Genomic DNA, 288358 nt, shown 5'->3' with positions numbered 1-288358 from the left:
TTACCAATGTAATCACTTTTGTGGTCAATATATTTTTCTCACACGTTGTCAGTTTTAATAACCGGCTACAGTACCTAATTTATGCATGCAGAATTGTGGATAAAAAAAGTATTACACGTAAAATCAACTTTTTATTAAATTTTAAAACTCCTGATTTTTTCTAACACAGAACACACTCTGATTCGTGTTTCATAAATGCGATAACTTTGGGGGTAATTTCGCGAGCTCTACTGCGTAAAATTTTCCCATGCTGCTAAAAAAACCTACAAAATTCCAGTGGTGTTAGTTAAGTTTTCATTCCTTTCATTTACAAGTCAATTGTTATTAAAAGTGAGGTTATATAGGTACGAAAACACTGTAAAGTTATCTTCTGTTGTCTCGAGAAGATAGATTTGAAGTCTTGGGTGAATTTGGTATGCGTATAAAGCAAAATCATGAATAAAGTTGCACTGCATGAACATGTAAACAACTCTCTGACAAATCTCCCCTATTTTTCGGCGAATGGACTCGACCACACAAATTGGTTTTGCGCGCAGACACGTGACCGTCCCTTTACTACAGAAGCTTGCAGTATCTCTTCCGAATATCAAAACAGTCCATCACAGAGAGAGTCCCTGAAGTTTGTAAAGCACTTATCGAAGTATTAAAAAAAATCATTATGGTAATAAAGAAAACTATTTCTTGCAGAGGCTGCCGAAAACATCAAACGTTAATTGACGTCCTCCAGAAAACGGAAGACCTCATAACCGAACCATCGGCTGGTGAACACTTCTGATGTTCCTAAAAAAAATAAAATAATTATATGTAGGTATTAACATTAATAAAAAAATAATTGAATTATCAAAAAAATTAAAATTTTATCATGTGTCCCTTTTTTAAATAAAGAAAATGGCAAGACAGATTTTAAATAAAATTTTCCACTTGACGCGGGCCTGGTTTCTATAGATCAGTATTTTTATAATATACAGAGTGTTATGGTAATAAATTTAATCACCAATAGGTTTCTTTAATATACCTACATACATAAATATTTTTTTTTCACTACTAGTCTCAGAAGGCGTCATTATTGACTCTCGAACCGACCCCAGAAGTAGAATTTCTCTCCCAAGGTTAATAATAATTTTCATTATTAACCAAGGTCAATAATGAACAGCCGTCACCTAGCAACGAAAGATTTTCTTTGATTTTATTGGTTAACGTAGACAGACGATTTTCAATTTTCATAGCAACCGTTGAAAAATGAGAACTCGGATCGTCGCAACGGACAAACAAATTTAATTAATAATTATTATTAGAAAGGGTTTTAACGGATCTAGTAGTGAAAAAAATAGTATATAAACCACGCTAGAGAAGACAATTTTAAGCCTCGCTTCTTTATTCCCCTCGAAGCTTCGCTTCTCGAGGAATAAACTACCTCGGCTTAAAAAAATGTCTTCTCTACCTTGGCGTATAATATACTATTACATATTGGTTAATTGATTATTGTCATAGTTTGCACGTAACTGGAGTTTATTTATTTTATGCACCAAGGGCGTTACAACGATGATTACGCCCGGTGAACGATGAATCCAGCTCGAGGGCTTTAGCCCGAGAGATAATCTCAAGGAGTTTTGAGTATTTTTTAATCACCAATCAAGTAAAATCGGTTATAAAAATATTTCACCAAATACTAAAGGGGTCACCCTATTCCGTTTCATATTTTACATTTTTACGAATGGGGTTGCAGCGGGATTCCTATTGATAATAATTTAATGACAACTTTGTCTTCAAAATAATTAGGACTTTTTAAAAAGGTTCAGAAAGCCCAGCATAGTCTGTAACGCAATTTCCAATTGAACATAACCTTAAAATTGATATCACGTAAAGGTACTTTTGAGGAACACGAATTCCCCAAAAGTACCTTTGCGGGAATTGAAGAATTATTCGGAATCCTGCTTGTTCATTCGTTTGTGATTGGGATAATTTCAAGGAATTTTGAGTATTTTTTAATCACCAATGAAGCAAAATCGGTTATAAAAATATTTCGCCAAATACTAGAGGGGTCACCCTATTCCGTTTCATATTTTACATTTTTACGAATGGGGTTGCAGCGGGATTCCTATTGATAATAATTTAATGACAACTTTGTCTTCAAAATAATTAGGACTTTTTAAAAAGGTTCAGAAAGCCCAACATAGTCTGTAACACAATTTCCAATTGAACATAACCTTAAAATTGATATCACGTAAAGGTACTTTTGAGGAACACGAATTCCCAAAAGTACCTTTGCGGGAATTGAAGATTGATTCGGGATCCGGCTTTTTTATTCGTTTGTGATTTGGATAATTTCAAGGAATTTTGAGTATTTTTTAATCACCAATCAAGTAAAATCGGTTATAAAAATGTTTCGCCAAATACTAGAGGGGTCACCCTATTCCGTTTCATATTTTACATTTTTACGAATGAGGTTGCAGCGGGATTCCTGTGGACAGCAATTTAATGTCAGCTTTGTCTTCAAAATAATTAGGAATTTTTAAAAAGTTCAGAAAGGCCAGCATAGTCTGTAACATCATTTCCCCTTAAACTGATTAAGAACAGCGATTGGACTAATAATTATCCCATCAAGATTTTGATTTATCCCATCACGATCAATAATTCTATGAAACAAAATCACCACGACTCTTCACAAAGAATATAACCTTAAAATAGAATATAACCTTAAAATTGATATCACGTAGGGGTACTTTTGAGGAACACGAATTCCCCAAAAGTATCTTTTTTTAAAGTGAATTCACAAAGAGGAATATTTTTTTTATAAAGTTGGCCGAAATGTAATGCGGTATAGGCAGAGAATTGCCTGACTTATTTTTAATTAATTCAGAGGCTAATTAATACTGCTGATTTTTTTCTTGAAGTTAAGACTGCATAAGCTAGGCAACTATTTTCGCTTTAACTTAAGTTCTTCGAAAGTCCCAATAGAGAATAAAAAGTTCTGAAATTTTAGGCAACCAATTTTGCTGCGAAAGTTCTCGAAAGTCCTGAAGGTTCCCCAAAATTCCTTCAAACGTCTAGCTTTGCAACAAACCAAAAAAAAACACCCCACAACTTTTTTTGCAAAAATTGTCTTTTCTTTATAAAAATGGCTTCAGGTAAAAATTAGATTAATTTTAGTGAAATCCTCACCTTCGTACGACAACGAATAAAAAAGCTCCCCGAAAGTCCTCTTCCACATACAAATATATATGTATATATTTTACCAATTATCATCCATCCATCTGTGAAAAGCCATTTTAGGGTATCTAAAAATGAGGAACCTTGACCTCTTGTTCTCAATGATTTTAATAACTTTTTGGGACTAATTTCCTTAATTTTCATTGGATTTTTAAAGTGCCCAAATGCTCTGGCCCAGAAATAAAAAATCCATTGGGGCGTTGAAAACTGAGAGATTTGGATAAAAGATGTTTGGCTCTTTTTCGGTCGTTTTTAAATGATTTTTGCATGCGCCAATTGGCTTGGTCCAGAAATTAAAAGCATATTGCGGTGTTTAAAAACAAGAAATTTTGTGAAATTTTTTTGTTGTTTTTAAGGTAACTTTGCTTGATTTTGGATAATTTTTAATGGTTTTTTCGTGTGGCCAATTTCTGGTGGTCTATACAGGGTGTTCTCGAAGTTGACGCGTTCCTTGTAACACGAGGTACTACACATTATTCTTAAGAATTTTAGCCTAAATCTTTTTAGTAAAATGTTTGTATTAACGGAGATAATTGATTGTATATTTTTATTGTTTTCTAAAATTTTAAGTCCGGTCCTGTCCATTTCTCCGCTGTACTAGATTAATAACTAACCTGGCCCAGAATGGTCTCTTTCCGGAAATCGCTTTGCAATACTATCTGGACGCTGCACATGCATTCTGATAACGTGATAACATTGCCCATGCATTTGCAACATATCTGTGAGCTCATTATTTTCCTAATAATAAAGCCATTTCGACTAATTAGATGACAACTCTGACAGTAGTTTTGATTAACGTCCATGCTCATTTGATTTTGTTTTGTCAATTCCAATTTCTAACAAATCAGCGCAAATTTGAACAGGACCGGTTTCAAAAATTTCAAAAAAATTAACTTATTATATCTTCATTGCCGTACACATTTTACTAAGGTGATTTTGGCTAAAATTCTTTAGAACAACGCATACTATCACATGTTAAAAGGAACACCTCAACTTCGAAAACACCCTGTAGATATTTGGGTACCTAATTTTGGGGTGCATAAAAATTAGTGCTTATTCAAGGATTTTAAGTCTTTTTCGGTTGTTTACTTTTGGGAAAACAGCAATACTTTTAGGATTCTGCCTTGTTTTTTTAAGACGCCGAATATCCTGGTCCAGAAGTACCTAACATTTTACATCCTACTTTCATGTTTTGTTTCAAATAAAATCACAAATCGTTTGTATGTATTTTTGAAATATTTGCCGCACGCCACTGGCACTGAATAGTAGGTAACATTGTACAGGGTTACGTTTCGAATCTGTCTGTTTATGCATTTGATTCATTTACAATTGTTATCTACGAGAGTAGACCGTGAAATGTCTTCAAATTTTTAGTGAGGTAGGTACAGTCCATTGCAAAAAAATTGAATATATCATGAAAATCAAGAGCACTGAATTTTCCTATTTTTAACACATCATATAAATCAGGCTTTCTGACGTTTGAAGGTATGCTTTTTCAAATATGTTATGTTTGACACAAGGAATGTCATTATGTCTGACGAAAGAAAAGAAAAGTTTTAACATTTTGCTTGCCTCGTTAACATCAAATTCGCCATTGAGAATTCTTTCCTCAAACTAGCCAAATAGGTACAGTCGCGGAATTAAAATTTCGGGCACTATTTTTCTGTCACTTCAACAAAATCTCTGTAAAGCACCTTCTACTGTCATCATGACTGACATTCAAAAATTAAACTTTTCTGTGTCAGTCACCCAATCAATTTTGAATTTTGAGATTTCAGTTAGTTGCACTGAGTGTAATTAAATCATCGCTTTGATATGTTGCCTACCCGTTATTATGCCACAAATGACAATTTTTGAATGCCAAAAAGACAAAAACATGACAAGACTAAAAAATAAGGTTATTAACGTAAAGGTTGTTTTAGAGTTTATATCATGACATTGAAAATAGTGCCCGAAATTTTAATTCCGCAACTGTACTTAATAGAAAAGGGATGCGATGTGAACAAACTCGGACAGACCCCGCTCTGGTTGGCTCTGAATATGATTGACAGAAAAGAGAAAACCGAGTTGGTGGGTCACAGCATTGCTGAGTTACGGAGCAGACCTGAAATTATCTGTGAAGAACTGGTTTCCATAAAAACTGCACACTTTTATAATTTTGGCTTCGATAAGATGGCTCCTGTCAAACGAATTAGCTGAAATGGCGGTTCGGAAAGTCGAAGGTCACCACTCCACTTTACACAACATCGATGTTGAAGATTGTTTAATTCCGCACATAAATTTCAGTTGTTTGGTACACTTCCGCCGGAAATTTCGCAAATTCTTTCTCGTGAGTCAGAGAAATCCAGAGAACAATATCTAGTTCAAGTCAACTGCACAGATCCACTACAAAATGATACATTCGTTCAGGGAATTGAGAATGTGGTGGGAAAGGCTCATGATGGTGCTGTATCTACACTGAACTCCAAAATTAGCGCATCACTTCGAATTTTTTAATTAAAAAAGAAATTTTTTAAATATTATAAAAAATATATTAATAACAGCTGTAAAAAAAAAAATTTACAGCTGAACACATTTTCTTACAAAAAAAGCACATAAATGTAATGCAAAAACACAAAAATTCAAAAAGTCATCACGAGTAAAAATGAGATTCCGAAAAAACGATCTAAATTTAAAGATTATGTTCCTAAAATCTTGTATTGCCTCCTCGAGCGTTAATTACAGCTTGACAACGTTCTGGCATGCTGAGAATGAGGTTTCTAATATCAGTTTGGTCCATATTTCTCCAAATATCCAGAAGTGCTTCTCTTAGCTGATTTAAAATTTAAATGATTGGGACGATATTCCATTGTCCGTAGCTGTTTTCCCATATTATCCCATAAGTGCTCAATTGGGTTGAGGTCCGGGCTACGGGCTGACCATTCCATAATTGGAATTTCAACATCCCTAAGGTAGTCGGAAACTACTCTTGCAACATGTGGCCGTGCATTGTCCTACATATAAATGAAATCTTGCCCTACGAATGGGGCAAATGGCACAACTACAGGTTCCAAGATGTCCGTGATGTATGGATGTGCATTTAATAGTATATTATATATTGAGGGAGAGAAATTCATGATTTTTCCTAAGGTGCAGTTTGTAGCCAGAGGGCGAAGCCCGAGGCATTTTCTCCCTAGGGAGCATTTTCTCCCTAGGGAGCCATTATGCTCCCTAGGGAGTTTTCATTTTTTTGACAGTTGTGACAAAAATCTAATGGGAGTTTTCATTTTTTTTGACTGTTGTGACAAAAATCTAATTGTGTTGTCAAGGCAACTACTAATTCCATTAAATTCATCGAAAGATGACAACTCATTTGTCATCATTTTTTTATTCTTAAAATTTGCGATTTTTGTGCTGTTTCTACTCCCTACCGTGAAAAAAATAGTATATATACTTCTGGAGAGAATGCTCATTTTTCCCTCGGTGCTTTGTAGCCCTCGGGCTTCGCCCTCTGGCTACAAACTGCACCTTAGGAAAAATCATGCATTTCTCTCCCTCAATATATAATATACTATTATTTAGGATATTCCTCCCCACACCATTATTGACCCTCCCCCAAAACTCTCTTTATTAACATATCGCTGACCAGATCGTCTATACACCATTACCCGCCCGTCAGACTTGTATAGACAAAATCTGGATTCATCGGAGAATAAAACTCTACGCCAATCTTGTTCGACCCAATTCACATGTTCTAATGCAAAGTTCTGCGATGGACTGGAGTTAACCTGGGTCCAGTGGCTGGTCTTCTCGGACGTATATGATCCTCCTTTAGTCTCCTTCTAATCGTATTTTCACTCAGGCGGAGTCCATATGTGTCTAACATATAACATACGATTTTGAAGTAGGGGAGCAGTAACAAACCTTTCTCTAAGACTTGTTAATCTTACGTATCGGTCCTGGTGAGGCGTTGGAATTCATTTTCGGCCTTGTCCCGGCCTCCTTGTGTGCCGTCCAGTCTCCCGATGTCTTCTTAGAATTCTGGACACGGTAGATTGATTCATATTAAGGTGATATGCTATAGTTCTCTGACTAGCTCCATTCTGAGCTAACAAAAGCACTTGCACAGACTTTTCAAAGGCTAGGTTGTTCCTAGCATCACCCATGTTATAATTAAATTAAGATTTATGTCAATGCTGATCTAATTTTTCAACGGCTACTTAAAAATTATTTTTGAGTAAATTTGAAAATTAAACAAAAACAGTATTTTTACTCTTTTTTGTAAAGAGTGGCTGGCAATTATAATTGCACTTGTAGCATGATCTATGTTTTTTCTCTATTTTCAGTGTATGTATATAATAATTTTTTGTTTTAAAGTAAAGCTCTTGAAAAAAATCGCAAAAATTTGTGACGATCACTTGCGGCAGTGACGTCACGGGATTTGACGCCGTTCGGGTCGGTCGCGGTATGCCTCGAGCGCCAGTCCCTTTTTGCGGCTGTGGTGGGACGCCACACGGCCGGGGTAGCTTTGCGGAGCGTACGGTGTCCGGGGGTCGGCTGTCAGGGCGCGGAAAAAGGGGTAGCAAAACAAACAGGTGTCGCAACAAGGGGGCCTTTATTTACACTATGTACAAAAAAGGGGGTGTTGGTACCTGGTGGCGCCGGAACCTTTCGGGGACGGTGTCCGTGACCTGGAGGAGTGTTCCGGGCGGGTGTCGGAGGAGGGCGCGGCTCGTACTTACTGTTTTTCCGGTCGGACCTGGACGCTGCTGGCTCTTTCTGTTCCGGTCGGAGAAAGGAGGGTGAAAGGAAGCGGGATGGCCGGGGTTCCCTCACAGCGGGAAGGAACGGGCCGGAAAAAAGGGAGAAAGCGGGAAGGCCGGGGTTCCCTCGCAATGGGAGGGAACGGGCCAGGAAGAAAAGGGAGAAAGCAGGAAAGCCGGGGTTCCCTCGCAAGGGAGGGAACGGGCCAGGAAGAGAGGAGAAAGCGGGAAAGCCGGGGTACCCTGGCAATGGGAGGGAACGGGCCAGGAAGAGAGGAGAAAGCGGGAGAGCCGGGGTTCCCTCGCAATGGGAGGGAACGGGCCAGGAAGAAAGGAGAAAGCGGGTTGTCGGTTAGGTCGGAAGCGGAGTCGGAGTCGGTGCTGGAGCTAGGCTAGAAGCGGAAAGAGTATCGGGTCGGGATCGGAATGAGCTCTGCAGGCTCGGTGCGGCCCTTTTATTGCCACGGTGGGGCTGCGCGCGGCCGGCGACTCGCGGCTGGGGCGGTGGGGGAGCTCGGCTCAGCGTGGAGTCCGGGTGCTGTCGGCCGGAAGAAACACGGGTTCCGGGGCGGATTTGGTCGACGCGGTTACGGCAGTTGGCTCCGCGCTAATTTTCTGCACCGGCTCGGAGAAAGAACGGAATTTTTCCGCCACCGGGAGCGTTTCTTAGTAACTTCGTTACAAATTTAAGTGATGCGTTAATTTTGGAGGTCAGTGTACTTTTACTCACCTTTCTGATACTCCTGGAGATTTGTTTGCTATGGCAGATAATTAGAGTGTACACCGCTGTCGCCAAGAGCGACTGTGAAGTGCTGCGGTTGAATCGAAGAGATCTTCTGGATGTAATGGAACCGTATCCGAAGCTGTGCATGCCTACGAATCACCGAAAGTGGAGACTCAATTTACCAGTTAAACTCCATCCATTTTCAATACACATTACTGTTAGGGAATTGTCTTTTTTTGTATTGCAATGAAAGTGTTTTATTTTTTTCTAATATTGAACATTCAAAGCGGGCGTTTTGAATTTGTCAAACAATTTGACACTGTCAGATTATAATTATTGAAAAAATACGATTAAGTAGCGATATCATGGAGGTCACAGGCAATGTTATAAAGAGAAAATGCCTCACTTTAGAGATAAAACAAAGTGTTGATCGGTGTTTTAAAAACATTTGGGAACTAAATGGTCCAAATTTGAGGAAGATGCCAGTTTACCGAATGGTTGGGGACATTTTTGCCGTAAGATGATACAAGGCCGTCGGCCTTCAGGCTTGACTTGAGAGGGTTTGCTCCTGAGCACTATTCATTTTGAATGTATCATGCTTCCACTCTGTGTCCTGCTCTGAAATCTTTTCGTTATAAAAATATAGAGTTGTGGACAAAATAAAGGGGGACAATATTTTTTCGCAAATGTGAGTCTGTCTGAAATTTTTCTCTTTCTATGGTTACCATTAAAATATTTATATCGTGTGTTCCACAAAAAACTCACTCGCAGCAAGCCATGACAAAAGTGAAGTATGTCTTAGTACCAGATGTGAAATGAACTACTAAAGTAAATTTATAGGATATGTGTCACTCACAATATGATGAAAATTTGTAAGTAACAAATGAACTACTTCCAGTGATTCTAAAATCGACATGACCAGTCTATCTATCTCTGTAGTCATGGCTTACTGCGAGTGAGTTTTTATTGGAACACACGATAGTTTATTATGTATTTTGTGTTGCATATTATTATCATATTAATTCCGTTTTTCCTTGTTAGTGTTGGCCCGTAACCCTCACTTTTCTCCAGGAGATCATTTATATTCACATGCTTGTGAAATTAAGAGTAGGTACATACAACATGTAATAGAAATAAGTACATTAATTTTAACTGGTAATAAAACTCATCAAGAACAACAACTTTTCTAAATAACATTTTTTTGTAAACGTTCTTGTTAATGAGTTAAAATTGTTTAAAATTTTTCACGAATTTCGCTACCCGCCACTGGAGACCACGCTACCTGGTCGCTGTGCTTAGAGGGTTTACGTAAACGGCTGAACGGCTCGTTAATTTATGGGGGGTAAAATGTTAAAAAAAATTGCCGATTTCGAAAAAGTGGTACATAGAAAAATTGTTCATCATGACGAGTTCTGTTACCGGTTAAAATTAATGTACTTGTTTCTGTTACACGTTGTATATTGAATAAATCTAAAATTTAATTGGTTTTTAAATAAAAAATTAAATTCGAAAATTCGAATTTTTAAGTATCTACGATAAGTTGGGATTTTATTATTCTCACCTGCTCTTAAACACTTCATACAATGAAAATAATTTAAACTAAACTAATTAATGGATTTTTATTTATTGTAACTTGTTGTCTCCACTTTTTTTAAATATTGAAGTCCGAATTTTTAGTGATATTGTACCTGAGAGCAATCCGCCTTATGGACCAACCGTCCTCAGCTTTAGAAATTATTCCCAATTTGACTAAATTGTTAATGCGGACCATGATTTTTTTGGATTTTTTTTTTGACAAATGTCAAATTTAAAACTTCAGATTTAGAGCCGGTTGCAATCAACTAAAATTTAGCGAAAATCTGCATCAAGAGTTGTCCTACTTTATTTTGTCCACAACTGTATATACAGGGTGATGAAAAAAAAGTGCCCGTGCTAACCTGCACGTTATAAAGTATTTTTAACTAAACACGAATTCGAAATCCAAAATTAAATTTGTCTACTCTTCGCCAAGATATTAGATTTCCTTTTTAGACAATAGATTAACCGTTTACTAATAATGTTATTGTTGAAGTCTAGATTTTGGTCGAGTTGATTATGTTCTTAAGTAAAAAATGCAAAAAGTCAATCGGAACCATCGTTATTAAAGATATTAGAGTACCATTTCTTGGGTCCAAAGAAAATTCGTCAATGTTACAACATTGCAAAGCTCCTGGGATACGGAAACATGTAATTTTTGAAAACGATAGCAACAATAATTCAATTTTTAATGTAAATGGTTTTGTCAAATTTAGGTTAATTTTCCAAAAAGTCTGAAAAAATGGCATACAATTTTAACGAATATGTAGACATGTTACTCTGCTTGGGTGCATCAAATGATAACGCATCTGAAGCAGCAAGAGACTATGCAAGACTGTACCCTCAACGACGTCATCCAGATGCCAAGGTAATAAGAAGATTGATGCAGCGATTAAGAGAAAACGGCCAAATAATGCCTGTTTATGTAAATCGTGGAAGACTTCGTGAAGTTCGAACACCAGCTTTGGAGGAAGCTATTTTGGAAGCAATTGAAAATGCACCAGGACGAAATATACGAGGATTGGGAGTTTCACGTAGACTATCGCACGGTACAAGGTATCCTGGCTGACGAACTTATCACTACGTTAAAGTGCAAGCTCTTCGCCCAGGTGATTATCCCCTCAGAGTAGAATTTTGTGAATGCCTACTTGGACGTCACGGAATCGATCCTAGGTTTATTCAAAACATTTTATGGACAGATGAATCATATTTTTCTCAAGACAACATTTTTAATCAACACAATAATCATATCTGGGCAACTGAAAATCCGTTCGCTGTGCATCCTTGTGCACATCAGCACCGCTTCGGAATTAATTTGTGGGCTGGGGTCATTGATAATAACCTCGTAGGACCTTTTACGCTACCTCCCAAAGTGAATGCAGAAAATTTTCTACAATTTTTACAAAATGACTTTGAAGTTTTGCTTGAAGATTTGCCCCTTGCAATTTTGAGGCAAATGTGGCTACAAATGGATGGCGCCTCTCCACATTTTCGTAGGATAGTACGGGATTGGTGTGACGAGACTTAGCCAAATAGATGGATTGGTAGAGGTGGCGCGATTGCTTGGCCCCCCCAGTCACCTGACCTTAATCCTTGTGATTTCTTCCTCTGGGGTCACCTCCAAAATTTTGTATATGCTACGCCGATAGCTAACTTAGAGGAATTAACAGAAAGAATCAACGCAGCAGTTAATGCCATAAATGTCCCTATGCTTCAAAGGGTTCAAGAGAACATTGTTCGAAGAGAAGCAATTTAGCATTGAAGTTGGTGGGAGAAATTTCGAACAGGTATTATAAGATTTAATTGAAACATGTACCTTTTTGTTCCATTTTTTGTAAATTAAAATTTTGATTCATATCCACATGACAGCTTTATTTTTCTGCAGGTGACAGAATCTGTCATCAGCATTGGTTTCTTAGATACGGCGAAGTACGTGAATATAATATTTTTTAGAAAAAAAAGTGCAATATTGCCAATTTGTACTGTTAGGAAAGCTGTTTAATTTTTAAAAGAATGTTTTTAGACCATTTTTGTGTTGATTTTCACAATCCTTCGACAGAAAATGACATTTAAGTTTCAGTCGTGGACACTTTTTCCATCACCCTGTATACAGTGAGTTTTTTTTAGGACTGGCCATAGGGTTTTACATGCTAATTTTTCAACCCCCTGTTAACTTTTGTTCCGATGAAAATATTCAAACCATTTTTGGAATGAAGTTGGAAGATCTTTTAAACTATCGGATAGATTACAATTCAATATCCCAAACTGTCGAAAAAGTTGTGAAAAAAATATTTTCAGGGTGCCGAAATAATAGAACGTCGAGCGGCCGCCAGAGTAGCGCCATTGTCGGCTCAACCCATGACCAACTTCATTAAACTATGTTACGGCCATCCCAAATGTCGAAAAAAAGTAAACCAAATGACAAGTCGATGATGGAGATGAAGTGGCGATATCTAGTGAAATTTAGAATAACCACACATTTAAAAAGTTAAATATCAGGTTATGGTATATGCCATTTCATTGTCAAAAACTGTCAGTTTATACGTTTTCGTCGTGGAACTTGATCATTTCGGAGTAAAACGATGCAAGAATTACAGAATTCGAGGTTCTAAGACGCTAACTAATTTTTCATGTTCCTGCCATAGTGTCATAAAAGTATAAACTGACAGTTTTTTACAATGAAATGGCATATAACCATGACCAACTTCATTAAACTATGTTATGGCCATCCCAAATGTCGAAAAAAAGTAAACCAAATGACAAGTCGATGATGGAGATGAAGTGGCGATATCTAGTGAAATTTAGAATAACCACACATTTAAAAAGTTAAATATCAGGTTATGGTATATGCCATTTCATTGTCAAAAACTGTCAGTTTATACGTTTTCGTCGTGGAACTTGATCATTTCGGAGTAAAACGATGCAAGAATTACAGAATTCGAGGTTCTAAGACGCTAACTAATTTTTCATGTTCCTGCCATAGTGTCATAAAAGTATAAACTGACAGTTTTTTACAATGAAATGGCATATAACCATGACCAACTTCATTAAACTATGTTATGGCCATCCCAAATGTCGAAAAAAAGTAAACCAAATGACAAGTCGATGATGGAGATGAAGTGGCGATATCTAGTGAAATTTAGAATAACCACACATTTAAAAAGTTAAATATCAGGTTATGTTATATGCTATTTCATTGTCAAAAACTGTCAGTTTATACGTTTTCGTCGTGGAACTTGATCATTTCGGAGTAAAACGATGCAAGCATTACAGAATTCGAGGTTCTAAGACGCTAACTTTCCTCTAAATGCGTTTTTACGCACGCAAGTGTGAAGGATCACAGCCATAGACTAATCACAGCAAACTAACGCCGAATCGGAATTTCGTCGTGGAACTTGAACATTCCGGAGTAAAACGATGCAAGAATTACAAAAATCGAGGTTTTAAGACGCTAACTTTCCTCTAAATAGGTTTTTACACAAGCAAGTATGAAAGATCACAGCAAAACCACTCCGAATGGGAATTTCGTCGTGGAACTTGATCATTTCGGAGTAAAACGATGCAAGAATTACAGAATTCGAGGTTCTAAGACGCTAACTAATTTTTCATGTTCCTGCCATAGTGTCATAAAAGTAGGTATAAACTGACAGTTCTTGACAATGAAATGGCATATAACATAACCTGATATTTAACTTTTTAAATGTGTGGTTATTCTAAATTTCACTAGATATCGCCAATTCATCTCCATCACATGACCAACTTCATTAAACTATGTTAACGAATTTCTTTTCTAGTACCACAAATTTCCCGAAGAACCTCAAACGATTTAGCTCTAACTCCACTGTCGCTGGGAAATTGAAATAAAGGTTTTCAGAATTGCCACAAATAATGCATTTAATGAGCATTTTCAGAGTTTTTTGATTGACAAAATTTCAAATTTGACGGCAATTTTACCTTGATGTCTAACAAACAGATGGCACCACTTCATCACTATCCATGACATACTTCATACGAAGCCCATTTTAATGGAATTGGAATGGCCATAACATAGTTTAATGAAGTTGGTCATGATATAACATAACCTGATATTTAACTTTTTAAATGTGTGGTTATTCTAAATTTCACTAGATATCGCCACTTCATCTCCATCACCATAGACAACACAGTAAACCTATAGAACGCAAACTCCCATAGTTTTTTAAGGTACTATATTAGTTTTTTGTGTCCCGACGCCATCTACTGGCTTGTGGTAGGTGCAAAATAAGACACAGCCAGCTGGATATCCTGGCTTATTTATTTATTTTAATTTTCAAAATAATTTAATTATGAAATTAAAAGACCATTTATTTTGAAGTTTTTATTTTCAATTTTTTTCGATACATTTCCATTTCATTTTTATAAATTTTGATTTGGTGTTTCTTTTCCTCAATTGCGAAAAACAGAGATTTATGGCTTCCTCACCTTCAAAATTTTGCTCTTTATTTTGACATCGAATTTTGCATGTAACGTTTTCGGTACATTGCAGCCCGAATTTTGGATTAACATTCTGGCTTTTATAATTTTGATTATGCTCAGCTTTTCTTATTTTCTTTTTGAAACTTTCATAAGAATTTATACTCGTATCTTCATTACTACATAAAACAGGATTTACTTATAGCGTCTTCAGTAGAAATATCGTAGATCAGTAGATCGGATGAAAATTCTATAAAAAATAGTTTTCAGTTAAAATATAATTATCAATATTTTTTTACTATTACTGGAAGTAAGTCTGGACTGGAAAAGGAAGGAAGTTGTATTGAATCGAGGGTACGGCCACATTCAGCAATCTATTGTTCATGCCGAAGTATTTGCTGGTAAAATGAAGTCCACACACAGTGTAGCTGTTATACCTACACTTTAATAGGCTACAAAGTTGATAACTGCTTGTTACCCGTGTTTTTAATCCATTCCATAAAATGCCCAGGATATTTACTTGGATTTGAAAATCTATGGCGAGTTCCACATGGTTTAAATACCTTTGCACTCTGCAAATTCTCGTAACAGTAGATTTATTATTTATGACTTAATATGTCAAAATATATATTTTTTTTAAATTTTGGCATAAGTTTCCGCGATTTTTATTTTTATAAAACGGCAGCGTCCCCTGACGGCTTGTGGTGGGTGCGTTTCCAAAAAAACCGATAAAATGCATAGGAGTTTGCGTTCTATAGGTTTACTATGTTGTCTATGTCCATCACATGACCAACTTCATTAAACTATGTTAACGAATTTCTTTTCTAGTACCACAAATTTCCCGAAGAACCTCAAACCATTTAGCTCTAACTCCACTGTCGCTGGGAAATTGAAATAAAGGTTTTTCAGAATTGTCACAAATAATGCATTTAATGAGCATTTTCAGAGTTTTTTGATTGACAAAATTTCAAATTTGACGGCAATTTTACCTTGATGTCTAACAAACAGATGGCACCACTTCATCACTATCCATGACATACTTCATACGAAGCTCATTTTAATGGAATTTCAATGGCCATAACATAGTTTATCCAACATTCAATAGTAATATCGTGTTTTACTAGTTAGTTTTAATTGAGTAAACTGGGCTATAACTAGTCTGTTGTTTTAACCCACGTTGCCATTTGCACCGTGGGTTATAACATACATAACCCACGTTGCCATTAGCACCGTGGGTTATTAACGTTCATAACCCATCGGGAGCAGAATTTCATCAATAATGTCATTATCTAAAAATTTTGGAATATTGGATAAAACGTTGTATGGCATACGTGGGTTATTAAGTACTACCCACTCGAGGTAATAACCTACTCGGGCAAGCCCTCGTAGGTTACAAATACCTCTCGTGGGTAATATCTTAAATAACCCACTTATACCATAAATAACTATTAATGAAGTTGGTTATGCTCAACCAGCACCTGACGATCTCCACTTTTGGACGCTTTCGGCGCGCTAAAAAATATTTTTTTCACAACTTTTTCGACAGTTTGGGATATTGAATTGTAATCTATCCGATAGTTTAAAAAATCTTCCAACTTTGTTCCAAAAATGGTTTGAATATTTTCATCAGAACAAAAGTTAACAGGGGGTTGAAAAATTAGCATGTAAAACCCTATGGCCAGTCTTAAAAAAAACTCACTGTATACGTATGAAGAAAAATACAATTAAAATTCAAAATTCACAAAATAATAATGGTAAATTATATGTTCTAATTTGTTGCAGCCAATTTAGGGCGTCTTCGGTAAGTAGATGGAGTTTGGAGAAACCTTGCTGGAATTTAGTAATGGGACATTCTTCCACAATGTGTTGGATGGTTTCTTTTTCTGCACCGCATTCACAAGAAGGGTTTTCACGAATATTCCAGTGAAACTGCATATTATTGCATTTGGCATGGCCGGTTCTAAAACGATTTAATTTACACCAGATTTTCCTGGGTAGGTCAAATCCCAAAATTTGTTTTGTAGGATCCTCAATTAGATTTTTATTAAAAATATCTACGTCTTGCCAGGCTGCTTTCCAATAGTCAGATTTGGAAAATGGTTGCATGAGGAATTCTTCTTTCCAAAGTGGTTTACGCGATTTTAATCTAAACGGTGGTAAATTTGCCATGTCTTGTGTAATGGAGTACATGTTCGGTGAATTTTGAAATTTATCCCAAATTCGTTTTGTTACATATTTTCTTCTAATATCGTACGGAATAATGTGTGCTAAGACATGTAGCCATGGTGTTGGAGTAGATTTTAAAGTACCCGTTATTATTCGAAGTGTCGTATTCAATTGAGCATCTATTTTGTTCACGTGTGCACTGTTCTTCCAGACAGGGCAACAATATTCTGCCGTAGAATACACTAAAGCTAGTCCTGTGACACGTAAAGTGTGTCCATTCGCTCCCCAACTTGTGCCTGCGTGTTTATGTATGTAAAAAGTTCGTCGTACTTCTTTTTAATTTGTACTTCGGTACATTTGAATTTGGCGCGCGCGACATGTGATGACAAAGATGGCCGCGTGTCGTTGTTAGCCTGTAGAGCTCGTGCCAACTCTCATGATCGATGACGCAGAAACCAAAATGCGTACCGAAGCGTCTGTACTATTCGAACTAAAAACATAGGTACCATTTTGTCACGCTTTACAGATTTGTGAGCTAATTTATGTTGATATTTATTTGGCGAGAAGCCGACAAGTCCTTAGATAATGTCGGACATTCTAATCCAAATCCTTGAACAGTGTAAAATGCAAATTTGCCACCACCCTGAAAATTTGAACTAAACGACCGACGTTTTTACGTTTCACTTATCAAAATTGGGCTCCGCCTTCGCGCAGCTTTTGTCAAGGTCATCGATCATGACAGTTGGCACAAGCACAAGCTCTAACAAGAGAGGGGACCAACCTTCGAGATCGTTCGAAACGAAAGAAAGCGAATAATAGCTTTCATGCCGTTTCTCTTGTTACAGGTAAGATTGTTTTATATTGTAAATAAATTTGGTGATGGGTAGATTAAGAAAAATTGTTAGGTATCAATAAAAATGCTCTTGTTACAGGAGAAACACAATATCGTTATTATTCGCACTTCACGAAGACCAAGAAAACATTATATAATGTTGTTTCTCGTTTTTAGTTTCTGTCGTAACTTTTCGATGTGTAGTTTGAAGGTTAGAGTTGAATCCAGAGTTACTCCTAGATAAAGTCCATTCATTTTGTATTGAACTTTTCAAGGTCAAATAATTTAAATTTTGGCACTGTAATTATGTTTTGTAAATAGTGACATGCATATAACCAACATAATGTGATTTAGCAATGCTCAATTCAACGTTTACGGTGTTTACCTGCATGTCACTATTTACAAAACATAATTACAAAGCCAAAAAATAAAATTATTTGTTCAATACAAAATGAATGGACTTTATGTCGAGGAATAATTATGCTTAATTGTAGTTTCGTTGAAGACTACTTTCAGTTTTCTATTTTTCTTGTTGTTTACGACGTGGAAACAGCAAACTTCTGTCTTTTGAGGATTTGGGCCAAGTCGCCATTTTGTGAAATATTTATTCAAAGGTATTAAATCGTCTGACAGTCCGTTTTCTACATTTTCAAAATTCTGATGTTGGTAAACCATTGCCAGGTCGTCAGCATAAATAGATGAATTTTCGTTAAAATCTGTTTTTGTTTATTAAGGTACACCTACTTGCTGGTTTCAATGCCGGTATTTAATATTAACCTGTAGATACCATATTTTAAGTAAAATATTCAAAACTATGTAATGATTTGAATACATTACTTTTCCGCCAAATATTTGAATCTGCGCAAAACTGTAACAAATGTGGTCGTGATCGTCATCGAATCGGAGAAGCCCTACGTTGTGATTTTCTTTTGGCGGAAAAAGGTTCGGAATGCAAACGGTGAGGGTTCCAATTGGAAGAGTGCCGCAAATAAAACACACATGTGAGGGACGCAAAATACCTTTTATTAAAAACGCCTGTAATAACTTTGATGAAAAAAAAATGAAACGAATCCTAAAAGACAGAAACTAAGTTTAACGAAGTACAAGAAATTAACTAGTTGAGTACATCACAAAGATAAACGACAAGATGAATGCAACAATATTTAAAATAACAGAAAACGGGTACATAACAGACAAAATGACAGGCTAAAGCTTGCAAAGAAAGTAAACAAATTATAAGGCAGTTATTACAGACAGGGACGGATGACAAACCCTCTTCAAAAACCGTATCCCAGGTATTACTCATATTTTACAATTTGATTAATGGCCAAACCAATGTTTAATTTGGAACTACGCGGTCAAGGTACGCCAACGGGAACTTAGAGCTGGAGGTAACAAACTTTCGGCCGCGAAGGGACTCAGAAAAATAATCTGAATCGTCTTGAAAGCAGCGACATTTATAGGTACTCGGGGTATCGCGTGTCGGACTACTGTGTCCCGACCAATTCCGAGTGATATAAGCGTTCGGGGTTGTACGATGAGCTTCTCAGAGTCGCGTAGAGTAGAACTTGTTCCACCTTCCCCAACCAACCGTTTACCGACAAACTCCCGAGATCCCTATAACTGCAACGGGGGCTTCACGTCAGCTTCTCAGAGTCGCATACAGCAGAACTTGTTCCACCTCCGTTATACGGTCCTACATAACCGTCGCCCCCACGGAAATTTGACTAAACAACCCCTCCGACCTCCTGAATGTCACCTAGCCCCCATGTGATCGTACTTACAACATTTTAACTTTAACTTTTCCGAAATCTAGCAACAACCCAAAGAAAAACAAAAACCGAGTTTAATTCAATCAAACAAAGAGAAACATTCAACGATGAGAAAATCAAGCAAAACAGAGCGCAACATTAAAAAATGATAAAATAAGCAAAACAAAACGCAACATTAAACAATGATAACATAAGTAAGCAAAACAAAACGCACATTATACAATGAGGAAACAAAAGAGAACAAAACGCGAGGTTAAATAACGATAAAATAAAACGCTTAAAATAGGAATACCATACTCGCTGGCAATATTAAACAAAAAGAAAATGGCGGGTCGAGTGCCGTTAGAAAATGTTAGTGGAAAAAACCAAAATGGACGCACGCGGTTCGGACGACGGCTCCGAATTTTCGAAATTACCAGATTGCTAAAAAAATGAACCTCCCGGGAGAAAGATAACGCTTAAAATTAACGAATGGGCGCTTCTTAAAGAAACAGCATGCAACAAAATGAAATCTACAACATACTCTTACCACGTGGTCCTGGTCCCAAAAACAAAAACAAAAAGCCAACGAACGTGGAATAAATTACCCAGGTGAATGAAAAACGTCGAATTCCTCACGGGCACACAAATATCTACTCGGGACGGTAGTGAAATTGATTCAGATTTAACTTACAAATTTGAGAAACTGGATCGCTCTTCGCAAGGTGTGTTCGTTTCGAAAAACCAAACAAAAGTGACCTACCCCCTTCAACTACGCGCGCGAGATACCGCTTTACCCCCGCTATATTTCCGTTCGCAGAGTTCACCACTCCCCAGGATTACCAACCCCATCCCTTAGTACCGAGTCTAGCCGCTAGTACTATGGCGCGCTCTCGTGGCGGTACCGGTAATAAAAATTTAAATTTTAAACTGGGTCACTACAACTAGTTTAGTTTTTTTCAAAAATGACAATAATCGTACTACTCCGGACACGGAATCTTGGCCAACATTTTTTAGACATTTCTCACTAAATTATGTAAACCAATCTTTAGTGTCATTAATAAATGACAGTTATTAAAAATCACTTTCAAGTTTTTCTTATGACATCAAAAAAGCAGGGAAATGGCATTATCGAGTCAAAAGTTGGGTTATATTCAATAAAGGCTAGTTCACACATATTTGTCAGTTAAATGTCAGTTGTGGCCCAGATTCCGTGTCCGGAATAGTACATTATAACCTCTTCAAAATACACATAACCTGTGACATTGCATTTACATTAGAAAAAAGTGTTGTCCTATTACACCACAAAAATTACTAAAATCACTAGATTTAGTAGTGTATATTGAAAATGGATGGAGTTTATTTCATAACATCTAGATAATCTTGTCGGTTGTTACGGAAGATTCCAAGTGGTGTAATAAGAATTTCGTAGGTACCTACTATTGCGATCAAAAAATTTTGGACACTAATGTCATCGTGCTGTCATACATTCTAAAACGACCCTTATGTATTAATAACCTCAATTTTGATTGTGTCAATTTTGAAAATGTGAATGTCAGATTTACCGAGAAAATATTCAAAAAGTTGTAAAAATCAGACAAATGGAATAGAACGAGATTTTAATTAATAAAAAATATAAAACAAATACCCAAATGTACTATCGCGGCCAAAATACTTTGGTCGTCACTTTTTGACACTTCGAATGTAAATAAAGTATTAATGTCAATATACATGACAATTTCAAATCATTCTTGTCAAAAATATCGCATCTTCAGTTTTTGATAAATATAGAATCGTCTTACTTGCTTCTGAAGGTTGTCTAAACCGCGCCCATGTTGATCTTTTGCTTTTGAACTCTGCCTTCGCAGCTGGGATTTACCCCACCCGTATGACACTGATGGATTAAAATAATTTTGACAACAGTAAAAAATAAGGTTAAACATCCTAAAGCTTGCTTTACAATTGAATATCATTTATGACACATTGACGACCAAAGTATTTTGGCCGCGATAGTACTATCGCGGCCAAAATACTTTGGTCGTCACTTTTTGACACTTCAAATGTAAATCAAGTATTAATGTCAATATACATGACAATTTCAAATTATTCTTGTCAAAAATATGGCACCTTCAGTTTTTGATAAATATAGAATCGTCTTACTTGCTTCTGAAGGTTGTCTAAACCGCGGCCATGTTGATCTTTTGCTTTTGAACCCTGCCTCCACAGCTGGGATTTACCCCACCTGTATGACACTGATAGATTAAAATAATTTTGACAACAATAAAAAATAAGGTTAAACATCCTAAAGCTTGCTTTACAATTGAATATCATTTATGTCACATTGACGACCAAAGTATTTTGGCCGCGATAGTACTCGCATATTAAAAAAAATATATTTTAAACCGGTGTCAAATTGACAACAATTTCATCTTCATCCATATAGTATTAACGGCGTTGTATTGAATAGGTGTCACAATAAAAAAGACTTGGGTGTTGTTTTTGACAGAGAATTAAATTTTATTAAACATTATGAACATCTATCTTCTAAATGTTATAAAATGTTAGGATTTATAATTAGGAACACTAAGAGTTTTAAAAGTATTGATTGCCTTAAACTATTATTCTATGCTTTCATTCGCTCTCACCTTGAATATGCTTGTGTGGTATGGAACCCTAGATATCAAACTCATGTTTCTTCCATTGAGTCCATACAAAGGAAATTTTTAAAGTATTTGTACCTTGTTAAATTTGGTGCTTATCCAGTTAGGGGTTATGCCTACACATGTTTAATCAATGAATTTCAGCTGGAACCCTTGTATGTCAGGCGTCAGATTGCATCTGTTTTGTACTTACACAGAATCGTGCATTGCAAGATTGATTGTTCGGAATTAGTTGAAATGTTAAAGTTTAGAATCCCAAAATTGGGAATTCGTTATAGTGCTACATTCTGCAATCAACTTTCAAGCACTAATTACCATCAAAATTCACCAATTATTGCTATGTGTACGTTGTATAACCAGTTGCAGCTATTTGCTGATATATTTGAATATCATGCTGGTACATTCCGTCGTCGAATATCTGAAGCATTGTCTTTGTTGAATTAGATGTGGTTGATGTATTTGCTGGTTATGTTGGGGATTTATTTATTTATTTATTTATTTAATTTTTCTCTATTATATTATTTTCTAGGTTGTTTTTTTTTTACCTTTTCTTTTCTCTTTTATTGTTATTTATGTATATGCCTATGAATATACATATACATTATTTATTATTTGTTACCCTTTGTGGACAGTTTTGTTCTTGGGTTAATAAAAGCTATTATTTTTCACTATCCCACCTCCACCCGGCGGCACGGCAATTTTGCCGGAGTACATACACTATTACGGATATTACTATCAAGTAATAGTGCAGTGCTTATCAACATAATTACCGGCGTCTCGCCTCCGCATTTTGACTTTGTTGTGTATTATGTTCTGTGTCAATGTTAAGGAACTTCCTCACGATGTGACATGAGTATAATAATATACCTTTTTGAATTTCAACTACCAATGTGTTATCTAAATCCAGAATTTTTAAATTTTTAAAAAGAGATTGCGGTACTATTCCCGTTGCTGAAATTACAAGTGGTAAAATCGAAATTTTTTCTAAACACCAAAGATTTCTCATAGCAACGGACAGCTCTAAATATTTATTAATTTTTGTGTTATATGTCTGTGTTATATTATGTGAATTTGGAACAGCTATATCTAAAAGATATGCTTGCTTTTGTTGTTTATTTAAAATTATAATGTCTGGTCTGTTATGCTTAATATGAATGTCAGTTAAAATTGTTCTATCAAAATATAACTTGTAACTGTCATTTTCCAAACAACTTTCTGGTGTATAACTATAATGTGGTTGTGTATTCTTTAATAAATTGAATTTAACAGCTAAATTCATGTGTATAATTTTAGCGAATATATCGTGACGTTTTTTATATTCGCTTTGAGCCAAAACGGTGCAAGAAGAAATGATGTGTTCAATTGTTTCCCCTTCAGTTCCGCAAATCCTACATTTATCAATTATCGATTGTAAACCGCATATGTGTTTTTTATAATTTCTTGTATTTATAACACGATCTTGTATTGCAAATATAAAACCCTCCGTCTCAGGGTGAATATTTGATTTCTTAAGCCATGCATGAGAGGCCTGAATATTAATTTCAGGTTGTTCCAGTTCTTTAAAGTATCTCCCATGTAAAGACTTCTGTTTTATATTTGCTATTGTGTCAGGTATATTTGGCTTAACAATGTCTGAAATTATATTATCACTTAAATTTAAAGGTGTGTAGCCTTTATCGGCTGAAACCAAAGCATTGAAAAAGGTGTTATCATGAGCTCTATTGAGGAAATAATTTTTTAGTGAAGCAATTTGATTTTTTAGCAGTATTTCTAGATTTGAAAAACCCCTACCACCGTTTTCGCGTGGTAAATTAAATCTTTCAATAGCAGATTTAGGATGGTGTTTACTAAATTTGGTAAAAAGAACTCTAGTTTTAATGTTTATGTTCTGTAAATTAGTTTTGGACCATTTAATAACACCGAAAGAATAGGTCAGTAATGGAACAGCATATGTATTAACTGCTTTCATTAAATTATTACCGTTTAATTTTGATTTTAAAATAGATTTAATTCTTAAATAAAATTGCTTTTCTAAATTTTCTTTTATAATTGAGTGTTGAATATGATTTGATTGATTAATACCTAAATATTTATAAAATTCTCCTTTATTTAAATTTTTAATGATTTCTCCTTCTTGAGTTATATATTCTAAATGTTCGTAATGACCGCGACATATTGATTGCATTTTACACTTATCAATACCAAAACTCATCCCAATATCATTTGAGAAATTTTCAGTTATTGTTAGTAAAGATAAAATGTGATTCTTTTTTGATGCATAAAGTTTTATGTCATCCATATAAAGAAGGTGATTTAATTTGGATAGTGTGGTATTATTAAGTCTAATATTGAAACCATATCCAGTGCTGTTTAATAGATTTGTCAAAGGATTAATGGCTAGACAAAACCATAAAGGACTTAAAGAATCTCCTTGATAAATTCCCCGTTTAATTTGAATAGGCTCGGATTTTAATTTAGTATTGTTTATTGATAAATTTAAAGTAGTTCTCCAAAATGTCATAACATGAGATAAAAAGTTAATCAAATCCAAATTAATTTTATAAATTTTAAGAATTTTAATTAACCATGAATGTGGTACTGAATCATAGGCTTTTTTGTAGTCTATGAATGCGGTATAAATATTTCTATTATTTTTTCTAGCTTGTTCCATTATTACCGTATCTATTATGAGTTGTTCTTTACAACCAAAACACTCTTTAACACAACCTTTTTGTTCTTCATTAAGTATATTTAATTTTTGACAATGGTCGTAAATTATTACTTTAATGCAAGATGTCATAATTTTATAAATTGTAGGTAGACATGTGATTGGCCTATATTTTGATGGATTCTTAGTATCGGAATCTTTCGGTTTCAGATATGTTACACCATGGGCCAAAAACTCTGGAAATGTGTTAGGTTCCCTAATAAATCCGTTAAAGTGATAAAGCAAGCATTTATGAATACAAGTAAATTTTTTTAACCAAATGTTATGAATTTGGTCACCTCCAGGGGATTTCCAATTATGTGAACTATTAATATTTTTAACTAAAATTTCAAGGCTAATTTGAATATGATGTCGATCATTACTATCTGGTATATCATTTTCTAAATGAGGAATCCATTCTGCCTGATTATTAAATTGAACTTCATTTGACCATACGTTTGACCAGAATTCTTTAATTTCGTTTATATTTGGTGTACCATTATTAGTTTTAGTTTTATTATCTGTTAAATTTTTGTAAAACAACTTATTATTATTATTATTATCTTTCATGTGACAGTTTCAATAAAGCATGATTTAGAGTAATTTTTTTAATGTGACAGAAGTTTGATGTCCAAAATTTTATGATCGTAATAGTACTATTCCGGACATGGAATCTTGGCCAACATTTTTTAGACATACCTAAAAAAAATGATGTAAACCAATCATCAGTGTCATTAATAAATGAGAATTATTAAAAATCAATTTGAAGTGTTTCTTGTGACATCAAAAAAGCAGGGAAATGGCATTATCGAGTAAAAAGTTGGGTTACATTCAATAAAGGCCAGTTCACACATATTTGTCAGTTAAATGTCAGTTGTGGCCAAGATTCCGTGTCCGGAATAGTACGTGTAACATTGTTTGTCATAGAAATGTATCAAAAAAGTCAATAGTGTTTCTTTTTAAAACTACAAAGAGAGCTTGTGTCAAAGATATTTGCTAAAATGGCAGCTTGGAAAATCGAAGACCATTTCTGCACTTTGCCCTGCATCGATGCCAACGACTGTTTAATCCTTCACATAAGTTCCGGTTATTTTGTGGAGTTTCGGCGGAAGTTTCGCAAATTCTTTCTGGTGAGTCAGAGCAATCCAGAGAGCAAAGCTTACCTCAAGTCCACGGTGCAAATTCACGAGGAAGAAGACAGACAACTCAGATACCACTACGCTATGATCCATCCGTTCAGCGAATTCAGAATCTGGTGGGAAACGTACATGATTGTGATATATCTCTTCCTTCTCATCTTTGTGATACCCCTGGAGCTCTGTTTTCTTATCCACACCCCAGTTTTCATCATCTACTGGAAAGTGATACTCGACGTCATGTGCTACGGAGACATGATCGTCAACTTCTTCACGGGCTACGTAGACTCCGAGCGCCAGAAGATCGAATTGCGTGGATTTAAGGTGGCCCTGCACTATCTCTTGGGGTTCTTCGTCATCGACTTGGTGTCATCGTTTCCGATCAGTCTGTACATTTACTTGACGGGCACGCACTCCATGCACCCTTGGAAAGGCTTTCTCTTCTTAAAACTGTTCCGTCTCCGCACTCTCCACAGTTACATCACCAAATATTTGCGAAGGCGCAAAGTTTGGAGTTCCAGTCTCAAATCCCTCGCGCTATCGATGTATTTCATCGTCGGTGTCTTCTGGTTCCTCGGAACCACCATCTATATGCAGACAGTAACCATGAATAAAGAGATATTGACTCAAGACACCAACGTACAAGAGAAACTAGAAACACTCATCAATAAGTGTACCGAAATTATAGAATGCGTGATGCTTGTGGGTCCCGACGCTGTCACATTTTATACCGATTGGCCGGTCAAGATCATGAACATTTTCTACATAGTGGCTGGAAGCGCCATCAACATGATCATCTTGGCCCAAGTGCTGCGCATTTACAAGAGCCGCAACACTGCACGCAACAAGCACCAAAAGCTGCTTCAGGAAATCTCTCAGTACATGACTTACAGACAGATTCCGCCGGATTTGAAGGAGAAAATCATACGTTACGTGGAGTTCAAGTACCAGAAGAGAATCTTGAAAGAAGCCGAGATTATGAGTACACTTTCAGAGAGCCTGCGCGAGGTAATTAACTGTTTTAATCCACTCCAAACTAATTCTTCACTTTCAGGAGATTATGCTTCACAACTGTCGAGTCATGGTGGCAAGAGTCGAATTCTTCCGAGACATGCCTCAGGTGATACTGATGAAGGTGTTGAGTCGGTTGCGTCCGGAGGTCTATCTGAAGAACGAAATCATCTACCAATGTGGATCTATCGCCACTGCGATGTACTTTATCTACATCGGAGGGGTCACGATGTATTCGAATAAAGGGAAAGAAGTGAGGAGAAGTGTCCGGTTGAAATTATTTCGCTGATTTCTTGTTACAGTTGATGACGTTGGTTGAAGGAAAACACTTTGGCGAAATCTCTTTGTTAAATAACTTGCCGCGGATGTACACCGCTGTCGCTAGGAGCGATTGCGAGTTGTTGCGTTTGAATCGAAAGGATCTTCTAGAGGTGATGAAGCCGTATCCGAAGATTCGCGCTCATCTGTCAGGTGCGGCTCATGAGAAGCTTCAGGCAATGAAGAGTCGAGGAGAAGACTGACTTTAAGCTAGCATTTAGGCGATTTTGTTTGTTGGTGCACTTTTCGCTGCACCAACTTGAGTACAATGATTCCTTCGTAATTTTGTACAAGTTTTATAATAAAAACAATTAAAAACCTATCTCAATTCTTGCGTAAAAACAACGGAGACGCCCCCGGAAACGTCACAGAATTGTTCATAGTTTTAACAAAAAAAGTCTACGAACTATTTTTGCCAAAATATTCTCAAAACTTTATTTATTTAAATAATAAACGATCAAAATTGTGTAATATGTCGTTAGGGTTTAGTGGGAGTGGTCATGAAGGTCTATTATATCCTGTTCACGTTGGATTGAGCATCAGTGGTGCAAATCGCACACTTTTGGAATTAATTTTCATATGAGTTGTCATAGTAACAGGTCAGGTCATTTGCACCACTGATGTTCATTCCAACGTGAACAGATATTAGAGTTGGTAATACTAAATTTTATTTTTAAATGGTGCAACTGGAGTAACTTCCTGTTGTCTGTTGTTGACGGCTTGACACAGACAGCCATACTCTGTGGCCGCACTATTGACAAGTAGGTAGCATTTGACATTTCAAATTAAATTAAACATGCTGGCGAGTCCATTCGAGAGTCTAAAAAAGAAGAGTTAGAAGTTATGTTTAGAGCATTTCCTTTAGTTCATTTTTATGTTGGTTCCCCGCATTTCACTATTTACAAGACATAATCACATTGCCAAGAAATAAAATTATTTTTATTTAATTGTTCTGTATTTCAAGTTCAATTTCTTTTTACCGTTAATGTTCACTCTCATAATTTACCATTTTGTCGCTGTTAATGTTATGTCAAATATCTGTCAATTATACTAATGAAAAATTGTTCTTGTCACCTTCTTGATCATGATCACTTGTATTGGGTAAAAGGAATCTGGCACGCCACTGGTTATTACGACACAAGACCGCCTCTATGGTCCAATTTTTACCCTTTTGCGATGACGTCATTATCTAGTAACTCACGTATGTTTGAGCTAGGATCAGAAACAAATTTGAATTAATCATAAATAACTAAAGTCTATTTTTTCCTGGTAGGCGCGTGCGTGCGCATCTCCGAAAGGTAGAATCACATAGCTAAGATTTTTAGCAGGATGCAGGAATTGTTAGTATTTTTGGTTGCATATTATCTAGGGGGATCAGTATTTGTGGTTGCAGATTAAAACTCATGTTTATGATTTAATTTTTGTATAATTTGTAAAATGTAAACAAAAAAAGTTTATGAATCAACTCGTGGAAAAATTGATAACAAATATTACAGGGTGTCCCAAAAATGGCGTACTAACTACTTACTACCGTATCCAGGATGTTTCAATGTACACAAAAAAAATATGGAAAATTTTTTCAGACAAAAAAATAAATTATTATTATTTTTATTATTAACGGTAATACAATGTAAACAAAGATGTACTCGTACATCATTACCTTGCAATGTTACTGTAGTGGATTTAATTTTTTTTTTCGATTTCCAAAGCTTCTAAATTCACTATTGTGCAGGATTAGATATTGGTAGTGAGTAATCTTGTACTTTGTGATAATATGTACGATTAGAGGTAGCTCATGACATGACAATTTAATACGTATATTTCAAAATAATTTTCCTGTTAAGTGCCACTTTCAAGGACCGCCAAATCAGCAATTAAGTCCAATAGAATTTTTTAAACATTTTTCTGACGTTTATGGTAGTCTCTTCTACACCGTAGTGCACCGTTAGTACGCCATTTTTGGGACACCCTGTATATGTACAACATTTTTTATTTTATACACACAGGAGTTAAATTGGATACAAAACAACTCGATACTTTTGGATTCAATCGTTAATTTAAAAAAAAAATAAAATAATCAACACCGCACTTTTCACGTAAAAAAAATTACAGTGACATCGACAATAATTGTCAGTTCACATGAAAGCGGCAAAAATTTCATAACATGGACAAGGCCTGCTTCGACTACAATCATTTCTAATAACCATGTATCTTGCAAGAGAAAAGGTCTCCCTTCTTGGCGTATTTTTTTAATTTCCCGTAAATATCTTCTTCGCCAAGATATGTCTTCTCTTTCTATTAACAGGCTTTTTCTGTTTCGTTATTTGTGCTATTTGAAATAAACATAGATTTCAATGTTTACAGTTAATGGAAAACAATGTATGTACGGTCGGTGGACAAATAAAACTGGGACACTTAAAATTTAATCTGTGTAAATCAGACCATTCAATTGTCAATATATTTGTCAGTGTCTATATAATATGTCATACCAAAGTTAACCTATTTGTGATAAAGCCATAATTAAACGATGCAAATTTATAAATTTTGACTTATGTGATTGTCATTTTTGTCCCAGTTTTATTTGTCCACCGACTGTACCTACCTATTGTATGTTCCTAATCCTAATATACCGATTAACAACTGGCACTATTTTTAGTGCAAATGATAACAAAATGGATGTATTATTACCTATTGCTATCCTCTAAAAAGTTTAATAACAATATTTGAAAAATAACGGTTTCTTGGCTGACAGCGAATAACATAACCTCTACAGTCTACGAATGACTTGGTTACTTTATCAGCCCTTATTGGTGACATACACAGCTAAAGCATTTTTGAACTAAAAATCACACCGCCACAATATTGAATTATTTGACCTTGACTAGGAAAATCCAACGTGAATGGACTTTATATAATCTATTCATTTTGATTGTAACTACTCCGTAGTAACTTTTCAGTTGCTAGGTTATTGATAGGGAATTTTAGATAATACTAAATCCAGTCGCAGTTGGCAACTCTCGGAGGCGCCATTTTGACAGAAACGTCACGCTCACAGACGTGGAGGGAGAAAAGACTGGAGATGGCATTTCCTATGCTTCCCATGTTAAAAATCCGAACCCTCTAAAAGCACGTGCAACAACCTTTTATGACCCAGTCCACAATGCGCTAGATAAAGAAGCACAATGCGCCTGGAAGGAAGGCGAAGGAAGCGATTGGCCTAGCGTCTATATTCAGAAACCTTTTATGACTCTGTAGTTTTCGCGGGCCGGTACACTTATTTGAATTAGTGCCATCTCCAGTCTTTTCTCCCTCCACGCTCACAGAAGACAGAACGGAGAACGACTTGCGCAAACGTTTTTCAACGTACACTGTACTGTGCGCATATCTATAAAATTGAGTTTTGGTACAAAATTTTACAATTCAAAAAGAAAATACCACGTCGTCTTCTCAAAGTTGGGACCAAACGGTTAAGGGTGACCGATACTGGCGAAGTGTTTCAGTTTTGCCACCTTTATAACGCAGCCACTAATACACAGTAGAGTATATAGATAAGTATGGAAACCAAACTGAATTTTTACCTGAAATAATAAGCCCTGAGGCCCTGACCGTTTCCATGCCCTTACCGAAAGGTTCTCGGAGTTTTATGGTTTAATCTGGTTTATCAGACAAACAATAAATACATTTCTTATTTTGTCTAAAAATCTAAGACATAATTTTCTTCTGGAAAATTGTCGAATAATAAAATTATTAATATTATAATAGATTAAAATGGTCCAATAATATGAAGTCCCAAAATTCACGCCCATAAATAAATGTCTTTTTCGCATTAGACACATTAGACGTCGTATGCGAAAAAGACATGTTTTTGCAACGAATTACATACAAGATTTTTTCTAATTCCGTAAAGTATTAGGCAAAAAACAAGAAAAAAGAAATACAGGTTTTAATTTTTTTAATTCACTAATTTATTACTCCTATCATTCTATCACTCTCTATCTACTCCAATTCATTTATTACAAAAGTGATATTTATTGTTACAATTTTGTAGCGATTTTCTTGCCAAATGAGTGATTTTGATCTGCGGTATAGCTGCTATATGTATATCCAGTTTATTACCTGCGAAATCGCAGCCAGTTATCAACGATTTGAGCAATGGCTTGCGTTTTTTAAAAGTTTCTTTTACATGATGAACTGATGAGATCAATTCAATACTTTGATTGCTTTAGTAAAAGAAAAGAAAAAAGCTTTTCTTGTAATTTTATACTTCTCACTCTTTTTGGCACTAATGCGAAAAAGTGACAGTTAAACGCATTAGTGCGAAAAAGAACGTCATTGTGACATTCAAATGACCACCAAAAATCCACCTATTTTGCAATGGAACTACTGGTCTCGCGAAGGAGTAGATAATTACCAATTCGCGATTTCTTTTTGTGATTTATACATATACCTACCTGCATACTCCACAACGCACAAAACTTTTCATACGATCATACTTTAATTTATAAATCAATATTTCTGTACTTAATTTGTTATACCGGGTGTATTATGAAAATCAAGTAACCATAACTTTACTATAGCAAATGTTCGAAATTACCTCCATTCTCTCTAAGGTACATTCGACAGCTTCCACTGACGCCTATTGCGGCGTTTAATAAAAATTCTGGTGGTATTTGTTCACATACTGCTACGATTCTTGTTACTAAATCACTTCTGTTATCGACGGAGTCAAGTAGACATTGTCTAGAATGCACTTTTATTACTGTTTAATGTGACTGCTTGATTAAAAAAAAAACGTTATTTTTTAATTTCTTCTTTTTGTTTCTATGCATGAACATGTTGTTTACATTTTCATATTCTAAATAAAAATCTCTATAAAACTGAGCAAAAAAAGTTGATAGTGCAATTTGAAAAAAAAAGTTGACTATCATTTGTCAAAAACAGAACTCAAGAACAAATATTGGATCAATTCAAATTGTAGCCCATTTAAAACGATTGGGCTTGACACATCAATTATTAAAATCGTCTGAAAAATAAGGAAGTTACAGCACCAAAGATTTTTCATAATACACCCGGTATATATATTATATAATGTTAATGACGTTGACGTAATAATGTGCGGACTAAATTAGACAACAGTTTATTCATTATTTTTATACGTACATATTTTTAAAAAAACCTAATATTTAATTCCAAAAATTAGTTTTCATAAAAAAAAGCAAAAATTAATTCGCTCTGTACGGTCATAGTTTATATTAGAATTTCTGAAGAAATTCGAATAATACCGGGACAGGGTATTATCTGTAGTCATAAAATTTCCTGGTTGAAAACTGATCGGCGGCCCAAACTAACCCCCGGATTTGTCCCGTTCCTAAACAGGTAGGTAGTTTTGAAATCGGAGAAAAGATGTGCCTCTACTGCCTCTGGTGGCAAAAGCGATGAACTAAAACCGTTTTTATTCGCAAATTTATAAATGAATAACTTCCACAACTTCTGTTTTTTTTAATTATTATTTAATGTAGTAGGTAAAGGTAAATATATTGTATAGAATTACAAAATATTCTAACGAAATGTTCGCCTGGAAGACGAAAAATTTAACTTTTACATTAAGCTCAATATAAAAAAAAACAAATGTTTCATCCACAATTTCACAACGCAGCGGACTCAGTAAACTTATTTAGATTCATTCTACAAAATCTGGAAGCATAATATTGAAATTTAGGTAATAAAAAATCGAATTAAAGCCGCGCACTTTAGGTTTTTATCATATCATCACACAATCTTTTTCTCTTATAAAAAAAGTATAACGCTGCGGTCTGGAGAATTAAAAAACCTTTAATTTGATGTATGATACTTGACGGATGATTGCGTATTAACTGAGTTCTTTGCAATTAATGAAATACACTCTAGTCAACGCTGGTATCGGTCACCCTTAATATTGACTTGTTTCGAGACATTTATTGAAGCCAACGGGAAAACAACTCACAAAAACGAACATCAGCAATAAAGTTAACTCTATTTGTGCTTTTTTGTTGTACATTTTGGCTAGTAAGTGTTGTAGTTTGATATCTTCTGCCTTTTCATCCCCTGTAAATCATTTTTTTGAACTTTCTATCTGATTAGTTTTTATCAGAAAATATTTGTATTAATCAATGCTAATTGGTTTATACCAGGCATTTTTCGCGTTTGTCTTACTGCCAAATTACCATTTCCTTCGTTCTTCATTAATATCGAGAATTGCATGAGGTGATTTCGAAGTTTTTACGTTAAATAATCTGTACCTGGATATGCCCCACTTTTCAACAGACGTGATCACAGAATCAGACAGACGTTTTTAGTTTCTCCTACTACCATGGTCAAGTTTTGACAATTCTGACATTTTCCATCATGTTCACACCACACAAATATTTAGTGTAAAACGTATGCAGCTCACAGCTAAACAGCGCCTACTATGTTTTTCGTTGTGGTCACAATCCAAGTGAATAATATCTATAAAACTTGACCATGGTAGTAAAGCAATGATTTTAATGTATTTATCAATATTAATAACGGAAATCAATATTTGAAGTAGGCGAAAGTAAAAACGTCTGTCTGATTCTGTGATCACGTCTGTTGAAAAGTGGGGTTATATCCAATCTACAGATTATTTAACGTAAAAACTTCGAAATCACCTCATGCAATTCTCGATATTAATGAAGAACGAAGGAAATGTTCATTTGGCAGTAAGACAAACGCGAAAAATGCCTGGGGATTATAGTGGCGGCCGGGGAAAATGGGAATGACTTAAATTACTTTGGGCTGTATTTAAATAAATCTGTAATGGTTATCATTATAAAGATTTACGACAGGGACCGATTTCTTTGAATACCTGTGTTCTTAGAAGGAACGATTTAAGAAGGGTTTTGTTTGCAGGTGGTGACAGGCAAAAATTTGGCCCTATCGTAAATCTTTATAATGATAACCATTACAGTTTTATTTCAATACATCCCAGAGTGATTTAAGTCATTCTCATTTTCCCCGGCCGCCACTATACTAAAGAACTTTCAATTAGCATTGATTAATATCGTGTGTTCCAATAAAAACTCACTCGCAGTAAGCCATGACTATAGAGATAGATAGACTGGTCATGTCGATTTTAGGATCATTGGAAGTAGTTCATTTGTTACTTACAAATTTTCATCACATTGTGAGTTGTGACAGATAACCTATAAATTTACTTTAGTAGTTCATTTCACATCTGGTAACTGGTATGTACTAAGACATACTTCACTTTTGTCATGGCTTGCTGCGAGTGAGTTTTTTGTGGAACACACGATATAAATATTTTCAGATAAAAACTAATCAGACACAAAGTTCAAAAAAATGATTTACATGAATGCACAACAAAAAAGCACAAATAGAAGTAACTTTATTGGTGATGTTCGTCTTTGTGAGTTGTTTTCTCGTTGGCTTTAATAAATGTCTCGAAACAAGTCAATATTAACCGTTTAGTCCCAACTTTGAGAAGACGACGTGGCATTTTCTTTTTGAATTCTAAAATTTTGAACCAAAACTCAATTTTATAGATATGCGCACAGTGTACGTCGAAAAACGTTTGCGCAAGTCGTTCTCCGTTCTGTCTTCTGTGAGCGTGACGTTTCTGTCAAAATGGCGCCTCCGAGAGTTGCCAACTGCGACTGGATTTAGTGTTATCTAAAATTCCCTATCAATAACCTAGCAACTGAAAAGTTACTAGGGAGTGGTCACAATCAAAATGAATAGATTATAGATAATATGTTTCAAATTTTTGACAATTGCTTCGAAAAGTTATGTTTATAATCAATGTAATAAGTGAAAGAAATTGAAAATTGTCAAATTGACAGGAGCATAAAATAACCTCAAAGTAACCAACAATAAATAAACGTGCCTTTTTTTTTGTTTTTTTCTGTTTCTGTTGTTTTAATAAAGAGAAAGCGAGGAAGGAAATCGTGACGTCACCTCAAAAGGGTAAAAATTGGACTACGGCGGCTCTGTCATACGTAACGGATTAACCTCCAAATAATAGTATATTATACACCAAGGTGGAGAAGTTCATGATTATAGCCAGAGCGCCAAGATTAGATGTAAGGCGCGAAGGCTATAAGGGACTTCTCCACCGTGGTTTATACAGGCTGTTTGATGAAAAACGCCTTAACCCATAACTTTTTTATTTATTATCCAATTTCAATGAACAAAAAAACCAAAGATATGGTTTTTCATGCGCTACGAAGCAGCCATAAAATAATTTTATCCAACATTCAATAGTAATATCGTGTTTTACTAGTTAGTTTTAATTGAGTAAACTGGGCTATAACTAGTCTGTTGTTTTAACCCACGTTGCCATTTGCACCGTGGGTTATAACATACATAACCCACGTTGCCATTAGCACCGTGGGTTATTAACGTTCATAACCCATCGGGAGCAGAATTTCATCAATAATGTCATTATCTAAAAATTTTGGAATATTGGATAAAACGTTGTATGGCATACGTGGGTTATTAAGTACTACCCACTCGAGGTAATAACCTACTCGGGCAAGCCCTCGTAGGTTACAAATACCTCTCGTGGGTAATATCTTAAATAACCCACTTATACCATAAATAACTATTTTTTTGGCGTTATTTTCAGTAGCTAACGATAGTCAACTTTTTTTTTAAATGGACACATGCAGTTTTTTAGGCTCAGTCTGGTAACGTTTTTTTTTCTGAATCTAATGATCTATTAAAAGTTATCGTTTGGTCCATAGCTGACTGAAAAAAAAATAAAACAATTTTTAATTGTGGTTCAGCTTATAAAATTTTCAAGTGTGCCGTGAAAAACAATTGGAATACAAATAGCAACAAATGTCAAGTGTGAGTTTGAAAATTTTCAGGTGCAATCTTGAAGTTTTATTATTACTTTCTTAGAAAACATGAATGATAATTATTATTATTATTGTTTTTTATATTAACTTTTTGTTTTTGACGAATTACGATTTTTATTACACTCGAACATAAAATAATAGTCAAATGACTGCTATCCTGCATGACTGACAATGTTATTTTATACTTAAATTAAAAAAAGTTTAAAAAAGCAGATGAAAATTTCTAAGCTGACGTTTAGATGACATTTACCGTACTTTGTATTCCGATTGTTTTCCACAGCACTCTTAAAAATTTTATAATAAGCTGAACCACAAAAAAAATGTTTTTTTTTTCAGTTAGCTATGAACCTAATGATAACTTTCAATACATCATTAGATTCGGAAAAAAAAAAACTTACCAGACCAAGCCTAAAAAACTACATGTGTCCATTTAAAAAAAAAGTTGACTATCGTTAGCTATTGAAGATAACGCCAAAAAAAAAAAATACATTTTAAGGCTGTCTAGTAGCGCTTGAAAAACCATATCTTTGATTTTTTTGCTCATTGAAATCGGGTAATAAATAAAAAAGTTATGGGTTGAGGCGTTTTTCATCAAACAGCCTGTATATAATTTTTTTCACTACTAAGATAAGTTAAAACCCTTTCTAATAATAATGATTAATAAACTTATTTTGTCCGATGCGACGATCTGAGTTCTCATTTTTCAACGGTTGCTATGAAAATCATCTACGTTAACCAATGAAATCAACGAAAATCTTTCGTTGCTAGATGACGGTTCATTATTTCATTATTAACCACTGCTTAATAATGAAAATTTATTAAGCAGGAAGAAAGAAATTCTACTTCTCGGTTCAACAAATGTAATTAATAATTATTATTAGAAAGGGTTTTAACGTATCTAGTAGTGAAAAAATAGTAATTAACGTTATAAGTCCGGGAACTCATAGTTTACAGTACGAGACGTTGAAGGACGAGGCGACGAAGGAGCCGAGTCTTGAAACTCGAAACGAGTACTGTAGAAAGAGTTCACGGACAAATGTCGTTATGTATTTTATTTCATCCTGCCTCAAATTTCGTTTGAAAGAAACATTGAAATTAATTTCAAAATAATTCAACAATTGCTCTCCATCTAGTCATATTTTTGGAACATGATTAGCAACGGCTGTTTGGCAATTGTTTATTTTGTTGAAATAATTTGGTGCGTCAAAATGACTTGTAAAGCAAATCCTCCAGAAATTGTAAGAAAATCTGCAGAAGCCTGTGCTGAATTAATACCTAGCAAGTCTGGTGAAAGGTATCAAAAACAATTCAGCCATTTTTGTAAATGGAAATCAGAAAATAATGAGAAGAAAATTACGGAAGAGGTTAAGTTTAAATGGTTGTATTATTTTATTTGCGAACTAACGTTTTTAGTCTGAGAAAGTAAGTGCATTTTCTTTGTGGCCGAAATAGTTGAATTCTTAATTTGTATTTATTAGATGTAGTTTTGAATAAAACATTTCTTAAACCTGAATAATTGTTATTGCGATTGTTACTTTTGTGTTTCCAATAGCAACACTTAACCGGCGTCTGGCCGTTTTTTGCGTTTTCCCGGATTCAAACTGATGACATAATAGTAATTTACGTTATAAGTCCGGTAGGTTACTTGTAACAGTACGAGTTAGACATTATGGACGAGACGACGTTAGGAATCGAGTCTAGAATGTCTAAACGAGTACCTGTTACAAGTACTACCGGATGTATATCGTAATGTATTTTATTTCATACTGGAAGTCTCTTGTGCATCATCATTTTATTTCAAAAATTAAAAAATCACATTATATTGTGAAAATAGCATCACCTTTTTTCCTGTGGCAATGGCCGTTGATATTGTTTTTCTAGATCGAATATTTTTTGACTTTTTCACTTTTCAATGTCAGATTTGATGTATAAAAGGACAACAGTCCGGTAGGTGTTGCTAAGTGACACTTTCCGACTGTGATACTGTTATAACTCACCTACCGGACTCAAATTGATGATGCAATCGAGCATCTACAGGACAGTATGAAATAAAGTATTGAAATTTGGCACAGGATGAAATAAAATATTGAAATTTGACACAGGATGAAATAAATAATATATACACCACGCTAGAGAAGACAATTTTAAGCCTCGCTTCTTTATTCCCTCTACCTCGGCTTAAAAAAATGTCTTCTCTACCTTGGTGTATAATTACTATTAAGTTGAGCAAACCTGATTTTGTAAACAACACAATTCAAATTTCTGGAAAGACAGAAGGGTAATGAACATTACAAGCAATGCAGTTACTTCGGACCGTTCCAGCGAGAGCAGGCATTAGACGAGAACTTTAGCATCCCTTTTTTTCCAAGTTAATTTATATTGTGCGGCAGATACACTATAGAAAGAGTGAGTGGCTTTGCATGGTCCGGTGGTCTGTGGCACCCTATTCTTATCACTTTAACATTTCCCGCCTACACGTCCCTTGGTGCTAAAAAAAATCCTAGCTGCCTTACGTTAAGTCAACAAATTGAGCTACTCTAAGTTCATCGGTTGAGGTGAATATGACTATTACAAAGCAAAAACAAACGGCGCTAGTCAGGTCCCACAAACTCTTGGAAATAGACATACTTAATCACAATTCCGTGCCAAGGAACTCGGGGAGAACTTACACCCTGAGTAACGTTGTAGGCCAGTATTCAGCAAGCCCTGCCAAGCGTTAAGTTTTCCGGTCTCTCTGGGGCGCAAAATTATAAACGAGGGGCCGCGAGGTCATGTTCAACGATTGGATGTTAGAGCACAGTAGATTTACTCATTCAGTAGGGACAGCTAGGGTCGGCACCTTTGAAGTTTCGTCAGCCAGATTTTTTAATAACATGGCGGTATTGGCGGTCCTTGCTAGAAAATGCCATAGATGGCAACACCATCGTTCGCGGCAATTTCATTCATTGCACTCAGCCAGACTTGAGTTCTGAGAGAAAACGCCATATGCATTGAGTTGGTGAACGACAAAGACGGACAATTGGAAAGATGCAAAAGTGCACTACGGAGATTTTTCTATTTCTATGCGTCCGTTTTCACCATCGGTTCTACATGGTTGGTTTGCGGCAAATAGAAAGGAACTTAAGAAACGGAAAGAAATTTTCTTTCTATCAAGATACATGGTTCCAGTACTGATCTCTAAAGGTGTTTTTTTTTTTTTAATTTGGCGTCGAAGTTGAGTCCGCACCACTCATGTAAAGGCGTAAGATTTAAACAGCTGATCCGTGATCCGTATAGCGCATTCACAATCGACTCTTCAACGCCAACTTCGACGCCAAATTTTAAAAAACACCCGTTGTAATGTAGAAATCAGGGCGTGAAGGCGCCAAAAACAGCAGCGCCACGCTACGAGCATCTTGTAAAGGACCGCCGCTGCGAAGACATGCGTATTCGAATTTGGCGATAACCGAAACAGCTCCGTGTCCCTACTGAATGAGTAAATCTACTGTGGTTAGAGGAAGCTACAGGTCGACCAGAACAGCTTGGCTAGTGACGCAGTGGACTGAAGTCCCGCCTACTAGCAGAGCGCACTTGTTTGTTCCTTCGATCATATATACTACGTGGATGCGTAATGCAACGAGTTGGTGAGACACATTTGATGTTCCAAAAAATTGAAAAGAGATAAATAGACACAAACGCATAAGTCTAAGAGAAATAGCTACACAACTTGCACAAATTCGCTCTGCGCATGATCAATGGCCAACGCTTTGACAATTGACATCTGTAAATCTGTGAATTGTGATTTTGATTGACATTATCAGTTCTTGTTTTTCTCTTGTTTTTCTTTTGTTTTTCTCTAGTTTTTGTGAAAACTGAAAAATGAAGTTTTGTTACGTGTGTAAAAATAAAGATAATCACTGAATACATGCGCCTGCGTAGAATGCAACAAACATTCCGGTACACATTGTGTGGCTTTTTTTGGAACACGAGGTAGACAAGGGGGCAGGGGACGATTGCGCCGATATAACCTGCTATAATCCGGGGTCTCTCAAACTACCTGTAATCCACAGGTGCGATTGCGGTACTAAATTTAATCCCTTAACGGGAAGGGTAATTAGGACGGTACCTGTACCTGTTTGCAAATAAAGTAGGGGTAGTTGGGAATATTCGGACAGCGTTTTACTAAAATCATTAGTTTCGTCCAAGAATATTCAAGTGATCGCTGGAATAAACGCTAGAATGGAGAACATGCTTAGTGAACGTGCCAAGATTCTTGTAATTTTCGAAAATTTTAAATTCTGTTATTGTGGAAGCACGGAAAAAGGTGTTGTATATATTTTTTTTGTAAATAAATGGTTTGTTGAGAATCTTTTATATTATTTGGTTTTCATAATTGCTTTTAAGGCTGTTGCACAGTAATAAAACTTTTGGGCGAGGTGTAGTTCAAGTTGCAGAAGTATTCAGAATTCTTGGATCGGTCAAACACTGCAGCAGGTACCCTCTCGAGACCCGTCAGTCATAAAATTAGCATTTTACAAGAGCATTAAATCTTCGTATTGTGAACAAATTTGTTGGCAAATTTTAGATTTTTTTATTTCTTGTAGTTTGGATTTATTTATCTGTGCACTTTAGTGGTTGAATCTCTTACTTGGAGAAAATTCTTTTGAAGAAAATAACGGACAACGATTAATACAAATGTAAAGGCTATGACTTTGAGTACTTTGACAGTGTCAGATTTTTCGTATCTCTGCTATCTTTATATAGCTAATAAACGTCAAACAACTGACACTATTAGTCAAATTTTAACGCAAAAATAGTTATTAGAGTCCAATTTTTACCCATTTGCGATGACGTCATTATACAGTATGTCCCCAGATTGAGTTTACAGAATCATTTAGACATTTATTGGAAAAAATAATAGTTTCTGTATAAATTAGTAGGGGTTTTAATATTCTATATTCAATCGTTACTGAGAACAACTAATTACCTACAGCTTGGCCGTTTACTCGACGTTACTAGACGCAGGTAGTTTGGCCCAAACGACCGATACCGGGGTCGATATTGGAATGGATGGGAACAGAAAAGTTTGAGTGTCACATTCTGAGATTATTTAGTTTTTAGGTTAATAATAATTAGATGATATACCTATTTTAACTTAGGTTTCTTAATTTAATTTTTTTCAATCCATTTTCATAAAGTAAATCGCCCCAAATTAAATAAACCAAATATCTTTACATCAAAACATTTTCATTAAATTCTAATCACGGATTTTATTTCTCTATGTATTATGGTTTCATAACGTGTACCAAATTTGAACTGCATCGAACAAAATTTAATTTTTAAAGTGATAGTTTTTTGTACTGCTGTACCTAGGTAATTAATTTTAACAAAAAAGTAATACCCAATTTTTGTGACGGTGAACAGTATTTATGCATCTATAATACTTTCATATAAATATAATTTAGTGTTAAAGTCATTTTCGTGCTTGTCATAAGTGTTGGGACACCCGGTACATAGTTTAAATTTTTATTTCATACTATCCGGTAGATGTTCAATTGCATCATCAATTTGAGTCCGGTAAGTGAGTTATAATAACAATATCAGAGCCGGAAAGTGTCACTAAGCAACACCTAACGGACTGTTTTATTTTTATACATCGAATCAGATATTGAAAAGTGAAAAAGACAAAAAATATTTGACAGTTTAACCTTGAAGTCGTTGGGGCTTTACGTGAATTTAGTAGGCCATTTTGTAGCCTACTCACAACAAATTAATTTGGTGTATAGATAATTAAAATCGTCTGATAAATAAGGGAGCTATGGACTCGTCTTTTTTTTTGGGACACCTGTATAATTGGTGTTCGATCAAAAAAAGTGTTATATGTAGGTATTAGGTATTTTAATTACTCTCTATTATTAGAATTAGTGATTGGTTTATTTTGTTAAAAAGATAAAAAGGTTATGATACCGCACCGCGGCAATCCGGCCATCTTCTTTCAGGTATATTTTAAAAATGGGATTCATAAGTTGACCATCGCGGCACGCCGAGCCTGCCCCGAAGGTGTTCCCGTGAGCCCAGTGCAAGTATCTTCCCAACAAAAGTTGCATTGCGGGCGATTATGTCAACCCGAGTTTACGACCTCCAGGGGCTGCAGGTTGTTGAGAAGTATAGTGGACTGCCTAATAACCGAATTTTACGCGTTTTGTTGAGGCTTTTGTTTATTTTTTTGCTTCCAATCTAATTTGTTTTTCCAAAAACTGAGACAGTAGCCCCATGAGATACGTTCTTCTGAATCCAATGCACTTTTTAAATAGTCTCTAAATGAAAAATTGAGCAAAAATAAGGAAAATTACTGAAAAACGTTATTAATTTTTTTAAAAAGAATGAAGCGATTTTTCAAAAAACTGAGCCAGTAGCCCCGTGTGATACGTTAATGTTTAACAAAAAATATAGTCACCATAGCTTCAAACATAAAACTGTGGAAAAATAATTAGAATCCGTTTAGCGCGCTTTACCATTGCTTGGCCAACCACTGGGCAACATCGTTGGGGCCCACCATTACCTACTACCTGTATTTTATTGAGGGGCTTACAGATTTAGGGGTGCGGCGCAATCGTGCCCAGGTATTAACATCCACTTGGGTCGCCTCGGCGCAATCGTACCATCGGCTTAAAACAACTCAGGTAATACCGGCGCAATCATCCTATACCGAGACAAGGTATTAGGCATCCACGTAGTATATATGATCGAAGGTTTGTTGTGTCTGGAAGTGTTCAGATCGTGTACAATCGGGCTAAAATCAGCGCTTCAAGCTTCAAGTGAACAGTATGTCCGGGCTGTTTTGAGCAGATTTGCTTCGTTGAGTGTACCGCACCTACAACCGTAGCCACATCCTTGTCTTACAGACACTCGCTCGTTTCCTGGTCGGCGCATCTCAGGCGCCAAGCTGTAAAAACCCACACACACACAGAGAGAGACCCTCGCGGTAAGGAAGAATTTACATTTACAGCAAAATTGAAAAAATGCAAACAAAGCCGCGACAAAGATTTGTTGACGGAGCTACCAAAGAAAACTTTCAAATTGGGATGGGACAAGTAGGAACAACCAATAACAAACACATAAAAATTAAAAACACCGTCCGGTGGACCCCAGCTCTTTGTTGAGCCGGTTCATCGACGCAAGATGGCGCCCTGAATAATATACAGGGTGATTCATCTTTTACCGCCGGTGGCAAAATGACCCTTAAGAATTAAGAAAAAATTATGAAATTTACAGTTTTGATTTGTCGAAAAATTTACTTTCAGCCGGTATGATTGATTTCAAATTTTTTTTTTTCTATAATTGATTCAAAAAATTGAAATTCACGCATAGTTATCTGTGCCTGAAGTGGGTCATTTTCTGACGTGTATTTTTTTTTGCATTGTTAGTAAGATCGAAACCATAGAAACCATACAAAACAGTGTGTGAAATGCAATTTCACGCATACGACTATTTCTGTTTTTCATTTCACGCACCGTTTTTTATTAGTTACCTAGCTACATGGTCACTGCATTGAAACTTCAGAGTTCCTTCAAAAATTTCAATTTTTTTAATCAATTACATATACAGGGTGGTCCCGATATAACCTGCCAAAAGGCATCCAGTAATAGGTGACGATGAGTAGAACTCATACACAAAAAAAGTTTCTAATAAAAGTCTTTTCGTTTTCGAGATAAAAATAATTGAAAATTTGGTCAAAATTTGCTGTACGCTAATGAGTTAATTGGTTTTAAAAAGGTAATTCTGGTTACTTGGCTGCAATTTCTTTAGCAACGGTACCTGCAACACCTATGACATTTGTCAAGTTTAATTTTAAATTTTCGAATCCTTTAAAAGGTTATGAAATTCACAAAACAAGAATACGCCAATTTGCATTTACTCTATGGCGAAACACGTGGTAATTCAAGATCGGCAAGGCGACCATACGGCGGGCGTTTTCCTGAAGGAGTCCTTCCGTCCCGTTGTACTTTTGTGGAGCTACATCCGCATTTATGTGAGGTTGGTTCTGACTGATTCCAATTCCAATACGATGGCGTCCCCGATCCTCCATTTAACCCCTCTGGATTTTAATTTTTGGGACCACACGAAAGATTTGGTATACGAAGTTGAAATAAATACAGGAGGCCAACTCCAGAAACGCGTAACAGACGCCGCGAACCAGATTTGTAAAAACCCAGAAATGCTGAATTCTGTTTATTAAAATTGGTACCAGCGTACTCAAATGTGCTTAAATGCCAACGGAAGGCACACAGAACATTTATTATAAAATAATTGTTCTAGTCTAGTTTACCTTTCATTAGTTAGTAGATATTCTCAGTTAGAGTTGAAAGTACGAATATGTAAAGTGTAAATAAATTTATTCAATACATTATTTTGGCTATTTAACCACAATTAAGACGATACTCTTGTTACACAGTTCTTCCACAATTTTGCACACACTACCTCTACATTTATTTACACATTGAGGAACACCACTTTATTTATTACTCATTCATCTCAGTCTACAAAATCAGCTTTTGTACCTAAATAAGCTGGTGAATTAACGCACACAGTGTAGGTTTTCAATAAATGTCATTAATTTGATTTAGTTTGTCAGATTTGAGATTTGTCATAAACGATTCAGGTACCTATGTTGCTTAGATACTGTCATACTTACAAACACCAACAATTAATTCCTGAGTAGGTACGTATTTTTGTGGTCAGCAGCGTCGAATGGGTGTGGATAGGGGTTAATTTATCCCCATTATTTTGGACCTAACAAAATGGGGTTTTTTGGATTTGTTAGATCCTTCTAATGACCCAGATTTTTTTTGGCAGGTTATATCGGGACCACCCTGTATAAAAAATATTGTTTATATTTCGTGTGCGAAGATGTTTTTGTGCATTCAAAGGCTTATACTGCCTCGACCTTCGTCTCGGCGTAAAAGACCCTTTCATGCACAAAAAACACTCTCTTCGCGCACTTAATATAAAAATAACCATTTTCTATGAGCAGATATTTACAAAAAACAGTTTTTTAAAAAATTTTCATGTTTAAATTTTTGCATCAGAATGTGGCTAATGATGTATAAAATCAATATCTGCAACTCGTTTCGAAAAATCTTTGATAGTTTTTGAATTATATCGATTTTAATGGAAAATTGCTTTTATTGGTACCTAGTTGTTGGCTTTTAGGGTTGTAAATGACTACCCTGTAAAACTGTCCTGCTTAGGTGAATTTACGATAGGATTTGTAAAGGACCCACTGCTGTGGCAATAAAGACCTTGTTGTTAAGATATTGGGACATTATGTCGTAAATCATGAAGCAAATACAAATTTGAATATCAAAATGCGTTTATTTCAATAATACCATAAGCTAAAATTGATTTAACATGGTAAAATTGTGTGAAAACACCTGAGTGTGCATATGCCACAAGATTGAATAAATGAAACAACTAATAATTGAGAAAATGCCAAAATTTGACCTAATTAACTTATAAATTCAATTTTTTGATATTATGTGCCTTATGGATAATAAATTAGGTCTGCAAAATATGAAAGTGAAATCATAATTTTTAAGGTCAATTTTGCCACCAGCGGTAAAAGATGAATCAGCCTGTATATGTTGGGGGCGCGTACCTAAATGGCAGAAGTACCTAAATACAGCATATCCCTAGATAAGGAAAACCCACGCAGATACCTGAAAGGTAAAATATAATTGGTTGCTCCCGGGTAGGAGAGTGGAGACTTTTACACTTTGATCAAAAACGTTGAGTAATAACTACTTAGTACACAAAAGCGCCACTCGGAAAAATTAAAGGGGATTAAAGTGAAGGAGTGCGCTTATAAATCGGGAAAAACCCCAGACCAACTCTAAAACTTGATGCCCTTTTTCTTTTAGGAAAGTTAGTGGATTGTTAAACCTGATTTGATAAAAATAAAACGTGATCCGTACGATTTTATAAAAGCGAAACTAGAACCAGACCCCTTCGCAAGCTTACAAATGTTAAAAGCGTGATACATGGGGATGGTCGAGATAATTACGGATTTTATAAAACATGGTGGGAACATCATCAACCCACGTGCGACCCATTTGTGTCTTATTATTGTTAAAATACATTTCGTGCGAAACAGGAATAATTTTAGTACCGCAAACACATACCTAGTTCAAACCAGAAGGGCTGGACAACAACGTCTGATGACTCTAATGTAGTTCGGAAAGCACCGAAAATCACAGTTAGAGCACAGAAAAAAAATCACACTGGGTACCTCTGCACTCATCTACAGACCAGGGAGAACTGTCCTCAAAAAAAAAACATGGCCGTTCCTCCCGTGGGTAAAGTCCCTACCCGTCTGCTTTCACCCCCGACCCTAGTGGTCGCTAGTGGTACCGACATCGGTACTATCATGGCTTTTGTTGGCGGTTGGTACAAAGAAAATAAAATCAACTCCGAAACAACGCTGTTGACATATTTCCAAATTAAATCGGAAGTAGCCAAAGTTTCCACATTGTGGACAAGTTATTCGATTCTCAAAACCACTCTCGGCATCAAACATAATGTAAATATTTACAAATTTCATAAACTTGTAGCTTTCTTTCAAAATGTATTTGGCAGCCGTCAACTGAAAAACTGGATTCAAAAGACGTTCAGGCATCTTCGACTTCAACTGCTTCAGTGACTCGAAATCTTCAACAGAATTCAGCGTTGCTTTGGAAGACCTCACGTTTACCAACTACCATAATTTTAAGATTAAACTCGTTAATAATAATAAATAATTTGGACAAAAACCTCGAATTATAAATGTCAAGTTTACTTCGACCCAAAAAAAAAGCTCGAGTGTAATTTGGTAAGACAATTTAATGAATACGTAAATCACTAAATTAACAAATAAGGTGTAAATTAGTTTTTCTAATTTTGACATATAAAGTGACACTTTTCAAAATTAATTGACGTTTGGAAACGTCACACTTTTCGTAACTGGTTACGAAAAGTAAAATCTTTCCTAACTGGTTAGGAAAAATTTATTTTCTAATAAATTTTTCCTAACCAGTTAGTCATATTTTTTGTTTTTAAGCAAAATAACCGTGCCTACTTACCTACTTGATATTTTAACACAATAATAATTTATTATTCATTACTTCGTTTAACGTTTGAAGAAACATTTTTTTTGTCAAAATTAGAAAAAATCTTGTATGTAACACGTCAGGAAATGCAATTTTGTGTAACTCGTGTGATTTTGCGGGATCTCGCTGCGCTCGTCCCGCAAATATTCCACTCGTTACACAAAATAACGCATTTCCTAACTGGTTACATAAATAGTTATTATTTAATTTAACGGAAAAGTACAATTGTTAAAAACATAATTCTTATAAACAACTTGATTTTCAGAACTTTCGTGTTTTTGTTAATAGTTTGCTTGCATGCTGGTATTTTGAGTGGTGGTATAACTGTTTCTTGGATGGTAGTACGAATGGAACCAATGATTTCTCTATGATGTTCTTGATCTAACTGAAGGTACGACTTTAATGGCGATGGATTACTGTCCCGTAATTTTCACAAGTTTTTGTTCACCTACACCACTTCTGGACAATTCAGTTACAGCGGCACCTCGATTAGAATGGTTCGTAATTTTCACGCGCTTGACATCAAGTCCAATATTTTAAAGTATTTAAATCCTTTAGGGTCACAGTTTACTCTGTGTTCAGCATTCTATTTGCATAGCCATTACAGAACAGTGTTCACGTCGGTACAAATTACGACACCGGTGCCGCTTCATTTGATGTATGTTTTAATCTTGTTTAAAAGTAGCATTTATCACCCTTGAACTTTTGGAAGTCTTCTTTGAACACATGTTGTTTGGGGTGTCCCATCGCAGTTGGCGTTGAAAACCCACACAAATTTTGGATGTGCCGCCACCCTCGCAACGTTAGACAAATTAGTAGACAGATTTCCACTACCGCCAGTAGTGCCACCTATCGGCGATACTAGTCTCACTCATATTTTATGAGGTTTGCGGCACATTCAACTACGTCACCAACGCCTACTGCGATAGGACAATAATTTATAATGACCCTGTACTTGCTTTTATATTAGTACGGACATTTGTCACAAATAATAAACCAGTCCACAGCTATAGAGGTGGTACATTGAAATGATAATAATAAAAACAGAAATTTATTTAACACGCATTAATCTATACCAAACGAAAGAGAAAGAAACAGAAATTAATTAATTTATTAGTTAAACTTCAAGATTGGTGTACAATTCTTACTAACGCAGAAGTCAGTTTTCCTACACTAGCTTAACCTAACACTAAGATCATTCTTTTCATTTCTTATACTTAACTTTAAATTGTTTCTATACTTTGTTTTAAAATTACATTCGTCACACTGAAGCCACCTAACACCAATCTATATTATTTGGAAATGCTATGAACAGTTTTCATTTGAGTCTTTGGTTCAACGTTGTTGTTAGGTAGTACTTTTGGTTTTAGATAAATCAAACTTTTCTTATGTTTGTTTTCGCTTTAAATTCGCACTTGTACACAATTAAGTATCTGCCGACAGATGAATTTTCATATGTTGTTTTAAGTGGTCGCTTCTTTTCGTTTTATGTTCGCACTTATCACAGCTAAACCATTGAACAGCATCTGCTGAGAGATGAATTCTCTTATGTCGTGTAATGTTTCGGTTATATTTAGTTTTGTATTCACATTTATCACAATTATACCAATGCACCGCGTCTGCTGAGAGATGAATTTTCTTATGACGCGCTAGGTAGCGGTTACTTATCGTCTTAAATTCGCACTTATCACAATTATACCATTGGATGGCATCTGTTGAGTGATGAATTGTGTTATGTTTTTTAATATTGTCCTTATATTTCGTTTTGTATTTGCATTTATCACAGCTATAACATTGGACCGCGTCTGCTAAGCGGTGACTTTTCATATGTCGCGTTAGGTAGCGGTTTAGTTTCGTCTTATATTCGCATTTATCACAAATATACCACTGGATGGCATCTGCTGAGAGGTGAATTGTCATATGTTGTTTAATGTTTCTGTTATATATTGTTTTATATTCGCATTTATCACAGCAATACCATTGGACCGCGTCTGCTGAGAGATGAATTTTCTTATGGTATTGTAGAAAGCGGTTTCGTTTCGTCTTAAATTCGCATTTATCACAATTATACCACTGGATGGAATTTGCTGACAGATGAATAATGTTATGTTTATTAATGTTCTCCTTATATTTCGTTTTGTATTTGCATTTATCACAGCTGTACCATCGGACCGCGTCTGCTGAGAGATGCAATTTCTTATGTCGCGTTAGGTAGCAGTTTCGTTTCGTCTTGAATTCACATTTATCACAATTATACCACTGGATGGCATCAGCTGGGAGATGAATTATCTTATGTTGTTTTAGTTCGTAGTTTCGTTTCGTTTTAAATTCGCATTTATCACAACAATACCACTGGAAGTGGTGAAGTGATTGCTTTGCGGTCTGGTGTTTTTCCAAAACAGTTACTTCCTTTGTCTTAAAGGAACCACCTTCGCCTCGGTACCACTCTTCTTCACTAAAGTTCTCACATTCTTCTTTTATGTTAAAACATGAACCATCCAAATGTTTAATCCACATTAAAACGGAGTATGTTTCAAAAGTGCACTTCTGACAAATGTAGTTTTTTACAACAGTGTCATTTTTTGGTTGATCTTGCACGCAATCAGTGTCTTTTCTGTGATATTCCCTGAAATGTTGCTTTGAAATTACCAGAAAATCGGTTTCAAAATTGCAGCCCTTGCAGTAGTACTTTTCCAAATCGTGTCCTTCGCAACTTGATGATTCAAGTGACAACCGGTGACATTTCGCCTGATTCACCATGTTGAAAAGTGATTTGGTCAGGTAAGGACAGCTCTTGCATTGTGAATCTTTCCGTAGCCACATTTGGGGATACTCTCGCTGTATTCCAAATTTTGCATTTTGATTTTATAATCTGAAAATTTAATTTCATGTCAATACAAAAAACTAATTAAAATGCATAATTGCAAAATATACAAATCTTGATTTATCTACTCATAAATTTTGATTTTCTCAATTTACTGTCACTACTGTGGCGATCATTTAATTTTTAGAGTAATTTGTGTGCAATATGTGTGCAAAAAATCGAGTATGTACTCGTATATCAAATTTTCTACACACACTGGCTACAAAAATTGGAGTCACTTTTCTTCATATTGCCACGAGATGTCGCTGTTTTTACAAAAAATTCAAGGCCATCTGTATCAAAAAGCTACGCTTAGCGTAGCTTTTTGATTCAGATGGCCTTGAAAAAATTTAAGGATCAAAAAATACAGTCGCGAACAGAAAAATGGAGAACAAATTTTTTTTTCGTTAATGTAAATATGTTTACTCTTTCTATAGTTACTATTAAAATATTTATTTATTTATTATAGTAAGCCCGGTTTACTCAACTCAATTTTAGCTAATGTTCTTAATAAGACTTGTCCTACTTTTTCTGTCCTGTATATTTCATTAAATGGTAACATCAAGTTCAATATTTCGTGCAATTCTCACAATTTTTAACAATTGTCAATGTCACTGTGAATTTAAAAATATGAATTTCAATATTGAGCAGCGAATAAACATCATAAAATGGTATTATTCTGCTAAAGAAGGTCGCTCTGGTAGAACAGCAGCTGCACAGTTGGATTGAAAAAAAAAACGGGACAAAAAAAACTCGTTTGTTCTTGTACTGTTAATGAGTACAGTTAATTTCAAAATTATAGAGTACATCTCAAAAATCAAGAAGTCGATTATTACAATTTTTTCCACAGGTAAAGATGCCTTTTTGAAATTTGAACGTCATATTTTTTATATACACTGACCGGCTCAAAAAACGACTCGCTTTGAATTTTATTAATATAATTAAGTAATTCATTGTCTTAGAAAAAATGTTTGATATCATGTTGTATTGATAAGTGTTATTTAGGTTATTCTTTGCCAAAGAATATCGACAAACAAAACATTAAACACATCAAATAAAATTTTAATGAAAAAAAAAGAATTTTTTTTAGAAAAAAAAAAATGTATATATTATGAAAAATTGCCAAAATTCGAACAGCATTTTGAATTAGTATCTCGTATTGTCAAATTAAATCTTTTAACATGTTAATCAACCGACAAAAACACAACATGGAAGTAGCGCAAACGTTCTAATAATTTATTTAAACAAAACAATTCGGTTGCCATGGTGACCATAGCACTCCCGATCATTGAAAATATCCCAATTTAACTATAATAAAGAAAAATAAGCACAAATATAATTTCAAGATCATTTATTAAAGAAATAATAATGAGTCGTTTTTTGTGCCGGTCAGTGTAGGTTAGGTAATTTTTGACAACATAAAATGTCGCTGATATTTTAGAACACCATAATATTGTCTGTTTTATTCTCTGCACGGTGCTCTTCGCAATGTTATAATGCTGGGCTACCATCCGGATCGACCATCCTTTTTCTAATTTGGAAAGAATGAGCACTTTCGCGTTTTCAGTTAGATTATCCATTTTGTTTGTCAAAAGTTGACAAAAATGTAAGTGCATTTCACACTGTAGAAAATTAGCTGTACTCTATAATTTTGAAATTAACTGTACAGTTGCGGCCGTTGAAAACTCAGACACTTTGACAACGCCAAACTTTTGGCTTTGTAAATGGTATTGAAAGTGACGTTTCTCGAAATGTCACTCAAACATTATCCACATTAATTTCTCTCGCAATGGCTGTTATACTCACACCGCCCCTCAGTCAAATACATTTTTGCAAATCAGATAATTGCGGCATTTCAAAAGTTACGCGCGATTCTGACCTAATATGTCAAATACTGACACTGACTTTATAATCCTTGATGAAAATCCTGTTTACGCTAATCCAATTTCGGAATTTATACAGAGTGTTTAAATCTTTCCTGTCTGAGATTTCAACGGCTGCAACTGTACCTATAAAAAATATAATTTCTTCAAGTCTAACCTTTTTATTTATAAATTGACATACCCTCAAATAATGTTAACCTATTTCTAATAAGACCTTTTACACACTATTAAAAAACCAAAAAAATTGTGTCAATTTTTTTGACCTGTGCCGTTTTTTTTTAATCCAACTGTAAGAGTGCAGGATCATTGGCGTGCAACATATCCTAATCGGCTACAACCAACATTTACCTACATTTTTTGAAAGCCTAGTTACGTAAAAAAAAAACAATGAGCCGTATCACGACATCCTTATTAAATTTAATCATGACTGTCTTTCTGACAGGTTATAACGGAGGTTACGGTTATAATTGCATAAATCTATATCGTTTTGTTTACTTTAATCACGATTTTAGTTAACGACAACTTTGATAACGGTGTCGTCATACGGCCCACTGTAGCCAGCAATTCCATTTAAGTTTTTCTTGTCGTTCCATCTTTTAGGCAAATGTGGAAAAGTGAATTCAATTTTCGTAGCCATTCTCAATCCATCCTTGTTGTCAATTTTAATGTTACCGAGACAAGCAAAATGTCAAAACTTTTCATTTCTTACGTCAAATATAATAATTATAACATGCTTTGTGTCAGGCGTAACCTATTTGAAAAAGCATGCCATTAGAAGTCAGAAAAGCCTGATTTACATGTATTAAAAATAGGAAAATTCAGTGCCCTTGATTTTTATGATGTACAGTTGCGGCCCCTACAAACTCAGACACCGACTTTTGACACATTCTGCCAAATTCAAAAAAAATGTAATGTGTAAATTTGACTTTTATCCGGTATGGCAATGTTAGTGTCAGTTTTTTGTAAGTCAGAAGCGTGTACAATTTTTAAAATGCCTCAATTAAATTCAAATATCTCTGGACGGTGTACAACGCACAGTTCTGTCAACGCCGAGGAGACTCCAAAAGGTCATAGATGCTAACGGTGATACAATAAAATATTAACTGTATTGTATTTGAATTTTTCCATTTTTCAAACTTCTTATTTTATACGCCACTGACTTTCTTTCAGTTGGGTGACATTTTATAAACTTCAATTTTAGGACCATCTTACACCGCCAACATGTTTTATTTGTCACACTGTCTGAGTTTGTAGGGGCCGCAACTGTACAACAATGGCGGACAAAAAATTTCGTCCACAACTGTAATTCCACTCACGTAGGTATGCTGTAAAGTAGCCTTTAGGAACGAATAACCTCACTTCACATATTGACATGTGCCAATCAAATCAATCATAATGATAATACAAACACAAAAACAAGTGGCGCCCACTGCGCACACAACGCAAGACACCTTAAATCCAATAGAATTCTTCGATGAGCGGATTATTAGTCGAAACACACTGATACCCTATCCTCTCAGAGCCTGTGACCTCACGCCATGTGAATTCTTTTTGTGGCCGTATTTAAAGAACTCCATTTTCCAGCGGCCTGTAGACAACCTGGATGAATTGCAGCACATAATTGTGGAAAAAATTAATGAAATTAATAACTTTAACCATGTGTTAAGAAATATCACAATTGGAATTGGGCGAAGAGTTTGAACGACATTTGTCACAAATAATCCAGCCCACATCTATAGAGGTGGTATTTTGAAATAATAATAATAAAAACAGAAATTAATCTCTGCAAAACAAAAAAGAAAGAAACTGATAATAATTCAATTTATTAAACTTCAGGGTTGGGGTACAAGTGCTTTGCTAATACAGAAGTCCGTTTTTCTACACTAACCCTGCTTACAAAAAATAAATAGAACGCGTATTGTTTTCAATCACTTTTTCTCAGACATATACTCGTACATATTCCCGATTGGTGAATTTTTGAACAGCCTGGTTCTGATTACATTGCGACAATACACAAAAAAAAATGAACAACTGGAGATTCTTAACAGCAAACACTACATTTTCAATTAAAACAATGAAAGTGCCCGGTTAACAAAACACCACCCTTCGTTTCGAGAGCTGAGACCAGAGTGAGTGTGTTTCCGGTACCAACAGTACGCCATAAAAGAACCAAATAGTTCCTTCGATGTTCATTTCGGCGGCGGCAATTTGAATTCGAATTAGGATACCTATTACAAACATCTACGTTTTTTTTTTAATCAAATGATAATAGAATATAAAACTACTCTACAGCGTGATCAACAATGACTGAGTCTGTTGGTAATGAAACAATTGAAAAGTATTGGTGTTTTTTGTCTCGTAATTGGATTATAAAAATGAACCTTTGATGGTGAATTTTAAAATTGCCAAATTTCATTGTTACCAACAGATTCAGTCATTCTTGATCACGCCGTATTAAATCTGTGCCGTTTTCTGTACATAATTCAACTCTATATCGAAGTTTAAGCTTCTGAACACCCATGCGTGATATTAGGGTGTCCAGAAAGTTCTTAGCGTTTTTTAGAAAAATAGATGAAAATAAATAAATATCTATTACTTAAAAAATTAAACAACAATTAAACTAAATATTCGCCGTTATTCTCAATGACTTCCAACCATGTTTGTCCCAAAAGCTCAATTCCACAACGATAGAAGATGAGTTCTTTCGTCTCGAACGATTCTTCTTATCTTTAGACCTTCTTGCCCATTCAGCAATTTCACAAACCATCGCCGACAAGTAGACTCTTTTACCGTCCCCGCACCTTCAATTCTGCATATATTTCTTGTGGCTGTTGCCGCTGAATGTCCACATTTAAACTCATATAACATTAAATGACAATTTCGTTCTTTTTCCATGTAAACAATGTAAACATGTAAACAATGAATTACCAGAATGTAACCAATTGAAAATTATGTAACTGAGAAACGTCAAATTGTTTATGGACAAGTGTACTTCATATTTCAAAAAACTAACAAAAATTTTACATTTATTTTATATCGTGAAACCGAATACCACAAAAACGCTCAGAATTTTCTAGACACCCTAAAACGTAGGTATTGGGAAATTTTTCATGAAATTTTGTAATTATGTGACCAAAACCGATCCAACATTAGATTAAATAATTTTTTTGTTCTAAAGACAACATTTTGAAAAAGTAATAAATTGTTTGTCAAAAAACAAGGCCAATTGTAATAAAATTTGTAACATCAAAATTAATTCCAAAATAAGTCCAAATTTTAACAGAAAATGATAATTTAAGAACGCAGTATATCAATATTGAGATTTTAATAACGGAAATGGTGGTTTCAGATGAAGCAAAAAATGTTATTCCTCTGAAGTTTTTGCATAAAATCAAAAATTAAAAAAAAATCTCTCTTGTAAACTCAATCCGGGGACATACTGTATATTGTTTGGAAATGCTATGAACAGTTCTCATTTGAGTCTTTGTTCAACGTTGTTTTTAAATTATACTTTTGGTTTTAGACAAACCAGACGTTTCTTATGTTGTTTCAAGTAGTCATTTGTTTTCACTTTAAACTTGCAGTATCTGTTGACGGATGCTTTTTCTTATGTTTATTTAAGTGGTCGCTTCTTTTCGTTTTATATTCGCACTTATCACAGCTATACCACTGGACAGCATCTGCTGAAAGATGAATTCTCTTATGTCGTTTAATGTGTTCGTTATATTTGGTCTTAAATTCGCATTTATCACAATTATACCACTGGATGGCATCAGCTGAGAGATGAATAGTGTTATGTTTTTTAATGTTGCTCTTATATTTCGTTTTGTATTTGCATTTATCACAGCTATACCATTGGACCGCGTCTCTTGAGAGATGGATTTGCTTATGTTGTTTTAGGTAGCTGTTTCGTTTCGTCTTAAAATCGCAGTTATCACATTTATACCACTGAACGGCATCTGCTGAGAGATGAATTGTCTTATGTTGTTTAATGTCTGTGTTATATTTCGTTTTGTATTCGCATTTCTCACAATTATACCACTGAATGGTATCTGCGGAGAGGTGAATTATGTTATGTTTTTTAATGTTGTCCTTATATTTCGTTTTGTATTTGCATTTATCACAGCTATACCATTGGACCGCGTCTGCTGATAGATGAATTTTCTTATGGTGTTGTAGATAGCGGTTTCGTTTCGTCTTAAATTCGCATTTATCACAATTATACCACTGGATGGCATCTGCTGAGAGGTGAATTGTCTTATGTTGTTTAATGTTTCTGTTATATTTCGTTTTGTATTCGCATTTATCACAGCTATACCACTGGACAGCATCAGCTGAGAGATGAATTTTCTTATGTCGTTTTAGGGAGTCGTTCCGTTTCGTTTTAAATTCGCATTTATCACAACTGTACCACTGGAAGTGGTGAAGTAACTGCTTTGCGGCCTGGTGTTTTTTCAAAACTGTTGCCTCCTTTGTCTTAAAGGAACAACATTCGCATCGGTACCACTCTTCTTCACTAACGTTCTCACATTCTTCTTTTGGGTTAAAACATGAACCATCCAAGTGTTTAATCCACATTAAAACGGAATATGTTTCAAAAGTGCACTTCTGACAAATATGGCTTCTTACAACACTGTCATTTTTTGGTTGATTTTGCACGCAATCAGTGTCTTTTTTGTGATACTCCCTAAAATGTTGCTTTAAAATTACCACAAGATCGCTTTCAAAATTGCAACTTTTGCAGCAGTATTTTTTCAAATCGCCTCTTTCGCAACTGGATGGTTCAGGTGGCAACCGGCAATTTTGCATTTTGATTTTATAATCTGAAAATTTAATTTGATGTCAGTACAAAAAACTAATCTAAATAATTGCAAAATATACAAGTCTTCGCTTATCTACACTTGTAAATTTTGATTTGCTTCATTCGCTGTACTATCGAGCGATCAAATTAATTTGTAATCGAGTTATCCATGGATTTGAATCCGTATGTCTATTGCGATTGATATGCTTAATTGTAGTTTCTAAAGTAACGTCATTTCAAAGACTTTTAAAATCGATTTGGTTTTCAAAAATGTTGATAATGTGATTTCTAAATAGAACAGATAAAACTGTAGAGCCTCCACATCTAATTTTATTGTTAATTTCAGTTTTTCGTCAGATCCTAATGCTGGGTATACAATTAAATTTGTTGCAACTTTAACCACCGTTGCATTGTTTACATTGTCGACACCTAACCTGTGTTTCACGCTGTGTTTATTCTCGCTCTCGTATTCTTGTGTTGTTTCTGGCTGTTTGTGGCATTTTCTTTGGAACATAAAGCTTTCATCGTTGGGTCGTATTTTCGAAATGGACGAAAGATAGACGGCGTGTGGGAGTACTCCATTCAAGAAGCATGGAATGAGTATCGCGAGCAATTTCCCGATAATATCGTCGATTATGCCCATTTCTGCAATACCCTAACACGTTGTGTTACCCAGTTTCGGGAAACGTCTACTTTACGAAGAAAACCGGGAAGCGGTAGACAGAATGATAAACGAACGCCAGAAAACACCGAAATTGTTCAACACGCAATGGAGGAAGCCCCTACAACATCCATTCGGAATTTGGCACAGCAAGTGGAATTATTATATGGCAAATGAGAAGCAATACTGAAAAAAGATTTGGCATTCTATCCATATCGATTAACATGTGTGCAAGAACTGCATCCAGATGACTTTCCACTAAGAACTGAATATTGTCATTGGTTTCTGAACACGTTTGATGATGGTTTATTGGAGAAAACATTGTTTTCAGACGAAGCATGGTTTCATCTAAGTGGATATGTTAATTCACAAAACATGAGGATTTGGAGTACTGAAAATCCCCATGTTTATGTGGAGGCCCCTCTGCATCCACAAAAAATTGGCTTTTGGTTTCTCAACGACGGATAATAGGACCATTGTTTTTTGAAGGTAAATTATGTGCACTTAGTTATTAATCATTTTAATCATTCTTCTGGTAACCTAACTGCAGTTAGATATCAACAAGTGATTTTGGAACCTTTCATAAATCAACTTCATGATGATGAATCGGCCCTTAGATATTTTCAACAGGATGGGGCCACTGTCCATTCAGCTAGGACCACAATAACCATGGTCTTGTGATCTTAGGCCTGCGGACTTTTTTTTGGCCTTATTTAAAAAATTCAATTTATCAAACACCTGTTCATAATTTACAAGACTTAAGACTTAAGAATAACTGAAAAAGTTAACGAAATTAATAATAATCCAGGTATGTTGCAAAATGTCATTCGTGGAGTTAGGCGAAGGGCTCATTTGTGCTTGGAACAACATGGAGAACATTTTCAATATTTATTGTAACAATTATTAAATAAAATAAATGTATTTTTCTTGAAGATTAACGTATTTTTTGACAATAAAATCTTATTTGAAACTTGCCACCATTTTGGCTTTCAACTGACTGTTTTATTTTACGTTTGTAAAGTAGGTCAAGAAACGACATACGGATTCAAATGCATGGATAACTCGATTACAAATTAATTTGATCGCTCGATATTTGTCTTGTCTTGTCAAGATCTTGTCAACTTTTTGAAAGTCCCAACTAGGTTGCCACCCTAGCTTCTGACACATTCGTTTCTATCGGCGAAATTTTTATTTTTTTATTTTGTTAAAATTCGATATTGGGGCCATAATTTTGATGTTTTGATTAAAACTTTGACATATTTTTTTTTATTGACCTTTTATTGACATTGTCCCTAATTAAACAGGCCAAATTTTTAATTTGTTACAGCGACCTTGACCAAGATTTAATGCTCGCGACTGTACATTAATAACGCATTTTGATCCGTTTTCCAAAGTAATTTATATACCGCTCTTTGGATCGAATCAGTTGAGAACCGCACTTGCAGCGTTGGCAATTCCTTGGCTATTTTCTTGGGCGCACTCGAATTCCCGTCTGACTTATTTCTTGCCATAAGATAATACACGAATTTTCGTTAGGTAATTAATAATTATCAACTGATATAATCCATAACTCGTGTTCCCGTCAAGGGAAAAAGGGCGCTTAATCCCTTACTACCTATGCCTCTAGCCGTCGCCAGGGGCCAGGTACCATTGTTGTTTACCATTATGATGTTTACCATTATGATGACCAAAAGAAATGTTGAAAATTTTAGAAAGTTACAAATACCCTGTGATCAGCAATTACTTAGATAAGGGGTGGCTATGACTTTGACAAAGTCAGATTTTTCTCTTCTTTTGCAAACGGCAATCATAATCACAATAAAGGTTAAACTATAGTTGATTTCATATAAATGTTTATCAAGTGAGCTGTGGATGTGTAAAAGCACCTTTAATTTAGTTACATTACGAAAGTCACATATGACAGATCCATTATAGGTTATGACCAATAAATCTTTATTTGGCAAAAATACAAAGAAAAAAACAAGTAAGACTTACTTTAATTTAATTATTAAAAAAACGTAACACTGCTTTTGAAATCAGCAATGCTAAAACAGTCCAAAAACTAAAAAATCAAAGTTACTTTAAGACCAACAGAAAATCAGATTTCCATGGCTTGCTTAGATGCACATTTATACAGGGTTATTCTAAATGATACAATCGAAGCAGGCCATGCCCATGTTATTATGACATTTTTGCCGCTTTAATGTGAACTGACAATTTTTGTCGCTGTCTGTAGGATATTTTACTCCTTTGCTAACTGCTAATATAGGCCGTGGGTGGACTGTCATTTTTTAGGTGAAAAGTGCGGTGATGAAGATTTTATTTATTATTTTTAAATTAACGATTGAATCCAAAGATATTGAGTTGTTTTGCACCCAATTTAACTCCTGTGTGTGAACGGTGTGTACTCACTTATTCACATCATTTTGATGTTTTTTATACGGAGCGGCAACCATAAATTTTACATTTAGTTTTTACGCCTACTTGGACTACAATCATTTAAAATAACCCTGTATGAAATTTAGTATAGACGCAATTTTTGTGAAATGACAGGAAAAGGGTAGACGAAATTTTTTGGCCGGAATAGGTACTATTCAGAAAATGTAATCTTAAACTAAAAACCACCTAACCTAACACAAAAAGTGTCAATTTCCTTTAAGGAATTTAGTTACCACCGAGATACTGTCAACAAAATCACTAGATGGGCATAGCCAATTCAGTCCCAAAAAGATCGTGAACGGCTAATATGTCCACTCCACTGAAAACATCATTACGAAAGTAAGATGAATCTTTTATGTTCCAAAGTAAAAACCATTTTTCGCCCTCCGTCTAGAAAATACTGATTTTCCATTCGTCTAAAGCAGGGATGAGCAACATGCGGCCCTTTAAAGTTTTTACATTTTGACTTTTAAAAATTTCTACAGAGATAATTTGAGTTCATCATTCAGTGTTTGTATTATTATAAGTTTCTTACATTACACATTTTTAAATTTGTAACTGGCCCGTTGTAAGAAAAGATTGCTCATCCCTGGTCTAAAGCGTCTTGAAAATGAGATTTGCGTGCCTTGGCAAGAAAAACGAAACAGGAATTTTTTTATGTGAGACTTTGGGTTGGCGGCACTGAGTGTCAATTTCATGTGCAATTTTTGTACAATTTTTTTAAGTGTAAAATATTGATTTTGGGTAAATTTGTAGCCTTTAGCGCAAGCTGTACATTGTGTACAGCAGGAGTCAAATCAGCAGATGCCAAGGAGGTTATCAGACTAACGGCGGGCGGCCACCAGGTTGACAACCCTCAAGGACAAGGGTTAGGAATAACAGAAAGGACGACGACGGTTTTGAATATTTGAGGAATTCATTGACTTTTGTGATGTTACAATCGCTTCTTTGATCCTTTGTGTTGCCAATGGCCGAAAAATAAATTCCCCTCGGCTGACGCCTCTGCGCCCACAAACCGTGCACGCACTTTCCTACTAAAGTGCGTCTATCGATATTTTTAAACGACTTTTTAAATACTAGTTAACATTTTGGGTCGTTTATGATGGTCTCATTACTAGGGGATTATTTACCTACACTGTAACAAAAACTCTCGATGGTACAGTTGGCTTCAAAAAAAAACCGGAAATGAAATTTGACCTAATGTGAATTGGAAATTTAATTTGTCAATTTATGTCAATTTGTGTCTGTTTGACAGTAGGATTTCTGACACATAAGTGCAGTTTTTTAACCTAAATTCTAAAAAGCCGTTTCAAACTATAAAAATTTAATAAAATCTGACAGAACTTTTTCTGACAGTTCCCGTTTTTTTTTTGAAGCCAACCGTACCTGCGGATTATTGAGGATCGGTTACTCACCACTTTTACGACAATCTTTGTTAGCGGGCAATAAACCACTGAAGGAAGCAAAAGGTCGTTTTAAAATATCAATAGACGCACTTTATCTAGAAAGTTTCATCTACTGTCCTAGCAACACAGTCACACTTGTAAACGAAAGTGACACCTATCTTGCCACTTGTTGCTAGCTGCGAAAGTAAAATACTTACACGACTAGGAGATTCCTTACGGGACGAGGAGAATTTATTTTATTTTGTGACAATTTCGATTGAGGTACCCAAATCATCAAATCATAAATCACATTTATTGTGATTTATGAACTGTTGGAAAGTTAGGTTATATCGCTCACCCGACTTGACAAGCAACACTGAGTCTAACTCAATTCCAGCGGGTCTTTCAATTCCGTCACATTCCATATTTTGCTGCAAGGCTTGTTGCATAAATACCAATAACCACAAACGATCAAACTAATGTTACGGATTACACGCACCACGCACAGTTCGCGCCGTTTGAAGACGAAAAATAAAATGTTGTTGTTGCTTCCAAGATCCAAGGCACGCTCGTGACACGGCACGGTTTTTTTCTATTCTTTTAATATTATAAAATGTTGGTGCTTCGTAGTAGGAAAAATTTAATACAATACACGATACGTAAGTTTCTTCTTTAACCTCGGAGGTTTCACGGACCTCAGCTGCCGCCTCAGCCCTTGAACTACCTCCTCGCCAAAAAGTTCACTTACGCATCTGGTAATGTAAATAACTATTTCTCACCTTGTGATATAATTAAACTCCATCCATTTCAATATACATTACTGTTAGGGAATTTTCTTTTTTTGTACTTATTGCAATGAAAGTGTTTTATTTTTTCTAATATTGAACATTCAAAGCGGGCGTTTTGAATTTGTCAAAAAATTTAACACTGTCAGATTATAATTACTGAAAAAAATACGATTAAGTAGCGATATCATGGAGGCCACAGGCAGTGTTATAAAGAGAAAATGCCTCACTTTAGAGATAAAACAAAGTGTTCACCGGTGTTTTTAAAACCTTTGAAAAGTAAATGGTCCAAATTTGAGGAGAATGCCAGTTTACCGAATGGTTGGAGAAATTTTTGCCGTAAGTTGATAAATCCACTTTTAATTTAAATTGATCTATTTAAAATGTTAGCTTCAATCTCCTACAGATATCTGAAGGAAAAGTACGAAGTAATTTCTGGATCGGGGGCACAGGCACAGAATGGAAACGACGCACGATGGAACAGTGAAGAAATATTTGCGCCGTTGTGCGCTTTTTTTAATTACAAGACCGCCGGCCTTCAGGCTTGACTTGAGAGGGTTTGCTTCTGAGCACTATTCATTTTGAATGTATCATGCTTCCACTTTGTGTCCTGCTCTGAAATCTTTTCGTTAAAATCTGTTTAGGTTTACATATTAAGGTACACCTACTTGCTGGTTTCAATGCCGGTATTTAATATTAACCTGTAGATACCACATTTTAAGTAAAATATTCAAAACTAGTTTACTTTGCTTGATTGCGGGACTCGATTAGAGATTTGTCAAAAATCACAATAATCGTACATTATAACCTCTTCAAAATACACATAACCTGAATTATTAGCTGTCACATTGCATTTACAGTAGAAAAAAGTTGTATTTTATTACACCACAAACGTTACTAAAATCACTAGATTAAGGGCCGGTTGCACCAACGTAAGTTAAATTTAAATACAAATTAAAATTCACTAAAACATTGTTATAACAATAGGTAACTAAAGTAACGAAGCATTTTAACCTACAGTTAGCTTTAACTTGCGTTGGTGCAATCGGACCTTAGTAGTGCATATGTTGTTTACATTGAGTGGACAATTTCAAGGTCAAATAGTTTAATTTTTTCGCTCTGTAATTATGTTTTGTAAATAGTAACATGCAGGTCAACACCGTTCATGTATATTTGACCTTGAAATTGTCAACTCAACGTGAACAACGTTTATATTGAAAATGGATGGAGTTTAACGATAATCTATTCCATCTTTAAAAAAACGATAGGTTGCCATGCTTTAATTTTGTTAAATTGGCAGTACTGACGAAAGTAGTAGTTATATTTCATTTCATTTTGGTTGTAAATCTTTTGTAACTAAATTTGAAGTGCTATGTTGCAAGATGATTCTAAAACAAAAAGTAAATAAAGTTATCAATAAATGTCATTTTGACGTTTTTCCAATTTATTTTAAATTAGACAACACAAAGTAATAATTTAAAGGGTTTACTACAAGTGCATAATGCCAAAAGTTGTGTTTGTCGAGTGTTGAAGGGCTAGAGGCACATTTTAAACGAGGTAGGGCCGATCTAAGTAATGATGCTATTATTAATAGATTTATGGATATCTTCAATGTGAGAACAATGAATTTGTATTCGATGAAATCCTGAACTGTATAATTAATTTATAGGTGGGAAGATCTGTCATATATTGCATAATTACAAAAAAAAAAGGTCTGGAGGATACTAGAACAACAAAAAAAGGAAAATCAGAAAAGTGGAACCATTTTTTAAAAGAGATCTGAACGAAATAATTCGTGAGCTAAACATTAGAAGATGATTCGGAATCTAATGATGAAGATCATTCTGAAGATGAAATAATGGAGGAGGTTAAAGTGTAGATCTCTTTTAAAAAAAGTTATTCCATTTTGGAGAACTTATCCGTTTTCTGCTTGTTAAACTAAAGCAAACGTTCTTGAAACTCATTCAACGACTAAAGCCTCCACCAGATGTTTACATTTTGATTTGTCTTTTTTTTTCAATTGCTATTTTTAATAAAAAATGCTGGGTTCTCTATTAATTTCTTGTAATACAGTTTCAATCGATTCGCAAAAAAGCGGAACATAAGTATGGCAACACTGTACCTTCAAAATTTTCAGAATTCCTAACCAAACTTTTATTCAGATATACAGGATGAAATCTGTCAGATTGTCATGGCCAAGCATCGTTTTTTTAAAGTTGGAATACATTTATACAACAAAATTAATAAATCGGGTTTCATGACGATTTAGACCAATGGAAAATATAATTTGTTTCAAAATCAAAAATCCACCAACAGTGCATTCTACATCGAAAATACAACCGACAACGTCGCCAACTTTTGTTTTTAGTGTGTTTGCAAGTGTCGGAAAAAGTGGTGTTATGAAAGAAAACTGTTGACAGTCGTTTTGGTCGTAATTCATAGTGTTTTATTTATCCTCATTTAATTTTTCTTTCTAAACGTGTGATACGGTAGCTACCACCTTTTTGTACATAATAATTATTTTATGTTACGTAAATAAAATCAACAGTTCGATGTCAAATTTTGGCGGAACGTTGGGCCAACCCAAAAAAATGAAGCTTATTCTAGGGATTTGTTTGTTTCTGCCAACATAATTCAACAGGTGGTGGATTTTTTATTTTGAAACAGATTATAAGTATTTTGTTCGACACTGTCAGAATTAAAGAATTTTCTCCCGTGTGAACGGATTTTGATAAATGTCACAACTTGTTAAAACGAAACGTCAAACTAATTTTATAGATTTTAACCGATTTGGAGCCTTTAAGGGGCTCGTCGAACGAAAAACGTTGTATTCAACTCGTTCGTATGTAAATTGGGATTTTGGCACTCGTGGGCCTTTAAAACCCAAATGGGCGGATTTCCGACTTGACGCGTTGTTAGCTGACACGATGTTAACTAACCGGGCCTACGAGTCTTTTAAATACTCTGATAAAAGTGCTACTAAACCTGGTGTCAAGTGGTGTTGCACAGTGAAGAGCTACAATACAATGCAAAAATGTAGACGAAAATTGAAAAGTTTTATCACCTTTTCAGGTACATTTTAAACGGGAGATTTAAGTTGACCATCGCAACAATCCGGCCCTGCCCTTAATTTTCTCGGGTACCCGGTGGGGTATTCTCAAAATTATTTGATGTGATGCGTTATTTATTCAGATCGGATAAAAAATAAACAAGATACAGCGTCGTCTGTCACCCGGTACCTATAACCTTACTTAAAAGTGTTGTTGTTTCATTTCATTTGACAATTATCGGTGCTGTTGAATCATCGACATTTACAAGGCTGACTCGATTATACATTTTCTTTATCACACTCACACGATACTACAGCGGCAAAGTCACGACTTTCGGCAATGATTAACGTGCTTGATTTATATGTATTTTATTTTTTGAAAACATGTGATATTTTATGTATATAGGTCAGGTATTAAGTACTTACCGTTAATTCTATCAGAACAGAAAATGGGCATTTAAATAAATCTTTCACAGTCTCAGTGGATCCAGTAGCATTCGTAATTCTGTTTGGTTATCGACCACGTGTGCGCGACGCGCGACTGACGTGACGTAAGAAAGAATCGCCTCCGATCGCCTCATCCGTCATACGGAAGGGGAACAGTGTTGCCAGACCAGACCCATAGAGTGACATTTCGGTAGATTTCCTTTAAAAATCAGTAGCTTTTTATTTCTCGTAACTATAGTTTGTTTTTTAATCAAAGAACCACAACACCGCAATTTACACGCAAAATAGAGCTGACGATGTTATACACTTTTGACATAGAGTGAGAAATCTCATCCACGACCTGCTGTATTAGAACCGGCCTGTTCAAAAGTATAATTTGACTGATCCCCGCAGAGCGCTAGTGTCCGGGCGCTTTTTGGGGATATTATTCATCTTAAGTTTTTGTCCCCGAGAGTTTTTCTCGTTCAAATGACATTCGAATTTAAAATCAAAAATATAAAAATACAGTTGTATTCAGTATTGTTTTAGAAAGAAAATATGAACTTACTGTACTCAATCTTAACTCTAAAATCAAGTCTAAACATATTTTTCCACATTTTTATTCTTTAGTAGCGCCCGTACTGTGGCGCCCTCATCGGCGAAAATTGGCTCTTTGTCGGAAACATTTTCACAATGCTTTTTTAATGAAATGAACAGGCCGGTTATTATACAGCAGGTCGTGATCTCATCATATAAAAATTGAGGTTATTAGAGATATTAGTAGCGCAGCATGTTAATAAAGTTAATAACAACTGATAACAACTAATTTGGAAGTTTAATAAATGTCTTACTTTGCGAGGCATTTTTAAAAACACGTTCAAATTTTAGATGCGAGTTTGCGTATTTTCAAGGACAAGCGCCGTGGACAAGCGTTGGCTGGTATAGCCAATAGATATCATAAAATTTACTAAATTTAATGAAATTTTGTATTTTCAAACCTAAATCAACAGGTCGTGGTTCTTTGATTAAAAAACAGACTATACCTAGAGGTATTTCTGGTAATAAAATGATTTAATTTTACATACTAATTTTTTCCACTACTAACTAGTCTTAGAAGGCGTCATTATTCGCATTGCTCGCACTGAACCCAGAAGTAGAATTTCTCTCCTCCTGGTTAATAACAGTCGTCACCTAGCAACGAAAGATTTTCGTCGATTTCATTGGTTAACGTAGACGATTTTCATAGCCACAGTTGAAAAATGAGAACTCGGATCGTCGCATCGTACAATTGTTATTTTTGATTCTAGATTGCGAAATACTACTGAGTTTTTTTTGCGAGCATCGCGAGCCAGAAAACATTCGAGAATGCAAAAGAATTTCGCAATCGAGTATTAAACAACGTTTTTTCGAAAACTGCACAGCGGAAACTCAAATAAAATTTTGTCTACAATTATCTTGATGCTTTATTAAATCTGGTATGCTCTGACCAACTATTGTGGCAGCAGTTGTCAAACAAACGTTATAATTCTAATTTTGTAAGGCTTGGTTGCAATTTTGTGATAATTAATGGTGTTTAATAAAAGAAAGAAGAAAAAACAAAAATGAGTTCCGAAAGTGATCTGTCTATGGATGTATTAGAAGCGGCACGAAGTGAAGTTTTTTAGTCATTTAGACAATATGATTCTGCTTAAAGCGGTATCAATTTCCAGAATTGTACTAAAGTTGACTCAAGTTGCAAAAAACCACTTTGCATTTGCAACAGCACCAAGCACGAATTTGAAATTCCGAAACGAGCCGCGTAGCGGCGAGTTGAGGAACAAATGAGTGCTTGAAGGACCTTCTGCAAGGGGTATTTTATACTATTTTTTCTATTTTGCCGCTTTATACCATTTTGGTATGGTTGGTGGTGGTTGGTGACATTTTTTATGTGGCATAATTTTAGCCGGCTGTGAAAAAAATTAATCGAAAACGTCAGATTTTTTTATTTTCGCATTTGACGTTTGAAAATGAATGCTGAAGAAAGTTTATCACTAACGCCGCCGCAAATTAGGCAAATTGCACGAAAGACGTTAGAAAATTTACTACGGGAGAAGTTCAAATTCCAGAATGAAAATTAAACGTTTTGTTCATTGTTATTTATTAATTTGCTTTGTTCTCTGCGAGATTTATTTTTTGACGTCTGTCTGTTGACAGTTCAGGCTACCAACATCAATACAGTAAATTTTACTAGTCTATTCTAACACTCCAACGACCTATTAAAGCACTCAAATGACGTCATTTGGGTGCTAGAATAGACTTATTTTAAACTCAAAATAGAAAAATTACTTTAAAACTGGGGGCCTACCACCGACTCGTGTGAGATTTCTCACCGGTGAGTTTTGTCACCAAAATGACGTCATTTTAATGAAAAGTGCTAAAACCCTACTATTGACGCTGTGACTTTTCTCACCGGTGACAAAAGTCGAATGAAAACGCGTGAGATTTTTCGATCGCTTTATTATGAGTGGAATTATGGTGAGATTTGACATTTGAAGTGTGTTCAATTCAAATGAAAAATACTAGTTGGTTATAATGAATAATATATGAAATGTTTAATTAAACAAAGTGAATATTTAATATTTTTGGTTTATTATTATTAAATATCAGATAAAATTTGAAGAAAAACGCAGGTAGGTAACCAACCAAACGCTCTTTTTCTACATCTTGATGAGACTATTATTACTTGCACTGTTAATTCTACGTTTCTTTCTTTAACACACCCCATAGTGTGCCCAATAGTTTTTGTACTTGTAAATTGTAAAATATGCATTACAATACGTGCTTTGCGTGTTTTTTTAGGTTGAAGTGGACTCTGTGGATTATATTTGTTTGGAATTATTCATCTAAAAGTGAACCATCCCTCCATCTATGCCTCTATGGGCAGTAGATCTAGTTCTGGCGCGAAGTCGGTGGTAGGCAGCCCCCCTGCGCCCTGCGTGTGTTCTGCGGCCCTGCCCTCGCCCCTCGTTCCTAGATCCTCGTTCGCGGTGTGAGTACGCCGGACGCCGGTTGTCTCGCTTTTCGTTCGTTTTCAATTCTAATCCATTTCAATCCGTTTGTATTGTAATCAATGCTATCAAATAATTTACCGTTCAAAGTGTTACCTTTTGTAAATTCAGTTTGTCAACTTTGTGTGTTGTTAATCTAATTCTAAATGTTGACGTTATCCGTTCGTTTTTCTCTTCTTCACCCACGCGTTTCAGTTGTAGGTACAATTCGCAACAATATTCTTTGTGTTATTTTGCCAGTGGTCTGCAATCAAACTTGTGCATAAAATGGATGATTTAATGATGCTCAATTTAATTGAGAATTTGGAGAAGAAGTAGATGTGTTATTGAGGCGAGCTGCTGGAGTTATTTAATTTTATTGTGATCTTATATGCGTCTGAAAAGAAGACCCAGTGATTTATCTATCCATACTCAAGTAATTAAGCTAATAAGGTTTTTTTTTGTCTGCATTATTTTTTTATTTGTTGGCAGCACACCTTCTATGCTACGAGCAGCTATCAGGCTTATGTTGGATGATGTTGGATACAGTTGCTTCATAAGCATTTCTCAACAAACTGTGAGTGACGCACTTCATGAAGTAGGTAACAGACGCCTTGAGCCAGACCAAAGTAGGTACTAAATACTTATATTAAGTATCCTAACAATTTGGAAGCCCTTAGAAGTGTCAGACACAAATAAATTCATCAGTTTCAGTGAGCACATGTAACTTTTATGCATTTTTTATTTATCGTTTTATTTACAGGTGGAGTTTCTAATGGTCGGGTTTTTTGGACGTGGAGATCGACGAGGAAAAGGATTTGGTGCTGAACAACTATTAGGACTGGCAGGCTCTGAAGTCACTGAACGAATTGATTGGGTTGGAGGATGGTCAGAACCAGGAGCATTCAAAACAGCAACTGGTGTCAACACTGCAGCAATAAATTCTTCAGTTCACTGTTCACTCCACCTCCTGTTTTATTGGCTTTTCTCTTATTCACAGCATCTTCTTATTGTCTTGCCAGATCTGTAGAAATTAAAATAAAATGTTGAAATTAAGCCTTGGATATTTTAATAGTATACAAATGAGCTGTCACCACCAGTTTTCAGGTGCGTGGCTGACTGTTTGAAGCACTTAGCTTGCTGAGTACTGCAAAATAGGCTGAGCACCTGAAAAGTTACCTATTGACAAAAAATCGGTTCTAATTTTTTGATGTTATGTTTGGTAGATGTCAAATTTGTATATTTAATTATATTCCACTTTGCACCCTTTGAACGATGTAGATATATATAAATTCTAAAGTAACGAATATGAAAAATTACCTTTCTTCACGCTTTCCACTCTTTTTGCGGAGAATTTTCCAGAAATTAATTCTGGGTGAGTCCGCATAAACTCGACCAAAATTTCTTTTTGCTCTTTCGTCACTTTTATGATTGATTATAAAGTTTCAAAAATCGTGAAAAATGATTTGTTAAATGTCAAAACCACGATCGAAACCTATATGTTGCTAAGCAACGAACGCGAATTGCAACGTTGCAATATCTAACAGATGAGAAAACTCATCGGTGAAATTTCTCATCTCACGCAATGTCAATAGTAGCGTTTTTAAAAAATGAGTGACAAAATGCACGTGAGTTTTTTCACTGGTGAGAAAACTCACCGAAGTCGGTGGTAGGCCCCCTGTTCTTATATGGAAAATATTCAATCCAAACTATAATTTTCTGGTCCCTTTGTGCCTTTATTTGGTTCAAAAATATGAAAAAATCCTATTGCAAATGACAAGTGGTTTTTTGCTTGACTTGAGTCAACTACCGGGTGATCAAGAAGGACTGTTCGAGTTGGCAATACAATTAAGAACATTTTTTTATTCGGCTATTTACAGCACTGCAACCGGATATGTTTTGTAGGTTTATTTTTACAGATATCTGACGTAGCATTAATAACGAGAAAATGGTAGTTTATGAGAGTAAAAATTAACGGCAAAAAGAAATCAAAGTTGGAATTCGCAATAATAAACTAAAAATTAACTAGAGGAAATTCTCGAAGTGCTCCCGATTTTGCTCTAAACATAAATTAACTCTTCTCTCGAACGATTGACCAGCATGTTAAATTTAATTTGAAATGTCAAATGTGACTTGTCACTGATGCGGCTGTCAGTGTGAAGCCGTCAACAACCGGAAGTTATTCCAGTTGTACCATTAAAAATTAAAATTCAGCATTACCACATTAAGTCCTTCTTGATCACCCGGTATAAGTATTACAAGTTTACAATAAAAAATTGCTCAAAATAAATAATATTGCATAATAAAGATTTTCTAAAATTATGGCGGCTCTGACGTCAGCATGAGAGTAAACAAAGCAAAGTAGAGCTAGTGCCAACTGTCATGATCTTGACAAAAGCTGCGCGAAGGCGGAGCCCAATTTTCAAAAGTGAAACGTAAAAACATCGGTCGTTTGGTTAGAATTTTCAGGGTGGCGCCAAATTTGCATTTTAGACTGTTCAACGGCTTGGGTTAGAATGCCGGACATTATCTAGAGACCTGTCGCTAAATAAATATCAACATAAATTAGCCCACAAATCTGTAAAGTATGATAAAATGGTACCGATGTTTTTAGTTCGCATAGTAAGGCCGCTTCGGTACGCATTTTGGTTTCTGCGTCATCGATCATGAGAGTTGGCACGAGCTCTAATAGACTATTCTTAAACTGTGCGTATAGTAATTCACGTTTATGATTATGAGATGTGCGGTTTTTTGCTGTAATAGTGACAATCAGAGTAAAAAAATTGACAAATCCATAAAGTTTTTTCATTTCCTAAAGAAGGAGTTACAAGGAAATTGTGGATAAACGGCTGTTGCCGTGCGGACATGAACTTTAAAATTATCATTAGTACCTAATACAACGAGAGGGTACGAAATTGCCGGAAATTTTCGATTTCATTATACGAGTATTTGTTTCGACGAAATTGTCTAAGAAACAAATACGAGTAAAATGAGGAGAAAAATTTCCCGCAATTTCGTACCATCGAGTTGTATTAGGCATGACAATTCCACGAAGGAAATATCATTTTCAAATTTTACACTTTTTTTTTTCTTCAAACGTCCGTAAAATATGACATTGCACTGCTGCATTGATAATTCTAAAGTGTCACTTCATTGTCATGGCATCTAACGAGCTGACCAGCGTCCGTGAAGTTATTATCTCCGCTGAGGAGCGTCCGTGAAGTTATTACCTCCGCTGAGGGCGTCCGTGAAATTATTATCTCCGCTGATGAGCGGCTGTAAAGTAAACTAGCTAAATCATTTGAAATTCCTACCTGGTTTCTTAACATGTCTTAAATAACACACTTATGATATGATACAGCTGATGATACCAGCTGATGCTATCAGCTGGTCTCCAGCAGTTCGAGTTTTTATTTTATCGTCAATTTCTGATTCCTTTAGTGTTAATAAAAAAACGACAGTTATCTGCTATATTTTCACTTCTTTTACAATGGCCAGCAAGTCAAGATGTTGTTTAAATGATCCTAATAGATTTTGCTACATTTGTGGCGAATATACCTACTGTAAAAGAATATAGAAAATTAAATTTAAGTGAGGAACAAGGCGAGCGCTTCCACCAAGACATAAAAACGATGGAAGTTAGGTACCAAGCGCAATCATATGATGGTTGATTAATGCTGGGGACTAAAGCGAGACTGTCCAAATCAATTTCATTCACGAAAATCACTATGCGACCATTTTTTAATGTAGAATAATAAAATAAATGAATGTTCTTGATCTAATTGTTAACCCTCCACCACCCGGCGGCACGGCAATTTTGCCGGAGTACATACACTATTAGGGATAATACAGGGTTATTATAAATGATTGTAGTCGAAGCAGGCCATGCCCATGTTATTTATTACATTTTTGCCGCTTTGATGTGAACTGTCAATTTTTGTCGCTGTCTGTCATTTTTTAGGTGAAAAGTGCGGTGCGGTTTTTTAATTAACGATTGAATCCAAAAATTTTAAGGTGTTTTGCAACCAATCCTAAAAATATTGAGTTGTTTTGCACCCAATTTAATTCCTGTGTGTGAACACACCGTTAAATGTGTACACACCGTCCTCACTTATTCACATCATTTTGATGTTTTCTGTGTGGAGCGGCAACCATAAATTTTATATTCAGTTTTCTTACTTCGACCACAAACATTTATAATAACCTGTACTATCAAGTAATAGTGCAGTGCTTATCAACATAATTACCGGCGTCTCGCCTCCACATTTTGACTTTTTTGTGTTTTATGTTCTGTGTCAATGTTAACGAATTTCCTCACGATATGACATGAGTATAATAATATACCTTTTTAAATTTCAACCACCAATGTGTTCTCTAAGTCCAAAATTTTTAAATTTTTAAAAAGAGATTGCGGTACTATTGTTTATTTTTAATATCTCGTAAACTAGAGCTGATACAAAAAAAAGAATTGCATTTTTGTGATCACCACAACAGACATATTCAAAATTCGGTATTAAACCTCCGGCACCAAAATGGCTGTCGGCCAGTGTAATTTGTTATGAAGGTTTGAAGAAAAAATAGTATAGGTATGTTATTAGTAGCAAAAATGGTTTTATGTGCTTTGACCGCAGCACATAAAACTTCATTTTTGCTCCTCATAACATAATATAGGTACTATTAATTTATACTTATTCTTATGACTCTCAAAGCGTTAGTTAACTTAGTTGAAAACAACAAAAATTTTACTGTGGATCAAAAATGAGTTTATCAAAATTCGAGGAAGGAGAAGAAAATTACAGCGAAAATCGTACGACACTCATTAATGACCAATAGAAAAATTAGTTCACGAGCCATAACCATGGCAACAAAAAAAATTCTTGGAAATTTTTTGTAGGTAGACCAACCTAACTGTGATTAATAAGTGGAAATTTTTTCAGCCAATCAAAATCATTTATTTTGTTGTTGTCTTGGTTATGGCTCGTGAACTAATTTTTCTATTGGTCTTTAATGAGTGTCGTACGATTTAAAAATTTATAATTGAAGAAGCATAATGTCCGTGTCGTTGCGATTTTCTTACCGAATATGCCCTCGTGCATTGATTAATATCCGGAATTTTATTCTCATGCATTTCCAAAACGTAATTAGCCCTCGTGTTCCACTCGGGCTAATTAATAAAAATTTCCGGAAATAATCAATGCACTAGGGATATTATAAGTGAGAATCGCCCTCAAATGTCACATGACAAATCACAACTCCGAATTGTTTAAATAGCAACCAATCACAATTTAATTAAGCGGAAATTTTCCCTAGGGAAAATTTCCGATATAATTGACCTAGGGAAAATTTCCGATATAATTGACCTAGGGAAAAATTTTTTCGGGCGATTCTCTTCCGAATATACCTCGGGACAGATATATATCGCCAGAAATTTTTTCTTGCAGTCCAACACTCGTGTTTGTCGCTCAAAATTACCCTCGGGCTGGCGCCCTCGTGTAATTTTCTTGCTACAAACACTCATGTGTCAGGACTGCTCGAAAAAATTTCCGGCAATATATTTGTCCCTTGGTATATTATATATGATAATTTTTCGATAATTTTAGGGCCATGCTAAATTATCGGTTATTGTAATTCCACGGGAGCTCTGAAATGATCGATTTTTAACACGAAAGCTCTCCTATAGTGAAATTTTTTTAATAAACAATTGTCAGTGTCAAAATGAAGTAAAAAACCATACTGTACCACCCTAAAATTTGGACATATGGACCAGCTGTATAACAATTTGACACCAAACCATGGTTAAGGTTATTTTCACTTCACTTCCCGTACCTTTCTTCCGTGAATTCATTTTCAAAGCAAATTTAATGAGAAATCAGGAGAAATCTTTTCGAATTTGAAATAAACTCTCGCTCGTTAGGGCGCAGGCTCAGTTACATAAAAAAATGTTGACACTCAATGTGACCAATCGTATTATCATGAAAATCACAGTTTGGCTCATACCAACAAGACAACGTTTTGATAATTGTTTATTAAAAAAATTCAACTATAGGTAACAACGAGTGTCACTTTGACAGTATAAATTATGTCAAAGTGACACGAGCGGTTACCTTTTGAGAGCTTGAGTGTTAAAACAGATCATTTCAAGAGCTAGAGTGTAATTCAGTTGACTATTCCATTCACCTGTCATTTGTTAAAAAAAGACCAATAAAAACACAATTTTACACATTTGTTACCATGGTTTCAAAAAATTGGACCGAATATTCCCACTCGTGGAAATTGTATCGGTAATACCTACCACTAGTGATCCCAGCGATAATTTTTAACAAATGAATGCAGCCTTGAGAATTTCTTCCCAATAGACTCACGTGTCTTTTTTGTGTTGTTGTAAACATTTTCTTCGATTTCTGCGTTAATTTCTTCTTCCGATTTGCTGCCAAATTGCCAAAGTTTGTTCATGGAATAGTCCTCCAAATACAACTCGTAGTCCAAATTATGTAGACTATTTTTCAAACTGGTTTCACTCATTCAATTGTGCTTGGAAATTTCACTCGTGCTGACGCACTCGTGGATTCATTCCCAAGCACGATTGATAATTCGTGACCAGTTTGAAAAATAATCGACATAATTTGGACTACTCGTGGTATTATAAATGATTATTTCATGAATTAAATAGTACCATTTGACAACAGTATTTATTTTATTATTTTAGGAATTGGATTGAAAACATCTGAGAAACCTACTTGACGAATTATCGAATTATCATTCATTCATCACGAGTAGTCCAAATTATGTCGACTATTTTTAATTATTTATTTTATTTTAAATAAACAACAAAAGCAAGCATATCTTTTAGATATAGCTGTTCCAAATTCACACAATATAGCACAGACATATAATACAAAAATTAATAAATATTTAGAACTCTCCGTTGCTATGAGAAATCTTTGGTGTTTAAAAAAAAATCGATTTTACCATTTATAATTTCAGCAACAGGAATAGTACCGCAATCTCTTTTTAAAAATTTAAAAATTCTGGATTTAGGTAACACATTGGTAGTTGAAATTCAAAAAAGTATATTATTATACTCATGTCATATCGTGAGGAAATTCCTTAACATTGACACAGAACATAAAACACAAAAAAGTCAAAATGTGGAGGCAAGACGCCGGTAATTATGTTGATAAGCACTGCACTATTACTTGATAGTATTATCCGTAATAGTGTATGTACTCCGGCAAAATTGCCGTGCCGCCGGATGGAGGTGGGATACGAAAATAATAATTGATTGAGAAAATAAATATTTTACATCTTCTATATACAGGGTGGTCCCGATATAACCTGCCAAAAGAAATCCAGTAATAGGTGACGATGAGTAGAACTCATACACAAAAAAAGTTTCTAATAAAAGTCTTTTCGTTTTCGAGATAAAAATAATTGAAAATTTGGTCAAAATTTGCTGTACGCTAATGAGTTAATCGGTTTTAAAAAGGTAATTCTGGTTACTTGGCTGCAATTTCTTTAGCAACGGTACCTGCAACACCTATGACATTTGTCAAGTTTAATTTTAAATTTTCGAATCCTTCAAAAGGTTATGAAATTCACAAAACAAGAATACGCCGATTTGCATTTACTCTATGGCGAAACACGTGGTAATTCGAGACCGGCAAGGCGACCATACGGCGAGCGTTTTCCTGAAGGAGTCCTTCCGTCCCGTTGTACTTTTGTGGAGCTACATCCGCATTTATGTGAGGTTGGTTCTGACTGATTCCAATACGATGGCGTCCCCGATCCTCCATTTAACCCTCTGGATTTTAATTTTTGGGACCACAAGAAAGATTTGGTATACGAAGTTGAAATAAATACAGGAGGCCAACTCCAGAAACGCGTAACAGACGCCGCGAACCAGATTCGTAAAAACCCAGAAATGCTGAATGCTGTTTATTAAAATTGGTACCAGCGTACTCAAATGTGCTTAAATGCCAACGGGAGGCACACAGAACATTTATTATAAAATAATTGTTCTAGTCTAGTTTACCTTTCATTAGTTAGTAGATATTCTCAGTTAGAGTTGAAAGTACGAATATGTAAAGTATAATAAATTTATTCAATACATTATTTTGGCTATTTAACCACAATGAAGACGATACTCTTGTTACACAGTTCTTCCACACTTTTGCACACACTACCTCTACATTTATTTACACATTGAGGAACACCACTTTATTTATTACTCATTCATCTCAGTCTACAAAATCAGCTTTTGTACCTAAATAAGCTGGTGAATTAACGCACACAGTGTAGGTACAGCGTTTTCAATAAATGTCATTAATTTGATTTAGTTTGTCAGATTTGAGATTTGTCAAACGATTCAGGTACCTATGTTGCTTAGATACTGTCATACTTACAAACACCAACAATTAATTCCTGAGTAGGTACGTATTTTTGTGGCCAGCAGCGTCGAATGGGTGTGGATAGGGGTTAATTTATCCCCATTATTTTGGACCTAACAAAATGGGGTTTTTTGGACTTGTTAGATCCTTCTAATGACCCAGAATTTTTTTGGCAGGTTATATCGGGACCACCCTGTATACAGGGTGACTGACGAAAAACCTTTGACGCTGTATCTTACTTCATTCACTTCATTATTATCCTATTCGATATTTTTTTCGACATCTATTTTTTGACAGACGATAGCCAACTTCTTTTTTTCAAATTACACTCTATATATTTTTTTATTCGTTCTTATAAAGAATCTTCTTCTGAATATTCTTACATTAAAAGAAAAAACAAAAAATGTATTTTAAATGAAAAAAATTGAAAATCAAAAATCAAGTAATCAAATTTGTAAACAATACAAAATCTATTCTAGTTGCTCAAAATTTCCTCAGTGCTGTTGCAGACACTATCGATACCTTCTAGAAATACCCACCTTTGGATTCAGTAAAAAATGTCGGGGTTTTTCCTGACATAACTCGCACTATCTTTTTTCTTAACTCTTTTTGGGTACCTGGTGGGGTCAAATAAACATTATCTCGAAAGTTTCGAATGAATATAAAGAAATCCAATAGATTCAAATCTCCGAAAATACCACACCACAGGTTAACACTAAATCGACTTTGGAAAGTTTCTTCCAGAGCAACATTATAATATTATTATTATCAAACTCTTTCGACAAATGAATACTCAGAGCTTACTTAGTCATTTGGAGCATTTAGAACAAACTTCTCTCTTGTTTATTTTGGCCACTTGATTTTTAAATTTAGTACATTTACTCTTTAATTTCTTGACTTTTGTTTCATGAATGGGTATAGTTTTTTGCATTTTTATATGCAGAAGACAAATCTCTACAATACTCAATAAAAAAAAATGTACAGTGCTATTTGAAAAAAAGAAGCTGATGTTCATCTGTCAAAAACTGGATGCAATATATCTTTTTTATTTAGTTGGTATTGAAGTGTTTTCAAAATTATTTCATTTGATGTGTCATTTATTCAAATTGGATAAAAAATAAACAAGATACAGCATCAAAGGTTTTTCGTCAGTCATCTATCTATCTATATACAGTGAGCGGCAAAAGTATGGAATAAATTCATTAAAAATTAAACAAAATTTTTTTCAAAAAAATCTTCGGACAGGTCAATTTTAGTTGATAAAAATACATATTTTAATAGAAAATAAAATTCCAAACAGTCATTTGTTTTCTAGTTATGACGTCATCGACAGTTTTTTTAAATGGAAACCCCCTGTTTTTTTTCTTGATTCTGATAGCCCTTTTAATTGTCTAAATGACGGTATAAAAATTTTGTTATCTTACATAAGGAAATTTTTGAAAAAAAAAAAAAAGTTGGAAAAAATAAATTTTATAATGAACAAAAACAAGTCAAAAACTGTATTACTAAGTACTTAAAATTATGGAATTAAATGTTCGAATTGCCATCCCCCAGCTTGTTGACAATAAGCAAGTTTATGAAGAAATTCCCCCCGTTTTAGTTTTATCTAGTTTTATCCCCGCACCCAATCAAAATTAAAATTTCTATACGTTGTGTTTCTGTTAAATGAGAGTTAAATGAAAACATTTTGTAAAACAAATAACACATACGAATGAAATTGACAGTAACATTTGACTGTTTGATTTACCTACTTGATTTTTTGACTTGTTTTTGTTCATTATAAAATTTATTTTTTCCAACTTTATTTTTTTTTTTTTCACAAAAATTTCCTTATGTAAGATAACAAAATTTTTATACTGTCATTTAGACAATTAAAGGGGCTATCAGAATCAAGAAAAAAATAGGGGGTTTCTATTTAAAAAAAACTATCGATGACGTCATAACTGGAAAACAATTGACTGCTTGGATTTTTATTTTCTATTAAAATATATATTTTTATAGACTAAAATCGACCTGTCCAAAGATTTTTTTGCAAAATATTTTGTTTAATTTTTAATGAATTTATTCCATACTTTTGCCGCTCACTGTATATAAAAATGAATCGCCGTTCGTTAGTCTCGCTAAAACTCAAAAACGGCTCGACCGATTTGAATAATTATTTTTTTATTTTGTTCGCTTTACTTCAGGGGTGGTTTAAAAAGAAAAAAAAATCGGAAAAGTTGCCCGGAAAATTGGAAAATTCGGGAAAAACTGAAAGTGCTTTTTTCTGTGGGAACGGCTGGAACGATTTGGCAAATTTTTTTTTAATGTTCGTAATAATGCGTATGAGGTTTTTATGTAAAGAAAAATTGGAAAAGTTACCCGGAGAATCGCCCTCAAAAGTCACATGATATATATTGACAAATCACAACTCCGAATTGTTTGAATAGCAACCAATCACAATTAAATTAGGGAAAAGGTGTTTCGGGCGATTCTCTTCCGAATATACCTCGGGACAGATATATATCGCCAGAAATTTTTCCTTGCAGTCCAACACTCGTGTTTGTTGCTCAAAATTACCCTCGGGCTAGCGCCCTCGTGTAATTTTCTTGCTACAAACACTCGTATGTCAGGACTGCTCGAAAAAATTTCCGGCAATATATCTGTCCCTTGGTATATTATATATGAAAATTGGAAAATTCGGGAAAAACTGAAAGTGCTTTTTTGTGGTGGATATGCATAATTCTTTTTTTTTTTGTTTTGTTCGTTATAGTCGTGAAAAAGATTTCAGGAAAAAAAAAATCGGAACAATTACAAAGGAAAATCGAAAAATTGGGGCAAACTGCAAAAATTATGATTTTTGTATGCATTCTCGATCATAACTGACGATAGGAACGACATATTTAATTCATTCTTTTTTTTTTTTTGTTCGATATGCCCCGGGATTGAAATAACTCAATTAAATGTTGTCAATAGAAAAAAAATCTGCAAAAACTAAATTAAAATAATTCGGCGAAACCTGAAAGTGCTTTTTTGTATGAACTATTGAACTCAAGACCATAACTCAGGATTCGAACGATGGCAATGCGTAATTCTTTTTTGGTTTTGTTTGTTAGGGTTTTGGATAAGTTTTCGGAAAAAAAATTCAGGACAATTACAAAGGAAAGTCGGAAAATTCGGACAAATTTCAAAAATTATAATTTTTGTATGCCCTCTCGATCATAACTGACAATAGGAGCTACATATTTGCTTGATGTTTTTTCTTTTGTTTTCAATCGAAAAAAAAATCTGGAATATTTGAAGAAAAACCTGGAAAAACGCAATCCAGTAAATTAAAATAAAATTACATTTGCTTTTACTTTTGTGTTGTTTCGCGATCTGTCGAACAAATGTAGTACATAGTTGTTTTATTTCTATTCCAATTTATTGTGTACTTGAACATCGATCTTGCAATCGAAATGTAAATATTGGGTGATTCAAAATAATTGTGGATAAATCTGGCAACTATGTATGAAAATTAATGTGGCAACTGTATGGGTAAAATAGAGATGACATTTCTTTGAGAGTTCATAGACAAAACCGCATGGTTCCAACTCCCAATTCCAGGCACATCACACATTTCCAGGATTTCAGCAGTGTAGAATACTGCCGATAGAATTCATCTCACATGTAAAATTCCTCATTTTTACTTTGTTTGCACATTTTCAATAGCTTTTCACAACTTCACAAAAAAATTTAGGTATTGAAATTTGGACAAGACAACGTCTGTCAGGTCAGCTAATTTATTTATATTTTTCGTTTTAAATCTTTCACCCTCTTTTCTAATATTTTTAATGTTCTCCATTATTTGTTATGTTTTTACCCTCTTTTATTATATTTTTATTTTAACTAAATACAATCCCGTGTGTAATTATGGACGGATACTCTCATGATGACGTCATTGCGCGAACTAAACGAATTTTCTCGACCTGAGTATCATACCTGTAAAATTATTGTACCATGAGGTATTTAAAAAATAAACTAGTAAAAATGTACAAAAAATATAGGTACATACTTAGGTAAAATTTCAAATGTTAACGATGTGGTCTCGTTTTGTCGGGAAAAGAATTAAATTAATATTGATAGTTTATTTACATAAAGTTAAACATAATGCATCTTACTTTACAAATAAATACATCTCTTCTGTTAGATCTTTCTATAAAATATTTGGTATGTGTGTATAAATATCGATATGGTATTGGACACTTATATTCATAGAATTTAATACTGCTGCAAACTGTTCAACAATATAAAAAAATTAGATTTTATTGTTATTGCGATGATACGTATACTAAAATGAAAAGCAAAAGCGCCACATTTGGCGTTTCACATGAAACATTTATACATAAATGGCAATTCTAACTCTACAATATCACATTTTAAAGAGTTTACCTAACAAATATGTATATAATAATTCTTCTACTTATTAAATATACAGGTGACTGACGAAAAACCTTTGATGCTGTATCTTGCTTATTTTTCATCCGATTTGAACAAATGTTACATCAAATGAAATAATTTTGAAAACACTTCAATATCAACTAAATAAAAAAAATTCTTGCCTCCAGTTTTTGACAGATGAACATCAGCTTCTTTTTTTCAAATAGCACTGTGCATTTTTTTTTATTCAGTATGTCAGATTTGTCTTCTGAATATAAAAATTGCAAAGAACTATACCCATTCATTAAACAAAAGTCAAGAAATCAAAGAGTAAATGTACAAAATTTAAAAATCAAGTGAGCAAAATAAACGAGAGAAAAGTTCTAAATGCTCGAAATGGCTAAGTAAGCCAAAAACAGTTTGATAATAATAATATTGCTGTGGGAGAAAATTTCCAGTAGATTTAGTGTTAACGTGTGGCGTGGCATTTTTGGAGATAGAATGGAATCCATTGGATTTCTTTATATTCATTCGAAACTTTTGAGACTATTTGACCCCACCAGGTACGGTCGGTAGACAAAAAAACTGGGACAAAAATTACAACTGTTCAAATTCAAATTTGGCAAATTTGCACCGTTTAATTCAGGGTTGCTAACAAATAGGTTAACTATGGTGTGATGACATAAGACATAAGATGTTATAAACTGCAGAGCGATCTACATTCTTATTTGACACCAAATCAACTTGGAGTTGCTACAAAACTTGGTTGTGAAAGCTGTATTCATTCTGTCAGGACATACCTATGTTCATAACCCAGAGAATTTTGGAAAAATACTTTTAAAAATTGACTTCTCAAATGCCTTTAACTCTATCGAAAGAGATAGTATGTTGCAACAAGTAAAGGATAAAACTCCGTCATTATTTCATTTTTTGAATCAGTGCTATAGAGAACCTTCACACCTTTTCTTTGGAAACTATATAATACCTTCAGTAGTTGGATGCCAACAAGGAGATCCTTGCGGACCAATGGCCTTCAGCTGAACAGTCCATCCTATAGTTGAGTCAATTACAACTGAATTAAACGTATGGTATCTAGATGACGCAACAATAGCTGACGTTCCTGATATTGTTTTTGAAAATTTCAAAAGAATTATCAACACGGCCAAGGAAGTAGGTCTACATATTAACCCAAATAAATGTGAACTTTTTTTCTGTTCTGATACTGTTGATGAAGATGCCTTAAGAAAATTCAAATCGCTAACATCAGAAATTCTAGTAGTAAACAAAAATAATTTAGAATTACTTGGAAGCCCAATTTTTGAAGATGGTTTTGATTTCATTGCCAAAAAGAAAATTGAAAAAGTTTTTCTTCGTTTGAAAAATATTGAACAAGAAAATTTAAACTCGCACACGGCTTATTTTTTGGTAAAAAATTGTCTCTTTGTTCCAAGATTAAATTTTTTACTTAGAACATCTCCCTTCTGGAAATTTCCCAATTGTATTAAATCAATAGACAATGCTATTCGTAATAGTTTACAAAAAATTTTAAATATTAAGTTTAATGAAAATCAATGGACTCTTGCTTCACTTCCTATTTCGAATGGTGGTCTTGGTATTAGGAAAATTGAAGATATCTCTCTCCCAGCCTTCCTTGGTTCAATACATGGTGTTCACGACCTAGTCTTTCAAATATTACCAAAAACGGACAAAAAGGTTAGTGTTGCTGAAGAAGCTATTGGATTATGGATTGAATTAAATGGTAAAACATTTCCAACGGAAACATTTTTACAAAAAGGCTGGGATATAATCAATACAACAAGACTAATCGCCAATGAAATTAATCTTTGTGATAAAATTGATCCAGCTCGTTTTCTTGCCGCACAAAGAAAGGAATCCAATGCTTGGCTTCATGCCTTTCCTTCAAGAAACATCGGTACTTTTATGGATAACAAGATTTTACAAATATGTGTAGCAAATCGCTTTGGTTGTGAAATTTTTGAGAAACATACTTGCCATTGCGGCTTTAGAGTTGCAAATGATGGCCGTCACGGACTTAGTTGTCCTAAAAATAAGGGCAGATTTTTAAGACATTCGGATCTAAATCAAATTATCCAGCGAGTCTTAAGTTCTATCCACATTTCCTCCTCTCTTGAGAGACGATGGTAAAAGACCTGATGGTGCTACACTGATTCCATGGAGTAACGGTCCACGCCTAATATGGGATGTAACATGTGTTGACACTTTGGCTGATTCTTACATAAGAAAAACTTCCATAATTGCAGGATCACCTGCCGAAGAAGCAAGTAAACGAAAACATGAGAAATATCAAAATTTAAAGTCTGCAAATTATATTTTTAAAGCATTAGCTTTCGAAACGTTAGGTCCATGGAGTTAGGAATGTAAAACATTGATTGATTTCATTGGTGCAAAACTTATGATTGAATCCGGAGATTCCAGAGCAAAATTTTTCTTCTACCAAAGAATCTCATTGGCAATTCAACGTGGAAATGCTGCAAGAATTTTAGGGACTCTACCTTATGTAACTCCACTTGAAGAAGTGCATTGTTTATGATTTATAAGACAAAATTGCTACGTGTGATACTTACAAATATTTCTTTGACGAACAAAACAGTATTTTTGCTAACGTTTAGCTCGTTAGCAATTGCTCGTATGATAATGCCCTCCCCAAAGTGTTGTCTAATTAGGTGTTTTTGGAATTCAGTTAGATTCGGCATTACAGCTGACAAGATAACTGTCAATAGTGATTGTAAAAGTCAGTTTTATTTTGACTTTATTTTGACAATTAAGAGCTTGATACAAATGTAAGATATTTTGCGTGTCCCAGTTTTTTTTGTTCACCAACCGTACCCAAAAAGTATTAAGAAAAAGGAGTCTGTCAGGAAATACCCCGAAATTTTTTACTGAATGCAAAGGTAGGCATTTCTAGAAGGTATCGACAGTGTCTGCAACAACATTGAGGAAATTTTGAGCAACTAGAATAGATTTTGTATTGTTTACAAATTTGATTAGGTACTTGATTTTTGATTTTCAATTTTTTTCAATTAAAATACATGTTTTGTTTTTTCTTTTAATGTACTATTACGATCATAAAATTTTGGACATCAAACTTTCGTCACATTAAAAAAATTACTCTAAATCATGCTTTATTGAAACTGTCACATGAAAGATGAAATTGTTGTCAATATGACACCCGTTTAAAATATATTTTTTTTAATATACGAGTACATTTGGGTATTTATTTTATATTTTTTATTAATTAAAACCTCGTTCTGTTCCATTTGTCTGATTTTTAAAACTTCTTGAATATTTTTTCGGTAAATCTGACATTCACATTTTCAAAATTGACACAATCAAAATTGAGGTTATTAATACATAAGGGTCGTTTTAGAATGTATGACAGCAGGATGACATTAGTGTCCAAAATTTTTTGATCGCAATAGTACAAATATTCAGAAAAAGATTCTTTATAAGAACGAATAAAAATATATACATACATACCTATATAGAGTGTAATTTGAAAAAAAGTTGGTTATCTGTCAAAAAATAAATGTGGAAAAATATATCGAATAGGATAATAATAAAGTGTTTTTTTGACTACTAGTCTCAGAAAGGCGTCATTATTGACTCTCGAACCGACCCCAGAAGTAGAATTTCTCTCCCTAGGTTTAATAATAATAATTTTCATTATTAACCAAGGTTACAAATTATATTTTGATCGAACAGTTTTAACTGACATTCATATTAAGCATAACAGACCAGACATTATTATTTTAAATAAACAACAAAAGCAAGCATATCTTTTAGATATAGCTGTTCTAAATTCACATAATATAACACAGACATATAACACAAAAATTTTATTTTAGAGCTCTCCGTTGCTATGAGAAATCTTTGGTGTTTAGAAAAAATTTCGATTTTACCACTTATAATTTCACCAACGGGAATAGTACCGCAAACTCTTTTTAAAAATTTAAAAATTCCAGATTTAGGTAACACATTGGTAGTTGAAATTCAAAAAGGTATATTATTATACTCATGTCACATCTTAAGGAAGTTCCTTAACATTGACACAGAACATAATAAAACACAACAAAGTCAAAATGTGGAGACGAGACGCCGGTAATTATGTTGAACAGCACTGCACTATTACTTGATAGTAATATCCGTAATAGTGTATGTGCTCCGGCAAAATTGCCGTGCCGCCGGGTGGTGAAGGGTTCAAACCAAGGTCAATAATGAACATCCGTCACTTAGCAACGAAAGATTTTCGTTGATTTCATTGGTTAACGTAAACGATTTTCATAGCAACCGTTGAAAAATGAGAACTTGGATCGTCGCATCAGACAAAATAATTTGATTAATAATTATTATCAGAAAAGATTTTAATGTATCTAGTAGTGAAAAAAATAGTATATAAACCACGGTGAAGAAGTCCCTTATAGCCTTCGCGCCTTAGAACCCTCGGCACGCCTCGGGCTCTAATCTTGGCGCTCTGGCTATAATCATGAACTTCTTCACCTTGGTGAATAATATACTATTTCGAACTACATATTTCATTTGATGTGTCATTTATTCAAGTCGGATAAAGAATAAGTAAGATACAGCGTCAAAGGTTTTTTGTCAGTCACCCTGTATACTTAATGTAAATTTCAGTTGATTTGATACTTAATAAACTGGTAAGCCTTAAGCACAGCAAAATCCACACTTCATGTATGCTTAAACCAATTATTTAGGTCAACCTAATAATTTTCCACAGGCTTAAACAATTCTATTAAAAGCATCCTTTCATCTTGAATTAACAGACATTTTAACAATTAATTACATCAATACATTTCCATCGGTACTGTAGTGTATAAATCAATTTATTATCTTTGATGGCTATTTATAATGCCCAACGATAAAATTTTATTAGTTTGCACGACAAAGAGTAATAATTATGGGTCACTTTCATTGATCTTTTTCCAAGTAACAAATCAACTAGTTTCGCACTAATTTGCTATTAAAGTCTATGGATAGTTTTAATTTACATTATTTGTATCAAGAAATAAATAACGAATCAATATTGCTATCAACTTTCAGTCACGGCTTGTGCTTGTCAACATTTTAACAAGATAGGTAGGTATTGTTTACTTTTACTCTGCTTTTAAAGAATAACTCCAAACTCGAACTAACAGAAAATTTTGTTTCGTTATTTACTTCTCAAGTTATAGCTAACAGAAACTGTGGCACAACTTCTGTAGAGAGGTACATAAAACAGCTAATTTCCATAGTTTATAGATATGATCACGTAAGTTCGTACTGTTTCCGATGCAGAGCGTTAACGTCGTTCTGTTGATTCTGCACCACTATGGGTATGGTAACGGTACTTTGGTAGTTTCTTTGCATTCTGTAGCCAGCTTGCGGTTGGTTCTGTACCAGAACTTGATCCCTTGCTTCTTTGTACTGTTGATACTGCATTTGGTTGTAGAATTGCTGTTGCAGCAACTCCCCGTTGCTGTAGACTGGCTTGACTACTTGCACCGGAGGGCCGTACAGCTTATGAGTGGGGCTATATGCGGGTTGATCGTAAGGAATGTGTTTTGGTGAGTTGTTCATGTAGGTTTTGATAGGACTGCCATGTTGATTGTAGCTAGGATACTGTCGGGGTGGGGGCGGTTGATAGGTGGGCTGACTGGTGTACATCGGGCTGATGGCTTGATACTGCATTGCCGATGGATAAGACATTTGGTGGGGACTATTCTGAGATATATAGTTGGGATTGGTGTAATTTACTTGTCTATAGGATACTTGCGTTACACCGTACGATTGATGAATCACACTTTGTGGTATCTGAAACAAACGTGGAATTAATGAGGGTGGATTGACGATAAAAGTGAAATTAATAATTTTTTGCATTTCATCAATAATTCTGCGACAACAGACATTTTACACCACGTTAAAGATCAGTTTTAACAAATCTACAACCGTGAAAATATTTTGGCTACTCGCTAAATTTTTATGTCGTCGTTCTGATGTTGACAGCTTTGCTGTTGAAACGCGCGTTCAGTAAAAGTATACATATTTGATGTAAGGCAAACAATAAAATGTTATACATACTTAGTTGTAAATCGGTAAATTCTTCACAAAAAATATTTCTTCCATTATAAATGGACCGCATAAAAATTTTAATACGACAACTGATCCCTGAGGTAAATTTCTAAAAATGTTTTCGAAAATAAACTGACTCGCTAATTTCAGTGATTGCTTTTATAGTGATATCGTGTGTTCCAATAAAAACTCACTCGCAGTAAGCCATGACTATAGATATATAGTCCATTTTTTTTTATTATACTCCGATGAGCTTAGTCCGAATCAAGAAATCGACATGACCTGCGTCTGCTTTCGACATTTGACAGCAGTGCTTGATGCTACCAATATTTGATACCTATTTATCAACTAATAGGTAAAATATATTAAAAATTGTTGAAACCGACAGTAAAACAACTTAAACAACTAGGTTTGGACTGTCTTTCTTTCTTTCTTTATATTCTTGAGAAATCACCACTTGCATCAGTTCACTTTTTTTTATCGATTTAATATAAAATATCTCCAATCGCTTAATAAAATGAAGCAGCAAAGAGTTAAATAATTAATCAATTATAGTATTGAATTAATACTGTTAAAATAAATACTTAAAAAGACATTTTTTATGTCTTTTGCTTACAATATAAATTATCTTAAAATCTTAATGACTAAATTATTCTTCCACAGTGTGGTTTTATTGTTAGGTAGTGCACTAAGAACACAATAAAAAATGTTCAGATACAGATTTTACATATTATTAGAACAAATACGTATGTACACACCGCACAACAATTATCGCATCACTTTGTTTCTTAAGTACCTATATAGCAAATGGTCTGCAAACATTTGGTATAAACAGACTAAATTTAATCTTCAAGAAGATTTCAACTCTATATTGGAATGATAATTGATTTTTGCATTGCTTGTGTTAATTGTTGACTGTATGCAAGACATTCCAGAACCATCTCGTTACTCAACTCCATATGTTGGTATGTGCAATATGGATTTTATACAATTCCATTGTCGGAAGGATAACACAGAAAAAAGATTAAGTTAAAGTTCAAATTTTACATGTTATGCGATAATTGTTGTGGGGAGTGTATATTTTAAATAAACAAAAAAAAAGTCTGAAGACATTTTTTTTAGAATAATATTAGAGTAAGTGACATTCAGATATCTTTTTTTAATTCAAACATTTTTTATAATAACTGGGCCAAAGTGATCACATCGTACAAAAATGTAATCGATAACTTCTTTGGTTTACGTATTTCTGTAAACTTTAGCAAACGTAAATGGAACAAATACATATTAATTCACTTCGTTACGAAAACGTCTTGTATTCAAAATAATAATTAATTATGCATAATGTAATTAAATTGCATGTCAGTGTCAAGTGCACAAGGGAAGTGTAGTAAAATATGAAAGCTGGAAGGTAAAGACTCATATAAATGATATTAACGAAAATGTTTGTTGGTTGTAAGTTATTAAGTAATTACTATGTATTAGTTTATGCTACAAACAAACATATCAAATTGGTGTATCTTCTCATGTATAATGTGGACTATATCACATTTGATAAATTCATTGTTACAAAAACTATACCTACAACTGATCTATTTTAAAATTAAAACCTTATAAATATACAGGGTGAAACTGAAATGCATCATAATATGTAAGCTATAGTATCTTCAATGAGTGAATCAAACGAAAATGTGGTTAAACATTTTAAATTCATTTCAAGTCCAATTTAACTAAATTCGATCCCAAACGAGAGGTTTCTGGAAGCTCTAGTAAATCGAAACCGCAAAACAGAGTCACAAAACCGTACTATAAACAAAAAATAGCCCAAAAACACTTTAAACAAACAGAGCTGCAAAAATGTGTAAGAATACTATGAATGAAAACCAGACAATTTTTGCACCTTTTTGCGTTGTACTCGATAACTTTTTGATCTTGTTATTCTTTCTAACGTAATGTCAGTGGCGTACTCAACTTTTGTGGTTAAACCGTACCTACATGGCGTTTCTGCCCTCATGCGGATGAAAGCGCAAAACTGAATTCACGTGATTTTCACAAATGGTCTGAAGACCCTGGGGTATTAATATTCTGAATATATCGATTTCACCCTGTATAAATTAAATATACCTACCTACGGGGAGCCCAAAATTCGCTAATCCCGAATTCAGAGCGTGGTAGAGAAGGACCCAGTGGAGCTCGAAAAATACTTAGAAAATATAAGCACTAATTTTGTTCAATACATAGCCTTCATATCCGCAGTGACAAAATACTATTCTAGCTAGGTTGCCGTTCCATTTTTAAGAAAAATTAAAAAAATTTAAGTTATTATTTTCCACAATCATCTACAGTCTACACCATAAATAATACTAAACACTGAACTTTTCAGCCCGTATTTGAAGAAAACGCAGTTCAAAGAGTGCACCTTCAGACCAATGTATCTTTGTGAAGGGAGTCCTGATTTTTTTTTTTAATTTCTATATTTGGACTACTGAAGTGATCCCCGACAACGCTCTGAATTCGGAATTCGCGAATTTTGAGACACCCTGTATAAATCTGCAGTGAATTAGTACTTTTACTTTTTACTGCATTGTTGTTGCAATTATAGTTATTTCTAGCGGAACAGCCTTTCTAGACATTCGAGATGACCCAAAGATTACATATACAGGGTGACTGACGAAAAACCTTTGACGCTGTATCTTACTTATTTTTTATGCGATTTGAATAAATGACACATCAAATGAAATAATTTGATATCCTATTCGATATTTTTTTCGACATCTATTTTTTGACAGACGATAGCCAACTTTTTTTTTTTTCAAATTACACTCTATATATTTTTTTATTCGTTCTTATAAAGAATTTTCTTCTGAATATTCGTACATTAAAAGAAAAAACAAAAAATGTATTTTAATTGAAAAAAATTGAAAATCAAAAATCAAGTAATCAAATTTGTAAACAATACAAAATCTATTCTGGTTGCTCAAAATTTCCTCAATGCTGTTGCAGACACTGTCGATACCTTCTAGAAATGCCCACTTTTGCATTCAGCAAAAAATGTCGGGGTTTTCCCTGACATACTCGCACTACTCTTTTTTTTAACTCTTTTTGGGTACCTGGTGGGGTCAAATAAACATTGTCTCGAAAGTTTCCAATGAATATAAAGAAATCCAATGTATCCAAATCTGGGGATCTAACGGGCCATCGAATAGCTCCATGAGCACCCATTCAACGTTCACCAACATAATTTAAATGATTTAAAAATACAAAATTCATGTGTGCATTATGTGGTATGGCGCCGTCCTGATGAAACACGACTCTGTTCAACACTGCTAATGGTATCTCATCCAGAAAGTTGCTTATTTCGTTTGATAATAAATAATATGATATTTTGTTTGATTGAGACTGCTATCAATAAAAAAGGGACCCACTAGTCCATGCTATCTCCAAAAATGCCACACCACACGTTAACACTAAATCGTCTTTGGAAATTTTCTTCCAAAGCAATATTATTATTATTATTATCATGAAACTGTTTTGACAAATGAATATTCAGAGCTTACTTAGTCATTTCGAGCATTTAGAACAAACTTCTCTCTTGTTTATTTTGGTCACTTGATTTTTAAATTTTGTACATTTACTCTTTAATTTCTTGACTTTTGTTTAATGAATGGGTATAGTTCTTTGCATTTTTATATTCAGAAGACAAATCTCTACAATACTGAATAAAAAAAAATGTACAGTGCTATTTGAAAAAAAGAAGCTGATGTTCATCTGTCAAAAACTGGACGCAATATATTTTTTTTTATTTAGTTGGTAATGAAGTGTTTTCTAAATTATTTCATTTGATGTGTCACTTATTCAAATCGGATAAAAAATAAGCAAGATACAGCATCAAAGGTTTTTCGTCAGTCACCTTGTATTAAGGCCCGGTTTATTCACCTTCAAGTAAGTTTATTTCAATGGGAATTACCATGGATCTACCAATAACAGATTCTAAATCAGTTCAACTACTGGCCAGATATTTACATTTTAAACTTTAAAATGAGAAAAAAACTATGTGAGTCCCTTGTGCTCTCACATTTAATTGCTGCTTAATTATTTACTATCCTTGCTTAGATCCGAAAACCAAATCCAGATTACAGAAAATTCAAAGCTGCTGTTGTAGATTTATCTTCAAGCTTTGTAAATACGATCACATTTCTACAAAATAAATAAACTCAAATGGCTGCGTGTGGAGAACATTTTTCAGTATCATCTGTCCGTTTTTTTCATGTTTTACGCACAAAACAAAGAGTATGTACGTGTTGAATCGATGATTGTAGCTCAGACAAACAGAAATCATTTCTAAACAAAACAAAAATATCATTTCCGAACTTCTTTTGGTAAAAGGGGATTTCGCGCTCTTTCTAACCTGTAAAGAGTTTTGCCATAGAAATAATTTCTTTTGTGTGAAATAAAATCAGTTACTTTCTATGTTAATTGTGCAAGAGGAAGAGGAACCAGGTAAAAGAAGCCGGCTCCAATTGCCCGTTTGTTTTTGCCCGTTATAGGTTGTAACTTAGTATTCATTATTTTGTATTGTGTATGTAAAAAAAAAAGTGGTCAAGTATAAAGGATAGACAGAAGAACCAATGTCTCGTGCAATAAATGCAATAAATGAAAGGGAAAATTCAATACCAATTTCCAACTTTAAGAAAACATGTAATAAAACAATCTTCTAAAAAAGACCTTGGGAGGTTTAGACCTATATTCTCTGACTACATGGAGCAGCAATTTGTGAAACACATACAGGAAATGGATGCTCGTTTTTATGGTTTAACGTTTAACTAAACAAGATTTATGCACTTTAGGTTATGAATTTGCAACTCAAATCTCAATCTTGTTCATAATTTTTAAAACGAAAGAGCTGGTGAACAGTGGTATTCTAACTTTATGCGAAGGCACCCTGAATTAAGCCTTAGGGCTCCAGAACCTACAACTATTGCGCGTGCATGCGGTTTTAACAAACCACAAATCCAGAAAAGTATTGAATGTTATGTGAAACATCATACTCCTCCAACTTCGCCCATTCCATCATGTTTCATAAGTCCTACCCAAAAAACTACACATTATGTAGATCGCAGTCGTTCAATCTCACCTATTCCTACGTGCTCATATCACATCAATGATGAAAATGTTGACACAGCTAACAAAGATATAGCAAAGTGTTACACCAATTTATGCAATAAAACTTTTACCAAAAGCAGTACAGCTGTTAAAGAAGCATTGAGAAATCAAAAAGCAAAACCAAACCAAAAAGTGCGAAAAACTAAATTACCTGATAAAATGACCGAATGACGTGTAAAAGAAATATGTAGTTAGATCCTAATGAACAAAATGTACTCTGCCTGGTTTGTGGTGACACATACGGAAACTCTAAATATGGCGAACCGTGGATTGAGTGTAATATGTGTCAGTTATGTGCAGATAATAACACTGGCATCTACATCTGCGATAATTGCAAATCTTCGGTGTAAAGCATACTAAAATAAGAGTAGCTATTGATTGCAAATTTCGCATGAAATACTACGCGGTTCCTTGAGCCCACAGGAATTTTATATTAAGGTTATTTTTGCCCGAGGCAGTGGTTCCTAATGCCCATGGGTTTGGACAAAAAGAACCAAATGTAACATTTTGTTCATATTTTTTTTAAACAATAATTTAATTTTTGGTAATGTTGGGTAAATCTTAGGAGTATTTTGAAATACAGGGTGTCTTAAAATTATCGTATTCCGAGTTCGGAGCTTAGTAGGGGACATCCTGTTGACAAGTAAAAATGTAAAAAAAATTGCTGTCACTTTGAAAAAAATATCAAAGTTACCAATATTTGCTCAAAAGTAGTACCCGATTAATATTCTAGCTATGTAGTACTTCCCTTTTGAACAAAAATTGGAAAAATAAAACTTTTATTTTTTCGAGATAAAGTTGTTTTTTCAAGAAATGGCTTTTCATTTATATTTTAATATTTTACATAATCATCCTCACCATTATTCAAAATGAATGTCAACCATTCATATTTTTTATTTGAAGAAAACATGATGAAAAGTTTGAACCTTCAAACCCATATATCTTTGTAAAGACTCCCTCTATGTTTTTTATTTTATTTTTTAGTGAGTCCTAAGATTTTTCCCTACAAGACCCCCGACTTGGAATACGTTAATTTTGCGACATCCTCTTTACTTCTAAACTTTATTTCCCCGGTTTTCAAGAAATAAACAATGTCACCGGAGTTTTTCACAAGCATTTAAAATAAAGTGGTTCTTCTTACCCGAGTCTCCCCTACCTAATCATACAGTTGTATGACGGTGGTGCAAGAATTATTGCCAACTATTTCCAGCACCTCATATAATAAATTGATTAATTTGTTACTTTTTTATCATACTTCGTGTCATGCTGTTATTTTGTAGTATGTAGTGAGGTTATGTTGTATTTTATACGCTGCGACATCCGTTTTTCAAAACAAAAGATTTTCATAGGTGATGCTACCAGAACATTAAATGAACACCCGATAGTTTAACACTTCGTTGATTTGAAGAAAATAACTACCTATACTAAGGACAACGTAACATTTTATCTGCCCCGCCCATTTCATTTTCTTAGTTACCAATCAAATAGGTTGTTAAGACGATCTGATTTACACAGTAAAAATTTCTGACATTCGAATTGTCTTAATGACATTTTATTTTTTAGAACCTAAAACAATAATTGTGGACTTGACAGCAAAATTCTAACCTTAACTTTTTTACGTGGCAAATGTGATGAAAAGTTGTACAGATTGAATCTGGCTTTGATTCTGATTGGTCAATTTTAGTGGGCGGAGCAGATAAAAAGTTATAACGGCAACACTATAATTTATGTATTTATTTACTTATTTATAGCGAAATTTAACATTGTAAAACATTTTTAGCATTATGTAAACAAAACAAAAGCCAAAACTGTCTTTTTGGTTACACGAATATTTCAATAAAACGTTTGCTTTGGGGCCGGTTGCACCAACGTGAATTAAATTTAACTACAAATTAAAATATACGAAATAGTATTATATTATGTTATGAGGAGCAAAAATGAAGTTTTATGTGCTGCGGCTGGTAGATTGGCTGCCGAACGCAGTGAGGCAGACAAACCAGCCAAAGCACATAAAACCATTTTTGCTCCGAATAACATATATGTACTATTTTTTCTTCAAACCTTCATAACAAATTATTTAAGACATGTTAAGAAACCAGGTATAAATTTCAAATGATTTAGTTTACTTTACTGCCGCTCATCAGCGGAGATAATAACTTCACGGACGCCCTCAGCGGAGTTTAACTTTATCTGCCGCTCTCAGCGGAGATAATAACTTTATCTGCCGCTCGTCAGCTCGTTAGATGCCATGACAATGAAGTGACACTTCAGCATTATCAATGCAGCAGGATAATGTCATAATTTACGGACGTTTGAAGAAAAACATTGTTATTTTAACCTACTCTTAACTTTAACTGGTGTTGATGAAACCGGGTCTAAGAATTTTAAATGTACCTAACCTATGGGTTTCGTGCTTTTTATGATATTGGTCTTTTACTTGGTTGGAGAAAAAATAGTATGTGTTAGTCGGATTAAAAGTGGTAGGTACTTTTTTCACGCAGTAAAAAGTAGGTAGGTACCACTTTTAATGCTAATAACACAATATATAGTCCTACAGAAACTCTAGTGGAATTCGACTTTGGTTGTAAATTTATGTTTGTCACTTGAAAAATAGAATTTTATGCTGCAGCAATAATCCTACTGATAAATGCTAATGAGGTTCGTCAGTTTGAGGTTCGCGACGTTACCTTCAGGCAGGGATGTTCCAGGTAGTGGTAGTGGTATCTATGACAAAGGTTATTACTTGATGATAAAAATCTTATTCTTCAGTTGTTATTGTTAAATTTACAACCAAAGTCGAATTCCACTAGCACTAGAGTATCTGTAGGACTAGGTATACCTACTATTTATTGAGAAGTAAAATTACAATCTACGAAATACCGTGCAACTGTGCCTTCAAATAAATTCGGAATTAGAGAAGGCTGTGATTTATATATTTTCTCTAGTAACGGTTGGTAGACTGTTTAGCACTGACAGTTGTCAATAGTTTTATGTGACGATCAAAATAAACACGTGTACCTACCGTGCTGTCTAAAGTCGATGCTGTGTTGTCTTTAAAATTGTATATCGCCAACTTCATAATAAAATCACAGCCTACTCTATTCCGAATTTATTTGAAGGCACGATATTCACTCCCTCAATACTAGTGAAGAATCTTTTATATCTGGCAATAAAAAATGTGTAATACTTTACGCTACTTACTGGTTTTATTTTATTTTCCTTTTTCTCTTTGTAAATATTACTTTAAATTTTAACTCTCACATAATTGTCTGGTCCAGTTTGCTATGAAAACATATCAGATTTTGAAAGTGCCGCTTTATACCGGGTGTAGAATTGGTTTACGAGACATAGGATTTTACATGTAAAAATAAAGAGTTTCAATTATTAGCTCCCCTAACAATTTTATGGCAAAATAGTTAAAATGAAAGTTAGAGAGAACTAAAATTACTGTCTAATTTCGATCTTAGTTTTATTCTAACATCTTGTAGTACTGAAAGAAAGGCAAGAAAAGAGTTAACACAAAAATACTAAAAAGTACTACTAGGCATGAAATTTTATTTCTTTCTTTAAATGGTATTATGGAGGATCTTCTTTAAGAAACTTCCAAGCAACATTTGCTTCAGGTTTCCCAGACCGACCAATTTCAGCCACAGAAACAATTCGAAGAATTGGAGAGAAGTTTGCACATTTAATAGATATACCTTTTCATTCGTCCTGTAGTCCTGTATGAGTTCATTTGAAGGGCAGATCAAAAGAAAATTAAATAATAGTGAAACCACCCGACAAATAATTATTAGAAGTCAAATTTCATTCCTAGTACTGCTTTTTAGTATTTTTGTCTTAACTCCTTTCTTGCTTTTCTTTCAGTACCACAAGATGTTAGAAAAAAACAAAGAGTGGAATTAGACAGTACTTTTAATACTCTCTAACTTTCATTTTAACCATTTTGCCATAAAATTATTAGGGGAGCCAATAATTGGATCTCCTTATTTTTACATGTAAAATCCTATGTCTCGTAAACCAATTCTACACCCGGTATGTAGAATAAATTTGACACTGAATGTAACATTTTCAAATTAGGTTATTGGCCTTTAACTAGAGACAAGTTCCAACTGTGTCTTGCTTTCGCTAACATTAATATACCTATGTACTTATTTAATATCAACACCGTCAACAGGGGAAAACTCATATCGCCATACAGTGTATACCTATAAATGAATTAAAATTCGGCGGCACAATATTGGGTCATATGCATAAACCATTAGCAAATGCTTTTACTTGTATTAGTGAGAGATAGAAATACATGAACTCTATTAGATAGAAAAAGACAAATATATAGTATAAGCAAATGCTTATTCTTATGCATACTACCCAATATTTTTTTTCCAATGGATTTGATCTGACAATTATTTGTAGATACCCAATAACAGATAAGACCAATTCAAATTTATATTTGTTGCTCTTATTACATTAATAAATTATATATTTTGTTAAGATTTCTTTTTATTACCTGAACAGGACTGACTTTAAAGAAGGTAAGAACTTACCTGTGAGACATAACTTCTTTCCGGTGGTCTGGGTCCGTCCCTACTGATTTCAGCTGATCGTACCCCATCTGCGCGTAATTTTTCAGTCAGAGGAGGTTTGGGTCTGCGTTTGGGAGTGGTCGGCAGAGACCTAGAGCCCGCACTTGCCGTTTCCCAGTCCTTGAGAAGCGCACTTAAACGAGCTGCTTCAGCTGCTTTTTCAGTTTCACTCTCTGAATTGTAGTCCGGACCCTGGAGACCAACGACTAAAGTCAGAAATCTCAGAAATGGCAGCTTAAGCCGACAAGTTTGATAGTGTGAAACTATTACACGAAACTCCTTCCTCAGATACATTTTCTGAGACGTAGAAAACAATTTATTATGTTTATCCAACACCTGTTTATTATGAAGTCATAATAATGCCGATTTTCAATATATTATGAGGTCTATAAAACACTAGTGGACTTACGAACCCATAATTAAACTGTTTTTATAATTAATGAGTTTAGAGAGAATTGAACAGTGTATTGAACATCAAAAAGAATAAGAACTGTTACAGAAGGAAGTGTTGGATAAAACTATGTATTACACTCGTGCCTTGACAGCAAATAAGTCACTCAAGAAACATTAGCCAACTTGAGCAAGCTCTCGTGGCTAAACATTTCTTTCTTGACTTATTTGCCTTATAAGACACTTGTATAATAAATAGCTGTTATATGCCAAATATTGCCTGTTTACATATTAATGATCCACCACCTGTTGACTTATTTTAATTGAACAATAATGATTATCCTTATAATACTACATAATAATAATCCTTAAGTCTCCTGGACACTTTGACTGTAATAATAAATATTATTTGAGTTACAACACAAGCGTGGTGGATGACCAGTACTCAATCTGACTGAGGTTTGGGGATTGTGATTGTCACTACTTCACATAATTATCTATGTGCTTGTTATTACTTGATAGCAAATACCCATAATGAGGAAGTTCCGCCTGAATCCCGGTTAACTGCCAGGTCAGTGGTGAAAGTGGATAATAACAACATATTTGTTTCCAAATTCCAGTACATCAAACCTCTGAAGAATGTATTTTAATACGTTAATTTCATAATCAAATTACACAAAATAATAACGAAATTAAATGTGAAATTAATGATCACCAAATTGAAATTATTAACGAATTTCATTGTCAAAACATCGATGTAAACAATGAAAATGCGAGTAACTTACACGTGATCAATAATAAAAAGTAAATTTAAAAAAAAATTGTATTTACTTAAAATACATGAAATTAGTCAGGCAAAAAATTATTTTCAAGCGATTGAAAGTCGCCTTTGCTTTTTCTCTGTAGAAATGGTTGAAGTGGCTTTTTTTTTGTAACCGGATTTGAAACACTTCAAATCTTAGGAGTTGAAATGTCCCCAGGCGGCTGGACCGAGTCAAATCTGAAGCGAATACTTAATAATTAAATTATTAACAATAATTACATAAGTGATGGTAATTTTTTGATAATAATTTTAACTAGATGCACGAATCTTTGTTGCTATAGAAATCTCACGAGTGGACGAAATCTTAATAGCAACAAAGATGAGTGCTAATCTAGTTAAAATTATCGAAAAATTTAACATCACGAATGTAATTCGGCGTGATTATTTTTTAAACTATGTCAAATCTCAAAAGCGAAATCTGAATGGTACTCCATAATGCTGAATTTTTAATGTTTATATTGAGACAAATGGCTGCACTACCTTAACAACGAAAACATTGTCGCGGTAATTACTTAACTACTAGCAAATAGTCAGTGTAATTTTGATGCTATTGGTCGATTTGAAATTTTTCCTCATTACGATTGGGTGACAGGACTGTTTAAAAAATAATCCCTATTAAAAAAAAAGCCTCTAGGGCCGGTTGCACCAACATGAGTTAAATTTAACTACAGATTAAAATATACGAAAACATTGTTGTAACAATAGGTAACTAAAGTAACGAAGCATTTTAACCTACAGTAACTTTAACTGGCGTTGGTGCAACCGTCCCTAAAAAGGCGAAATAACGAAATTATTAGCCTATATTTAACCGGTGCCACTGTGGTGTAACATGAGTCGCCCGTGCACTATGACAAATGTCAAAATCATAAAATAGCAAGATGGCCGTTCAACGTTAAAAAGTAAACTTTAGATTTTTGGAGGCTTTACTAATATTATTGAACCTTCATGTAGGTACTAATAATATTGCAACAAGAGAACTAGGAATTACAACAATTTACAACAAGCTGAACGTTTATTTATTTACAATTGCAATCTGCAAAGAAATATATGTAGGGAAGACCGGGGTTGGTTGTTAGGTACGAGTACATTGTGTTTAACAAGCTCGCTTTTGGGAGGAGAATGGAATCCTGCTTTCTGGATGTTTATGTTAATTATTGGCTGACCCATGTTCTCATGTATTTGCATGGCAATAGAGGCAGTCGTTGGCAGGTGAGTTCAACTTTTGTGTTTTCATGTCCTCTGAGTAAATACTAAAAGGTCAACTCTTTGTTTCATCCCAAGTACGGTTCAACTCTGACATAACTGGTAATTTTCTTGAACAAACATTGACGAATGGAGAATATTTTCCATGTGATTATTATGAAGGTTATGTAGAAATGGCTGTTTGAACTTGAAAAGTACATATGGGGCTGGTTGTAGCAGTCTTAGTGAGTGAACAGTTTACTCACTTTTGATCCTGTTGACAATTTAACATGATGAGGAATTACAAAAATAAGACGGCTAGAAGTAGAGTCTCGGAGGAAATTTACCATCTCTCGTGGCCGTTGAGGTTCTACAGAACAAAAGATCGCTTCGCAAAGTGGCTAAAGTGTTCGAAGTAAACTTTATGATGCTGCCAAGGTTTTGTAAAAAAAATGAAAAATAGAGGTAAGCTGCGGTGACAATAATTGAAATTAATGTTTGTCAATAATTCTGAGTTATACAGTGCCAAATCCTAAGGTCGGCTATGTCAGAAATCGGCAGGTTTTTCCTCATGCCATGGAAGAAGAGCTGCCAAACTACCTGATCGAAGCTTCCAAGATGTACTTTGGTCTTTTAACAAAAAAAGTGATGAGACTAAGCAACAAATTTGCCGTTAAAAACAACATAACGGTGCGTGAAGAGACTGGCTTGAGAATAACATGGCATCGGCTAACTGGTTAGGTATCTGTGTTTATCAAGCGCCATCCAAATTTACCTTTACGAACTTCGGAACAATTAGCCTTAGTCGGACCACCAGTTTCAACGAAGAAAACGTCAACAAGTTTTTTGATTTGCTACACGAAGTAATGACCCGCTACCATTTTGAATGTCAAGACATCTACAACGTTGATGAGACTGGAGTAACAATCGTACAAGGACCAGATAAATCATCACCAGGAAAGGAGTCAAATAAGATGGATTCATTACCTCTGCTGAAAGAAGTACTTTGGTGACATTAGCTCTAGGAGTCAACGTCAGTGGAAATGCAGTTCCACCTATGTTCGTGTTACCACGTAAAAATTGCATGGAACATTTTGTTTCGAATGGTCCCCCAGGCTGCATTGAAACGGCAAATAAATCTGGTATTTTGTGAATTTTTTGAAAGACTTCCTCAAACATCCGAGGTGCATTAAAGAGCGATCAGTATTGTTGATTTTCGATAATCATGATGTACACCTTCCCTTGACCGTTTCGCGCTCTGTAGGGAAGCTGGAGTTATAATTCTATCACTGCCACCACATTGCTGACAGCTCAACCTCTCGATCGATCGGTTTATGGTCCCTTCAAGAAATACATAAACAGCATGTCCGATGCTTGGATGCGCAGCAATCCAGGAACACAATGAGTATCTATCATATTCCAGGAGTCGTAAGAGATGCTCTGCCCTTAGCCATTACCCCCAAGAAGGGAGTTTCTGGAATTGGGCGGTGGAATCGACACATCTTCACTAATGGCAAGTTTCCGACGAGTGCCGTGACTGACAGTCCATAATCTAAATGCTGATAACGAAGAAAAGAACTATGATCAAGAAAGGAACAGTGACGAAGAAGAAAGGAATGGTGACGAAAAAAGACACAGTAACCAAGAATGAAACGGTGACAAAGAAAGAAACAGTGACAGAAAAAGAGATTATGATGATTCGATTGTCGATGTACATCAAACGCCGCCCCATTCGTTCATGTCATTTGTAGATGTGTAAGGCTTGGCAGACAATTTGAAGAGTCATTTCAGCCGCGAAACGTATGAAAACCAGAAAGGGCCGCAAGAAACGGAAATCGGTAATACTGACTGACACTCCGAATAAAAATGAGCTCGAAGAACAGCAAACGATGAATGCAAAAAAAATGAAACAGTTGCTGAAATCTAAAGGAACAAAACGAAAACGAAAAAAAAGCAAACAGGAAAGTCGAACAAGACAAATACGAAGCACGAAGACAGGGATGAATCAAGTGGTGGTGACATGACTGACATTGCTTAATTTGTCGTAAGCCGTACACCAATTCGAGGCCTGGTGAAAAGTGGGTAAAGTGCAGCAAGTGCGGGTAATGGGCCCACGAAGAATGCACAGATGGTACGATTGCGATATTTCGATGCCAGAATTGTAATTGTAATTCGGACTAGGCTTTTATTTCAGATTTTTTTTAGACCTAAAAAAATTCGTATATTTTTTCGTGATGATTTTGAAACGTAACTGCCATGTTTGACATGTAGGGTACGGTTCAGTCACTATGCAAGTGGATGGTGTTTCTCTCTATCAACATAAAATAGTAGTTTATTTAACTAGTTTCACTCGCGTTTTGAACTGGCCCACTCATGCCAAAAAAGGCCCAATTTACACACGAACGAGTTGAATACAAGGTTTTTTTGTTCGACGAACCCCTTAAAGGCTCCAAATCGCTTAAAATCTTTAAAATTAGCTTGACGTTTCGTCTTGCCAAGTTGTGACATTTAGCAAAATACGTTAACATAGGAGAAAATTCTCAAATTCTGACAGTGTCGAAAAAAAATTTTTTAAAATAAAAACTGAAAATTGTAACAACCAACACCGGTCTCTCCAATATGTTAACACCTGAAAAAAATACCGAGCGATCATTTAAAAAATAAATCGAGTTTGCTTTGGAGCCTATGCTATAGCATGGGTTGCCATAGGTAACACGCCGACTCGATTTATTTTTTAATTGATCGCACCGTATATCTATTACAAACGCACAAATAAAATATTGAAATAATCTCTCTTAACGGGTACGGGAACTCAAAACTTGACCAATACTAGTTTTGTGCATTTTGCATAAATACATCCATACTAGTTTAGTTGACTTAAATGCGCAGAATTAATGGTGGACTACTTTACCAAAATAATAATTTCTACTGTTGACAATTTTCAAACACCAACAAAACTAGTAGTGCTTTTTTATATGTATACTGGGTGCCCCAAAATTCGCGGAACAGCTTCGCAGTACGTTGTTAAGTAGTTATTTAAATATCAGGTAAATTCTATGTATCCCAAATCCATGATCCCAATAGTCTGCAAACATTTTATTTTTATTGTATCCATGGAAATAAGAGAGCAAAATAAAAGCCATGTTGCCGTACATTATTTGAGGTAGAACGGATATAAAATTACTACTTGGAAAAGTTAGAAATAATGAAGAACATAATTGCAAACCTGATACAATCGGTTAGAATTATTATCCCACTGGCTAGTAAAAGACAAATAGTCAAAATGTTTTTTTATATTTAAAATAAATGAGATCAAAGTTGCACCTTGTGCGCCCTCATATCTTCAAATATAAGAGGTATAGAATTTTTAAATTATTTTTCTAGTTATTTTCTAACATGAGTTGACATTACCCCATTGAGTTGTTCCGCGAATTTTGGGGCACCCTGCATACACAAAACCAGCATTGGTCAAGTTCTGGTTCTTTTCTTTGGTTTGTTTTAATTCCAATTTTTCTAATTCGACAAAGATAGTAAGCTTCCAGTAGAATCGAAAGAGCGTTTGAACATTTTCATACCACGCTCATTGATTACCCCACCGCCCAGATTTCTGTTTCCTCTGTTGTGTATTTGCTGTACAGAAATGAAAGCTTCTAGTGAAACCCTGGCACATTATGGTTTAATTTCCAGTTTTATGTCAATTTTATTTATTGGTTGTTTAAAAATGGTCAGGAACAAGAAATAATCTAAGGTGATCCAAGTCAACAGATGTAGTCTGTGTGGTGGGAGCTAATCAAACGATCATCATAAAATTGTCTTAGGTTATTTAACGTCATCTGAACTCTATGAGTTGTTGCCCCATCTTGCTGGAAATAATTATTATGTACGTCATCGTGGCGAAATTGAAAATGATGAATTCTTCCGAAATGTTCGGATACCTAACAACTGTGACAGACTTTTCAAAGAAAACGGGTCCATTTAATGTTTATATTCCATTTTTTTAATAGATATATAGATTTTAAAAAAATGGGCTTTTTTGCACTTCCACACGCTTTTTATGTGAATTCACCTCCATGGAATTCACATATTCCGAGAGATGAAACCAAGCTTAATCGCTGAAAATGTATAAATTCTGAAGATCATTGTTTACTGTCTGATCGCGGTGATCGAACCAGTGACAATAAAGTCATTCTCTTTTTATAATCCCCTGAAGTCGTGACTCAAGTTCTTGGAACATGGGCATTTTATAGGAATATAACATCAGGTCTGTCTTAACAATTTTCAAAACATGTGCAATATCACAAGGCCATTTGTTGTGAATATCTTCGTAAAGACGTCTGGGGGTCATCATTCATTATTTGTTTCCCATTTTCAACAGTGTCGGGGGTTCGTTTCGTTGATGTACTTTATATTTCCTGATTTTTTTCTTGATGCTGTCGATTTTACGGAATCATTTTAACACATAAAGAAGTGTGTTTACAAAAAATATACCTACTTCAATTACAGCAACATCACGAAATTATCGAAGCCTCAAACACTCAATCACAAACGAAAGTGTAATCTTAAAAAAAGGTTTTTGGTAATCGAAAAACCAACTAGCGAAATTAATTTAGGTATAACATTAAAGGTACCGTACCTTCAAATAAATTCGAGTAAATTCAAATAAATTAGAGTAGTAGGCTGTGATTTTATTATGAAGTTGGCAACATACAATTTTTAAATACAGCACAGCATTGGCATTTGAAAGCACACGACACGTATTTATTCTGATCGTGACATAAGACTATTGACAACTGTCAGTGCTAAAAAGTCTACCAACCGTTAATAAACAAAATACACAGCCTAGTCTAATTCCGAATTTATTTGAAGGTACCGTAGTTGAAATAAGTTTAAGTTATGGCAAAACTGTCACAGAATTTAGGTAACTCAGAATACAACACATTAAGCCAATTCTATTTAAAAAATCACTAGTATAAATCTTTGAATAGTCGAATAATTCAAATATTCGAATACTTAACTTAATTTATTCTAATTTATAATTTTTAAATAAGAAAATTTAAATTAAAAAAACACGTTGTACGAGTATATTAGAAGTTTATGGGTAGGTAACATAAAAAATACAGTATGAAATAGCTATTTGTGCAATAAGTTAGGAAAAAACACTTTTCCTACGAATTGCACACATGATTTTTTCTACTGGAGTTTGGAAAATACATAAAATTTGGATATATTTAATATACTATTAATTATTTCTAAATTAAAAAGCGAAATCAAAATTGTTCTGCTTTCGTTACCATAGACTAGAGAAACAATTTATTAATGAAAAATTGTGAAGGCGTTTAAGCTTTTGTCTCAATTAAATACCAGTTTTTACGTTACGTATCCCAGGAAACGACCAAAATTGCACTTTTAGTGTTGAAATATTATTTATTTTTCACTTTAATATAATTGCATGATAACTCCTAGGATACGAAATACGTAAACATGTCCATAACAACCGGGGAATAAAACAGGGCGTAATAAGAATAAGTGGGCGTAATAAGAATAAGCGGGCGTAATGAATTCATCAAGATGCCTATTTTTTTTTTTTTTAAGAACACGTATAGTGAAAAATAAAATCTTGTATGCACCACGGCGTCACCGAGTGATTACGCCCATCGAACGATATCCATCTCTCGGGCTAAAACCCTCGAGCTGGATTCATCGTTCTCCGGGCGTAATCATCGTTGTAACGCCCTTGGTGCATAAATAGCTATTCCGCCCTTAGTAGGAAATTTCTCACTTTTCCTAACTCAAATTAGTATTACAATGTTGAAGTTTTCCAAACTCTAGTAGAAAAATTATTTTATAAAGACAAAATGTCATTTTATGTTAAAAGACGCTCAACTTTTTGGTCCAAGCAATGAAAAGAAAACAAATACAAAGTGAAAAAAAAAACGTAGTTATATCAAAGTCCTGTGGAATTCGAGTATTCTGGGTGCCCCAAAATTCGCGGAACAACGTAGTAGTACGTTGTTAAGTAGTCATTAAGGGATCAGGTAAAAATGTTTAAAAAAATCAATCTTCTTTTTTGTAGAAGATATGGACCTATTCGTTACACTAAATGTGGCAACATTTAAAAACATTCTATGCATCCCAATAGTCTGCAAATATTTCATTTTTGTTGTATCCTTGGAAATGAGAGGGAAAAATCAAAGCCGTGTTGCCGTACGCTATTTGAGGTAAAACGAACATAAAATTACTACTTGGAAATGCTGGAAATAATCCAGAAAATAATTGCAAACCTGATCACAATCGTTCAAAATTATTAGGCCACTCACTAGTAAAAGACAAATAGTCAAAATCTTTTTTATTATTTAAAATAAATGAGATCAAAGTTGCACCTTTTGGGCCCCCATATCTTCAAATCTAAGAGGTATAGAATTTTTTAATTATTTTTCTCGTTATTTTCTAATATGAATTGACATTAACTCATTGAGTTGTTCCGCGAATTTTGGGGCACCCAGTATTTGATTTTTGCCGCTCTGTAGCATATTGTGGCAGGTACCAAATAGAAAATCAGAGGTTATGTAAGTCTATTGATGACAGGTTTTTAACAAAGAATTCACAACTGACGCCAAGGTTTAATAATTTGACATTTGACTGTTGACATCTGATTTGATGGCTTCAACGGCTCGACATTGTTCGTCACAATAAAATTATAGATCCTCATAATTCCACAGCCACAGGACTCTTGATATACTTTCTATAGACACTTTGTATAGTATTTTTACTCCCAATAGAAATATGATTAAAATCTTAAACAGTTACAGGTAAGAAACCGGTCATTTTTACCCGTTGGGTGTCACCAAATACACTTCGTGACAAAATTATCGAATCAAAACTAAAAATGCTTAACAATTTCAAAATAATTTGTGTACCTAAAGCGTTGTATTTTTCTTTAGTGGAGGATTTACCTTTTTTGTAACTTATGCGTTCATAATTATGTAAATCTTAGACTTAATTTCTTCGTAATTTATTAAAATATGCAAACGCGACCTACTAACCCAAAACTTTTTTTTTTTATTTTATTGAAAATTTGCTTTCGATATTGTACTGGTGTTACAAACCTGTCAGATTTCTGTCAGAGAGAATAAAAATGCCCTTAAATAAATCTCAGGTAGCTCAAATAGTGGTACTGGCACAAGAGGGATATACTCAGCGACAACTTGCTGAAAGGTCTCAAACTTCGCAGTCAGCTGTGTATAGAGTTCTTTAAAGATATGAGGAGACGGGAACGTACACTAGACGAGCTGGACAAGGTCGTAAAAGGAAAACGTCGAGACGAGAAGATTATTTTTTGTCTTTACAAGCTAGAAGAAAGCGTTTCGTCACTGCGCAACACCTCCGAAACGATCTTCAGGTGACTACATGGACTGTTATTTCCAGCAGAACTGTTTTAAGACGCTTGAGAGAGATGAGAGAGTAATTTAACGCATAGAAACCCAGCAACTGGTCCACAAGTAAATCCAGGACATCGTATGGCTCGTCTAAATTTTGCTAGAGAACACAGAAATTGGGACCGCGAATGGCACAATGTTCTCTTTACCGACGACTTGCGATTTTGTTTAACTAACAATGATCGACGTAATCGTGTGTTTAGGAGACCGGGCGAACGCTATAGTCATCAAATTGACAATTTTGGTGGAGGTTCAGTTACGGTATGGGGTGGTATAAATTGGACGGGTCGTACTGAACTTGTTGCTGTTGTTGGAGCTAGCATGACCGGCCAGAGATATAGAGATGACATTGTTATTCCCTATATTGCAGAATATGCTCACAATTTTGGTGCAGGTTTTGTGCTAATGCACGACCTCATATTGCCAGGATTGTAATAGACGAATTAAATTACGCCAATATACAGAGGTTGGATTGGCCAGCTCGAAGTCCGGTTCTTAATCCCATCGAGCATCTATGGGATAACCTTGGACGACGAGTAAGAAGATCACCAGTGCCCCCGCTGACTCTACAAGAACTGTCTAACTTGCTAATTGCAGAATGCCAGCTAACGCCACAAGAATACATACAAAATTTAATTTCAAGTTTACCAAGGCGGATGGAAGCTTGTATTACCGCCAGAGGTCGTAACATAAGATATTAGACTGTTTTTTAAAATTGTTTTGAATTCATGTTTTATCGTTTTTGGTGTTACAAGTTATCTTTTTGTCCCGTTTGGATTTTAAAAATAAAATCTATGCTGAGTAAAGTTTTATTTTTATCAGATAGGCTCTCAAGCATATTATGTGCAAAATCCAAGTTCATAAGCCCAATAATTTTAAAGTTAGAGAGAAATAAATTCTTGATTCGATAATTTTGTCACGAAGTGTATTTGGCTAAGGTTATTTAACACTCCACCATACATTACCGGATGGGGTGCTTTAAGATCTATTTCTTTGTTGGTGTGATTTATGATTTTAGTCAATATTTCTATTCGGGGTAAAAATACTATAAGTAGGTACAAAAGACTCAGATTTCATGTGCATTTGTACTCATTTAGAATTCGAATAATTGGAATATTCAAATAACTCAAATATTCGAATATGATTCTAATTATTATTCGAATACTGGCATCTCAGGTCTAATTTTTATGTTTGTGTAACACTGGTATTTATTGGAGAAGATCACTTCCTTCCTGTTATAACAGAAAAAATAGAAGACATTTTACAAAAAAAAAAACAATTTCACCAGTTCTGACTTAATGATTAATAATAATGCTTTGTTTATCGAGTGAACTAGCAGCGATCAAAATTTGTGGAAGGGATGAAAGAGCCTAATTTATACATATCCCCCTCACCTACGATATGCGATTATAGGAAAATTTATTGTTTAACAAACATACACAATAGTAGCAGAACTTTGATATTATGTGAACAGGCTATAACTATAAAACTTTTAAAGACAAACAGTGAGGTTATATTTAAAAAGCTGATCCGTGCTCTGTAATCCGTGGTGCGCTCGCAATCGACTCTCCAACGCCTACTTTAAGGATAAATTTAAATGAACACCCGATATGTCTTAATGAACTATAGGCCGTGCCAAACCCAAATAACCACCACCTGTTGAATTATGTTGGTGAAAACAAAATTACACTAAGTGTATAATGGCAATTTTGATATTACTAGGATGCTAGACGAATCAAATCTAAGTGTACAACGTTGCCGGTTGATTTTTTGGGTAGAATGCAGTGTTGGTGGTTATTTGGCTTTGGCAAAGACTATATGTATAATTGATAAGTTGGAAATGTAGGATTTGAAATAAGTACCACGATCAGCATTATGTAGGTATGTACCTATGCATTGTATGTTTATGGGTGTTTTTATTTTAATTTTCTGTATTGTGTTTAATGGCAACATAAACAATCACATAATTGACAACACAAATTGCTATTGATTGTCTGAAGCGACTAAATTCCCAGAAGGATACAAGGGAGTGGAAGCAAACAAAATATGATGAAATGTCCGGAAGTCCAACGATGTATGCAAACTGAGCCACGATAAGACCTTTAAAGCTTCATTTTGAATCTGCATTATTACATTTGAACCGGATTTAGTCTAAATTGAATCAGACCGTCCCGTATTTACTATGGATTGAAGATTCCTGTCGATATTATCATTGCTGTAGAAGAGAAAAGACGGAATTGAGAATTGCCAGTATTTTACAAAGAAAAGTAAACAAAAAGCCGAAAATAGTTAATTGTGAATTGAATTTCGCAGCCGTTGCCTTGACGACGGCCGTAAAAGTAAAAGTCATTTTTATATGTATTTATTATTACAATTACAACATATCTATCTGCATATTTCCGGTGTAATCTTACAAAATCTGGATTGGTTTTGTGTCAGGAACGGCGACTATTAGTACAACGTAGCATAACAGAACTTCACATACCTTCCACAATAAATAAATTCCAATAAATAGGTAAGCCAGTACCGGGTGTCCCATCACTTGTGTCCCGTAGGAAAATGACTTTAAAACTAAATTATATTTATATGAAGGTATTATACAGGGTGACTGACGAAAAACCTTTGACGCTGTATCTTACTTATTCTTTATCTGATTTGAATAAATGACACATCAAATGAAATAGTTCCAAAAACACTTCATTATTATCCTATTCGATATTTTTTTAGACATCTATTTTTTGACAGACGATAGCCAACTTTGTTTTTTCAAATTACACTCTATATATTTTTTTATTCGTTCTTATAAATAATCTTCTTCTGAATATTCTTACATTAAAAGAAAAAAGAAAAAATGTATTTTAAATGAAAAAAATTGAAAATCAAAAATCAAGTAATCAAATTTGCAAACAATACAAGAGCTATTCTAGTTGCTCAAAATTTCCTCAATGCTGTTGCAGACACTATCGACACCTTCTAGAAATGCCCACCTTTGCTCTATGAACACCCATTCGTCGTTCACCAAAATGATTTCAATGATTTAAAAATACAAAATTCATGCGTGCATTATGTGGTATGGCGCCGTCCTGATGAAATATGAAACACGGCTCTATTCAACACTGCTAATGGTATCTCATCCAGAAAATTGCTTATTTCGTTTGATAATAAATAATATAATATTTTGTTTGATTGAGACTGTTATCAATAAAAAAGGGACCCACTAGTCCATTCTATCTGTAAAAATGCCACACAAGTTAACACTAAATCGTCTTTGGAAATTTTCTTCCACAGCAACATTATAACTGTTTTGACAAATGAATACTCTTACTTTGTCATTTCGAGCATTTAGAACAAACTTTTCTCTTGTTTATTTTGGTCACTTAATTTTTAAATTTGGTACATTTACTCTTTAATTTCTTGACTTTTGTTTAATGAATGGGTATACCTAGTTCTTTGCATTTTTATATTCAGAAGACAAATCTCTACAATACTGAATTAAAAAAAATGTACAGTGCTATTTGAAAAAAAGAAGCTGATGTTCATCTGTCAAAAACTCGACGCAATATATTATTTTTATTTAGTTGGTATTGAAATGTTTTCAAAATTATTTCATTTGATGTGTCATTTATTCAAATCGGATAAAAAATGAGCAAGATACAGCATCAAAGGTTTTTCATCAGTCACCCTGTAGATGCATAAATACTGTTCACCGCCACAAAAATTGGGTATTACTTTTTGGTTAAAATTAATTACCTAGGTACAGTAGGCAAAAAACTATCACTTTAAAAATTAAATTTTGTTCGATGCAGTTCAAATTTAGTATACGTTATGAAAAAAATGATAGAAAAATAAAATCCGTCATTAGAATTTAATTAAAATGTTTTGATGTAAAGATATTTGGTTAATTTAATTCGGGCCCTTCTACTTTAAATGAAAATTTATGACAGAAAAGTTAAGTTTTTGGTTATTACTCTTAAGCTTGTTTGACACGATGCTAAATTTTGTAGAAAATTTGTTAGAAAATGAGAGAGACCCTCGATCAGGACCAATGAACGATCAGGATCATAGTCTGTCTTTGTCAGATCCTGATCGTTCATTGGTCCTCTCTCATTTTCTAACAAATTTTTTACAAAATTTAGCATCGTGTCATACAGCCTTTATCCCTAATTACTGGTACGAAGAAACTGAACCTCTCATAAATCTTCGTCTGCCATAAATTTTCATTTAAAGTAGAAGGGCCCAAATTAAATTAACCAAATATCTTTACATCAAAATATTTTAATTAAATTCTAATGACGGATTTTATTTCTCTATCATTTTTTCATAACGTATACTAAATTTGAACTGCATCGAACAAAATTTAATTTTTAAATTGATAGTTTTTTGCCTGCTGTACCTAGGTAATTAATTTTAACCAAAAAGTAATACCCAATTTTTGTGGCGGTGAACAGTATTTATGCATCTATAATGCCTTCATATAAATATAATTTAGTTTTAAAGTGATTTTCTTACGGGACACAAGTGATGGGACACCCGGTACAACATTATCCGACACGGTTTTCACATTCTTCTTGTTACATCAGTCTCAAAGTCACTGTAACATTTTTCATATTGCCGTTTCGATTTTTCAGGTTTCAAATGCGACACTGCACAATTTATAATATTTTTTTTAACTCTGGATGGATGAGCACACGGAACTGAAACATCGTAATTTTCTTCGGACATTTTTGCAATTTTTCTCAAAGTGATTTGTTTTATTTATGTCGTTTCCATAGCTACATGGCGACATGTAGGCCGACTTTATTTTTATTGACAGTGAAGGAAATTTTACTTCTTCATTTCGTATCCCACCTCCACCCGGCGGCACGGCAATTTTGCCGGAGTACATACACTATTACGGATAATACTATCAAGTAATAGTGCAGTGCTTATCAACATAATTACCGGCGTCTCGCCTCCGCATTTTGACTTTTTTGTGTTTTATGTTCTGTGTCAATCACGATGTGACATGAGTATAATAATATACCTTTTTGAATTTCAACCACCAATGTGTTCTCTAAGTCCAAAATTTTTAAATTTTTAAAAAGAGATTGGGGTACTATTCCTGTTGCTGAAATTATAAATGGTAAAATCGAAATTTTTTCTAAACACCAAAGATTTCTCATAGCAACGGAGAGTTCTAAATATTTATTAATTTTTGTATTATATGTCTGTGTTATATTGTGTGAATTTGGAACAGCTATATCTAAAAGATATGCTTGCTTTTGTTGTTTATTTAAAAAAAATATAATTACAAATTTTCGGGTTGTACACAAAATGTTGTGTACACCTTGGCTACGATTTCGCATCCTTGATATACTTACAAATACTTAACTATTGTATCACAAGGCTAGAAAATGTCATTTTGCAAGTGCAAGCACGGTTTGTGCGAGCACTTGCAAAACATTTTCTAGCCGTGTAATACACAAAATTTTTTCGGTCGACAATTTATTTAAAGCAAAATATGATCATTTTTGTTAAAAAATTAGCAGATAGGGAATTTATTTTTCTTCCATTGGCAACATAAAGGATTCAAGAAGCGACTGTCACGACAAAAATCAACCAATTCCGGAAATATTCAAAAGCGTCGTCGTCGTTTCTGTTATACCTAACCCATCGCTTGATACTCCCCTCGGCCCCTACTGCTATACACAATGTACAGCTTGCGATAAAGGATACAAATTTGCCCGACATTAATATTCTACACTTAAAAAATTGTACAAAAATGCCGCATGACACTGACATTTTATGCTGCCAACCTAAAATCTTTCATTAAAAATTCCTGTGTCGATTTTCTTGCCTAGGCAGGGAAATGCTAGTTTCCAGACGATTTAGACGAATGAAAAATCAGTGTTTCTTGACGGAGGCCGAAAAAAACCTTTATGTTCGATTGTATTATAATTCATGATTTATGATATCGTTTGTCGTCCATAATCTACCTCTTTATTGACTCGTCCGTAATGATAAAGTAAAGCGGACGCTTGTCAATTTTGGGTTTTACTTCAAAATAAACGTCAAAACAACTAAATATCACAATTTTATTTAAATTAGGAAAGAATAGAATTAATAGAAAACTTTGCAGTAAAGATTCTTTGGCTTTTGCCGCAATTTCACTTACTTTGCTCATTATTACAACTAGAAAGAAAGTGGATTTCAGCTCGCATTTCAAACACAACACCGTTCGTTTTCAAATAAATAGTAACTTCGTAACCCCAGCAACAAAAACAGAACACTTCGAAATTATTGTAATTTTTAGAATCAATTAATTTTGTATCTAAAAGAAACTTAACTTCACAATCGAACATAAAGCCTTGTACGTAATTCGTACATAATTATAAGGCATTCACGATCTTTTTGGGACCGAGTTGGCTATGACCATCTAGTGATTTTGTTGGCAGTACCTCGGTGATAACTACATTCTCTAAAGGAAATTGGCACTTTTTGTGTTAGGTTAGGTTGTTTTCAGTTTAGGGTTATATTTTCTGAATAGGTACATTGTTGCCGGATCTCTTAAATCTGGTCTGTCCTTTTTAAATTAAATCGTTTAATAGAAAATTTTTATCGTAATAAAATTATTTTGGCAATTTTGACTGTTCTTTTGACGGAAATTTAAATTATTTTTACACACTTAATAAATCATTTAGTTTCTTACGAATATTAAAATAATAAATATGGCAATGCGGTGGCAAGAAAATGTCGAACAGACACTGACAGGAAAAAAAATTGCATCCGTTGCATCACTGAGTCAGTTAGTCCAACATGAAAAGAAAAAGTAATAGCCAACTCGGTCCCAAAAAGATCGTGAATGCCTAATAGGCTTTGTGAACTTGCCCTATTTATTAGCCTCGCTCGCAAGCTCGCTTTGCCATAAACTATAGGGCTCGTCCACAAAGACCTATATTATGTACAGCGTGATCAACAATTACTGAGTCTGTTGGCAATGAAACAATTGAAAAATATTGGTGTTTTTCTGTTTCGTAATTGGCACTGGCCGGATGTTTTAACTTGACAAGACATTAAAAAAAAATTAGGTTATGTCGGGTATGTTCATGCTATTACAAAAATGACCCTTTGATGGTAAACGTCAAATTCGCCTGTCAACTCTGTCAAAGCTGACAACCGGAAATGCGTTCAGATTACAGTGGTACCAAAATCATTCAAATTTTCATTGTTACCAACAGATTCAGTAATTCTTGATCACGTTGTCCTCATTACATAAATAGCTATTATACGAAGTAATGTAAATACAGGGTGTCCCAAAAATGGCGTACTAACTATTTACTACCGTATCTAGGATGTTTAAATGTACACGAAAAAAATATGGAAAACATTTTTTAGACAAAAAAATAAATTTTTAACTATCCCACCTCCACCCGGCGGCACGGCAATTTTGCCGGAGTACATACACTATTACGGATATTACTATCAAGTAATAGTGCAGTGCTTATCAACATAATTACCGGCGTCTTGCCTCCGCATTTTGACTTTGTTATGTATTATGTTCTGTGTCAATGTTAATGAACTTCCTCACGGTGTGACATGAGTATAATAATATACCTTTTTGAATTTCAACTAGCAATGTGTTATCTAAATCCAGAATTTTTAAATTTTTAAAAAGAGATTGCGGTACTATTCCCGTTGCTGAAATTACAAGTGGTAAAATCGAAATTTTTTCTAAACACCAAAGATTTCTCATAGCAACGGACAGCTCTAAATATTTATTAATTTTTGTGTTATATGTCTGTGTTATATTATGTGAATTTGGAACAGCTATATCTAAAAGATATGCTTGCTTTTGTTGTTTATTTAAAATTATAATGTCTGGTCTGTTATGCTTAATATGAACGTCAGTTAAAATTGTTTTATCAAAATATAACTTGTAACTGTCATTTTCCAAACAACTTTCTGGTGTATAACTATAATGTGGTTGTGTATTCTTTAATAAATTGAATTTAACAGCTAAATTCATGTGTATAATTTTAGCGAATATATCGTGTCGTTTTTTATATTCGCTTTGAGCCAAAACGGTGCAAGAAGAAATAATGTGTTCAATTGTTTCCCCTTCAGTTCCGCAAATCCTACATTTATCAATTATCGATTGTAAACCGCATATGTGTTTTTTATAATTTCTTGTATTTATAACACGATCTTGTATTGCAAATATAAAACCCTCCGTCTCAGGGTGAATATTTGATTTCTTAAGCCATGCATGAGATGCCTGAATATTAACTTCTGGTTGTTCCAGTTCTTTAAAGTATCTCCCATGTAAAGACTTCTGTTTTATATTTGCTATTGTGTCAGGTATATTTGGCTTAACAATGTCTGAAATTATATTATCACTTAAATTTAAAGGTGTGTAGCCTTTATCGGCTGAAACCAAAGCATTGAAAAAGGTGTTATCACGAGCTCTATTGAGGAAATAATTTTTTAGTGAAGCAATTTGATTTTTTAGCAGTATTTCTAGATTTGAAAAACCCCTACCACCGTTTTCGCGTGGTAAATTAAATCTTTCAATAGCAGATTTAGGATGGTGTTTACTAAATTTGGTAAAAAGAACTCTAGTTTTAATGTTTATGTTCTGTAAATTAGTTTTGGACCATTTTATAACACCGAAAGAATAGGTCAGTAATGGAACAGCATATGTGTTAACTGCTTTAATTAAATTATTACCGTTTAATTTTGATTTTAAAATAGATTTAATTCTTAAATAAAATTGCTTTTCTAAATTTTCTTTTATAATTGAGTGTTGAATATGATTTGATTGATTAATACCTAAATATTTATAAAATTCTCCTTTATTTAAATTTTTAATGATTTCTCCTTCTTGAGTTATATATTCTAAATGTTCGTAATGACCGCGACATATTGATTGCATTTTACACTTATCAATACCAAAACTCATCCCAATATCATTTGAGAAATTTTCAGTTATTGTTAGTAAAGATAAAATGTGATTCTTTTTTGATGCATAAAGTTTTATGTCATCCATATAGAGAAGGTGATTTAATTTGGATAGTGTGGTATTATTAAGTCTAATATTGAAACCATATCCAGTGCTATTTAATAGATTTGTCAAAGGATTAATGGCTAGACAAAACCATAAAGGACTTAAAGAATCTCCTTGATAAATCCCCCGTTTAATTTGAATAGGCTCGGATTTTAATTTAGTATTGTTTATTGATAAATTTAAAGTAGTTCTCCAAAATGTCATAACATGAGATAAAAAGTTAATCAAATCCAAATTAATTTTATAAATTTTAAGAATTTTAATTAACCATGAATGTGGTACTGAATCATAGGCTTTTTTGTAGTCTATGAATGCGGTATAAATATTTCTATTATTTTTTCTAGCTTGTTCCATTATTACCGTATCTATTATGAGTTGTTCTTTACAACCAAAACACTCTTTAACACAACCTTTTTGTTCTTCATTAAGTATATTTAATTTTTGACAATGGTCTTAAATTATTACTTTAATGCAAGATGTCATAATTTTATAAATTGTAGGCAGACATGTGATTGGCCTATATTTTGATGGATTTTTAGTATCGGAATCTTTTGGTTTCAGATATGTTATACCATGGGCCAAAAACTCTGGAAATGTGTTAGGTTCCCTAATAAATCCGTTAAAGTGATCAAGTAAGCATTTATGAATACAAGTAAATTTTTTTAACCAAAAGTTATGAATTTGGTCACCTCCAGGGGATTTCCAATTATGTGAACTATTAATATTTTTAATATGATGTCGATTATTACTATCTGGTATATCATTTTCTAAATGAGGAATCCATTCTGCCTGATTATTAAATTGAACTTCATTTGACCATATGTTTAACCAGAATTCTTTAATTTCGTTTATATTTGGTGTACCATTATTAGTTTGAGTTTTATTATCTGTTAAATTTTTGTAAAACAACTTCTCATTATTTCTAAATAGTTTGTTTTCAAATTTCTGTTGTTTATTATTTTTATATCTTTTGAGTCGTTTAGAATAAATATGTAACTTCTGTAATAAAGTGTCTTTGATTTCTATTAATGTTTTATTATATTCATTATATTTTAAACAATGTATTCGGTTGTTATTTAAAATGGATTGAATACAATTATTTAGATGATTAGAATTTATACCCTTTAAATATTGAGTTATTCTACCTAAATCTCGTCTGATATTATTAATACGTTTATTTAGTCTTTGTTCCCATTTTGGTAATTCTTTCGTTTTTATATTATTTGTCTGGCCAATTTCTTTTGATCCATTTAATCTGATAATTGTTAAAGCTCCACTATATATAATACTGTGTAATTTTTTAAAACTTGTGGTGTTATTTACAAATTTAGGTAAAATGAATTGATTTAAAATTTCAATCATTGCAAAGAATTTTTTGGAGCTTTGTTGTTTAGGTAATAGTGGTCTATTAAATGGTTCTATATGTTCAAATTCGTTCAGAGTTCTATTAAATTCATCTTCAATTTGTTCTTTAAAATTTTGATGGTAGTAAAAATTTTTATTAATAACATGTATATCATTATAACTCAAGTCTAAATTATGTATGTCTGTTTGTATGGTGTTTGGTGAATCGATAATTGGACAGAAAGAGTCATTATGATTAGATAAACTTTGTAAATTTTGCGGTTCAACAGAATTTTGGAGTAAATTATTAGAAACTTCATTATTGTCAGAATAATTAATTGACAATTCTAACTTTACATCATTTTTGATCTTTTATTATTTTTATTATTTATTTTTTTATTATTAACGGTAATACAATGTAAACAAAGATGTAATCGTACATCATTACCTTGCAATGTTACCGTAGTGGATTTAAAATATTTTTTTCGATTTCCATAGCTTCTAAATTCACTATTGTGCAGGATTAGATATTGGTAGTGAGTAATCTTGTACTTTGTGATAATATGTACGACTAGAGGTAGCTGTCATGACAATTTAATACATATATTTCAAAATAATTTTCCTGTTAAGTGCCATTTTCAAGGACCGCCAAATCAGCAATTAAGTCCAATAGAATTTTTTAAACATTTTTCTGACGTTTACGGTAGTCTCTTCTACACCGTAGTGCACCGTTAGTACGCCATTTTTGGGACACCCTGTAGATAGATAATAGAAAAATAAAAATGTACTGATTATGTTAAATGAACATTGTAATTATGTTTTTGTAATATCTAGTTGTTAAAGGAAGGTGGCTTTCCGGACTGTTTGTCACCATGTAAACAACCTCATAACGGCCGGAGTCCGTTAAGGGTGTCCGTTATTATGAATGACTAAATAACTATAGCAACGTAGATCTAAACTTTATTTTTCAACTTTTTTACAATTGGTGCAATAATTAATGTTTAACGTTATGGGACACACCTTGAATTAATCGAAGTCCGTATGCCACAAGCGCGATTTTGCAGGGAATAACGACCACGTCACTTGCTCTGCGGCCATCCGGACATCGGGAATATCTTGATCGCGATTTTTTATTGATTTCAGTCGTTTATTTTCAACGGAAAGTTACCTGATGGACAAATCTGACAAACAGCAGCAAATGTAGACAAGATCGAAGATGATGCTTCACAATTTTAACACTAATACAAGCGCGATTTTACAGGCAATAACGATGACCTCACTTCCGGACATCGGGAATATCTTGATTGGGATTTTTTATTCGTCTCATTCATTTATTTTCAACGGAAAGTTAAGCGTTGAACAAATCTGACAAACAACATTGAAACAATTTTTTTTCACAAACAACGGTTGACATGACGACGTCCTCCGCACACTTATTATATTAATCATTCGGTTTTTTCGATGGCGTTGATAAAAATGTATTTCAAAAAGATAATTGTGAAGGAATCGTAGAGATATTACAAAAACTATTGTACAGTACACGTCCGTTAGGGCCTTTACAGCCTCGCCAGTATTATTCGACTCGCTCTGCGAGCTCGTCTCACAAAATCTCTGGCTCGGCAGTAAAGGCTATCCTAACGGACTTCTACTGTAAAATACTATAATGACCTATTTCTTAAATGTAAAATATTACTGGACGATTGTTTGAAATAAAAATATTAGGTATTCTAAATAATTCAAGTAGTTTGAAGAAATGAAAAATTCTCGATTTTATTCATTTAAAGAAGAAAAGTGAACAACAAAAGAGTTAATGAAAAAATGCCAAAACTTTATGACAGGGAATTTGAACAAAAGCATATTCATTTAAATAACTGTTACGTAAGTAAATTTTCATTAACAATTGTTGATGCTCAAATATTAATTATATTTTTAGCAAAAACATAACTCGTGATATACGAAGTAATTTAATTAATATTAATGCATACATCAGCAAAGGAACTTTTATTTCATTGTGTTATGTGGGTGATCAAAAGGAAAACAAACCAAGAGTGCTACCTCATGATTTGCTTTATCGAAACCTTTGTATAGGTTTGAATCGTATGCATAATAATTATGCAGTCGTTTTATTGGTTGCACACCCCTCGAAAAATCTATAATTAATTAATTATTTTTTTCTAATTTTGACATATACATAAACACTTCAAAATTAATTAACATTTGGAAACGTCACACTTTTCGTAACTGGATCCGAAAAGTAAAATCTATTGTGTCACCAGTTACGAAAAACACAAAATGAAGAAGACTTTCAGCGTTTAAATGTAATGGGTGTTCATTTAATATTCTGGTAGCATCACCTATGGAAATCTTTCATTTTGAAAAACGGATGTCACAGCGTTAAAATATGACATAACCTCACTATAAAATAACAGCATGACACGAATTATGATAAACAAGTAACACAATTACAATTCACGCACACAGTACCTAATCAATTTATTAAAACTGACGTACTTATTGAAGTGTGGGGAGCATTTTGCATTATTTCTCTTGCAGTTTCAATAACTGCAGCAGTGCGTTTTAGCGGCTGTCCTATGGTTTTTCCTCGGTAAACGCCTCCAGTTTCACGAAACAACTTTACACACCTGCTCAGGTTGTCTTTGAAGGTTTTCCGGTCAACAATAACATTGAGAAATTCGGCAATAAACTCTTCTAAGCAGTTTTGTACGGAGTAGATCCATGATCTCTCTGAGAACGCAAATGGGCAAATGTCAAAATATGACAGTTCTACTCTAATTTTACTAACCGGAAGTTCAAACGACGACATGCCTTAACAAAAACAAAATAGTTTCATAGGTAATGCTACCAGAATATTAAATGAACATCCGATAGATTGATTAATGATTAATGTAAATTAATGTATTTGTTGATTATCTCCGGAAAATTTACTCCGTCAATGTTTCCCATTATAATTAGGAACTCACGTACAGCTGCGGAATTAAAATTTCGGGCACTATTGTCAATGTCATGATATACCTAAACTCTAAAACAACCTTTACGTTAATAACCTTATTTTTTACTCTTGTCATGTTTTTGTCTTTTTGGCATTCAAAACTTGTCATTTGTGGCATAATAACGGGTAGGCAACATATCAAAGCGATGATTTAATGTCAGTCATGATGAGAGTAGAAGGTGCTTTACAGAGATCTTGTTGAAGTGACAGAAAAATAGTGCCCGAAATTTTAATTCCGCAACTGTACCTATAGCTTTTGTTTTTTTTTATTCCGAATGTTGACTTCCACAGTGTGGAAGCTTTTAGAGTCTTCTTTCCCTCGAAATAAACCATTGATACGTGTCATTTTTTCCTCCAGACCACTTTTCAAATTTCTCGTAAGCCAAATCATTTTTGGCACTTGGTATATCATCTGAATCTGAAGACATTTCGAATCTTTCCAGTAAAACTCACTACATTTATATACAGATTCTAATAGTATATGCTTTATTTGCCCTACGGGCTTTCGAATTCCGGATTACAATATAAACATAAAAATAACAATTCCAAGAAATACAATTAAACTAACATTTTTTCTTTCTATTCCCCACCCCTTTCCTTCTCTATCCTTTCCCTCCTCTTCCATACCTTTTTCATCCATCATATCTCTCTTCCGTCTTCGCTCAGTATTTCTCGTCGCTCCTTTCCCTCCCTCTTTCTCATTTCGTCCCATCCGCTCCACATGTCCACCGTCTCACTCTCCTCGCGGCACATCCTGCACCTTCTCTCCTCTCCTTCCGACCAATACCTGTTCTCTCTCTCCTCGTTCCAGCATCTGAATCTCGCCATCATTTTCCTCTCTTTCGCGCTGTCTCTCCCCAGGTACACCGGAACATCCTCTGTCATGCATCTCTCATACTTCCTGTTGTACTTCGATTCTCAAATTCTCTCCCTTCTCTCTTGCTTATCCGTATCTCTGTCCCTCTCGCTCAGCTCGGCACACATCCATCTTCCTTCCGCTCTCAATCTTTCCATTTCCTCACTGACATACCCGTTCCTCCTGCAGTATTTCTCTCTCTCCTTCTCATCTGCGTTCTTTTTCTTTTCTTTATAGCACTCAGTCAGTATCCTGCATTCTTCCATTCGGCCCATTCTGTCCTCGAACTTTGCCGCTCTCTTTCCCGCTTTCACTCTCAGCTTGTTCCTATTGCACTTTCTCCACCTCCTCCTGTTCCTTCCATCCCCAGAGCTCTGCTCCGTACATCAGCACGCTCTCTACCATGCTCTCGAACATTATGATTCTCCTCCCGAACTCAGCTCCCCACTTTCTCTCTCCTATTCCCCACACGCATCTAACTATTTACCTTGTTCCCCTTCCTCACTACCTCTCTCACTTGCGCCTTGTCCGTGGCTCTTTCGTTGAAGGTGTAGCCCAGGTACTTGAACTCACTCACTCTTTCTATCTTGCTTTTTTCCCACTTCCACTCGCTCCCTCACTCTTCCTTTTTCTATTGTTGAACACCATCATTTTCGTTTTCTCAACATTCACTTCCAGCTTTTTCTTCCTCACATACTTTCCCAGGTTCTTCATCATTTCTTTCATCTCTCTCTCACTCTTTGCCACAATCACCATGTCGTCCGCAAACGCCAAGCTCCAAACTTTCTCCCTGCCCACCACGACCCCACCTGCTTGCGCTTTCCTGAACATTTCGTCTACTCCGCGACAACTGATTAGCCTCACTCCAAAATTACGCTTGCATGTTATGAAGTGAGTTCGATTTATTTTGTTATACATTATCACATTATATGAAATTTTAATTATTAAAAATCAACTCAATTTTTGTTTACTCAATAGTTATTTTTCTACAACCGTCAAAAAAACGTGACATTTATGCATCGTTATCAAGTCGCAAAGTATGTAATTTTTGATAGTGAAATAGTATATATGTAACGGTATTAGGCCGATATGGGTTATACAGGGTTATTCACGAGAGGGGTATTTCTGAATTTCTTTTTACAGCAACCCATTGTACACATTGCAACAATATCTTGATTTAAAATTTTGAAAATAATTATAACTGAATCCACGATGGCTCTTAGTTCTGTCTCTTTGACGTTAAAGCAAAAAATCTTTGCCAATTTAAAAAATGTGTTTTTACAATAACGACGAAAAGACTGACATGCTCCTCATTTATGGAGAGTGTGGAAAGAATTCTGTCGCCGCTGCGGATGTTTAGAAGCCGATTGTAGACACTTCGAACACCTTTTACACTAAATTAATTTGTTAATTTATTTGTTGAATTTTGATTAAATACAGGTTATCTGTCAATCTGACATTTCTCACAAATCTATCCAACTTACTTTGATTTCTAATTTAAAAGAAATAACACATTTGATTTGGTAGTTACTGCCATTGGTATTGTTGGTTGCGGCAAAATAAAAATTCAGAAGTACCCCTCTCGTGAATAACCCTGTTATATCCATATCGGCCGTATGTTGTTTTATAGTTTTCTTTATACCAATACTTAACATTTAACGATGATTTATTTGTAAGACGGACATTTCTCTTTACTTCAGAAATTAAATTTACCTAGTTGTCATTTGTGCCGTAACCGTAGCAACAGCAGCAAAAATAACGGCCTCGGTCTGATAATTTTGAATAACGGCCTAGACTGTTATAGGTGTCATATCAATCAAGCATTGAGTACTGATAAATCCTAATAACAGTATGGTATAAAGAAAAAATATTTGTCAAAAAGTTTCCTTGGATGCTAAAATAGTTATATTTTAGCATCCAAGGAAACTTTTTCACAAATATTTTAGCATCCAAGGAAAATTTTACAAAAATTAAAAAAATCAAAAATTGTCGTCAAGGACGCTTCGCGGCCGAGACAAGACAATCTCGAGGTCGTCAAAGGATTTCGTAGCCAAGGTGTACACAACATTTTGTGTGCAACCCGAAAATTTGTACTTAATTATAAAATGAACAAGTAAAATTTCCTTCACTGTCAATAAAAATAAAGTCGGCCTACATGTCGCCATGTCTCTATGGAAACGACATAAATAAAACAATTCATTTTGAGAAAAATTGGAAAAATGTCGCAAGAAAATTATAACGTTTTTGTTCCGTCTACTTCCCCGGAGTCAATTGGTTATCAGGCGAAAAAGTCTAAGGTAGGTATTGACACGAGAGCAGATCAATTTATTTTTACAAAAAGCTAGTGATGAAAATTATTTATTGTGGAAGGTAAATATTAAGTTCTGTTATGATAAGCTGTATAATCTGCCCTTTTTTAGGTCATTTTAATCATGGGAATATCAGGAGCCATGCGAAGAGACGAACTAACCAAAATGTCTATCGATGACATCAAGGATGAACATTCTGTATTAATAGTGGCCGTTCGTGACACAAAAACTGGCATAAAACGAACTTTTACTGTCACCAATCCAGAATTTGTAAGATTATACCGCAAATATGCAGCTCTTGTTCCGTGTATTCATCCAGAGTTAAAAAAATATTATAAATTGTGCAGTGTCGCATTTGAAACCTGAAAAATCGAAACAGAAATATAAAAAATTAGTGTTATGAGGTCCGGTAATTGACTTAGTCAATGACCCATTTGACCGGTCAATAATTGTCAATGACTTGACGAATTTGACCAGTCATTTTTAAAATTTAAATTTCCCGCTTATAATGTTGAAGATTATAGGATATGATGACTGTTTGACTGATGAGATGAGGTGATGTTGGGTTGTCTGATTTCATTTACGTAGCTGCTGACAATGAAGAAATCGATTATGACAATAAATAAGTAAATTATGACAATGAAACATCTAAAACTTTAATAAAGATCATTGTGGAAAACGATTATTAAGCTTTTTATCTATTAGGAAGAAGTGGTTTTTGTTTTTCAATCGTTTTTGTGTCTTCTTAACATGGCATACAATATATTTCTATTTTCAGAAAATACTTACCTACTTTTTTAAATTCTAAACGAATGTTTAAGTATTTTAAAAGAAACTAAAAAACTGAAAATACACACAGTTGTGTTGAAAGTTTTAAATTAACAAAAAGTTCAAATTCAAGCAAATATGTTAAAGAAAAAACAAAGTATAACTTCAAACAATTCAAACTTAACCTCACTTACACAATTTTAGAACAATAATTTATCGATCAATAAATCTTATAAAAAATGGAATTAAGAACCATTATTTGGTATTAAAATAATCCTTGACATTGAAAGAATCATTTTGTGATATTTAACTAGTTCCTACTTTTTGACCAATAATGACTGGTAATTGACCGATCAAGGACCGGTCAACTTTGACCAAAAATAAATGACCGGTCATTTATCCATCACTATAAAAAATGTTACAGTGACTTTGAGACTGATGTGACAAGAAGAATGTGAAAACCGAGTCGGATAATGTTGCATTGGCTTACCTATTTACTGGAATTTATTTATTATGGCAGGTAAATGTTAAGTTCTGTTATGATAAGTTGTATCATCTGCTCCCTTTTAGGTTATTTTAATCGTAGAAATATCAGATGCCGTGCGAAGAGACAAATAAACCAAAATGTCTGTTGATGCCATTCAGGATATGTAACTAGTTACTAGATATTTCCCTTTTTGATCGGTGAAAAATTAACCTAGTTCACACGTGTCTGTTCTAGATCGATAATGGGGATCTTTTTTACCGACGCGTCATTCATGAGGCGACCACTCCATTTGAAATTGGCGGGAACTTCAAACCGGATGAAAATACTGTACTAATAGCAGCCGTTCCTGACACAAAAACTGGCATAAATCAAACTTTAACTGTACCCAATTCTGATTTTGTAAGATCAACCGCAAATATAGAGATAGATATGTTGCAATTGTGATAATAAATAAATATTGAAATGACTTTTACTTTTACGGCCGTCGCCAAGGCAACGGCTGCGAAATTCAATTTCGCGGCCTGCTCTAGGCACGCGAAGTGCTCATTTCGCGTGCGGTTGCACACAAACGTTATTTAAATGATAACTTCGTCGCGACATCTGATTAGCCACACTACAACAACTTAAGTACAAAAACAAAATATTCGTTAAGTTAAATCAATTTAATAGTAAAACAGGAACAAAAAACAATAACAAATAAAATGATAAACAAAAACTACTAAAAAATTAACATTAATAGTGTGTGTGAGATCCTCCTTTGCGGATGACGTCAAAGATTCTATTTGGAATAGAATTAAATAAAGAATCCAGGTATCCCTGGGTTATGGTATTCCAGGCAGCCTGTATGGCATTGGTAAGTTGTGGTATTGTTGACCACTGTGTGAAAAACCAACACCAAACATTTTCTAAAATGTTTAGATCGGGTGGCATACTAGGTCACTCGAGCACATTAACATTTTCTTCCTCTAACCAACTACTGACCACGCGTGCAGTATGGACTGCAGCATGGTCATGTTGGAAAACCCATGATAACCCATCCATGGTTCTTTCTATTATAGGTTTGATCCGTATCAAAAGATCCCTACATTTATGAGCATTTTGAATTCCATTTAAAATTTCTAAATGCACCACTCCTTTAGACGAAATTGCGCCCCACACCATTACCCCGGCATCCCGTCTGTGGTGACGAGCGGCAAATTCTTCTTCTTTTCTTAAGTCATGAAAATAGTATAAATATCCATCTGGACCGTCAAGACAAAATCTTTTTTCATCCGTGAAAATTACACTATTCCATTGCTCTTGACACGCCATATGGTTTCTTGCAAAATGGAGGCGATTTTCTCTATGCCTTTGAGTTAAAACAGTTTTTTTTTTTTAAGCAACGTCGACTTAAGTGTGCACACTTTTTAATCAGCCTCTGTACGGTTCTTAAACTAGCTGCATATTCTACTGCGTCTTTAATTTTTCCTGGGTCATAGTGGAATTGGAGGCTTCGCGTAAAATAGTTCTTCTTTCCCTCTCTGTTGTAGCAGTTTGAATGCCACCTCTATAACTTTTTCCATAATTCTCAATATTTTGAACAAAATTATTCACGACCTTGACACTACGATGGATTCTTCTGGCAATTTCTCGATTGGAGTACCCTTCTTCTCTTAAACATTTAATACTGCCAATCTCTTCGGCAGTTAGTCTTTTTATGCGACCCATTTTATTTTAAGAACTTCAAGGTCAAAAGCATAAAATAAAGGCTAAGAACAAAAGAATTAAAAAACTAATGATTATGCTACCTATTTATTATTTTTTTGAAAATTTTACTTACTTTAAACTTAATTATAATTAGTGAGGCTAATCAGTTGTCGCCATTAAAATATTTCTTTTGGAGAAAAAATTCTGCAGTGAATTCTAAGTTGTCAGAAGTGACAAATTGTCTTCCAAACCAATCGTTGCCTACTTTGGTGCATTGAATGAGTCTAGCAATAATACCAATTAGCATCAAAATTTTGAAAAAATCTGTATTTTGTGGATGAGGCTAATCTGTTTTCGCGGAGTGTATATCGTGAACAGCAGAGGGCTGAGCGGGCAGCCCTGTCTCAGTCCCTTTGTCGTCTATCCAAGCCAGGTGTTTGATACAACTGTTAACTCGCAGTTTCATCATTCTGTATTGAATTTTGAAGCGCTGCTTTGACAAAGCAAATCAAGATGTCAGTGGTGTTGCCAATCTAATTTTAAAATCATAGCCAACTTTAATTATAAATTTAAATGATCTCACGGTACAACAAGAGGTGAAAGGTGTGAACAACACGCCGTGTGATAAAAAGACGCTTTTATCTCGTGTTTTATACAAGATTTTATCGAATTTTGAAGAAAAATAAATTAAAACAGCTTTCCTTACAAATTATCGAATATGATCTAGAAATCTAGAGTCGTTGCTATAACAACTTCTAACAATAACAACAACTTGTTTATGAAAATTTTCAAAGTTTTCGAATTGAAAGCGCATTTTGTTGGCAAGAAATTAGTTCTTCTGAACATTCAGATACTGAAAACGATGCAATTGCAGCTCATGCAACTTTGTTACCAAAAAAATGAAGCCAAGTGTATGAATGTGCTTATCAACGTTTCAAAACAAGATGTGATGAGAAAAATGTCAAAAAAACTGTCACGGAATAGGATACTTGGCTCAAAATCACCAAGGTGGCAAATTTGCTTCGCCAGCAAATAAATTAAAAAAATTACCATTTTATTGCACAAGTGAACATTAATAAATACTAAAATTCATTTGTTTTAACTGTACATCATACAATATACTTCAAAAATAAATAATATTTAATATTAGGGTTATTGTTTTCCGGGTTGTGCCGCGGTCGTCTGGATTGCTGGGTAGCTGACGTTTCAATAGCCATGCTGCTATCTTCTTCGGAGCTTGTAAATAAACTGGTTTGGTCTATTCCGTGTTGGGCTATTTATATGGTTAGTGGTGGGAGTGGTCCCCGTGGGATTGGTGGTGGGGGTGGTAGGCGTGGCTCGGTGACTGAAGTTAGTGGGGGGGTGCGTACATGGTCGAATGACGGAATTCCACGTGCTAGAAAGCTCAACCCCTTGGTCTCTGTTGAAATTATTTGGATTTTTTCTAATCTCGATTGCTTCCCTTATTAATCTTTGATGGTATTTGGATGTTTTAGCCAGAACTACTGTTTTTTCAATGTCGAACGTGTGGTCTCCATCTTCGAATTTGTGTTCCGCCAATGCTGATTTCTCCTTATCATACTGCTTGATGGCCCTACTATGTTCCTTTAACCGACATTGTATTGAACGTCCTGTTTGTCCGATGTAGCATTTCCCGCACAGGCATTCTACTTTGTAAATCCCTTCAGACTGGAACAGGGGGAGTTTATCCTTAGGTGTTGGAAGGATCTGAGAGATTTTCTTTTCCGTGGTAAACCTGGTTCCAATGTTTCTCTTCTCCAAAATTTTCCTAATACGGTCCGTTACTCCTTGTACATATGGGAGGCAAGCAAATTTCTGGTAAGTTTGTTGTTCGGTGTGTTGTCTAACTTTTCTTGCAAATCTGGTCTGTCCTTTTTAAATTAAATTAAATCGTTTAATAGAAATTTTTTATCGTAATAAAATTATTTTGGCAATTTTGACTGTTCTTTTGACGGAAATTTAAATTATTTTTACACACTTAATAAATCATTTAGTTTCTTACGAATATTAAAATAATAAATATGGCAATGCGGTGGCAAGAAAATGTCGAACAGACACTGACAGGAAAAAAAATTGCATCCGTTGCATCACTGAGTCAGTTAGTCCAACATGAAAAGAAAAAGTAATAGCCAACTCGGTCCCAAAAAGATCGTGAATGCCTAATAGGCTTTGTGAACTTGCCCTATTTATTATTGCAAATCGAATGCCCGAGAAACCATTGCATTTCAGCGCCCACTTAGTATGTTTCAATTCCCGTTCTTTACTGTCTTCATCACAGATGGTTTCAGCGCGATAGCAGCATGGCTATTGAAACGTCAGCTACCCAGCAATCCAGACGACCGCGGCACAACCCGGAAAACAATAACCCTATTGACAACGGCCGTGAAAACCTGCACTCGAATATTTAATATTATTTCAAGATATATGTATGGAAAGTCATTTCGAGAACGCGTCCCAAGGATCGATCCTTAGAAATATACACCAGGAATTCCCATAAAATAAATGATATTTAACAGTTTCCACTACTTATCAGCGGGCAATTTTATTTAACATCTAATTTTTTTAACTATTATTCAAAAAATGTAATTAATTTAAATAGAAATATGCTTAAATATTTTGTCCGACAAAGTATGCATCATTTCAGTGAACGCAGTTGTAACTAGATGAAAAGAATATATAATGAACACAGCCTTTAGGTGCTAGCCGCAGTTTGTGGTAGATGATATTATAACCGGCCGTCATAAGTGTTTTTCGCAAAATTAATTATAATTAAGTGATAAGTACCTTTCAATTCACTATTTACAGAGCGTACATCAATAGGTCATCATTCCGGGAATGCGTTTATAAGTTTGGAATATTGAAAACATTCCTTTTAGATTACATTAAAACAATAACCTGAAATATTTTACATTAACCATGTCAGACCGCGTCGAAAATGGCTGCCGTCAAAAAAAAAACAGCGTTTAGTTGAAAACGTCATTTCGTGAACGGTCATTTGGGGAACGTTCCCGGACATGATGGCATGTTCTCAAAATGATAATGATGTTCCCAGGATGACTGTTTCATTCCTGGAGTGATATCTGCTATTGCAAATTCTCAATAAATTTATTGTTTATGTTGTGTTTACACAATTTTCAACAAGATATTATACTTGTTGTTTTTATCATAGCAATATGGCACCACGAGGCTGAAAATACCAAAACAAGGCCGAAAAAGTTACTAAAAAAAGATAGTTCGTCTTATTTGCGCTAATTTGCGCCGAAGAAAAAAAGCTAATGCTAGAAAAAGAAAGTTCTCGAAATGACGATTTTTTGCGATGGCTTTTTTGAAAAACAAATTAGAAAAAAATTAATGTGTTTTGTGCTTGCCCAATTTAAATATTATTTATACACAAGTTTAGTGACGATTTAAGCTAATTTTCATAATCATAGCTTCCAAGTTTTTTCATCATAAAACCAAACTTGTAATTTGCCACCTTGGTGATTTTTACCCACCTATTCTGTAACAAGGTTAGAATGAAAATTCGATCTACGAGTGGAAGAGCTCCGGAATGATGTAGCGATGTACAGAAAGGCGATTTTTAAAATGGGGAGTAACAAAACAGCGACTATTAAAATTGCGATGTAAAATAACGGCGTATATCAAAATAGCGATATGACAAAATATCATTTGTAACATAAGAGTGATGTGAAAAAATGTAGATGTAACGCCTTAACATTTTAGCGACTCACCATAATGAAGCGTAATGTGTGACAAAACTATTTATTTACTGTCAGAGTTGTTTGAAGATGCAGTTCATAACGTCTCAAAAAGGTGGTAGAATCCTCCTTTTCGAAGGTTATAAATACAGAAAAGACAAAATGTACATTAATTCTGAAAGTTGGCGCTGTGCAAAAACTGGATGCAAAGACAGACTCGTGATAAAGCCAAAAAATATCGGTACTCCAACCGTGACTTCTGAACATGCACACGGACCCGATATAGTAAGCAATGAAGCTGATGTAGTGAAAGATCAAATTAGAAAAAAGGCACGAATCACTCAAGATCGTCCGAGGTCGATTTGACAAGAATGCGCTCAAAATGTTAGCAGACGTTAGATTGAAGTGCAAAAGTTTGCTCGCACTGAGTTTCGTACGACCAACGGATGTACAGTTTTCTTCAAGAAGGATTTCCTCCAGAAATCAAACACATAACGGATTACTGGGAAAACACATATTGGGTGATTCAAAATGATTGTGGCCAAATATGTCAACTATGTACGAAAATTTATGTGGCAACTGTGTGGGTAGGGTAGAGTTGATATTTCATTGACAGTTCATAGTCGCGCAATTTTGAAAACTGTCAAATGAATGTGTAATATCAAAAAAATCAAATGCACGCTTATGAAATGTCATACAAATGAGAACTCTACCTCATCCACACAGTTGCCACATAAATTTTCGTACATAGTTGCCATACTTGGCCACAATCATTTTGAATCACCCAATATATAGGAAGAAGATTGGAAGGAGTTGTCCCACATTATGCCATCAGCATGTGGAACTCATTTGACCGACTCAATTCGGACATTCCGAGAACAAATAATTCGCTGGAAGCGTAGCATAATGCCTTCCAAAAGACCGTGGATTGCCATCGTCCTTCTTTGGTAAAACTTCTGAACATATTTCAGTTGGAGCAAAATCAAAGCGAAAACTTTATGTTGAGATACCGGGCTGTGTTTGGAAGTAATGAATTCTCTGAAAGTAAATATTTTCAATTAAAGAAACGCCTTCAGACCATCGCACGGGGCTACACGGTGAGGTGTATTAAAGATTATTTAGCGAATATAGCTTTAAATTTGTCAATTTAAAATTTAAATGTAATAATAACCACATTCCATAAAATTACATTTACTAATTACATCACCGTTTTTTTACATCGCTTTGCTATAACATCGCTGTTGTTTTACAAACGCTATTTTCTTACGATCACTATTTTCAGATGTCGCTGATTCGTACATCGCTATATCAGTCCGGAACCCACAGTATGGATCCAGAACGGTGGACAACACTTTGAACACTTTTTATAAAATTAAAAAAGTAGTTTTGGTTTGTTTGTTATTTTTGTTGTTCACTTTGTAAAGGTGGTATGTTGAAGTAATAATAATCATAAAAAGTGACATTTATTTAACAAGCATTAATCTATGCAAAATAAAAAATGGAAAAACAGAAAATAATCAATTTATTAGTTGTTAAACTTCAGGGTTGGTGTAGAAGTGCTCTGCTAACGCAGAAGTCCGTTTTTCTACACTAACCCTGCTAACAAAAATGAATAAGAATTCTCATAGACACAAACATATTAACAACTGAAATATTAAAATCATTCTTTTCATTTCTTATGACTTGAAATTGTTCGTGTAATTTGTTTTAACAATACATTCGTCACGCTGAAATCACCTGACACCGATCTATGTTGCTTGGAAATGCTATGAACAGTTCTCATTTGAGTCTTTGTTCAACGTTGTTTTCAGGTAGTACTTTTGGTTTTAGACAAACCAGACGTTTCTTATGTCGTTTCAAGTATTCCTTTGTTTTCGCTTTAAATTCGCACTTATCACAGCTAAACCATTGAACAGCATCTGCTGAGAGATGAATTCTCTTCTCATGCCGTTTAATGTTTTCGTTATATTTCGTTTTGAATTCGCATTTATCACAATTATACCACTGGATGGCATCTTCTGAAAGATGAATTGTGTTATGTTTTTTAATGGCGCCCTGATATTTCGTTTTGTATTTGCATTTATCACAGCTATACCATTGGACCGCGTCTGCTGAGAGATGAATTTGCTTATGCCGCTTTAGGTAGTTGTTTTGTTTCGTCTTAAATTCGCATTTATCACAATTATACCACTGGATGGTATCTGCTGAGAGATGAATTGTGTTATGTTTTTTAATGTTGCCCTGATATTTCGTTTTGTATTTACATTTATCGCAGCTATACCACTGGACAGCATCTGCTGAGAGATGAATTTTCTTATGTCGTTTTAGGTAGCTGTTTCGTTTCGTCTTAAAATCGCATTTATCACATTTATACCACTTAACGGCATCTGCTGAGAGATGAATTGTCTTATGTTGTTTAATGTCTGTGTTATATTTCGTTTTGTATTCGCATTTCTCACAATTATACCACTGAATGGTATCTGCGGAGAGATGAATTATGTTATGTTTTTTAATGTTGTCCTTATATTTCGTTTTGTATTTGCATTTATCACAGTTATACCATTGGACCGCGTCTGCTGAGAGATGAATTTTCTTATGGTGTTGTAGGTAGCAGTTTCGTTTCGTCTTAAATTCGCATTTATCACAATTATACCACTGGATGGCATCTGCTGAGAGATGAATTATCTTATGTTGTTTTAGTTCGTAATTCCGTTTGGTTTTAAATTCGCATTTATCACAACAATACCACTGGAAGTGGTGAGGTGATGGCATTGCGGTCTGGTGTTTTTCCAAAACAGTTCCCTCCTTTATCTTAAAGGAACCACATTCGCCTCGGTACCACTCTTCTTCACTAACGTTCTCACATTCTTTTGTGTTAAAACATGAACCATCCAAGTGTTTAATCCACATTAAAACAGAATATGTTTCAAAAGTGCACTTCTGACATATGTAGCTTTTTACAACAGTGTCATTTTTTGGTTGATCTTGCACGCAATCAGTGCCCTTTCTGTGATATTCTCTGAAATGTTGCTTTAAAATTACCAGAAGATCGGTTTCAAAATTGCAGCCCTTGCAGTACTACTTTTCCAAATCGTTTCTTTCGCACCTGAATGATTCGAGTGGCAACCGGTGATGTTTCGCGTGATTCACCATGTTGAAATGTGATTTGGTCATGGTCATCTTCCCGTAGCCACATTTGGGGACACTCTTGCTATATTCCAAATTTCGCATTTTGATTTTATGATCTGAAATTTTAATTTCATATCAACACAAAAAAGTCTTGACTTATCTACTTGTAAATTGTGATTTGCTCAATTTACTGTACTTTTTCCAACAATAGATTCATAACATGAAAACAAAAAAGTTCCCAAGACAACATCATAATAAGTACTAGGGACTTTGAGGTAAAACACTTTAACATCGGCAACGTTTCGCTCGCCGAGTCCACATTGCACCGACCTGTCCACATGTTTATTAACCTCTATAACTCCTTTCGACAACAATCTGCCATTGGATATATCGGGTGATCAAGAACATTGTAATCAAATCTGCCTTGGATATGAAACATGTCTTTACCGATTGATGTTTCACTGTGGCATCTAGAGCTACATTATTTTAAGACCTATACAACAGGGGCGGCTCGTAAGGGAGGGCACTGGGGCGACGCCCCCCAGAAATTGATAAAGAAATAAGAATTTTTTTAATGTGTTCAATTTTTTATTGAAGATACCTATTGAATTAGTTGATTTATTTATTTTATGTCAATATAAATTTATCGTATGCAAAGATTGCAGTAATCGAACTTATCAGCGGGAAGTTTCATATTATTCTCCTTTCTTAGGCGAGGGCGGCCAGCACGGAGCCCCCGATCGCGTACTCCGCACCAACGCAGCGTCGAGTTGCGTTGCCACTATACTTGGGCCAACCAACAGATATAGTAATAAAACCGCCCCCTAGTGCCCGCGTATTTTAAATAGCAGCTTCCTATTGGCTTATTCAAAACGTGCGCAGATTTTCGAAAGCTTGATGTACAGTCGTTGACCAAAATAAAATAGGACAAAGTGTTACCTTAGACAGTTTCACAATTGAAAAATTTGTGTAGTGTAACTGAGGCGTATGTGTCTCAGACAACTTGATTTGACTTGACGATTGATTTACAAAAAGTTAGGTTGTGTTTTTTCACTTGTCATCTCGTCACTGTCACTTTGTTCAATTGAATGATTCTGAGTTTTTGAAATATTGTCGAATGATGACACTTATCAGAATTGTTTTTTTTATTTTTGACACTTTTGTTTCCTAAGAGATGGATTTCGCAAAAATATCGAATTACACAATCGAAATTTACTTTGTCCTATTTTATTTTGGTCAACGACTGTACATCCAGAAAAATTACTTGACGACATCCGACATCTCATTCGTTTTAACCTCGCTTCGGGAGTTTGACGACGTGTTTATGTTTGTTTGTTTTCCTCAGCAATTTTCGATTTGTATTACAAAATAGTTTTTTTCCAAGACTTACAAGAATGACAAATGGCAAAGAACCTGCTTCATTGTGAAACAGGCTTCGGCGTATATGGTTCTACGCAACTAGGCCACATCCCCTTTTTTTATTACTATATTTGTTGGTTGGCCCAAGTATAGAGCACTAGAAGATTCTTGGGCGGAGAAGTCAGAGCCCCAGTGTTCACAGGCTGCGTTGTAAACGAGATTTTGACGCGCCTCGGCAGTTTTTACGCTTTTAATGTTGAACTAAATTAAAGCCAGTGCTTTAAAAAACTTAATTTTTGTGTTTTTACTATAGAAGCGAAAATTGAATTAGAAACTACACAGCGTCCGGCAACCAGTATTACCTCAAATTTTGTGTGTCCTTCATCCTTTGTCGTATTGTTGATACAAAAAATTGTCTTTTCAAAACTAAAATGATGAAAATTCCAACACAAGTTGAAGGCGAGTGGTGGAATCGTCTGAGTGAATAATAGCCACCATTATACGCGAGTTGAAGACTATACTTTTTTCTTACTTTCTCTTGGAATTAGGAAAAGAACTAGTAGCTTCAGAAACAAATACAATGGAACCATCTACTTCACAAAGTCAACTACAAGAATCCCGAAACTTAAAACGTGGGAGGTGTTGGCAGTGTCCTTGAATATTGGACAGAAAATATTCAAATTGTCATTTAAAAAAAATATCGATAACATCATCACTTGAGAATAAATGACTGCTTGGATTTGTTTGAAAAAAAATTTGTTTAATTTTTAATGAATTTATTCCATACTTTTGCCGCTCACTGTATGTACACTGCTCTAATTTTGTTCATTCATGTCGGAATTTTGGAATATCTGAGCTTTAAACAGTTTTTAATTGATTGGCAGAATAACAATATGCATGTCAAAATGACAAGAATTGAAAGTGTTGTTACGGTTCCTAAAGATTTATTTACACTTTATGTGAATGTTAAATTGTGAAAATAGTGCAGTGACGGCTAAAATTTTTTGGCCGCCATAGTACAAAGAATCACGTTTTTCTACAACCGTCAAAAAAATGCATCGTTATCAAGTCGCAAAGTATGTATGTTATTTTTTGATAAATCAAAAATAGTTGGCAAAAAGTTTCCTTGGATGCTTTAATATTTTTTTTAACGTCCGTCAGAAAAAGTTTTTTCATTCGTTTGCGTTCATAAAATGTAATTTTTGAATCGGTCAAGAAGCGTTAAAAAAAGAGCCATAGCGGTTCATTTTTGCACGCATTTTGCGTTAAAAAAAGTGCCGTAATTGAGATTTTTTTGGCGTGAGTGGCCCAACTTAAAACGCGAGTAAAACGAGCGTTTTAAAGGTCCACGGGTTCACACAAGAGAAAATTTTCAAATTTTGATAATGTCGAAACAGTATATTAAAAGACAAGTTTCATAAGACCAGTCTTGAAGCACGAATTCAAGATTAAAAAACGAGTGGCGTGGCCACGAGTTATTTTAAAGAATGAGTGCTTCAAGGTCTTATGAAACGAGTTTTTTGTACTATTTTTTGTAATTTGCCCTTTTTAAGCCGTTTTTAAACAGAAATGTTTACTTTCCTCGATTTAGGAATTTTTGTGGCGGTTGGTAATGCCTTAATTTTAAAAGTAAAAATTTGATCAAGTCTTCAAAGTCGCCTTTTGTTTTATCCAAATTCTGCCAGAAAACACGAATATCGAAGATAATCTTTCATGTACACCCGCTGAAATACGTGAAATTGCCAAAAATACGGTCGCGAATTTGTTGCCTGATAAATCCTGATAAATAATTCTTTGCACATTTTGTAATTTAAACTGACAGGCATGACGAATCAAGCTTTGCCAACCTAAAAATGTTCGTAAAATGTTCCGTGAAATAATGGCTATAAGGACATCCCAGATGATGACGTCGCGTTCGTTAGTATGTCTATTAGAGAATCAAAATGGAGGCAAATTACAAAAAAATTGTTATCTAAACTTACGGGCGCCAAAAAATTTTTGTATGCCACTTGTTAGTAAAGTATCTTTTTTTTTACTCGCCGGATTTGCGCACTCGCTTCGCTCGAGCGGCAAATTTTCCTTCTCGTAAAAAAAGTATTACTTTACTCACTTGTTGCATAAATAACTATTTTTCATCGTAAAAACAGTGAAAATGGTATGATACAAATTTATAAGGAAGCACGCACGACGAGTTTAAGAGCACGACGCGTAGCGGAGTGCTTTTAACGTCGCAAGTGTTTTAAAGGCCCTTATACGCCAACGAATGGAACAAAACTAAAAAAAAATCCCTCAGGAAGTTATAACTTCAGACTGATGTACCACTCTCCACTTGTCAGAAAATTGTTAGAAAAACCTAAACTTCTATCCCTACAAAATCACACGTCAAGAATTTCGACAAGGTGATTCTGAAAGGCGCTTAGAATGCTGCAATTGGTTTTTAAACAATTTGAATGATGACAGGTTCGTAATGATGAATTGAATTAAAAAAAATGTGTTTATAAATTTGTAAATAGTTGTTAGATTGTTAAGAGTTACCTTTTTCTATAAATTTATGAATAAAAGTTTGAGATGTGTTTGTAGTAATTGGTAATACATACTTGCTTAATAAAAAAGGCAAAACATTTACACACATTAAAACCTCTGAAAAATACGTCGATAAAATCCAGCTATCAGCACGGGTTTTGTTACAGGTTTCTAAGTAGGAACAACAAAAATAAAACATAGGTTTACAATATAACAATCTAGCCAAATTTCTGCTCACTACTTGTACCTACGCTTTTTTTTTAACAGAACTGTACCAGTCTTCTTTCTATCATGAGAATAAGCAAGATACAGCATCAAAGGTTTTTCGTCAGTCACCCGGTATAACCTGACTTAACAGTTTTGTTGTTTTATTTCATTTGACAATAATTAATTATTATCGGTGCAGGCAGTTGAATCACGGACATTTCCAAGGATGACACGATTATACATTTTCTTAATCACACGATGCTACAGCGGCAGAGACACGACTTTCGCTAATGATAACGTGCTCGATTTATATTTTATTTTTTGAAATCATTTGATATTTAATATACAAATTAAGTACTTACCATTAATTCTATCAGAACAGGAAAGGGGTATTTAAATCTTTCGCAGTCTCAGTGTATTCAGTAGTGATTGTGATTGTAGTTCTGTTTTCTGTTTGGTTATCCACCACGTGGGCGGGCGCGCGACCGCGATTAACGTAAAACCACAGAATAGTAAAGAATCAGAATGTAATCTCTATTTGGCGGGATAAGTTCGTGCATCCACTCGACGCAGCTGCCTCGGCAATGTTGTGAGCGGAGATCAGCGGCGTGATCCGTAGCGTTGCGTAACCAGTAGCGTAACTTTTGATTCGACCGTGACGTGTTATCGTTTTTTCAGTTTTTTTTTTTGTATTTAAAAATTCATTTGTGAATTGTGGTTTTTGTTTCTTTGACTTTAGTTTGTGAATTGTGGTTTTTGTTTCTTTGACTTTAGTTTGTGAATTGTGGTTTTTGTTTCTTTGACTTTAGTTTGTGAATTGTGGTTTTTGTTTCTTTGACTTTAGTTTGTGAATTGTGTTTACGATGAGCAAACGCAAAACAGGAATGGTTTGTTCAGCAAGAAATTGCGAAAACAAAGCCTATAATAGCTGACTTCCATATCCCCACCACAGTTCTCAGCTATTAGGATAAACAAACCGGTTTTGTAGTGAGTTCTAATAGGGAAGTGCCAAAGTTTTAAAGTTTCTACCGGGCTTCGCTGAATAAAAAGTATATTCGAAAAAATTGTAATGTCAAAAAATGTAATTAGTGTGTGTACACCAGAGATATGGAGTTGTGCACTTGCCAAATAAAAATTTGTTCTCATGTGTAGTGCCTTCGTTTTGTGAAGTTGTTGGCTGTGCTGTGTTGCTGTGTTCTGATCATTTTATAACTGTAAGTGCAGAAATCTCGTTTGTTATCGGCCGGTATTTTTCAGAACATAAAGTTCATTCATTTTGTATTGAACTTTTCAAGGTCAAATAATTTAAATTTTGGCACTGTAATTATGTTTTGAATAGTGGCATGCATATAACCAACATAATGTGATTTAGCAATGCTCAATTCAACGTTTACGGTGTTTACCTGCATATCACTATTTACAAAACATAATTACAGGGCCAAAAAATTAAATTATTTGACCTTGCAAAGTTCAATACAAAATGAATGGACTTTAGGTTTACAACATAACCTTGCCGGTTTGTTTATCCTAATAGCTGATAGGGGTGGGGATATGGAACTGATCTATTGTACAATGGCCGGCAAAAAAAATTAGCCATCACTTTTCTGTCACATAAAAATCCAAATGTGTAATTAATGCTTTAATGTCAACCCACGACATGACATTTTGTCTTTTATTATTGTCAGGTTAACGCATGTCACTCAAAAAAATTTCTAATCTAAAATTAATTCAAAATGCCCCAGGTTTCAAAATTCGATAAAACCAGGGTTGTAACTCTATTCCAAACTGGATTGACTTGTAACCAAATTTCTACTCGTTTAGGAATTCCTAAATCCACAATCTCTTTCATAATTCGGCGTTGGCGACGGACTGGCACTGTAGCAAGAGCCCAAGAGTCGGGAAGACCTAAAGTATCCACGGGTCGGCAAGATGAAAGTTTTTTGGATACTCTGAGGAACCACCTCTTTTGAGGCTGTAAATAGGACACAGTTCCCAGTCTCAATAACAACAGCCCTTCGAAGAGTGAGGGGTAGCGAAATAAGCAGTCGAGCGGCTGCCAGAAAAACGTACTCACTCCTCAGCATTAAGAAGCAAGGGTGGGATTTGCCCTCGAATACTTGTACAAAAACGAAGTTTTTGGAGCAAAGTGGCATTCAGCGTCGAGAAGGTATTCCAGTCCTGCTCCAACGGACGTATAAGGGTGTACCGACCAAGGAACTGCAGATATGACGAGAAGTATGTCGAGCATGGGGGAGACAGAAGTGGAAGATTCTCAGTGAATATGTGGGCCTGGATTTCGACAACTAGTCCAGGAGTAATGATACACATAGAAGAAAGATTGAATAGTGAAATTTATATCAGAATTCTCGAAAATATAATGGTTCCCTCAGTACATCAAGTTTTTCCCAATTTTGATATTATTTTTCAACAAGACACCTGCAGGATACACACGGCACGACGAGTAACCACGTGGTTGAGGAACCATAATATCAACGTCATTGAAAATATGTGGGGTTTTTTGGTCCAAAATTTAAAAAGGCAACCAATTACATTTCAAAATAAAGACCAATTATTGACTGCCATTACAGACTCTTTACCCCAAGAGTACCACCATATGCCTCTCGATGCCAAGACGTTTAAGACATGTTATAGATTCGAATGGGGCCCCTATAAAATACTAATTTAATGTTTTATTGCCTGGTTCCTTTTTTCTTCTTTCTTTTTTTGTTCGTTAACTGATATTGTTCTTTTATTATTTAATAATAATTTGTGGGAATGTTTTTAAACTTACGCCATTTAACTTTTTTATAAAATCAAAGCACAAATTGATTAGGAGGGGATTTAATGAGTAATTAAAGCAAATAGTGGGTCTGATAGTAATTTCAGGTTGGACGAGTTTACTCAAATCGTATTCCACCTATAACATTTGCGTTGTTTCCAACAATATGAAACTCCTCAAAGAAAATAAATACCTACCTTTTGATGCATCTTGTGGTTACATTAATTTGAAATGTCATTGAGCGATGAGCGTTTTGACAAAAATAAAAGTGAGGTTACTCCTTCCTCACTCTACGTTAAGGATATTTTACATGTAACGTCAATATAGAGATACTGACGTTTAAATGATGGCTAATTTTTTTTGCCGGCCATTCTACCTAATAGGTCTTTTTTTCATTTTCCAACAAATAAAGATAAACCAAGGTAAGGAAATGTGAATTACTTAGTAATTTATATTGGTATTTGGTACATTTTGTAAAGAGTTTATGATTTAAATGTACTATGGTGGACAATAAATTTAGGCCGACCTGTCATTGGCTTGACATCAAATTGTGAAGCTGGCATTATGTTCAACTAACCCCATTTTCGATTTTTGTCATTCTTGTCATCGTGACAGCGATAATCAAAATTACAATTGGGAAAAGAAGCGTGCACCAGAGTGAAATGCGTACTACAAATTAGTTACGGTAGTGCGTCATGATCTGTAAGTTACGAAAAGGGCGAAACGCCAAACAGCTTGAAAACATTCAGTTTGACAAACTAACACATCAGTCATAATGACAATAAATGGTCGCTTGCATTGACTTTTTTTAAATGTCAGAAATTTGCCGGCCTAAATTTATTGTCCGCCATAGTACTATCGCGGCCAAAATACTTTGGTCGTCAATGTGACATAAATGACATTCAATTGTAAAGCAAACTTTAGGATGTTTGACCTTATTTTTTACTACTGTCAAAATTATTTTAATCTATCAGTATCATACGGGTGGGGTAAATCCCAGCTGCGGAGGCAGGGTTCAGAAGCAAAAGATCAACATGGTCGCGGTTTAGACAACCTTCAGAAGCAAGTAAGACGATTCTATATTTATCAAAAACTGAAGGTGCCATATTTTTGACAAGAATAATTTGAAATTGTCATGTATATTGACATTAATACTTGATTTACATTTGAAGTGTCAAAAAGTGACGACCAAAGTATTTTGGCCGCGATAGTACACTTCTGTGCAATAAAATTAAGCACAGCAAATACTTTATAGGTATTTTAAACGGGACATGACGAAATTCCTAGTAACAAAAGTATTTGTTTTTTTTTAGGAATGTCAAAATGCCTCGTCATTTGGACAACAATTCAATAGTTATTTACATTAGAGTACGGGAGGTGAATTTTCCGGCACGACAACTAGTTTCGAGCACGATGGCGCAGCCGAGTGCCTGATTAGTTGGAGGGCCGGAAAAATATTTGAACCTTGATTGCCCTATGGACACTAGATTGAAGTTCCTAAAATGATTTATGATGACTGATGGCCTTCCTTCAACATAAAAAAAAGTACTATGTTTCAGCCACAGCTCAAACATTGGTGAGTTGTGTCACAAACTTCGGTACAGTGCTTTAATCTACTTGAATTTTTAGTAGTTGCTTCCAATATAACCACCAACATTAACAATTCCATCACCAGTACCGTAACAGAAGCACCAGTACAACATATTGACATCTAGCCCAGAAGTAATAAAGCTGACAGTAACCAAATAACTTCTGCATTGTTCTCTAAAGTGGAGAATTGTAACATTAATGTTTACAATTACAATAACTGAAATTTTACAAAATAAGTTATGTTAATAATGTTGTAAATTATTAAAATGTCTTGTACTTAACCACTACTTCCTGGTACAAACGAATCATCTTTCTGAAGGTGAATACAAGATGTTAAGGTTAGAATGTTTAGTATATTTTTCAGTTGCACTTTGGCACCAACAGTTACTACAGTTGGTTGCAAAAAAAAACGGGAAACGAAAATTTTCCTAACGTAAATTTGATTTTGTCCTATTGTCAAAATGCCAATTGACTGATTAAATAAAAATGTTAAATAAACCAGTGGAACGGCCCGTGCTTACGCACTAAAATCAATAAAATATTAAAATTCTACGCTCACTTTCGATATCTTTCTTCTTGGCTTCTGTGTTCCCTCCTACGTCTTTGTCGTTCTCTATTTTCTGCTCTTTGTCGCTCAAGTTCGTCTAAATTATCCATTATTGTAATATTTTTCTTATAAAATTAATGACAGCTTTTACTGACACGAAACGGACACCTATTTGCAGTTAATACATATGCTGTTCCATTGTTGACCTATTCTTTTGGTGTTATAAAATGGTCCAAAACTAATTTACAGAATATAAATATTCAAACTAGAGTTCTCTTTACAAAATTTTGTAAACATCACCCCAAATCTGCTATTGAAAGATTTAATTTACCACGCGAAAACGGTGGTAGGGGTTTTTCACATCTAGAAATTCTACAACACAATCAAATTGCTTCACTAAAATAGTATATTTCAAACCAAGGTAAGAAAGTGGTTTCTTGCAGACCGCAGGCAAAGATTATAAACCGAGTCGCAGACGAGGTTTGTAAGTGCCTAAGGTCTGCAAGGACACTTTCTTAACAAGGTTTGAATACAATTTTTTTCCCTACCGGCACAACTTTGTTGAAAAAAGTCAAAAAAGATGGTTATATTCGTGATTAAAACGAAAATTTTGAGAATTGAATAGTAAGTAATATCTATTCACTTTGATTGTGACCACAACGAAAAACATAGTAGGCGCTGTTTAGCTGTGTGCTGCATACGTTTTACACTAAATATTTGTGTGGTGTGAACATGATGTGAAAATGTCAGAATTGTCAAAACTTCACCATGGTAGTAAAACAATGATTTTAATGTATTTATCAATATTAATAACGGAAATCAATATTTGAAGTAGGAGAAACTAAAAACGTCTGTCTGATTCTGTGATCACGTCTGTTGAAAAGTGGGGTTATATCCAGGTACAGATTGTTTAACGTAAAAACTTCGAAATCACCTCATGCAGTTCTGGATATTAATGTAGAACGAAGGAAATGGGTCAGTTGGCAGTAAGACAAACGCGAAAAATGCGCGGTAATCAGAACTTTCAATTAGCATTGATTCGGTAATACAAATATTTTCAGATAAAAACTAATCAGACAGAAAGTTCAAAAAAATGATTTAGAGAGGATGAAAAGGCAGAAGGTATCAAACTACAACACTTACTAGCCAAAATGTACAACAAAAAAGCACAAATAGAGTTACCTAACTTTAATAACCTTATTGGTGATGTTCGTCTTTGTGAGTTGTTTTCCCGTTGGCTTCAATAAATGTCTCGAAACAAGTCAATATTAACCGTTTGGTCCCAACTTTGAGAAGACGACGTGGCATTTTCTTTTTGAATTCTAAAGTTTTGTACCAAAACTCAATTTTATAGATATGCGCACAGTGTACGTCGAAAAACGTTTGCGCAAGTCGTTCTCCGTTCTATCTTCTGCAAGCGTGACGTTTTTGTCAAAATGACGCCTCCAAGAGTTGCCAACTGCGACTGGATTTAGTGTTATCTAAAATTCCCTATCAATAACCTAGCAACTGAAAAGTTACTAGGGAGTGGTCACAATCAAAATGAATAGATTATAGGCTGTGTTATTAGTTTAATTAACTTGTCATCGCATTTGAAGATTTGAGGTTTGTTCGAAAATTTGATATAAACAGGGTAAAGTAATCTACCTACCTAGCTTATCTGTTTATTTTCCAGATTATATGATTGACCTACCAACTTACTTCATTGAATTGGCTTTCATTTATCAATAACTTATTTCACTTTTGACACTTTTGACATTTGTATTTTGGTACAGTTTTACCATAAACATTTCATGATTAACTTTCTTACCTTAGCGAGAAAGTTGAATTTTCTCACCTCAAATGAGGTATCCACACCCTACATTTCTAACCGGTAGGGAGAAAAATTATTTTCTCAATAGAGCTCGTGATAACACTTTTTTTAATGCTTTGGTTTCAGCGGATAAAGGTTACACACCTTTAAATTTAAGTGATACTCGTAATATAATTTCAGATATTGTTGAGCCAAATATACCTGACACTATAACAAATATAAATCAAAAGTCTTTACATGGGAGATATTTTAAAGAGCTAGAACAGCCAGAAATTAATATTCAAGCTTCTCATGCATGGCTTAAAAAATCGAATATTCATCCTGAGACTGAGGGTTTTATATTTGCAATACAAGATCGTGTTATAAATACAAGAAATTATAAAAAACACATATGCGGTTTACAATCGATCATCGATAAATGTAGGATTTGCGGAACTGAAGGGGAAACCATTGAACACATCATTTCTTCTTGCACCGTTTTGGCTCAAAGCGAATATAAAAAACGTCATCATATATTCGCAAAAATTATACACATGAATTTAGCAGTTAAATTAAATTTATTAAAGGATACACAACCACATTACATTTATAAACCAGAAAGTTGTTTAGAAAATGACAATTACAAATTATATTTTGATCGCACAGTTTTAACTTACATTCACATTCAGCATAACAGACCAGACATTATTGTTTTAAATAAACAACAAAAGCAAGCATATCTTTTAGATATAGCTGTTCCAAATTCACACAATATAACACAGACATATAATACAAAAATTAATAAATATTTAGAACTCTCCGTTGCTATGAGAAATCTTTGGTGTTTAGAAAAAAATTCGATTTTACCATTTATAATTTCAGCAACAGGAATAGTACCGCAATCTCTTTTTAAAAATTTAAAAATTTTGGACTTAGAGGTTTTTTTGGACATTGGTGGTTGAAATTCAAAAAGGTATATTATTATACTCATGTCACATCGTGAGGAAATTCCTTAGCATTAACACAGAACATAAAACACAAAAAAGTCAAAATGTGGAGGCGAGACGCCGGTAATTATGTTGATAAGCACTGCACTATTACTTGATACTATTATCCGTAATAGTGTATGTACTCCGGCAAAATTGCCGTGCCGCCGGGTGGAGGTGGGATACGAAAGATTAAAGATGTGAAGTTATGTTTAACTTTGTGGCGTTTATGGTTCTCATATTCAATCGTTTTAATTTAAAGGAAATGAAAGCAATAAAGAATAATGTAGTTTTATTGAGAATTACAGAAAGTGTTCAAAGTGTTCTCCCTCAGCTTCAATGCAACTGTTAACCCTCCGTTGCATATTTTCAAATGCATTACAGAAAGTGTTCAAAGTGTTCTCCCCCAGCTTCAATGCAACTGTTACCTTCCGTTGCATATTTGTAAATGCATTTTCCAACATCTGAATGGTTATAATAACGTTGCATGCATTAGAAATTACCTAGAAATAATCTAAATTATAGTGCTCTACAGAATATTTCTTCGCCATTCTCTTGTTGTTCAGTGTTTTTAAATTAACTTTCAATAAGAAAAATGTTATGTTCTAAATCAAACATTTTGAAACGTCACTTTGACAATTCAAATTTTAAATCAAACTGTCAATGTTAGTATGTAGTGCCAACCTAATTTAAAATACACAGCCCGCTCTAATTTATAATTTAAATGATCGCACGGTACTATAGTCTGTCTGAATTCTAAGTTTCCACCACTTGTTGAATTATGTTGCCAAAATAAAAATATTTCTAATTGGGGATTGTTACAGCCAAAGTTGGCAATACCTACAATTATTTTATAAACATGAAACGAAAACAACGTAATTTACTTGACGTTCAGATACCCGCTTTTGAATTCAAACTAACCGCCAATAAAAACTATAGAAGTACGGGTGTAGGTACCGTCGGCGACCGCTTGGGAGCGTGGGTGAAAAGTCAACAGGGGATGAACGGCCATGTTTTTTTTTTACACTTTTGTCTTGACTGCAGAGTAGTGCAGAAGTACGGTGTATTCTTCTGTGTTCAAATTGTGCGATTTTAGTTGTTTTTTTATTATTGAACTGTGCTAAATGTTGCTGTCCAGCTTCTGTTTTTGTACTAGGTATGTGTTTGGCGTAGAGGGTGTTTGGGGTACTAAAATTAATTCTGCTTCGCGCGAAATGTAGTTTAACAATAATAAGACACAAATGGGTCGCACGTGGGTTTCCACCATGCTTTACAAAATCCACAATTATCTCGACCATCCCCATGTATTACGCTTTTAACATTTATAAGCTTGCGAAGGAGCGCACAGTGGTCCGAATCCGCAATAAAGTGGCCAAAATTCAAAATTTTAAAGTATGACGTACGGTTCTGCTTTTCCGTAGGTACATGAAGCGATAGTGCGGGTAATATTTCCTAGAATATCAGCCCTTTTCTTCCAAGAACCAACTGGCAATCGTCTTTCAAACTCAGGTAATTGCAAGATGCAAGTTGAACCTTAGTTTGCGCGCAAAGTTCCAGAAGTAAGTGTGCCTTTATTACTTGTGATTTCGACTTGCATTTTTACCAAAAGATCTTTAAGGTAAGTACTTTATGTTATTGCAATACAAAACATATAGTCCTATTCTGAAGCCGCTGCTTATATTTTTGTGTTTAAGCTGTTTTTTTTATATCATTTTTCAACTTTCATGTGAGATTAGAAAAGTTCGCCAGAGAACCCCACTGACCTTTTTGCGCCAAATTGTAGCTAAACTATTCTTTTATCACCTGGAATAAGCATTGCGTGCGCAAACGTGCGCCTTTTGAAAATACGTCTTATTTTTGTAGGCTCTACAAGTTCTGCTCAAATAGAACTTGTAATACAATAGTATATAATTCCAGTGTCTGAGCAATAATCACTTTTATGTTATAATGTACCAATGTTTGGTATTAAGCGCACTTATTGTGTGAGTACCCTCGTCACCCTAAACTACCCTTATTGAATTTGATTTCAAAATTTTGTATTTTAGTAATTTGTTTAAGGTTTTTTTAGAATGCCTACAAGAAGACAGTTGTTTGATATTTTATCAGAAGAACCCAGTCAAGATCGTACGGAAAAGGTGCAACATTTGACCTATTAAACAGATTTTTAATTTCATCCGATCCGCTATTAGTTCTTTACGGAAACCACCCCAAAAGAACAGTTTCAAGTTGCTACGAGACGTTTTTACTCTATTGAAAGAGCCTCCAATTCGAGCTTCAGAAGAGGCTGCACGGTATGGTGGATCCGAAGATGAGAGTGACACAATGTCAAGCGAGGAAGAGGAGGACCCATAGTATACTGTACCTACTTACTACGAGTACAATCAGAGCCATTTTTTAAATATTCTTAAATGTATTTTGCAGAATAAGCACATTTTTTTGTAATAATCACGGGTCTATATTAAAACTTATAATTTTGCTAGTGTTTAAGGTGTTGAAAGGAAACAACGATATAATTATCTATCTTGTCGAATAATAACCCTCCCTCTTAACAACCCAAAAATATTATCTTTTTTCTGTTTTTGTTTTATTATTCCGCTGGTCATTTTCATTAAGATTTCTACAAAAATCACAAATTTAAACTTTTGCCTAATAATCATCCCCTAAAAACTACCCTTAACTTTAACTTCCGTCTTTATTTTGTTTATTAGTTTCTGAGGTGATCCATAAGCAAAAAATATAAAAATTTACAAGTGTTGTAAAAAAACACCCCCTAAAAACTACCCCGAGCATCTGAGATTTATTTAATTATTTTTTCCGGATTTCATGATGAATTTGTAGGTCATTGAAACAAAAATCAGATTTTTGGCCACTTTTTTTTATTTTCGGACCACTGTGGAGCGTAAGGCAGTTTGGTTCTAGCTTTGCAAATTTTATAAAATCGTACGGCTCACGTTTTTTTTGTAAACTCAGATGTAACAATTCACTAACGTTCCTAAAAGAAAAGGGGCACCAAGTTTTAACGTGGGTCTGTGGCTTCACTTTTTAAGCGCACTCCCTCATTTTTGATCCCCTTTTAATTATTCCGAGTGACGCTTTTGGTGTGATAAGTACCTACCTAGTTATTGTTCAACACTTTAATCAAAATTTCAAAGTTTCTACTTCCCATCCCGGTAGCAACCAAATGTGTTTATATTTCAGGAGTCTCCGTGGGTTTTTCCTTAGCTAGGGATCTACTATATTTAGTCCCGGGGCGCCCTCCATATTATTCAGGGCGCCGCCCTTGTCGATGAACCGGCTCTAATATGCTAGGGTCGACTGGACTATGTTTTTTTTTTTTTTATGTATGTGTTAATGGTTGTTACCACTTTTCCATCCCAATTTGAAAGTGTTCTTAGATAGTGTTATATACACAAACACGCTTTGTGGATATAAATAAGTTTATTTGATAATAGATGACTGATTTAGTGTAAGTACAAGTCTATGACGACGCGCTCGCCGTGGGTGCTGCGCGCATGTGTGGATTGTCCAGGGGCGTACGATGGCTCGTATCCGTATAACATCCCTTCGCTTTTACGACAACGTCACTGTATTTGTCGGGGATTCTTCTTTGGCGTGTGGATCTTCTTAACGGTTGCTCGGGATCTGTTGCCTTCGTTCTTGTTTGTTCTTCTTGTTTCACCTCGTCCTGAGTATTTCGCATTTCGGGACTACTCGCTGCTTTATCCGGAGTCTTTATGTGCACTAAGCTTCTTCTGTATGTGGTACCTTCGTTTTCTACTTCGAAAGTTCGAGAGTTTATTTGTTTTTTGATCTTTCCTGGTGTCCACGTAGTACTGCTTTGCGGATTCTTTTGGAAATGGACGTTGCTGTCCTTCCTTGGACTCAGTAAATTCTGCGAACTCCTGTCGTAGTAACGTTTTGAATTATTTCTTTGTTCCTGTATCGCTTGTGGAACGTCTGCTATTACCTCTGGTTTCAGTTTGCTGGGTATCATTAGAATGTCGCTTCTCAATCTTCTGGAAAACATTCGTTGTGCTGGACTCGAATTCATCTTGTTGGGGGTGTTTCTCCAATGTAACAGCATTTTATATACGTCACTTCTGGTTTCTATGCTCTGTTTTCTGATCTCCTTTGATTTTTATTCTGGATAAGAAATCTGCTACATGCATCTGTGTACCTTTCCTGTATACCAAGCGTATGTTGTACCGTTGTCATCTTAATATTATGCTTTGTATTCTCTTCGGGGCTGCGTGTATTTGTTTGCTGAATATATTTATGAGAGGTTTATGATCTGTCTCGATGACCACTTCATCTTTGCCACATATGTATTGGTCAAATCTCTGGCATGCAAAGAGAATTGCTGTTGCTTCTTTTTCTAGTTGACAGTATTTTTTCTGTGTTTCGTTCAGTGCTTTCGCTGCATATGCTATTGGCAATCCTTCCTGTAGTAATGTACATCCCATAGATTCGGATGACGCGTCTGTCTGAATTATTATCGGTTTCCTTGCATCGTAAAATCGTAATATGGGAGGTGTGATTATAGCTTTTTTCAAACTTTCGAATGCTTCCTGCTCGGTCTCTGTCCATTTGAATTGTTGGTCTAATCGTGTCAGTTTTCTCAATTGTTCTGCTTTTTGGGATAGATTTGGTATGTACTTGCTGATATATGTAAGCATACCTAAAAATCTCAAGAGTTCTGCTTTGTTCTTTGGTTCGTCCATGTCTCTAATTGCTGTTGTTTTGCTCGGATCAGCTGTTGAACCTTCTTTAGTCAATATGTGACCATAAAACTTCACCTTCTTTTGACATAGCTTTGTTTTTTCCTTGTTTAACTTTAGATTCGCTGTCTTCAATCGCTTCATTAATTTTTCTAAATTTCTGTTGTGGTTTCGTATAGCCTCTTCGTCTGTTTTACCCTTTCCATATACTAATATGTCGTCAGCTATTGCGATTGTGCCTCTTAGTCCTTGTACGATTTCGTGCTGTTTCTTCTGGTATATCTGCATTGCCGGTTTTACGCCGAATGGTAGCCTCAGATATTTGTACTTCCCAAATGGCGTCCAGAAACTTGTGAGTTTGCTGCTCTCATCGTTTAGCTTCAACTGCCAGAAGCCTTTTTTTGCGTCTAGCGTCGTAAACACACGTGCATCGGCCAGTTCTGGTAGAATTTCTTCAATCGTAGGCATTTGGTAGTCACAACCTCTTAAGGCTTGGTTCAGATGGAGAGGATCTAGGCAAATTCGGGTTTTGCCATTACGTCTTACTAATAGTATGTTGCTCACCCATTTAGTGTATCCGTCTTCTTTCTTGATTATCCCCATCTGTTCCATTTCTTCTATGTTTTTTCTCAATTCTTCCATCATTGCTACTGGAACGCGTCTTGGCTGTTGTACTTTTGGCATTACATCTGGGTCTACTTCAAGGTTAACTTCACCTTCGATGCATCCCATACCTTCAAATACTTCTGCATATCTGTTGATTATTTCTTGGGCTTCTTCATTTTCCAGCTTTTCTACTTTGTTGCATACTTTTATCAACCTTAGTTGTTCGCATGCTTCTGCAGATAATAGCGGTCTGTGCTTCCAGCTCACTATTTCGAATTTAATCTTGTAAACTTTGTGGTGCTTTAGACATTTGAGTGTTGCCTGCCCCACAGGTTTTACCATTTTGCCACTGAAACATTTTAGCGTTGTGGATGATTTCTCAACTTTTGGGCTGCTGCTGCCTACTATCTTGGAAAATTCTTCATATCCTACTACATTACATGTTGCACCAGTGTCTAGCTGACATGATACTTTGATTATTTCGTCATTTATTATGAAATCGAGCTCTGTATTTATTTGCTTTGGGTTTCTTGTTGTAATATTCAGGATATCCTCTTCATTTTCTTCTCTTTCACTTCCGATTTCCTTTACTGTGTTCTTTCCCTTGGAGTAGCACACTCGGGCATAATGATCCTTTTTGCTGCATTTTTTGCATGTTACTCGTTTCGCTGGGCATTTTCCAGGTTCATGCGTGTATCCACAGTATTTGCATTCTTTATCTTGTCTTTTGCTGTTGGGTTCCCTGAAGTTTTTGCTATTGTTCTTGTCTTGTGTCCTCTTCTGGAATTTCTTTACTTCATCATGGCTTTCTTCTATGTTTCGTAGTTGCTGCTGTGATAATTCTTTGGCTTTGCATTTGTCTATTGCTTGATCTAGAGTAATGTTTCTATCCATCCATAGTCTTTCTCTCAGCGACGTGTCTTTGATGGAACAAATTATCTTATCAAGTAACAAATCATCTTCTAGCGTACCGTACTGACAATTTTTTAAAAGTGTTCGCAACCTATTAAAATAGTCGACGTACTTCTCATTTTCTTCTTGTTTTGCTAGATTAAACACTGCTCGTTCATACCTTTTGTTCACTTGTGGAGTGAGGTTTCTTCCTATTGCTTTTAGTACTTTTTCTGCGGTCTGCTGGTCTTCATCTTCGATGTTGAAATTTGGAAATCGCTTAAATACCTCGTCTCCTACGGCTGTCATCAACACTGCTATTTGCTCATCATTTGCTCTCTTCGATAAACCACTAGCTTTCAGGTAGTTTTCCCAGCTTCTTTGGAAAAACTTGAAATTTTCGGCAATGTCGCCTTCTGTGACATTTATCGGTTTTGGTAGCGGTATACATGTATTCAACGAACCTGCATTGCTTCTTTCTTGCTGTAGAGTGTGCACTGTTGCTTTTAACGCTTCTATTTGCTGCCTCAGTGCTTCCATCGTCTCGCTTTTTTTTTGCTTGCTTGCGTTTGCTTTTGCTGTATGTTTGTTATGCACTTTCTCCACTTGTTATCACTAACCTGACACCATGTTATATACACAAACACGCTTTGTGGATATAAATAAGTTTATTTGATAATAGATGACTGATTTAGTGTAAGTACAAGTCTATGACGACGCGCTCGCCGTGTCTGCCATCTTGTGTGTCGGGCGTTGGCTGGCTGCGTCGTCCGTGGGTGCTGCGCGCATGTGTGGATGTCCAGGGGCGTACGATGGCTCGTATCCGTATAACAGATAGCTCTGTCAACAAATATTTGTCGCGTTTCTTTTTTGTTTGCTTTTTCCAGTTTGCTGTAAATGTAAATTCTTGACCTTACCGCGAGGGTCTCTCTTTATTTGAGGGGTTTTGTTTCCTCTAACCTCCAAGCGTTGAACACGACCTCGCGGCCCTCATAAAAATTGCACCCCAAGGGAGACCCAAAACCTAACGCTTGGCAGGACTTGTTGAATGCTGGGGTTATACCCGAGCTCCATGGCACACTTCCGGAAATGTGATCAGGTCTATTTTACGTGAGTCTGTGTAGCCTGACAAGCGCGTGTTGTTTTTCTTTTGCTTGGAAAAGTCATGTTCTCTTCAACCGATGAACTTAGAGTACCTCAATTTGTTGGCTTAACATAAAGCAGTTAGGACTTTTCCCTTAGCACTAAATCACGGGTAGGCGGGACATGTTAAAGTCGTAAGGATAGGTGCCACAGACCACCTGACCACACAAAGCCACTCGCTCCTTCTATAGCGTATCTGCCGCCCATTGTAAATTAACTTGAAAAAAGAAAAACATGCTAAAGTTCTCGTCTAGTGCCCGCTCCCGCTCGAACGGTCCGAAGTAACTGTTTTGTTTGTAATGTACATGACCCTTCTGTTTTTTTTTCTGAATTTTAAATTGTGTTGTTTATGAAATCAGGTTTGCTCAACTTACAATAACTGTCCCGTTCACTTCGTATTTTCAGGAGAGGTTTTTAGCGGAGCCTCATTCGGGGTTCTAGGGGGATGGCCAGAGCTCACCATTTTCCTAGAGTTCTAAATGAGTAGTCTTCTCACATTTGGGGAGACTTGGGTGCCCTCTCCCGAGACGTTTTATTATTCATTAATCCCGGTTCCCGGCGTTATTAAAAATCATAACATTGAATAAATAGCTGGTTATAATTATTGTGTTGTTTTATTTGCACTCTTCTGTGTGGTTCACAAACCCTGTTGGAACGAACCTGGTAATGTTTAAATTGTATTAAAAAAAAAACACAACGTAGGGAAATTAACGAGGTACGATCACGCGCTCTTGGCCATTTTTGAATTTCGCGGGTTTTATTTTCATTGCGTATGTTGGTAAAAAAAAAAATGAGATGGCCGCTTGGTGGGAATTTTGAATTACCCACTTGGTTCATCACAACGTTAAAATGAAAAATGCATGTAGTAAAAGGTTTCGAAGAGATGAAAAGGTTGACACGCTTTTTTTCCTTTATTCTAAAATCTTGAGATGTAAAAACAGTAAAAACGACGCAGAGAATGATAACCTTACAAGCACAATCTGACGCATTTTTCACCAAACAGTGTTGCCGGTTGTATTTCTAACGAATGCAAAGTTGGTGGAAATTTAGAATTGAGACAGACTTTAGGTAAATAAGGTACAGTGGCGAGCAAAAAAAGTGAAACATCAAATTCAAAGTGAGGTTAGGACCATGTATTGGTTAGTTCACGCCAAACGTCATGATAATGACTTTGATGTTTCACTTTTTTTGCTCGCAAAAGTACATAAAACAACGTTTAAGACCACAAACTCCTGTGATTTTGTTTTATTTCCAATTTTGCAGATCTTTACGAAGTAACAATTTTCAAACTTTTTGACATATACAGCTGCCAACCCGATAGGTTATATTTTCCCTGTTACGATTATGATTATTTATTGGTCGATATAAATTAAACAAACACATTTATTGGAAAATTTATACAGGGAAATGTGTTTTTTTACACTATTTTATAGTAACGATTGAACACTTTAATGTAAAAGAAACTGTGCAAAGAATAAATGAACGGTTGTGTATTCAGAAGATAAACATCTATCAGAATAAAGATAAAAGAATATACAGTGCAACTTAAAAAAACAAAGTTAGATGCGGTCTGTCAAAAAATATAATGTTAAAAAAAAATCATAGCATGTGGGACTATAGTATTTCTAAAACGACTTTGTTTGACGTATCATTTGTTAAAATCGGATAAAAAATAAGGAAGTTACTCTCGTGTCAAAAATGGATTACTCCCTAGAATTCGAACTTTTAGGGAAATAACGTTTTTCATGTTGTGTGTAACTAGAATTTTCAAAAGTTATTTTGAATGCCTAAGGTTGGTTACTTTGAATTGAGAGATTAAATATGCCGCCAGTAACCAAAATTGATTGTGAAACTATCACTTAGCGAGAAATTAGTCATTTGCAACTGTTACAATTAATTTGCTGTCTTACATTTTTGGGATATCTTTTGTTTGTCACCAGAAACCACATAGCCTCCAACCTAACCAAATTTATGACAACCTAGTAACGAATATCCCTAAATCCTAGGGAGTAATCCATTTTTGACACGAGAATATTCGCGATTTCGACTACTACTCTTTTATCTGTTAATTGTGTGCAGTGTGTTTTTCAGTAAGGTAAGTGTATTCCTTAAAGTAACATTTTTTAATGTAGGCATCAAAGATTATGATGTAATTTCGTAAAACAGGCGTAAAATAAATAGAGGCGTAAAGATAGGTTATGGTGCATTAAATATTTTGTTTTCAAAACATTGAAAGTCTTTTAAAAAGTGGAAAACATACTATATGCTGATATTTCAGTTACAGAAAGGCTTTTCTTCGGTTAGCTACAATTTTTAAATACTTGGGAGGCTTCTGCTGACAGTCGATGTGTGGTACAGTGTGATGGGATACAGTAAGTACCTGCAGGTAATTTTAGACTTTTTTCGTTAAATTTCAATTAAATTTTACTTACAGCAACAAGTTTTCAATAAAAATACATCAATAAACTAAATGTCTTTTTATTTAATACAATTACCTTCTCACTTATTATGTTAAGTGCACTACAGTCTACTTTGCCTATAATTTTTGATGCAAACTTTCTCCGTGTCGTGTGTCCTTTTGGATAACTTTTGAGAAGGAATAGCAAATTCCTTCAATCGCAATTTTTGGGAAATGCTGCGTGGAGTTGAAAAAAGTAGAATAAACTACAAACTTTTAACCTCAAATTCGTGGAACTTACGATTTATAAAATCTTCACGTAAAAAATGTTTTCCACATACTCGCAAATGCCGTCTTGCAGGTTTTCTCAATAACAAAACCTTTTCCCAAGCTTTTCTTCTGTCTATACTTTCCTTGTCGGCAAAAATGTTTATGATTTGCACTTTACAACTATTTTAGCGTGGAAAGTAATGAAAGCTGGTCGCTCTGCGTGTGTGACAACCATGGACACAACACTTGGTTTTATCTATTTTCTTTTTGCCCATTGTAACATCACTTTTTGTCACTAACCCCCGTACCTGTGGCCCGTACACCGTTCATCATGTTATTTTTGCCATTAGCTATCTACGTATTAAGCGATAATTTTCGGTGATTCGACTTTCCACCGCCAGAGGTCATGTTGCTTATCCGAAATGCCGAATAGCACCAAACGTTTTTCATAATACACCCGGTATATATTTAATTTGTAATCGATTTATCCATGAATCCGAAATCGTATGTCGTTACTTGAACTCCACGCTCCAATAAACCCAGCTTGAAACACATGTTAAATCTCAACATATTTATCGCAAAAGATATACGGATTCAAGTCCATGGATGACTCAATTACAAATTAATTTGATCGCTCGATATAAAATACATGAGAAAAAGTGAAATCTTTAAACTGAACAAATAAATCAATTCATGTGAATCCTGAGCGAAATGTACATTCTTTCAAACTGCTATTCCCACCAATTCTTTTGCAACGAAGGCGGAATGGAAGCTGTGGAGTGGAGGGATAATTAGCAGAGCAAAACAGGCTCGCTCACTCGCTGTACTAAGTATGTATAAGATGTTGCCTACATCACATAGGGCAAATGTAAAATGTATTCTGTACCTAAATAAAAGTTGTCTAAGTAGAGCTAGCAGTGCTTGAATGACACATTCGTACCATCTTCTATCCTAAGTCAAAATTAAAACCAATACAAGGCATAACAAGAGGAGACCACGTTGAATATTAAAATATTTTGAGTTTCAAATTTTAGTTGCTTCTATTGTAGGCTAAAAATTCATCAATACGTGATCTTCTTGCATTTATCGATTGGGAAAACGCGTTCTCGCCAAGGCGATCTATTCTAAAATTATTTTAAAACATCTCCATTCATTATTCGTTCCTTGGGGTCCTCGCGGTCTGGGAAGCTACCACCAGTGTCCATCGCTCTCAATTAGTTGTGGTCAGGTGTAGTGCACAAAGAACAGCGCCACTATAAATGGAATTATGGCCCGTTGACACGTGAAAAGAGGTATTATTATTAGTGTTGTGAGGTCCGGTAATTCACTCAGTCAATGACCCATTTGACCGGTCAATAATTGTCAATGACTTGACGAATTTGACCAGTCATTTTTAAAATTTAAATTTCCCGCTTATAATGTTGAATATTATAGGATATGATGACTGTTTGACTGATGACATGATGTTATGTTGGGTTGTCTGATTTCATTTACGTAGCTGCTGACAATGAAAAAATGGATTATGGCAATAGATAAGTAAATTATGATAATGAAACATTTAAAACTTTAATAAAGATCATTGTGGAAAACGATTATTAAGCTTTTTATCTATTAGGAAGAAGTGGTTTTTGTTTTTCAATCGTTTTTGTGTCTTCTTAACATGATTATACAATATATTTTTATTTTCATAAAATACTTAAAGTGGGTACAGGTTGCAAAGACACACTTGTCATTTGCAACAGCATTTTTTCAATATTTCTGAACCAAATAAGGGCATAAAGGGACCAAAAAATCATAGTTTGGATTGAATATTTTCCATATAAGTACAGTTTTAAAGTAATTTCAAATGACTAATGCCATAAAAGTGCTGTTGCAAATGACAAGTGTGTCTTTGCAACCCTTTACCTACTTTTTTAAATTCTAAACGAATGTTTAAGTATTTTAAAAGAAACTAAAAAACTGAAAATACACACACACACAGTTGTGTTGAAAGTTTTAAAGCGTTTTAAATTAACAAAAAGTTCAAATTCAAACAAATATGTTAAAGAAAAAACAAAGTATAAATTCAAACAATTCAAACTTAACCTCACTTACACAATTTTAGAACAATAATTTATCGATCAATAAATCTTATAAAAAATGGAATTAAGAACCATTATTTGGTATTAAAATAATCCTTGACATTGAAAGAATCATTTTGTGATTTTTAACTAGCTCCTACTTTTTGACCAATAATGACTGGTAATTGACCGATCAAGGACCGGTCAACTTTGACCAAAAATAAATGACCGGTCATTTATCCATCACTAATTATTATTATTATACCCTATAAGTCTGTTAGTACCTTTTCCATTTTGTTTTTTTTCCCTAGATTAGACCAGGCTTGTTCCAGGGATACAGCATCCGGGTCACTTAATAGGGACGACAATGCAAACCTTCACAGAGTCACATAGTTCGCAGGTCAAATTTATTCAGCTAGTCATTTATCTATTAGACATACCGAGTGACTATAAATGATTGAAGCAAAATAGTGGATTGGCAACACTGATGCAGTTGGTAGTACAAATCTTCTCGTGCATCATCTGTCAATCATTTCTATTTAGGTTAGGTTAAGTCACGAAGTACAGTTGCGGCCAAATAAAAGCGACCACTAAATTGACATTTTATGTCATTTTATAAATTTTGGTAATTCAGGCTTTTAAAATGAAAGTTTCTCTGGTAACCAGATACCCATACCTGTGGCACAACATAACAGTGATGAATGTTATGTTGTGTTATCTCCTATGAGATGATTTTTCAGGTGATTTAATATTTAATTCCGATTTACAATAGAAAAAAATTGCTGCCCAGTTTTATTTGGCTGCAACTGTACAATGACGTTGGAAATTTTTTTTAATTTTTTGACGTTTGTTTCAATTTTGAAAATTGCGTGTGTCATGCCAACGATGTTGCCAACTAAAGATTTCAAATGTGTTAGCAACATAACAAAATAATTTTCAATCATTGATAGTCACTCGGTATTTCAACTCACGGGCCGCAAGTCACACTGCATTCACGCAAACTTAAATCAAACGTTCACCAAAGTATGCTATTAAATTCACTTATTTCTTTATACCTTTGTTGGGACCAAACACCACCATACAGGATTCCTTGTTAAATAAAATTTAAGTGAACTGTGTTCAATCGTTTAATTTCCTTGTTAAACGTTTCCAACGATACGGCCTCTCGTAGAACTTAATTAAATTAAACAACGAACAAAACAATAAATCTTTCTTTTCTCATAATTTTTGTTTTGTATTTTTCTGCCAAAATATTATCCGAACGAAAGCGGCAACCAACAATACACCAAACAAGAGCGAAAAGTACGGTCGATGGACAAATAAAACCGTAAGTAAACGATGAAAATTTGTAAATTTTGAATTTATGAGATTGTCATTTTTGTCCCAGTTTTATTTGTCCATCGACTGTACATACAGTGAGTTTTTTATTTTACTGAACATACGCCAATGTTCAGTTCTGAAATGGACAAGTCAATGCACACCACATAGGCAACCAAACTTACACTTAGCCAAAAAAATAATTCAAATATTTTATCTACGGGTTGCTTGGATAAGACCTTCCACATTCATTTATAGTCATTTGAGTTGCGTAATGTAGTTCATTACCGCACTGGTTGCATTACGTAACGCATTTTTATTTAGAAGCAAACAGACAAAATTTATTGAAAGACAACAATACAAAAGAAAAGCTAGGTACTTATTGCAAATACATAACACAGTTCTTGCATTTTGTTCGCCAAGTTGCCGGCATCGACTTCGTTTCGGTCTTCAATCTCTGGGTCTGGCACAAAAAGACTCACTTCCACTTTTAATGATATCATCTACTATTCTCTTTTGGGTTGCTCGCACAAGAGACCACTTTGACATACATGCCATACTGGAAAAACGACGCAAACTGCCGTGACATCTCCAGAGACACTCATCTCTTGCACTCCAGGTCGTCCTCGAAACAGGATCACACACGTTTCCGTTCCAGGTTCTGGTACTTTTCTCACTTGACGTCGGGGTAACCCCAATGTACATTTTTCGAAGACGTAAACGACCCGGCTCTCAATTATGAAAAATTAAAAACAACGCGTTGTTTACAAACAGAATTAGCTGGTTGTCCTGGTATTGAGCAAATTGTTTCAATCTTGTTGCTTTGATTTTGAATTAAAACGATTGAAACTGACATTTAACAATTATCAAAATATGTTTTTGTAAATGTCAAATTTGACGTTTTTGCCAAAAATTGATTTTTTTAATTAATAATTCGCAGCCGTAGTGCCGTAGATAAAATGTTGTACATAACACGTGGGCTAAAGCATATTACAGGAAACTCGTGTGTTACAGATGAACTCGGGCTAACGCCCTCGTCATCTGCAATCTTCACACTCGAGTCCTGTAATATTGCTTTTATCCCACTAATTATGTAATAGTATATTATGATACGAGTCTTATAAGAAGCATTTAATCGCACGCACGGTTTTAGAGCATGACGAGCGTAGTAAAGCGTAGTAAAGGAGTAAGTGCGATAAAATGCCTAATAAACGAGATGTCATACAGTATTTTATTTTTCACTTTAGTATAATTGCATGATAACTCCTAGGATACGAAATACGTAAACATGTCCATAACAACCGGGGCATAATACAGGGCGTAATAAGAATAAGCGGGCGTGTAATTAAAAGTGAAAACTGCATAACAGTTTTTTGTATAAAATCGGGGTCTTTGTTATGCTATGCTACTGAAACATCTGTCCGTCCTTTTTGACACACCTAATATAATTCGAAATCTTCTCTAAAAGTACAAAAAATGTGAAGACATTCACGGCAATCTTCTTTTTGCCAATGAATCTCAACCTGGTCGAGTAACCTTTGAACAAACTTCGTAACGAAACGAATGCCTGTTTTACTAATTAATAAGCTCATCTTTTACTGAAAATAGAAAGAAACAACATGTTTAATATCCACGTAGAAGATAGACATAAACATAAGGAATCAGTTTATTAATAATTTATTAAAAAAAAAAAAAATCAAAACATGTTTCACTCTATTGTAAACAACACCAGATTTATGAAAGCTTCCTTACTTTTTTAATAACCAAGCATTTAAAACACTGATTTATTTCCAAATCACATTTATAGTTATAATGAATTGTCTAAAATATCGATAATTTATTAAAATTATTCGTTTGTATTCTTACTTCTCGTTTTCTCCACAAAGTATAATTCCGCCCTAATTGTCACCGCTAGTTGGCGCTGTCATCGCGCACCCAGCGAATCTCACGAGAGGCTAAATAACCCAGGACGATCCTTACCAATACGCATGCGTTAGTAACTTGGGTGCTTTGTTGTTACATGTAGGTACCGCATCCGCATGGTACTGTACTGGTACTAGAATTTAAAAATTTAATTTTTTTATTTAAAAATTAAAAAAAAATTCTAAAAAATAACAAAAAACTCGCCTACGGGTCGTTTTCTAGACCTGGGATTCGTGCGCAAAATCAACCCTTATTAAACTCGTCCAAACATTTCATCACAGTTTTTTTAGCAGCAACATCTAAAATCGTTTCCTCGGAAACGCATACATTTAGTAGAGTTACCTTCAGGCAGGCGTGTGTGATTGGTTATCTTAAAATCGTTTTCATTTCAAAACTAATATACTTTTCACGTTTGTTGTTGTAGAATCCTTGTTGGATTAAACATTAAAATTCACAGTTAATAGCTGACGTGCGAGTTCTGGGACACCCTGTATAAATGAGTTTACTACATAAAGAAGGTCTTTTATTGTATTGTTTCTTATTAGATACGCAAGTGTTGTTCTAATTTTTAAACAATAAATTTGCGATATTTTCTAAGTCCGTGAACGTCAAATTTAAATAACGCGCAAAATTATAGGACTTGCGCACAAGTATGGAATGGCCTGGGTCATTTAGCCTCTCGTCGAATCTCCGCTCCATAATTTGACATTTCGGTTCTGGATCAAAGTGATGAAGGTAAGTTCACCTAGCCAATGACAGGTCGGCCTACATTTATTGTCCGCCATAGTACTATGGCGGACAATAAGTTTAGGCTTGACATCAAATTGTGAAGCTGGCATTATGTTCAACTAACCCCATTTTCGATTTTTGTCATTCTTGTCATCGTGACAGCAATAATCAAAATTAAAATTGGGAAAAGAAGCGTGCCCCAGAGAGAATTGCTGCTACAAATCAGTTATGCTAGTGGGTCATGATCTGTAAGTTACGAAAAGGGCGAAGCAAACGCTAAACAGCTTGAAAACCTTGAGTTTGATAAACTGACACATCAGTCATAATGACAATAAATGGTCGCTTGTATTGACTTTTTTGAAATGTCAGAAATTTGCCGGCCTAAATTTATTGTCCGCCATAGTACTACCGAAAGTGTATCGTAATGTATTTGATTTCATACTGGAAGTCTGTTCTGCACCATAATTTTATTTCAAAAATTAAAAAATCACATTATATGTATTGTGAAAATCGCATTACCATTTTTCCTGTGGCAACGCCCGTTGCTATTGTTTTTTTCCGGATATAGTCTTGGAAACAACATTTTCCTGCTTATTTACGCGCAGGAAAATTAAATTTTCCGGACTAGTACTGTAAAGACTTTACAAGACGCAAAATAAATTTTTTCCAAGAAAATCCAACTGGTAAATGGTTAAAATACTTTTTTGGGCAACCATTTTTACGACTGGAAGAAGTTGGAGAATGTTTTGCTGTAGATCTATCTGCGACGCAGCCCACGAACGAAAGTTGCATTAGGTTAGCAGATTATTTAGTTGACGTTTTTATTAGCGAAGATGCTGTTTTTCCACCATCGATATGGGCTGCTGCTCCTGCATCGACTGAGTTATAACGACTAACGTTCCATTCAAAATTCAACTCTAATTTTTACAATGTATGTACATCATTCGTTGTTTCAGTTTTTAGAAGTGTTGAAAAACATGCAAACTGATATTTATTATTAAGTTAAACAATGTTAATTTCCCTAAAAAACTCCGAAATAATATAATACGCCGACATGATTTACTTGCCGAAAAACTTGTACAATATCGTGATACAAGAATTAGCAGATTTGAATTTGTTAAATTAATGGCATATGTAAACATATTTTAAGTTTGTATTGTACCGGGTAAGATAAGTTTTATCGTCAGCACGATTAACCCTATTAAAAATTAGTAAAAATTAAGAAACTTTAGGGTTACATTCAGAGCCATAAAATTTAAAAAATCGATTTTGAGCAAAAAAAAAAATGTTTTTTCGTACACGTTCATAATTCACAATGAATTCAAAGAACACATTTACGAAATTCGCATCAAAACAAAATTATTCGTTTTTGAATTATTCCAATTTTAACATTAACAGCGAAAAATTACCAAGATTTACAACTGCAGTGTCATAAATAAATATCTCATTGTTGGGAAACATCTGTTGACCACTTTTCTAGTAATTCTTAAGTACCTAAAGGGTATCATAAATAACCTACGTCAACTTCTTTTGTGGAACTGACCGCCCAATTTAATAATAAATCATAGCTAAATTTTACGCTTTAATATCAAATTCCATTTATTTCAAAAACCGGTGATGTTTTCATTATTTCAATGACACGAAATTTTTCCTGAATGCTGGAAAGGACTCTCAGTGAAAAATTATGTAAATTAATGTAGCATTAACCAGTTTAATTAATAATAAAAATTAAAATTAGTTTATATTTCTTCAAAAAATAGAATCAAGACCAAGCTCGGGTTGGTTCTGTATTTTATCTATAAGATGGATGGATAAAGTACGACCAGAAATACATACAGGCTGATTCAAGTAGCCCGTTCATTAGAAACTTTTTGATTTCCAAAAATGATATTAATATAAAAATTGGTAGTTGACTATAATCGACTACTCCAAGTTGGAATGAAATATTTTCAAAATGGCGGCACTTCCGGAAATACCGGAAATCGATGCCATCTTTGTTTATTTAAATAGAAAGGCCCCGTTTTGACTTCACATTTCGATTCCACGTTAACTTTTGAGTTTAATACGCCTTTTTGTCAATACTTATCTGTTAAAAAAATAAAGAACTGCCACCATTTTGAAAATATTTCATTTCAACTTGGAGTAGTCGATTATAGTCAACTACTAATTTTCATATTAATATGATTTGGGGAAATCAGAAAGTTTCTAATGAACGGGCTACGTGAATCAGCCTGTATAGTGCGAATATGGCTCTGACTCTTTGAGTACTTTATAACAGCCCTACCGCAAACCCCAATAAAAGTAATCCCGATCAAGTGTTGAGAATGGTTACTGGAGATGAAGTTCTTTGTAAGGGGTCTAGCATGTAATAGTTTTTTATGTATTAAGGGCGAAATGAAGGCGTTGGTGGACCGCGGCGTGACATTAGGGCCCGAGACGTCAGTCATACGCTAAGGATCGGTTGCACCAACGTGAGTTAAATTTAACTACAGATTAAAATATACGAAAACATTGTTATAACAATAGGTAACTAAAGTAACGAAGCATTTTAACCTACAGTTAACTTTAACTGGCGTTCGCGCAACCGGCCCCAAGGGCCACAAACGCTAATTATGCCCGTGGTATATACTAGCTATTTATGCACCAAGGGCGTTACAACGATGATTACGCCCGGAGAACGATAAATCCAGCTCGAGGGCTTTAGCCCGTAATCATTCGGTGACGCCGTGGTGCATACAAGATTTTATTTTTCACTATACGTGTTCTTAAAAGAAAAAAAAATTGGGATCTTTGCAATTATGAACTGATGAGGGCGTTATGAATTCATTACGCCCCTTTATTCTTATTACGCCCTGTTTTATTCCCCGGTTGTTATGGACAGGTTTACGTATTTCGTATCCTAGGAGTTATCATGCAATTATACTAAAGTGAAAAATAATTTTTTTTATGTCCGGTCGAAGTTTTGAATTTTATAATAATTTAGGTAGATTCAATTTTAAAATAACGACACAAAAAACCAGAAGGTGGAATAAGCCAGTTATTGTTATTACCGTAGTAACGGCATAAAGAAGGATATCTATTGTTCATTTAGTGCGTGTTCAGTTTTTGTAGTGAAATATTTAATGGAAAACCTCTAGAAAAATGGAAATAACAGAGGTATTTTCTGTTGATGACGAAGAAGTGGTCGTTTCAGAAGAAATAGTTGAAGCAGCCAAAATAGCCACCGAAAGTCTTCTTCCATCCAAATCGCGGGACAAGTACAGTGTGGAATAAAATGATTTACATCTAGTTACCTTTGGAATTTTTGCACATGTAAATTTTCCTGTACCGCTCTACTTTTTTTTTCGAAGTGCCGAACTATTAGTTCTGTCAATAAATGTCATCAATCGGATTGACAATTGTTACAATTTACTAAATTGAATTAACAAACTTTCAACACTAGCTGTGACTTGCTTTTGTTAGCTCCTTTTTAATTTCAATCTCTACTTTGCATTCATATCATCCCTTCGCAATAAATCACATTTGGAATTTTGGAATATTTTGGGGTTAGGCTTTCTTTTTTTTTTTGTAGAGCGGCATTTCGTATTTTTACAAGGGTAATGCAAAGGTAACTAGATGTAAATCATTTTATTCCACACTGTATGAAAAAGAATCCAGAAACTTATGCACTGGTCTCAAACTAAGAAAATCACAGGCAAGTGTTCCGAAGATGTTCTCCTTGCCTATTTTTTGGAAAAATCAGAAAAATATTCAGCAGCTTCTCAGTGGACAGCTTCTAGCGGGAGGTAAAAACTTTTTCTCCCTACCGGTTAGAAATGTAGGCTGTGGATACCTCATTTGAGGTGAGAAAATTCAACTTTCTCGCTAAGGTAAGAAAGTTAATCGTGAAATGTTTATGGTAAAACTGTACCAAAATACAAATATCAAAAGTGTCAAAAGTGAAATAAGTTATTGATAAATGAAAGCTAATTCAATAAAGCAAGTTGGTAGATCAATCATGTAATCTGGAAAATAAACAGATAAGCTAGATAGGTACTACAACTTCTGTTTATATCAAATTTTCGAACAAACGTCAAATCTTCAAATGCGATGACAAGTTAATTAAACAAATAACCCAGCCTACTATTCAGTTCTCAAAATTTTCGTTTTAATCAGGAATATAACCATCTTTTTTTGACTTTTTTCAACGAAGTTGTGCCGGTAGGGAAAAAAATAGTATTCAAACTTTGTTAAGAAAGTGCCCTTGCAGACCTTGGGCACTTAGAAACCTCGCCTACAGCTCGGTTTATAATCTTTGCCTGCGGTCTGCAAGAAAGCACTTTCTTACCTTGGTTTGAAATATACTATTACTATTACAGCCCTGAAGCTATAACATACTGAATTACGCCCTAAAAACTAGTCCATAAGTAGGCAAAAATTGGTCGACCGGACATAAACCATTTTATAGTTTGTTGCGGTTGGGTGTCGTAAAAACTGGGATAAGCTAATCAGGCAATTAAGCCATATTCGCATTATATTTTTGGTCGTACTTTACCTGGTTGGGTACGCAATTTAAATTTTTTAACATTTTTCTCACGTTTACGGTATAGTCCATTTTTTTATTATAGTCCGATGAGCTTAGTCCGAATCAAGAAGTCGACATGACCTGCGTCTGCTTTCGACATTTGACAGCAGTGCATGGTTCTACCAATATTTGAAAATTTATTTAGGCAACATGAGACAGATATCATAACAAATTTCAATTTTTAAGATTTTGAGTTGTGTTCTTTCGTGCTTTGTTGGTTTTTCTGCAAATTCATTCCTCCGTTTTAATTTTGTCTCAAAAAACCGCTCCCTTCAGAACTCTTTTGATAACTATTTACATACTTATCAACTAATAGATCAGATATATTAAAAATTGTTGAAAACAGCACTAAACAACCACGTTTAGACTCTTTCTTTCTTCCTAGATTTTGTTTCGGCAACACCATGAATTAGTTTACCCCCTTACCTGTTAACTTCCAGTCTTGCAAGTTTCCGCGCAATTCCAATATTATTTTTGCAATTTACAAATTCTGTAAATGAATCTGTCCACATGCTTTTCGTTGGCATCATACGGAGGACATTTCAAGCAAAACTAAACAAAACTATCACAAATAATGTGGTTAAAACGTAACCTAAAAATTTGACGTCGCTAATGTAATAAACGTACAACTCGTATCTTGCTCGAATCACACATGCTAAAGCGAGATGCATAGTGGGACACGCTTAATACAATACGTATAAGAATTCAATAGTTTGTTTACATTATGTTGAAAAGAGATAGCAATATGACAGTTGTTCTGCTTTTTAATTGATACATCGGACTATAATTAAAAAATGGACTATAATCTCATCTACATCACAGTGCACCGTTAGTGCGCCATTTTTGGGATACCTGTATACAAGATGATTCATAGTTTTTTAGTTTGTGTTATTATTCCACGTAACAGTTTTGATTAAATTTAACAAATGTAATGTCGGACATGTTGACTATGTTTTATAAAATTAAAATATTGTTTTTTGATTAGCCGCGAATCACCCTATATGTATAACAAATTTATTTTTAAATGAAAAATAATTTATATTAAATCTAGCTTTTGTTCATATTTTAGCTGCAATACTCCCAGACATTTTATTCTAATTTGTACTTATTATGGTTAAGTTGTGTTCAATGTAGACATCCAAGTATAAACTTAAATTTCATTTAAAGTTGCGAAGAAAATTTTCCAAGTTGAATAAACGTAATTACAATTTGTGGGCTCAATATAATTCCGTCAAGCAGAAATATAAATCTGATTTAAAAGACAAATGTGAAGTGCAAGAAAAACCTTTGTAATAAAATTTTTACGATAAATATAAAACTCAGTTTGAAGGGAATCGAAATTTCGCCAAATAGCTTTTTAAAAATGTTCTGTTGTATTAATTGTTGTGTTAAATGAATGAAATTGAATATTAAATGAATATCCAATGTTTTTGTAATGCAAATAAAGGCTGATCAAACACCAATTAATTAGAATTATGTTTTTGCTGCTAATCGAGTACTGGAGTGACTTGCAACAGGTGTGTAGATTTGTTTGTTCGTTAGTGATTTTAAGCTCGCTTTTATACAGAAAGAAACTGTTGTATGCAAAAATTCAAGTAAGAAAAAATTTCATTTTAAATAATGATTGTTCCTACCTACTACATAAATCTACAAATCAGCTACAAATTATGGAACTACATTTTTTGTGTTTATTAAAACCATTACCTGTTTGATGTGGCACGAACAGGTTACAGGGTAAGAGACATTCAGTCACGTAAAACATAATCATCGATCAGTTTATTATTGTACAATCAAGATATACGTTCTAAAAATATCGCTGCTAATAATAAATTTATAGTACAATTCAGTACGATGTACGAGTATGTAAGTTATTCGCTAACGCCTCTTGAAAAATAAAATAATAATAGTAGATTCAGTCATGTTTTTAACATTATTAATGGATAAAGCTTTTAAGCGCTGTCCATAAATTGACTGCGTGTGATAGATAAGTTGACAATTTTTTAACTCCTTTTTTATTATACCTGAATTATAATCCCTGTTTTTGACACTAAAATGCGTACGAAAAAGGGCCTTTAACACTAAAGCTTTAAAAGTTGCTTAGGCAACAACAAATTCACCTGCATTTTAAACAATGATAAATACACATTTATACACAATTTATAACAAATAGACATGAGAACGAAACAACAACAATTGACCATTTCTATATCAACGACTAATGACAGATTACTTCGGAAAAGGTATTTCGATTTACTTTTTTTGTTATAATTTTCAGATTGTAGTGCGACGTTAAAAGCACTCCGCTATGCGTCGTGCTCTTAAAATCGTTGGGCGTGCTTTAAAGGCTTCCTTATAAACTTGTATCATAATATGCTGTTAAACTTAATATAAAAACGAGGGTATGATATCGAGAGTATGGTATTTATCATTACGAATATTTATATCAAGTAAGATATTTTTTTTGAAAGCAACATTTTTTATATTATTTAAAAACGGTTATACTGAGGTCTCGTCTTTGGTTTGCATTCTGTAGTTTGCATTTTTACTGTAAAAATAATACATATTTTGTAAATTGCATTAGCGAATGAATTTATTCATAAAATTAAATAGACTAAAGTTCTATGAAAATATCTATACCGTATATATACAGTGAGTTTTTTTTAAGACTGGCCATAGGGTTTTACATGCTAATTTTTCAACCCCCTGTTAACTTTTGTTCCGATAAAAATATTCAAACCATTTTTCATTCAATAGTGGTGAATAGGTTACAAAAGGGCCTAATAAATTCACGTATAAGGGCCTCTAGGCCAAATTGTCAAGAAAAAAAATTCAAATGCGTATATGTACATACTTTTTTTTAGTAATTCTGATAGAGATTTTTATTCTGAAAACAACAACGTATCACAAGCATACACTTACATACTAAAAATACAAAAAAAAGTTTAAAAAAAACCGCTACTATCGTCTTTGCTCAAACTGCGCTCCATTTTGCGCTAAACATTGGTGACATGGGCATCTCTGTGCAATCCCATATGTTGATGCATGTTGCCATGTTGATGGCTTCTCGCTTGGTGCTCGTCATTTGTTTCAAAAGTTTCAAAAAAATTAAATTATTTCACCTTGAAATTGTCAACTCAACGTGATATAGTCACAACCATTTAATTTGGTGTATATTAGGCATTCACATCTTTTTGGGACCGAGTTGGCTATGATCATCTAGTGTTTTTGTTGGCAGTACCTCGGTGATAACTAACTACCCCAAAGGAAATTGACACTTTTAGTGTTACGTCAGGTTGTTTTCAGTTTAAGGTTCTATTTTCTGAATAGGTACATTGTTGCCGGATCTCTTAAATCTGGTCTGTCCTTTTTAAATTGAAAGTAGCATCGTTTAATGGACATTTTTTGTCGCAACAAAATTATTTTGGCAATTTTGACTTTTTCTTTGACGGAAATTAAAATTATGTTTACACACTTAATAAATCCTTTACTTTATTACGTATATTAAAATAATAAATCTGGCAATGCGGTGACAAAATGTCGAATAGACGCTGACAGAAAAAAAAGTTGCATCCGTTGCATAACTGAATCAGTAGGTCCAACATAAAAAGAAAAAATCATACCCAACTCGGTCCCAAAAAGATCGTGAATGCCTACGTAATACGTAATTAAAATCCTCCGATAAATTAGGGAGATTTAATAAATTTGAACAAAAAAGTCACTGAAAATTATGGTGATTACAAGCTGTAATTTTTTTATGGTAAGAGTAAAGCATAAATTATGTGAATTGTTATTGTTTATGTGGTACTTTATACTTTCGTTTCTTCTTGTTTTAAACTGGAAACCAACAGCAATAATTGTTTGTGAGGCGCGTTGTAATAAATTTAACTTAACGGGAGGCTATAATTTTTAAAAATGTTTAGCTGCACAATGAAATCTTCAGACACTACTCGAGGAAATAATTTTAGAGCGACTTTAATGTTTTCTTACCGTTTAATAAAAAAATTTAATTTCATATAATTAGTCTTAGGGAATTATAATAATACATATTTGCGTAACTTTAATGTTCGATGTAAAATCGCCAACTCAATTCACAATCTTTTTGCTGTATTTTTTTAAGGCTAACAATAACATACTACTAATGGTAAGTTGCGAGAGCTAAAATAGTGACTACATATTTTTATACAGTATGTCACGTTTAAGATGAAGACAGCCTGATGTTTTCGTTATCGGTAGGAGTAGAGTTTTTTTGCACAAAAGTTCTTTCAAAACTACAACTTATTTAAAAAAATTAAAATACGAATTTTGCATAAACTCCGTATGTGGGTTCAAAATTTGATTCTATTCGAACACTTAAAATTTCTGGGTTGATTTTACGTCACGAGTTACTTTTCCCCCCGACCCTCAATTTTCAACGAGGCAACCTACTATGCAAATTAGTCAGCTCTACCAACCTTGGAGAACGTTTCACACTGGCAAACTCGGCAAATTTGAAAACATGCATTCCCAGCAAAGTTAACAAAAAAAAAATGTCATAATGATGCGTTTGATACAAAAACTCGAGAAGTTTGACACTAATAACCAAAAAATCCATCAACATTTGACAGTCTGTATTTATCAAAAATCAAGCATTACCTTGGTGTAAACATTGCCCCAATTTTGACCAATCAACGACGAGAAAATAGTCCCTACGCTATTCTATACTACATACATAAATGGAATAGACTGTAGTGGAGTTATGCCAGGACTTCTCGGGGGCCAAGAATTAATCGAACCTAAATAGCTTCTCACATCTCTGTGGAAATGAGGGGGCGCGCCATCTTGTTGGAGCCACATTTTTTGTCTTGTGTGTAAATCCTTCTCCTCCAATAAAATTGACAGAATATTTAGCAAAAAATGTAAATACATTAGACCGTTTAGTCTTTCGCGAAAAAAATATGGTCCTATAATTTTGTCTCCAATATTCCACACCAAATATTTGTAGAATAAACCGTCCGGAAGTGCCTTCGCGAATCCAGCGAGGGTTATTCTAGGCGTAATAGTGACAATTATGTTTGTTTTCCGTTGACCGCTTGTTAATTTCAATATTAATGAACTATTTTGTCTAAAATATAGTGTATTAATGGACCTCATTAATACACTATTTTTCATTAATCAACGATTTTTGTGATTTTGACGATTTGATGATATTTTGATGTATAAACAACCTCGAACATGCATTGTTGGCACTTACCAACACTGCAGCAGGTAGTGCAGCAGGGTTTTCTATATTTTATAGCTCCATAACTGCACAATTACGAATTCACTTTTTCAAAAGCCGACCTTTTTGGTTATAATTCGCATGTCATATTTTTGAAAGGTAACTAGGTTTTCTTAGCAACCGTGATTTTTACGTGAAATTGAATGAGAATGGAGTTGACGTCTTCTGACACTCTTTGTGGAAAAGTGAATAGAAAGTGTTGAAAAATTTAAAAATGGCCTACCCTGAGCACAAAAAAAGGACGAAGGTATTTTATAAGGTCTCATCTTTATCGAAAAAGATGAAATTGGTTTTGATTTGGCTTTAATTTGAAATTTTGTCACAAAAAAAAAAGTTTGCGGTCAACGAAAAAATGTTGTAATCAACTCGTTTGGTAATGGGCGATTAATAATAATCTCAACTATTAAAGGCACTCACTCGCTACACTAGTTCGTGCTTTAAACAGTTTCGATTATTAATCGCCTTCAATAACAAACTAGTTTATTAAATAACTATTACACCCCCATTGTTACTAAAAGATGCTTCATCACTGAGAAGCACATTTTCCAAAATTTTTTAATCTAAAATGATTTGTTCCCGAACGAATCGGCAATAATTCGGTCTTTAGAGCAATCTGCTTCTTTAAGCTCTTGGCCTAAGGTGATATGATAAGGATAACACTTATTTTCATCGGCAATTCTACAAACAGAAGACTGGCTTCGCGTTGCCCCACATGTGGTTCCTCCTCAAAAATTTGAAGGACTGCTATTTCGTGTTCCTTATTCGTGGATACCCTTTGCTTTTAAAAATCATGTCAGAGGCGCTATCCTTTCGGGGTATTGCTGTACATTCGAATCAGTGTACATTTTGCACAGTTTGTACGGGGTCATTATAAATGATTGTCTCATCGCAGTAGGCATTGGTGACGTAGTTGAATGTGCCGCAAGCTTTATAACATGAGTGAGTCTAGCATCGCCGATAGGTAGCGCTGCTGGCGGTAGTGTAAATTTGTCTATTAGTTTGTCTAACGTTGCGAAGCTAGCGGCACATCCCAAATTTGTGTGGGTTTTTAACGCCAACTGCGATGGTACAATCATTTATAATGACCCTGTAATAAATTTGTAGCGTTTGTCAAAAAATGACAATGATAATGGCTGCATCATTATTCCTGTGTATCAGCCTGTATTAAGAAGTGGTCCTGTCCTATTTATTCCACTATTTACGTTGAAATTTGCTACGAGGAGTCTAAATTGAATTTCGAACAATTTTTTGCATTACTTATCGAGATATTTCCCACATAACATAAAATTCTATCAACTCCAGCAAACCAGTTGCCTGTGTCTTGCAATTTCGTAAGACGTTTTGAAGTCATCGAGTTTGAGAGGTCTTTTAGCTATAACGCCATATTGTCAACGATGTTGTCAGATTGTCTTTATCGTATGTACGACACACTGTACTGTGAGATCATTTAAATTTATAATTAGAGGAGGCTATGACTTTAAAATTATATTGGCAACACCGCTGACACCTTGATTTGAATTGTCAAAATAATGCTTTAAAATTCAATGCAAAATATGAAACGGCAAGTTAACAGTTGTATCCAAGCCAGGTATTTCATACAACTGTTAAGTGTTAACTGTTAACTCGCAAAGCGCCACTTTGACAAATCAAATCAAGATGCCAATAGTGTTGCCAGTCTAATTTTAAAGTTATAACGAACTTTAATTATAAATTTAAATGATCTCACGATATTGTACAATTAAAAATGACAACGTACTTACATTTTGAATTTTCTCATCCAACATCTTGAAAAAATCTTGCTGACTCGACGAAATTTCTCTGCAAGATAGAAGAATATAATACGCTATTGACAAAAGTGATAAATTCATTACGTTTGAGCTAAAAGAGGCCCACCAAATGGTTTCACTTTGATTGTTTTTCTTGAATCGCAGTCTTCTATGTTTTCGTTATTTTCAAGTTCGTTTTCTACTCCGTCTTCTTCTTCCGATTCCGCCTTTTCTGGTGTTGCTGCAAAAAAGAAATTGCAATTGTTAATGTAATTCTGTATCAAGACATTTAAGAACTGCAATTCAGTTTTATTCAACAAAAGGATTTTGTGTTTCTTAACCTACCAGAACACAATGTAAAGTAAATTGTCAAAAGATTTATAATAAAGTTCAACGATTACTGTTTTTAATTTGTTACAAAAATATTTGCAACTTCTGAAATCGTTTACATGACAGAACAGGCATAATCTAAACAGTTATGGAGTAATTTCTATGAAATAGATTACATTTATTTTTGATTGCACCTACACATTTTAAAACCATGCATCGCTGGGTCGTATTTTAAATTTGGCCCGTTAACAAAATAACTTAATAATTTAGTAGCTTTTAGACGGTCCGTTGGATAATTTAGTCATGTTTTCGTCGAAACAACGAGACAAAGAACACTTTTCCTGTTCACATCTCGTAAAATATCTCACGCGGAAGCTTTTATACATCCATTGGGATTGAGAAGACAGAAATTTATCGATCGTGTGAGCTTAAAGCAGCCACTGTGATGTTTTTCAAGTAATGAAAACCCCGGATTTTATGAGTTAAGGGAAAAATCTGATTCTTCAGATTCGCACACATATGATTTATTTGAATGATTATTCGGGTGTTAACAGAGTTCTTTGACACCTTTAAATGAGTGCGATTATAAGGCAGACCGCACACTTGTATCATGTTATTTAGTGGAAAATTCAAACAAGCATGAAACTTCTCGATGCTAAACCCTCGTCTACGCTAATGGCTCGGTGGTAGCACTGTTGGCTAAAATTAGGAAAACCAAATCGATATGGCAGTGATAATGGTTTTTGTCAAGGGTGGCCTGTGCGAAATAGACATTTTGTACGTAATTTGAACTTAAAGAATATTGCAAACCACATAACGTTTTCTACTCTAGAATGCAAAGGTGCGATAATTTGTGTTTTAATAATAACAAAATAACTACGAGGTTTTTTTTTACATTTTAGCGCAATATTCGTTCGTAGCTAAGACAAACATAGCAAGAGCAAATATTATCATATCTGTCATATCTTTACGTCTGTATGCTACTTTCGTATTGCATGTAATATCCCGAATGGGTTCGCTAAATTAAGAATTCAATGTTTCGACGAAGCGTCCTTAATAACCAATTAAGGGGGGGGGGGGGGGGGTTGCAGAACTTTTGTTGGTTGTAAATTTATCTATATCTTTGTCAGCACCGTAATCCTTAAAAACGGTATTATAATACTCAAATAATTTGCCGACCGTCTTTGCAATTGTACGCGTCCCTGGAACAAACCCAGTTAGAGGTGTTGGATTCTCTCATGGGCTGGGAAATATTTGCGTGAAGGCGGAGCGATAAACCAGTGAAAAATCTTTAAAGGAAAACTGAAAACGTCAACTACTTTCAAATTCAAATACATACGAATAGACGAGAGAGAGACAAAACGGACATTCGTCGTTTGCGCAGATATGACTCATAGCTCATGAGAAAACCCAAGACCTTTACAAGGGTAACAAGTGTTCATGGAAAAAAACGTTGCAATTAAACTCTCGTTCCACATTTCTGGGAGTTTCAGTTAAAATCACGGAATAAGTAATTAAAGGTACGTTTCGAATCACTTTTCGTTTTGGGGTTTGAACTCTGAAGCAGCCGTTTTTGTATCCACATAAATTTCAAGGTAAGTTACTCGCATTTTTCAGGTTCTTTAACTTTTCTTTGTTTCTAAGATAAATTTCACTACCACTATTAGTTCTTTTCTTGCACTAAATAAAAGTAAATTATTTTATTTGATTATTTCATTCATAATCGTTTTCGACCAATCGTAAGGCTTTATTTTTTGGATTATAGTGACTATTACTTTATAAACCAACTAGCTGACCCGGCGAACTTCGTACCGCCTCAGAATCAATAAATGTTGTGTTAACTTATTAGCTGAATTGAATGAAGTTTTTTTATTAAGATAAAATGAATAATCAAAATGAATTGAAATTTAATGATTTAATGCATACACAAATTTAATGCTTACACATATTTTGGTATTCACGTCACGTGATGTGCAAATGTGATTGATTAACTCCCATGACGACAATTCATCGATGAGTACTGAAAAATGAAGTTTTTTCGGTAAATTCATTTGCAAGAAGTGAGAGTATAATGAGTAGTACCTAGAGCAAATTGCTGTGTCCCGAGTTGTAACTAACTATGCAGTGAATTTTTTATCAATGAACCATAGGGATTGACATGGTGTAAACTTTATTTCATGTCCGAAAAATAATTTTGAAATTAGCAATAGAAACACCATTGACGCGAAATAAAGTTTATACTTTATACCATGTAAATCTCTATGGTTCATTGATAAAAAAATTCACTGTATAAAAATAATCCGGAATTAACAATCACCATAAATAGATTGAATATTTTAATGAGTTTGGTTGGGATGCAGTCAACATCTGACGGGAAGAAAATATGGAAAATTAAATTAAAAATTGGAAAGAGAATTACTAAGCATATGCGTGTTTGTTGGAAACATTTTGTAGATGATTTTGTTCCACTGGTTTGTTGGTTTGATGGTTTGGACGCACTGTTCACTTGTTTTTGTTTGATAGTTTCGAGGTTAGGTATGCCGCACAGTGTTACCGGAAACACCACTCGATCTACGATCTCGTGGTGTTTTCGGGCAACACGTCTCGTATAATCGAGAATTTTCAATCCTCTAGTTGTATAATACAGGTGATTTTGAAATAAGTTTGGAAAAAAAAAATGTGGAGTATCTTTGACACAAAATAATTCTGCGTAAATGACTTTTGGAGGTGAAATCAAAAGGATGGAAATTACCCTATATTTTTGTATTTCTAACGCCTATGAATAGGGAAAATTTATCCGAATTTGTTCACTTCATTGGCAACCATTGTTACATCAACTCCATAATAAAGTCGTAGGTGCAAGCACACTGCTTTGTAAATGTTTCTATGGAAATGATCGGGAGGAGTAAGGTTGCGTTTGTGACTGACGGGCACCTTTGATTATTATTGTTGCTAAACTACCAAGATAATCAGGTAATCACCTTTAACTCAGCAGCGTACTAGCAATTTTGACCAAATTTTCAATCATTTGTATCTCGAAAACGAAAAAACTTTTATAAGAAAAATTTTTTGTCAATGACTTCTCATCATCACCAATTACCGGTTTTTTTTCCAAACTTATTTCAGAATCAGCCTGTATATGACTATTCCATTCGCCTGTCATTTGTTAAAAATGGACCAATAAAAACACAATTTTACACATTTGTTACCATGGTTTCAAAAAATTGGACCGAATATTTCCACTCGTGGAAATTATAACGGTAATACCACAAGTGATCCCAGCGATAATTTTTAACAAATGAATGCAGCCTTGAGAATTACTTCCAAATGGACTCGTGCTGACGCACTCGTGGATTCATTCCCAAGCACAATTGATAATTCGTGGCCAGTTTGAAAAATAATCGACATAATTTGGACTACTCGTGGTATTATAAATGATAATTCGATAATTCGTCAAGTAGGTTTCTCAGATGTTTTCAATCTTATTGTTAAAGTAATAAAATAAACATTGTTGTCAAATGGTACTATTTAATTCATGAAATAATCAACCGTATTACACTCTAGCTCTTGAAATGATCTGTTTTAACACTCAAGCTTTCAAAAGGTAACCACTCGTGTCACTTTGACATAATTTCCCGACACCGAAGGTACTGTCAAAGTGACACTCGTTGTTACCTAGAAGAGCTTTCGTGTTAAAAATCGATCATTTCGGAGCTCTCATGGAATTATAACCGATAATTCAATTATTAAATAAAATTTCATTTTCAAAATCTTTCATTTAATTTGTTTCAAATTCATTACTGAGAAGTATGTGATCTTCCAAAAATGGAAATAGTCCAGGACAACAACAAAATGCTTTATTTTGCCCCACGGGCTTTCGGATTCCTGGTTACAAACATAAACATAAAAATAACAATTTTTTGTTTTCCCTCACTCCTCTCGTTCTCTATTTTTTCTCTCCTCTTCCTTATTCTTTCATCCATCTCCCTGCCGTCTTCGCCTTCGCTCCATATTTCTCCCCATTCCCTTCTCTTTCTCTCTCTCATTTCGCCGCATGTGTTCGATCTTCTCACCGTCCTCGCGTCACCTCCTGCACCTTCTCTCTCTCTTCTCCTTCCTTCCCATTACTGTTCTCTCTCTCTCCTCGTCCGCACCTCTGCAACCCGCTGTCATTTTCCTCTCTCACACACACTCTCCCCCTTCCCTATTGTACTTCGATTCTCTTATTCTCTCTCTTCTCTCTTACTTATCTGTGTCTTTGTCCCTCTACCTTTTTATTCACCTTCTCCTTGTACATTTTCTCGCCGGGTCCTCTTCTTATTCTCTCCTTCTTCTAGAAAATTTTCTTCAGTTTCTCCTGTCTCTCATCCCATCTAAACCAGTCCCCGTTTATCTGTATTTTCCTGTATCCTACTTTCACCCTTTTTCCTCTATCTCTCTCTTCTCTGGCCAACTCTCTTAACTTCTTTTGTGTTTTCCTTTCTTCTTTTGTCAAATCGTTATCTATATACATCCTCTCACCTTTTTTTTCCTTTAACTTACTCTTACTTATCATTATGTTCTTCTTCTGCTCCCAACTTTCTATTTTTGCCAGCATCATCTTATCTTTATTTATTTTAAATGCTTCCTTTACATTCACTTTCACCCCTATCTCCCTTTTTAACCATTCTTCCACCCCCCTCTCTATATTTCACGCCACGCCACCCTTAAATGGATCATTGACAAAGAGCTGACACATTGAAGAGTTTCTCCTAAGTCTGATGGCACGTTTTTATTCTTCCAGATATTATTCCAGACTGACCGAGAAGTTCCAAGAGGATTATCACGGGGGACAATTCAAATCTTTGTTGGGTCACATAGCGGATCTTAAATTCTTTTTCCGTTGACCGCTTGTTAATTTCAATATTAATGAAATATTTTGTCTAAAATATAGCGTATTAATTAATACACTATTTTTCATTAATCAACGATTTTTGCGATTTTGACGTTTTGATGATATTTTGATGTATAAACAACCTCGAACATGCATTGTTTGCACTTACCAACACTGCAGCAGGTAGTGCAGTAGGGTTTTCAATATTTTTTGTACTCATAGCCTTGAAAGCAACGCTTCCAACATTCAACGCTCGCTCCGAAACGAGTGCTTCCCGGTCGACTCGAATGTAAAAATTGCAAAAAACACTGGCCCTTTGAGGCATTCAAAAAAAAATCTGTCTTGATAATAATAAAATTTAGGTCATAAAATACAACTTCCCTGGGTTTTCCTCCATTAAAAAATTACGGTAAGATTTATAATCGTTGAAAATTGTTCCTACAAAATTCACAAATTATTGCAAAAATTGAAATATCAAGTAAAGCAATTGTTTCCAACAACCAAAGATCACTGCCTACTTGGTTTTATGTTCGTTTATGTTTAATGTATTAAAACAAAAAAATTTAATTTAATTTTCGTACAAAAAATATTGTACGAACCACTTGCGTGAAGACATCTTCCGTTCATTCGCGCTTTAATTAAAGGCACTCGCTCCTTCGTCGCTCGTGCTTTAAAAAATGCGCTCATGCGGGAACATCGTCTTCCCGCACTTGGTTCGTAAATAACTATTATAGCTCCATAACTGCACAACTACGAATTCACTTTTTCAAAAGCCGACCTTTTTGGTTATAATTCGCATGTCATATTTTTCAAAGGTAACTAGGTTTTCTTAGCAACCGTGATTTTTACGTGAAATTGAATGTGAATGGAGTTGACGTCTTCTGACACTCTTTGTGGAAAAGTGAATAGAAAGTGTTGAAAAATTTTAAAATGACCTACCCTCAGGACAAAAAAAGGATGAAGATATTTTATAAGGTCTCATCTTTATAGAAAAAGATGAAATTGGTTTTGATTTGGCTTTAATTTGAAATTTTGTCACAAAAAAAAAAGTTTGCGGTCAACGAAAAAATGTTGTAATCAACTCGTTTGTTAATGGGCGATTAATAATCTCAACTATTAAAGGCACTCACTCGCTACACTCGTTCGTGTTTTAAACAGTTTCGATTATTAATCGCCTTCATTAACAAACTAGTTTATTAAATAACTATTAATTTAGTTATTTATTTAACGAGTTGAATACAACGTTTTTTTGTTCGACGATTAAAATCTTTAAAATTAACTTGACGTTTTGTTTTGACAAGTTGTCATATTTATCAAAATCCGTTCACATAGGAGAAAATTCTCAAATTCTGACAGTGTCGAACAAAAAATTCACTTATTTATTTATAACTTTTGTTTGGATCAAATACCAATAGTACACGATTAGGTGAAGAACAAAATTTCCAAATAAGCCCAAAACGACAATACAATCCTTAGAACGGCAAATCCTACAGTATCTAAAACTTCCTTGCTAAAGATAAAGTTACTAGATAATATCTGGGGACTTTAAAAATGTTTCTTTGCTCCCTCTTTCGACGGATGAAAGTAATAGTTTTTTGATCTTTTACTGACTAATTGAAACAACTCTGATGCATTACTCATTACTCACACACAATTTAGTTTTATAATTCTTAAGGAATACTTTATACCTAATATTTACATGGTTTTTTTAAATGTAAAAATGTATGTCTGTCAAAAAAACTAAGACTCAAATTAGACAGTAATTTTAATCCTCTCTAACTTTCATCTTAACTATTTTGCCGTAAAATTTTTAAGAGACCAAATAACACTAGTCTATAAATTTTGACTTTAAAAAAGTATTCTTCGCGTAAAGTACTTTTTTTATTAATCTTCATATGCTGAATACAAAATTTATAATATACCTATACCTAACATTAGTTTCCGTTTTCTAGAAAAAAAATTACAAGATTTTTGCAAAAATTAATAGAAATCATATTGTTCTTCTATAGGTACATTATTCTGTATTTATTGTATTCTGCTTCTGTAAGATCTCGACAAACAGTCCAGCAATAATACTCGTCTACAGTGGAAAAATATTCGGAATAATTTTAACTAATTTTTGCTTGTCTACCCACGCTGAATACGAGTTGATAAGTAAAAGTCATTTATTAGTTTAAGTTTTCACGATACCTGATATCTTCCAAATTTAACGATCCTAACCTTCTTGAACTTGATAATATTGATATTTACTTAGTTAATTGACATCAAATGTCGAAAAAATTGTCTTTTAGTGCTGTGTTCTGTATTACTAAGTGATAAGTGTGTTAAAAGAGACATTTTGCTATAAAATATAATTATTTTTTTTACTTTTAACACTTTTATCACTTAGTAATACAGAGCAGAGCACTAAAACACAATATTTTCAAATTTAATGCCAACTAAAGAGTAAATATCAGTATTATCAAGCTCAAGGAAGTTAGGATCGTTAAATTTGGAAGATAAACTAGGCAAAAATGAATAGGGAATTTTTCCTTTTCTGAATTTTTTTAAAATACAGTTTAAAATTTGTAATGAAATGTGTTAGAAATATATTAATATACACATTAAATGTAATGTTTCAAGTACTTGTAACATTTTAAATTTATTTTGTGTTGAAGAATATGTGGGAGGATTGGGGCAATTATTTTGCTTTCCAAGAAAAATTGTGAAATTCCCTATTCATTGTTGCCTAGTTTATCATTGATATCAGGTATCGTGAAAACTTAAACTAATAAATGACTTTTACTTATCAACTCTTATTCAGCATGGGTACACAAGCAAAAGTTAGTTAAAACTATTCAGAATATTTTTTCACTGTAGACCAGTGTAATTGAAACTCCTTATTTTTCCATGTACAGTTGCGGCCAAATAAAACTGAGCAGCAATTTTTTCTATTGTAAATCGGAATTAAATATTAAATCACCTGAAAAATCATTATCTAGGAGATAACATAAAAAACTATTTTTCAAATTGACATCATCCGTCACTGTTATGTTGTGCCACAGGTATGGATATCGGGTTACCAGAGAAACTTTCATTTTAAAAGCCTGAATTAAAAAAATTTATAAAGATGACATAAAATGTCAATTTAGTGATCGCTTTTATTTGGCCGCAACTGTACCTACGGTCGGTGGACAAAAAAAAACTGGGACAAAAATTACAATTGTTCAAATTCAAATTTGGCAAATTTACACATTTTAATTCAGGCTTGATAACAAATAGGTTAACTATAGTATCATGACATAAGACAAAAATGCCACAAAACAGTATTTTTGCTAACGGTTAGCTCGTTAGCAACCTCCTCAAGGCGTTGTCTAATTAGGTGTTTTTGGAATTCAGTTAGATTCGGTAAATTACAGCTGACAAGATAAAGAGTCAGTTTTATTTTGACTTTATCTTGACAATTAAAAGCCTGATAAAAATGTAAGAATTTTAGTGTCCCAGTTTTTTTTGTCCACCAACCATACAATGCTATGTCTCGTAAAACAATTCTACACCCGGTATATGAAAAACGTTTTGGCAATGAAAGAAAGCACTGTTGACTAAAACAAATTGTTGTTTGTGAATTTATTTTTTGCTTATAACAAGCAACAACAACGTTGTTTGAATATTAAACCCTCCACCACCCGGCGGCACGGCAATTTTGCCGCAGTACTTACACTATTATGGATAATTATATCAAGTAATAGTGCAGTGCTTATCAACGTAATTACCGGCGTCTCGCCTCCACATTTTGACTTTTTTGTGTTTTATGTTCTGTGTCAATGTTAAGGAATTTCCTCACGATATGACATGAGTATAATAATATACCTTTTTGAATTTCAACCACCAATGTGTTCTCTAAGTCCAAAATTTTTAAAAAGAGATTGCGTTACTATTCCCGTTGCTGAAATTATAAATGGTAAAATCGAATTTTTTTCTAAACACCAAAGATTTCTCATAGAAACGGAGAGCTCTAATAGTATATTAAGTATAAAGAACGGTAATGACAATGTACGGATCGAAGACAATTGTTTGGAGGAGGAGCTTGCGACGACTCCAATATTGTCTGAGATCCGTACATTGTCATTAACGTTCGTCATGCATATGAGATTTTTTGCGCGATTGAATATTTATTACAAAACATTCCTAACTAGAATGCAATGCGATACGACGCCCTTCACATCGTGTTGCCACAATGTCGATTTTTGTATCGCGTTTCTAAGGCAATCAGCAAACAACTACCGCCATTGCAGTTTTTGTGCGCAAATATCGCCAGTTGTGTTGAAAAACAAGCAGTAAAATGAGTGATATTAGTGATTCCGAAAACGAAGTGGATATTGTAGAAGAAACTTTGAATGTGGGGTGCGTCACAAATAAAGAATTTTTGAAACTAACGACCTCAACGTGTAATTATGAAGACAAGGAAAATTTGGGGTATGAACTTGTCGCGGCAAGTTCGCAAATATTATTTCATTACAGCGGCAAGAAATGCCGACCACAAGAGCCATGTGAGTTTCCAGAAAGTGCTAACATCTTGTCTTCAACTTCTGTCTACATAAATCAAGAATTTTCGAAACCAGCGAACTCAATATGTATTCAAGAAGACAAGGAAAATCCGGGGTATGAACATTTTGACAATTCTAATGTCACGGCAAGTCTGTTAACAAAATTATTTCATTGCAGCGGCAAGGTAGGCCGACTACAAGAGCCGTGCGAATTTCCAGATAGTGTGCTAACATCTTGTCTTCAACTTCCGTCTACATAAATGAAGAATTTTCGAAACCAACGATCTCAATGTGTAATCAAGAAGACAAGGAAAATGCGGGGTATGAAAATTTTGACAATGCCAATGTCGCGGCAAGTTTGCTAATGCTATTTCGTTGCAGCAGCAAGGAAAGCTGACTACAAGAGCCGTGTGAGTTTCCAGAAAGTGCTAACATCTTGTCTTCAACTTCTGTCTACATAAATGAATTATTTTCGAAACCAACAACCTCAATGTGTACCTAATCAAGAAGACAAGGAAAATGCGGGGTATGAAAATTTTGACAATGCCAATGTCGCGGCAAGTTTGCTAATGCTTTTTCATTGCAGCGCCAAGGAAAGCCGACTACAAGAGCTTTATGAGTTTCCAGAAAGTGCCCCCACATCTTGGCTTCAACTTCTGAATAAACATTACTTACCGTTCTAGAACACCAAAAATTACTTACCATCGAGTTTATCGTTAGCAACGAGTAAACAGAGCTTACCATCTTGGAAACAGACGTGGTAAACAACCAAATTGAGTACAATCGCGCAAAAATATTTATTAATTTATTAATTTTTGTGTGAATTTGGAACAGCTATATCTAAAAGATATGCTTACTTTTGTTGTTTATTTAAAATAATAATGTCTGGTATGTTATGCTGAATATGAATGTTAGTTAAAACTGTACGATCAAAATATAATTTGTAATTGTCATTTTCCAAACAACTTTCTGCTTTATAAATATAATGTGGTTGTGTATCTTTTAATAAGTTAAATTTAACTGCTAAATTCATGTGTATCATTTTTGCGAATATATCATGACGTTTCTTATATTCGCTTTGAGCTAAAATGGTGCAAGAAGAAATGACGTGTTCAATGGTTTCCCCTTCAGTTCCGCAAATCCTACATTTATCAGTGATCGATTGCAAACCGCATATGTGTTTTTTATAATTTCTTGTATTTATAACACGAATAATTCTTATTTACTCACTACTTGCAAAAGATTATTATTAGTAGGTATGTACAGTGGCGGCCATTAATTTGGAAACACCGCCCTAATCTAGTTTACTGGATATTTCTAATATTTGATAGTGTAAATGTTATGTCATGAACTCATGTCACCTATGTCATCGTTAAGCGCATTCAACACTGTCACAGCCGAAATTGATATGTCAATAACATTGTCAAAGTGACAAACAATTTACAATAGAAAAATCTTGGTGTTCCCAAATTAATGGCCGCCACTGTACCTATAAATGTAATTATCTTTTAAAATGGCGTTTTTCTAATGTGATGTGACTGATGTGTTTCTAATTGCTGTGGAGAAGTTTCAAATCATGTTATGTTAAGAGGGTAAGTGACCTGATGGGAGTTTGATCGAGACTTATAGCTAATTTGCAAAGTTGGCAATTTCTAACTATTTCACCCTTTAGAATTACATATTTAGTTTCAGACCAAAAAAGCTATAGTTTTTTTACAACATACTTTTCATTTATAGCCGTTTGCACCGTCGTAGTTTAAAATTAAGAAGAGCTTAAAACTTTGGTTACAATTATTAAAATCGTAGGAACAATTGTTTTTAAGCTTGGTTTAAAAATAAGGAGCGCCGGTGCAAACGGCCATTAGTCCTAGAGAAACTTCTTCCCTGTGTCAAGTAGCACTTAGGTTCTATGAAGAAACTGCTATGACGTCACGATTTGAGATACCAATATGTACAGTCCATTTTTTAATTATAGTCCGATGAGCTTAGTCCGAATCAAGAAGCCGACATGACCTGCGTCTACTTTTGATATTTGACAGCAGTGCTACCCATATTCGAAAATGTATGTTGGCAACTTGAGACAGATGTCATTACAAATTTCAATTTTTGAGATTTTAAGTTATGTACGTTCGTGCTTTCTTGGTTTTTCTGAAAATTTAATTCCTGCGTTTTCATTTTGTTTTTCAAAAAACAGTTCTTTTCAGAATTCTGCGCAATTTCTGCAAGTAAATCTGTTCATTTGCTGCGTAACTTTGCGTTGGCATCATACAGTGGAAATGTGGTTTAAACCTAACCTAAAAATTTGACATCGCTAATGTAGGTAATAAATGTACGACTCGCGTATTTTTTTTAATCGCACATGCCAAAACGACATGCATAGTGGTTATACTGTGATAGTGGGACGGGCTTAATATGTACAATACGTACAAGAATTCAATAGCTTGTTTTACACTATGAGGAAAAGAGACAGCAATATAACAGTTCTTCTGCATATTAATTGATCCATCGGACTATAATTAAAAAATGGACTTTATACAACATTACATTTGTTGTGGTTTGGGTTGTACCGATAATTATCATTCCAATGTACAGTAGTTTTATTGGTTGCCTACCTCTCGAAAAATCTATTATTAATTAATTCTTAATTAATGTTTTATCTTCAATGGTAAAACCCATTTTACCATTATTCTGAGATAATTGTTGCTTACAATTACAGTACCTAAACGTCTGTAAACTTAGCCGAAATCGAAAAGTTGTTTTCTAGGTTAACAACAGCACACCGTTAGTTTAAAATTGACGATTCTTTGACACTTCAACGAAAAATCTGCTTATCAGTGGCATCCTGTGTGGCAATAAAGCTGGGAAATAACCCATTCTTACTAATGTTGCTCTTGTTATTTTATAAATTTTCTTCATTACCTGATAATAGGTAATACCGGGATATCAAAAATTATCTTGGTCAAAGGTGATCATGGATTGGAAAACGTCCGTTTCAAGTTATTTTGGGGACGATTTCTTAGGTAGGAACGATTAGTCTACCAGCACATTTTTTATGAGTCACAGAGCCAGTTTCGCGAAATACACCAACACAATTTGTAACGCATGCATAAAAATCTTTTGGCATTACTGCAAAGTGTGGTAAAAAATAAAAAATAAAACTGTTTAACAGATTTTAATATTAAAAAAAATGATTGACACAAATGCTTCGACAATTATTTGAAAATCCATTACCACCTTTGACCAAGATAATTTTTGATATCCCGGTAACAACATTGTCTAAAATTCGTGAGCTATGATTTTTTATAAAGTAGCGTTTGAGACCACAAATTGTCTACGTCCATGGTTTGAACACTTAGTATTTGCACAGAATTCCCCTGCGACATGACCGATAATGTCGAACGCCTGCTCTGATTTGTTTTTTTTTTTTTTACTACAAATCTACAAGGCTAAATTATCTTATCATTATGCCTCTTTTTCCATTTACATCTGTTTGAAATTAATGATTTATGTCGCAGAAATTTACAGCAATCAACTTCACATTTTTACAAAAAAGTTTCCATGAAATAGTTTTCATTAGATAATTTTGGATATTACGTAATTCTGGATCACCACACTTTTTAAATGTAATAAAACCGCTAGTGAACATTGTTACGGAAAATACAAGATTTTGGGACTATGTCGTATCATTCAGGTACGAGTATATTTATTACAACTTGTTCGTAAAATAAAATACACTTTTAACAAAAACTTACTGTCAAAGAAAATTCGAGACGCAAATAAAGAATATTCAATGTCTGTGTTTGTTTCTTGTGCTGCCGAATAAAAAATATCAAGAAAAATTGAAATTTTTACTCCCACGTCTTATTCGAGAATAAAGGAAACTCTCTATTGTCTTAAACACATCTCATTACAATTTTCACCAGAAGTGTATTTAATGTAAAATAAGTAAACCGTGAATTTAAATTTGCTATTTAATATCTAACTGAAGCAAATGTCACTTTGCAAGTAATCAATTGCCATCGATTACGACCGAATTTGTGCTTTCTAACCTAATTTAGTTAATTGTTTGAAATTGCCTTGGCTGCTGGATTAAACGTTTTCTTAGAGTGTGAAGCTGTCACCTGCCAGCCTTGGCACATTCTAATAAATCACAGCAAGGAGCGCCGTTGTGGAGAACTGACAGCCCATTTGTGAATGGTTAACTTGTGGCAGATATTTGGCAAAATTCCACAAAAGCAGCAGAGAAAAAATGTTCCTTCCACGTCGTTGGAGAGAATGAGAAAAGATAAACTCTTTATACACCTATTAAATTTCTGCCGACATGATGCAGACCGATCTGTTTATTTGATTAGTGGATGTAAGATTTTTTATCTTCCTGTCCTGGATGATGAATTTATATTAGAAGGGCTGCGCTGCGATAAAGCGTAAAAGACGAAACCGTCTCTACTGGAGTTTCTCCGTGCGAACTGTCGGAATTAAATTATTATTATTAGTCATCGATTGATTATGGAAAAGTCGATACATCACCGCTTGCAGGAGTCCTAAATTTATAGAAGTTTTGCATTTATTTCTGAACAAAGGGTGACATACAGGGTGACTTAAGGAAAAGTATTCACCTGGATTATTTCGAAAACTGGGCAGACTTACGCGAAAAACACCGAAACAGGTCCATTTTGATATCGAATCGAGAACACATAATGGTGATAAATTCAGCAGCGTAGTTTCATTCTTTTAGCCGGGGTGGTCTTTCCCTTACGAATCATTATAGGGAGCAGGGGTCGGGTGATATATCATTCATTATAAAGCATTTTAAAGTGTCTCTAGGAGGATACGACTACAAAATTTTTGGGTTTCGCCTCATATTCAATTATTAGAATAATTGCACTAGGGATAATGGTCGAGTGATATATCATTTTCATTTTAAAGCAATTTAATTTCTTTTTATTTTATTTTGGAATCCTAATCTTGTTTATTGACTTGATGTGTCCTTGGGGTTAACAAAATTGCTAACAAGTAACACCAACATTCAACATGGAATCTGTAGCATATAAAAAATTCACAGAGCTTACACAATAATTATAACCTTTTGTCCTTTGTCCAAAACAGTGAATCCTTGAAATTTGATTATTTCGAGAACCAAAATAAAATGAAACGTTGTATGTAGCAGGTGCATAATGAACATTATACCCCCCGGGAAGTTTAAAGCCCTCAGCTTCGCGTCGTGCTTTAAACATTCTCTCGGGCTATAATCTGTAAATTATGCCCTTGGTGCATGAATAACCATTACAACAATACCATAATAATTTTATTACTATGTAATATTAGTTTATTAAGTTAAACCATTTGCCTACATACAATACAAAGGACTTTGAACAAATGCAATTCTAACAGTTTGTAGTAATTGGGCAGTTTTGACAACGCAAATTATAGAAAACGATGAAAACGTAACAAAAATGATCTTTTTGCACGAGCGGGCGTGAAATTGAATTTTAAGACACTGTTAGCGGGCGTAAAATAGCACTTTTCAGCCCTAGGGCTGGTTTTCAGCCCTAGGGCCGTATGCCTTTTCATAAATTTTCCTTGGCATTAAAGGCAATAAGTTCGAGGCTGCTGAATTTGCAGCTTTTGCTACATCGGGTGGTGTACAGCAGCTATCATTTTCTTCGTCTTGTAACATAATTAAGCTGCGTTATTTACATAAATGAACTGAAACTTTCACGTTTTAATTGTGGTTTTCATTTATAAATAACAGAACCATTGTTTTATTACTATGGATATACAGGACCTGCCTTCCAAGACGGAGGAGCCCGGGTACTATTGTATCGTGCCAAATGCAATTTCCTTTTTCAGTTAGGAATGTATTAGCAGGGTCTCGTGCAAAAAATTTTGTATGTATGACAGGCGTAAAGGGCGTTTTTGGCCCTTGTCGTGTTCCGCGGGCCAAAAACGCCTACTTTACGCCCTTAATACATAAATAACTAGTTCAGCAAGGTAGAGTTTGTGCACATTATGCTGCTGTTAGATAATTTTTGGAGAAACAATTCAGTTTTGTGGCCTCGAAGATCATCTGATTTAAAAATTCTTTAGATTATTTCTGATTGGGATAAAGAGTGTATGAGTCGTTCACATAAAAGATCCACGAACACTACAATTTACATCGAAACTCACGTGGCAATACTCTCTGACCAAGATCTAGGGGAAAATGAAAAGTAGCTTGCAGTGGCGGCTCGTCAGGTGAGGCAACTGAGGCCGGGCTTCATCCTCATTTAAGCATGAATTTAAATAAAAATTTATTTTTAAGAATTAGTATTTTGCAGATTTGTTTTTATATTACGAGTATAATTATTTTATATTTTAATATATTTTCAAACTAGTAAATCCTAGCAAGAATATCAGGAGTAGTATCCAAAGCATTTATTTTGTTTTCTGTGTTCCACTGGAGAGCGATAAATTTTAAATCCAGCGCTCCCAGTGCAACGGGAAATATTCAAATATTTATCGTCGCGCCGCATCCACTAGTGGCCGCGTCAATTACTACGAATCGAGGCCGATCTTACGTCACCATCACTTACGTCACTTTGCGCATGCGTATTATGGTCTAATTCCAGAGAAAAAAAGACTCCCATTGAATGGTTTATCTGCTAGGTGGTATGAAATTTTCGGGGCCTCCCGGTGAGCATCGTGGACTCTCGTACTACAATTTTGGCAGCATGCATTGAGCTACACCATATTTTTTAACGCGCGCCTTTTAACCAATAGGAAATCATCCCCCAAAAATGACGTAAAGATCACGCCAGTTTATTACTCCAGCGGGCCGTCGCGACGCGGCGCCTTCGCGCCAACTAATATAATTCAGTAACAGTTTGATAATAATTTGTTCTGTGCTGGTCACCTTTGTGTCGTTTTCCGTGGTTATTTTGATTTGGTTAAGTGCACATTTTTGATTTTTGGTAAGGTAACATAGGTAGATCAACCATCAAACATGAATCCCCAATTTGATTTAGTTATGTCGTTGTTAAATGTTCCAAAATATGCGCCTCACGCTTGGCCTCACCTCACCCAGAGGTCACGAGCCGCCACTGGTAGCTTGTGGAGAACGCTGTCAAGTGCAGATTTGCCAATTCTACCGATTTAAGCCTTGTATCTACTCATTTTGAAACTAATTTGCAAAAATATTTCAATGAAGAATATAAAGCATCAGTGATAACGTCTTTATACTTTTCTATACATTTATTTACTGATTTTTTTTTTTTTGGTAATTTTGCAACCCGGAACACAGCCAACACCTCCCCGATTGTACACTCTTTTTTTTCTAAATAATTTTAATTTCTTACTTTGAAAAAGCCGATTTTACACGTCCTCAAATACGAAAGTGTTTGTTTACCAACACCGAAAAACGCCGCGCTTCGCCGCTTGGCGATGTCGGGCCATGGCCAACTGTATCAAAACGCTAGGCGCTTATTATGGCCGTCCCACTTGGTTTGAAAAAGTGTTCCCGTCGAGTAGGCCGTGGAGCGTACGTACAGTGGCGCCCCCTAAATTAACATTAGGAACTGATTTGAAAACGAAATTGTCACAATGACATTAATCAAAACTTAAAATAGAAATAGTGGGAAAAAAGGTTAGGAATGGATGGTCAATACTCAATATGATTTTTTAACGTTCCGCTGCAAAGATTTTTAAATTAAGCTACATTTGATGCATGATTGTCAGTAACAAGCCAAAGAACAATGAAACCAAAATCTGTAAAAATTGTGCCGTTGAATGGAAAAAGTAGGTACCCTGCAGGAATTGTGTACCTAGTTTGTTGGCTGTGCAAGGTCTTTCACCAATGGTTTCAGATTGAAGAAATAAATGTAAGTACCTAATATCTATTCACTTTGATTGTGACCACAACGAAAAACATAGTAGGCGCTGTTTAGCTGTATGCTGCATACGTTTTACACTAAATATTTGTGTGGTGTGAACATGATGTGAAAATGTGAGAATTGTCAAAACTTGACCATGGTAGGTAGTAAAGCAATGATTTTAATGTATTTATCAATATCAATAACGGAAATCAATATTTGAAGTAGGAGAAACTCAAAACGTCTGTCTGATTCTGTGATCACGTCTGTTGAAAAGTGGGGTCATATCCAGGTACAGATTATTTAACGTAAAAACTTCGAAATCACCTCATGCAATTCTCGATATTAATGAAGAACGAAGGAAGTGGTCATTTGGCAGTAAGACAAAAGCGAAAAATGCCTGGGGATTACCTACTACCTACTATTAACTGTCATCGCTGTCATTCGAATTCAGAATCTTCGTCAAGCATTCATCTCCAAATCTCACAATCTTATGTCGCGAAATGTAAATACTGGGTGCCCCAAAATTCGCGGAACAACTCAATGAGGTAATGTCAATTCATGTTAGAAAATAACGAGAAAAATAATTAAAAAATTCTATACCTCTTAGATTTGAAGATATGGGGGCCCAAAAGGTGCAGCTTTAATCTCATTTATTTTAAATAATAAAAAAGATTTTGACTACTTGTCTTTTACTAGCCAGTGGCCTAATAATTTTGAACGATTGTGATCAGGTTTGCAATTATTTTCTCCATTATTTCCAGCATTTCTAAGTAGTAATTTTATGTTCGTTTTACCTCAAACAGCGTACGGCAACACGGCTTTGATTTTTCCCTCCCATTTCCTTGGATACAACAAAAATTAAATATTTGCAGACTATTGGGATGCATAGAATGTTTTTAAATGTTGCCACATTTAGTATAACGAATAGGTCCATATCTTCTACAAAAAAGAAGATTGATTTTTTTAAACATTTTTACCTGATCTCTTAATGACTACTTAACAACGTACTACTACGTTGTTCCGCGAATTTTGGGGCACCCAGTATATAAGCCGTACACATCGATTCTTAAATTTAACCATTCCCGATATGAAAATTATCGGCGTCCGTCGTCGGTCAATCCGACCGTCGAGCGTCGACCGAACATTATTCCTGTCCCATGCCGGGCAATGTTGCAAAGAAGTTTGGGTGTGAGAAATTAACCGGATGAAATTTGACCGGAAAGTGTGTGGCCGGTCTAGAACATTTTGAAATTCCCAAGCAAGTTATTAAAATTTTTGAAAACGATGCGATGTGAAGATGACACGTTTGAGGCTATGTGTCGGTGGTCTCGGTCCATATGAATCATGAGCAATTTAACCAGGAAAATAATAAATAGAAAGACTTTGCGGCGTCTCTGTAAGTACAGTGGGGAGCACGGAATTTCGCACACCAATTTGTAGGTCATTAAAAAAAACTATCTAGTCTAAGCTTTATTGTCATCATAATCAATCATGATATATGTGATCATGACTGATGTTTCACCTAAACTGTCATGAAACTGCCGCCAGTATCTCATTTTAATAAAATTATGCCAGTGAAATGTACAATGTGTGCGAAATTCCGTGCTCGCCACTGTACATTATTGTAATATTTGAATATTTTTCAACAACTACCAACGCACTTTTCCATTGGAATTTTCAAAAACCCCTAAATTCAACTTGACGGCTGAAAATTTCCCAAAGACCACTCACCAAGATAAAGAATGGAGTATACAACACTTACTAGCCAAAATGTACAACAAAAAAGCACAAATAGAGTTAACTTTATTGGTGATGTTTGTCTTTGTGAGTTGTTTTCCCGTTGGCTTCAATAAATGTCTCGAAACAAGTCAATATTAACCGTTTGGTCCCAACTTGAGAACACGACGTGGCATTTTCTTTTTGAATTCTAAAATTTTGTACCAAAACTCAATTTTATAGATATGCGCACAGTGTACGTCGAAAAACGTTTGTGCAAGTCGTTCTCCGTTCTGTCTTCTACGGGCATATATGCGAGCGTGACGTTTCTGTCAAAATGGCGCCTCCGAGAGTTGCCAACTGCAACTGGATTTAGTGTTATCTAAAATTCCCTATCAATAACCTAGCAACTGAAAAGTTACTAGGGAGTTGTCACAATCAAAATGAATAGATTATACCTCCTAATTCACAGTCTATTTCTACGGATATAGTATATAACGGTATTTGGCCGATATGGGTTATCTCCATATCGGCCGTATGTTGTTTTATAGTTTTCTTTATACCAATAATACTTAACATTTAACGATGATTTATTTGTAAGACTGACATTTCTCTTTACTTCACAAATTAAATTTACTTGTCATTTGTGCCGTAACCGTAGCAACGGCAGCAAAAATAACGGCCCTGGTCTGATAATTTTGAATAACGGCCTATAATTTTAAATAACGGCTTAGACTGTTATAGGTGTTATATCAATCAAGCATTGAGTACTGATAAATCCTATAACAGTATGGTATAAAGAAAAATCTTTAACAGTAGGGAGAGGTATACAGTGCATTTTTTTTAACTGTTGCCATAGGGAATTGCATGGTAAAACTTATACCCGCTGTTAACTTTTGTTCTGATGAAAATATTCAAACCATTTTTGGAACAAATTCGGAAGATTTTTTAAACTATCGGATAGATTACAATTCAATATCCTAAACTGTCGAAAAAATTGTGAAAAAAATATTTTCTAGCGCGCCGGAATAATAGTATGTCGAGCGGCCGCCAGAATAGCGCCCCTGTCGGCTCAACCAGCAGCTGACCATCTCCACTTTTGACTTTTGTCACTTTCATTTAAAAAATAGCGAGATCTCCGGGAGGCTGTGATTAAATTAGCTTTTGGAAGGCAGAACATGTAAACATTTATTTATTAAAAAAAACCAAAACGTTAACGCACAAATAACTCAACAAATTAACAGAAATTATTAAAGGAAATGTTCAAAGTGTTTTCCTTCGACTGCTAGACAATGTCCCTAGCGATCTTGAAAATTTCTTGGCGTGTTATTCTTGCCCTTAATTCCTCCACAGTTTCTGGTTGACCTCTTATGCGTTTTTTAACTGTTGCCGTAGGGAATTGCATGGTAAAAATTATACCCTCTGTTAACTTATGATCCACTGCAGATTTGGTGCAAATTTTTATTTTTTGTAATAAATCATTAATAAGACTATGTAATACATACTGTTTGAACAACGAACGACAAGCCTTTTTTTTATTACACTAATTTTACTCTTCAAAGTTGAAATTAATGAACGTAAATAATTTGACAAAAAACGTAGTAGGCTATATGGGAACAAAAATTAGGTTTTATATTTTTATTTATTATTTATTTTAATCATAGCCTCGAGGAGATCTCGCTATTTATTTTTGAAATGAAAGTGACAAAAGTCAAAAGTGGAGATGGTCAGGTCTCAGGTGCTAGTTGAGCCGACAGGGACGCTATTCTGGCGACCGCTCGACGTACTATTATTCCGGCGCGCTAGAAATATTTTTTCACAACTTTTTCGACAGTTTAGGATATTGAATTGTAATTTATCCGATAGTTTAAAAAATCTTCCAACTTTGTTCCAAAAATGGTTTGAATATTTTCATCAGAACAAAAGTTAACAGGGGGTACAAGTTTTACCATGCAATTCCCTATGGCAACAGTTAAAAAAGATGCACTGTATATTCAAAACTGGAGTCAACAAACTGTATTACTCCTCCATGGATGTGATTTTTTCTAGCAAAGTATTCAGCTATTGAATAACTACCCACTCTAAAACAATTCGCCTCAGACTCAACCAGCCAGTGTTCTTCGAAACATAAAATATCAAATTTATTGAATTCTAATACACTGGATGTTCAAAAAAAGGATACTTGTTTTCACAACACTACAGCACTTTGATTGCTATACAGAGTACCGCGTTTTGCTTTTACTAATAAACTTATCGATACATTTTTAAAGCTTTTATTACAAATTTAGGATCTCATCCTGCGTCAGTTCCTCCCTTATGCATTTTCCTTTAAACTTAATGTTTCTTTTTGGTAAATGACTTGTTGGCCCCTGGTAACTTATTTGCTAGCTGGGTCAGCGAATCTTTGTATTTACATATTAAGTCCATTTGGATTATCCTCTGCAACCATGAAAATTTTATTCCATTCTAGGAAATTTACCATTTTCTTGTTGAACTTTTTTCACGGGTGACAATCTTTTTGATGTGCTCACTTATTCTAATGCTGACACGAGTCACATTATCCAACAACACAATGTATTCAGAAAATACTAAATTCGAATTAAAACAATTTGAGGTTATGTCTGATGTTTTGAAGCAATGGAAGTTCGTTTTTTTTTTTTTTTTGGTTTTTAAAGCTATTGACAGAACACCTTACCTATTATATGTATGTTTCTTATTTTACACTTTTACTATTTTTATTATTTTGCTACTGCATGCAGTTAACACTTGCAGTTAAATTATTTACCTATAAATATTTGACATGGACATAACCAATAACAGAAAAAAAGACGTTTGTCATTCGTTGTCCTTGACCTTTAGTTCAAATAATCGTCATATAAGCGTTTAGCGTTTTGATACAGTTGGCCATGGTCGGGCAAGCCTATAATATACTAATATACTGTATTGCGAATTCTTACAGACAGCATAGCGCACTACACTTTTATGTTTTTCCTATTTGCCCTTTTTTGCGCTTTCCACGTTTTTGTATGTAGGTATTTTCGTTTTCTTGTGCATAACTGCCTTGTTATAACACGCTTGTACCACCCATGAACTGATGGCTGGAATATCGAAAACATTATAAAAAATTTAAATTGTCCACAGCAATTAATAATATCGACCGATCAAATTAATTTGTAATCGAGTCATCCATGGATTTGAATCCGTATGACTTTTGCGATTGATATGTCGAGATCTAAGCTGTGTTTCAAACTGTGTTTATTAGAACGTGGAGTTCAAGTAACGACATACGATTGCGGATTCATGGATAACTCGATTACAAATTAATTTGATCCCTCTTTACGTGGCGCACGTGGTAGCGTATCTATCCGCCGATAATCCACTGTTTAATTAATTTCTGTTAATAATGATCACTGTTAATTAATAGTGTAATTACCATGTTGACGACTTATACAGAATGTCCTGGCAATGGTGCAGATCCGATCTGTGATTTATGTAACAACGGATATCATGGAGAGGAACTATGTTGCCTTTCTCGCAGCATTAAATCAGAAAACTAAAATTCTTTCGTGAAAAATGATCAGACGTTAAAGCTATTCTGAGTAAAATATTTGATTTATTCAAACTGTAAAATCGCTTCCAGAAGTTAATGGTCTTAAACTCCTTATCCAGTAAAATATATTGGATGTAAATACTCAAGATAAAATAATTGAAAACAATCCTATCAGTAATTGTGTAATGACCGAAAATATTAAGTCTACGAAAAGACGAAAATGAAGATGAAAATTGTATTTAATGGAATCCAACGACAACGATTGAAAAGTTAATATCTAATAGTAACAGTAAAAATGCTGTGTTAAATATTTCATAATCAATAAATACGGATGCAATGAAAGCTTTTCGTCTATGAAGATAATCAGTAATCACATGGTGGTTCATCAAGTTGGCTATGACTTTTTTGTGAAAGAAGAGCGAAAAAGGGACGAAGTCTTCTTTGACAGATGTCAGTTGTGTTTTGCGAGTGACAATTGAGTCAGCAAATTATCTCTCTGTTGGAACAAAGCAAAAAATTGTACACAAAAATTTACATCTTTATCTGTAACGTGCAGCAGTGCAGGAATTGAAGCCAGCAGATTATCCAGGAAGATTACATCTTTGCAATTGGCTTGTCGACAACGTGAACGTAGGCAATAATATCTTGGTGTGCATTTAATGGTTTCAACGTAAAAAACACATCTAACATAAAATTTTGTCGTCAAATTAAGAGGTTTTGTATTCAGCACCCACAGACATGTCTTGCTCTAATTATACACCTTTTTGATAACCTGGTACTTACATTACATATAAAATAAATAATAAACAATTGCCAATGTCAAAATTAGGTAAATTAGGTTACGTTCACTTCACTTCCCGTACAGTTGGCTTAAAAAAAAATGGGAAATGAAATTTGACCTAATGTGAATTGGAAATTTAATTTGTCAATTTATGTCAATTTGTGTCTGTTTGACAGTATTTGTGCTGTATTTGCATAACTGACATTTCTGACACATAAGTGCAGTTTTCAAACTAAGTACAAAAATTTAATAAAATCTAACAGAAGTTTTTCTGACAGTTCCCAATTTTTTTGAAGCCAACCTTTCTTCCGCGAATTCATTTTCAAAACAAATTGAACGAGGAATGAGCAGAAATCTTTTACGAATTTGAAATAAACTCCCGCTCGTCAGAGCGCAGGCCCAGTTACATTAAAAAAATGTTGACACTCTGTGTGACTAACCGTATTATCATGAAAATCACTGTTATTAAAAAAATTCAATTATATCGGGTGTTTTTTTAAATTTCACCTCGTAGTAGGCGTTGAAGAGTCGATTGTGAACTCACCGCTCGTGTAAAACGTAAGATTTAAACAGCTGATCGGTGATCCGTAACCTGTACAGTGCGTTCACAACGCCTACTATGAGGTGAAATTTAAAAAAACAACCGATACATCACAATGTTGTAAAAAATTCAAAGTTCAAAAGCTACTTGATGAACTTTTCAATTGAACACTTGATATTATAGTACAACGAAATGTTTACTTAACACTTTTGTAACTGAATATAATCTCATGAAGGCTGTAAATACTAATTTATTCATTTGGAATTATTATATGGACAAAAATTGATATTCCACATATTGACTTTAAAGTCCGAACGTTATTCACAAAATTTAATAAATATCATCGGAAATTGAATTTTAGAGAATTTTTAATTTACGGTTTTAGGTTCGAGCACAGGTGACTACATTATACTGTTATTGTTTTGCTAAAATAATACATTCTTATTTAGCAACAAATTTGGAACTATGAAATGAAGTATGTATATAGTATGGAATAAAGAGTGTCCTTGAAACTGATAATTATAATTTACATTGGAGTAGAACCATTTTAAGTGATAAACGAATCGTGACAAATAGATCTGACATCAAGTTTGTGAATAAAATAAATAATAATGCATTATTGATTGATATTGATGACATTGCAGGTACAAGGTAGAGGTGTTGGATTTTTTCATGGGCTATGAGTCATATCTGCGCAAACGACGAATATCGGTCTCAACTAGGCGCTACAGACCGACCGGAAAACATACTCATTCGTTTCGTTAGTTTCGTCTCTCTCTCGCCTATTTCTATGTATTTGAATTTAAAAGTAGTCGACGTTTTCAGTTTTCATTTACAGATTTTTCACTGTTTTATCGGTTCGCCTTCGCGCAGATATTTCCAAGGTCACAGCTCATGAGAGAATCTAACACCTCTACTGACTGGATTTATCACGGGCTGCATTGAAAGGAGATGGAGTTCATTTTACTTATACGCAGTTGACACTTATACTTATTTGATAATGGTATCCCAAAAAAAAAATCCGCTCTGAAAGCTGTATCACCGGGTGTGTGAGAAAGCAATTGGTATACAAAAGTGAAAAGTCGAAGTAAATTGTGAAACTTTATTTGATTAAAAAATAATTAAATTTAAGATTTAGATTGCGATAATAAAAAAGCTTTACTTGTCATAACATCCTTCTCTATTTAAGAAGTACGTGGGCAAACGTAGACAGATGTTGTGTACTCGAGTTTAATCATTTTAAAAACAGTTATGATAAATGTGTTTTATAGCTGCGGCACTTACTACAATTCGCTCATTCAAACACTAGATTTTTTTTCTCGTATAACCGGAAATAATGGCTTTTATTCCTGGAACAGTATATTTCTTTTTTACGTGGATCAATACGAAATTTAATTTCCTTTTAACCCATATAGCATACTTACCGACTATATTTAGTAAGCTTTTGTACACGTGAATGACTCTTTTGATTTGTCCAGCATAAAAGTAGTTGAGCGTAGAGTTCAATTGCACATACCTACCTGTGCAATTTAGCTTATTTAAAAAATACGTCAGATATCAATAGGAACATTTAACCTTATCAAGAGTCATTACCGGTTTTCAAAAATTAAAGTACAAAGCTTACTTTTACGTACAAATTTTACGTTGAAATGCAAAGGGAAATCACGAATGGTGTGAAAGAAAATGAAAAAAGGGTAGAAGTGGAGATAAGAGGGAAAAGTAGCACTTTCGGAGTGAAATGCTGTGAACTTTTTTATAACAGAAAACGTATAATTTTGCACGAGATGCCAATTCAGATAATTTACTTGAAGCGAAAAAGTATTCGGAAATGGGTAAGCATTGCGTTTCTCTAAATGTCTTTCCTTGTGAAATCTGAATTATAAATTAATTCAGTTATTTTCTTGATACATATTTGTTTGTGTATATTAGCAAAAGAGTTGACAAGTGATTAAAGTTCATTGGAAAAAATTAAAAATACATCAGTTGTTTAAGAATAATCCGTCATCAGACTGTCTTAACTAATGAGTTGCATAGCTATAAACAAATAGAATGTCAATCATTCACGTCGATTTAAAATTTTCAGTAACTGTATACATGTAACCCTGACACATCAAATGTAAGCTGTTTTTTAAATAGCGTTTTAAACAACAGTCAAACAAATTTTCCACTTTATTCATCTTAGTTCTTTAAATTTTACGTGATTCTTGTAAAGTTAAATTTCTTTTTATAAATTATGTCACCATTGATTTAAATAAAATAGTTATTTTTGTATTAAGTGCGCAAAATGATTGTTTTTTGTTGGGGCATGAGTTTTTGGTCGAGACCGTTAGGTCGAGACTTCAAACTCATTCTAATGCCCTAACAAAACAATCATCTTTCGCACGAAATACAAACACTATTTTTGCTACAACAGCATTTTAAAATTTTTGGATTTTTTAATTTTTGTAAAATTTTTCTTGGATGCTAAAATATTCGTGAAAAAGTTTCCTTGGGTGCTAAAATATAACTACCGGGTGATCAAAAAGGACTGTTTAAGTTGGCAGTACAATTAAGAAAATTTTATATTTCGGTTATTTATAACACTGCAACCGGGTATGTTTTGTTGGTTTATTTGACAAATATCTGATGTAGGTATAGCATTAACAACGACAAGCCATCAACAACCGAAAGTTACTCCTGTTATACAATTTAAAATACAATTCAGTGTTACCAACTTAAACAGTCCTATTTGATCACCCCGTATTTTAGCATCCAAGGAAACTTTTTGACAAATATTTTTTCACAATCAAAAATGACATACTTTGCGACTTGATAACGATGCACAAATGTCACGTTTTTTTGACGGTTGTAGAAAAACGTAAATTTATAGCATAAGACAAAGTGGCTTACTGCTATTTATACAAAGTGTCTATTAAAAACGGATATCGAGTGTCCTGTGGAATTAGAATATACATATTTGATTTTTGCCGCTCTGTAGCATATTGTGGTCCCAAATAGAAAAATAGAGGTTATGTAAGTCCATTAATTATGTTTTTTTATAAAGACTATTGTAAGATAAAAAGTAATTAGAATATGCAAAAATTTAAGAAAATCACAAGCAAAGCAACTAAGACGTCGAACTCACAACTGGCGATTTAATAATTTGACATTTGATTGTTGACATCTGATTTGACGGCTTCAACGGCTCGACATATTTCGATACAATAAAATTATAGAACCGCACAATTCAGGACTCTTGAATACGTTCTTTTATAGACACTTTGTATGATGAATATTTGAAATTTATTAATATGGTTTAAGTGAATGTGGGTATAATCTAGAAGTATTGTGCGGACGTAAATAGTTCAACTTTTGAACTACGCAAAACAAAAAACATCGGAAAAAAGAAAATGCTATTGTTTTTGTTGCTTTTTGATAATAATGCAATTAGGGAAGATGTTTGAGATAAACATTATTTCCCATCAGGATTCCACAAGTCGATTGGTGAATGTGGCTCAATTGAATGGCCAGTTCATTTAGCCGAATTAATCCCTCTCAAGATTTTCTACCAGTATATTTAAAATTAGAGGTTTATATTAACAAATCTGAATATTGGAAAATCTGAAGAAGAGAATTACGAGGCTGTGTGCCATCATTATCTTAGAAATATTCGAGAATGTGTGTATGGAATGGAATTGGACTGTTTTGTTGCCAAAAGGTTCAGGAAGGACATTTTGAATGTTTCTTGGAGTGACGACGTTTGTTTATATTTTTTGAAGATTCAGTAAACATTATGTTGTTTATTTATTATTCTTAATCAGCTAATAAAATTGTATCCAACTTAAACATGTTTCCGAATGGCATTTTTGTTCCAAAATTACTTTAAATCCGACATCTACAAAACTTCTCCAATATGCCTGCGAAACCAGATTCATACGAACAAAAATTGTGGAGTTGAAAAATCATGCCATTATTGGACAGAAAATTTAAAGACCTTTCAAATGATATAACAATTAAACTAGCCAAAAATGAATAGGGAATTCCACAATTTTTCATGGAAAGCAAAATAATTGCTCCAATCCTCCCACGTATTCTTAAACACTGAACAAATTTAAAATGTTACAGGTGTTTGAAACATTACATTTAATGTGTATATTAATATATTTGTAACACATTTCATTACAAATTTTAAACTGTATTTATAAAAAATTCAAAAATGGAAAAATTCCCTATTAATTTTTGCCTATTTTATATGATCTCCCTTGCTATTTGAAATTACAAAGTTGACAACTTCCCTAGCATCACCTTTCAGTTTTACTTTAAAAAGCTGTAAACTCCGATGTTTCTATCTTGCTTGGTTTAAAAAGTTCCGTCTGGACTCTACACCTTATATTATAACAATTATTATAACTTTTAAGACTTTTGGTTACTTAACAAGGACTTAATCAGACATTTATCATTTGTGCCGAATTTCCAACAAAAGATAACTTAGAAGATTTCAGGTTACAATTACAAATTATTTAATAATTTATGTTACAAATATTGAAAACAGGCTCCGCCAGTGTCCACCGCTTGGTCCGGCGCAGTGCACAAAATGAAGCCACGCCACATGTTACGGGGTTACGAACCGTTGACAAAGCAGCTGACACGTGAGAAGAGATACCCTCATAAGTGTGTTGGCACCTTCCCTTTTTTTTCGAAGCCCTATATTATATCAGGCTTGATCGAGAGGTTCCATGAGTATCGCGTAGGGTTCAATTTAACATGGGAAACAATTCAAATCTAAACAGGATCACATAATTCACAGGTCAAATTCTTTTAATGCTGTTCACGTTCAAAAATTTATGTATTCATTCAGCTTAGTCATTTATTTATTAGTCAAATTTCAATTCACGGGCCGCAAGTCAAATTTCATTCCCTCAAAACTTTAATCTAACGTCCACCAAAGTCATTTACATATTATATTCACTCATTGATTTATACCTTTTATTGGGATCCAACATTACCATATTTTATACTATTAGGTAATTGTTTAATAAAATTTAAATGAAGTGTGTTTAGTCATTTTAATTCCATTTTAAACTCTTCCACCGTATGGCTTCTCGTTGAACCTTAATTAATTTAAAAATGTGTAACACAACACAACGTAGGATCAATAAATATTTATCTTTTCTCACTAATATTTTCTTTCGTATTTTTCCATCAAAACAGCATCTGAGGATATAATGTTAAATTATTTGTAAGAGTTCAACTCTGTATCTACCACTGATGTTATATATATATATATACATCATGTATACTCTGCTCTGTTCGCACAAATTACCTTAAGAACTGCAACTTAATTACCACTACCTAATTTATAACAACCCAGAATATGTACTTCATTCAAGGCAACTCGAAAATGTTTTTATTTTCTTTCTTGTTTGCAGATCTACTGTGTGATAATTATTAAAATAAATACATACTCGTATAACATTTTTATATTCTTGACATCGTTTGTTAAAAATCAATAAAAATTCGAAGAAGGTGACTTAACAAGATGTAATAAATACTTAGGCCGATTTTTCTTTTCAGAAGGACCATGAAAGAATAAATAGAACAAAACTACTCACATTTGCAAGATTTTACATTTACATTTACAACGAGAAACTGCAAAATCAATAATAATTTATTACCTACTTACTGCATTGCTAACTGGTATCAGACCAAATGAAAAATATATTCTAAAGTTCTGGTATTGATTTCGACGGCCGTAATACTCGTACATTGACTCACCTGACTTTTTGCTGTTTGTTTTATTTCTAGATTTCCTGGGATAAATGTTGATTTTGCTGTGGCCACAGCCCATTTCTAGATGGGTGCAGCACCGAAGCAAAGTGACACCACCGCAATTTCTAGTTCCGGTAGACGATCACATTTTCTTATAGCCTAGTGCCCATCATCAACCGATGTCTGAACCGTTGGCTACCAGATGACCGTGAATTTTCAGTGAGGCTTCCATCTGCAAGTGAATCGATCACTAATTATAAAACTGAAGTAACAAAGCGTAGTGTAATTTTTATTATTACGCTATGTAGGTACGCAACCACAAGAATTTATTTCAACATGTGTGGGTACACAATTGGTGCGTATGAATTTGCAAACCTTTTATGGCTTCAGTGTGAATACAATTCAAAGTTTCAACATATTTAGATAATCTTGGTTGCTTATCTAAGGACTAAAATTATGACAAAAGTTATCACGTAACTTCCGGTAGGTACTCGTACCTCAAATTTGATATTTAAAAAAAATCGGTAAAATTTTATGCCCATGTGTAAATTTGCAAAACAAAATTTCGGACAAAAAAAATTGCATCAAACTTTTCACCTTAATTAAATCGATATTTGGAAAATTGGTTCAAAATTGTTCTTAGAATAAAAATTATTGTTAGTTTAAAAAGTTTGAATCTCAGATTTGCTCTTCATACTTACATTTCTACTCAATCAAAAATTTTGACTTGTTTCTCAAATGAGTGATTTTTTTCGAACATTATTCTAGGTATTTCGGAAGAACTGTTTTTTCCGGAATAAAACATGTTTGATGTGGTTATATTAACACTTTTCCTCAATTTAAAATTGTAAGTAATTAAAGTGATAAAGTTAATATGTATAAACATATCTCGCACAAGAAAGTTCGAGTAAAAATGAAAGCAAGATGTTATTTATCCGTAATTTAAAAAAAATCATTAAACATTGATGGTTTGGTTTATGGATTTGTAACTCATAAATGCATAATCGATATCAGATTAGAGATAGCAATAACCATGCTAATGCTATTCGAAAGGGTTTTAACGATAGTTCTAATTTTAGCAGCCACAAATCGGTTAAATTCTTTATGGAACCATAAACCACTGCAGTAAACTACAATGATTGATTCCTAGGTAAATAATCATGTTGCCACTTCCGGTACAATAAATCTGGAAGCATCGTGTCACACTGTTTACGTTATCGATGGCAAATAATACGCTCCTTCCGGTGATTACAAGTTTACTCGAAGGGGTCTTTCAATTTAAGTTGCCAAATTCTTTTGAACACAATTTAATTAAAACTCAGATTTTGGTTTTACAATCGAATGAATTTGATGAAATAATTGAAACACTAAAGTTTAGAAACATTCAATAATGAAGGGAGCTTTCAACAAGTGGCTTTGCTGGTTGAAACATTTCAGCCTGTTTACAGCCGAAGGTGTTTAAACGTTCTCATTTTCACACACACTTCCGAATTATGAGGAATGATAAATGTATCACTAACAATATTACACGAAAAATTACGCCTCCTGTGTATTTACATTACATTTTCTTTTCAATTGGATAAAAAAACAACGTTAGTTTTTCTTATAATGCATATTCCTGTCTCCCTGATATGAAAATAAAGACCTGTCAATCACTAGTACATATTTCAGAATCAAATACATGATATGTTTTGTGTGGAGTATGGTAGGTGATATTAGATTATTATTCAGTAATAATACCATACTCTCTAAATAATATAAGAAGTCCCATGTCAAACGTGACAGTGGTGCTAATGCATATATAATTTTATTAAAAATAAAAATTTTGAGCAAATAAAAGTTTCGATTTGCAACAGAAATGAAAAGTGGATGTCAAATAAAGTAGTTTTGAATGTTCCTATTTAAAATTTTTTAAGTTGTTACCATAAATGCCCATTAGTTCATATTTTTGCCGTGGGACTTCTTATATTATGTTGAGTATAATAATATAATTCTTTAATCATGTTTATCTTCAAGTGGTTGAAAATCGCGCCTTTGTGTATCTCCATAGAGACGGTTAAAGTATCTTTTTTTTCTGAGCGGAGTAGAAGAACTTCAAGTTCTAGGAGTAGAAGTGTCCCACAGGCGGCTCGACCGGGTCAAATGTAAGGTCATTTGAAGTATTTGTCACGATTTATTTATTAATTACAATTATCAATTACACGAAATATTTAATTAATAAATTATCCCCATTAAGATAAAGCCTCTAAAAAAGCAAAATAACGAAATTATTATCCAATATTTAATCGATTCGACTGTGATTAAAAACGAGCCGCCCTTTGTGAGACTTGCGGGCGTGTCCAACTGCCCATGGATGTCAGATCAGATGTCAAACAAATGTCAAAAATAGCGCAAGATTGCTCTTCAATGTTAATAGGCAAACAGTTGTAAGTTGTCATCGTTTGCTATTTACGTTTTGATAACGTTTGTTGTATTTAGCGAACATCTGAAGTAAGTGTGTACTGTTAAGGCCCCTACACACGGTCGTGGATGCCTTGAGATATGCATGTGCATACGTAAACGCGTAAGCAACGTCGTCAATGTGGACCCAAAGTAAAGCCACATTGTTGAATGCACAATCAGAACAACAAAGAACACCGCGATGATGTTTCTGTCTTCGCCAGAAATTTTGCTCGTACGCTGATTTATGCACGTGCATGTATCAAGACATTCACGCCCGTGTGCAACCGGCTTTAGAAAACGAAATGCACGTGGAGCGACGGACGGCTCAAAAATTGATGGAGATCGCGGCAAACTCAATGTACGAGTAGATCTAATCCGACCACAGTCCCGGGCGAAAATTGTATGATTTCTACATTATTGCTCCTGGTGCAAAGTTTCTGGCTACATAGGTAAAATTTCTGAGTTCGCTAGAGGAAGAATTATAAATTATTATTGTGGGTTACTTGTCACTAAGTGTAACCCCTTTCGATGCAATGAAATCACCAATTTGACAATGAGACATGGCGAAGATTTTGGCTCTGCTATCGCAGTAAAAGTTCAGGATACTAAAAATTACAAATCGCGATCATTCACCACTTTGGGAAAGCTTTACGTGAAAATTTGCAGAAAGTACATCGGATAGAATGAATAGCATTGTAGACTTTACTAATATTATCGAAACTTCAAGTACCAATAACAAGGGAAGTAGAAATTACTAGTGCCTTAAAATTTGAAGATTGTAACTGTAGGAAAAGAAAAATAAATAAGTGAGTTTGTCCGGTACAAACCGAACACTTTTCGGGCGTCTCGCCACCCGTCCGATGACAGGTACTAAGGGTAGCGATATAAGTGAAAGTGTAGATTATGTAAGAGAATTCTTGCAGAGTTCTTGTAGAGTTCTTGTTGCTAGTGAGATCTAACCGACATCTCAGAGGCAGTCGCGTCAGCTACCTGACCACCCTCAACTCCGTGTAACAATACAGTTCACAAATAAATTAAAATTGTTAAACCCAATTAGTGTATTAATGAAACAAAAGCTCCTTCGAGCATTAAAAAATATAGTCGGTCTGAAGCCGATTAAACAGAGTTCATGTTCGATTTTTTTGTGATCCGCTTGAAAATAAAATAGTATACAGAGTGTAGAATGGATTTTGGTACATAGGCTCTTTACGTGCAATAGTAAAAATCCTCTGATATTGGCTGCCCTAATTATTTTCCAACAAAACCTTAAACACGAAAATTGTAGAGTAAAAAAATAAATTTTTTGACAAACGTAACGAATTTGCTAATTCCTCAGAATGAACTGTTTCAACAAAGAAGAAAAAGTTAACTTCGTAAAATGGTATTAGTCCGGATTGTCTTTTAGAGACATGCAAGCAACATTTCCTGTATTCTATCCGAAGCGACCAATTCCAATTTTGACATGTCAAATATCATACATTGTCATCTTTGGTTGTCACCTCGGTTACACTTCCCAGCTATTGCTATTTTGACAAATTCTTTAACTCTTTTTTCCATTATTGTGTACTTCCGGAAGATGTTAAAAAACAAAACAAATAAGAATTGGGAACCAGTTTTAAAACTCTACAACTTTTGTATTTAAGGGTTTGTTCTAAAATAATTAGGGGAGCCAATATCCGAAGATTTTTACTTTTACACATAATGTGCCTATGTAACGGGTGTTTTTTAAAATTTGGCGTTGAAGTAGGCGTTGAACTGTCGATTGTGAACGCACTATACAGGTTACGGATCACGGATTAGCTGTTTAAATCTTACACTTTACACGAGTGGTGCGATCTCAATCGACTCTCCAACGCCTACTTCGACGCCAAATTAAAAAAAAACACCCTTTATATACCAAAATCCATTCTACACCCGGTATATCATTCAGAGTAGAAGCTCTTTTTGAGCTTCGCCCAGTTGTCGACCTCAACTGCGTTTCGGTCTTCAATCTCTGGGCTTGACACAAAAAGAGACACTTTTACTCTTAATGATATAATATACTATTATACTTCCTGCTTTATTCACATTATTTATACTGACTGACAAAGACGGATAAAAATAACGAAGGAACGTACGGTATGACTTTAGTCAATAATTTGTTGACATAGAAATTTTTTTCTGAATCTTCTAGTCTCTTAAGGCTCGCGTTTACCTGAGTTTGAAACGGTCGAAAAAGTGGATTTTCGATCACGTTTTTTGAGAAAACAGTAGGAGATGAACGTTTTCTCTCTTTACTACATAAATTATGAACATTTCTATTAGTGAACTATGAAGAGAAAAATATAATTTTGTTTTGACGAATTTGTTGAAAAACCACAAATAAAATGCTCTGCTTGGAAGCTGTGTAGGCAAAATGAAAAGAGATATCGAAAATATCTCACGTCATTCACTAGATATTGTTATGAATGTGACGCAGACGAAAAGTGGTGTTTCCTACTTGAATATTAGTTGAAAAAAACGAAAAAAATGAAGTCATTTCTCAACGTTAAAATTTCACGTTGTAGACAACCAACCCTACATGCTACCTGAGCTAACAGCTTACAGAAAGGGGACTATACAAGGGTACAAATTACATCGGCATATCACCCATTTTAATATTATGCAAATCTCTATCCTTTATTTTACGTGCAATAATAATTTCCAGTAATAATACACCATGAAATAAGCACAATTTTTTCCTTTATTTCATGTCAAAATTCAGGATTTAAAATATTTTATTTTATACTGTCCGGTAGATGTTCGATTACATTATCGATTTGAGTCCGGTAGGTGAGTTATAATATAACAGTATCAGAGCCGGAAAGCGTCGCTAAGCAACACTTACCGGGCTGTTTTATTTTTACAAATCAAATCTGACATTGAAAGGTGCAAAAGTCGAAAAATATTCACTTGAGTGCTTCGAAATGATCGAGTTGTAATACGAAAGTTGATTAGCAACCACGAATGTCATTTTTTAAAATGGTTGCAAGTTGCTCGTCAGAAGTTGACGACTCATGTTGACATTTGATATAAAAATAAAAAATGTGACACTAGTATTCGCCGTTGTCTTAAAAATTAAAAAAAAAAAACATTTGAAGGACAATAAAAAATTATCGAAAAATTATCGCTGTAATTCAAAAAATAAAGCCTTACGATTGGTCGAAAATGATGATGAATGAAATAATCACATATTATATCCCAAGTGCAAAATTTTTGTTCGGAAATTTTTTTGCTAATGAACGAAAACATCCATAAATGAGGTCAGAAGACCAATTATTAGCAAATAAGAGCACGAGACGAAGTCGATGGCTTTTATTTGATAATAATTGGTCTTCTGACCGAATAATTTATAGATGTTTGAGTTCATTAGCAAAAAAATTGCCGATATTAAAATTTTGCACGAGGGGTATACGGCTGATTATTTCCTGAATAGAATGAAAACAAACGCGTTATTTCCAATCCTTTTTATTAAAAATAATTAAATTTAAAAAAAATCAGGTACCGGCATTTTTTATCAGATTATTGCACATTGCATTTTAGAGAAATTTTATTGGGTTATTTTTTGTTTTCTCGTTTTGATTGGTCAATATTTGTCACGCAATTGGTTGCTAAACACATGAAGGAAATACTCATTGTAAAAAACAATAGCAACGGCCATTACCACAGGAAAAAAGATGATGCGATTTTCACAAAATACATAATATGATTTTTATTTTTGCAATAAAATTATGATACAGAACAGACTTCTAGTATGAAATAATAGTATACTATTACTATTACATGAGCAAGTACAGAATAAGTAAAGATTAAAAATCGTTACTTGGGAGTACATAACATAATCCTATACTTTATCTATAGCAAATTTTTTTGACTAATAAACCGATAATATTCAATTATTCACCGAAGGGACACAAGATGAAACCAACCGTTTCATTGTAATTTTACCTTAAAAATATTTTACCATAAGGGTCATTTTTGTCTCATTCATAATTCTTGACAAATCAGGTAGAAATTCCGAACTAAAATTCATTCCCTCATCTGCAGGGAGTAAATGCAAATTTAATCGTAATACTTTGGGAAAATACAACTACACAATGCTGCACCCTGTATTTGGTGAATATTATAGTTTTATTAGTCGGACCTTCAAAGTCAGAAAAATGTCCTATACGATCAAATTGTAGGTATATTATGTACCTACAAAAAAATACTAAAACAAATTCTTAGCTCAAAATTTGGAGAAAAATCTGGAAAAACGCATTCCAGCCTAAATTAAAATTACATCCGTTTTTACTTTTCTGTTGTTTCGCGATCTGTCCAACAATAGTATATTATTCAACGAGTGAGAAAGTTGGCCATTTCCATGAGAATGAAATTTGCGACCACGAGCCGTAGGCGAGTGGAGTAAGTCATTCGAATGGAAATGGCCAATTCTCACGAGTTAAATACTATACTTTTTCTAATCATATTGACAATTGAGTAATAATTATATATTTTTTATTTCTACGTTTTATTATGTACATATACATTAACCGTGCCATAATTAACAATAGTAAAGGGAAGTGATTTTACATCTACATTAGTATTGGTTATTTCTTTATTTTCTGTTGTGTTTCCTACACTGCTACTGGAAGCTTGAACTGCATTGATAATTTTGTTCGCTGAGTCCATCTTGTTTTTCATGGACGTGTCTATATAACCTTCGGCTACCGTTGTGGACTTCCAGCCACCGTGTCTTTTTAAAGCGGTTATATCGGCACCTGCATCTACTAGTATTGTAGCTGATGATCTCCTGAAACTGTGTCCAGTATACTTTTCAGCTTCCGGTAGCTTTAAGTAGTTAGCTATTTCCTTTCCCATTTTGGATATCTTGTTAACACCTATATTTTGACAAGTGCACTTGCCCTTTTGATAGTTTAGAAATAAACTGTTGGTCGACACATTTGGCGGACGTAGATTAATGTATTTTTGAACAACATTATAGAATTTACCAGTTATAGTGAATTTTCGTACATTTTTTGTTTTTGTAACAGGAATAGTGACCAACATTGTTTTGTTTATATCCACAATATCATTCACTTTGATGGCATGTATTTCACTGGTCCTGCAAGCACCCATAATGCCCATTATAAGGGCCACCTTAAAAAAATGTTAATTGTAGGTACGCATGTAGCATATTATGTATAAAGAAGTCAACACCTTACCTTTGTTGCAAGGTACATCTCATCTGGAGCATTGGATAAGAATTCATCAATTTCCATAGGAGTAAATGTTTTTGATTTTGTAGCCTGATAGGCCTCGGATTTTCTTTTTAAGAATGCACGTAACTTGGGGTAGGTTTCAATATTAATATTGTTGTGAATGCTTAGAGTAGACTTCAGGAAGGAATATTGAGACCACAGTGAGGAGGATTTATATTTCTCTGCTAATTCGGAGAAGTAAGCCAAGAGAACATTTTCGGAAAATGAGTTTGTCTTCTTTGTTCTGCACCAATCTATGAACATTTTGTAACTTAACTCATATTTCTTTCTCGACTTTTGTGGCAAGAGATTAAGTGTTGTGAGTTTAGCAGTCTCTTGCACTTCCGGTGGCGTACAATTCTCTATATCGTCCACAATTTCCATTTTCTTGTTGATATTTCTGAGAAAACAGATTCGATGACAAATGTCAATGTCAACTATTTTTTAGAAAACAATGGACCGTCGTATAATCGTTACGGTGGTGATAGATACTATCCGTTGAGAAAGTAAAATCTCGTCATCTCATTGGTCTAAGACAAAAATTTTCTCCACGGATTCGACCAATTTTCTCCACAGTTGAAAAAATGTCAACTTTCTCAATTAAAAACGTAATGGAAAAGTACACATTTCTTAATATGATTAGAAAAATGTAATTATTTTATTTCTATACCAATTTATTTCGCTATCGGATTGTTCACTTGAACATCGATCTTGCAATCGAAATGTAAATAAAACACCTTGAGATTCATTGTTATTTCAAATTTAATGGAAGAAAATAAATCATCATCACAAACTAATTTACTGAAATTTGGATTAGACAAGACAACGTCTGTCGGGTCAGCTAATAAATAATAAAATGGAATGAAACAACAGTTTGCAGTGCAGCCAATTCAGATTTGGCATTGTAGGACTTGTCTTTCCAACACAAAATTTTATCTCCGTATTTAGGTACGGAACAGGACAGGATCGTAATCCTCTACCCTCTACTGAGCGTCTGTGACTAATTCAAGGTACCTGCGTCTCCCGGTTTGTTTGACCCGTTTGACCAAAATATAGATTTGTAAATAGAGGACCCACTGCACATCAACTAGGAAATTTCTTTTAGGTAAAGGCGAGCCTTAAATGTTGACCTTGGTGCAGTATTCACTGGAAAAAGTAGATAAAAAGATTTATCAACGTTCACTTGGATTTCTTATTAAATTTTCATGTTTGTTGAATGTCTAAGAGGAATAATGTAAAATATTTAAATAAAGCTGCAAAACCTATTTACAAGAGTAGTGCTCAAATTGATTGCCATCTTGTTGAATGTGTTTTGCCTATTTTCCAAGGCACACTTTTATCGCGATAAAAACGTCCTACTGGTCGATCATGTGTCAAAAATAATCGCATGCTACTCCTCTCAGATTCTCAAACTGCTTTTAATAATTGTGTTTTTAATAACCGTATTATAAATATAGTAATTAACGTTATAAGTCCGGGAACTCATAGTTTACAGTACGAGTTAGACGTTTAAGGACGAGGCGACGAAGGAGCCGAGTCTTGAAACTCGAAACGAGTACTGTAAAAAGAGTTCACGGACGAATGTCGTTATGTATTTTATTTCATCCTGCCTCAAATTTCGTTTGAAAGAAACATTGAAATTAATTTCAAAATATTCAACAAAAGCTCCAAATCTAGTCACATTTTAGGAACATGATTAGCAACGGCTGTTTGGCAGTTGTTTATTTTGTTGAAATAATGTTGTGCGTCAAAATGACTTCTAAAGCAAATCCTCCAGAAATTGTAAGAAAATCTGCAGAAGCCTGTGCTGAATTAATACCTAGCAAGTCTGGTGAAAGGTACCAAAAACAATTCAGCCATTTTTGTAAATGGAAATCAGAAAATAATGTGAAGAAAATTACGCAAGAGGTTATGCTGACTGGCCTATTTTTTAGATTTGGTTTAAATGGTTGTATTATTTTATTTGTGAACTACCGTTTTTAGTCTGAGAAAGTAAGTGCATCTTCTTTGTGGCCGAAATAGTAAAATTGTTAATTTGTATTTAGATGTAGTTTTGAATAAAACATTTCTTAAAACTGAATCATTGTTATTGCGATTGTTACTTTTGTGTTTCCAGTACAACACTTAACCGGCGTCCGGCCGTTTTTTGCGTTTTCCCGGATTCAAACTGATGACGTAAAGTATTGAAATTTGACACAGGATGAAATAAAATAATTAACATTAAAGTTTGTATTCTGGAATTAATCTTACCAAAAATAACACGACCTAATTTTTTATATCTGATAAATTTCCCAATTTAAACCCTCAAGCCTAACCATAAAAATGCCCAAATTCAACTTGTGGAATTGTAAAAACAAAAAGTTTTCGTAAAATTGAAAAATGTATGCCATAAAAAAAGTAGGCCTGGTTATTTTACCTTCGATAAAATAGTATTTAATTTTTCTATTAATTATTCCATTTGTCTTTATGTTTCGGTGATACCTAGTACAATATGACACTATCTGGAAGACTATTTTTCGACCCTGTCGCCATCATTCCGTTTCCTTAAAGCGTTAATCCTCAGAGGAAGAAGTGCGCAGGCCCGGCTTTCCGTATTTCCGGATTCGGCCTGAATACCCCCTCTGCCATACACGATCCGGAAATTCTCTGAGCAAAAACTGTGCAGTCTGGACTTCGGGGATGCCTAAATAAACTCTCCGCCACAGACTTTTCTATCAGTAGTGCAATCGACTTTATTTATTTTCTACGATAAAGCGTTTAGTTTCTAATTTGCAATTTTCCCTCTTTGATTACACATTTGACATAAATTTGAGAATGCTTAAAAAAGTCCATTAACCTAGTGAACATTAATTTGGTGTTTCATTCAATTTCCAATTTGCTAACATCAAATTCATTAATTCAATTCTTCCCTGATTCTAACTTGAATTACCAAAAATATTCAAGGAGTGTTTTACTGCAACGTTTTTCCACCATTTGTTGCCATTGTATACCTGTGTTTATCCCTCGGACTCATACAATTTACAAGGTCGTCAAATTTCATTTGGGTACCTACTACATTATTTACCACATTTAGGGATAATGCCGATAAACGGATTGAGAATCATAAAATTTAGAACTAACAAAAATTTCGGACTATTACAGTACCAAGAAATATATAATTAATCTGTCAACCGAGAAACACTCAATATAGTTTTATCGCCTTTACCACAAAAAACGCTTGCGTAAAAATATGTTCCTTTTTCACTCTAGCATGATACTTTTAACCTGACGAAGGTATGGTTCCGACTCGTAAACCTTGATAAACTCTTCAAGAAATACTCGACTTGTGTTGTCTGAAAGGCGGCCTCAACTAAACTGAAACTGACAATGCCACACACACTCCGATCGGCCTGACGTTTGCGATTGCACAGTTATTCAGAATCGTTTTTTTTTATTCTTATCCAGCCGCCTGAACGGTCCGCCAAGTCCGCGCAGTTTTCTACCACACACGTTCCGGAAATACGGAAGGCCTGGACTGCGCAGTTTTACTCCAGAAAATGGGAAACATTGTTAAAAGATTATAACAATTATTAAATTGCAATTTTTGGGCAATCATTGTTAAATTTCACTATAAAAGGGGTAAATCTTGGTTTGAAGTTTGAACGACAATGTGAAGATCATGGAACGTTGGAAAATTTCTTTCAATAAAATGTTCGAATTTACAACTTGTGTGAATCTACCTGACACGTTTGACGATTGGCGACAGAACAAAAACTTAAATTCAAAAATCCCGAGAAGCATAGTAATTTTAGTTGATACTATTGCGAGCATGGAAATTCGGGCAGCAATTTACATGTCATTTAAAAAAACCCAATGTAGTCTAAGCTTTATTGTCATAAATGTCATAATAATTAATTTTGAAGGAACTTCAAAATAAACTGTCACAATTATGCACAATTATTTTACATTTTAGTTATTGATTTTCAAAGTTTAATAAAAAAGACGGTTTAGTTTTCAGAAAATCACATCTAAGCACTTGCAGTTTTTCAGAATTGACGAATGCAATTTGCAAAATGATATGAAGCAATAGTAGACATTAAAATGAGGTTATTAATACGTCTAGCACCTAAAGTCTATTTCACATTTTGTATCAGTCAAATTTCAAGTCTGCCCGAAATTCCGTGCTAGTACCAACCAAACTTCATTTTGACATCTATAACGATTTTACTTTATGTTTATGCTATTACAAAAGTGAACCTTTCATGGTAAATTTCAAATTTGCCAAATTTCACTGTTACCAACAGATCAGTTATTCTTGATATTGTTGACAATTGTCTAGAAATACAATTCCAAATTTAGTTGACGGTGACTAATTAATTTCTCACGCTGTTCTCATATTCGTTCGTCGTCGAAATGAAGACGCCGTGTAATTTATTGGAATCTTCCTCTTGACATACAGGCAGACTTGATTTACTAAAATAACCCTCTTCCAATTGTTCTCTATTCCGACAAGTAATTTCAAGAAAATGTTCATTTCTCCAAGTTGATATTGGCTTGTTTTCTATCTTGGTGGAAATACAAATTGATCATCTCTAAGGTTTTAAAAAATGGACCAATTTACTTATATAGAACAATTTACATAATCCCACCTCCACCCGGCGGCACGGCAATTTTGCCGGAGTACATACACTATTACGGATATTACTATCAAGTAATAGTGCAGTGCTTATCAACATAATTACCGGCGTCTCGCCTCCGCATTTTGACTTTGTTGTGTATTATGTTCTGTGTCAATGTTAAGGAACTTCCTCACGATGTGACATGAGTATAATAATATACCTTTTTGAATTTCAACTACCAATGTATTATCTAAATCCAGAATTTTTAAATTTTTAAAAAGAGATTGCGGTACTATTCCCGATGCTGATATTACAAGTGGTAAAATCGAAATTTTTTCTAAACACCAAAGATTTCTCATAGCAACGGACAGCTCTAAATATTTATTAATTTTTGTGTTATATGTCTGTGTTATATTATGTGAATTTGGAACAGCTATGTCTAAAAGATATGCTTGCTTTTGTTGTTTATTTAAAATTATAATGTCTGGTCTGTTATGCTTAATATGAATGTCAGTTAAAATTGTTCTATCAAAATATAATTTGTAACTGTCATTTTCCAAACAACTTTCTGGTGTATAACTATAATGTGGTTGTGTATTCTTTAATAAATTGAATTTAACAGCTAAATTCATGTGTATAATTTTAGCGAATATATCGTGACGTTTTTTATATTCGCTTTGAGCCAAAACGGTGCAAGAAGAAATGATGTGTTCAATTGTTTCCCCTTCAATTCCGCAAATCCTACATTTATCAATTATCGATTGTAAACCGCATATGTGTTTTTTATAATTTCTTGTATTTATAACACGATCTTGAATTGCAAATATAAAACCCTCCGTCTCAGGATGAATTTTTGATTTCTTAAGCCATGCATGAGAGGCCTGAATATTAACTTCTGGTTGTTCCAGTTCTTTAAAGTATCTCCCATGTAAAGACTTCTGTTTTATATTTGCTATTGTGTCAGGTATATTTGGCTTAACAATGTCTGAAATTATATTATCACTTAAATTTAAAGGTGTGTAGCCTTTATCGGCTGAAACCAAAGCATTGAAAAAGGTGTTATCACGAGCTCTATTGAGGAAATAATTTTTTAGTGAAGCAATTTGATTTTTTAGCAGTATTTCTAGATTTGAAAAACCCCTACCACCGTTTTCGCGTGGTAAATTAAATTTTTCAATAGCAGATTTAGGATGGTGTTTACTAAATTTGGTAAAAAGAACTCTAGTTTTAATGTTTATGTTCTGTAAATTAGTTTTGGACCATTTTATAACACCGAAACAATAGGTCAGTAATGGAACAGCATATGTATTAACTGCTTTAATTAAATTATTACCGTTTAATTTTGATTTTAAAATAGATTTAATTCTTAAATAAAATTGCTTTTCTAAATTTTCTTTTATAATAATTAAGTGTTGAATATGATTTGATTGATTAATACCTAAATATTTATAAAATTCTCCTTTATTTAAATTTTTAATGATTTCTCCTTCTTGAGTTATATATTCTAAATGTTCGTAGTGACCGCGACATATTGATTGCATTTTACACTTATCAATACCAAAACTCATCCCAATATCATTTGAGAAATTTTCAGTTATTGTTACTAAAGATAAAATGTGATTCTTTTTTGATGCATAAAGTTTTATGTCATCCATATAAAGAAGGTGATTTAATTTGGATAGTGTTGTATTATTAAGTCTAATATTGAAACCATATCCAGTGCTATTTAATAGATTTGTCAAAGGATTAATGGCTAGACAAAACCATAAAGGACTTAAAGAATCTCCTTGATAAATTCCCCGTTTCATTTGAATAGGCTCGGATTTTAATTTATTATTGTTTATTGATAAATTTAAAGTAGTTCTCCAAAATGTTATAACATGAGATAAAAAGTTAATCAAATCCAAATTAATTTTATAAATTTTTAGAATTTTAATTAACCATGAATGTGGTACTGAATCATAGGCTTTTTTGTAGTCTATGAATGCGGTATAAATAAATATGATTAACCATAATATAACAATTAACACAGACATATAACACAAAAATTAATAAATATTTAGAGCTGTCCGTTGCTATGAGAAATCTTTGGTGTTTAGAAAAAATTTCGATTTTACCACTTGTAATTTCAGCAACGGGAATAGTACCGCAATCTCTTTTTAAAAATTTAAAAATTCTGGATTTAGATAACACATTGGTAGTTGAAATTCAAAAAGGTATATTATTATACTCATGTCACATCGTGAGGAAGTTCCTTAACATTGACACAGAACATAATACACAACAAAGTCAAAATGCGGAGGCAAGACGCCGGTAATTATGTTGATAAGCACTGCACTATTACTTGATAGTAATATCCGTAATAGTGTATGTACTCCGGCAAAATTGCCGTGCCGCCGGGTGGAGGTGGGATAGTAGGTATATACATACCTCACATCAACTACACTTTATTGTTAAACTACACTCACCGGCACAAAAAACGACTCATTATGATTTCTTTAATAAATTATCTTGAAATTATATTTGTGATTATTTTTCTTTATTATAGTTAAATTGGGATATTTTCAATGATCGGTCACCATGGCAACCGAATTGTTTTGTTTAAAAAAATAATTAGAAAATTTGCGTTTTTCCACGTTGTGTTTTTGTCGGTTGATTTACGTGTTAAGATTTAATGTGACCATACGAGATACTAATTCAAAATGCTGTTCACATTTTGGCAATTTTTCATAACATACAATTTTTTCTGGAAAATTACTTTTATTTTTTTTTTCATTAAAATTTTATTTGCTGTGTTTAATGTTTTGTTTGTCGGATATTCTTTGACAAAGAGTAACTTAAATAACACTTATCAATACAACATGATATCAAAAAAAATTTCTAAGACAATGAATTACTTAATTATATTAATAAAATTCAAAGTGAGTCGTTTTCTGTGCCGGTCAGTGTACATCTGAGGCAATACAAAAGTCTTTGTATCGCTGCTTTGAAGATAACAGCTTTACTTTTAGAATTATGTTGGGTGTGGAGAAGTTAATAAAGCGTTGTAAGACCATCTCAATTAAAAAAAAAATGTACGTACACAAGAAGTTGTAGGTTCTTTGTGTAATTTTTTCATTTCTCATTTCTTAAATTTGATATATCTGAATGGTGGCAACATGTATTTGCCCGAAAAAAGAACCAGTTTAAAGTGAGTGTCGTTACTGTTTAACCAGAAAAAAGTATTGTTTCACTTTGTGTCTCAAGTTACTTCAAAAGCTAGCATGATATCTAGAGCATCACATTTTTATATTTTGTAGTACATATTATATTCTTTCGTTTGTATGAAAATATATTTATTGGTTCCTTAATAAATGTTATCCAGAAACAGTTATTTTTTTTTATCTTTTTATTCGAATTATAAAAAAAATAAATAAATTTGTTGTAAGCAAGTATACTGAAAATCATTTTGATTGCAGTTGTATGATTTTTACTAAATCAGTTAATAAAAAATGTTCTCGTTCTTCGTAAGTACAGTATTATACAAATCTTAATTTCGGAAAATTGTTGATTATGATTATAAATTGTTTCATTCATTTACTTACTTCCAAGTACTTGCTTGTAATTTCTTGGCACCGATACATGTTGGATTGAAATTTTCCATGCAAACTTAGAAAAAGCACATTCCCCTGAAATGCTTTTCATTTTCCTGACTGACACAAACTTGCAAGATTCAAGAGAAATCTCTTTCACGAGTTTCAAATACTTATTTATCCATAAATAATAAAATTAACAATAAGTATAGCGCTTGCAATAAAACAATTATAAAGTTTTGAGTGTTAAAATTTATGTACGTAAAAGTGTACTATTTTAAACATCAAGCCTATGCTAATATTTTATTTACCAGGAGCTATTTTTATCACGATATTTTTTTATGCAGATAGATTATTAATTGACTACACCTACCACACGTAAATCGTGACTGGTTTTATTTTTAAGATCCCAATCGATATGTTAGTCATAATGCATGTACATAATGTATATAAATAAAACATTTGGCTGTTAGGGATCATATTAAATATGTAGCCTGTGTCAAGTGACCTTCTGTAATCCTACAAAATACTAATTTTTTATTTGAAGTTTAATTTTATCATTACTTGTTGCTACTCGTAGTAGTCATATTTACAATGAAAAAAGTAATTCTGTCTATCCATAGCTGTAGATTAGATATTTTCGTAAAGGTTGCAGAGACTAAGAGAGAGACGCAAACGGTGAAGGAGTTGTTCGATATCCACTATGTATTAATCTTTACGTTTAATCATTTTTGGAGTATAAAATCCTATAAACTTTCATCTGCATCCGGTGCACACAAATTGTGTAACTGATAAATAATGTTGGCAAGCGAAAATTTAATTATTTCTACAGCACTCAAAATAAATGTAATTGTTAGAATTGTCAGAATTTTGTTAGGTACTTCGTGTGTTGCTTGTTAGTATCATGAAAGAAACAATTATTAGGTGATTTTCATTTATTTACGTTATTTTTTTGATTTGTTTTTGATACATCTAATATTTTTTGGTGGACAAGAAAAGTCAATTTTCAAGACTAGATAATAAACATTGATTCGGTGGTTGACTGAATGGAAATTAATGGAAAAGTAATCTAGATAAAAATATCTCGTACTTATCATGATTTTCTAGGATAAAAATCAAAATATTGGAATAAACTGATATTTGAAAAAAAATCACTGTTTTACCATTGGCATAATTTGTAATCTATACAACAAGACTCTAGAATTGAAAAGAAAAATACTAATACTAATGTAGGTAGAGTGCGTTTCAACGAAAGGTACAGTAGATACACATCTACCGGGTGATCAAGAAGGACTGTTTAAGTTGGCAACACAATTAAGAACATTTTTTTATTGGGCTATTTACAACACTGCAACCGGATATGTTTTGTGAGTTTACTTGACAGATATCTGACGTAGATTAAAAATGCTAGGTTATGAGAGTAATAATTAAGGGCAAAAAGAAATCAAAGTTGGAATTCGGAATAATAATCTAAAAATTAAATAAAGGAAATTCTCGAAGTGCTTCCCATTTTGCTCTAAACATAAATTAACTCTTCTCTCGAACGATTCACCAGATTGTTTACTTTAATTTGAAATGTCAAATTTGACTTGTCACTGATGCGGCTGTCAGTGTGAAGCCGTCAACAACCGGTAGTTACTCCAGTTGTACCATTTAAAAATAAAATTCAGCATTACCAACTTAAACAGTCCTTCTTGATCACCTCGTATAAACTTGCGCAGAAATATATTTCGGTCTACGGCGCAGCGGTGTGGCTTACCTAGACAGTAACCGCGTTAATTTGTACTTTCTATGGAATTTTCGAATCTATACTCTATTCTTTATCTTGGTGAGTAGTCGATGCACTCAAGCAAGCCATGGGTAGCTTTGTAACTTTTACTTTTTCCACTAAATTTTTGTGTGGTGTATATCAAATATTAACTGTCATCGCTGTCAAACTGTCATTCAGATTCCGAATCTTCGTCAAGCATTCATGTCCAAATCTCGCAATCTTATGTCGCGAAATGTGTATTCTAAGTGTATTATTATAAGCCGTAGACACCGATTCGTAAATTTAATCCTTCCCGCTCTGAAAATTATTATCGACGTCCGTCGTCGGTCAATCTGCCAGAACATTATGCCCGTGCTGGGCAATATTGCAAAAAAGGTTGAGTTTGAAAAATTAACCGGATTCTTAAACCATAAACCTAATTTCACCGGAAAGTGTGTGGTCGGTCTACAACATTTTGAAATTCCCATGTAAGTTATGAAAATTTTAGAAAACGAAGCGATGTGAAGATGACACGTTTAAGGTTATGTCTGGGTGTGTGTGAATCATGAGCAATTTAACCTGGAAAATAATAAATAGAAAGACTGCGGCGTCTCTGTAAGTACATTATTGTAATATTTGAATATTTTTTAACAACTACCAACGCACTTTTCCATGGGAACTTTCAAAAATCCCTAAATTCAACTTGACGGCTGAAAATTTCCCTAAGACCACTCTTTGATTTGTCGGCATTTTGTCGCAAATCACTGCCAGGTTGTTGTTCTTTACTGTCTTCAAGCGTTTCCTTCTTTAATCTTTCGAGTGTTTTGTATGCTTCTCTCCTTTTGGAAAATAAAAATCTGTCTTTTTCAAGACAATATTTTGTACGCTGAGATACCCGCTTTTGAATTCAAACTGGCCGCCAATAAAAGCTATGGGAGTACCGGTGGCGGTACCGTCAGCGACCGCTAGGGGCGGGGGTGAAAGTCGACAGGGGATGAACGGCCATGTTTTTTTTTTGTGGACTTTGGTCTTGACCGCAAAGTGGTGCAGAAGTACCGTGTATTTTTCTGTGTTCAAATTGTGCGATTTTAGTTGTTTTTTTTTTATTGAACTGTGCTAAATGTTGCTGTCCAGCTTCTGTTTTGAACTAGGTATGTGTTTGGGGTACTAAAATTATTTCTGTTTCGTGCGAAATGTAGTTTAACAATAATAAGACACAAATGGGTCGCACGTGGGTTTAAGACGTTTCCACCATGTTTTACAAAAATCCACAATTATCTCGACCATCCCCACGTATTACGCTTTTAGCTATTTACGTTACAAGACCGGTAGTAACGTTTTTATGGACGAGCTAGTGAATTACAGGTCGAGCCCGATAGGGCGAGACTTGTAAACTAGCGTGGCCATAATGCATCTACCGGTCGTGTGACGTACAAGATTTTTTAGTATACTAAGACAATTATTTAAAAGGAAATAAAATTAAATCAAAAAAATTGGCTTTGAAAAAGACTGCTATGCCTTGTTACTATGATAACAAACGATTCATCAAAATTCAGTCTGTCGAAGTTTTTCATGTGATTTCTTTCATTTGCGCTAACTTCCTTTAATAAAATGAATTCTCACAACCGAACCGCAGCAGAAGTCAAGTTTTCTTCCCAGACCACCTTTTGGAGAAGGTAGATAGTGCGCGATCAAACTTATTGCTCCAAAAAATCATCGGGAAGATATTTGACAGAGTACAAGTTGTTCTACAATTGGAGAATACGAAATAAAGTTGTTTGGATTGATCAAAGGGTAATGCTTGCCTTTAGAAAACCATTTCAATGATATAAGTAATTGTACATTTAATTTTTATATACATAAAATCCAATAAATCTGACAAATTATTTGACATTTGCTACCGGCCGCCGTGGAAAGTAAAACGGACTAGACCATAAACATGTGTCTACCGGACTCGTCGTCAAGGCAGTAGACACCTACTACCAGCACAGTATACTAAAATAGTTATTTGTATAGCAAGGCTGCGAAATCCTACTTTGACGAACCGAGAGAAAAATTGTCGTCAAGGCCGCTTTGCGGCCGAGACAAGACAATCTCGAGGTCGTCAAAGGATTTCGTAGCCAAGGTGTACACAACATTTTGTGTGCAACCCGAAAATTTGTAATTATAAAATGAACAAGTAAAATTTCCTTCACTGTCAATAAAAATAAAGTCGGCCTACATGTCGCCATGTCGCAAAAAAATTACAACGTTTTTGTTCCGTCTACTTCCCCAGATTGTGCAGTGTCCAATTTAATACCAGAAAAGTCCAAACGGCAGTACGATAAGTGTTACAATGACTTTAAAGAGCGGTGTAATAAAAATAATGTGAAAACGGTGTCGGAGAATGTTGTTTTGGCTTATTTAATGGAAAAATCAAAAACTGTGAAAAGTTCAACTTTATGGAGTACATATTCAATGTTGAAGCTCACGCTGAACATACGGGATGGCATTGGTGTTACGAAGTTTCTGAAATTGGTACCTTTTTTGAAAAAAAATCAGTTGGTTATCAGGTGAAAAAGTGTAAGGTATTGACACGAGACCAGATCAATTTGCTGTATAATCTGCCCTTTTTTTAGGTCATTTTAATCATGGGAATATTAGGAGCCATGCGAAGAGACGATGACGAACTAACCAAAATGTCTATCGATGACATTAAGGATGAACATTCTGTATTAATAGTGGCCGTTCCTGACACAAAAACTGACATAAAACGAACTTTTACTGTCACCAATCCAGAATTTGTAAGATTATACCGCAAATATGCAGCTCTTGTTCCGTGTACTCATCCAGAGTTAAAAAAAGATTATAAATTGTGCAGTGTCGCATTTGAAACCTGAAAAATCGAAACAGCAATATAAAAAATGTTACAGTGACTTTGAGACTGATGTAACAAGAAGAATGTGAAAACCCTGTCGGATAATGTTGCATTGGCTTACCTATTTACTGGAATTTATTTATTGTGACAGGTAAACGTTAAATTCTGTTATAAGTTTTAGGTTATTTTAATCGTGGAAATATCAGATGCCGTGCGAAGAGACAAATAAACCAAAATGTCTGTTGATGCCATTCATGATTCAGGATATGTTACTACTTACTAGTTACTAGATATTTCCCTTTTTGACCGGTGGAAAATTAACCTAATTCATACGCGTCTGTTCTAGATCGATCTTTTTTACCGACTCGTTAATACGTCAATCATCGAATCATCAGGCGACCACTCCATTTGAAATTGGCGGGAACTTCAAACCGGATGAAAATTATGTACTAATAGCGGCCGTTCCTGACACAAAAACTGGCATAAATCAAACTTTAACTGTACCCAATCCAGATTTTGTAAGATCACACCGCAAATATAGAGATAGATATGTTGTAATTGTGATAATAAATAAATATTGAAATGACTTTTACTTTTACGGCCGTCGTCAAGACAACGGCTGCGAAATTCAATTTCGCGGCCTGCTCTAGGCACGCGAAGTGCTCATTTCGCGTACGGTTGCACACAAAAACATTTATAAGCTTGCGAAGGAGCGTAAGGCAGCTGGGTTCTAGCTTTGCAAATTTTATAAAATCGTACGGACCATGTTGTTTTTTTTTGTTGTCAAATCAGATTTTTCAATTCAGTAACTTTCTTAGAAGAGAAGAACACCAAGTTTTAGAGTGGGTCTGTGGCTTTCACTTTTTATAAGCGCACTCCCTCATTTTTGATCCCCTTTTAATTATTCCGAGTGACGTTTTTGGTGTAATAAGTACAGTCGCGGCCGTTGAAATCTCAGACAGGAAAGATTTAAACACTCTGTATAAATTCCGAAATTTGATTAGCGTAAAGAGGATTTTCATAAAGTCAGTGTCAGTTTTTGACATATTAGGTCAGAATCGTGCGTAACTTTTGAAATGCCGCAATTATCTGATTTGCAAAAATGTGTTATCATCACCAGAGTGAGGGATGGTGTGAGTATAAGGGTCATTGCGAGAGAAATGAATGTGGATAATGTTTGAGTGACATTTTGAGAAACTTCACTTTCAATACCACTTACAAAGCCAAAAGTTTGGCGTTGTCAAAGTGTCTGAGTTTTCAACGGCCGCGACTGTACCTAGTTATTGCTCAACATTTTAATCAAAATTTCAAAGTTTCCACTTTTCATCCCGGTAGCAACCAAATGTGTTTATATTTTAGGTGTCTCCGTGGGTTTTTCCTTAGCTAGGGATCTACTACCACTTAGTCCCGGGGCGCCCTCCATATTATTCAGGGCGTCCCCCTTGTCGATGAACCGGCTAAGCTGGGGTCGACCGGACTGTGGTTTTTATTTTTTTTCAATTGTTATGTATGTGTTATTGGTTGTTACCATTTTTTTCCATCCCAAATTGAAAGTGTTCTTAGATAGCTCTGTCAACGAATATTTGTCGCGTTTCTTTTATTTGTTTTTTCCAGTTTGCTGTAGATGTAAATTCTTGACCTTACCGCGAGGGTCTCTCTCTGTTTGAGGGGTTTGTTTTCCTCTAACCTCCAAGCGTTGAACACGACCTCGTGGCCCTCATAAATTTTGCACCCCAAGGGAGACCCAAAAACCTAACGCTTGGCAGGACTTGTTGAATGCTGGGTTATACCCGAGCTCCATGGCACATTTCCGGAAATGTGATCAGGTCTATTTTCCCTGAGTCTGTGTAGCCTGACAAGCGCGTTTTGTTTTCTTTTGCTTTGGAAAAGTCATGTTCACTTCAACCGATGAACTTAGAGTACCTCAATTTGTTGACTTAACGTAAAGCAGTTAGGACTTTTCCCTTAGCACTAAATCACGGGTAGGCGGGAAATGTTAAGGTCGTAAGGATAGGTGCCACAGACCACCGGACCACACAAAGCCACTCGCTCCTTCTGTAGCGTATCTGCCGCACATTGTAAATTAACTTGAAAAAAAAAAAACCCATGCTAAAGTTCTCGTCTAGTGCTCGCTGTCGCTCGAAAGGTCCGAAGTACGTGCATTGTTTGTAATGTACACGACCCTTCTGTTTTTTCCTGAATTTTAGATTGTGTTGTTTATGAAATCAGTTTTGCTCAATTTTCAATAACTGTCCCGTCCACGTTGTCACTTCGGACTTGTTCGTATTTTCAGGAGCGGTTTTAGCGGAGCCTCATTCGGGGGTCTAGGAGAATGGCCAGAGCTCACCATTTTCCTAGAGGTCTAAATGAGTAGTCTTCTCACATTTGGGGAGACTTGGGTGCCCTCTCCCGAGACGTTTTATTATTCATTAATCCCGGCGTTAACAAAAATCATAACATTGAATAAATGGCTGGTTATAATTATTGTGTTGTTTTATTTGCACTCTTCTGTGTGGTTCACAAACCCTGTTGGAACGAATCTGGTAATGTTTAATTTGTATTGAAAAAAAAAACACAACGTAGGGAAATTAACGAGGTACGATCACGCGCTCTTGGCCATTTTTGAATTTCGATGGTTTTATTTTCATTGCGTTTGTTGGTAGAACAAAAAATGAAATGTCCGCTTGGTGGGATTTTTGAATTACCCACTTGGTTCATCACAACGCTGTGTTTTCGGGGTTAGTTTGCATGAATTATCAAATTATTTGAGGTTATGTTTTATTTGTGATGTCGTTGTTTTGATGCAATTTTAAATGTTTAACAGTGTCATCATCATCAATGTGTTTATGTTATAAAAATCTAAAATGGCATCCAAGAAGGAACTGGGCATTTCTGGGAAAAATTCAGGCTGTAGAAGTACATAATAGCAAATGTTTTGCAATTTATGAAGGAAGAGGTAGCAAATTTCTCCTATTTTCTATACGTGTATAGTAATTAACGTTACAAGTCCGGGAACTCATAGTTTACAGTACGAGTGAGACGTTTAAGGACGAGGCAACGAATGTCGTTATGTATTTTATTTCATCCTGCCTGAAATTTCGTTTGAAAGAAACATTGAAATTAATTTCAAAATATGTAATTCAACAAATGCCCCAAATATAGTCACATTTTTGGAACATGATTAGCAACGGCTGTTTGGCAATTGTTTATTTTGTTGATTTTGTTGAAATAATTTGGTGCGTCAAAATGGCTTCTAAAGCAAATCCCCCAGAAATTGTAAGAAAATCTGCAGAAGTTTGTGCTGAATTAATACCTAGCAAGAGTAGCAAGAAGAAGGTATGCTGGCTGGCCTATTTTTTAGATTTGGTTTAAATGGTTCTATTATTTTATTTGTGAACTAACGTTTTTAGTCTGAGAAAGTAAGTGCATCATCTTCTTTGTGGCCGAAATTGTTAAATTGTTAATTTGTATTTAGATCTAGTTTTGAATAAAACATTTCTTAAACCTGAATTGTTATTGCGATTGTTACTTTTGTGTTTCCAATAGCAACACTTAAGCGGCGTCCGGCCGTTTTTTGCGTTTTCCCGGATTCAAACTGATGACATAAAGTATTGAAATTTGGCACAGGATGAAATAAAATCACATACCTACCTACCTACTTATTCATCTTTTGTGTTTTTTTTTATAGGAGTAATAAACTATTTTAAATCAAGTAATGTGTCTTTCATTTTTAATAGACTTACGAATACTACATACAAAACTTTGAGAAAAACTAGCAACTGGCTGTTGGAAAATTTAAACATTTTGATGACTTGAATATATTTTTATGTTTATACTGTTTTTTCAAGTCCAAAATTTCTTACAAAAATGAAAAAAAGGATTTTAATTTTTCCATCATAATATCGAATGTTTTTTTTTTTATTTCACCTCATAGTAGGCGTTGAAGTGTTGAAGAGTCGATTGTGACCACACTATACGAATTACGGATCACGATCAGCTGTTTAAATCTTACGTTTTTACACAAGTGCTGCGTTCACAATCGACTCTTCAGCACCTACTACGAGGTGAAATTTAAAAAAACACCCGATACAAGGTCCCTAAAAAGCTTTTTGACATTATTATTTCCCTCTTGACAAATTCATTATTTCTGTCATTATTTTTATGTCCTAGGTACAAGTCGACTTCTAATCCCGGTTGTGAAAATCTGATATTTTCTGTGTTGTGAAACTAAGAACAAAAATAAAACTAGACTAAACCAATGCACTAGATTTTGGGTCGTCCTTCCCTTTATCTTCAATAATTTTAACCTTAGAACCTAGACATTTTTGAAAGAGTGTCTAGGGAATCTACCACCGGTTAAAGTTTGTGTGATACTATATGAATCACCCTGTATAAATTCAGGGTTTTTTACTTAAACGTTTAAGAATGAATTTGATCTGTTTTTTTTTCTACAATTTTTACGTCTACATCAATTTTTAGGTATATTTATATCTTTTTCTATAACCGTCAAAAAAACGTGACATTTATGCATCGTTATCAAGTCGCAAAGTATGTCATTTTTGACAGTGAAAAAATATTTCTCAAAAGGTTTCCTTGAATGCTAAAATAGTTGTATTTTAGCATCCAAGGAAACTTTTTCACAAATATTTTAGCATCCAAGCAAAATTTTACAAAAATTTAAAAAATCAAAAATTCTCAAATGCGGTTGTAGAAAAAACAGTGTTTGTATTTCGTGCACAAGATGATTGTTTTGTTGGGGCATGAGAATGAGTTTGAAGTCTCGACCTAACGGTCTCGACCAAAAACTCATTTTCATGCCCCAACAAAAAACAATCATGTTGCGCACTTAATACAAAAATAACTATTAATTAGAAGTCATTTTTATAACTTTCCTTGATTACGCGGGTGTAATTTTCTTAATAAATGTAGACAGCTGCAAAGACATCTCGTATCCAGTTTAGATAATTTTTATAATACAAATTTGTTGCATAAATTAGTTAAAACTTTTATTGATTGCCTGAGTATAAATTTTATATTGTATTGTTTGTTTAAGAACACAATAAAAAATTTGAAAGCGCTGAATATCCCTAAATAAATTAACGGTTAATTATAAAATGCTGGTTTAACGATATTTTATAAGATGAACTGTATTGAGTGTTTGGATTCGTTAATAAGTAAAAAGCTATGGCGTGGTCGTTGAACAGATATACAGGTGTCTCAAAAATGGCGTACTAACGGTGCACTACGGTGTAGAAGAGATTACCGTAAACTTCAGAAAAATATTAAAAAAATTCTATTGGACTTATTTGCTGATTTGGCGGTCTTTGAAAGTGGCACTTAACACGTCAATTATTTTGAAATATATGTATGAAGTTGTCATGACAGCTACCTCTAGTCGTACATATTATCACAAAGTACAAGATCAGTCACTGCCAATATTTAATCCTGCATAATAGAGAATTTAGAAGCTTTGGAAATGGAAAAAAATATTTTAAATTCACTACAACATTGCAAGGTAATGATCTACGAGTATATCTTTGTTTACATTGTATTACCGTTAATAATAATAATAAACATAATTGATTTTTTTGTCGGAAACATTTTTTTCCATATTTTTTTCATGTACATTTAAGCATCCTCGTTAAGGTAGTAAGTAGTTTGTACGCCATTTTTGGGACACGCTGTATGTAGTAATAAAAAAAAGGATGTGGGGTTAGTTGCCTAGAACGATATACGCCCAAGCCTGTTTCACAATGAGGAGGTTCTTTGCCATTTGTCATTCTTATAAGAATCTGGTTCTATAGTTGATTGAAAAAATGTTGCATTCAGTGACGTGCAAATCTTCTCCATTCTCGCACACTTTATTGAACCAATAATTTTTCTTTTATATTGGTTAAAGCTAATTAGATGCCGTCAAGTAATTTTTGTGGGTGTACATCAGGCTTTCAAAAATATGCGCACGTTTTGAATAAGCCAATTGGAAGCTGCTGTTAAAATACGCGGGCACAAGGGGGCGGTTTTATTACTATATCTGTTCACCGTCCAGGGTATTGATAGGAAATATCTTATTTTATGCAGCGAGTGAAAGCACACAAGTTACACAAAATGACATTTCCTAACTGTTTCATACCAAAAAAAATTCTAATGTTAATAAAAACGGTTCTTCAAACTGTAAACTGACGAAATTATTAAAAAATGCAATTCCAACTATGTCAATGGTTCAAAAATAAAGGAACAGAAATCAATTCCACCCAGAATTCGAGGATATCCAATTCCACTACAATGATTCTTGAAAAGCTTAGGTATAATTTGAGTGATGATATGAATAGTAACCATGGTAACATTTTTCCTGGCTACCACAAATTTTGATTTACTTATATCTCTTCTCTTTAAAGTTGGCGTTGAAGAGTCGATTGTGAACGCACCACAGATTACAGACCACGGATCAGCAATTTAAATCTAATCTCACTTTATGAGTTGTTTGTGTTTTTATTCACACGAGTGGTGCATTCACAATCGACTCTTCAACCCCAACTTTGAGGATAAATTTAAATGAACACCCGATACAATAAAACAATGATTTTTTTTTAATTGCCAACACTTATTTTACAAATGATTCTCTTGTCTATTTTAATTTTTGTTATTTTCTGTGACACGATAGAAACAACGCTTATTCGATTGAAAAGGACAGACATGATTTATTAGGTACCTACTATTTTTATCCAACACAAAACTAAAACTATTAAAGCTCACTAAGGGCCGGTTGTACCAAATTACGCTGAACTTCGGTTCAATTGAACTACAGTTTATTACTGAACCGGGTTTATTTAATAAACGCGTTGTACATCTCTTGTTCACAGTAAGATCACTTGAGCGACCGTTTTCGTCAAAATTAGTTATGTTGGTAGAACCAGACCCAGGTTACTCGCGTAAAACAGTTTAAATTTGTCATTGCCGACAACTGTGACATTTGTTTGTGAATGTGTTTTATGTCGATTTTTCACAATGAGTACTAATAAAAGGTCCACTAATTTTTCTACCATTGAACAAAAACATTTACTGGGCTTGGTATTTAAATTTAAAGATAAAATAGAAAATAAAAAAACAGATACAGATGCAAATCAATTGAAGAAGGATGCATGGAAAGCAATTGAACAGGAATTTAATATTGTTGGGTTTGAAAATTATCGAAGTGCGTTGATTCTTAAAAGAAAATATGAAAATCTAAAAAAAAGAACAAAGTCAAAATTTGCAGACGAGAAAAAGTACACTTTGGGCACAGGAGGAGGACCGGCCAAAAAACAAATAGTACTATTACAGATACTGAAGAAATAATCAAAGAAATAATTGGAGACCAATTAACAGGACGCACTTCCAAATATAACAGCGATACGGTAGGTAGGTACTCAGTGTCTATCTAAACTTTGAGGTCTTCTTTTACAATATTTATTTTGGCTTCCAGAAGAAGATTTGGTTATTGAAAATTCTATTGCTAATCTATCGTCCGAGATTGATGCAACACTTCCATTATTATTTCAACAAGCTCTAGAAAATCTTCATCTTCATCATATTGTGGTATCCACTCCATGTTATTATTTTAACGTATAAATTGTGAACTATCAAATAAATGTCAAAATGATACTGATCCATCCTTGATCGATAGATATCAGTCGATCACTGAAAACCAAGTTCAATGCTTAGACAACCCTCAGTCACCGTTCGTACAACAAAATGATCTAACTTTAATCTAGACTGGGAGATAAACTGAAGTTAAACCTATTTGGTACAACCGGCCCTTACAGTTTATATGTGACATGAGATTTTTTAGAAATTATTTGATATTATTAAAAACAAAATTACGTTTTCCATTATATACCGAACACTTTATGTGTTTTAATTATTTCCTCTTTAACTCCACGAAAAGTTTAACTTTGAATACACAATTAAATAACGTCCAGGCCATTTTCATTGTGTTTGTTGTTTAATTTTTCATATTCAAGGGGAGCTGCTATGCTTTTTAAAGTTCATGCTTGAAGTTGTAGTAAACATCAGATGTTTGCTGAATCGTATCCTGTATTTAGACTTAATATAACACATAATCAATGTCTTTCATCAGGTATCTGTATCCTGGACTGATTTTTATTCTGATTAAGAGCTATAAAAATTTCTTATGTGTGTCAGCGATCGAAGCAAGGATGGGACTGGCTGTTAACATCAGTGTTATTGCTCACGGCAACAGTATTCAGACAGAATGTTTTCCTTTTATTGAGATTACAAGAATACAGAAAAATCTTTAAAGTTAGTAAGAAGAACCGTTTTCAAATAATAATTCTTCTTTTTTATTTTATTTATTTTCCATGCTCTAATTTGTTGTTTAATTTATTCGTTTATTACTATTTTTTTAAATACCTAATAAATATATGTTTATTGGAAGTACAGTTGCGGCCGTTGAAAACTCAGACACTTTGACAACGCCAAACTTTTGGCTTTGTAAATGGTATTGAAAGTGACGTTCTCAAAATGTCACTCAAACATTATCCACATTAATTTCTCTCGCAATGGCTCTTATACTCACACCGTCCCTCAGTCAAACACATTTTTGCAAATCAGATAATTGCGGCATTTCAAAAGTTACGCGCGATTCTGACCTAATATGTCAAATACTGACACTGACTTTATAGACTTTGATGAAAATCCTGTTAACGCTAATCAAATTTCGGAATTTATACAGAGTATTTAAATCTTTCCTGTCTGAGATTTCAACGGCCGCAACTGTACATACATTACAAAAATTTCCTAATAATACACTTCCCACAAAAATTATCGCACCACCCACAGTTGTGGTAAACCAAACAATGTACCGCTACGATCTTCATTGTTGTGATAAAAGGGTGTAAGATAATACAAAAGAATAAATAAAAACAAAAAAAATCTACGTTTTGAAAGATTCTTTAACGGATTTATAACAATATAATAAATTGATTATGAACTATAACTAAATTAGAAACGAGTGCTTCCACCCCTGGCTTGAATGACAGCTTCCATTCTGTGAAGCATGCTTTCGTAAAGGTTTACAATGTATTCTTGCGGTATGTTATGCCATTCTTCCACAAGAACTACTTCCAGCTGTTGGCGAGTTCTAAAAACCATTCTGCGCTCTAATACACGCCGTTGAAGGGTGTCCCATACATGCTCTATTGGATTTAAATCAGGGCTTCGAGCTGGCCACTCCATAACAGGTGTCTCAGTTTCTCTAAGGTATTCTTGAACTATCCGAGCTGTGTGTGGTCGAGCATTATCGTGCATATACACAAAATTTTGACCAATAAATGGGTCGTACGGAATAACATGTGGGTCCAAAATGTCAGTAATGTAACGTGCAGCCTTCATACGAGCCCCACGCAAAGACACTAATTCTGTACGACCTTGCACAGAGATAGCACTCCAAACCATTACCGAACCTCCACCATAGTTCAGATTGGGAACAAAGTTACATTGAAGATATCGCTCTCCAGGTCTCCTATACACCGGCATTCGCCTGTCATTTGCATAAAGACAAAATCGTGATTCGTTAGAGAACATAACATTCTGCCAATCTCCAATATCCCAATTCACATGTTCCCTAGCAAACGCTAGACGAGCTACACGATGTTGTCTGGTGAGTTGCGGTGCTCTTGCGGGAACACGAGCCCGAATATTGTCTTCCCGAAGACGGTTCCTTACAGTTTGGAGCGAAATTTCCACATCTTTAACAGCTAACATCTCACTTTGAAGCAATCGAGCAGTGCAGTGCTTAGTACGGAGCGCTGTTAGGCGCAAAAAGCGATCATCTCGGACCGATGTCACCCTTCGACGACCTTATCCTGGCCTTCTGTCAACACTCCCAGTTTCTTGGTGCCTTTGTGCCAGCCTGACAATGGTAGAATGGTTAACACCGAGGACTCTCGCCACGCAAGTGCTTGGACAGCTTCTTCGTAGGTCAGATGGTAGCTAACACGTTGAGGAACATTCATCATGTCAAATTTATATTACACAAATGACACATTCTATAAACAACGCGACTACAAATAAACTGGAAGAAATGGGTATATGCAGCTTTATCACAAATTAGAAGAAAAGTTGCCAAAAAAATCCTTATCGGTGTTGGTGCTTGCAAATAAGTAAATAAAAACTGTTTCTACATGATGTAGACCTAGTATGTTGCTTTCATGCATATTCGTTTTGGAAAAACACCGATATTTCAGGGTGGTGCGATAATTTTTGTGGGGAATGTATAAAACAATTATAATGATAAATAGTTATTTGTACAACTAGTTCTGAAAGTCATAATTTTTTCATGAATTTGCAGTTTGATCAAGCAAATGAGTGAAAAAAAGAGACTTTCATAACGCGTTGTACACGATATTTTTTAGCATATTGTTGTAAGTTAAGAAATTTGGGCTAAAAGGATTTATGAAAAATAAAAAAAAAGCAGGTAGTTATGCTTTAACAATCATCTCCAAGGAGATGGAATAAAATGATGCAAAATAGTACTACATACTTTCATTACGATCTTTCGTTTAAAAAAAAGTACTACTTTCATTACGATATGCAAAAAATTAATATATTTTTTTTTCTTTTTTTAACAGACCAGAAGTTATAAAAAATATCCAAGTTCCTAAAATTATCTAATTCTAATTAATCGATCTATAAACAAAAAAGAAAACCATAATTAGTTCTGTGTTCTCTATAAGAGTGACTAGTTGTAAAAGTTCAGGACAATTAATCAAACCATTTACAATTTTAAGTAAGAAAAACAAAGATGAATTATTTCGCCGTTTTAAACTACTTCTGCCAATTAATTGTACCCTGTTAGAGTATGATACATTTGCACAAGAAGAATTATGCTTGCATAACAACTACAGGGTATCTTAAATGATTGTCGTGTAATGATTTGAATACATTACTTTTTCCGCCAAATGTTTGAACCTGCGCAAAACGGTAACAAATGTGGTCGTGATCGTCATCGAATCGGAGGAGCCCTACGTTGTGATTTTCTTTTGGCGGAAAAGGTTCGGAATGCAAACGATGAGGGTTCCAGTTGGAAGAGTGCCGCAAATAAAACACACATGTGAGGGACGCAAAATACCTTTTATTAAAAATGCCTGTAATAACTTTGATAAAAAAAAAATGAAACGAATCCAAAAAGACAGAAATTAAGTTTAACGAAGTACAAGAAATTAACTAGTTGAGTACATCACAAAGATAAACGACAAGATGAATGCAACAATATTTAAAATAACAGAAAACGGGTACATAACAGACAAAATGACAGGTTAAAGCTTGCAAAGAAAGTAAACAAATTATAAAGCAGTTATTACAGACAGGGACGGATGAAAAACCCTCTTCAAAAACCGTATCCCAGGTATTACTCATATTTTACAATTTGATTAATGGCCAAAACAATGTTTAATTTGGAACTACGCGGTCAAGGTACGCCAACGGGAGCTTAGAGCTGGAGGTAACAAACTTTCGGCCGCGAGGGGACTCAGAAAAATAATCTGAATCGTCTTGAAAGCAGCGACATTTATAGGTACTCGGGGTATCGCGTGTCGGACTACTGTGTACCGACCAATTCCGAGTGATATAAGCGTTCGGGGTTGTACGATGAGCTTCTCAGAGTCGCGTAGAGCAGAACTTGTTCCACCTTCCCCAACCAACCGTTTACCGACAAACTCCCGAGATTCCTATAACTGCGACAGGGGCTTCACGTCAGCTTCTCAGAGTCGCATACAGCAGAACTTGTTCCACCTCCGTTATACGGTCCTACATAACCGTCGCCCAGACGGAAATTTTACTAAACAACCCCTCCGACCTCCTGAATGTCACCTAGCCCCCATGTGATCGTACTTACAACATTTTAACTTTAACTTTTCCGAAATCTAGCAACAACACAAAAAAAAACAAAAACCGAGTTTAATTCAATCAAACAAAGAGTAACATTCAACGATGAGAAAATCCAGCAAAACAGAGCGCAACATTAAACAATGATAAAATAAGCAAAACAAAACGCAACATTAAACAATGATAACATAAGCAAAACAAAACGCACATTAAACAATAAAATGCGAGGTTAAATAACGATAAAATAAAACGCTTTAAAAAGGAATACCATACTCGCTGGCAATATTAAACAAAAAGAAAATGGCGGGTCGAGTGCCGTTAGAAAATGTTAGTGGAAAAAAAACAAAATGGACGCACGCGGTTCGGACGACGGCTCTGAATTTTCGAAATTACCAGATTGCTAAAAACAGCATGCAACAAAATGAAATCTACAACATACCCTTACCACGTGGTCCTGGTCCCAAAAACCAAACACAAAAAAAGGCAACGAAAGTGGGATAAATTACCCACGTGAATTAACAACGTCGAATTCCTCACGGGGACACAAAATATCTACTCGGAACGGTAGTGTAATCGGTTCAGATTTAACTTACAGATTTTTGGAATATTGGATCGCTCTTCGCAAGGTGTGTTCGTTTCGAAAAACCAAACAAAAGTGACCTACCCCCCTTCAACCTTCACATTTGGCGCGCTGTTGTGGCGGTACCGGAAATTTAAATTTAAAATTTTAAACTGGGTCACTACAGTTGGGTTAAGCGATCAAATTAATTTGTCCATCCATGAATCCAAAATCGTATGTTGTAGGAAGTAGCTCGGTGGCCGCATGGCTGTCGGAGACAGTGCTCCGAGGTCGCGGTCCCGGCGCTAGTGGGTTCGAATCCCACCGAAGGGGGAGGATTTTTTCGAAGGAAGGAACCTCCGCCGGGCCGTGGATGTGTGTGCATGTCTAGCAGGGGCTAACGGTAGGGTGGTGGAAGGAAGAGCGACACTCTTCCGACACCACCGCGAGGTCAGCAGGGTTCGAATCCCAGGCCGCATGGCCTCCCATTGATGTTGTGTGTTGTTGATTCGTGTTGTGTCGTCCAGAAAAAGGAAAAGGAGAAGAGAGGGTGGGGGGCGTGGGTGGCCGGGGAAAGTACCCCGGAGCCCCGCCGCACCACATAAGGAAAAAAAGAGAAAAATAAGCCGACCGTAAAAGGTACCTAATAGGCCAAGTGGTGAAAGGGGAAAGGCTAAAAAAAAAAAATCGTATGTTGTTACTTGAACTCACTTTACAGGTTACGGATCACGGATCAGCTGTTTAAATCTAAACACCCGATATATGTATGTACCTATTCATACGAATTCAAATCCATAAATGACTCGATTACAAATTAATTTTATGGCTCGATATTAATATTAGCAGGAGCAAAACACAGTTGAAACTTGTCACTGGTTAAAGCCAAAAACCTAACCTGAAAATGTGACATTCAGTGTTTAATTTATTCTACATATCGAACGATCAAATTAATTTGTAATCGAGTCATCCATGGATTTGAATCCGTATGTCTTTTGAGATTAATATGTCGAGATCTAACCGGTGTTTCGAGCTGTGTTTATTGAAGCGTGGAGTTCAAGTAACGACATACGATTTCGGATTCATGGATAACTTGATTACAAATTAATTTGATCGCTCTTTATAAAGGGGCACTTTCAAAATTTGAGAAGTTTTCAGAGCAAGCTGGACCGGACAATCATTTATAGATATCCTGTACTTAACGAATTTAAGTTGAACTTTCATAATGCGATCAATGTAACGTTTATAATACTTAATTCAATGACCAAATTAAACTATTACATTCACATTCACATTACACAAGACAACTGTACTAAGTAAGTAGGTATGGCTTTAAAAATAAATAGTTATTTGTACAACTAGTTATGAAAGTCATACTTTTTTTCATGAATTTGCAGGTTGATTAAAGAATCAAGCAAATAAGTGAAAAAAAGAGACTTTCATAACGTGTTGTACACACTATTTTTTTGCATATCGATGTAAGTTGAGAAATTTGGTCAAAGGATTTATGAAAAATTACAAAAAAAAAATAGGTATCTTTGACAATCATCTCCAAGGAGATGGAATAAAATAATACAAAAAAGTAGTACTTTCATTATGATATGCAAAAAAATATATTTTCAAATTGTTTCCTTTTTATAACAAACAAAATCTGTGAAATAACAAATATTTCAGGTATAGTATAGTAAATTGGTTTCACGTAAGCACGTAGTATCCCCATATTTTTATTGAAAATTATTTTTCATCGGCAATGCGTTAAGGGCGTGAAGGAGGCGATTTTGGCCCTTTGCGGAATTATAAGCACGAGGTCCGAAGGGCCGAGGAATTATAAGACGCCAAAGGGCCAAAATCGCCGCTCACGCCCGAAATGCAAACATTATTTTTTGTAAAATCATTTAAATCCACCTTAAAGCTTTGAATAGATTGAATAGATTATATATATTGGGTGATTCAAAATGATTGTGGCCAAGTATGGCAACTATGTACGAAAATTTATGTGGCAACTGTGTGAATGAGGTAGAGTTGTCATTTGTATGACATTTCATAAGCGTGCATTTGATTTTTTTAATATCATTACACATTGATTTGACAGTTTTCAAAATTGCTCGACTATGAACTGTCAAAGAAATATCAACTCTATCCTACCCACACAGGTGCCACATAAATTTTCCTACATAGTTGCCATACTTGGCCACAATCATTTTGAATCACCCAATATGTTCGCTTTGAAACTTGGCAGACCAGATTTCTAGAGTTCTTCTGGAAGCGGATGGAGCAAGTGGTATCCCTTCAGGTAGCACAACCCCGATAAATCATATCATTACACCGCGTTTTGATGTTTCTGAAACTAATTTATGCCAAATCATCAAAACCCAACGCTCTAAGACGCAATAACTTATTCATACAGTGAGCGTGGAAAATTAGAAATAATGGAAACATTTTCTTTCTCGTTATAATTTTTTGTTCTTGTTAAAAAACAACCCCGTATGTATTTTATTTTTAAGAAATATATTTTGATAATTGTCGTTTTTCTGCCCCTTTTCCGCGCAATGGTGTAATTGGCAATTTTGTTTAAATGGCAACTCCTAATTATTGTTTTGAAGATTTGGAATTATCATCATGACCCATGAATGACTTTTAGGCTCATGATTATGTTAAAATTTTCCCAAAAATACATTTTTTAATAAGAAAATGATGCACATGGCTGAATATCAATATTTTTATATCAATAAAGTCCAAAATAAACATTGTTCAAACAAAAAACATTATGAATTGGTGGTTAATTTAGTATTCTACAGATAATTTATTCAGTGGCCTCTGCGTTCTCTCAATATCACCCCATTACATTTTTTATGAAGTTATATCAAAAACGAGGTTTACCTCAATTGGCCAGCTATAATTGAACAACTGAAAGAAGGATAAAGGTAAAATGAGAACAATTCACACTGCAACTGTTTGTTCTGCCAGAAAAAATGGCAAACAGTTTGAACATTTACTTTGTTTATTTTTCTCGAAAGGAGATGTTTTAGTTTCAAATGTGCTTTTTGGACGTATGTACTTTTAATTAGTGTACCTATATAAAAGTTTACTATATTATTAGTAAACTTTTATATAGGTACACTACTTTTAATTAGTGCGATTCTGTTTCAGAATTTAGGAATGTTGTTATTGAACAATATTGATTTTGCATACAGGCTGTTTGATCAAAAACGCCTCAATCCATAACTTTTTTATTTATTACCCGATTTCAATGAACAAAAAAGTCAAAGATATGGTTTTTCAAGCGCTACAAAACAGCCATAAAATGTATTTTTCTGGCGTTATCTTCAATAGCTAACGGTAGTCAACTTTTTTTTTTAAATGGACACATGTCGTTTTTTAGGCTTGGTCTGGTAAGGTTTTTTTTTTCTGAATCTGATGATGTATTGAAAGTTGTCATTTGGTTCATAGCTAACTGAAAAAAAATAAAACATTTTTTTTTTTTGGTTCAGCTTATTATAAAATTTTTAAGAGTGCTGTGGAAAACAATCGGAATACAAAGTACGATAAATGTCATCTAAACGTCAGCTTAGAAATTTTCATCTGCTTTTTTGAACTTTTTTTATTTAATTATAAAATAACATTGTCAGTCATGCAGGATAGCAGTCATTTGACTATTATTTTATGTTCGAGTGTAATAAAAATCGTAATTCGTCAAAAACAAAAAGTTAATAGAAAAAATAATAAAAAAAAATAAAAATAAAAAATTGTGTTACACAGTCTAGGACTGGTTTACAAATCTATGAGGGGCATGATGACCAACTCAATAGACAGGGACCAATGGCTTAACGTGACTTCCGAATCACGAGACAGAATATAGCCTTTTTTTTTTTTTTTAATTTCGCCTTGGGTCGGAATTGAACCCGCGACCCTCGCATCCCTGAGCCGAAACGGACTCCCTTAGGCTATATTCTGCCTAAAATGTGTTACACAGTCTAGGACTGGTTTACAAATCTATGAGGGGCATAATGACCAACTCAATAGACCGGGACCAATGGCTTAACGTGACTTCCGAATCACGAGACAGAATATAGCCTTTTTTTTTTTCGCCCTGGGTCGGAATTGAACCCGCAACCCTCGCGTCCCTGAGCCGAAACGGACTCCCTTAGGCTATGTTCTGCCTTATTCATGTTTTCTAAGAAAGTAATAATAAAACTCTTCAAGATTGCACCTGAAAATTTTCAAACACGCACTTGACATTTGTTGCTATTTGTATTCCAATTGTTTTTCACGGGACACTTGAAAATTTCATAATAAGCTGAACCACAATTAAAAATCGTTTTATTTTTTTTTTCAGTCAGCTATGGACCAAACGATAACTTTTAATACATCATTAGATTGAGAAAAAAAAACTTTACCAGACTGAGCTTAAAAAACTAAAATAAATAACGCCAAAAAAAAATTTTTATGGCTGCTTCGTAGCGCATGAAAAACCATATCTTTGGTTTTTTATTTCATTGAAATCGGATAATAAATTAAAAAGTTATGGGTTGAGGCGTTTTTTATCAAACAGCCTGTATAAGGCATTCACGATCTTTTTGGGACCGAGTTGGCTATGATTTTTTCTTTTCATGTTGGACTAACTGATTCAGTGATGCGCAACGGATGCAACCTTTTTTTTCTGTCAGTGTCTGTTCGACATTTTCTTGACATCATATTGCCAGATTTATTATTATAATATTCGTAAGAAAGTAAATGATGTATTAAGTGTGTAAAACTAATTAATTTTGGCCAAAGGAAAAGAGAAAGTTGACAAAATAATTTTGCTACGACAAAAAAATTCCAGTAAAGGATGTTGCTTCCAATTTAAATAGACAATAAAATAGACCAGATGTAAGAGATCCGGCAACAATGTACCTATTCAGATAATATAACCTTAATTTGGAAAACAACCTAACCTAACACAAAAAGTGTCAATTTCCTTTAGGGAATATAGTTATCACCGAGGTACTGCCAACAAAATCACTAGATGGTCATAGCCAACTCGGTCCCAAAAAGATCGTGAATGCCTAATGGATCCAACCAATCAACAGCTTCATATCATAGCAACTACAACCTTGTTATACAGCGTGATCAACAATGACTGAGTCTGTTGGCAATGAAACAATTGAAAAATATTGGTGTTTTTCTATTTCGAAATTGGCACTGACCGGATGTTCTAACTTGACACGACATTTAAAAAAAATTTGGTTATGTCAGGTATGTTTATGCTATTACAAAAATGACTCTTTGATGGTAAACGTCAAATTCTCCTGTCAACTCTGTCAAAGCTGACAACCGGAAATGCGTTTAGAGTACAGTGGTACCAAAATCATTCAAATTTTCATTGCTATTGCTACCAACAGACTCAGTCATTCTTGATCACGTTGTTCTTATAGCAATAGTGGTAAATTTTAAAACAGAATCGCACCAATTGTGTGGTTAGAGTTTGTTGACATCAAAATTATTTTACTGATATTGAAATACCTAGAAATATATAGAAATTAAGTCATGTTGAGCATAATTTTCTTATTAACTAATTTATTTTTTGTGAACATTTCGGTGTAAAATTGGAATTTCATTGCCACTTTGTTTTCATAAGTAAAAATCCATTTCTCAAAAACTATCAATCCAAAGGGCATACATGCCACATCAGAATTTAATACCTAGTCTATCCATGGCCAACTTCATCTAGCTTCCGCTGCGCTCCATACGGCCGTCCCAATAAGGGTCTAAAGTTGATTCAGCTAACCTAAAAAAATCGTTTGGTAACTAGCCCCATCTGTTGCAACATTTTTAACATAAATCTTTATGGGTTGATGGGGAAACCGTGTTTTTTTGTCAGTTTGGCGGAAAAATGTGCACCGGACTTGATACTACCCTTTCGACTGTTAGAGAAAATTCGAAATTTAAGTAAACCAATTATTATTTTTAATCGCAGTAACACCAAATATGCAGCTTCTGTTGCTTTCATAGCAGGGTATATTGTAAAAAAATGAAATGAAATATTTCACTGCGACAGTTGTCTCTCTCCTATATTGTCTTTTTCAACCCCTGGTCCTCTTTTACGTTCACTTAATCTTCAAAATCGTGGCGGTTTGACTTATCCAAATTATCAGTTTGTAAGTTTTTTCAAAGAATTGGCAGATATTGCCACCACAGAAATTTTATCATATTTGGCCCAAGAAAATATTTGCTAACAACTCGTAACAATTTTACTTCCACATTTAATTCGTAATTCCCTCTTTATCTGTAACACACATAAAGACAAAATTTGTAAAGTTATTATAGAATAATTGATGAAACCACTTTTAAATAATAGTTGTTCACAAAAAACTGATTCCATAAAAAGAAAATCAATTGCTAATAAACCCATAAGTGGAAAGGTTTTAAAATATAACACTACGTATCTACCAAAGAGGTACCTACCTACATACCTACCTACCTATCCACCCATTTAGCTATGTTCTTTAGTTATCACTCCTTTATGCTGTTTAAAATTACGTTACTTTCGAGTTTTGTTCCTTTTCCATTGTTTTATGTAAATAATGTATTAAATAAAGTTATATATTTTCCAGTTTTACAAGACTATTACATATTTTCGTTTGATTTTCATATCTTTTTGAAACTTCATGACACTTTTGAAGGAAACGTCAATCATTGTTATTAACATTTTTCTCCGCTAGTTGGGGCTAGTTACCAAACGATTTTTTGAGGTTAGTAGAATCAATTTCAACAATGAAAATTGGCGTATTGGGACGGCCGTATGGAGCGCAGCGGAAGCTAGATGAAGTTGGCCATGGTCTATCTAAATGTGTAAAAAAACTGCGGTTACCATTAAAAAAAATTGCTAGTGACATTATTGTATGCAAACGGAGACAGGTGGAAAAATAATGAATAATGACAATTATATACAGGGTTGTAGCGACCCAGTTTAAAATTTAAATTTTAATTCCCGGTACCGCCACGAGAGCGCGCCAAATGTGAAGGTACTAGCGGCTAGATTAGGAACTAAGGGATGGGGTTGGCAATCCTGGGGAGTGGGCGACTCTGAGAAAAGAGCGGAAATATAGCGGGGATGAAGCGGTCTCTCGCGCGCGTGGTTGAAGGGGGGTAGGTCACTTTTGTTTGGTTTTTCGAAACGAACACACCTGGCGAAGAGCGATCCAGTTTCTGAATCAATTTCACTACCGTGCCGAGTAGATATTTTGTGCCCCCGTGAGGAATTCGACGTTTTAATTCACCTGGGTAATTTATCCCACTTTCGTTGCCTTTTTTTGTGTTTTGTTTTTGGGACCAGGACCACGTGGTAAGGGTATGTGGTGGATTTCATTTTGTTGCATGCTGTTTCTTTAAGAAGCGCCCATTTGTTAATTTTAAGCGTTATCTTTCTCCCGGGAGGTTTATTTTTTTAGCAATCTGGTGATTTCGAAAATTCGGGGCCGTCGTCCGAACCGCGTGCGTCCATTTTGTTTTTTTCTTTCACTAACATTTTCTAACGGCACTCGACCCGCCATTTTCTTCTTGTTTAACATTACCAGCGATTATTGGATTTGTGCCATTTAAAGCGTTTTATTTTATCGTTATTTAACTTTGCGCTTTGTTCTCTTTTATTTGCTCATTGTTTAATGTTGCGTTTTGATTTGCTTATTTTATCATTGTTGAGTGTGGCGATCTGTTTCGCTGGATTTTCTCATCGTTTAATGTTCCGCTTTGTTCGATAGAATTAAACTCGGTTTTTTTTCTTTGTGTTGTTGCTAGATTTCGGAAAAGTTAAAGTTAAAATGTTGTAAGTACGATCACATGAGGGCTAGGTGACATTCAGGAGGTCGGGGGGTTGTTTAGTCAAATTTCCGTGGGGGCGACGGTTATGTAGGACCGTATAACGGAGGCGGAACAAGTTCTGCTGTATGCGACTCTGAGAAGTTGACGTGAAGCCCCCGTCGCAGTTATAGGGACCTCGGGAGTTTGTCGGTAAACGGTTGGTTGGGGAAGGTGGAACAAGTTCTGCTCTACGCAACTCTGAGAAGCTCATCGTACAACCCCGAACGCTTATATCACTCGGAATTGGTCGGTACACAGTAGTCCGACACGCGATACCCCTAGTACCTATAAATGTCGCTGTTTTCAAGACGATTCAGATTATTTTTCTAAGTCCCTTCGCGGCCGAAAGTTTGTTACCTCCAGCTCTAAGCTCCCGTTGGCGTACCTTGACCGCGTAGCTCCAAATTAAACATTGTTTTTGCCATTAATCGAATTGTAAAATATGAGTAATACCTGGGATACGGTTTTTGAAGAGGGTTTTTCATCCGTCCCTGTCTGTAATAACTGCACCATAATTTGTTCACTTGTTTTGCAAGCTTTAACCTGTCATTTTGTCTGTTATGTACCCGTTTTCTGTTATTTTAAATATTGTTGCATTCATCTTGTCGTTTATCTTTGTGATGTACTCAACTAGTCAACTAATCATTACAGGGTTATTCACGAGTAATAATGAGACTTACAAAAATTGAAACGCAACCAGTTATACATTGTCATGAATTTCGTGGGTCATTTATGCAGGGTTATTCACATAAGATGACGAGACTGACCAGGTAAAAATGCAACCCAAACTACATTTTACAATGCATACATTGTGTTTTGGCATTTAAAAATTAAATCGAGAACCCAAGAAGGTATTCTATTAGTTTGAAAGGTATTCGTATATCTGTCATTGCATTTTTCGTTCATCTTTAAAATTTTAGGACGATGACAAAACCGACATGATCCTAGTTACCCAGTACTTTTGTGATTTTAATTGCTTATTACTTATTACTTATTACTGTTATTAAATAATACTTTGTTGAGAGAGGTATTTTTCTGTCAAAACTTGACATTCATTAGGCTAACGTTAAAAGCTGTCTATGTTTTATGCAAATGTGCATTATGATAACACAGGCCTGCAAAACAAAACTTTTTAAGCGATGTTGTGATTTTGATAACTGATTTTGTATAACATTGGAGCCCTGATTACAAAAATACAATTCATTTTTTTGTATCACGTCAGGTTTTTTCACAATTAACAAAAAAAAAATAAGCAATTTATTTAGGAAATTAAGATGTTTATAATAATTCTTGGTTAATAATCTAACTAAATTTTTTATTCCTTATGAGAATGGCATCTTTAACGCTTTGTGAGGAAACTTCTTTTAATTGATTGCCTGCTGTATATTTTTTTGGGTACATCGCGCTGTAACATCCAGCAAAAGTCTACCATCATTGATAGGCTCCATCTTCCTTGATATCACCTGTCCATATTATATCTTGGTCAAGACGTTCCCCTTGTTCCTCGCTGACAGCATCAAGATTTTTAGGAAAAAGATTTAAGTGCGAAAAGAGGGAATTCACTTTCAAACTCATATTACATCCCAAAATGTGAAAATTTTTAAACATGATTCTTAAAATATTTTCGTAGTCTTCATCTTTGTGATTTCCAAGCAATTTTTCTACGACGTTCTTAAATGCCGTCTAGGCATTCCTTTCAACAACATTCGTAGAATTTTGAAAATCATTACCTTTGTACAAAGATCTTATTTGAGGTCCTAACCTCTTTTAATTTGGCATTGGACCGATCTGGTAACTTTGTACATTAATACTTGAAACATTGTCCATTTTTATCAAGAGGCTTTACAAATTGCTTCATCAAACAGAGTTTGAAATGCATTGGTGGTACCTAATACTACTTTTTTAGGATACAAATAAATTATTTTTTATTATTGCTTCCCGGTACAAGTCTAGTTCTTAAAGGCCACTTCTTTTGAGTCCAATGCTTGTCTCGTGCCCGGCAGTCCCACTCGCAAATAAAACAAGGAATTTTCGAATATCCATATTGTTGTCCGATATTACAATATCGAAATTTTGAAATAATTCATTCATTTTAGGTGGACATTTCAATTTTAAGAAAAAACGATTTGTGGAAAAACTAGACGTGATAGCGCAAAACCAAAATCAGTTTCGTAATCAGGGGGTCGAAATTGTTCAAAAACTGTCAATTTTATGCAAACATCGAAATCAGTGCAGACCTGTGTAATGTAATAGGGATCTAGCTTTATAAACCGTATTTTGGGTTGCATTTTTACCTGGTCGGGCTCGTTATCTTACCTGAATACTCCTATATTTATTTAAAAAAAAAATAAAACATATAGTCTCTCTCAATTCTAAATTTCCACCAACATTTTACGTTGAAAATACAACCGGCAACACTGTGAAAAGTGCGTTAGGTAATCTGTCAATTTCCGCTTTTAGAACACAAAATTTTAGAATAAAGGAAAAGAACGAAAACCTTTTTTAAAATGCAGCAAGTGAGTAGGTAGAAAAGAAAAAACAAAATAAAGTTAAGTTGGTTAATTATATATTTTAAATCCAAATAAAGTTATGAACTAATTTTAATGTTTTTGAATCATATTTATGAAATATTGCCAACTTTGGTGATAAGAATCTCCAATTTAGAAATATTTTATTTTGCCAACATAATTCAACAAGTGGTGGCAATTTAGAATTGAGACAAACCATAGTTTGTTCTGTTTTTTCTTTTTTAATTTGAGATGAAGTTGACATCTAAATTGAAAATACAGCCAAAATACATTGGTCGTCACTTTTTGACACTTCAAATGTAAATCAAGTATTAATGTCAATGTAAATGATAATTTCAAATAATTCTTGTCAAAAATATGGCACCTTCAGTTTTTCATAAATACAGAATCGTCTTATTTGCTTCTGAAGGGTTGTCTATGGGGCAAATTGATGTTGATCTTTTGCTTTTGAATCTTGCCTCCACAGCTGAGATTTACCTCACCCGTATGACACTGACAGATTAAAATGATTTTGACAACAGTAAAAAATGAGGTTAACCATCCTAAAGCTTGCTTTACAATTGAATATCATTAATGTCACATTGACATTGGGTTATTTTTATTTGAACACAAATACAATAACAAAACTTAAAAATCAACGTAATAAGTGTTCAAAATGTCGTCCCCCGTTCCTTCTACAAATTGCGATTCGTGTACTCACTCTACTCAAGATTTCAGGTGTTAGAGACCTACAGGCGGGAACAAGTCTATTCTGCAAGTCTTCAATACTTTCAGGTGTCTTCAATATTTTCAGTTGTTGTTTGATACACTTTTTCTTTAACTGCCCCCCAGAGAAAGAAATCCAGAGGAGTGAGGTCGGCGCTCCGTGGAGGCCAAAGATTGACGGAACCTCTTGCTATCCATTTGGTTTCAAAGGATTGACCCAAATATTGTCTAACATTTTTGTAGTGATGGATAAATGACCGGTCATTTATTTTTGGTCAAAGTTGACCGGTCCTTGATCGGTCAATTACCAGTCATTATTGGTCAAAAAGTAGGAACTAGTTAAACATCACAAAATGATTCTTTCAATGGTTCTTAATTCCATTTTTTATCAGATTTATTGATCGATAAATTATTGTTCTAAAATTGTGTAAGTGAAGTTAAGTTTGAATTGTTTGAAGTTATACTTTGTGTTTTTTCTTTAACATATTTGCTTATATAGGTAAGTATTTTATGAAAATAAAAATATGTTCTATGTCATGTTAGTAAGACACAAAAATGATTGAAAAACAAAAACCACTTAATCGTTTTCCACAATGATCTTTATTAAAGTTTTAGATGTTTCATTGTCCTAATTTACTTATTTATTGTCATAATCGATTTCTTCATTGTCAGCAGCTACGTAAATGAAATCAGACAACCCAACATAACCTCATCTCATCAGTCAAACAGTCATCATATCCTATAATCTTCAACATTATAAGCGGGAAATTTAAATTTTAAAAATGACTGGTCAAATACGTCAAGTCATTGACAATTATTGACCGGTCAAATGGGTGATTGACTAAGTCAATTACCGGACCTCACAACAGTCACAACACTACATTTTTGTGATAACGCACCATCTTGTTGAAACCAAAAATGTCTTCTAACATGTAATTACACTATAGTAATTCTAATTCAAAAATTAATAAATATTTAGTTCTCCGTTGCTATCAGAAATGTTTGGTATGTTTAGCAAAAATTGTGTTTAGAAAAAATTTCGATTTTACCACTTGTAATTTCAGCAGCGGGAATAGTACCGCAATCTGTTTAAAAATTTAAAAATTCTGGATTTAGGGAACACATTGGTAGTTGAAATTCAAAATAGTTATTTATGTATTAAGGGAATGTTTAAAGCCCGAGGAACGAGGGCTTTTAAATTCCCGAGGGCCATAATCTACAATTATGCCCATGGTACATACAATGTTTTATTCTATTTTATAATTTCTAAAAGATTCAAACAAATATTTTTGTAATTTGCCTCCATTTTGATTCTCTAATAGACATATTAACGAACGCGACGTCATCATCTGGGATGTCTTTATAGCCATTACGGAACATTTTACGAAAATTTTTAGGTTGGCATAGCTTGATCCGTCATGCGTGTCAGTTTAAATTACAAAATGTGCAAAATTTGCGACCGTTTTTCACGTATTTCAGCTGGCGTACATGAAAGATTACACAAGTCTGCACTGATTTCGATGTTTGCATAAAATTGACAGTTTTTGAACAATTTCAACCTCCTGATTACGAAAATGATTTTGGTTTTGCGCTATCACGTTTAGTTTTTTCACAAATCGTTTTTTCTTAAAATTGAAATGTTCACCTAGAATGAATGAATTAGGTATTTCAAAATTTCGATATTGTAATATCGGACAACAATATGGATATTCGAAATTTCCTTGTTTTATTTGCGAGTGGGACTGCCGGGCACGAGACAAGCATTGGACTCAAAAGAAGTGGCCTTTAAGAACTAGACTTGTACCGGGAAGCAATAATAAAAAATAATTTAGTTGTATCCTAAAAAGTAGTATTAGGTACCACCAATGCATCTTGATAAAAATGGACAATGTTTCAAGTATTAATGTACAAAGTTACCAGATCTCTCCAATGCCAAATTAAAAGAGGTTAGGACCACAAAGGTAATGATTTTCAAAATTCTATGAATGTTGTTGAAAGGAATACCTGGACGGCATTTAAGAACGTCATAGAAAAATTGCTTGGAAATCACAAAGATGAAGACTACGAAAATATTTTAAGAATCATGTTTAAAAATTTTCACATCTTGGGATGTAATATGAGTTTGAAAGTGAATTTCCTCTTTTCGCACTTAAATCTTTTTCCTAAAAATCTTGGTGCTGCCAGCGAGGAACAAGGGGAACGTCTTGACCAAGATATAAAACAAATGGAGAGGTGATATCAAGTAAGATGGAGCGTATCAATGATGGTAGACTTTTGCTGGATGTACCCAAAAAAATATACAGAAGGCAATCAATTAAAAGAAGTTTCCTCACAAAGCGTTAAAGATGCCATTCTCATAAGGAATAAAAAATTTAGTTAGATTATTAACCAAGAATTAATATAAACATCTTATTTTCCTAAATAAATTGCTTAATTTTTTTTTTTGTTAATTGTGAAAACACCTGACGTGATACAAAAACATGAATTGTATTTTTGTAATCAGGGCTCCAATGTTATACAAAATCAGTTATCAAAATCAAAACATCGATTAAAAAGTTTTGTTTTGCAGGCCTGTGTTATCTTCCATATTCGTGTTTTGTGACAGAATTTGGATAAAACAAAAGATGACTTGAAGACTTGATCAAATTTTCACTTTTAAAATTAAGACATTACCAACCGCCACAAAATTCCCTAAATCGAGGAAAGTAAACATTTTTGTTTAAAAACTGCTTAAAAAGGGCAAATTACAAAAAATAGTATAAAAAACTCGTTTCATAAGACCTTGAAGCACTCATTCTTTAAAATAACTCGTGGCTACGCCACTCGTTTTTTAATCTTGAATTCGTGTTTCAAGACTTTTACAAGAATTTTAATTTAAATTTCCGGTACCGCCACAACAGCGCGCCAAATGTGAAGGTAGGTACTAGCGGCTAGACTAGAACTGCGAGCGGAAATATAGCGGGGGTTGAAGCTCTCGCTCGGGTGGTTGAAGGGGGCTAGGTCACTTTTGTTTGGTTTTTCGAAACGAACACACCGTACGCAGAGCGACCGATATTCCAAAAAATTGTAAGTTAAATCTGAAGCAATTTCACTACCGTCCCGAGTAGATATTTGTGTCCCCGTGAGGAATTCGACGTTTTTCATTCACCTGGGTAATTTATTCCACGTTTTTGTTTTTGTTTTGGGACCAGGACCACGTGGTAAGGGTATGTTGTAGATTTCATTTTGTTGCATGCTGTTTCTTTAAGAAGCGTCCATTTGTTAATTTTAAGCGTTATCCCTAAGTTTCTCCCGGCTAGATCATTTTTGACAATCTGTTAATTTCCAAAATTAGTAGCCGTCGTCCGGACCGCGTGCGTCCATTTTGTTTTTCTTTCACTAACATTTTCTAACGGCACGCGACCCGCCATATTTTTGCTTAGTATTGCCAGCGAGTATTGTATTCCTTTTTAAAGCGTTTTTATTTTATCGTTATTTAACTCCGCGTTTTGTTCTCTTTTATTTCTTCATTGTTAAATGCTGCGTTTGGTTTTGCTTATGTTATCCTTGTTTAATGTTGTGTTTTGTTTTGCTTATTTTAGCATTGTTTAATGTTGCGCTTTGTTTTGCTGGATTTTCTCATCGTTTAATGTTCCGCTTTGTTCGATAGAATTAAACTCGGTTTTTTTTTCCTTCGTGTCGTTACTAGATTTCGGAAAAGATAAAGTAAAATGTTGTAAGTGGCCTCCTGTGGGAGCTAGGTGACAATCAGGAAGTCGTGGGGTTGTTTAGTAAATTTCTGTGGAACCTACGGTTATTTAGAGCCGTTAGCGGGGACGGACCTTAGTCTTTGCGGGAGCGGCGTCGGGATGTTTTCGTGAAGCTTCCGTCGACGGTTATAGAGGCTTCGGGGTTTTGTCCGGAAACGGTTGGTTGGGGACGGCGGACCTAGGTCTTTGCGGATACGGTCTAGGAATGCTAATCGTACGACCCCGAAACGCTCTGTCACTCTTGCTTGGTCGGTGAAATAGTCTGACGTTCATTAATACCCCGAATATCTATAAACGTCGCTTGATTCCAAGATGACTCAGATTATTCTTCTGAGTCCCCTCGCGGCCGAAAGTTTGTTACCTCCAGCTCTAAGCTCCCGTTGGCGTACCTTGACCGCGTAGCTCCAAATTAAACATTGTTTTTGCCATTAATCGAATTGTAAAATATGAGTAATACCTGGGATACGGTTTTTGAAGAGGGTTTTTCATCCGTCCCTGTCTGTAATAACTGCACCATAATTTGTTCACTTGTTTTGCAAGCTTTAACCTGTCATTTTGTCTGTTATGTACCCGTTTTCTGTTATTTTAAATATTTGTAGCGTTACGAAACGCCACAATGGCGATTGGCCGGAGTAGGAGGCCACGAGGTCCTACTTATGCTCGCGGGGCTAATAGATCGCAGTTCGAAGACCCGGAACTAGCAGTTAACGCACGGCATTTGGCAGCGCGACGCGCCCACCCTGCCTTCAAGTTTTTTACGTCGCTCATTCCGGAAGCGGAAAGTTTCAATTTAGAGTCATTTGTGCCAGCCACCACGGGGGGGCTGGAAGAACACATGTTACCCCCGCAAATGTCAGGCTGAGGTGGCCTCACGCCTCTAGGTTGGCGAGCTGCAACCTATCTTTCAGAACCCCACTTTCACTTTCTCTTTCTCTTCACTTTCTCTTCTTCTCTTCTCAGCGATAGGTGACCGTACGGCAATGTTGGGTCCCTTTTCCTCTTTAGTAACTTGCCGGAAAGTCATCTCCTTCTTTTCAACCCCATCTTTCTTCCTGTCCTTTTTTTGACCTGCGAGTTACGGCAATTAACATCAGGATAGACGTGCACGACTTACCGACACAATACCGTCCAAAATCTGAATTCTCCCGCTCGGTATAATTTCGAGGTAAACAAACCGACGCCATGACGGTCCACCTGTCATGACACGCGCACGTGTAGTACCACCGGAAATGCACATTTTTGATTGCGCAGTACCACGCAAGCGCAGCCCGCCTTATAGCACAACTGAATAAGGTCGAGAATCGCGCGCGTGACGATTTTCGCGATTTATGGGACTGCGGTACCGAGATTAAAAATGCGGAAGTCGGACACTTCGTCGAGAGCCGTCGAAGCGACGCCAGCGAAGCGCCTTTTAGAGTTCGTGGTCGAGTGACCCCTCGCACTATAGAGGTAATTATCGTTCAATTTTGAATTCATTTCACTAAGACCATGTATTAGGGGTGGTTCGATCCAGTTTAGAGTCAATCCCGTTTGGATGAATTGATCCAGTACCGTATCGCAACTTTAGAGTACCGAAAATTTTTGAGTAAAGGAGTGCCGGAAGGACTTCGATTTAGCGCCAAGAACCCCCTTTTTCGCTGAAAGGGATCGTTCGCAGGGCGATTCGTAGCCAGATCGTTCGCAGGGCGATTCGTAGCCAGATCGTTCGCAGGGCGATTCGTAGCCAGATCGTTCGCAGGGCGATTCGTAGCCAGATCGTTCGCAGGGCGATTCGTAGCCAGATCGTTCGCAGGGCGATTCGTAGCCAGATCGTTCGCAGGGCGATTCGTAGCCAGATCGTTCGCAGAGGCGACCATTTTGGAGAACATCGTTCGCAGAGGCGATCGTTTATTTTGAGCACCGTATCGCCAAGGTCACACCGCAAGTCAAAAGGACGCTATTCGAGGAGACAACAGACCCGTCATAAAGCTAAGTCGCCATATTTTTTACCGCGGCATTGCAAAATTTAGGAACGCCTCGAATTTCTCGCTTCTCGCTTTCATAATTTTTGTATGTTCACTAAATTTTTTTGAAACTTTGCAAATGTTTAGAATTTTTTTGTAAGAACCTTTTCATTCAATCTCCAGTGTCAACTTAAAGAAATTTCAGTCAAATTTAACGTTTCGGAACTTCACCGATTTAAACTTTCCTATCAGGATCAATTTTAATTTTTTGTCAAGGTGACACCCCAATCTTGACCTTGGGTTTCATTAAGTTTACATTTAATAATTAGCTCGATCAGAAGGAAGTCTAAGTTCGGGAGGTTCCTCATCAGGAATCAAAACATCTTTTATTTCGTCGAAGAATATCATGTTTAGTTTAAGATTCGGTCACATGTGAAAGAAAAGCTTTTCTGGTTACGACCAAAGTAGATATTAAGGCCACCAAAAAGTACTGGTTCCGCATCTTTCAATTTTCATCTAGTAGTTACAAGCGAACCATTATCGCATTCGTGTGAACCAGTACCGAACCACCAAATACTGTTCTGTGGATAATTTTGCAGTAACCGAATAAACCAAAATTTGTTTAACGATCAGAAAGCGTTTGCTTTTACTTACCTTCGACGAGTAAGATCTGAGCACTTGTCCCGGCAGCTGGACAAGCAACAACCAGCTCAAGACAATAGCTGCCTGGCGCCCATTTTTTTAAAAATCCGAACCCACGCCCTCTGCCCCGAAAAACCCCCTGGGAGCCCGGAGCTGTCACTGGCCAACTTTTGGTCACACAAATTTTGACGCCCAGAACGTGGGGCTCGATTTTTTGGAGCAACCACAAATTTTCGTTTATCGTTCATCTTCATTGAGGCTCAGTCACTTTTTTCAATCGGAGCAAAGGGAGTTGGTAAAGGTTTATTGAAAGTTGAATTTTTTGATTGTGTGTTAATGAGAAGCGGAAATTTAGCGGCGAATTCATTGTTTGAGTAGCGGTCTTATCTTGTACCCTCGACGACAAAAACCTTTTCTCGGAATCGACTATCGTGTTGCGCGCTGTTTTTTGGTAGTGTTTTGACCGGCGTTTTTATTGCGTTACCGACCCGTGGAATCGCGGTGAGTCTTCGTCAAAATGGACGAACAATTCAAGGTCAAGCATTTACTAGCTGACGAGCTGACGTATGAATTGCGTATACGCGGCATCACGACTAGCCGAAACCAGGACGATAAGAGGAAACTGTTAGCGAGAGCTCTGTCCAAAGAACTAGGTCGACCGGACGAATACTTTCTGTCACTTCATGACGCAGAGTATGATCACGACACCGAGGTCCAGGCCATTGAGGACACCCTTGAGAGCATACGCACGATTTTGACAGAATTTGAAGGAACGGCGGAAGACATGATCTTCAAACGGTTGAAGACCCGTCTAACGCACCTTTCATTTCGCATTCGGCGAATGAGACGCGAGCGAGATGCGGAGTATAGAAATGAGGCGTACGCGACATGTTTGTTGCTCGAAGCTGATCTTCACGACAAGGCAGCAGAAGCGAGCCCGGTTACGGTGGAAGCGCCACCAGTCGTCGCGACTACTCCCATTTACGTGCACCCTCACGCGAGATCTCCGGAACCGAAACTAGTGCCAATTCACACCTGGGGCGTATCTTTCAACGGGGAGGAAAATGGAATGACGGTGAACCAGTTCTTGGAACGGGTAGAGGAACTGTCGGTAGCGCGAAACGCAACCAACAGGGACCTTTTTAACGCGGCCATTGATCTCTTTAGCGGCAAAGCGCTGATTTGGTATCGTTCTGTTCGGAGCAGATTGAGCGATTGGGACGAAGTGGTTCAGTTGTTGAAACAGGAATTTCTTCCACCGGATTTCGATGAATTGTTGTGGGACGAAATCAAGGGCAGGCTTCAGGGCAAAAGCGAGTCGATAACCATTTACGTTGCGGTTATGGAGACGCTTTTTGCTAGACTTAGTCGACCACCGGCGGAGATAACCAAGGTAAAGACGATTCGGAGGAATTTGCTTCCATGTTACCTTAACCAGCTTAGCATCACCGAAGTTGTCACCGTACCGGAGTTGATTAAGTTGTGCAAAAAAGTGGAGGAGTTATCGGCTTTGCGGCAGAAACATCGCGCTGCACCCAAGTCATCTTGCGTGTTGGAGCCAGAGTTGGCATATGTTCGGGCGAGCGAACCCGCGAAAGCGAGTCCACGCGCCATCGTCGTGAAGGAACCCTCAGGCAATTCAGCCAGACGGAGTGAACCCGCGAGTTCGTCCTCCAGGTCGTTCAAGTGCTGGAATTGTCAACAGCCGAATCATTCGTTCATGAACTGTCGACTGAAAAGAAAGCAGTTTTGCTACCGTTGTGGGGAGCCAGACGTCACCTTGGCGACCTGCAAAAAGTGTAATCCGTCGGGAAACGCGCAGTAGGGACGCGGCAGACTTGCGGCCGTGCTACGTTCCTAAAACATCCCAAGGCCGATGTAAACGCATCGATCATCGCGAAACGTACGGACACCCAGTGGAACGCTTGGTTAGACGAAGTCAAAGAGTTTTGCAAGCCTTCTCGGGCAAATTCCGCTTCCATTTTCGTCAGCAAAACCAATGACAATAGGCCATTTATCAGACTGCGTCTAAACAATAAGGAAACTGAAGGACTCGTGGATTCCGGTTCGAATTGCACTATAGTTGGTGGAAAAGGAGCCGATTTAATTCATTTTCGCGCAGGTGGAAAAACTTTCCCATCTCGGCTAAAAACCATCAGAACTGCCGACGGAAAACAACATCCGGTAACCAAAGCTATCGAACTAGAAGCAGTGTTAGACTCGTCGAGACGGCGAATTCGTGTCTACTACGTGCCAGATCTTCAGCATAGCGTCATATTAGGGTGCGACTTTTGTAGATTATTCGGACTCAAGATAGATTTCGCGGGTCACAAAATTGAAGTTGCGTCGGATATCGTAAGAGTACCAGAATGTGACGCGGTGACGGAGTGTGGCGCGGATCGGCATGAGATCACCGAGATCATCCGGAAAAATTTAGATTTGTTGAGCAACGACGGAAAGTTAGGGAGGACACACAAAATGACAGTCACAATCGACACGGGAGAAGCATTGCCGATCAAACAACGTCCGTATTGGTGGTCTCCGTACATGCTTGCGGAAGTCAACAAAGAAATTGACCGCATGCTCGAGAACAATGTCATATCGCCTTCTGACAGTCCATGGTCTTCTCCAATTTTGTTAGTAAAGAAATCTTCCGGTGAATACCGACTTTGCTTTGACGGTCGCAGGCTCAATGCCGTGACAAAACGTGACAGTTACCCATTACCGCGTGTCGACAGGATTCTCAGTATGTTGCGAGGAGCAAAGTACATCAGTTCGATCGATCTCAAGAACGCTTTTTGGCAAATCCCGTTAGATTCAGAGTCTAGACCGAAGACAGCTTTTGCGATTCCCGGCAGAGGTCTTTTTCATTTTAACGTATTACCGTTCGGACTGACAAACGCAGCCCAGAGGCAGCAGTGTCTCATGGACAGAATTTTCGGACCTGAACTAGAACCTCACGTCTTTGTTTACCTGGACGATCTAATCATTATCGCCCCGACATTCGAGAAACACGTACAAGTTTTGAGGGAGGTGATACGACGTCTTCGAGACGCGAAACTCACCGTGAATGCGAAAAAGTGTCAACTTTTCCGCTCAAGTTTGAAATATTTGGGTTTCATTGTCGATGAACATGGTCTAGGTACCGATCCAGACAAAGTAGCGGCCATGGTGAGCTATCCAGTCCCGAAGACTAGTACCGAAATCAAACGTTTCGTAGGCATGTGTTCTTGGTATAGGCGTTTCATCCCTCATTTTTCGACCCTCATGTCCCCGATAAACGCGTTACTTACCGGAAAGCGAAAGCGACAGAAAACGGAGTGGACTCCTGAAGCTCAGGAAGCTTTTCAGAAAATCAAGGATGCACTTGTTTCAGCACCCGTATTGTCAAGTCCTGATTTCTCGAAACCTTTCGTGATCCAAACTGACGCTTCAAACACCGGTCTAGGAGCAGTTTTAACGCAAGATTTAGACGGAGATGAGAGAGTGATCGCGTACGCCAGCCGTTCGCTAACAAAAGCCGAGCGAAATTATAGCGTTACGGAACGAGAATGTTTAGCCGTTTTGTTCGCGTTGGAAAAGTTCAGACCTTACGTTGAGGGCACCCATTTCACGATCGTGACGGACCATTATTCATTGCTCTGGTTAAACCGAATGAAGGACCCAGCAGGCAAGTTAGCGCGATGGAGTGTCAAGCTCAATCAATTTTCATTCGATTTGGTCCATCGTAAGGGCAAGCTCAATGTAGTACCGGACGCACTATCGAGACTACCTGCAGAAATTGCTGCGGTAGACATTGACAGCTTTCTCGGCGTGAACTTGAATGATTTGGACGAGTCGTACACGCGACTTCGCGACAACATAATCGCCAATCCTCAAAGAAATCCATCATGGAAAGTCGAGAACGGTTTCGTGTATCGATTCGTACCGAACAAAATTGTACTACCCGGCAACGTCCCGGAGTGGAAGCTTTTAGTACCGCGAAATCAAAGAACAAAAATTTTAGAATCATGTCATGATGCACCGACATCAGCTCATTTCGGGTACTACAAGACACTTTCAAGGTTATCCATCAATCACTTTTGGCCGAAAATGCGTCGTTCCGTCATTCGTTACGTTCGAAACTGCAAGGTTTGCAATGAGCAAAAAGCACCGAACACCGCTCGCGCAGGGCTTATGGGAAAAGAAAAAAAGGTTCAGTTTCCGTGGCAAATGATTTCCGTTGATTTGATTGGTCCATTACCGACGTCCACGAAAGGATATTCGTATCTCTTAGTGATCGTAGATTGGTTCACGAAGTACGTTGTACTATTTCCGTTACGAAAAGCTACGAGCTCAAAAGTTACAGAATGTATCGAGAACGGAATTTTTCTTGTGTATGGTGTACCGCAATTCATTTTGGTCGACAACGGCAAGCAGTTTGTCGGAAACGAATTTGTAAAGACTTGCGAGAACTACAAAGTTCAAAAGATCTGGTTCACAGCCAAGTATCACCCTCAGAGCAACCCTGTGGAGCGATACAACCGCACAGTTGGCACTGCCATACGAAGTTACGTCAAAGGCGCTCACAAAAAGTGGGATGCCGAGGTGGCAAAGATCGGGTACGCGATTCGCACAGCGGTCAACGAAGTAACCGGATTCAGTCCAGCATTTCTCAATTTTGGTAGGGTAGTACCCTGTACCGGTGAATTTTACGGCAAAGTAGCGGAAAATCCGGAAACCTTGACGACAGCTGATCGCGAAGATCACGCGAAAAATTTAGAACACCTCAAGACCATCTTGCAGGATGTAACCCAGCACCTTCACAAAGCGCACGAACGCAACGAACGCTCGTACAATCTTCGGAAGCGCGACGCTGAATTTTTTGTAGGCGACAAAGTTTGGAAACGCAACAAAGTACTTTCCAGCGCTGCGAAAGACTTTGCGCAAAAATTAGCGCCACGCTACGTGCTGTGCACGATAACGAGAAAACTATCGAAACTCGCGTACGCTCTCGAAGATGAGAACCGCGCAGATCTAGGTGTTTGGCACATGAAAGATTTGAAAGAATTCAGAGGATCTCTGGCAGAAGCCGAAGAACCGTAGCGAGCTTTGCATTTCACTTTTTCGTACCGTTCAATTTTTCGATTAATTCTTTTGTCCTCCTTTGGAATGTTGACGACAGTAAAATTTTACCGTGGAGTTTGTTCAGGAAAAGTTTATTTAAGAACCCCAAATTATGACATTTAACCGGACTTGACTTACATCATACCGCAGTACTCAAGTACTAATTGACATTGAGATTCAGTTTTCAATCGTTTGATACGCGCAGATATCGACAAGCCATTTTCGTGGCGAAACCAAAACTTTTCCAGTGATCAAATTTTGACGTTTTTTTTTGTGAAGACTTCATCTTCGTTTTTTTGTAAAAAGTAAAAGGCAACTGAGTTACCTTTTCCTTTTTCTTTTTGAGGAGGGGGGTAGTGTAGCGTTACGAAACGCCACAATGGCGATTGGCCGGAGTAGGAGGCCACGAGGTCCTACTTATGCTCGCGGGGCTAATAGATCGCAGTTCGAAGACCCGGAACTAGCAGTTAACGCACGGCATTTGGCAGCGCGACGCGCCCACCCTGCCTTCAAGTTTTTTACGTCGCTCATTCCGGAAGCGGAAAGTTTCAATTTAGAGTCATTTGTGCCAGCCACCACGGGGGGGCTGGAAGAACACATGTTACCCCCGCAAATGTCAGGCTGAGGTGGCCTCACGCCTCTAGGTTGGCGAGCTGCAACCTATCTTTCAGAACCCCACTTTCACTTTCTCTTTCTCTTCACTTTCTCTTCTTCTCTTCTCAGCGATAGGTGACCGTACGGCAATGTTGGGTCCCTTTTCCTCTTTAGTAACTTGCCGGAAAGTCATCTCCTTCTTTTCAACCCCATCTTTCTTCCTGTCCTTTTTTTGACCTGCGAGTTACGGCAATTAACATCAGGATAGACGTGCACGACTTACCGACACAATACCGTCCAAAATCTGAATTCTCCCGCTCGGTATAATTTCGAGGTAAACAAACCGACGCCATGACGGTCCACCTGTCATGACACGCGCACGTGTAGTACCACCGGAAATGCACATTTTTGATTGCGCAGTACCACGCAAGCGCAGCCCGCCTTATAGCACAACTGAATAAGGTCGAGAATCGCGCGCGTGACGATTTTCGCGATTTATGGGACTGCGGTACCGAGATTAAAAATGCGGAAGTCGGACACTTCGTCGAGAGCCGTCGAAGCGACGCCAGCGAAGCGCCTTTTAGAGTTCGTGGTCGAGTGACCCCTCGCACTATAGAGGTAATTATCGTTCAATTTTGAATTCATTTCACTAAGACCATGTATTAGGGGTGGTTCGATCCAGTTTAGAGTCAATCCCGTTTGGATGAATTGATCCAGTACCGTATCGCAACTTTAGAGTACCGAAAATTTTTGAGTAAAGGAGTGCCGGAAGGACTTCGATTTAGCGCCAAGAACCCCCTTTTTCGCTGAAAGGGATCGTTCGCAGGGCGATTCGTAGCCAGATCGTTCGCAGGGCGATTCGTAGCCAGATCGTTCGCAGGGCGATTCGTAGCCAGATCGTTCGCAGGGCGATTCGTAGCCAGATCGTTCGCAGGGCGATTCGTAGCCAGATCGTTCGCAGGGCGATTCGTAGCCAGATCGTTCGCAGGGCGATTCGTAGCCAGATCGTTCGCAGAGGCGACCATTTTGGAGAACATCGTTCGCAGAGGCGATCGTTTATTTTGAGCACCGTATCGCCAAGGTCACACCGCAAGTCAAAAGGACGCTATTCGAGGAGACAACAGACCCGTCATAAAGCTAAGTCGCCATATTTTTTACCGCGGCATTGCAAAATTTAGGAACGCCTCGAATTTCTCGCTTCTCGCTTTCATAATTTTTGTATGTTCACTAAATTTTTTTGAAACTTTGCAAATGTTTAGAATTTTTTTGTAAGAACCTTTTCATTCAATCTCCAGTGTCAACTTAAAGAAATTTCAGTCAAATTTAACGTTTCGGAACTTCACCGATTTAAACTTTCCTATCAGGATCAATTTTAATTTTTTGTCAAGGTGACACCCCAATCTTGACCTTGGGTTTCATTAAGTTTACATTTAATAATTAGCTCGATCAGAAGGAAGTCTAAGTTCGGGAGGTTCCTCATCAGGAATCAAAACATCTTTTATTTCGTCGAAGAATATCATGTTTAGTTTAAGATTCGGTCACATGTGAAAGAAAAGCTTTTCTGGTTACGACCAAAGTAGATATTAAGGCCACCAAAAAGTACTGGTTCCGCATCTTTCAATTTTCATCTAGTAGTTACAAGCGAACCATTATCGCATTCGTGTGAACCAGTACCGAACCACCAAATACTGTTCTGTGGATAATTTTGCAGTAACCGAATAAACCAAAATTTGTTTAACGATCAGAAAGCGTTTGCTTTTACTTACCTTCGACGAGTAAGATCTGAGCACTTGTCCCGGCAGCTGGACAAGCAACAACCAGCTCAAGACAATAGCTGCCTGGCGCCCATTTTTTTAAAAATCCGAACCCACGCCCTCTGCCCCGAAAAACCCCCTGGGAGCCCGGAGCTGTCACTGGCCAACTTTTGGTCACATATTGTTGCATTCATCTTGTCGTTTATCTTTGTGATGTACTCAACTAGTTAATTTCTTGTACTTCGTTAAACTTAGTTTCTGTCTTTTTGGATTCGGTTCATTTTATTTTCATCAAAGTTATTACAGGAATTTTTAATAAAAGGTATTTTGCGTCCCTCACATGTGTGTTTTATTTGCGGCACTCTTCCAACTGGAACCCTCATCGTTTGCATCCCGAACCTTTTTCCGCCAAAAGAAAATCACAACGTAGGGCTCCTCCGATTCGATGACGATCACGACCACATTTGTTACCGTTTTGCGCAGGTTCGGCGGAAAAAGTAATGTATTCAAATCATTACAATACTATTAGTATTCCTTGAAGGAAATCAACTAAAAGTTGTGTACATGCAAATTTAGTTATAGTCTAATTCAGAATAAGTGGCATCGCGGTAGGCGTTGATTCTCTAAAGTTAGCTTTATGTTATGTCAAAAAATTTAGTAAACATGTGAGACCGTCATTACTTTATTCTGAGGTTATGCGTTACATAATTTTGACTGGTTTTCACCCACAGCAGAGATAACCCCCAGACAAATAATACACTTTTCATAAATGAAACAAGGAAATTCCAAATACTTATAACAAGAAAATAAACACAAAACGATTCCAATGATAATATCAAGGCCAAATTAAAAGCGAAGGTTACCAACAGCATCGAAACTAGGGTATTATTAGCAAGTCTTGCTGTCAACGTAAATTTGAATTTCCAACGCCTACCGCGATGCCACTTATTCTGAATTATAATATAGCTATTTTGATGTTGTTAGGGTTACTGTGTATATAATGTATGATTTTCATTAATAAAATAATGTTTGATACCATTGTTTGAATAATTAAACCAACCGTTGCTTGGCAGATTTTTGACAGATCTGTGCCATAAAAGCCAATTTATACCTTCATTTGGGGACGTATAAAGAGGATTATTGACTAAAATAGAATAAATAACTATTATAACAATCTTTATTGACTTATAATAAATAGTGCCCCATAAAAATTAATTACTACATTGAATTTGAAAAACATTTCAGAATGTTATCCCACGTATGTACTTATAAGCTTGCTACTACTTCCTGTCACAGTTGTATTATTATAGTTGATGGATGAAAGAATTGTGTCTTTCCCCGAAGAATTATTGTGGCCATTCCATTCCATTAAGAACACCTGAACATTTCAGTCACATTGTGAATGTTACCTAACAGGATAACTCGAAAGTCTCTTGTAAAAGGAAAAATCTATTATTACTGTACTTCTTAAAAAAATAAATGAAAAATCTAGAATTATTACGCTGCTTTAATATTTTATATTGAAATAACTTAGAAGTAAATTAGTTTGCATTAAAAAACATTTTGTTTAATGAAATGAGTACAATAAAATCGCTATAAAGTGAATTCCCACACACCAAAAATTTGTTTATTAGTTTGTTCATCGTCCTGATGATGCCAACTTGGTTGGATGAAACGCGTCGACAAAATTCGACAAATTTTTGGTGCGTGGGAATTTTTTCTATTTTTCGTGTAAAATTGTCACCAAGTGATCCATTTGTGTTCAGTGATTCACGAGAATGTTCTTTAAATATCTTGTTAATGTTGTAAGTCGTTTTTTGTACAGCATCAATCTTGTCAAGCTGGGCAACCAGTAAAACCAATTTGTTCTGAGTGTTGCATATCGTATATCATATTAACATTTTCGATTTCTGGTGAAAGAGTCGGCAAGCTTTCAAGGGCTACTAGGATCCCACATTCATTTATAGGCACTCTGTATGTACAGGTCGCAAAACGTAGCTTAATACTTGAGATGCCCAGATAGAATGAGAAATCCGACTTACAAGAAAGATCGAAAATCCTCCGACGACTTCGTTTACAGTGGGCCTCTCCCCACTACTTCCTACAATTTTACTGCGCATCCATTTTTCAAGTATCAAGTTACGTTTTGCGACTTGTATTATTCACATTTTCTAATTCACTTGAGTTAAGAAAACAAAATTTATTGCAAAATATCAAAGAACCAGTGTCTATAAAACACGAATAACATTAAAATATAATACATCATATAGTATATTACACTATAAGTGATGAAAGTGCCTGATTTTTCAACGAGCAATACATGATATACTCTCGAGCGCCAGCGAGTGAGGATAGTATTGCGAGTTGAAAAATCGCACTTTGATCACGAATTGTGTGTACTATTTTTTCCAACATCGCTTATGAAAATGAGTCTCAATTTTAAATTTCTTTATAATTATTTTACTCCCCTATTTTTTGAATTTTCCGGATCTGGAGTTTCAATTAATGCAAATAACAGTGTTTTAAATTTTTATATTAATAAGTAGGTAGTAAATTGTTAATGTAGTAGATTGTTAAATACATTTTCCTCACTAGTGCATAATCGATGTTGGAAAAAAAATAATACAGGGTTATTATAAATGTTTTTAACATACAGGGTGTATCAAAACGACCGCATCAACTACTTGTAATTGTATAAAGTAGAGCTAGAGGAATGTGAAAAAATAATAGATCCTGCAAATATTCTCCTGAAGCTTTTTTGTTTTTTCTTATTTTTCTTGGTTTTGATTTATTTTGTTGACATTTAAAAGGACATGATTAACTGACTAAGATTTAATCAAAAATTGTATAACAAAAATTTTAAATTTCGTATTTTAAAAAATTAAATGGACTAAAACAAAAATAATTTAATTTAATTTTTGGGTTAAAATTTTCTAACTTTAACACCTTGTAACTTTTAATTGAAGCTGGGAAAAAAATCATTTTTTTAATATTCTTCTTACTCTATTCTGTACAATTGCTAGTAGCGTTCGTTTTGAATCACCTGTATAATTAGCGTAGCAGCGCACCTAAAGCATAGTGCACAGATGTTTGAAACATTTATAATAACTCTGTGTCAATTTATATTGTACGTAATTTTAAAAACTTTATGTCAAGTTTTTAAATTAGCTTCAAATTTATTGTAAGAATTTACAACATTTAATGTATACGATGTTGTAAATGAAGCTGAATAGAACTTCGAAAGTTTGTAATTAGCGTCTCTACTCTCTAACATAATGAAAATTAGATTTAAAATGAAACTTTGTACAAAGATAAGAGGACGGAACTAGCTATAAATAAAAGCAAGAATTTATTTAATCACTTTTTCAGTGGCATCATCAAATTTACCTACCTGAAACCAGGTGTCTGAGTTATTTTGTTAGTTATTATGAATATAAATGACAAAAATTAGGTATTGACTTGATATGTTCTCATCGATATGCAGAAATTCGTAGAATTAGAGGTTGTAACAAGATCGTCACTTTTAATCGATTTAATCAATTATTTTAAAATACTATCATTCAAAGAATTGATGATAAATTCTGAATTGTCAATAACAGCTACAGTTTCCATTAGCGCGATTAGGTCGTTGCTGAGTTAAGTAAATACATAAACAATAGAACACGTTAAAAGGATAGAGAACTAACGATAATTAAAAAGTAAAACTAAAGAAAATCAGACTTTATAAATATCAGGTGTTCATTTAAATTTCTCCTCAAAGTTGGCGTTGAAGAGTCGATTGTTAACGCACCACGGATTACAGATCACGGATCAGCTGTTTAAATCTAACCTTACTTTTTGCGTTGTTTGTGTTTTTACCAAGAAGACTAGAATGAGAAGACCAAGATCGAGCGGAGGGGATATTCCGAAATACGTCGCTTACGGAATCAACATGGCGTCGCATAGTTGGATGCGCAATAGCATTGCCATCTCGAACTCCAGGCCTTAAGCCAGACAGCGTGTGACGTCACCAGGAAGGCCAAACGTCAAAATTTGACATTTGTTTACATTTTCAGAAAGTATCAAATAAGGTGTTTTAATCATTCTTATGGAAAATTGTGAGATAAGCAAAAGCTTGGTGGCAAGTGTATATAATAGTTTCAGTTGATACCAGGGTATTTACTGTTCATAGGACGTCGCAAGAGACGTTGAAACCTGGGAAGTATTTTTATACCCTATCAACATTTTCGTGATTACAAGTCGTTGTAAGGGCAATTTAGTTGAAACTATATTTGCTACACATATAATTAAGACGTAAGAAGCATTTGTTGTGATTTGGTGTTATTTTGATTGATTATGATTCACAAAGTAAAAATTACGCAAAAACAATAAATACACAAACTTAACCTCACTTGTAAATGACAATTTTCACGTTATTAATGGCTTTTACTCCACGACGCAGTAATTGTAAAGCCTAAACACATCGTTCTACTAAAAAAAAGAGTGCTAACCAAAAATTTTACTGTTTTTATTAAATTCTGGAGGTTTAATGCGTTTTTAGATGAAGCCTTTACTGTGACGTCACGATCAAAAACAATTGCTGCCTTAAGGCTTTGTGTTCTAGATGGCAATGGCAATAGCCAAACGCCAAAAATGTATTACAAACTGTGTAAAATCTACGCTTATTCGAATGATGAGAAGAATGACATTATTTTAGTTTACGGAGAGTGTTTCAAGAAGGCATCTCTTACTACCCATATTTATGCCAGAGATACCTGGAAAGGAAAGCGCCTTCTGAGTCGTTTTTTAAAAGATTGGAGGGTCAGTTGAGAGCTAATTGGCCTCCCACTAAGTTATCAAAGCAAAGAGCAGGAACAATACGAAATAGCAGAGAATGGTCAAAGAGGGTGTCTAAGAAAACACCAGTAGAGAAGATCTCGAACATCGAATAGCTGTCGCTTGTAGATCTGCAACGCCAGTGATGCTTATGAGAATAAGAGGATGTTCCCGGAACCGCATTGACGCATGTGAAAGAAGTGGTGGGCAGCCTTTTGAACATCTCCTTAATTGAATCACTTAATTTTTATGTTCTGTTCGTTGTTAAAATATCTTTTGCCCTGGTATTTCAGTTGCTTCTGTCTGTGTCAAAAAATGACAATGATAATGATTGATTGCCTTCGTGGATCCAAATTATATATTTTTTTTAAAGTTTCACAAAGTTGGTTGCATCAGGCAATTTGGTCCTTGTGAAACACCCTGTATATTGAACATCTAGGAAGCAAAAAGTCACACAGCAATCTCTCTACTTCTCTTGGATATGTTATAAGACATAGGTAATCATATAATTCTGGTTCAAAAGAAAATTATGTATCATCTTTATACCAAAAACGTAATGATAGGAAATAACATAGGTATCACAAAAATAATAGATTTTATTGATTACGTAGTTCGGCAAGTAGATGTAGTATTAAAAAAGAACTAAAAATGTAGGTACTATTTTCGGCCTAGTCGTGGGAACAATTAAAATTTTATTTTGTTGAGAGAAGAAGAAGCAGTTAAAATATCGATTAAACTGCACCAAACTTTCATCAATTGCTGTTAAGATTGGTACTAAACCGGCAGTTAATTGTTGTTATCATCTGTTGGTTGCAAACTGTCGCTCTATAAAATTTACATCAACCAATAAAAATAAAACAAACAAAGAAAACATAAAAACTCTCATCGAGCATGAATACATTTCCTGCAGAGATAGTTAATCCTAAAACGAAACTCAGCACAAATTTCATGAGAGAAATCGTAAAACCAGGCAGAAATGCAAATTTGCGCTTTTATCCCCCGCTTTTACCTTGATTGTGCGTTTAAATATAACAGCCAGATCAATTCTAACTAAAAAATTAATTGTGTTAAACTTTTCACCCTGGTCTTAATGGTATTGGTTTTCCTGTTTGTAGATGTTTGTATGTATAAATAGATACATTTCCAAACATACAACTTATCGTGTAGATAGTATTTATTCGAGGAGCATTCATTCAGTTCCGTGTCGTCGAAATAACGTTGATACGACAATCACCCTTACTTGTAACAATACTAATTGTGTTCCAGATAAATTTAGCGAGTTTTAAAATTGGACTGAGAATATGGCCTCAAGAGTATTCTCATGACATCAATTTCTTTTGCTTCCCTTGTATCATATCTCTTCTAAGGCTGGTATCGATTTGTCTCGTGAAGTGGAACCCTTTCTTACCGATTCTATTTTATTTATCGTTAAAAGGCTTTTAGTAAGTTAGATCTCTTGGTATTATTCATCTGTGAAAAGCATTGTGTCTTTTAATGAGTTCCGATGAATAGCTATTGGTATTCAAATGGTTACGGAATATATTATCCCAGTCTAAGACTGAGTAAATTGTGTTTACCTCATCAACCTATATGTCTCATAAGACTTAATTTACACGCCGTTTGCGTGGTGTTTACTTCTCGATAATGTGAGTCTTCAAAATGTAATTTAACACGTTATTACGAAATCAAAATACAGAACTTGGGCTGTAAGTTAGCAAATTACATCTTGTTGTGCAAATTCGATATACATATTTTAAATAGTCTTGACACGTATCAGCAATGTTTTTATCTCATATGATATTACATATTTTTATAAAATAACTGACAAAATTAAATTAAAGAAATAAGAATAAAAATAATTTAATGTTACTTACATAAATTTTTACTCAAGATACATAAATACGGATACAAATCAAAAAAAAAAAAAAAACAAGAAAAGTATAAATACAAAGTTTACATTTTCTTAAAACATCTACAGGGTGTTTCACGAGTGATAATGAGCTCGACGGAATTGAAAATGCAACCCACAATACATTTCCAAAGTTAACGTGGCTATTTTAAATATCGTATTGTTCTAAAATGAAGTTATGAAACCATGAAAGCTTTGCCTCCAATAATTTTATTTGTCACGACTGACATTTACAGAAAAGTTAAAATACGACGATTAAAATGCATTCGAACGATGAGAAAACAGACATGAGCCTGATTTAGTAAAAATGTTTCTGCGGTTGCGCGTTTATGTAAAGTCCATTCATTTTGTATTGAACTTTTCAAGGTCAAATAATTTAAATTTTGGCACTGTAATTATGTTTTGTAAATAGTGACATGCATATAACCAACATAATGTGATTTAGCAATGCTCAATTCAACGTTTACGGTGTTTACCTGCATGTCACTATTTACAAAACATAATTACAAAGCCAAAAAATAAAATTATTTGACCTTGAAAAGTTCAATACAAAATGAATGGACTTTAGACACTAAACATTTCCCCCAAAACTCTTCGTTTTTCACAATTTCATTTAACCAAGCGAATAACGTTTATGTCAAAATTTACGAAACTACACAGCTAACTACAGGGTTAATGACGAGAGGGGTATTTCTGAATTTCTTTTTGCTGCAACCCATTATACACATTGCAACAATATTTTGATTGTAAATTTTGAAAATAATTATAACTGAATCCACGATGGCTCTTAGTTCTGTCTCTTTGACGTTAAAGCAAAAAATCTTTGTCAATTCGAAAAAAATTTTTTTTGGTACACGCTCTCCAAAATTGCCATTTTACGGATTCATTTGAATCCGTAAAATGAGTCTTTTGCGGATTCATTCCCGAAAAATTGCCATGACAATAAAATAGTATGTATACAGGGGTATTCACGAGTGATAATGAGCCCCACAGAATAAAAAATGCAACCCACAATACATGTTCAAAAAAAGCCGGACATTTTAATTTCAGTAGCCAGCTTTTTTCGGAAATGTAGTGTGGGTTGGATTTTTTATTCTGTCGGGCCCATTATTACTCGTAAATAACCCTGTATTATTACATGAGCAAGTAAAGAAGGTTTTAGTCTCAAAGTATTTAAAAATTACTTACTTTTTCATGAATATAATATAGTGACGCATCTTCGTTTACAAGCACTACCCCGTTATTTTCTTTCCAGCGGTTAAATGTATCATATTCTTTATAATACATGGAACGCGATTTTGCTGGAAGCAAACCCAGTTCAATGTCTTGCCTTTTTAGAAATATCTTCAGGATTTTGAAGCATTTTAAAACTTTTCTGGTATTTTTTAAATGACAGAATTAATAAATCAACAAAACAAACTTGTTGCTATGGCTATAAGTTTTTATTTACGGTTGCTCTTTTTTGAACAACTTTACCGTGATCGCAATAGAAATTTCGTAATGAAAAGTCTTGTGAAAGGTTTGGAGAGCTATTACCAAAAAATTTTGTTTGTCACACGTACCTAAAACGTTTTTGCGGACTCATCTGCTATTCCAGACTCGGCTGTCGCCTCGTCCGGAAACAGCAACGATTCGTCCGCAAAAACAATGTTTTAGGTACTTGTAACAAAAATAACTATTTATAACAATGACGAAAAAACTGACATGTTCCTCATTTATCATATATCTAATAATCCTATATGGAGCATTTGCTTTCAATTTGTGGACAGAGGAAAGTAGACGAAGATAGTTTCTATCCTTTCGTGCCACTTCGTGAAAATGCCAATGCACCGAAGTGCCGCCAACCTAAAGCTAGGGAGTTTCCTGTCTCCACTGGCATTTTTTTGACTTTTGCATTCACTCGGCAAATTTTGCTCATCAAAAAAATGCCACTTTTAATCCTAATAAAACAATAATAATGTGCTAATTTCCACATCGGAGATCGATTGCTGCAAATGTTCAGTTTCAAGACTCATTTTATCTGCGTATTAACAAGAATAACATCAAAAGTTTTTGATGATGATTTTGTCTGAACCGGTTCGGAGTTTTTTTTATTCAAATATCCAATTTCAAGACTGACGAACTAATAGAACTATTGCAATAGTATGTTAATACGTAATACATCTATTGAACAAAATGAGACGTCATATAATTAAAAATTCCCCTTAAATAAATGTAAAAACGCTTAACTGGTAAAATTTTTCATTTAAAAATTAATTTTGTTGCAAACTTTTCCTTTTGGTATTTCAAAATTAATTACTTATTTGATTGTGTGAATTTTGGCACCGTAAAGTTGCGCTTGCGCATTTGAACCAAATAATCCGTAAGATGCAACTTATGCAGACATCAATATGTCTGCCTCCCTTGCTCTGTCCACGAACCGTCCATGCAGTAAAATAGCGAATGCTCCATATAGGAGTATTAGATATATGCATTTATGGAGAGTGTGGAAAGAATTCTGTTGCCGCTGCGGATGTTTACAAGCCGATGGTGATCACTTCGAACACCTTTTACATAAACTTAATTTGTTAACTTATTTGTTGAATTTTGATTAAATACGGGCTACCTGCCAATCTGACATTTCTGACAAATCTACCCAACTTACTTTGATTTCTAATTTAAAAGAAATAACACATTTGATTTAGTAGTTACTGCCATTGGTATTGTTGGCTGCGGCGAAATAAAAATTCAGAAGTACCCCTCTCGTGAGTAACCCTGTATGTTTTATATTTGTCAAATCAAAAACAAATATCCACGTTAACTTTGCAAATGTACTGTGGGTTGCTTTTTCAATTACGGGGGCTCATTATTATCACTCGTGAAATATCCTGTATATTAGTACCGATTTTGTCTTTATTATCTACAGTTGGTTGCAAAAAAAAAAACGGGAAAAGAATTTTTTTCTAATGTTAACTTGGTTTTGACCATTTGTCAATTAATTGCCTACTTGACAATACCTATCAAATAATTTTTAAAAATGTCATTGAATTTTGACCCTAATTCTAACCTATCTCTCGTAAGAAGGTTTCATACCATGGAATAATTGTAAAAATGTGTCAATTTTATTCTGATAGTTCCGTTTTTTTTTTGCAACCAACTGTATAATTTTTTCACACATGGCCCATTGTGAAATAATAAAGAAGACAAAATTCCTGCTCTAATTTTTTTGCTTGAAGAAATATTAACATTATTACGGTTTAGTTTAACTGATTTAATTTTTTTTACAATTATCAGAATGTTATCATGTTCGTATGAGCCACTAGTTATTTGATGGTTCTTAGGTTGGCAACTTAAAATGTCACTTATATGTCAGCCATTTTGAAGTGAAGGCGCTTGCGCTACTGAAGCCTCAATTAGTTTTAAATTTAAAATAAAAGTAAAATGTGTTTCCGAAAGCAGGGATCTAGACGGTCCCTACCACAACGAAAAAAATTAGCTATCATTAGATTATGTGAAGAAATGCAGACAGAAAAACAATTTGCATAACCTCAAATCTGATCGAGGAAGATTTTACAATTGAGCTGTTCCGAAACTAGAGGTTTTAGGGTGGTACAGTCTGGTGTTTGAGGGAATTTGACCGTAAATTGGTTAAATTTACGCGGTTAAAAGATTAAGGAGCGTATTCTGTAACTGCTCCCCTAAATTTTAAAGGGCGTTAAATTAAGTTGTCATAGCAATGACCAATCAGGGCTTGAAACTTTAAACGACGCTAAAATTTTAACGCCCCTTTAAAAATTACAGAATACGCCCCAATATCGTCTAAAAAATTAACCAATTAACAGTAAATCATTTCGCAACAGATTTCCCACAATTAATTTAAAAACTTGTGAAATAAATTCACGAATTTTCGTTAGTTTTTCATACGAGCTAAATTTCAGCATCTAATAGCACATTAAGAAATCATCTCTCAGAGATTAAATATCGATCTCAAAACAATTCAATTAAACGGAGCTTAAGGTTTTTGTAGCTTGCGGGTCTATTATCTCTTTATCAGTCAAGGTGAAAATCTGTTACAAGACTTCATGACATTTACTGGTAACTTATTACTATTATTATTTTTACTCTGAAATAATTATGTTGCATCCGATGTAACCTAAAAATACAAAGTATTAAATAAAGATTTAAATTGAAAGTTATCCTAATAAGCTTAGGTATCAAGCACCATGTTCTGATGAAATCGTTTTCTTGATTACATTGTCGTTTAAGTTAGATTCTGAGTTAAAATCAACCAAGAGTGGAAACGGAAAATAAAATTTAATTATCCCTTGGTTCACAAACAAGCCAAATCGCGACGATAAAATCGCATTTTCTTCGTCGTTATTTTAATTTACGATTGTAAATCCGTCACTTGCATTTTTTCACGAAACCGTCGTATTAGTATTACATTTAAACGAGTAACAAGTTACTTCACTTTGTAAGTAGCTGGTATTTAATATTAGACTAAAACAATATACAAGAAGATCCATAAATTATCACAATGCTGACGTATCAAAGGATGCCAGAAATATATTAAGTGGATTATTTAATCCTCAAATAAATGTAGGAAGTCGTCAATTAATAAATTTAGGTCTGGCAAAAAATCAATGTTTATTTTAATTTTATATTTTCGATAGAAAATGGTTTTGTAAAAATAAAACAGGATCTGAGTTTGCGAGTTAGATGGCTGTCATCCGCTTTTCTCGTATATAAAATTCAAATTGATTTTCACGCCGCAAATATTTTCTTGTGTACGAAACGCTCCGACTTAATCAAAATTACATTATGATGTTGATGAAAACTTGGTTTTTGTAAGCGTTTGAGGCTATTAATTCCATGTGATGGTCATTTAATTACATTCCCTCTCTTTAAATACCTGTGAAATTAATTCTTCGCCATTTACAACATTAATGAAAAATATGAACAGTACCAGTGGTTTTCTTGGTTTTATTACGAAGCTACATATCCGGTTTGTAAGCTGCTTTAGTTGCTTCTGCCTTAAATTTTACGGAGAAGGTTTCCTAGTCGCTTACTAAAATTTTCAACAAACATTTTCTGGGTATTTCTTAACCTACCTATATTTTGGGTGTTATTTAAATAAGTTAATTTAATTATGATTAAACCAGTATTAGGGAAACTCAAGATACATTTTTGGTTTTAATTAATTCTAATAAATTAATTATCAAGACAGGTGTAAAAATTTAAGATTAATATTAAATAAATTGGTGAAAATTACATAACATTTTTGATTTACAATGCAAAAATTTCCGATAATAATGCGGAATCTGGAAAAGTGCCCCGAATGCTTGCAGCGTTTCCACGTTGAATGGCAAGGGAAATCCTCTCAAAAAGAAATTTCTTTGATTTTGAATCGCCTGACTCCGCGCTAAGTCGGTTTCCGATGACATTAATGAAATCGATGGTTTCTTTGCACCAAGGGCCTAAGGTTTCAAAGGCTAAACATTTAAATATGTAGTGTGACGAAATAATTGAACTATATTTGCTATGTTTGCGTTTGCAAGCGCATTTCAGCGGCAAAACTTGAAGCAAAATATACATGCACGGTGTCCCATCAGAACTCGCGTATCAGTATGTATATGTATGTATGTAATTTTAAAAGGTGTTTTTTCTCTAATAATAGTAGTTTATTTAATGAGTTCGTGCGTAAATTGGGCCTTTTTTGGCACGAGTGGACCATTTAAAAACGCGAGTGAAACGACATATTAGAGTCGTGTGTAACTTCTGAAATGTCGCAATTATCTGATTTGCAAAAAAGTGTCATCATCACCAGTGTGAGTGACTTTAAACTGGCCCACTCATGCCAAAAAAAGTCCAATTTACACACGAAACGAATTGAATACAACGTTTTTTTTTTAACGAGCCCCTTACAGGCTCCAATTCGCTTAAAATCTTTAAAATTAGCTTGACGTTTCGTTTTGACAAGTTGTGACATTTATCAAAATCCGTTCATACAGGAGAAAATTCTCAAATTCTGACAGTGTCGAACAAAAAACATTCATTTATCTCTCTTGTATAATAAATAACTATTAGTTAATGAGCTATTAATAATCTCAACTATTAAAGGCACTCACTCGCTACACTCGTTCGTGCTTTAAACAGTTTCGATTATTAATCGCCTTCATTAACAAACTAGTTTGTTAAATAACTATTAAAAATACACCTAAAGTTTCATATTAATTAGGATTCAAATTGAGCAGAAAACAAAAATTGTGGTTGAACATGAAAGTGGTTAGATCTAAACTAACACCTGCATTTTGAAAAGTTAACTTCGGAACATTCTCCAGCAATATGCGAATTCCGTAACAATATTACGAACAAATTTCAAAATATTTCAATATTGAATGTCCACAAGTGGTTTCCCACCAGTTTTCAATCATTAAAAGATTACTGTTTACGACAGAAATTGCACTTTCAAGTTCTTAGGTAATACATCAAAAATCGTGTAAAATGACACCAGAAAAAAATAAAAAATAAATAAATAAATATACAGGTGTCCCTGAAATATGCGGCAAAATTTTAATCACGAGCTACTAGGCTTCATGTAGAAGTGGAAAAAATATTAAAAAAATTCTATGTCAAAAAATAAAATAACATTTCATTTTTGAACTACAATTTTTTAAAATTGCTTTTAGTCTTCTACGTTGGCCCACAACCTCGTAGGTAAAATTTTAAATTTTAAAAATACACCCTTGTATATCATATTTTATAAAATGTACGCCAGTGCGAAGTAACCTCTTGTTCTTTGGTCAAGACTTTGTAATTAAATGGCAACATCGAATTAAATATTTCGTGCAATTGTCACTATTTTATCAATTATCAATATCACTGTCAATTTAAAATTATGAATTTCAATATTGAGCGACGAATAAGTATCATAAAATGGTATTATCGGCTATAATATAACTAGTGGTATGATTATTATCGATGATATTATGAGTGAAATTGAGCTGGAGATTCCTAATCGGCTACAACCAACATTTAGCTACATTTTTTGAAAGCGTAGTTGTGTAAAAAAACAACGTTACCAGCAATTCCATTTCATTTTTTTTTTTGTAGTTCCATGTTTTGGGCAAATGTGGAAAAGTGACTCCAACTTTCGTAGTATATTGTCTGTATATTAGTTAGATATTGACAGATTTTATATGCAGGTATACTTCGTCCAGCGAGAAATTGGGAGATTTTAAATTGTGGACTTGTAACCCAATACTAGAAAATGCACTAGAATACATTAATTACAGCATAATTCCAGAGCAAAAAATACTACTGCTTGAAGGAAAATGAATAAATAATTTACGCTAGGTAGTACTTTCTCTGGGTAGAATTTAGTGATTTTTATGCCAACCAATCCCTCGCTGGACAAGCTATATCTATGAATTATTGTCTGGTCCAGCTTGTTATGAAAACTTATCAAATTTTGAATGTGCTTTATAGATAGAGTAAATTTGGCAAATTCTGAATGTCACATTTTAGGTTAGGTTGTTGGCTAAATCCTACCCTCACAAATTTTGCTAGTCTGTTTAGCTGTAAAACTGGACGTATTTGCAATTTGTATTGAAAAATACAGATTTTTGGTGTTTATTAACTGTGATAAAACGAATATAAGGAACGAAAACTGGATTGAAAAGTATGAATAAAACACCATTAATGTCAGGAGTGACAGTTAATAATAAATTAAAATTGGGCATCTGCTTCAAAAAGCGGCACAATAATATTTTTCCCAAAGCTAGCTTGACTCCACAATCATTTATAGATACCCTCTATTTGCGATCACATTCATTTATAAAAATGTATACCTTATTTTTGAAAAAGAGGCTACATTGATAAATTAATACATAAATGTGCTGTCGTGCTGCTGCAACTTTTTAAAATAAGAAATCCAATATGTATTTGTTATAGGTTCCTCGTTGTACCACAAATTTTAAAAAATAAAAACAAAATAAATAGAGTATTTAAATTAAAGGTGTTAACAAAAAAACAATGCCTGAAAATGCAAAATCGACAAGTTGTAAGCATGAAATTATTCTAGTTAAAATTTGCTCTACATTACAATAATGATAGCAAACTATATTACCTTTTTTTTGTTAATTAAATTTAATTTTACAACACAAAAACTGCTACTGTTTTAATCAACGTAATTTCAGACGTACCTTAAGATATCCGACATGAAAACTAATAATCACGAACAATTTTCTGCTAGTTCAGCACTGAAATCGAATTCCAACTGTCCATCACAAAGTTGGATATAATAAACAATTTTTGTAGAATTTCTGAGCGGCGTTATTTAAAAATAACACGTCACATATTTTTCACATAATTTAAAAGAGCGTCAAAAAATATTTTTACGAACAACCGTTGAATTTTTACATATTTACAATATTCTGAACTCGGTCCAAAATATTTATTTAAAACACGAATATGAAAATATTTGAGCGATAAACAAAAACCTACGAAAATATTTTGATTATTCTCGAGAACGTATCGAAAATGTATTGTTGGCACTGTTGCATTGTCAATTTGTCAGATCGGACCGGTTTATAGATTAGTTTTTAATTGTTTACCTGTTTAACTATGGGATAAGACAGATAATCTACGGCACACTTCAATCATACGGTCGACGCGTCGCGACGCCGGTTCAACACTGGACGTGCGTACTATCACGATCTCGTTCGGAAGCAGTCGGAAACAGATCGACCCTTAGCTGCGTCCGGGAGGCTACCACCCCATGTCATCCCTCGAAAATCATATACTGGCTCTGGGCTGGGGCATACGTATACTAGAGTGGGGTAAGAGACCTCCCATAAGGCTTTCCAAATTTCATTTGACTGGTATTGTTATTTGTAATTTCGAATCGAAAATGTGTCTCTATTTGGTATTAAATATAAATTCAATCATTATTTATAGAAATACTTTTTCTAATTCGACCTATTTTAAAAATAATTTCTACTTAAAAGTTACTTTTGAAAGACTGTGTCTAACTTATAAACACCGACATCTGGGATCTATCACGATTCTATTTTGGGGTCGATATTTTTTCTTTTACATTTTTATGTGACATTTGTCATAATTAGAAAGCAGAAAATATACAAAATGCACATACTTTGAAGTTGTTTACTGATTTCAATCAATTTTTGAAAATAATTCTTAGTTAATCCTTCTTCAATGAAAAGTTTCAATATGAGCAAAATATCGTTTAAAATAATTTTAAGATTTATGTTTTGTATACAGATACATATAGCAAATAGAAGGTAACCTCCAAATACGTGGGAGAAAAGTTTATGTTTCTAATTTTTTATGTGGTCTTCTTGAATAGGTGAAATACCAAAATATGAATTGTATTTTTTTTTTAAGTAGGCAATTCTAGTTTTTTTAATAGTTTGCAAAGAACAGTTAACACAACTTATTAAGATTTACGCATGGAGAAGTATCGGGTGTTTTTTTAAGTTTCACCTCATAGCAAGCGTTGAAGACTCGATTGTGAACGCACTATACAGGTTATGGATCACGGATCAGCTGTTTAAATCTTACGTGTTACACAAGTGGTGCGTGCACAATCGACTGTTCAACACATACTACGAGGTGAAATTTAAAAAAACACCCGATACAATTCTGATAAGAACAAATTCTGCGCAAAGATTTTTGCAATCAGTTTTTACTTTACAAATACAGGGTTATTATAAATGATTGTAGTCGAAGCAGGCCATGCCCATGTTATAAAATTTTTGCCGCTTTCATGTGAACTGTCAATTTTTGTCGCTGTTACTGTCATTTTTTAGGTAAAAAGTGCAGTGATAAGAATTTTATTTATTTATTTTAAATTAACGATTGAATCCAAAAATATTTAGTTGTTTTGTACCCAATTTAACTCCTGGCTGCTACTTAGTTCCTTTTGCTAAGTATCAACAACATTATGATCACTATACTCAATTTCATATAAATGTGCATCTAAGCAAGCCATGAAAATCTGATTTTCTGTTGGTATTAAAGCCAAAGCTAGTGACTTTTACTTTCAAAGTTGCTTGCCCGATTTGACTAATTTTTCAGTTTTGTCCGTTTTAACATTGCTGATTTCAAAACCAATGTTACCTACGTCTTTTTACTGATTAAATTAAAGTAATTCTATTTGTTTCTGTCTTTGTATTTTTACCAAGTAAAGATTTATTGGACATGACCTTCATAAATGTGACTTTTGCAATGTAACCAAATTAAAGGTGCTTTTACACATGCACAGCTCACTTGATGAACATTTATATGAAATCGACTATATAAATAACAAATCCATTCATAGTAAGCCTAGTTAAAAAAGAAAACATATTACATATTTTAAAAATAAAAATGGTAAATGGTATACTCTAGTCTAAACAAGAAATTGTAAATAAAAGAACTAGAATGTTATTTAGTTATACAGGATGTCTCAGCTAAGACTTTCGAGCCTAATAACTCGGTTATTTTCCAACGGATTTTTGTGAAATTTAAAATGCAGATATTTTAGACGGTGAAGAATAAAATCCCATTAATGCAATTACTCAAGTCTTAAAAACGTAATTTCTACATGCCTTTTTAAAATGTTGAATCACTTAAGATTTACATCAAAAAATTGATCGTCAATACAAAATGCTGTAGGGAGAAACTCGTCCTTGAAAGACGTCTGGTTTGCAAGAAAAAAACAAAAAACCGTGTTAAACGTTGCTGTAGATGCAAAAGCGTAGACGCGTATGAAACAAACGCGCAATTTTGCCGAATTTTGGTGATCGCATAAACGCAGCTGACATATTTGACGTTTATCTTGCTAACCTTACTAACACATTTGGACGTAATTTATTATAATGGATGCTTTAATTCTTTCATGAAGGACTAAAACAAGATCGGGATATTTTAACAAGGTAATTTAGTTCACGTACGCTTTCTGTGTCTTCAAATAAATTGACGACTCTCTTAACCTTACATTTTGTAAAGCCTACTTTTGGATAGTATTCTACGAGAAAATGAACTGTGTCACTGAAGTTCTTACGACACTCTCCATAGGCAAAAATTGTTACCTTTTTCAGCAATATTGAAATTTCTGCCCTTGTAGTCTATTTTTAGAGTATTTTCAATAAATTCACACAATTTGACGTTTCTAATAAAGCGCGCCCACTTTTGACAGAATCCCAAGGTTTTTCATCATTTGTTTCAAAAGGTAACTGTTCAAATACCTTCAAATTTTACATTAAATTTTTAACAACAAAATCTAATATTTTCGTTGAATCAGACGAGTGATTTTGTTAAATGTTTGTGTAGACCTCTATTTTTTAATGTTTGACAATCTAATAATAATGGCGCCTAATTTTCAATAAAGGAAACATGTGTTAAAATTACATTTTTTAATTTGAAGTAATTTTATTATTACCAGTTGAACCTTCACCGTCTAAAATATCTGCATTTTAAATTTCATAAAAATCCCTTGGCAAATAACTGAGATATTAGGCTCGAAAGTCTTAGCTGAGACACCCTGTATATTTAAACCATTTTTAATGGAAGTACTTACCGAGGTACTTACCACGTTCATTCAGATTCCTCCTTGACCCACGTATTATAAGTTATGACTTACAGACAATCAGATAAAAAAAATTGAGTGTTCGCAATAATATTTTTATTGAGGTAATATGTACTACCAAGTTTTAAATGCACAAACATTTTCAAAACGGACTAAATCAATTTATACACTACCTCTTACAATTAAAGTAACATGAATCAGTTTACGTGACTAACTAATCCTCTAGGTGAAAATCTGAGATCACTGACTTCATCTAAAAGAAAATAAGTGTTTGCATTGAACTCTGTTGACAACTGAAACAACTAAAAAAACAAGAAAGTTAGCTAAAGCTGTTTACTATTTGAATCAATCCACATGATGCCACAGGTGGATGTTATAAACTTTTTTAAGATCAATCATTATGCGTAATACTTTGGATAGGTTTAGAAGTTAAAACCAATAACAAAATAAAATCCAAGGTATCTCTCTAACATGATAACCGATAGTTGTAATTAAACTAAGACTACGTCATTTTAAATTTACCGATTAACATAGACTTTAATAAAGTCAGTGATTGTATTTTAATTTTATTTTAATTTATTTAATCGAGAAAGTAGAAGATTTTCATCATGATCGAGTTAACTGGTGTACATAAACGGAATATTGAACTTCCAAATTATAATGATTATTTTATTACTCATAAGTTTTAATTACAAATTTAGTCTGCTAGCCCCAAATCACAGATCAAATGCTAAATGCATGTAAAGAAACACAAATACTTAAATAGTAGTTTTTGTAATTTGCCTCCATTTTGATTCTTTAATAGACATATTAACGAACGCGACGTCATCATCTGGGATGTCCTTATAGCCATTATTTCACGGAACATTTTACGAAAATTTTTAGGTTAGCAAAACTTGATTCGTCATGCGTGTGTTTAAATTACAAAATTTGCAAAGAATTATTTATCAGGATTTATCAAGCAACAAATTTGCGACCGTATTTTTGGGAATTTCACGTATTTCAGCGGGCGTACATGAAAGATTATCTTCCATATTCGTCTTTTGTGACAGAATTTGGATAAAACAAAAGGCGACTTTGAAGACTTGATCAAATTTTCACTTTTAAAATTAAGACATTACCAACCGCCACAAAAATCCCTAAATCGAGGAAAGTAAACATTTTTGTTTAAAAACGGCTTAAAAAGGGCAAATTACAAAAAATAGTATAAAAAACTCGTTTCATAAGACCTTGAAGCACTCATTCTTTAAAATAACTCGTGACTACGCCACTCGTTTTTTAATCTTGAATTAGTGCTTCAAGACTGGTCTTATGAAACTTGTCTTTTAATATACTATTATTTGACGAGCACTCGTGCCAAAAAAGGCCCAATTTACACACGAACGAGTTGAATACAACGTTTTTTTGTTCGACGAGCCTCATAAAGGCTCCAAATCGCTGAAAATCTTTAAAATTAGCTTGACGTTTCGTTTTGACAAGTTGTGACATTTATCAAAATCCGTTCACATAGGAGAAAATTCTCAAATTCTGACAGTGTCGAACAAGAAATATATTTATTTTTCACTTTATAGGTAAAGAGTGTATTACAAAATCCGCCCTAAGCTCTAGAGCCTTTATTAGACACTCGAGACGATCTGTATGTCAATCGAAAAGGGTTAATAAATAATAGTAGATTATATTGGGCGATTCAAAATAATTGTGGATAAGTATGGGAACTACACTCCGCGACAATTGATTAGCCTCACTCCAAAATTACCTTTGTTTGCATGTTATGAAGTGAGTTCGATTAGTTTTGTTATACATTATCAAATTATATGAAATTTTAATTATTAAAAATCAACTCAATTTTTGTTGTCCTTTTTTAAAGAACAAACGTTATTTAAATGATACTTTCGTCGCGACATTTGACTAGCCTCACTACAACAACCTAAGTACAAAAGCAAAATATTCGTTAAGTTAAATCAATTTAATAGTAAAACAGGAACAAAAAACAATAACAAGTAAAATAATAAACAAAAACTACTAAAGAATTAACATTAATAGTGTGTGTGAGATCCTCCTTTGCGGATGACTTCAAAGATTCTATTTGGAATAGAATTAAATAAAGAATTCAGGTATCCCTGAATTACCATACAACTGTCTGAAAAACCAACCCCAAACATTTTCTAAAATGTTTATATCAGATGACACACTAGGCCACTCGCACACATTAATATTTTCTTCCTCTAACCAACTACTGACCAAGCGTTCAGTATGGACTGCAGCATGGTCATGTTGGAAGACCCATGGTAAGCCATCCATGGTTCTTTCTATTATAGGTTTTACCCATATCGAAAGATCTCTATACAATTTCTGAGCATTTTGAATTCCATTTAAAATTTCTAAATGCACCACTCCTTTAGACGAAATTGCGACCCACACCCTTACCCTGGCTTCCCGTCTATGGTGACGAGCGGCAAATTCTTCTTCTTTTCTTAAGTCACGAAAATAGTATAAATATCCATCTGGACCGTCAAGGCAAAATCTTTTTTCATCCATGAAAATTACACTATTCCATTGCTCTTGTCACGCCATATGGTTTCTTGCAAAATGGAGACGATTTTCTCAATGGCTTTGAGTCAAAACGTTTTTTTTTTTTCAAGCGACGTCGACTTAAGTGTGCACACTTTTTAATCAGCCTCTGTACTAAGTGCAGATTCTACTGTGACAAATACGACAAAAAGTTATTAAGGAAAGTTGTTTAGAATCAACATCTAGGCCCTTATACCAAATTTCAAAATCAGGGGCCAACTATGATTTTTTATCTTTTTAATGTTTATTTCACAAGTCAAAGCTGGTTGGCCGATGATTTTGAAATTTTGTCTAAGGACCTAGATGTTGTTCTAAACAACTTTTCTTAATAACTTTTTGGAGTATTTACCACATAAAAGGCACTTTACAGAAAAATAGGTTTTTTGAAAATTTCCAAGACAAACTTGACTTTTCAAAACTAAAATCCTGTTAAAAATTGATCTTTAACCAAGCAGGGCTGAAGTCCAGAAAATGAAAATTTAAATCGAGAATTTTTTATCTTTTACAAGAGTCGTTTCACCTATCCGGAGACACACTGTATTAACACCTAGTTTATTTAACGAATTCGTGTGTAAATTGGGCTTTTTTTTTGGCATGAGTACGCCAGTTAAAGGCCCATGAACGAGTTGAATACATCGTTTTTTTGTTCGACGAGCCGCTTAAAGGGTCCAAATCGCTTAAAATCTTTAAAATTAGCTTGATGTTTCGTTTTGACAAGTTGAAAGCGTCAATGTTAATTCTGTGCATGGCTTGTTAAAAATGTTTTTCTATTTACAATAACGTACAAACTACAAAGAAGCAATATTTAAATAAATTAATTAATTAAAATTACGTTTGAACTGTTTTGATTGTTTTGAGCCACTTCTTGAATATGGACTGATGTATCCATTACACCAAATGTTTCAGGAAGATGTCAAAAAGAAACAAATTAACAAAATTTAATAAATGTCAGGAAACAAGAGCGATGTTGATTTTACATTTCAAATGTTTAAGTGTTGCCAACACAAAAAAGTCTCTAATACCAATTATTAAAATAAGTGCTTTAACTTTTGTTTCACAAAAATCGTACTTGCAACTCGTCTGCGACTCGTACAGCAAACCGTACTCATGATCGCAAACGTGCAGTTTCTGGCCTTGTGATACAAATACAATAATACAATAAAAAAGACCCGGTGTACTCCATACAATCAGAGAGTCAACTATTTTTTGCACGACCTGTATATAATGAGGGCAAAAAATAGTATATGGACCTCGGGAGTGAATGATTTTTACCCTCAGTGCTTTGTAGAACCTTCGAGCTACAAACTGCACCTCGGGTAAATATCATCCACTTCACTCCTTCGGTGCATAATATACTATTTTCTACTTTGCGTTCGTACTGATGCTATCACGATACTGTTTTACGTATCGTAATAGGAAAAGGCGTGATGTAATAATAATACTAAAAATAGTACCGCAATCTCTTTTTAAAAATTTAAAAATTCTGGATTTAGATAACACATTGGTAGTTGAAATTCAAAAAGGTATATTATTATACTCATGTCACATCGTGAGGAAGTTCCTTAACATTGACACAGAACATAATACACAACAAAGTCAAAATGCGGAGGCAAGACGCCGGTAATTATGTTGATAAGCACTGCACTATTACTTGATAGTAATATCCGTAATAGTGTATGTACTCCGGCAAAATTGCCGTGCCGCCGGGTGGAGGTGGGATAGTAAATAGTGAAATTTAATTTTTTAATTTTGACGGATACTGTGGTGTCGCGGCAGACCGCAGACGTGACCTTGGGTGGAATCCTTCAACTTTAACGGTTTTAAATTTTAAATTATTTTTTTTCATTGAAAAAGTGGCAAAGTAGAAAAAATACTGTATGACATCTCGTTTATAAGGCATTTTATCGCACTTACTCCTTTAGGGCACTCCTCGTTACGCTCGTCGTGCTCTAAAACCGTGCGTGCGATAAAATGCTTCTTATAAGACTCGTATCATAATATACTAATTATGTATCTTCAAACGGATAACAAAAAAAAATCGGACATGACCTCATTTATTTTCTCTTGCTGCAGTTAAAGTAAAATGACAATTTTCAAATTTTAAGGCACCAGTAATTTCTAGTTCTCTGGTTGCAATATTATTTAACCTTCGGCTGCTAATAATATTGCACAACAAGAGAACTAGAATTTACTGGTGCCAATATTATTAGTACCCGAAGGTTAAATAATATTACCAAAATCTACTAAAATTTAAAGTTTACTTTTTAACGTTGAACGACCAGCTTGCTATTTTTGATTTTGACATCTGTCATCCCTGCACATGGACGACTCGTGGTACAACACAGTGACACTGGTTAAATATTGAGTAATAATTTCGTTATTTCGCTTTTTTAGTTTTTTTTTAATAGGGATAAGGATAGTTTAATTATATACATATTAAATATTTCGCGTAATTATTGATAAATAAATCGTGAGAAATGATTCAAATGACCTTACATTTTGCTCAGTCGAGCCACCTGTGGACATTTCATCTCCTTGGATTTGAAGTGTTTCAAGTCCGGTTATATTAAAAAAAAAACACTTCAACCGTTTCCATATAGGTACACAAAGGGGCGATTTTTAACAGCTTGAAGCTAAATACTATATTTTTGACCTAATTAGAACAATTTCATGGCTTAATAGATTTTAGCAGTGATTGTCAACTTGTTATTTTTAAATGTACTATTCCGGACACGGAATCTTGGCCATAACTGACATTTAACTGACAAATATGTGTGAACTGGCCTTTATTGAATATAACCCAACTTTTGACTCGATAATGCCATTTCCTTGCTTTTTTGATGTCAGAATAAAAACTTCAAAGTGATTTTTAATAATTGTCATTTATTAATGACGCTAATGATTGGTTTACATCATTTTTTCTAGAAATGTCAAAAAAATGTTGGCCAAGATTCCGTGTCCGGAATAGTACACATATGGTTCTTTCATTTTCTCAACCTGAAAGACTTTTTTATTCTGAATGCAAAGAATTTCAAAATAAAAAGTTGACTATCTCGCATCTCTAAAATGTCGCACGTGTTTTAATCAGGTAAAAATGTAGTATTATCGATCATCACGATGCCGTGCTATCTGTAATAAAAGCTCTAGAGATCGGGCCGGATTTTATCATCCACCAGTATATCATTAAGCATTAAAATTAATCATATGCTTAATTCAATTTTATCAGGGTATCCACCATGTACAGTTTTTTAGCTCATCAAGGTGACCACAAAAAAATACTTACTTACTTGCACAGTTAATTTAAAAATTATAGAGTACACCTAATTTTCTATAGTGTGAAATGCACTTACATTTTTTGTTAATGATCAATGTCAATTTTGACAAACAAAATGCCTAATCTAACCGAAAACGCGAAAGTGCTCATTCTTTCCAAATTAGAAGAAGGGTGCTCGATCCGGAGGATAACCCAGTATTATTGCGAAGAGCACCGTGCAGAGGATAAAATAGACAATATTATGGTGTTCTTAACAGACCAGACATTATAATTTTAAATAAACAACAAAAGCAAGCATATCTTTTAGATATAGCTGTTCCAAATTCACATAATATAACACAGACATATAACACAAAAATTAATAAATATTTAGAGCTGTCCGTTGCTATGAGAAATCTTTGGTGTTTAGAAAAAATTTCGATTTTACAACTTGTAATTTCAGCAACGGGAATAGTACCGCAATCTCTTTTTAAAAATTTAAAAATTCTGGATTTAGATAACACATTGGTAGTTGAAATTCAAAAAGGTATATTCTTATACTCATGTCACATCGTGAGGAAGTTCCTTAACATTGACACATAACATAATACACAACAAAGTCAAAATGCGGAGGCAAGACGCCGGTAATTATGTTGATAAGCACTGCACTATTACTTGATAGTAATATCCGTAATAGTGTATGTACTCCGGCAAAATTGCCGTGCCGCCGGGTGGAGGTGGGATAGTGTCTGGTGTTCTAAAATATATGCGACGTTTTATGTTGTCAAACTTACCTAACCTATTTAAAAATAGACGTTCAAATTTCAAAAAGGCATCTTTACATATGGAAAAAACTGTAATAAATCGACTTCTTCATTTTTCTATAATTCTGAAATTAACGGTAGTCAATGGACTAAAATAAAATAAAACTGGGACGAAAATGACAATCACATAAGTCAAAATTTACATCGTTTAATTACGGCTTTTTCACAAATAGGTTAACTTTTGGTATGACATATTATACAGGGTGTCTCAAAATTCGCGAATTCCGAATTCAGAGCGTTGTAGGGAATCACTTCAGTAGTGCAAATATAGAAATAAAAAAAAATCGGGACTCCCCCACAAAGATACATTGGTCTAAGGTGCACTCTTTGAACAGCGTTTTCTTCAAATATAGATTGAAAAGTTCAGTGGTTATTGTTATTTATGGTGTAGATGATTGTAGAAAATAATAACGTAAAACAAGTATTTTTCGAGCTCCACTGGATCCTTCTCTACCACTGTTCTACAAGTAATAAATAAGTACCTAAAGAAGAGGTGGGAACAAGAAGGGACCGTGAGTAGAAGACCGATCATAATTTTTTTAATTGCTGTTAATGTCATCTTTAACCTAATTTCAAAATTACCCGTTCACACTTCCTAATTTTGTAAAATTTAAAAAAACTTGATTTTGAACGTGTACGCTAAAGTTTTGAAAGCAAGTGTACGTTATCTCCTTTGGATAGAACTATAAGTTTGTACAGAAGATTGATTTACGATTATTATTATCACCTACCCTAGCAATATAGCAAATTTTCAGGCTTGATGCGAAACGCCTACTGTTATAGACAAATTGATCAGATGTTCGTACTGATGCAGCACTATTTCAAAGAAGAGATGATTTAATATTAATTAATATTTCGGCCATATAGTTAGCACCAAAAAAAAGGTATCAAATACTGCTGGAAAATCGTACAAACTTCGTTTGTTATTTTGGAGTTGCATTAGGTACTGAAGTTTTATTTTTCTCTGATTCCTTGTACAGCCATTTTCAAATAAATTTGTTGTAACGCAACATTCAATTTCACTTGTTTGTATACATCTGGGACAACTTCTTTTTTTGGGTTTTAAATGTGACTTCAAGCAGTTAATTAATTAACATTTTATTAAAAAAAATATTTTGGCTAAAATTAACAATTCAATGGCTGTTATTTTATTATCATTAGGCATTTTGCGGTAAAATTGCTTTGAAAAGTATAATCACTTGTCAACTCTGACAAATAAATGAAACCTGGAAGCAAAAAATCCATGGAAATATATCTGTGGCGGTCGTGAAAAAGTAGGTAAGTCGAAAATGTTAATTTTTCAGGGCAACGATTCAAAATTCCACATCATTCCTAAAATCCTGTAATTAAATAGAAACTTCTTTCTACCTGTACTTGCTTTCAATATAAGTAAATTTTAAACTGTGAAAATCGGAATTATTTAACTCCATGATTTATTATTAAGGTGTAAACATCGTTAACTCATTTTTGAAATTATTTGATTTACCTACTTTTTCACGACGGCCACAGATATATTGTACAATGTTCAGCCCATATTAATAACGAATAATATCTGTTCAGGTTCATCAGTGGTGCAAATGACCTGACCTGTTACTATGACAACTCATATGAAAGTTAATCCCAAATGTGTGCGATTTGCACCACTGATGTTCAATCCAACGTGAACAGGATATACAGAGTGTCCCAAAATTGGCATACAAACTACTTAGTACCTTATCGAGGATGTGTAAATGTACATGAAAAAAATATGGAAAAAATCTATTGTTTTTATTATTATTATTAACGGTAATACAATGTAAACAAAGATATAACGGGTGTTTTTTTTTTAATTTGGCGTCGAAGTAGGCGTTGAAGTGACGATTGTGAACGCGCTATACAGGTTACGGATCACGGATCAGCTGTTTAAATCTTACGCTTTTACACGAGTGGCGCGCTCTCAATCGACTCTCCAACGCCTACTTCGACGCCAAATTTAAAAAAACACCCTTTACATCATTACCTTGCAATGTTACCGTAGTGGACTTAAAATAATTTTTTCGATTTCCAAAGCTGTTAAATTCTCTATTATGCAGGATTAGATATTGGTAGTGAGCGATCTTGTACTTTGTGATAATATGTACGATTAGAGGTAGCTGTCATGACAATTTCATACATATATTTCAAAATAATTGACCTATGAAGTGCCACTTTCAAAGACCGCCAAATCAGCCAATAAATCCAATAGAATTTTTTTGACATTTTTCTGACGTTTACGGTAATCTCTTCTACACCGTAGTGCACCGTTAGTACGCCAATTTTGGGACATTCTGTATAGTCTGTCTCAATTCTAAATTTCCAACAACACTGCATTCTACGTTGGAAATACAACCGGCAACACTGTTTGGTAAAAAATGCGTCAGATTGTATTTGCTTGGTTATCTGTCAATTTCCATTTTTACAACTCAAAATTTTAGAATAAAGCAAAAGCACGAAAACCTTTTTTTAAATGCAGCAAGTAAGTAGGTAGAAAATCAAATTCTAAAAGCATAATAAATTTATGAACAAATTTTAATGTTTTCGAATCATGTTTATAAAATAATTATATTGCCAACTTTGGTCATCATAAGAATCCCCAATTTATAAATATTTTTATTTTGCCAACATAATTCAACAGGTAGTGTAAATTTAGAATCTAGCAGACTATACAAACTTGAATCCCTCAAACCAATATTACTTTTGCTTATCAGAAATTATATTTCTCTTATGTTGGCTCCAAACAAATATAATATAATTAGAAGATATAAAATGGATATATCATTTTGTAAAGTTTATTTCAATTAACAATTTTTGCAAATAACTTTTGGATTGCAGCTGATGTTATTTTTTGGGAGCGG

At 34.6% G+C, this 288358-nt stretch overlaps 4 protein-coding genes and 3 long non-coding RNA genes across 14 annotated transcripts; 3 read left to right on the top strand and 4 right to left on the bottom strand.

The window, feature by feature from the left end:
• Window positions 1–25638: 25638 nt before the first annotated feature.
• LOC138135015 (potassium/sodium hyperpolarization-activated cyclic nucleotide-gated channel 1-like) lies at window positions 25639–27604 on the top strand. The gene is made up of 3 exons (XM_069053647.1): window positions 25639–26963; window positions 27010–27219; window positions 27269–27604. Exons 1-3 carry the CDS (start codon window positions 25821–25823, stop codon window positions 27485–27487), a joined length of 1572 nt encoding a protein of 523 aa, XP_068909748.1. The 5' UTR covers window positions 25639–25820; the 3' UTR covers window positions 27488–27604.
• Window positions 27605–53839: 26235 nt separating this feature from the next.
• LOC138135019 (putative zinc finger protein 66) lies at window positions 53840–65693 on the bottom strand. The gene is made up of 2 exons (XM_069053654.1): window positions 65579–65693; window positions 53840–56855 (listed from the first exon to the last, which is right to left on the bottom strand). The coding sequence occupies exons 1-2, from the start codon at window positions 65607–65609 to the stop codon at window positions 55600–55602; spliced, it is 1287 nt and encodes a 428-aa protein (XP_068909755.1). The 5' UTR covers window positions 65610–65693; the 3' UTR covers window positions 53840–55599.
• Window positions 65694–67910: 2217 nt separating this feature from the next.
• On the top strand, window positions 67911–69660 carry LOC138135110 (uncharacterized). 2 transcript variants are annotated; one of them, XR_011160865.1, is made up of 4 exons: window positions 67911–68247; window positions 68417–69040; window positions 69097–69317; window positions 69368–69660. It is a non-coding gene; the product is annotated as an uncharacterized lncRNA (long non-coding RNA). The 2 variants fall into 2 exon arrangements; XR_011160864.1 differs by lacking the exon at window positions 67911–68247 and having other exon boundaries at window positions 68254–69040.
• On the bottom strand, window positions 69329–70290 carry LOC138135111 (uncharacterized). Of its 2 annotated transcripts, none has more exons than XR_011160867.1 (2): window positions 70263–70290; window positions 69329–69771 (listed from the first exon to the last, which is right to left on the bottom strand). It is a non-coding gene; the product is annotated as an uncharacterized lncRNA (long non-coding RNA). The 2 variants fall into 2 exon arrangements; XR_011160866.1 differs by lacking the exon at window positions 70263–70290 and adding an exon at window positions 69925–70256.
• A 10792-nt stretch (window positions 70291–81082) lies between these two features.
• LOC138135022 (putative zinc finger protein 66) lies at window positions 81083–275970 on the bottom strand. Of its 4 annotated transcripts, none has more exons than XM_069053660.1 (6): window positions 275863–275970; window positions 202772–202997; window positions 172956–173091; window positions 172845–172902; window positions 97205–97435; window positions 81083–87239 (listed from the first exon to the last, which is right to left on the bottom strand). In XM_069053660.1, exons 2-6 carry the CDS (start codon window positions 202842–202844, stop codon window positions 86694–86696), a joined length of 1044 nt encoding a protein of 347 aa, XP_068909761.1. In that variant the 5' UTR covers window positions 202845–202997; window positions 275863–275970; the 3' UTR covers window positions 81083–86693. The 4 variants fall into 4 exon arrangements, with proteins under 4 accessions (XP_068909761.1, XP_068909760.1, XP_068909759.1 ...); XM_069053659.1 differs by having other exon boundaries at window positions 275452–275949; XM_069053658.1 differs by lacking the exons at window positions 81083–87239; window positions 97205–97435; window positions 202772–202997; window positions 275863–275970 and adding an exon at window positions 131743–133541 and having other exon boundaries at window positions 172956–173030.
• LOC138135312 (uncharacterized) lies at window positions 181804–183361 on the top strand. Of its 3 annotated transcripts, none has more exons than XR_011160931.1 (4): window positions 181804–182508; window positions 182554–182694; window positions 182758–182900; window positions 182964–183361. It is a non-coding gene; the product is annotated as an uncharacterized lncRNA (long non-coding RNA). The 3 variants fall into 3 exon arrangements; XR_011160932.1 differs by having other exon boundaries at window positions 182758–183105; window positions 183166–183361; XR_011160930.1 differs by having other exon boundaries at window positions 182758–183361.
• LOC138135775 (tyrosine recombinase XerC-like) lies at window positions 208734–211119 on the bottom strand. The gene is made up of 2 exons (XM_069054637.1): window positions 210430–211119; window positions 208734–210364 (listed from the first exon to the last, which is right to left on the bottom strand). Exons 1-2 carry the CDS (start codon window positions 210847–210849, stop codon window positions 209729–209731), a joined length of 1056 nt encoding a protein of 351 aa, XP_068910738.1. The 5' UTR covers window positions 210850–211119; the 3' UTR covers window positions 208734–209728.
• Window positions 275971–288358: the final 12388 nt, after the last annotated feature.

This window comes from Tenebrio molitor, chromosome 7 (assembly GCF_963966145.1).
Source record: "Tenebrio molitor chromosome 7, icTenMoli1.1, whole genome shotgun sequence".
Classification (NCBI taxonomy): domain Eukaryota; kingdom Metazoa; phylum Arthropoda; class Insecta; order Coleoptera; family Tenebrionidae; genus Tenebrio; species Tenebrio molitor.
This window is presented reverse-complemented; position numbering and strand designations above follow the sequence as displayed.

What these genes read in the sequence shown, in the direction of transcription:
- LOC138135015 (XM_069053647.1), top strand. Translation starts at nt 25,821, where the DNA reads ATGGCAGCTTGGAAAATCGAAGACCATTTCTGCACTTTGCCCTGCATC. An exon ending in TTTCAGAGAGCCTGCGCGAG is followed by an intron (nt 26,964 to 27,009) that starts GTAATTAACTGT and finishes CTTCACTTTCAG; the next exon opens with GAGATTATGCTTCACAACTG. An exon ending in ATTCGAATAAAGGGAAAGAA is followed by an intron (nt 27,220 to 27,268) that starts GTGAGGAGAAGT and finishes TTCTTGTTACAG; the next exon opens with TTGATGACGTTGGTTGAAGG.
- LOC138135019 (XM_069053654.1), bottom strand. Translation starts at nt 65,609, where the DNA reads ATGCCCATTTTCTGTTCTGATAGAATTAACG. An exon ending in CTGTTCTGATAGAATTAACG is followed by an intron (nt 56,856 to 65,578) that starts GTAAGTACTTAA and finishes TTAAATTTTCAG; the next exon opens with ATTATAAAATCAAAATGCAA.
- LOC138135022 (XM_069053658.1), bottom strand. Translation starts at nt 133,206, where the DNA reads ATGTGGATTAAACACTTGGATGGTTCATGTTTTAACACAAAAGAATGT.
- LOC138135775 (XM_069054637.1), bottom strand. Translation starts at nt 210,849, where the DNA reads ATGGAAATTGTGGACGATATAGAGAATTGTACGCCACCGGAAGTGCAA. An exon ending in AGATGTACCTTGCAACAAAG is followed by an intron (nt 210,365 to 210,429) that starts GTAAGGTGTTGA and finishes CATTTTTTTAAG; the next exon opens with GTGGCCCTTATAATGGGCAT.